Source organism: Strigops habroptila, chromosome 3, assembly GCF_004027225.2.
Source record: "Strigops habroptila isolate Jane chromosome 3, bStrHab1.2.pri, whole genome shotgun sequence".
NCBI classification, from domain to species: domain Eukaryota; kingdom Metazoa; phylum Chordata; class Aves; order Psittaciformes; family Psittacidae; genus Strigops; species Strigops habroptila.
In genome coordinates this window covers 48,997,619-49,285,976 of record NC_044279.2, presented here as the reverse complement: position 1 = coordinate 49,285,976, position 288,358 = coordinate 48,997,619, and the positions used below count along the sequence as shown (strand labels likewise).

Here is a 288,358-nt window from a genome sequence, read left to right as displayed (position 1 = left end):
ACAGGACAATTTTCACAGGGCTCCTGCCCAAACATCCTGGGGGGTTGGGGTTTTTTTTGTTGTTTGTTGCAGACAAATTATCATAACTAGGGAAGAAGTGCCTGGCCTTGTGTTGTGAGCAAAACCAGAGGGCCATGAGCACTGTCTTGCATTCAACTAACTCACTTCTTTGTGTCAAATTCCCCATCTGTAACACTGGGACAAGCATATTACCTCAGGTGGCTGTTGGTAGGGCTCATTAGGGTTTTTTCAGCACTTTAAAATAGTATTTAAAGCATTGACAATATAAACAGAGGTTTTGTTAGCTTTTTAGAATGATGTCCAAAAATGTTCTATACTGTACCATTTTATTTTTTAAACTGGCTTTTTTTTTTTTTCTTTTCCCCCCTTTTGGTTTTGGTGTTTTGGCTTTTTTTCCCCCTCCAGAAAAATGCTTTGAAATGATGGAGATACCTGAACGATCATTCCACCCTCAACAACATGCGATGTGTTTAAGACACAAAAGTCTGAAGTGCTAGTTTCCAAATAGAAGTGTAAAAGAGCAAACTCAGTGGCGAGGCCAAAAAAGGAAATAATTCTCAACCTCAGAAATAAAATCAACTTTTAATAACTGGAAAAGCAATTAAATTGCTGATGAGAATAAAACTTCAGGTAAAAAGCAGTATCTATTAGCAGATGCTGAAGGCTACAAGCCTATGCAGCTTTTCTAAACAATAAGAAACTACTGAGAAGCTAGAAAACCCCCAGCAAACTCACTTAATTATAGATGACTGAATAAAGCAATTTTTTAATCCTCTTATTAATGAACTACTTTTAATACATTTAATTCCTAAAAATGTATTTTAATTTTTTAAACTATTAATTTTAAATCATTAGAAATGAGATAAAAATGAAAATTATAAAACACATTACCCTAGTGTGATTAATGAGGTTGTTTCATTAACACAAGAAGTTAAGTCTAAATCTGTAGCACTCAGCAACTGATTAAATTGCAAAAATAGAATTTAGTGAAACAGAGAAATGATCCAATTGAAAAGACTTTCTTCAGTTATTATACAGCCGTTGGCAGGATCAAACATATCTTCCAAAGTTGCTATTGACTTCAAAGTAACATCAAATGGGATCTGAAAAAAAAAACCCAAAAAACAAACCAGGAAAAAAATAACTTTATTAAGCTTATAGTCACCAAAAAGTACATATATTCAAATATCTCTATATAAAAGCCAGATTTCTGACCTAAAACCAATTAATAAGTTAGAAATATTAATTGCCTCAATTGAAATTTGTGGTTAATGAAATTTGTAGTTAATGAATCACAGAATGGCTGGGGTTGGAAGGGACCACCAGAGGTCATCTAGTCCAACCTCCCTGCTCAAGCAGGGCCACCTGGAGCACATTACTCAGGATTGTGTCCAGGCAGCTCTTGAGTATCCCCAGTGAAGGAGACTCCACAATCTCTCTGGGCAACCTATTCCAATGCTCAGTCACCTAAATGATCTCTAACCAAGTCCTCCTCAACCAAGGGAAAGACTTCCTTTCTCCAGACCTTCTCCCTGGTCTCTTGGGTCAGGGAGTCCTGAAGGCTGGTTTTGACATTAAAGACTGAAGTAAAAAAGGCATTTGGTATCTCCCCATTCTCTGCACCCTCTGTCACCAGGGCCCCTGCTCCATTCAGTAGCAGGCCCACATTTTCCCTAGTTTTCCTCTTATTATTGATGTATTTGAAGAATTGTTTTTGACATCTTTAGCCAGATACAATTCCATGTCCATGGACATGGAGAAGAACTATTGAGCTGATTTAAAGATAAAGAAAACTAACTAAAGAAAGAGAAGCTTGGAACAAGCTATCTAGGGAGGTTAATTTTTAATGCAATTCTTTTATTTATAAATTTAACATTTAAGATTGGAACTCCCAAACACTATGCTTTATTATTTACCTGAAGAAGATAGCTACTCATTAAGTAGCTTTAAAAACAAGCCAGCCGATCAATTTTTATCCTTAAAAACATGAACAGTCAGATAATTTTGAATGAATAATTCAATAAAAATGCACTTTTTCCGCCTGCTGGATCAAAAGCACTGTAGCATACACAGACAGAAAAAAAGAGAATCAAAGAAGAGAAGCTGGAAACATGATAGGAGTTAAAGTGTGACAGCTCAGAGAATGAGAAAACAAATATCACAAACTAGAACTGACTTTGTCCAATTAATTCACAAGAAGACAAGCAACAAAAAAGTGTGCGTGGGGAAACATGATGTAAAACTACGTATCTGCTACCTTCTCCTGTGTGCTTGAATACAAAGGGAATGTATTACCCTATGGTATTCATAGTCCCACTCTGAGCTTTCTGCCTCCAGCCAAGAAGACTGGGTAATGCACACATACAGGTTGCGTGGAATTTTGGAAATACTACGTAGAAATATGCTATACATAATGAAGTGCTGAGCTCTCTGCAAGTTCTATTTGCATCAGAGAAGAATGAAGATACTCAGCATCTTGAAGGATTAGGCTTCACTTGCTCAACCAAATCTGCCATATCTAACAGAATCTTATTTTGAAGTCTCTATCTGAAACTTTGTGATTGTTCCATTGTTCCACTTGTTGAAACATTTTAGCATTTACCCTGAATGAAACAGTGCAGTTAACATCGTATTCTTACTGAAAGGACAGCGCTAAATCTGCTCCCTCACTTTCATCGTAGACCCACAAATAACAGCAGGCAAAGTGAAGAGGGATTCACGAGAACTTAAAACAGGTCCAGGAGATCCATGTGATTCTATGAAAGCTCAGCTGTACCTATCCCTAGGTATCTGTCAAATCTCTGTACCATGTAAGATAGTTCTGTGGGACTGTGAAAAGTGTAGCTTTGGAGAATGAATGTGTGTGTATTTTTATGCATTGATAAATCCAGATGGAGTGATATGAAGGTCTGGGAGTCATTTAAGAGAGACCTTCAAGATGGATAACAAGGGGTGACAAGAATGGTGCAATATGCATAAAAGGGAAGTATGCACTCCTAGGTACCAGACTGCAGGATGCACAGGACAGCATTACAGATAGGCCACTACCCAAACTGTTCCCAGATAAAACTCAGGAATCTCTTGCAGTAGGAAGAGCTGTCTGACTGGAACAGTCCAGTGGATGCCTTATACATTATCATTCCATTGTGAACAATTACAGGCAAAATATTTGAGGATTAGTGGCGGTGGGGGAGGGGAAGGGGAGGGTGATGTAGATTCATAGAATGGTTTGGGTTGGAAAGGACCTTAAGATCATATAGTTCCAACCCCACTGCCATGGGCAGGGATGCCTCACACTAGATCATGTCGCCCAAGGTTCTGTCCAACCTGGCCTTGAACACTGCCAGGGAAGGAGCATTTACTGCTTCTTTGGGCAACCCATTCCAGTGTCTCACCATCCTCACAGTAAAGAACTTCTTCCTTATATCTAACCTAAACTTCCCTTGTTTAAGTTTAAACCCTTTACGCCTTGTTCTGTTGCTACAGTCCCTGATGAAGAGCCCCTCTTCAGGATCCTTGCAGGCCCCCTTCAGATACTGGAAGGCTGCTGTGAGGTCTCCACGCAGCCTTCTCTTCTCCAGGCTGAACAGCCCCAATTTTCCCAGCCCTTGTTCAACTTCATGAGGTTGGCATTGGCCCACTTCTCAAGCATGTCAAGGTCCCTCTGGGTGGCATGCCTTCCCTCCAGTATATCCATCAAGACACAGCTTAGTGTCATTGGCAAACTTCCTGAGGGCACACTCAATCCCACTGTCCATGTCGCCAGCAGTGTGTAACATATGTTACAGTGGATTCTAAAATCTTCCTTGGACTTCCTTGAGCCGTGGCAGCTGTGAACCTTTCCTGATCCCCTTAGAGTGGCTGAGAACACTGGGCGATATTGCTGCCTGCCATGGGGCAGTTCCCATAGTCTCCTCTGGGATACTGACTACAACTGTGTAACAAGAATACAATAGCACAGACAAAAAAATGGCATGCTGTTTCTCAGAACATGTCATGGGCAAGGCAGAGAAAGCTAAAGAAAATAGAAAGCAAGCCTGAATAACTGTAAAAACACTGGGATGGAAGGAAATTACATTTGGCAATTGTATCATGGAAATTCACTGCGGTCTGTGCAAACAATGACCAGAGAATGGTGCATAATCTAGATGAACCCATTGTGAGTGAGATTCATTTTTAATACAGTTTTGAAGGTATAAAAAGGTAATCCTAATAAACAGTGAAGATATTTACAGTTTGTAATCATGCACATTTGTATTTCGTTTGTAAACATGAAAAAATAAATCCCAAATGGAAAGCCCAACAATGTATGAGAAAAAAATGGGAAGATACGTAACGCTATAATAATGTTTCAGTTTAACTGAACAATTGCTTTACTATTAAGGAGAAGAGCATACCTCAGTTACTGGCAAGGACAGGGCTGGGACAACGGACAGCAGTGCTTTGACTTCAGATAAACACTTTTTGGCCATTTCCTAGTAGTATAAAACAAGACAAATCTAATGCTGTACTATCAGTCTCCTCTGATAAACTAACAGATTACTTAGCCTTACATTTTTCAGAACAATCAAGTTTTAGGTTATTTTAATTGAATTCACAGCAAAATAAACCCTAGCTGATGAATATAAATTTTCTGCAACACAAATAGTTGTGTTTGCTGTACAAACACAAGTGCCCTAACCTTGCAGTTTCAACTGAGGCAAAATTGCCCCTGGCGCAGGCATTAAATCCAGTGAGCGAGCATACTTTTGCTATGTGTTTACTAAAGATGTTATAAACAAACACTCTGACAAGATGATATTTACGCATGTATAATGCATGGCGTGTTAATCTTATTAGTATTCTAAACATTGTTTTTCCAATTACTGACATATATTAATGAAAGTTTGAGCAAAACCCTTCAGGTAATCAGAAGCACCCACTAAAGGATGGCTCTGTCTACCCTCCTGAAAACACTGTGATTGGCCAAAACATTGTTTGTTCTCCAAGCTGGTCAAAATACAGCCTTGTAATAACGGCACAGTGCACAATTGTCACTGTTTCACAGCATCCATCAGACAAAATGACAGCCTCTACATCATTAATCATTTCATATAATAGATATAAAGAGAATCCTGTCATATGATAAATGTCTCCCACTTTGAAAATAAACGTCTATTTTGCCTTGGCATTTATCAAGCAGCAGTTATGCTCTGGCAACATTCTATTCCAATGACATTATCTCAAACAGACCACATGGAAAATTCTGAAATTACCTCTTTTGTGTGTGTGTATGTGGGGGGAAGTTATTTGGTTGTGGACCATATTCAGCCTTACTAATAAAAAGAAAAGAGGAAGGTGGCATAGAGAAAATGAAAATAAATTCACTGCCAGTTTTAGGCCTCTCTCAATAACGTTGTTAGAAGGTTCTTATTTCAGAAACCGTCACTGTCCATTTTGCATTGGAGATGTGTAAATGACTTTTAAAAAGCACTTTTGGGTTGATCACCATACTAATTTAACACTCTGCCAAGCATTTCCAAATGGAGATTATTTTAAATTAGGCATCAATTTTCAAATCTATATACTTGAAGATGTAGCCTTTATTTTCAAGTGGAAGGTGAAGTGAAGATGCCTGATATTTTTATAAAGTGACAAGCAATATATAAGGAAAAGAAAAAGTTAAATATTAAATGAAAAATGAAAATACTTCAACAGTGCCTGAAAGTGGTGAAGGAATTTTAATCTGTTATGTGTGCCTTCCAAGTAACCTGTCATCATTTATTTCACCAAACAGACATCTTAAATAAAGTCAGACATATTTAAGAACAGAACCGTTCTCACTTACTTCTGTTTTTTCATCAAGATGCACTTTTGCAAAATTCATTTTGGGGGTTTTTGAAGGAGTTACATCCAAAGTTTCACTTTGTTCAAGGAAACATGTAGGTTCTGAAGCTGAAGACGAGCTTTTAGAACTTTGCATCAACACTTCAACTTGCTGCTTCAGATTAGATAATTCCCTCCGTAAACAAATAATTCTGAAAGAAGACAAGATTTTTCATTGTTGCTATTATAACAGTATTTGATGGTTGAGGGTTATAATTAAAGTGACCTAGCTTTTATTACGTATTGATTAGGTTCTACATTTTCTTTCATTTCAAGACTAAACTCATAAAATTAAAAAAAGTTTTCCATTAAAGACAGTGGAAATACATAATGCATTAGCTTTTTGCATTAAAAATGGTAGGAAGAAGTATTTTCAGAATGCCTCTTTAGGAAAAGATTTTCTCATCCACCCAGCACAAGGGTGGCAGGGGCTGCAACTCTTCTTGCCCCGTTATTCCTTCCCCTCCACCTGATTAGCATTTCCAAAAGTTCTGAGGCTAGATGAATGACAAGGAAGAAGTAATGAGAAATGCCAGGATGTAAAAGGAAGGTCTGAGTCTAGGGCTACAACTGAGAAACATTTTTGCATGCTCAGAGTTGTAATATAGGATAGAGAATGTAGCTGATCCAGTGAGAGGATGGGAATAACTGCTGGGGCTGCTTCTCAGATTTGCTAATGTTTTCTTAAGCTTCTATGCCAATGTAATACAATGAGCATATTTTACTCAGTTCTTTAAGAATCAAAACTAAAACGATAATGTACTGAAAAGGCATATGTTGGATGGGTTTAATGCTGTGTACATCTTACAGTTTTTATAATGAAGAACCTCTGAAAAGCAAAAATGAATGCTTTTAAAGATTTACAGCTCTTCGAGTCAAGTGGTCGACTGATCTTTAAGGTAGCATGAAATAACAGGATAAAGTCAGTGATTATTTACCTAGACAATGGAATCCACAAGTGGCCTGAAAATATAGACATTGAACTGAAATTCTTGATGTCAGTAACCTTGACAGGCTCTGTATTATAAGCATAAAGCAACAAAACCTGCAAAAGATGGAATCGGTGAGCTATAATGCAGTATGGTATCATAGACCTGGGCTATTTCAGTGATACTAGATTATAGTAACTATCAAACACAGTGTACTGATGAAGACTTAGATAACTGACTTTCCAAAAAGGGAAGAGTGTGGACTCCTATGAATTTCTACTATCATCAGTTTTCATAGGTTTTTAAGCAATTTAGTTATAGATACAATTTATATGGGTAAAAATTTAATTATACCCCATAGAGTCACCATCAAAATCCCAGTGTTGTCCTGATCCTGGTCAATCAAGTCCACTTATGATCATGTCCAAAGTTCTAACTTTAGGTAGGCTGAAACAGAGAGCTTTTACTGAATTTCCCAAGGCCCTGTGTAATTAGTTAAATCTGCTATATGGCCTCATGCAAGACTGTCATCATAGTAGGTTTAAATCCATGAAGTGCACATAACTCACCAATCTAATAAAGCTGTATCAATATAAGAGCACAAGAAAATGAAATAGAATGTTCTCATCTTTCACTGAAACAGTTTTCTATTATGATTGAAAATATGATTCCTTGAATATTTTGACTATATGGAGAATGTCAAGAATACGGTATTCATGTATTAAATGTTTTCAAGAGCTGTCTCTGCATCTGTAAGGATCTGTAAAGTCATGATAAAGTAACCTGCAAAACTATATTGAAAAGTACCTTATATGCATTAATTTCACAGGGCTTCTACCATAGAATCATAGAATCACAGAATCATAGAATCATAGAATCACAGAATGCCATGGGCAGGGACACCTCACACTAGACCAGGTTGCTCAAGGTTCTGTCCAACCTGGCCTTGAACACTGTCAGGGATGGGGCATTCACAACTTCTTGGGCAACCTGTTCCAGTGCCTCACCACCCTCACAGTGAAGAACTTCTTCCATATATCTAACCTGTATCTCCCCTGTTTAAGTTCGAAGCCATTATCCCTTGTGCTGTCCCTGTGCAGTCCCTGATGAAGGGTCCCTCCCAGCATCCTTGTAGGCCCCCTTCAGATATTGGAAGGCTGCTATGAGGTCTCCACACAGCCTTCTCTTCTCCAGGCTTACTAACAGAGATGAAAAAGGTCTAGTAGAAATTTTGATACTGGTTTGTTCTGCCAAAAAGTTTGGAGACCTTGAATTTCTATTGCAGTACCAGAAATTTTACTTACATGTTGTTTCCTTGTTTAAAAATAAAACAAATTCCATGTCTTAGCCTATTGCTTTTTGCAATCTTCCAATCTCTCTCATCTTTCATGTTTACTCTGACTTCTTAGAGAAATAAGGTTTACAAGATTCCATTTTCCTTCTATAAATGTATCTTTGATTTTCCAACAGCTTCCCACCAAATAGTATTGTTTGAATGCATTCATCAGCTTTAACCAAACTTAACAGAGTGGAGGTCTTAAAGACATCAAGAATCTGCAACAGGCATGAATACAACATGGCCTGGAAGCTCTATATGGTCACCAAAGTATTTCTTTGGCCTCCCACCAAAAAACTGTCCGAAAAACCTGCATTCTGTTTGTCCTGCACAGCAGGTTTGCAGCACAGCTGTTGTCCAGCTTGCCAATCAGCATATGTATAATTCAATTAAAAAGCTGATCAGGCATAACACAAATATTCATTGGAAATGAGACTTAATTTGTTCCAATACCTAAGAAACTGTTTTGGTGCAGTTATACCTTAGTCTCTGTATCGTTGGATGGCTTTGCCAGAGAAGGAATGTACCACTGAATGTTAATTTCCTTATTTGAAGCATTTGCTGCCCTCCTCTCCATCTGACTCTCTGCTTCTGCGATGACAGAAACTGGAGAAGCTATTCCCACCCGTGACATCGTTGGTGTAGTTCCAGTAATTTCAAGAGACACCTGAAACACAGAAGAAAATTATAAGTTGCTTTTTTTCTAGTGTAACATGCCAAATCTGTTATAATCTAGTGTCTTCTAGAATTAGTATGACTTTCACGCCCACATAAATACATGCTTATTTAGGTAAATGGATAATTTTAAAAGGTGCCCATTTGACCAGGACACAAGTTAAGGCTTGTCAAAGTCCACATGATGAGACATTTCAAAGGTGATGCAAAGGACTCTCTGGGCTGACTTAGAGACACCTACAATAACAATTGTTACCTTTGACTTATTTTCCTTATGGCATTACATTTTCTGCTGAAAGATAGTATTTGACGTGGTGACCATACAAAATGTAGTGCTGAAGAAGTAATTTTTCAGCTATACATACCAATAAATAAAATAGTAATTAGAATGTTAAACTAATGCTTTATTTATATTTACCTATTTGTTTTCTTATTAGCTGTGCAATTAACGAAGGGTGATACCTACTGAACAGTCAGTAACTTAATTTGTGAGGATTTGTCATATGTCGCATTTACTAAAATATGTATGGAAAATTAGCTGATTATTCATTAGATAGTTACTGTTTGGCTGTCATTTACCAGGGAAGTAATGTAAGAATATTGTAAACCAACATCCATTCATGAATAAAAGCTTTCTTTTTTAAAAAAAAAAAAAAAAGGTAAAATATTTAATTTAAAGGCTGAACAGTGCCATACTTTTTCTACTTTTTAAAGCATTAGATATTTCTGGAAAGAGCAGAGGAGTTCAAACAGTGACAATCTGGCGGAGTGCTGAAGGTGTTTGAAAAGGTTGTTAGTGTCTCCATCACGGGTTCCAAAATGTGGACACTGAAAACAGCTGCCTGGGCAGTTAGTTCTTTTTAATTTTGAACGTTCATTGCTGAAAAAAGCTGGAGAATTTTAACCACTTCATTTTCAGAAAATACTGCTCCTGACTGAATACAGGACAGTAAACCCAGGTGATGGATTTTGCACACTGACATAATCTTACTTCATAAAGCCAGTTCCCATCCCACTTCAAAATATAGAAGTGAAGATAAACCTGAAGTCATGCATTCGAGCATATGGATATGTCTTCAGTTTGGCATGGAACAATTAACTGGGGATGATCCATGCCACAGACTCAAAACACTGAGGCAGTGATAACAGCGGCCATAACCTGTGGTATGCCATGAGGTGTTGCATGGATCACCCACCTCCTGCAAGGATCTTCTACATTGAGGATCTTTAGTTTGGCAATGAATCACCCACTATCCTGCTAGCATGGAGTGTGAACAGAATTGTAAGAAAACACATATATGGAGGTGGGGATAACCTAATTTATTCCATGCCCTTGAACTGGAGCTCTTAAAAGTGCATTTTATTATATATATTTCTTTCTAAAACATGCTATATGTTTTCTTTTTCCACTGAACTGTATCTTTTGTTATTTACATTATAATGAATCTTTTTGAGGAAGGATATTACAAATGCTGTTGCCAAATTGGAGGGTTGCTGAATTAAATACATAAATATCTATTCAACTTTCTGAAAAGCCCGAAAACAACAAGCTGTCTTAGTTAAGTGTTTCCAGTACTACATACTACCATGGAGTGGAATAAAAAAACAAGCATGCAAAATGTAACAGGGCACACAGAGCTGAAAAAAACTTCAAGATTCAAAAATAGAATTACAAAGATACGTGTAAGTGAAAAAACCTTTTACATAAAAATCATTCTTTCAAAAACTTTACCTATTTGTACTGTTAAAAATCCTAGTACCAAATTACAGTAACATTTTTAAAATAACACAGCCTCCTGAATAGTTAAAGCTTCTAAAAATGTTGGGATAAAAATCAGTGAAGCTTAGAATTAAAAAAAGTAAGAGCTTTATGCTTGTTAGCTGTCTACAACAGTGAAGCTAACACATGATTATGCAGCTTGCACCCGTCATGAATATGACAGTGAGCTCTGAAGCTTATTATTCTAGGACAGTGTAATACTAATTATGTCAAAAAAAGACTAGACAGAGTAAAATAATTTTTGATATACGATGGCTGCTATAAATGTCACATACCATATATTTACAATTTTTTCAGCATCACAGTCAGCCCTTTGTTGGGAAATGAGTAATGATATGCTGTCCAACACTGCAGAAAGTTCACCAACTCTAGAAGAGCTACTTTTGCAAAAGTATTTTCATTCATTTTTAAAAGATATCCAGTTCTCACTCCTCAGGGCTCCCCTGTATCCATCTAATACTGAACATAAGTAAAAAATAAACCATAGAGAGTAACCTGTTACTTTAATTTTTTAGTATTAGGATAATTATTAATGTGAGAAGTGGAATGGAGAAACTTTGAAGACAATTATTTTTACGTTGGATCTTCAAAAACGAATTTCATTCAATATTCAAAACATATGCCATGGTCAGAGCAGACTCCAGAATTCCAGTTCAAGATTTCTCTGAGTAATATAGTCTGAGCTGCCTACATTTGAAAGCTCAAACAGGCTGTTCGCAAGCCAGAGATCTGAAAAGATTGATTTTCTAGCCAGCTGACAGTCAGTGAAAAAAATTGGCACACAAGGCCTTCAACAAATTTTGAGAAAATATAAATTATATAGTTTTTGAAAATCATTATAGACCAAATTAACAATATAGACACTTATACACGCAAATTACATTGGGAGGACATTTTTGGTATGAAACAGGGAGATCTACAGGGTTAAAAGCTTCAGTCCTACCAAATAACACAGCCGACTTTTAATTAACTAACAATGAAATCTTCTTAAATATCATTCTGACTAATCTGCTAGCGTCTAACTGGGAATGGGATAGAGAGAATTTTTGCAGGAATGAGTAACACAAGGATATTTGCATTTGCTATGCTAGAATTTTGGGTTTGCACTCATCCTCTGCATAATGAATTTAATTCTTCTATAGCATTCTCAGAAATCTCACCATTGGAACTACCAAGAATCTGATTGAAATGCAAGTATAATACATATTTTTGAAACATCAGAAAGGAAAAAAGTACCTTTGAAGAATCAGCTGGCCTATCAAGTGGCAATTCTACATCATGTAACTCTTCTGGGAAATTCTCAAGACAACACACTGAATAATGAACCAAATGCCTTTCAAGAAAGGAATGCATTTCTGCTATGCGGAGACCAATCCCTGTGTCAAAAACAGAACTAAGGTGTCCGTCTCTTGCAGAAAATGATCCAGGTCTTGAGTCAGGGGCAGCTTTGAAAAGAGATTTTTATTACATCATCATCTGCCATTAAAAAGTAAGGTTTCTACAGCTACTCAACATTCATAAATTTTGAAAATATACTAAAATATGTAAGTCTATCCAATATCAAATAAATGCATTTCCAACAATTATATTGATTGTGCTTAAATATTACAAGGTTATGCTATTTGCATTGCAGTTTTTCACTGGAGATCTGATAATGAAACAAGCTCTGTCTAGATGTTATAAACTAGCGTAAAATGGTAGGTGTAGTTTTTGTGGTTTAGATACTTGAATTTAGACGTATAAGCATCAGTATGTTCACTAGATGTCTAAACCCACATTAGAATAAATGCATATTTATTCAATACAGTCAAAAGAAGCTTTAAGAACTCTTAGAACTCTAATTCAGACAGCTAGTGGCTGATCAGCTGAGTCACTCCCTAGGCTCCATCACGGGTAACTTCAGCTGAGATGTACATTTTGAAACCTACTTGTAGTTACCTTACTGTACTTATAGTTCTGTAGTGAGGTAGAATACTTTCATTTCATTTGGTGCTGCAAGGAAAAAAGCCAACCCTTTCTGAAATTATTACTTTCAGAGATGCCAGGTTTCTTTCTAGGCAGCACCTGTATGTCTATCAGGCCATCACTTGTATATCCAGCAGCTGGCTATCAGATGTAGATGGGTAGTATTAGGGCCCTGAAATTAATGTATTCTTACGCTGTTTGAAAGGTCCTATCTATTACCATCTTTTGTTTACAGTGAAATAAACCAAGTATGTACATAACATCTGGGGGTTTAGTCAAAACACATTCAATAATGCTCAGACTTCCCATTTACACTATACTGAATTCTCATAAATAGTACCCCAAACTGAACAGATTTATTTCTGATGTCACTTAAGTCTGATGTATCTAGAACTAAAAATAAATATAGATTATGATTTTTTTTTTTTAATGCTTCAGATATAGTAAAAGCAATTGCGTTTTGAGAGAGATTTTTTCTGGTATCATGATGGCTTATGAATAATTATTTTAAAAGTTATTATCTTCACTTCCAACACTTGTAAACTGACATAAAATCAATCTTGATTTCAGTGAAGATTTTTTTGCATTTATACAATCTAAAGGAACTCAAAATGAGACTATTTCAGGTGATGGCCTTTGTTCTTGTTGACCCCAAGAACAATACCTTATCTATGGCAGTTTTCTAGAAGAAAGAAAAAAATCATACCAAATAGAAGATTTGTGTTATAAAGTCTTTTTAAATAATTGTGGTAGTGAATTAAGTGAATCCATGTTATTGTCTCTTTCCTCTGTCTGGCCTTGGTGGCAAGACTTTCTGTTCCTTCACTTTGTCTCTGCTTGTCTTCTATGATTTGTTCAGTTTCCGTAGAAAATGCTTTGGGACTTTCAGAGACAACATTGTATCCATCTGCAAATTCAATAACAGTTCAACATTAGACATTAAGAGAATGGTTGCAAGTCAAAAGCTATTTCTGCATTGTGTTGGAATTGACTAATCTGTAACTAAAAATGTAACTTGTGAACCTCGTTATGTTTTTGTTAGGAGGAAAATTCTTTCTACTCTGCTTTAATATTACTTGAACTGGTAAAGAAATTATTTCTCAGGTCACGGTCAGGAATCTGACTGTCCTTTCAAGAAGCTAAAAGGGGTAGAGAGCAAGGTGCTCTCTCTTGCTCTTTCTCTCTGAATTAAATTAAACCCACTATTTCTATATTTTGTTCAATAGCAGATACTTACTAAATGGAAACTGTAGTAGCAGTCATCAGTCCTAACTATAGCAGTTGAACTTCCTAGTTGTTTATAGAGAGTTAGGTACTCTGAAATGATTTTTATTAGCTTCAAACCAGTCCCTTGTAGATGCTAAGTACATTATCAATGAAATGTGTTCTTAAGTATGGAGTTAAAAAAAAAAAATCTTTTTTTTTTTTTTTGGTGTTGCCTAAAAGTTACACTTATGTGAAAAGAGGAAAAATATATCAGAAAAAATACCTATCACTATTTTTTTTTTTTTCACTCTGTTAGTACATGGCTCCTCAACAGCCTACACGATTCTGCTGTTTCCCATTCCAAACTGGACAAACATTATGCTACAGTAATTCCTAATAGTAAGCTTCCAGAAAATAATTATGTGTGCTTCTACAAAATCTGAATGTCTCCATTATTCCTGATATTCAACTGTCAATTGTAAAACCAGAATTTAGCTAAAATGGCCACATTGTTTACAGATGAAACTTAAACAATGTGTTTCACTAATGGTTTTACATAAAATATTTAGCATGCTGTGCTGATCATTTCCATTTCAATTTACCTTTATATATTTTGGCCTACTATTGCTTTTCTACATTCTCTATTCTTCTTTGTATTGCCTAACAGAACTATCAGGAAAAACACCTGCTGCATTTGCTAGAAGAAAAAATGATCTGTAATTACAAGCAAATGGAGCTAGTACAAAACAATCAGATTGATGGAAAGTCTTAGCATACAACACTTGTTTTCACAAACCAATCAAAACACATATGTTTAAACACTGTACAGTAAGCAGACATTGCTCAGCTTTGCCAGGAACTATCAGGCAGAGCAATTCAATCTTTGTCAGTCACTTGGGATGACTGAAATTAAGCCACTGAACCAAAATTTTATCACTAAATTAATGGTGCCCAGTTTAAAAATAAATATAGATATTTTGTCTTAGTGTTTATATAACATCTGGTAACCAATATCCCAGAATTCCTACTTCAACTGATTTATTTTTAAATCAAAAGCTTCCATTTCATCAACCCCATTAGATGTAAAATAAATGCAAAAGTTGGAAATAAACCAGGCAAAGGCAAAGTTATACCAAGCTAATGGAAGCATCTCTAAATGTTAATCCATTGGACAGGAAAAACAGTGAATCTTTTTTTTTTATTACATAGACTTTGAATTTTAGAATATAGTATCCAGGCAGATAACTTTGCTTTTACTTTCCAAATTTGACTTATAATTTTTCATAAATGAAAATTATATATTAAATGTATTACTAGTTTACATGACATATATCATTTAGTAGTTAATGTTCGAATATTACTAAGAAGTATAAAGGAATACCAGACAAAAAATCTCTGTATGAAGCAAGAAGATCCATGGAAGCAAATTCTGGGATTTTCTGTTGCACTGCATCCTTCATGCTGTGTTCTTTAATACTCTTCTTTCCAATTAATAGCTGAGAATCCAGCACAGCTTCACTGACCTAAAAATAATATTTATTTTATTCAGAACCTGTTCACTACAATATTTACATAGATTTTAAAATCTGAGAATAGCAAGATGGTGACAAAAAATTAATTACTCCACATACTATATTTTTAAAAGTCAGGGAAATACCCTCTTTCTCTTTGACATATAGTACAATCTATACTTAAATAAATCGTTACTGCTGACAGCTTAATTATTACATAAGAGATTTCAAATCAGATATCCTCATCTGGATGCCACTGCCGTCTACCCACATGTCAAATACATGTGTAGACATATCAGGCAGGGTGTTGTTTTATTTGCACTGAATCAAACAGAGCCAGATCTGTTCAAGAGAGATTAAATGCACTACTGAGACAGTGTCCATTTTAATTTCCTCAAATAAGACCCATGCCAGAAAATTCAGGAAACCTTAATTCTTGCTCTTGTTTGCATTGTCTTGTTTGCTTGTGTAAATAGCATAAGATGAAATTAAAAAAAATATAAAAATTACCTCTTTAGAATATTCCACCAACCTGTGTAGCTGCTCTTACTGCAATCCAGGCTTGTACTTTGTAGCCTTCTGATTTTGGAGACTCCTCAGGAGAAGAGAGTTCTCCAGAAGAGGTCTAAAATTATACACCAGTTTATAATTAGGATTCTAACTGTATTATGGTAAAATATATTTTAAATACAGAAAAAGAAGCAAAGGTCCTCCTACTTACAGAATTATTGTTTTATTTTCAAGTTGTAAAAATCAGCATTGATTGTAAATCCATGATTAATTGCTAAAATTGAAAAAAATTATCCAGAGCATACTAACCGACTGCTCCTTATAAATTTTCTCAGAGCAGCTTAAACTGTAGTCAATACTGTATACAGTTTTGCTATAATTTTCCATTTTCTGTAATCTTAATTACTTCTTATGTTACACATTATACTTTGAATCTACGGCTTGTAGCCACTTCAACATGGCTTTTATATTTCTCATGCTGTCATGCAGATTTGTACTAAAAAATTCTGATCTGGTAAAATATAAATATTGGCACTTAAAAGTCAGTCCTGAATGATGTTGCGTTTTCAAGGTACAAATTAATTAATACATAATCAGAAATGAGAACACTGTTGGTTCTATTTCTTCCTATTTTATACAGAAAATATTTTAAATGTTATCATTCAAGGCAATAAACATGAAAAATAACATCAAACAAGATAAAATTCTACTGCTCTGCTATATGATTTCTTTGTGTGATTTTTCTAGTAGGATTTTCAGTATCAGTATGATTTATAAGTCACTGTAAGTAGATGTCTGGCAAGGTACACGATGTTCTAACAGAAATACATTTCCTGCTTTGATGAGGCAACTACCCAAAAGATAGAAAACATACGTTTGATTTGGAAGGCACCATCTTATCTGTCTGTGACATATCCTCATTATTTGTGGCAAAATGCAAATATAATAGTGCTATTTCAAGGTATGATCTTCTTATTAACCTGTAAGAAACAACACACAGATCAATCATTGTTACTATCAAAGTAAGCACTGCAATGATACAGACTCCTGCATAAGACTAGGCAGTCTCACCAAATAAATCATTCATCCAGCCCTCATAATCTACTTAAAGTGTATGTCAAATATAAGTTGCATTATGTGCAACAAATATTCCATAAATAAATAGCAAACATTTAGTAAGAAAACTGTAATTCTGCAAGGGAAATGATCTTTCTGTACAGAATCTGTATGAGTTGTTCTTCCTTCTTCAAGTTAAGGCATATATCCATTGTTCTCATTTCCCTTAAACCTCTGTGGCTGAAATTGGATATGAGTCTTCAGTCAAACTCTTTCAAGAATGAGCAAAAATATATACAGTGACCTGCTCCAACAGGTCCATGTCTATCCTGTACTGAGGACTCCACAGCTGAATGCAGTACTCCAGGTGGGATCTCACCAGAGCGGAGTAGAGGGGCAGAATTACTTTCCTCAAATTGCTAAAAATCACTATATCTGGAGAACTTCTCCAACATTTCTATTCCGTATAGGTTTATAAGAGTCTTTTTATGCAGGTTCCTCCTGGCTTGGGAGATCTCTCCAGATCTCCCCTATGAATTAGTGTTCCTAAGCATAGCAACTAACTCCTGCTCATGTAATTACTATTATTGACAGAGACATATTGCACAAACTTGGCTGTTTACATAGTACAATAAATTCCAGCTTTGGTATGATCTGTGTAAAGCAAAACACAAAAGTCGAAGAGTGCTGTACAGTTCAAAATAAGGCAAACTAAGTGGGAGGATGGCAAGTTCTGCACTTGGTGACAATTTAGTTAACTTTCTAGTCTTGCTAACAATAAAGGATTTGAGACATGAAGAAACAACTTTAATTAAACAATCCCATAGATACCAGAGGCAATCTGGACGTTCAGCTCTCTAAAATAAGAAAGCCAAGGTCCATCGATGTTGCTGTACATTCTTTTAGAAAAACAGTAGCAAATTAAAGAAGTGTAACAAATTAAACTTGCAAAACATCACCACAGTCCATTTCTGTGCTATCTTCCATCATGCTCGCTGCTTGTAGAGGTTTATTACTATGCTACTGCTTCTGTGTTCAGAGTTCTGGTTCATTAACTTAAGTAACAGAATACCCAAACAAGCAAGCTAAATTGCTGCCTTTACACTGTCTGTAACCAGACATGGCACATTAGTCATTAAGACTGGTCAAGAAACTAAAAAAACTAAAGTCCAATGTATCAGAGTTGCTTGACAGAATTTATTGGCTGGCTTGGCTCAGCTCTTCAGGCATCTTCTACACTGATAACTAATGCCAAAGTCACTGTCCTGCTATCTATTACAAACACATTTCCTATGCTCCTTCTGCCTCTGTTCTTCTGACTGTTTCTGGCTGCTAACCTTTTCAAGCTGGATTTCTATTATCTGGAAGGGGGCAGACCACAGCTCATCTTCTGAAATATGAATAAAATCCCTGCTTAATTGATAGCTCTGTTCCTGGTGTTGGCAGAGAGGGTACAAATTTGGAAATAGAACAGAAAGCTGTAACTTTGTATACTCTAAAATATGCTTTTACATGTTCTCAGCATTTGTTTTAAATAAAAGAATAAATAAACAGTAGCTCTTCTATACTGCAACAGAAGAAAAGTGTCCAGAACATAAAAGATACTTCATAATAGAAGTCCCACACCAAATCTCAAAAAATGGACAAAAAAATATATTAATTTGTGATTAAAATTATTTTGTGAGTTATATAGCTAGTTTCTTACTCATATTTTTGATCATGTTGCTGGCTGAGTTTTATAGCTTCCATCAGGGTTTCAACAGCTCGAGATGACTTGCTATTGCTTGCTTCATTTATCTGGCATTCTACCTTACCTAAGAAAGACATATAGGAAGCAGATTTGCAAGGCTTTGTAATTTTTGTTCTGTAAGACCAAACCTGTTTTTCCCTCCAGAAAAGCTGAACAACATAGTGCATTATCTATTCTCTTCCCGATAACCAAAATGTTTTCCAGTTTGTTTAAAAGGTAATGCACAATGCTTGAACAGCAAATCACTTTATAGAGTAGCTAAAATAATCAAACTTTGGAATCATAATGACTTCTAAGGTGTAGTGATCCTAACTAGAAGACTACTGTACATGGAGGAGTCAATGCACAGGCACAGGCCTGTTCTGTGCTGCACTGTGCTGCACACAGAGTACAGCCTTCAGGCCTGTGTTGTTTTCTGCCCATCCCTTAGCCACAGCATAAATGTAGCCATCTAGCTGTCACAGAAGAGCCTGCTGGCAGCATCTTCTCAGTACCTCTTATAACCACCTGCCCTTTCTGTGAAAGTGCAGCAAGAAGTCCTTATGTGAATATGCTTTTTGTTTAATAGTAGAAATGATTAATAGAATTGTTTTCTTTTAAGAAAATCCTCTAACAGCTCAAAAGACCAAAAGGAAGCAACCTTTCCACAGACAAGATCTGCGCGTTGTGCTACACCCTGATTGGAAGCACATTCAATACAGCACAACTTGGGGTTTTCAGCATCTGAAAGGTCATAAGATTATTTACACAATCCTTCTTCTTTATAGTGTAAACTCCAATAAATGGCATTTTAAGAGATACTTTACAAGGTCTTGAGTGCCTTTTTGGCTGGGATCTTAACAAACCAACACCTCCTGTGCAACATATAATGCCACTAAAATCCAAATTTAAACACTGTAATTCATTAGCTTTCTTAAATCAATTAGAAACACTTTCTAAGCCTCTCATCGTTAGTTCAGACTGATGCAAAGAAGCTAATTAGTTTTCTACAATGTCCTTAATCACATTGGCTACACCTTTTGATACCTGATAACATATAGGTAGAAGTTCTACTGCAGGTTTGAAATGATTTGTTGCATAATGCATCCTGAACTACGCTGCTGTGATATTAAACACAAGCAAGAGATCTACAGCTAGACAGGGTTCGAAATATCACAATCTGTTCTATTTTTACAGTGAAATGTCTCCTTTTTAAGAGAGGCCACATGCATAACATTGCCTAGGAAGGCTATCATGATGTATAAACAGGGGTTTATTTACCTATCTGAAAAAGAAGTTCAGCTTCCAGATCTATTCTTTTCATTGCAGATGCTCTGCAAAGCTTCAATGCTGATTCTAAATGTTTGAGAGCACTTAGCCATTGCAGTGGATCTCCACTTGCAGGTGTACAAGCTACTTTTTCAGCTAATGTGTGTCCTAAGGGGGAAAAAAAAAAAAAAAAAAAAAAGGACAGTTCTTAGTAAATTATTTAACAGAAAACCAATTTATGCAAAAAGAAGCAACTTTCTTAGAACAAGTACTGTTATTGTATTTACTGTTATGTATTTTACGTTACCAATTTTCAAATATCCCAGTGATTAATGGATATAAATACAGAACTATGATGTTGTTTCATTACTTCAAGATGCCATTGAGGTTTTCCTATGCCCTCCAAAAGAATCTCAGGCTACACAAATCAATCCTTTCACAAACTATCTGGAAAGATGAGCAATAAACTTTATTTGACCTGGCAGTTGTAGGCAAACCCTAAACCTCTCTGAGCATTTCTAAATTCCTTTTGTGCTAACCAGTTCTAAAGGTGCCTTTGATGTATTGCATCGCTCTTGTACCATACTCCCAAATATTCATCTGTATTCATAGGATCTTCTTAAAAATGTGGATTCTGAAACAGGAACTGGTCAAACATGGCCAATACTATGAGTAAAGCTGGCCGTGCCTGCACTGATAAGCAGTAAAGCACAATAAGAATGGATCTCTAGAGCAAACCAGTTAGTGTTGAAGACCGGACAGCCACAGCAGGTGAATTTCGGAATGTTTATTTTGGACTACCTCTATTTTAGTCCTAAGGGTTAAAAAGTAGTGGCTGGGGTGCACCAATGTGCTCCTCCCAGAACATATCTTCCTGAAAAAGAAGCCAGAACACTCTGAGGATGCTCCACAATGTGAACCAAGGTGCAGTAAGTGATTTCTAGATTTTTTAGTCCATTATAACTCAGATATACACCTAATTAAGTTTAGCAGAAAGAACATTGAGACGATATCCCTTTCCCTATATTTGCTATATAGCAACAAATCTCAGACAGATCTTAAAGGTTTTCTTATGTTACTATTCAGCATATTTCCAAGTTTCTATGTAAAGAAAAGTTAACAAGAAAAGTTATTAAAGGGTGACAACCATAACAGACACTATTTGTTCTATTGGGATAAATAATTATCACTATTATTCCATGATGATTGGTAAATCATTATTGATACTAAATCATTAGTTAGTTCCCATATAACTGCTTCCAGAGAGATGGAACATATACAGGAAGTTTTCACAGGATGAATATTTTGTACAGAAGTTGGCAAAGTATTGCTAACTTTCACATTTTAAAAATTGAATTTCCCATTAATTTCAGAAAGCTACAATATTAATATTTAAGCCTTTGTTGATCATAGTTCCTGAAAGAATTGTACCTTCGTTATACACATTGCATAGAGCCAAACAGGCATCTATTGTTAGTTTTCAGAATATTTTAGTTGTATAATGAAAATTATTTATTACATCATTTAATACTTTTCATGCATCAGTATATCTTCTGTTGCATAAAATATGAGTGAAAAGTAATGAAAAAATAAAATTAATTATTTGCATTTTTCTTACCGATTCTCATTTTGACTTGGGCTAGCAAGTTCATGTGTGGCAGGTAGATATTTTTTGTAGGTAGGACCAGGCAAGTCATGGTACTGTCATCTATTTGCTGTTCAATGGGTTCTCCGCAAACAAAAATCTATGAAAAAAGTATACTTTGTAAAATCAAATTGCAGACAGCAAATCAAATAGCAGCTTAACAAAGTAAGTTAGGCATGGCAAAAACCTGGAACTCAAATGAGTCTTGTAGAAGAGCACTAGAAAAGGGCTTGATACTCCCAAACTCATTTACTTCAATTTGTACTTGTCTTCTCTGCAGAGGAGTTTGGTAGCAAATGAATAATTTCAATGAACTCTTGATCGAATTTATTAATGTTAGGCTTTGATTTCTAAAATCAAAGTCCCTCAAATCAGTCTTTAAGCAATAGATCTCCCAAGTAACCTGAGCCCTTGAAAGAAACTGTCATTTCTACAAAGAAATCTGACATCCAACAAAGGCCAGAAAAAAAAAAAAATAGCATGTATGGAACAGTCAAACTTTTCATTCACGGAAATAAGGTGATGGGGACATGCTGTAAAATGCTAAATCTCTTTAAGGCTAGTAAGTCTCACAAGTGGATTTCTGAGTCTCAAGTTATTCATATGAGTCTTTATTAGCGGAGGAAACATTTCAATTGATTGAACTTCTGTGTTAGGAAATACGAAGAAAGAATTTGATCCAAAAGCTTTTCTTCATAAGCTGTATCAAGAACTGGTAGAGACTGCAGAAATGCGTATCTAATTTTGGGTCACCAAACAGGTAAATGGTTTTACTACACATCCTCTCGCAGATTCCATGTCTTCAGATTTATTTTTTTATTGCATATATAAATTTTTACATGGAAATTATTTCTTCATACTGATTACAACAATCTGTCAATCTAAACCATAAACAATAGGCTGCTTTATACAGACTTTCTAATTCAAATTATTCTAAGTTAAAATACAAAGCTAAATTCTAAAACTTGGAGGTCAAGAGTTATGAATGTTATGAGATGTTCATCCTCCCTGAGGCGCTGAGTATAAACATATCCCTCATTTCAAATGGGAAAAGTGAGTGTTCCACATCTCTTTAAAAGTCAATCTACGTATTTCAGTTTTCACGTATGGATGTACGTTTTGCAAGTATTCAATATGTTCAAATTTTATGAAAATACCAGACTACATACATGAGTATGCATGATGAATATGCATAAATAAATTTGGTAAGATTAATTGCTTCTTTACAGAATGTAATCTAGAGAAAATTGATCAGTTAATAGGAATAGCTCTTTTTAATTAATTGCTAAAATAGTTTCCAGAATACATAATTAAGGATTTGCAAATGCTGTGTAAATCACCAACATATACTTACTGCGTTAATGGTAAGCTCATGTGCCAAAATTAGTAAGTTTAGTGGTTCCACTGTAGAAGAGCAATGTTCTGTATCCTCTACTGTTTGCAGTGTTAGTATGTCTGCCAGCAGAAGCATACTTTTCACAAGAGTCAAAGAAGCTGGAGGGGAAATTAATGTATCCTCTTGGAGTAAACTGATGATATTCTGTTTGGACATAGACAACATAAACCAAAGCAGCTACTACTTTTGCTGTCTATTTATGAGGACAAATCACACAAAGTGAAAAAACCCGTCTATTTTAGAGGCCCTATTTCAAGCTTATTTAATGCTGGCGTCAGCTGTTCTGACTACATGAAAAATGCATCAAAGAAAAGCAAACAGTTTCTCCTTTGTGCTCAAACCTCCAAAAGAAGTTTAATGTCTGCCATGGGACGTTTTTCTTGCAGGTCAAGAATAGCAGCTTGCACCATCATTTCAGCCTGAGTCTCAATATCACCAAAGGCTTCTGCCTCTAGTATTACTTCTTTTAGCACACTTCTGCGTTCAGCCACATAATTTTCTAAAATAAAAGAATATATGAATAGTAAAAATACAATAGAAAAGACTTGACAGTACCTTCTACCATTCTTAAGAAGTCACTTCCACGATAAAAACTTACAGAAAATCTGACATTATAAATTCCAAATTTACCACTTCCTTAATTCTGTGGCAAATTTACTTCGAAAGGAAAGAAAAAAAAGTTTTTAAACTTCACTTTGTTTAAATTCATCCAAATGCATTCTTTATATGTAAGCCACCAGCATAAATATTTAGATTTTGTAGATCAGATGTCATTCTCACTCATAAAACATATTCTACATATTCACAAATCTGATCTTAGTTATTTCAAAATAGTAACAGTCTTCACAGGAATTATCCAGAAAATAAGAGTTTGGCTACAGACTTAAACTGTGATTTTGATACTTATGTGAGTATGAAAAATTTCATACTAAGTTCATAGAACTAAGGAATTAAAAAACATTTTATTCATAATCAAACTACAATAAATATATTTTGTAGTATCTCACTAAAATTCTTTAAAAAAAAAGAATCTAGAACATTTTTAGACCATATAGGAACATTTCATTTATTAGACATATAAAAAGTGAAAAAAAACCCCTTCTGAAACTGGAAGTGTGTAGCAACAGTGTTTTTTAAAACAAGCATACTTAATTACACCAGAACATTTGAAACTTTTCACACAAGTGATTTATCAAAAGATAATGATCATTAAATGAAAATTAATATAATGCTTCGTGTTACATCCTCTAAGGAGAGATTGTACTCAGAAATATATTTTCCTTATTGCATTAGATTAATTTAATACAAATCATTGTTCAGTGATAAAACAGCCCCAGAATTAATGTTAATATTTTATTATTTATGAATAAGAATTGTGTCTGAATTTGCAAGGATCTAAATTTGCCAAAGGTCTAAACCAAAAAATGGTAATACCTTCCATATCACCAACACCATGTATCTGTGCTACTAGTGCAGTCACTAATGTTGTACGACACCTTAGCCATAGATGTACATTTATATGATCTTGTGCTGTTACACTGTGAGGCAGTTGAACATCTTTGATGTAAGAGTCCTAACAATTTCCAAAAGCAAGAGAAATGTTACTTTCTGAGTCAATTATTCTGCTACAAACAAAGCAACAGGGCAGCATCAGTCTAAAATAATTAATTAAATTAATACAAATATATCACAAATAATAACATCATTATAACCAGAATTTTATTTGAAGGACAGATACATATTTTTTTAATATCTGGAGGCCAATTATTACTTAACTTTTAATCTATAGGAAAATAACAATTGTAGCAAATTAAAATTAAACCAGATTTTATGGGAGACCCCATGAATAGATCCGTATACTATATGTGTCATAGAGAAAAATTCTAGCAGTTTGGACTTTATTCCTCTCAAACAGGAACATTACACAAAACTCTAAGGCACATAAAATGTCTAATTGTAGAGTAGGATCAATACCAAGTTCTGGTACCTCACTAGTGATTAGGAATAAAATGTTAACGTTTTATTTCTAGTTTTTAGTATTTTGAATGATTAGAAACAAATATTAATGTATAGTACTGGAAGTGTTTGGAAGAATGCTCAGCTCAACTCCCTGTGCCATCTTCACATAATATAAATGTAGAAATTAAACAGAATATAAAATAGTCCTATTACCAAAATTTTACAGTCCATATTTGAAAGATTTGTTCCATCAAGCAATAAATGGACAGTGCACCAGCTGCACTGTACTTCTACAAAAAATCATTGCTTGCGTTGATGCAAATGAGGAAAAAAAAATAGCTATAACTCAGTTACTGGCTACACGGCAGTCCTAAGAAAATGTAGGAGCAAGTGCAGAAAGACAGAAGACCCTGATAAGCAATGCAGACAAAATAATTAAACTGCATGCAGGAAAGTCTAGTTTCATGCATGTTGCAAAATCTGGCCTCACTGCTCAATTGCTTTGTCCATGTGAGTCAGTTTGACCTACTGTGCACTCAAGAATGAATGCGTGGTATATTGTACATTTGCTTTCCAAAGTATACCTCAGTATCCCTATGTTTTAGACAACAGAAGTCAGCTGAAATCTTGCTAAATTTGGAACACAGCAAGGATGTTAACAGCAATGGTCAGTCTGGCTCTTTGAATGAGGATACTCTTAAGTATGTTTTCAGTCAGAAAAAGTAAAATACCTTAATGGAATAAGATTTTCACCTTATAGCTATATTTTCCACTTTGTTTTGGGGGAGTTAAAAGATTTTCACTGTTGCCAATTGAGAGTGTACAAATAAAAACTATAATTCCTAACCACATATAAATTAAAATTATGATTACAGACATTTTGAATATACTATAGGCAAGCAGGTACTTTCTCCCCGGGTTAATCGTAATCACATAATGCAGATGGCTGCTATGTTCTAGTAGTATTCTGAAAAACACTCAACATTTCATGCAAGACTTCACATACTAAGAAACAATAGTTTAAAACAAATATCCATACATACCAAACACTGTCTTTCATCCTTTTCTTCTTTAGAATGTGTCCCTTCCATCCTAAAAATTTCTGCATCTTGGAGAAGATGAATTGCAGAAAAAGCCAAAGCAGCACTGTGACACAGAATGATATTAAAAAATACTAACTACATTTGCCATTTCATGCTTTTATTATGGTAGAGACTTCATTTCTGACTAAGTCAGAGATGTCTTTCAGCAGTTATCAATTTTTACTTCAGTAGAACAAAAGAATTGCATTTGGATTGTATCCTGAATCTGTAGACACAGTATGAAGTGAGAAAACAGCAGTAAGAGAAAAAGTTTTGCCAATAGCAGACGTAACCTGATAATAATGGATAAACCAAGATACACCCTATTCTGTTGGAGCAATCAGAACAGAACTCTACTATGACTTTGAGTTATGCATATCTGTCTTAAGGGATGGGCTTTTAGCAATTAAAATATGTAAAAATACATCAAATGACAAAATATATTAGGAGAGTTCTGTATCTAATCCACAACTAGAGAGGTAATATAACACCTTCCTTTAAGCCTTTTCAGGCTATATGTTAATCCTTCTGTTAAAACTGCTTGACAAAATACTCACAGGATCTTGATAAACACCATCAACCAAAAACTGAACTAGGTGCCATCCTGGCAAAACCTCATCAGTAAGCAATAACATGGCACTGACTCTCTGCCCCACACCCCCAGTCATAAATCCTTTTCTGGAGTTTGCTCCAAACAGCATCTAGAAAGATATAGACACTATTAGGTCTGGTGCAGCATTCAACCACACATTGCAAAAATTGTGAGTTGGGATCTCAAAACATTATTAAGTTTCTTAAAATATGAACTACCGGAGTTTTTTTTGTTTTAAAGCTTTCGGATACACTGTTAAATTTTCATGACATCTATAAAAATGTATATTTATAACAGCAAATTTTGTGAATGCAATTATTTTCCTGATATGAAGACATTGCAAAACCAACACATTGAGAAGATCCTTTTCACAATGGGATTTGTTGCTCAAAGAACACACTACTCAAAATAGAACTGCCGACACCAGTGTCTCATGTTATTAGTTTTCCATCTCTAATTGTACATTCTCCCCTACATCTATAAATCTCTACTTTCCTACCTCTTCTCTATAAAACTTTTGGGCTTGGGTTTGGGTTTTTTTTTTGGTTTGGTTTTTTTTACAATTCTGTTTATTCTCTACCCACTGAAACATATGTTCCTAATAATGCAAAAGTAGTGGAGGGTATCCCTCACTTACCTTTTAAAAGATTCTTCCACAGGTTAATTGTTATAAACAAAATTCTCATCTATGCTGTTCTTTTACGTAGAGAGACTCTCTTTACATAAAGACTGGCTGCTATGAAGCACAAGGGAAAAAATAATTTCTGAACACCTTAAGTCCTTTTTACACTGCCAGACCACCGTAGAGTTTTTAATGCAAGAGAGATGCAGTCTCTGTGTGAATTTGCTGCTGTTGAGAAGTTCTAGACTAATTGCTGTAAAGGCAGAGTTCTTGATTCATGCGCAAAGAAGTCAGAACAAGAGCTGCACTACTCTGAAATTACTCACATTATTCTGCCAACATATCTAAATGCAGAATGGATAACCTCCAGAGATAAGAGGGTAGTTAAAGTCTTCCTGTCGTTTCTGATTCTAGCCTGCTTGCTGGTTTTTGATGCAGACCTGGATGGATTACACCCATTCAGCACAGATATACCCCAAAGTAACAAGAACCAAAACTGTTAATATCTTGCCTTTCAGCTCTCAGAATTCAATCCTTATGAATCTCCTTCATCATCCCTTTACCTCAGCTTTATTCCACAAAATGAAACCAGAATAAATCAATGTTGAATTTGATGATAACCTTCTTTCTAACAATGGAAAAGATAAAATGGAATTTGCTTATAAAAGCAAGACAACAGTAAGGATAATGCAATGAAATATCCCAACAGCATTTTCTTTCTTTTTATTAGGAAGAGTTTTCCCCTGAAACCAGGCATCAAAGTTAAAATTACAGCAAAACCTGACATTTTTCAAAAGATTGTTTGAGATCCTATGACTAATGTTTCTGAAATAATTTGGAGAAGGTGCAGCACCCAAGAGTATATACAGGCTTTTAAGAATTATTAACCTAACTTCCTGAGCATCACTGCCTCCTATTAACTGCTGTTGTCAACATTTAGCAATTCTGAAAATTAGGCCACTTTCACCTACAGGCTTACATATAAATGTCATGAAATGTCTACATTTTTGTAGACCAGAAGCCCAAAGATTCATATATGTATTGTTTTAAGCAGTAATGTATTCACATCAGCAGACAATTACATATTTGGGTAATTAGAAAGCTCACATTCTTAGGCGGGGACACCATGTAAGTACTCTCCTTGAGATCAACAGAATTAGTCCTATACATAAACTTACTCTGGGCACAAATTTTTTTGCAAGACAGAAGCTGTAATGTAGAAGCTTCCCTTGATGAAATTTTTGTGACCCTCTTCTGCTGTCGACAAGAGTGATGTGTCTATATATTTCCCTTGACAAAATACACATCCTTTTATCAGCTGAATCAGAAAATGACAAGATGATCAAAATAGGAAAGTACAGCTGACTATAACAATTTCACCACTAAGTCATTTGCCAAAGGAAAAAAATGATGAATTTCTGTAATATCATGCAAAGTTTGATTCCTAGGCTGGCAGGCAGGAAACATTCAGCTGTCTGAAGGAATGTTTCATTTCTATCTAAGGCAGATATATCAGCAGTGTCCATGGATGGCAGTGCAATAAAATTGTAAAATAGGTTAAAAAAAACCCAAAACGAACAACCCTTTTTTTGTTTGATGGTGTTTGGTTTTTTTTTCCCTGCTGCTATCAATATATAAGGCCCATTAAACACCCATCAAAAACTTGAACATTCCCAAAAATGATCCATAAAATGCTTGACATCCATTGGAACCCTTGATACTCTATGAAAATTTCTTCAATCTGAGACAAGTTATAAGTCAAAAGAGAAGCTAAACTCTAGGTACAACTGCATGTCAAAAAGAAGGGTCCTGCACTGAAGATGGCTTGCATACTGGAACCTTTTAGCAGGGTGAGAAAGTTTGGGTCAGAACTCCACTAATACAGGTTTTAAAAAGCCTATTATCAAGGTAAACTGGGTTTATGCACAGGATATTTCATAAGTCTGCATACTAGTCCTTAGTTAGTAATATGATAATTTTATTAAATCCACATGGCACTGGAAAGAACAATGAGGTCATTGTCCAGTGATTTGTTGTTTTTTTCTTTGCCAAATTTATGGTAAATTAATCTAATTCAAAAGGCACTGAAATAGATTAATATTTCAAGATGAGAAATGTCCACAAATAGCCTAGAAGTTCTTACTGCACATCTTCACAAATGACATCACTACTAAATTATTAGTCCTAATATCTGAACTTTGGAGAAACTTCTATCTTTTAAAATAACGTGAACAAAACCTGAGTGAAAGACAATACTGCAGTACTCTCTATTTTCAGTTCAGTAGTCTATACAGCACTCTGAACCTCTTGTTCTTGTCATTTTGTTTCTTTATTGCTGTACCATAGCTGCTAAAAGGAGATTGTGGTATTTAAAGACTATCTGATTTGGAGGTTTGTTTATTCACCTAAGACAGAGAAAGAAGATAGTTTGCTTTTGACATAGAAGAAAACTTTTTTTTTTTTTTAATTAGGTAAGAGGAAAAAAAACACTGCTACCGGTTGGCCTGCTGAATCACCTACAACTTCATCACCTACATACCTTGACTTAAAAGTGTTACAGAAAACTTCACCAGTATTCCAACAATAAGAAATGTTACTTTTGCTTTTTGCTTGGTACTTACTATAATGTAAGATTTACTGTAATACTTTTGGTGTGTTTAGTCAGATTAGACCTAATAAAAGTTACAAATACTGATTACATTCCACCTAATCCCAATATAGTCTGGTGAGAGTGCTACACCACTAGGTGATGCATCTCTAGTTAACGATTTGTACTCTCGAAGATTTTTCAACCTAATAAAAAGTTAGATAAAAAGAGCTTGACACTAATAAAAATTATGTATTGTTAGACTTTTATCCTTCCTATAGAAATTAATTTAAAATTACAGATATGCTAAACAGAAGAATCCTCCTAGCTAAAAGATCAAAACAATGTTCAGAATTTAACATCTATGAACAGTTAACATATTTCTGTGTATCACATATATTCAAAGAACAGCACAACTGTAATTTCATGAAGTTCTCTGAAAGAATTCAGAACCTCAAAAAAATCACAGAATTTGGAAATTGTAATTTGGAGAAAATACCTGGCAGATCATGTAAATACAACAGTATTTTACACATTATCACTAACAATATAATTAATGCCTGCTAAAAAATTTTCTAATATGTTACAGGTTACATTTTCATTTTAATTTGACACCAATAAGTACATCAAGAAGAAATGTTCTTTTAGGACCGTAACACAGGGCATTCTGGAATAAAGTAGAATACAGTAGTTCAGAGATAACATCGGTGCTCTGCTGTATACTTAAAAATGATAAAAAATGCATGACCTAACATATACAGATTTTACTTTAACAAAAACAGTGAACATTGCAGTTTTTTCTTGGTTTTTGTATAATACTATATCACAAAAACACCTCACAGAGAAATCACAGGCCAATAACTGACAACCTTTTAAAAAGTAAAATAAAGCAGTTATAAAAAATGAAATGCCAGTGTAATTTACATTTGTAGATATACTAGTGGGGTTGTTATGGCTGGTTACTAAGATTTAGAATATTAATGGAGACATAGGGATTCAAAGAAAAAAATGCTGATTTTTTTGTTATTTTTTTTTTAATCTTTGGTAGTCAAGGGTGTGCAACATAAGGTTGTTCTTAATATTACTTACCTGAAAGCTGCTTGATGCCATTGCTGAGAAATAGCGGCAAGCTCAAGTTTGGCCTCCAGAAGAACCTCTAAATCTTCAGCAGAACACTGAGATACCTTCCCATCATATTTGTCCTGTATGTTCTGCACAAGATGGCTAAGACTTTCTTCAGCTTCTGTCAGTAAAATCCCCTAGAGAATAAAACAACATTGTATGATTTTAAAAAATAATGAAAGAAAGAAAAAAAAAATCTGTAAAAGTATTTTATTCAAATTTTTACAATATGCCTTTTCTATAAATAGCAGTGGTGGTTAATTTTGCCTTTTTTCAGGTTTAGAGATTCAATGTGTTGAAAGTAGCAACATCTTAATTGTGCCTGTATTATGACAATTTAGCTTTACCACATATTTTAAGGCTTAGAAATATTAGTCAATAATTTTCCATTCTTCATTCTTATAGCTATACTTGATAATTTTGTACTATACTTCTTGCTATACTTAGTAATTTTAAGGAATAAAATACAATATTAAAATAAAACATTAAAGATGTTGCAAGTATTATATTCTTTTCTATATATATTTTGACAGATCCTTGAGTGTGGTATGTATCCTGAAAATTCAACTGTAATTTACAGTGTTTCTGACAAACAAAGCTGTAAGAAGCTGCGAACAGCACCAACCAACCAAACCCCCTTCAAAGAAAGAAGCTAATAAGCTGTGGTTATGTTTTCTCCAAAATAAAGTATCAGAAAGAGGAACATGAAAAACCTGAGATATTTCACATAAATAGACAATGATTTTCCATTTTTCTGTAGAGCACACTGTCCCATCAAAAAGTCTCTGATATTTTCATATGCCACCCTCTGAAAGGAGATGATTTTACCTTGAAATCCCATTCAGTCTTTTCCCTTGTTGCTGTAACAGTCATACCGAGACCTGATTGTGACATTTCCCATGGAGACTGTTTGAAAAACTGCACCAAACCACCAAAACTTCTTGTATAGCTAATAAGATTACAGTCAGATTAGAAACAGAAATTTCTAGTCCTCTTATTCATGCCATCCTCCCATCATAATTTCTGTTACATTGAAAGCATTAGCAATGTGTTTGGAACAAACTGCAGTTTCTTTAGCCTTTTTTCCTTAAAAAAAAAAAAGGCAAATTACCTTCAGCATGGCCATATTTAATTCATCTTTACAGTCAACGAGTTGCATCACTGTGCTTTTTTGTTCCTGTTGTCCTGAATTCTTATTAGAATTCTTACCAGCATCACCTGTCAAATACGTTTCAGATGAAATTTCAGATAACAGATGCAGAGCCAAACTATTCTCAGACGCTCTTCATATTTGAAGAACATGCCCCTTTTCTCTCTATTTATAATTGGGACTTTCAATATGAAAATAAGTGAGGAAGAATGGAATACAGCTCTAATGATATTAGAGATATTAGCTAAAAAAACCTTGAACAATCTCAGTGTTTATTATTTCAATAATGACTGATTTTTCCACCAAAATTTAATATGACTATTGTTTGTAATATGAAAAATTCATGCATATGCAGTTAAACGTGGAAAAACTATGCTTGAAACAAGTTGTAAAAGAAATGCACTTTTCCACCACCCTTATAATTACCTTTTGATGCTGTAATTGTGCTTGGCTCCTTCAGCTTGTTGGTATCAGCAGAATACATGTGTTTTTCCACTTTTTCAGGTATATTATTTATTGTGGCAGAAAGGCAAATAATGAAATGCATTTTGGCTAAGGTTAGTTTATTCATTATTTGTTGGTTGCACAGTGGCACCATTGTTAAAGACAGACTTCGATTAAATATGTCTTCCAGTACCTACAAGAAAGTTAACAATTGGGACTATTTGAAATGACATATTCTACATTTTTCTTGTTCAAGGCATATTCTGCTTCTATTAATAATGATGTTTACCAACAATTAATATGAATATTAGTAATATGCTCTTAGTCATAATGGATAAGTTACTGTTTTCCTTTCCAGACTTCATTCACCTCTTAGGAGAACTTGCTACAGCCTGAAGTGACCAGTTTTCCAGTTGAAGGTGCATCTTTGAAGTTATAGATATTACTCTGTGTGAGTTCTAGTTTTCTGCAGTGTCCATAGCACTCTTTGAGCTAAGGTGGTCATAAAAAATATGTAGGTAAAAAAAAAATCTATAGTTCAGAAATCTTAACTCAAAGTCTGTTGTTATAATTCACCCTAACTAGATAGAGTAAGCAAGCAAAACTTTCATCAGACCCTTCTAACGTATTTCATAGGATCCTTTTGTTATTTATTATAGCATCCTTGTTTTATCTTGAGTATAATACTCTCACTTTAGATTTATGAATTTAGAAGTTGAAGGTCTAGACAGCTTTGCAAAATCATAACGAGGCCAATAAGAGCCCCATATAGACGGTGAAGTGTTCAAATCAAAAGCTCAACTTCAGAATAAATATGAAACTAGTGAGATCAAAAGCTGTCAAGATAGACATCTCATTTCTGTCTTCTAATATAGACTGTTGTAGGAGACACACAAAATTACTGTAAACAAAAGAGAAAAGCAGAGGGGGAAAAAAAGGAAGAAAAAGGAGGAAAAAGAATGTGGTTCTTTTTTACTTTATCAATTTATTTTAATGGTACATTTTCTTTTCCACATCCTATTAATGTTTACCCCTACTGGCTCAATGAATTCATTTATGAACACGTGATTTTAATTAAAATGAGAAATGACTGTTCATTAACCTTTACAGATTCACTTTTTGGGTTTTTTAGCTCCCCAAAAATGGACTGAACCCTAATCTAAATTAGGACAAATCTATGAAGACAACTCTGATTGACAGGAATTATAAGGCTAGATGCCATATTTTCTCAGTATTTTAGTAGGATAAACACCAGACCTTACATATCATGACAAAACCTGGATAATTCAACTAGTATGTTTTGCACAAAGAAGTCACAGATTTGTACATATTAGGTCTCACATCTGAGAAACGGTGATAATGGCACTTGCCTCTCCCTTGAGGCATAAAATTTAAAATTTAGGAAATGGTAAACTGTTGAGAAGAATGTTTTCTGTTTACTGTTTTTTACTAATAACAAGTGTGTTTTCTGAACCAAATAATCTCTAACTGATGTCAGAGAAATAAATATCTATGTCTAGCATAAAATTTTTAGTTCTTTCATATTCTTTTACCTGTAAATTTGTAACAGTCAGGAGAGATTCTGAGGAGTCAAATTTCTGTAAGGCCTGTAAATGGACAAATCCAAAAATAAGTATTGTGTTACCATATGAGTATAAAATAAGTGAGTAAGCAGAGCAGTGGACAAGTGTAGTGCATTTCCAACTATACTCTGAGGGCTCTAAAAATACCAACAATTACTTGGCTTCTACAGGCTTTACCTGAACTATAACCTGAGACCCAAAACTATCCTTACACCTTCTACACCACTCACTAGGATTCTTCGACTTAAAGCACGGCAAGAAAAAGACATAAACCAACAAAAATCCTATTCCAAATTCTAGGAGCTCTATGGACACCAACCATCAATTGCCTTTATGTTCTTTATTTCTGAATCCCATCCTAATTCTGGACTTAGCACATGCCTCCTTTGTTGTTCACCAGAGCACAAATCCGTGAATGGAATGGAAACAAGAGCTACAAGTCAAGATGAACTTGAGACCTCAGCCTCCTTGAGGGCTCTTAAAAAACCTATTTCTTCACTTGTATGTGTTTCAGTTTTCAGAAACCTGACCCTAATTCCAGTCCTTGCTCAAAATCCCTTTACCTTTTCATCAAAAGAAAAATCAGTCAACTGAGAAGAAGGAAAAAGCCAGAGGTAAACATAATTTCCAGCCTTCATTATAACTGGGAGCTCTACACACAACTGTCACTTAGGTTCTACGTGATTTTTATTAACTCTTTTATTACCTCTATAGTCCAGATTTAGCCCTCTATCATCTCTGTCATTCCCTGGAAGATGAGTCCTTCTTATTCTGAGAGCTGTTCAAAAGTCCAGCAAGCACTTAGCTTCCAAATGTGTCACACCCTAACCAGAGAACTAATGCTGCACCTCCTCTGCTATTCACCCAAATATTCACCTGTGAACCCAGTTAGAAAAAGACAAGTGACAAATCAACCAGACCTCATCCTAACTCTATGAGCAAAATAGGCCTTTAAAATGCATTTTAACCTGACCAGCATCAGTAAGGAGTAAATGCATTCTCCTGTAGCCACGAACAGGGAAGCTCTGCAGAATTGGCTCCAGCAAGGATACTGATAACTCTTATGCCAAAAAAGATACTGCTGCGCTGTGCTGGTTTTAGCCATTGTGAGGCTGCAATGTAAGGACAGTCAGGCCTTCGGGCAGCTAGAAACTCCCTCTCAGGTTTTGGTGAGGCAGGAGGGGGGAAATCAGCTCATTAAACTCAATTTTCTCTGCAGTGCCAGCTTCACTGTCTACAATACAGGGTAAGGGAAGAAAATGTGAAGTCATGGGGGTGGGTTAGGATTTCCCCTTTCAGCATCAGCCTGCAATTATCACCTGATTAGAAATATCATTCTATTGCATGTACAGAATGTGGTTTTACAGTCAAGTTAAACCCGTGCTGCTTTCAAAAGGGGTGTCCCTACCTGTCCTCCTAGTGCTCTATCATATGTTTCATCCAGCTCTGTCATGCTGACACACATACTTTGTCATGGAGTGACACCTACCTGAAAGCACCACTCATATAAGTGGGACCTTGATGCCATCCATCCAGCAATAACTCATTAGTTATTTTGGTATGTGCTTGGAAAATAAGAAAAGCTACGTAATTGTTGTGGGGGAGACTTGCCCAATAGCTCTGGACTGTATCTGCCTGCACAGGTATGTTCACAGGTAAGACAAAGAAGCCCAGGTCAACTGTTAACAGCTTCATAACCTTGTAGCACATTAGTGATCAAAGGTGAGATTACTACTTGGCTTTAAGTATGGAGATCGAAGCGATTGACCTGGGGTGATGTGACTGTCAAGGCTCTGAGGTTGCCAATATCTCTTACTGCCCAGCATCTCCTGGGGCTGCCCCCACCCTGCCCAGGTCCCAGGACCCCATTTCAGCCCCCTGAGGCATCAGCCCCTGCCCAGCAACACCACAACAGGGCTGGTCTCCAGCTCCCCACAGCCTTGCACTGCCACATGCCCCCCAAGCCAAGCCCACCCATGGCCCACCCATGGGCTCAGATCCTGGCCCAGACTCAGCCACACCCCACGGCCTTGTGCAGCCACTCAGGGGCTGAGCCTGAGCCCAGTTCTCCTCACCAACTCTGATCACGACATCCACCTGCAGGCAAAGGTCCCAGGAGAGACTTGGCCTGTCCCTGGCCCCGCAGAGGTGCCCAATGCCCCGGGCTGGGGCTGCCCCGGATACCCCTCAGCTACTGTGCTGCTGGCTGGGGTGGTGGTAATTTTGGCATTAATAGGACAAGAAATCTATCCATATTTTTTACGTCTACATATAAAATCATACATTATTTTTTCAACAGTATATTCTGCATTACTAACTGTATAAAATAGACAGCATGACCGTTTCAAAATTTATTTTTGTTTCTTTTGTTCAGTGAGAGGAATTAATGCCATTCAATGCCTACTATTTGACCTATTGAAAGAAATTTACGGGTTTTCCAGGAATGTGTAATAACTTGCAGATGCGGAATATGTACAGTTTCGTGAGGAGAATTGAGTGTTAATAGTTCAATGTTGTACTTTACTGGTGTTTACCATCATTTGTTCAATTATTCTGTATCCTGCAGGTATTTTCCATGGAATTCTCTCTCCACAGTTAAGCAAAGACAGTTCATGAAAAGCCTCTGTAAAAAATCCTATATCTGTAAGTACTTTAATCTGTGAAAAAATAACAGAGTCTTTTATTTAAATTATTTTCAGTTATTCTTTTTGGTCAAAAGAAAATGTATTAAAATGGTAATTTTTCAAGCAAATTTGGCTACTAGAATAATACACTGATGGAGAACATTCTTTGATGGAAAGAAACCTTTTACATTTTATAGTAAATAAGTGAAATATCAAAGACCGGTCTTTCACTTTTAAAAACAAAAATGAACAAAAAAAGAAAAACATACTTTTTCAAAAACTTGCTCCTTACAAAGGAAAAGAACTTAATTCATCTGGCTAGACCTTTGAGTGTTAGTCCAAGTTCAGCCCTGTTTCACAGATTGTACTCAGTCTCATAGTACTCAGCTACTCTTCCTAACCATATCAGCATTTCCTGGAAATATCTAAACCAAATAATGTTTTGACTCTTACTACAAGTTAGATTCCTTAAAAAACAAAACAAAACAAAACAAAACAAAACAACAGGCAAACATTAGCGAAATGATAAAAATCTGTTCCCAGAAATCAGACAAGCTGGTTCCACATTAATACTGATAAAAAATCCAGAAGTGAACATTGTGAACAAAATATCATGTATGTTTTGCACTTAAGAAAACATTTAAAGGATTGGTGGAACAAGATAAAAAATACCAGGTACAAAGTTTGGATCTAAGAGGGATAATCTTATGGCCATGTCTTTAAGGAGAATGCTTGTTAAATGGAGAGTAGGAAGAAATGATGGAAGTACTTAACAGTCTCTGTAGGACATTAACAGTAAAACTGTATAAATAACCCTATATTTTACTAAAACTGAGAATATAAATAATTGCATTTAGAAAGTAGTCCTATTCTACAATCTGTTGTGCTAAGAAACACTAAGCAACAGCTGAACTTTAAAGCACTACTTTTCATAGTAGTGATATAGGAAGAAATATTAAATCGACTACATTTAACAAAGAAATGAAAAGTTTATTTGAAATGCAATGTGCTGCGATAAACAAAAAAAGTTTGTTTGATTACCTTGAAGATTCTTCCTTCAATAGATTTTACCGGGTCCTTACAAATCTCAGAAACAATGTGTTGGTATAATGTGAACAATGGTAAAATCTGTAAGAAAATATTAGGTCATCTAGCTGTAAATGTAATAAAGGGTACAGTTATAGAAATGTACATTGCGATTATACATCACAAATATAGAGATAATATACGAGTACTGCTTTCACTGCCACATACCACCACTATTTTTCCTATGCTCTATGAAGGATGAATGTGTTAAGAAGTTCTTCAGCTGGCTAAAGCTAACCCCTTATACTGTCTTTTATGTGATTCACAATGTAGAAAGTGAAGTTTCCCCAAATTATTCTGTGTTCGAGGTGGGGTTTTTTTACTACACCATTAGTGAGTAAACCTACTATAAAGATCTTGATATAAGGGATTTCTAAAACTGTCTGCATTTTGATGCCATAATTTTTTCAGTATAAGTAACAGAATAATAGAATTCTGTAAGCTTTATAAAATAAACACAATGAAGCTCTGGAACTAAGTGAAACAATACCAATTGTAAAATAAACTGATGGTGATGAGGTTTATTGACAAATTCATTTTCATTCATTCCAAATTGGAATTTTTGTAGGGGCAACTAACAAAAACATTTTAAAACTGAGTTCTAGTAAAGTATACAAACACTGTAATTGTTATTATATAATATTTCAGTAGATTCTTTCCTAACAGACGTATTTGCGTGTTGAAAATGAAAGAACTTCCAGAATTTAATTACTGTTCAGCTTTCACATTTTTGCTCACTTTAAAATGTCCCCAAGCTTGGAAAATGATAACAACATTGTTACTTTTCTATCAAATGCAGTTTTAGTTTTCATAAAGTAGCTTAATGCTTCTGAATTTGGATTACAAATGCTTGAGGCAAATGTTTTAATTGTACCCATACAGCTTCCAACTGGTATTTGAAGTAGCTCAAATTAGTCTTTGAAATTTTATTTTTAATAAAACTTGAATCTCAATGTATTTTGATTTAAATGTCAAATCAACTTAGTGCCCACTATCCAAAACGTTCCCACACATTAAGCATTCAGTGGAGATGAAGCTCTCATCCTGCTGAAACTGCAATTTCTTTAACCATGGTCTATGACCTGGATCTGTATTCTACTAGTACAAGTGCAGAAGGAATCAAAACTGTGCATGGCCACGTGAAGCAAGCAGTCAAATTAAGTGTTGCTGCCTCTAGGTAACTGTCTGCTCCTTGATCTTACTTGATCTCCCATAGTGAGGGCATTTAGACAAAGCTTAGTAACAAAGCGAACTCCAATAAAGCAGGATGGGAAGAAGCAACAACAGGAGGTAAGACAGTTAGTTAGCCTGAAGTTCCAGAAGAAATCAATCCAACAAATGGCTTGCTGGCAAAAAAAAGGGGTAACATCTTGCTGCCTCCTCTTCTCTAACCCCTCTTCCATCTCTACTCCCTAACCTTTTCTTACTCCCCTGCCACCAACCACACAATCTTTTCCCCTGCTCCTTGCAGGACCTTTCCATAAGTGTATTCAACTCATTAAATAGGAGAAAACTATCTACCTTTTCTGCTGGGGAGTTTTCTGTCATGCAACTATGAGAGTTGATTTATAGAGGTATAACATAATCGCCTGACATGAAAATCTGTCAGAACATACAGGACCAAACAGGAACAGTGGTAGAATTGCATCTTTTTCAAAACTAGTAAGCAATTCAGTCTATTTATTCCAATGTACAGCACTGCACCTTTGAAAGAAGTGGTGAAAGTGGTCAGTCATTAAACAGAGGAAATAAGCACATGATCAACATAAGACGGAAGCTGTAAAAACACTCCATACTGAGCAATAAGAGAACATGAGAAGGAGAAAGGCAGAAGGGGCTTTTATTTACTGAATGTGTAAGTAAAATTATTGAAAGCATTCTGGACATACTGCATTTAAAGAAATTCTCAGTCCAGTGTATTTCAAACTGTATATAATAGGAAATTTCCTCTAAAATGCCTAAGCTAAGTATGTATAATACAGGATGACCATGTATTATCATCTCCTGAATAAAAAAGTACCCCGAATATTCTAAAAATTAAAGGCAGCAAGATATACCTTGTTTCTATCTCAGTGCCACAGAACCTAACCATACAGTTATGCTGCTAGAGTTTCTGAGATATCTAATAAGTACTAATAAGTACGCAAAAAAAAAAAGACTTAATGTTTCAAAATTCATTTCCAGAGTGTAAAAACAATACTTACAATTAAATTTTGTTTTGCACAATGTAGTTCAAACATAAGGAAATTCAGACTTGCAACCACAGTAGAGATATCAGCTCTGTAGCGATCAGAGAACAAGTCGATACCAGGAATAAGCATATTTGTTTCGTACTGTGCAAAGTCACAGTCAGACGTTGGATGTGGAAGAGAAGCTCTAAACAGGGTCTGAAAGTAATAATGATAAATTAATTGTGAAAAGATGTATAAGCATTAGTGAAACACTATAAAAGTCCAATCCTTGAGATTCATTAATTATTTCATAAATGAAACTTAGTCAATGTCTTAAGTATCCAGTTGTTTGCAGACAAAACCATAAAAAATCTCTTTAGACAAAAGTGCTTTATGTGTGAACTTGATGGAGGGGAAAAAACTAGGCTGTAAATAGGGCAGTATTTCATAGAACAAGCAAAAGAGAAAAACTAATCAAAGTGTAGAAAAAATAATCAGGAAGGATTCCTCAGCAAGTACTCCTCAGGACTTTAAGGAAGTAACTTCAGTGTTCCTACTTTAAAAAGGAAGGAGTGCTAACATTGTCTCTGATGTTGGATATTCCTTCCCAGTTGTGTTTATCTTATTGTAATTAGCAATGATATGCTAGAGAAATATGTATTTGCATACTCACAGCTAAGATATTAACAAGCCTAAATCCTATACAAGAGGTGGAAAAATAAGGCTATAAAATCTTTCCAAACCAAGGAACAAATTATGGGCTTCATCTTCACAAGGTACAGTGACAGTAATTTATTACATTTTTCAAGACACTCACCCTGCAAGCTGCTGCTATCCCAATTAATACCAGACCCGCTTCAATCAAGTCACAATTATTTCTACTGTTACACAACTGGAACAAATGCTTACTACTATTTCTGTCAAAATGAGGAATAAGAATCGTTCAGCTTTGTACCACCAGCAATTACAGTGCTGGAAGCTAGTCAAAATTCTCCTTTACCTTTCTTTCTTCAACTTGTTCTCCCTTTGTTGAACTTAACAAGGTTTTAAATGTGGCCTAGCACAGGTCACACAGCCACAACCATGGCTGGCACAAGATGCTTAGAAAGTAACATTGGTTTGTTTTGGAAGAAGCCAACCAACTTCCTGATGCTGCACTGGGATGAGTAAGCATTGATCCCAGTGGAGTATGACTGGCAGAATATTTGCAGTTCTTTTTCCTGTATTACTTTTGATACTGGTATCTTAAAACTTCCTTTTAAGAGTTTGGTTTCTGACAGCTCGAAAACAACTTTAATAATATTATTTTCTTTGAAAATGAAACTGAATCATTTTGACTATCCTTTATTTTTAGAGCACACTTCTTATAGAGCTGAGATTTTAGTATTACACACCAATATCTTTTAATGCTAAAAAAGATTCAAAAATTTCTTTTTCTAAAGAGGCTGTTCTCCTGGTTGCAAATTTATGACAGATGTGACAGAGAGCACTCTGCTATTGTGGATGCCATCCAGCTCTTCCTGACCAGAACACTTCAAGAGAAGAAAAATATATTTGACTGCCAAATATTTTAGCCATCTTCACTTTTCAGTATTTTATTATTTCTCTCAGACACTAGCCTCTTATTGAAATGATAATTTTTAGGCTATAATACAGGAATAATGCTAAAAAACAGAGAATAAAAACATCTATGCATCTATGCATCCAATGTGCATAAATTGTCAACTACCTCTGGTCTCCAGTTTTCCTTCTCAATCGAAATGAGAAAAGAAATATTTTAATACAGGGTTATTGAGATTTAAATTTTAGAAGCAATTCGTCAACTGAAATTGTATTCTTACCTTAAAAAGTATAGCAGAAAAATAGCAGTATTTATTTCTTAAACTTATCTTTGATGTTGCTATATACCTGAAGTACAACAAATAATAAGAAATATGAATGTAAAATATGAAGAAGAAATATGAAATATCAATATAAATTATTCAAACTCCTTTTTGTCTAGTATAATAATGGTACTAACAGAATCTAGATGTTTTTCATATTGGAAAACAGCTACCTGTTCTGTAGATAGGTGCTCAGCCATGCCATGCAAAGAAAGAAGCATTTGACCTAAGACATACCTATTCAAAGAGAGTTGTCTCGATGCTAATACTTTCAAAGCTACCTTGGCTCACAGATATTTCACAGTGCTATTAATACGACCCACTTCTCAGGTAAGACGGTTTACTCAGTTGAAGCTCTGCCTTTTCATGGCTATAATGCTTCTACGGTCATTTAGAGCTGGCTTAGATATTTCTAAATTTTATATTTTGTACATTTTTGTATTGTACATCCATAGTGTTTTACCAGCAGTCAAGGAGTACTGGACAGAAATATGTATTGATGGTAGACTTTAATACAGTAATTCAAATTTAATTTAGCTGTAATTCACCAGAAAATGAGTACTTTAGGTGGTAAATCTTCCCTCAAGATAGATTAATATTTAATATGTGCAATGACTTGGGAGATGTGATATTTAGATTGAAAATCAATATGACTATAAAATCCTTTCACTTCTGACTTTTTATCATTTTGTTTTATTTCAATGATCTCTCCATATAATATACAGCTGCAATTAGGATCAAAGATGAACACTTAAGAAAAGGGAACAAGCAATATTCTCCAAAAGAGCAACTTTCTTTCTGAAAGGAAAAATTCCTCTGCTTTTCATAAGTCTTTTTTATAGTAACTTGTTAGTGGTTTTAAATTAATTTCAGTTGCATAATGTCCTGGATGAGCAATTTGTTTAAAATATGAAAGAAATATATATACAGATAAAATACTTACTGAGCTATCTTAGCCACTAAGACTGCTGCATGTAAACATCCCCAAATTCCAGCCTGAGAAAGAAATTTCTGACTAATATCAGTCAATCTTCCAACTGTACAGCAGTCTGTAGGATTTTTTGGAAAACATAACTCTTGCCAGTTGCTAAGAGCATCAGCAATGTTGAGTGTTTCATCAAGGGCTTGACACCAATATTTAAAAGCAGCTCTGTAACACATGAAAAACATTCTCATCATATTGCTGACATTTTCCAAAGTGGCAGATAAGATTTGCTTCATTTTACCTTTATTGCCTGAGATATAACTAATTCTGATTAGGTCAAAAACTGAAATATAGTTTCTACAATACAAAAAGATACCATTCCTGTCAGCAGACTTACTGGGACTTACACTAAAATGAAATTGTCAAGCAATTGATATTACTTCTTAAAAAAACATTGAGATGCTTAGTTAATTTGCTTAATTGTAATTAGGTAGATAAGAAATATAAACAATTTCTAGAAAAGAGAGCCTCTCAAAATATAGTTAATAGTGAATTAGATGAGAGAAGTTATATGGACTTAAGGACAGCACAAGAACTTACAAAACAGTTGAAGGGTATATGAATGCCAACGAAAAGAAAATTAAACTGCTCTTTTTCAATCCAATAAATATGTACCTTTTGTTCCCAGCATAGAAGTGAAGATTTCCAAGTTCATGTAGAGCCTGAACCTTAAGATCTCTTTGTTTGTTTATTTCAAGGATGCCTGTTATTTATTTTTAATCAGTGAGAAAAAAAAAATCATCACATCATTAAATCATTTACTGAATTTTAAACAAATTTTGCATGAGAAGCAGACGTGCATTCAGATTTAATTCAATGCATGAATATTTTTTGAAAGATTTATCAAGCTTGTATATTTACCTTCAAATGTACAATTTCTTACTTCTACTAACTTTAAAAACAAGAGTAGGATGTATATATGGATCTGTTTACCTAAGCTTTTGTATTTTGGTTGGGGTTTTGTTTCAGATCTCTCAAATTTCTTATCTCCAAGAGATAAACTGGGAAGCAGACCATTGGCCCTGCTAAACCACACTGCCTGCATACAGCACAGTAGCACTGTCTGGCTTATTTCTGGATCCCTTACATCAGATGAAACCACTTACGGCATCTGTTGACCTGCTACACTTCACCTATTTTGTCATACAGCAAAAAAGGTAATAGTGTCGAGCTGTAACTGTATGAGTAAAGCCATGCTAGAATGTAAGATGGAAGCCAAGCAATTAGGTCTGATATTCAAATGCACGGAATCTGAAAGGTCTGTTTGCTAGGGGAAAAAAAAACAAAACAAACCAAACAAACAAACAAGTAAACCACAAAACCAAAACCAACCTTCCCCCCACCAAAAAAGAAAAAAACCCATCCACAAAAAACAAAAACACCCAAACTTACCATGGAATTAAAATGAAATTGCTGAACATCACAGCAGATTTTTAATTTGGGATTAATCAATACAACATGACTGAAGTAATGCTTTTCCACAAGATGAGATAACTGTAGAGGTTATGAACCAGATAGTGGCTTGTTTAGGATCTAATGCACATTTTCTGAATCAACAGAAATAAGGTTGTGTATTTCGGAAACCAGCTTTCAGACAGTTATAGCTGTCTGACAGAGGAAAAGAACACTGGAATAAGATAGGCAGCATGATATTACCTCTCAGCTGTAAACAGAAATTCAGGAAAAAAATTACCAATTGTTTGTTCATAGGAAGTGATAATTAGTGAAAGATGTGACTGTGGTATTGGTTTACTCTCAACCCTACTGGAGAAATCAAATTTTTCTTGAGAAAGGTCACATGGTGTTGGTAGATATATCACTTCAGCTCCTGCATCAAATTCCAGCCTTTTTCTTGAAGAGATTTGACTGCTGATTGCTCTTTCAGGTTTTTCTAGAGCAGAAAAGTGATTTATATGATAAGTTTGGAAAAGGATTATACTACTTTCTATATCACATTACTTGAACAAACATACATTTCCTGTGTATCCTGTTTTTATCCGGTTTCCTATGCTATTTTTCTGTCTGTGTGTCTCTTGATTAAACTCACTGGATGTAACTCATTGTTAAGTGCAACCAAATGAAAATATGAGCTCCGTTAGAGAAAATAAACTTGGTAAGATCTGCCAGTCAGTCCTCTGACAGAGGCTTGGCTTCTTACAGACAAATGACATAGCTGCATGAAAAAATTTTATCATCCAACCATTAGACACAAATCATAGGAAATCAGACTTAGAGCCTGTGCTTACAGAACTTCATATATAAAGTATTCTATGTTTTTTTCTGATGGTCAATAACAACTAAAACTTGAATTTAAAAAATCTATTGCTTTCACTCTTTGCTATTTGAACTACATATACACTTTATTAAGTGAAAAACACTTCAATAAATAACTCACCTTGTGCGTATGCAAGAAATAATGAAAGCAGTTTTCTGCTGTGTCTCAGTGCTCTGCTGTGATAGTTAGCTTTTTGTAGACTTTCTCTAAAACATTTCAATGTATCATTCACATCAAGAGGTACAGAAACTAAGGCTTTCGCTGTACTCACTAAAAGGAATTAATAAGTATGGAGAACAATTCTGCATTACACAAATATAATTTTTAATAAACCACCCTGCAAAACATATGCTTGATCAATTTCAGAACTTCAAAAAACTAAAATATATTAATATAATTGTCACCTTTGTTACCTGTTGGATTATGAATTAAAGCAAAGGTAGTAACAGCCAGGAACACTTCTGAGCATTTATATCTTTTTCAGTGTTACATTTTACTTGTCATGTGATATCTATATTCCTTGAATTCCATCTGCACTGGGCATGCCTAAGCTCAGCTCTCTGCTCTGAATTCTGATGTCTGAAGCCTGGAAACAAGACTTTTACTACAACTGCTGATCCTATTCACTACAGTACCGTAGTTTCTATGTACCAAACCTGTGAATTGGCATGCTCTCTCCACTGAATGCACAATATTATCTACTTTCTTACATGCAGCATTATTTACTTTTTAATGATTTTCCTCAGCTGAATTCGACACAAAGCATTGTGTACAATGCATCGACATCTCTGTGATAGGAGGAACATTGCTTTATGAACTTCCATTAACTACTATAACATTTTAATTCTGACTGTAAACAACAACTGTGGGTAATAGAGGTGTTTTGCTACCTTATAGTTCACTTCGGTTTTTATATTGATTCTACTATAACAGTGCAGGTTCAGGTTAACTTCTGGGTATATTGCTGGATAGCCAATGATACCAATGGAAAACTGAACCAAGACTACCAAGCTCACTCAACATACTGTAGGTCAACTGGCATATGGATGACAACTGCTTTTCTCTCTTTTCATATATAGTCTGAATATAGTTGGAAAGGTCTTAACAACATTACTACCCATCCAAATTATCAGGAATAATAATTTGAAGACAAAACTGAGTTTATATTAAAGGAAACAGATTATAGGAGCAGTGCAAGATCTATGATAAAGAGAAAAAAAAAAACAAAAACAAAACCAAAACAAAACAAAACAAAAAATATCCAGTATGAAAAAAAAGGTAAGGGTTTGGGAGAAAAGAGAACTCATGACACTGAAATGTGCTCTGACCTGTATAATCATTTTTCGTCTCAGGGTGGAAAAAGCATCCAGGAAAAATCTGTTCACTAGCAGAATGGGCAACAGGCAGCTGTATTTTCTGCCCTATGTAGTTTCTGCAATTCATCTAAAAAGCAAGTTTTGTTTCATGATAGTTGAATAATATTCAGAAAAATCAATGTCTGGCACTTAAGTAAGTATCTAAATACCCATCATGAAAAAATAAAAAAGGGCTAATTTACAAAGACACCAATGACCCATAACTAGTTCCCTTGTCAGTAAGAGGTGAAACATTCACAACACCTAAATATTAGATATAAGATAAAAGTGTTTAGATGTTACTGTATTAAACTCGTATCTTGTTTGATATTTGCCATAATCATGAGCAACTCATTGGTGTTCAGCAAATATTCCTCCTTTCTCTGTCCAGATAAATGCATGCTTGCAAAGAACCTGTCAGTGTAAGTATGCCTGAAGAGCACACTGCCTGTGAAGTACAATGTAACGCTGCACAGGGATATACAAAACAGCTTTAAGCAGGTAGCAGCAGCAGTCTAACCCTGTCAGATAAGCAAACTTCCAGACTTATATAAAGGGCTAATCCAGCACAGACATTTTATTTTGCTAATGTATCTACATCACTTCAGAAGCAGAAGAGCCAATTCAGAGCTAGTTCTAGACTCTCTGAATGGCACTGCATTATGAAATGTAGCCATACCCTCCAAATTTCTGACTTGAACAATCATTACTGTTAACTAACATTAGTCTTTATAAATTGTCTTTCAAAACCTTGACTACTCTTCCACATTTCTCAGATAATGGTGGTATGTGGTAGTTTGCCACACTGCCCTTTTTTTTTTCCAACAGTGACTATGTCCTGAATGGCAGAGCCTGAAAGAAGTCATCAGGAAACAGCCTTATAGAGAGACAAGACAGAGCACATCAGATGCCCTTCACAAGCCAGGAGTGCTTTCTGAGTTCCTGGGCAGCAGTGTGCTGTCTCTAGGTAAGGCAGTGGCTGCTGACCCCTATGTTCATGTTGAGAACGAACCTGTTTGGAATTCCAAACCCACTTTCTCCCCCTTCTCCTTCAAGTCCTGTGTAATAGAAACATATTAAAAATCTCAACCATGCAACTGACTTCAGCAAAACTTTTTAGAAATAAACCTTAGGATAAAAAAAAAAAAAAAAAAGAAAAATCCTAATATTTAATAGCTAATTCCATTTAAAAATTCCAAATGGCAATGTCAGTTTATTAAATACATAGAGCCATAGTTTTTAATGAGAGGAACTTGCTGAGCAGCTTCAAGGTTTTTTTGCTGGTGATCAAGTTTTTCACATTTTTAATTGGTATTGTCAGTATTCGGGTTAACTCGATTAACTTTGGTCTTTAGGAGCAGTGTTCCAATGCAGACACAAGCAATCTCTTTGTATCTAATTTTAATTACTCACAAAGATTTCTCAATATCCAAATAAATGTTTTCAGGTTAAAAGAGCGGTGTTAAGAACTAACATGAAATTAGATTTAGGCCCATAATATGAAATAGGTACATTATGCATGGAAGAAATATTCTCTGGGTCATAAAGTCCAGACCTTTGCTGCTGTTGAAATGTCATATAAACCTTTTCATGCACTTCAATCAATTATGTTCATTAATTTATTATAATTTACTATTTGTGAACATTATGAAAACCATGTTAATCTAATCAGTGAAAGTACTTCTCCATATTTAGTTCATATTAAGAGTCAGTGGTCAAAAAAGAAATCTGTGGTTCACCTTATGTGCATTATCAGAGAGATATTTTACGAAATTAGGTTCATGGCTGTCCAAGCCACTAAATTGCTGTATCCTTTCCAGCAGCTGCCTCTGAGCATACACCAGCAGTGGACTCACTTGTTCTGTGTATCTCTCACTGAAAAAAAGCAAAATATAATAATTAAGCAAAGTAACAGTATATTTAACTATATAGTGTTGCTTTTTAGTTATTAGAGTTGGTGTAACTTACTGTGTAAATATGTTAAATTGTACAGCTATGTGTACTAGTGATTCCCACTTCTTCATTTTATATAACAATTCTATTGTTTTAAGAATCAGATTACATATCCATTTCAAGTCAACCACATTCACATCATCCAGGGGAGACTGTGGATGGAGATTAGAACCGCCATTCTCATCCATAATACCTCCTAAACAACTGGGAATGCAGAAGTCTCCTTCAGGATCCACAATCTACAGGAAAGAAATATTATTCTACCTGTTATTTTCAAATTTATTTGTCAGACAAATCATAGAATCATAGAATCACAGAATGGTTTGGGTTGGAAAGGACCTTAAGATCATCTAGTTCCAACCACACTGCCATGGCACGGATGCCTCATCCTAGACCATGTCACTCAAGGCTCTGTCCAGCCTGGCCTTGAACACTGCCAGAGATGGAGCATGTACCACTTCTTTGGGCAACCTGTTCCAGTGCCTCACCACCCTCATAGTAAAGAATTTCTTCCTTACATCTAACCTAAATTTCCCTGTTTAAGTTTAAACCCATTACCCCTTCTCCTATCACTATAGGCCTTGATGAAGAGTCCTTCTCTGGCATCGTTGTAGGCCCCCTTCAGATATTGGAAGGCTGCTATGAGGTCTCCATGCAGCCTTCTCCAGGATGAACAGCCACAACTTTCTCAGCCTCTCTTCATATGGGAGGTGCTCCAGCCCTCTTATCATCCTCATGGCCCTCCTCTGCACTTACTCCAACAGTTCCATGTTCTTCTCATGTTCAGGGCACCAGAACTGCACACAGTACTTCAAGTGGGGTCTCACAAAAGCAGAATAGAAGGGCAGGATCTAATTATAAAGATTAGAAAATACTGCAATCCTCTAAAAACTTGTTACAGAGAATAACTTGGAGATACCAGAATATAATGCAAGAGAAAGTTTCTACTGAAGATGTGATAACAAAGAGTATACTTGTCTCAATAAAAATATTTTTTACCTTAAGAGACCTGCTTGCTTGTAGTTCAGTTATCATATCAATGATCATGTCTGATGCCAAATAAAATGGCAACCAGATGGTATTCCTAAGGAAATCTCTGGTAATGGGAAAAGTATCCGTTTGGGAGTCTAAATGGTTAGCAATGAACTGTAATTCTTGAGTATAGTTCCAAAGTTCACGACAAGCATTTTGAAGCAATGTCCAGTGGCCACCACGGTGAGCAAGAACCTGTGCATATAATTCAAAATATACTTTGGAAATACAGAAATTAAAATCTTAATTCTTTTATTGAAAAGTTTAGGTATAAGTAATCTTTCAAAATTACAGTCTATGGATCATCCTTAATAACAGATCATTCAATATTTCAATTTATATAAAGCATTCTAGAACCTTAATTTGGAATTTTTCATAGTAGCACTAATTTATAATTGAATTTAATTGTTGCTTTTGGTGTGAGAATAAAAAATAACAATTAATTCACACCACACACGCATTTGGTTTTACTTGGTTTTAGAAGCGTTTGTGGGAAGAGTAGTCAGTACTTCCTTTCAATCCCTATATATACTACCGAGGCATTCACTAAGACATGTAAAGGGAAGGGTAAGTCTGCAAGTACTTTCAAAAAGATTTAATAAACACAAGAAGGAAAGTCATGAAGAGTAAATTAAAAAAATAAAACATTTATATGAATTATTATATGTTGGATAGAAATACACATTATCATAGGGGATATGTCTGACATTTCACACACTGTACACAGGTTTTGCAGAAGATGAGAAATCCTTGTTTTTTCGCACTGAAGTTTTTTTGAAGCTTCTGAAGTGTGCAGGGTTTTAGCGTAGAAAATAGTAAGTATTATAATGCAATGCTTATTACTAAGTAAAATGTTTAATAAGAAAGCACGTCTTACCACTGCTTTTTTTAAATGCAAAAAGATTTTTGTAAAATGCTCCAATAAAATGGTGTTTGTCAGGAACTGGTTGCATTCTCTGGGGGAATAAGAGACAGATGTTTCTGTATCATTTGTTGTTTGAGTTCGAGGAGTATTTGTTCCACTTATTTTAATGCTGGGCTTAACATATTTATCTCTACCTGAAAGCAAAAAGTTCACTGGTTAGAACCAAGTTGAAGTTCTCAAAAAAAGAAAAAAGAAAATATTATCAAGCAGCTAGGATTTTCCTATGGCGACTAAAGACTTAAATGTTAGGAAATGCCAATGTTAAGGTTATCATATTTATAAGGTTATGATATTTAAAATATAAGATGCTTTTACTTAAGCATTGGGAGAAGCAGGGATAAAAAATATTTTGAGCAAAATAATAACGTGTATCAAATAATTTTCAGTCTCAAAGCCAAACACAACCTTCATGGAAGTTAAGTTTTAGGAAGAAAATACCATGTGGCAAGCTGCCAAGAATCTTTCTGAAACCTCTTGAAAGGAGAAGTTAGGAAGAAGGGAAGATTTCTATCAAATTCCATGCTATGTGTAGAATTGCTTCATTATTTTATTCAAACCAAATATCCTCCAAGGGGAAACACAAAGGTTAATGGTAGTGGCATACAGTAATGTCTTTACAAAGAAGCTAATTTCAAGCTAAAGTATTTGAACCTGATGGCAAACTACACACTTCACAAAATTAATTCATTCGGAATTACTGCAAAAGCCAGGTGGTAGTACGCAGGGTTTTCATTAGTTTTCAGCAACTTTCTGTGACTGTTCTCAGTGACTTGTAACCATCAAGACAAAAGAGTACAACTAGAAGTCAGCTGTTGCAAAGAAAGCAAGTGAATGCAACTACTAGTTTGCCTTGGAAAAGGCAAAGAGGAGGGTTGATTCCTAGCTAAGGAAGTCCTAGGAGGGTTGATTCCTACCTAGGGAAGTCCTACAAGGAACAATAGAAGAATTTTGCTCTCTACAACTATGGCAAGAATGACTTCCCTGAAGCGCTATTAAAAGGACCAGGCCTGAGATTCTTCTTGAACTTATGGTGGCTAGACAGACTACTTTGCTTTGACTTATATGTATCACCAACATCTAAGGTAATCAAAGTCCTATATTTCACAGTTCCTACTACAGGAGCTTGTTGCCTCCTGTTGAAACCTCAAAGGATGTTACTGAAAATAGCTGGGATAATAGAACAGGCAAATGTGAAAGATAGAGAACTGAAGTAAAAGTGGAAGAAGATAAAAAATTGATCCTGAGGTAGCCTCCGCCACAGGAAAACACTAAGGAGCAAGCAGTAGAGAAGAAAACCTAAACTATTCTTAAAATTTGAAAGATAATAATAAACACCAGTCTATAATTTTGAGAAAGACTTGCTGAATGACCCAGGAAATTACTGACCTGTTAGAAAACCTAAAGGAAACTACAGACCAATTAACAACCATAGAAAATGGTAAAAATTATCACTGCATTTAGAATAACCTGGAACATTATCAGTTTAATAGGTCTAGGTAGCATGCCTTCTGCAACTCAAAAGCTAATATCACTAATTTATTAGAATTTATAAGCTTATTACTAAAGTATAGGATAAAGAATAACCACTAGATTAAAAGTAAATAATACAACAAACAATGCTCAAAGTTATTATAAACAACCCCTTAGTGACTATGACTTTGTTTGTATTAGGTATGCCAAAAAGAGAAAATAGGAGGGACACTTCTGAAATCCAGAAACATCTTCTCTTTAAATTGGTATGAGCATTTTTCTGAAGTTGATGTGGAGAATTAATGATGGAGAGCAAGATACAAATGAACAGAAAGAAAAAGTTAAATTGAAACTAATTCCAGTTGTGCACCCGTTAAAAGTTCTTACGAGTTTGTTCTTTGGTCATTCCTGATTCTATAATTACAGGAGGAGTTGGTGTTATGCTATTCTCTACGGCTTCTCTCACCACTACCGTGCCAGAATTATTTAATGAGAATATTTCAGGATCCAAAATATTGTAACTGCAGAATGGGAGAAAGAGAAGAAAGTACAATAAAAACCCCAGATATAATATCAAAATGAATTTCAATATACATACAATAAATTCAGTTTCTCAAAAGTAGTTTTGATTAATTTTTAGCAGCTTTAGGAATCACAAATAATGAATGGCAGTCAAAAGTTATAAGGAACCAAAAAATAGCACAGTATACTATATTTCAGGACTTTTAGGTGACCAGTCAAGTGAGCAACCACAGATGTGCATGTCACTGGCCAAAACTTGTTACATATTAAATCAGTTTGCATTGGAAAGCTGAACTGTTCATATGACAAACTGTAATTCAGATCTGTTTGCATTAATGGCAATTATATAAACAACTATATTAATAGCAATTACTGATAATGCAGTATACCTGTCCAAATGCTGTGAACCACAAATTCCAATGTTATATTGCTCTTCCAGATTCTTTTTAAATAAGCTGTAGTGTGCAACTGCCATATATATATTCATCTGAGACCTCCAGGGCATCTCTTCAAGACACATGTGACGAAACTTCTTTTTTAATACGTAATTACTCACAATTGGTTTCAGCAGTACCACTAAGGTGTGACGAGCTATTTTTTGCAACTCTTCCTTGCATTTCCTAAACCAAAATATATGAAGTAACAAAAAATGAAACTGTGTTTTCTTGAAGCTCTAGAAAAGAAAATCCTGGTAAAGATACACAGAAGTATCCCACTGCGTATCCACAGACTTGCATTAACTCAGAAGAATAAGACATATTTCTAGAAGTATTTTTGCTGCAGTTAAGAAAAGCAATTGTGCTTTCCCTATTGTAAGCACATTTATAACACACTAAATCCTATCTTAAATTTTACCAACTTCAATAAGATATTTGACTTAATACATAGAAAAAGTTTAGTTCTGTGTTTGAAGCTATTTGTACCCGAATCATCCACACAGATTATTATAACAAATACAATGTGTTTCAGTCTATTCAAGAGATGGAGGTCCTACTATTATACTATAAATTTGGATCATTCTTTTTATTTCTGTGTTTTGGTAGCTAATCACCCTCAATGTGAAGAAAACATTTAATTTCAAATTTGAATGCCTGGCTTTAATTTACATAGATTTTTTTATGTTTCTGTGCCAGATCAAAAAATTCTGTATTACCTGGCATACATACCATGCTATAGTCAAATCAGATCTCATTTTTAGTTTTTTATGAACTGTAAACTGATACCTTAACCAATCAAAATTATTTTTATTGCCCGTTTTCCACCTTTAAAATGTGCACAGAACAGTATACCATACACAATATTGATTATATTATACAGCAATATTATTACGCAGGATATGAAAGAGTAGCTGAAAAGACAAAAAGCCCAGGATAAGTAAAACATCCCCTCTTTCACTGAAAGCCAAGAAAATAATCTTAAGGTGTTTTTTCCTGTCGATGAGGAAAAATGGACTGTTTAGGTAAATATTTAGAAGATAGTATATGGAAGACTTTTTTGAGGTTCTTTATGTAAACTCTTCCAGAACCAGCTATGTGATTGCTTGTATTCAGATATTTCTAGTTTTCCACTTGCTAAATGCTCTGAAACTACCTGAACATCAGGAACAAATAAACATTCTTTATAAAATATCTAACAGGGAAGCTCCCCAACACAGTTTGAAAAGCATTATAGTACGAAAATTGACATAGCTTTTCCACCTTCATGTTGATGAATCAACATGCTCAAGCTAGCACAACTGAAATACAGTCTTTGATTATTAATAGAAAAACTTCAAACTCTTGAACAGTTATTCTCCTAAATAGAAATGGGACAGATTTTGTTCTCTTGAGTGGAAGCCAATTTTATACCAAATTAAAACAGAAAAGTAAGTGGACTGAGCACAGATTCATCCCTTTGATACAAAAAAGTTTCAAAATATACACTTAATTGTAAACTAAATTTCAGCCAAAATATTTTGTTTCTGTATCTGAACCTGACAACTTATGCTCATTTACCTTTGTGCTTCTGGAGATTTCTCTATGCTTGGATGTTTCATGAAATACTGTCTAAGGGTCACTCCTTTTTGAGTAGGGCTCAAAGCTTTTTTTCCTGATTTCTTCAAAGTTGATGCGTCTGGTTTCTTTAAAGGTGAGGTATTTGTCAAAATAAGACAGCAAAAGAAATATTTAACATTCCAGTAAGCTTTACAATTTTTCTAGGTGTATGTCAAATGTCTGGTACTAAGAAGCCAACCAGGTCCCCAGGTATTTTCTTTCATATGCCAGTGGTTTTCATCTCAAAAATGTTAGTTCTTTTTCTATTATTATAAATAGTAAAACTTTGCAATACAAAAACTGAGAGAGAAAACCTTTTCTTTCACAGCATTACTAGAGGGTTATGAGTGAGAAAACTCTTCCTCCAAAACAATACAAATCCCTTAAGATTATTTTTACCTTCCAATAAAAGCAAAAAATTTTAAAATAGTTCTGAACAGAACCCTTTATTGTGCAATTAGAATATCTGCCCAAAGAGTTCATCATGCACAACTACTCATAAAAAAGTGTAAGTACAACATATTGTATAAAAAGGCCTGAACTGGCCTCCTTTTCTTAATCTGACAGTACCCACGGCATTTCCTATTAACATATTGAGTTTTTAATGGGAGCTTAGGAAAGGCAAGTTTTCATTGATTTTGGAATGCATTACTCTGACGCATCTCAAATTCCTCACAGTTGTCTTTAAGATAAATGCCATGCCAACTTTTCTTCCTCATTTTAGGAGTGCAGAGGTGAGCTGAGGATGAGAGTTTGTATCCCGACTTTTAATAATTATGCATATGGGACTTTTCACAAAGTAGGGATAGGATAGGACAATGGCTTTAAACTGAACAAGGGGACATTTAGATTAGATATAAGGAAGAAGTTCTTCACTGTGGGGGTGGTGAGACATTGGCACAGGTTGCCCAGGGAAGTTGTGGATGCCCCATCCCTGGCAGTGTTCAAGGCCAGGCTGGATGGGGCTTTGAGCAACCTGGACTAGTGGAAGGTGTCTCTGACTGTGGCAGGGGGATTGGAACTAGATGATCTTTAAGGTCCCTTCCAACCCAAACCATTAATGATTCTATGATTCTCTGATTCTCTGTCTCTTGCTGAGGTTTTTATGAGACAGTGTTTAAAAATTTACTTTTATGCTTATGGTATTGCTGCTCAGTAAAGACATACGTGACTCCTTGAAAATAAAACTCACTTTCTGAAACACTAACTCACTTTAGTGCCTTTGGGAGAACTTCTTCCTTTTTTTGAAATTCCATTGATAGAGAGAAGTTGGTCGTTCCTCCTGACAAACAAATAATATCGTCATCATCATCACCATCATGGTAAACTCCTTTCATAGTTAACAGGTTATCTTTGGCAATAGGTAGAGCACGTGCAATTCCTATTTCATTGGGAGTTTTAAATTCAGGAGGGTTTCTTTCCTACTTCCCCTTCAGAAAATAGGAAGTGCTCACTTTCAATGTTTATTATAGAAGTCTGAATTTACAGGTAACAACTATCTCACTTTCCTATCTCCTAGTAAAACATAACAGTTTTCTTCATTACACAAAATCTGCTTCGGAATTCTTCAAAGAATTTCTTCATGTCAATTTTTTTTGGTCTTCTGTAAGAGCAATTCTGGTTACCTATATCTCCTTTTCATTGATTATTTGCCTTTCAAAGTTTAGAAATGCTGGTGTGTGTTTTTTACAGTTATAGTTAAATTTCTTTGGGATCATTTTAGGTAAGTGTCTACAATTTGGTTCCACTTATCTTTTCAGTATAGAAGTTTTTTAGACACTACAGTAGGCCCTGATCAGTTTGCTTTTGATTTAATCAGTCATACTAAGTTAACCCACTGCCTCATAGTAATATGGCAAATGGCCATATTACTAACTGGTGTCTCTGAAAAGGAAAATCCTGGAAATCACTGGTAGTAGAAAAGACTTTTGAACAGACATAGTCAAGGGCAAAGTCTCCATGTACAACGAGGTCACAGTACAGTATTTTCTGCCGGTATATAATCCCTGGTGTTCGTAGAACTTCTGCAGACGAAGAGCCATGGAAATGGCTCCAGATGGGTCTTCTACCAGGTACAGTTTACAGTTTTTGCAATAACTGTGACACTGGTTAACCTAAGTAGTAGTTTTCACTACTACTATAATAGAGATCTACCTTTTCAAGTAAACTTGCACATCTTCTGCCCATTCCAGAACGCAGTGAAACTTCTCTTCATTCAGGATTTTATGCAAAACTTGAACAAAGAACTCAAGAAAACGTGGATTGTTTCTGAATTTTACCACTGCAATAAAGTAACGAATAATTAACACAGGTTTTGTACTTATGCTGTAACAGGTTTCTGAATTCAGCTATAATTACAGTCTCAAAGTACATACTTCTGTCATGTTGCATGCTGATGAGGAGCCATACTGATACTAAAATCAGACAGGTCAAGATACACAATAGCAGTCGCTAAATACTTACTGTGACCAGGCAACCAGAATCAAAAGTTTACTCTATTTACACTCCTATAATGACAAAAATTTTAGGAACTGAGAAACCAGGTTGGGAACTATTTTTGTACCATGCAGTGTATAATGCAAAAATATTTTATAACTACGCCTAATTGTACATATGCCTGAAATTCTGAAGAAAAAAATAAAGCAAGAATAACGAAGTAACTGCATCCTATTCACCTAGGTTGTCCTTCTCAGTGACAGTCACATTAGTATACAAACATCACATAGATCTCATTGCAGCAGTGGAGCTGTGTTGTCTAGATTTTAGGCAGCTTTTTCATTGTTTGCAAACTTCTTTACTGTTTGGCTGTCTTCATAATTTTTTACCATCAAGAAATAACAAGTTTTTCTCCTATCTGAAAACTACACTAATTTTACAGGCTAGGCTCCACTGTTATTTTGAACACTGGTATTAAAAATAAGGCAGTAGCAAAGTCCACATACCAGAATTTTAAATCCTATTTCAAAACCACAAGTGTACTCAGATTTTTGTGAATTACTTTTTCAGTAAAATAATTTAATGTTGAAATGTGGTATTTCAATTTAAAAAGAACATTCCACACATACAAAATCTTTGAAAACTTGATACTTTTTTAAAAAGAGCTCATTTTTAAGGTTATTAGTAAATAAAAGTTATTCTAATTATTTAATATATTCATATTTTATATAATTAACATCAGCATCTAAAATAATTTGTTACAAGTATTTCAAACACTTCTAAATGTGACTACATAAGAATTTTTTTAAGCTATGCTTTACTTGGTTTTGTATATTTGAGAACAAAATGAAAAGAGAGTTTCTAAGAGCTTATTCCAAACAAAAATTAGACAGCTTTACTGGCAAGTTTCAGAAGTAAAGAAACCTTTACAATGAAAGTATACACCAATTATCCTACCTTCTTGATAAGCACTGGTTGATGTCCAACATGAAATTACAGGGTGGAGTAACAAAGGATCTTCTTTTCCTGTAAGCTGTGATCCACGAGCTACATCAATAACCAAATCGAATCCATTATGACAAGCAGTAATAATGTGCAATAAAAACTCTACCTGGCATTGTAACTGAAGACTCTGAAAATCCTCCTTTAGCACAGTTTTCTTTTAAATCTCCCACTGTCATCCAGAGAGAAATTCAAATGCTCACTTTTTAATTTTAACATAAAGAGCTGTGCCACTTAAATAATGAAGAGCTTATGGATGTAACTCATGAACTAGCTACTAGACTAATGATTAGAGGTCTAACAAAGGTCTAACAAAAGATGTGCAGTGAGGACGTGTCCAACAATGCATTTAAAGCTGTACAGCATGAACTGAACATGATGCTATGAGTGGCTAGTGCTTACATACATGATCGGCATACAGATAGCATGAGTAGGTAAAGGAGTATTTGTTTTTCTTCACCTAAATATTTATATAAATGTATGTATACAAATGTATTCCTATTCTATAAATAATATAGTAGATATAGGTGTAAATAATATATAAAGCATATAGACATAAATAGTATATATAATATATAGGAGAACAATAACTTGGATTCCAGCTTCCAAGAGTTAAACACAACTGTGTTACCAGCTGATGAGCACTAGAATAATGTTACATGTGTTAGCTGATATTTTGCCTTAATAAAGAAACATGACCTAAAAATTTTGTTCTAGGCAAGTTCTGTAGGTGAAAAAGATCAATGCAGCTAGTCCCTGAAAAAAGCAAGGTTAAAAATGCACTCTGAAACAACAAGTTGTGACAGTGGATCAATAACTATACCCTTCAGTGGCAGCAGTCAGTTAAAGTCTGTTGAATGCAAACGATGTCCAGTTAAACATGTCAGCGAGCAGGACAAGGAGATATTTTTGAAGATTTTCTTTTTAGGACAAGTCACATCTTTAATTAGTACTCTGTCCTATTTGTCAAGTTCAAAAATATATTACTTCAAATGACTGTTTTCACAAACAATAATACCTCTCAAAATTTTTTAAATGGGAAAACATTTAAAATTTCAGAATTTAAATTGTACTGTGTATGAAATAATTTGGTGTTTTTTCAGTTTCTTATGAAAGAGGCAGATTCAGCTCCTTTCCATTTTTCTCATAGACTATCATCAATGGAATGCTAAGTGTTAATCCACTTTTAAGGATTTCCTATAACAAGATTTTTTCCACAATATTTTTAACATTATACCCTGCAGGTGTGCACATTGTCTTAAATCACTTATACATATTTGTAAGGGCTGCTGTAAGCTTTGTTATTTGTTTTGCACAGCCTCATCAAAAGACTCCTCTTTAATTTGTGTCCTGAAATTTATTCATGAATATGCTATTTCAGAACAGAGCAGACTTCAACTGTCAACTATTTGCCACTACTGAAAATGTGTTCTTCTCTAACTGATCAAGCCATTAATTTAAGTTTCTGTTAAGTAAGAATGGAACATCATTTTATTAAGTTATCAATGTAATTTTCACTTAACAGAATTCATTCATTCTGAAACTTGTTCTACAGGAATGCAGGCATCAATGTCAGCAGCAAAAGATGATCAATGCACAGATGAATGGAATTTTTGTGTCACTCAACATCTTTATTACAGGATTTCTTCATACAGAGATGATGGATGATAATGAGAACATGAGTCAACAGCGTCTCCTTGTAGCAAAGACTAGCTGTATATTGGGCTGTATCAAAAACAGTATAGCCAGCCAGTCAGGGGAAATGACTATTCCACTCTATTCAGCACTTGTGAGATCACACCTAAGATTACTGTGTTTGGTTTTGGGCACTGTAATATAAAACACTGGCATACTGGAGTAAGTCCAGTGGAAGACCACCAAGATGATAAGGAACTAGAGCGTATGACAAAGCAAGAAGTGGCTGAGAGAACTGGGTTTATTCAGTCTAGAAAAGGCTAAAAGGAGTCTACACCTGCCTAATAGGAGGAATATAGAACATGAAGACAGACTCTCCTCACGGATAAGCACAAGAGGCAATAGACACAAGCCGGAAATCAGGAAATTCCAAACAGATATAAAGAAAACCTTTTTAACCACAAGGGTGGTCAACTATTGGAAGAGGTTGCCTATAAAAATTGCAAAATCTTTCTTCAGAGAGATTCAAAACCTGACTGGACAACTCCCAGAGTAATTGTACCGTTTTGAGCTGGGGGTTGGAATAAATGCATTGCAGAAATGCCTTCCAACCTATATTATTCTATGATTTTATCCAGGCTCCAAGGAGTACAAGATGTCATGTAAACATAATGGAAAGATCAGTAGTGGCTCTATGGTCTAAGTTCTAATCAAATTTTCTTTATAAGTCCTGCTTATTAATTTATCTAACCTTGGCAGAACTTTAGCCTGAAAATTCTTGTGCTTAATGCAGACTCTAAGATACCTTAACTTTTATTTATTAAGATAATTATTAAGATAATTTATTAAGTAATCAATGTGATTTTCAATTAAAAGAATTCAACAGAATTCAACAAAATTACAAGACAGTTAAATGCTAGTATACATGCAATTCCTTCACAAAAAGGAATATTTCTGTTAACTTTCTTCAGTAACCCTTTTCTCCACTAAAATTTCCTGCAGTGGTCATTACTGCTATCACTGGTAGGGATAGTAAGACATGCTATAAACAGGCAATGGTCTTTTCCACTGCTTTTTCTGATTTAGGAAGATAATACAAGCTGGATTACTTCTGAAGATAATACAAGCTGGAAATAAACAACATGGAACCCAATTTACACAGATTGGGAAAACGTACATATTTGCAGAATAGAAATATGGCCATTCCTTTCTAAGAAGGAATAACTGTTTTGGTGGAAATGATGAAAAACATTGATAAAAAGCCATTATACACATTACTACCACGTATAAATAAGACCCTGAAATTATTATTTTGGTTGATTTAACATGGAAGGTATATGAAATAAAAGTATTTCGTAGGTAAATAACTTTTACAAATAAACCATAGAAAATGTCATAGAAAAAAAAGGTAAGAAGTGTTTTAATAGTACACCCACCTGGTTTTGTCAGTCTGAGGAGATGTGATTCAAGAGCATTTAGATTTTCTGTTGCTTTTTCCATTGCAGCTAAATGCGATGTCTTTGCAGAAGTGGTCTGAAATATCCGATACTTAGTTATGAAAACTTAGCTGTTGCCTAACTAAAATCAGCAGGTCAACAGTGGAGTTTAGGCTAGATCCCAAGTGTTCTAAATCTATATCTGATAAATTCATCAGTACTGTCTTATTTTCTTTTTAAGTGAAATAAAATTGATGTTCATAAATTTTTTAGTACATCTTCAAAAACTTGGCCATACTTCATTCTTGATTATCTCCAAGGGAGTAAGTGAAATTGCTCTGCCACCAAATAGGTTTTTAGGGAAGTCCCACATGCTACAATAACATATTTGAACAGACTGTTTGACAAAATATGTTGGTTTCCAGAAAAAATAATCTTATGTAGATTATTTACTGCCTGCAGAAATCAAAATCTTCCTTCGGAAAGAAAGTTTGGGTTTTTTTCACTTTGGTGAAAATGTAATTTTTCAGTCAGCCCTACTTGGCTCATTATATTAAATTGTTCCTATGATCTTAGATTACTTTCTCTTTTTTGATACGAACCTGTGAGTAGCTAACAAACTTGGCAATAAACAGTGGAAAAATTTTGTCCCAGATCCTGCAAGTTTTCTTACAGAAACCCTTCCCTGTAAGGTGATTGACTTTTTGTCCCTCTCTTTAACACATTTCAGTTTCATGCTCACGCTGCTTCCTTTCTTCATCTCTCACTATTCCTACTTTCCTCTCTTTTTCAAATCTTCTCTCCAGTAAAACATCTTCTAAAATTATTTAAATAAAAATCAGACAGAAAAGTATGGATAATCAACACTTTACTCTGATTTTAAGTTTCAGGAAATCCTCAAAACCTGCTGCATCTCTTTGTGATTTAAGTGTTAAGGTCTTAGAGGTTGAAAGTTCTTCCTCCATTGAGAAATACTACTCAGTCTACACAATTGTTAATTTACTCTCTTATTAGGACTCAGTTTCAAGCAGCTGCTATACAAACTGAGAGGCTAAGTTTCTTCATTATTTGGGATTTTTTTGCTCTTCTTTACTTATACAATTTCTTAATTATTTTTTCTGTCTAATAAAGCATTCCTGGAAACTATATGTGAAAATTAGTTGGGGATGCTTGTATAAATATCTTTAGGATCTTCATGGCTCTGCAATATTGCTAACCCCTCTCCATGTCAACGCAATGAGACCTTGTTCCCACTGCCATCTGCAACTGGAACTCTTGGATTGTATGGATTCCATACAATCACTTCTAAAATAAAAACTTTAAAAATGTAGTCTTCGAAATAATAGAATACAATATTTAGCTAAAAGAAAGAGTAAAAATCAGAACAATTACTTTAAATTCTTTGTCATAGTGTGTTTCTTCAGTTTTCATAGCTCCGGAGGGGCAGAATGAGGTTGGTGAGCAATTCAACAACTTTTTCCCGTAGTTAACTATAATTACTGCTAGTTCATATTCTTTCCACGAACGCAGTACCTATTAAAGAATCATGTGTTATGTGTTATTGTTTTACATAACATGTAATGTTTCATTATTGTCTACTTATAATTGTCAAAATGCATGAATATTATAAATAGGAATTAATTACTCAATACTTTAGTTTCTTTTCATAAAAAAAACCCAGCTCTATAGGCCTTGTAGAATAATTGGAATTGCAGAAATTTCATCTATGTGTCTACTTCTGCTTAACCTATCCCTCAGAGAACAGAAAGATTTAACCAGAAGTATCTGTTGCTGTGATGGACATTCTTCCTGTTCTCAGGCAGTACTGCTATCAAAGAATATAAAGGGCAACTAAATGATCCTCATTTACCTCTCTGGTATCAAGTGCACATTTGAAAGTCCCAACTGTATTAGTGAAAGAAGTGGTGAAATTTCTTTTTTAAATTATGAAATTTATAAATGAACAGTGTAAGGAATATTTTAATATGGCTTTATCTTCTTTAGATAGAGCTCTAAAGGCCAAAGTGCTTCTACTATATGCAAGACAACTTAATGTTAGGATGTTTGTCTTTGGGATACAAAATAAGTATATAGATTACTTTAGGAGAAATACAGAGCATGGCATGACCGTAATTCAACAGAAAACCATATACCATGGATTAATCAGAAGCATTTGCAATTCACTCATTCTGCGTGCTGTTCTGTATGCTATTCTATTGAAATACTATCTCCAAGGGAAAAAAGAGAAATCAGAAGTACCAGCAGACAGTCATTTAGCTGGGGAATCCTACAACAGATGAACATTAGACCAAGGTTTAAAGGTTCTTAATAGGCTCTATTGGCCTTGATAGCCTTCACTTGGGCCCTCCCCCCATGGACCAGGAGCTTCCTTTCAGCTCAGGCCTAAACCTACCATCCCTGCCAGGTCCTGTGTGGCAGGAATGCTAGTCTCCAGCACTCTCCAAGCAATGCCTGGGCCTGGCAATGCATCCACTGGTCTGGACATCTGACCCATGGACTGACCCCTCAGCTTGACCTCAGACTGCTCCCATCACTATGGAAACAGACTGCTGGGCTGCGTCCAACCCTAGCTACTCGCACTAGACCTGATCCTGACCCGTGTATTGACTTCCCAGCTTCAGCTCAGACCAGCCTCATCACCACAAACTCACCCAATGATCTACACTCCTGGTTGAACCTGACTGCCAGATGCTGCTCTGCCAGCCATGGCATTGCCCTTGGCTCCCAGCTTCCCAGCCCTCACTGTGCCCTGACACTGCCCTCATAGCCATGAAATCATTGATCAATACAAAGAAAATGACAGGCTTAAAATATTCATCTTTATGAAAAGAATGAAAACTGGGTCTTCTTGCAGTGCACTTTTAAGTATATTTGACACTGATCTGGTCTTGTGAGGTGAGCACAGAGATCCAGCTGCTATAAAAACCAGGGTGAGGGATCACCAACACAGGGGAATCCCTCAAAGCATCAGCCACAGCTCAGCTTCAGTATGAGCTCATAGCTAAGGTGTACTCAAAGCTGGAGGAAAGGTGACCTTTTCAGCATCCTACATTTATCATGGCATGTACTTTACCTCTAGTATGTCTCTATACCTGAGATAAAAATCCTACTGTTGCCATGTTTCTCCTAATCACACTAAACAGATTGTCTATCTGAATCATAGGCTTAATCTACAGATATGCGTAATTGTTAAAAGTCAAGGTGTTTATGTACCTGCCAGCATGTGGGACTGAATGACATAAAGTCTCTTGTATCTCATTAGCAAATAAGACAGATATGGTAATCTGATTAGAACTACAAATATGGCCTATTTGCCGTAAATAAACTTGTAAATTTATATATTACATATAGGCCTTACTGAAAATAGTACTACCTTAAATGTAAAAATAAACACAAAGATATAAAATACAGATTTCATGTCACAGAGTAATAGTTACAGTCTATCTTCTGAACAAACAAAAATTCTCTATTCTATTAAAAAGTCAAAATGTCATTATTATATAAAATGCACTGAAATATACTGACAAATATTTCTGTACCTTTACTATTTAAGAATGCCAGTTCTCTAAGATATCTCTCTGAAGGCCAGTGTGCTATATTTCTTTTTTATTCTCTAAATGACATGAGCTGTATCTTAAACCAAGGTATAAGCACAATAATACACACCATACCTTTGCTGTATAAAATGAAGTACAAGCTATCATATGCTGAATACTCTCATAACATCCTGCCTGCGTCCTCTGCAAAGTAGCACTTGGAATTTCTTGAAGGACAGCCAAGCACTTAATGACGATCTGTAAATACAAGGGTTAAAAGAAAGTCTGGAGTCTGTAACATATTTACAAGCTTGTACCTCTGTACAGCCTATTGTATTTGATGGTGAACTTCAAAAATACGTGAAAATCTAATGGATAGGATGAAATGCTAGCTCTACAAAAGCCAATAATAAAATTTCCATTTAATTTAACAGTGTCAAGATTTCAGCCACAGCCCTTTGGAATAAATTATATGTTTACATAAAATCACAGATATTAAAATTTTTTGCTGATTTAATTAATGTGAAATCAAAGAACACTTAATTCAGTGAGATGACATACTCCTAGTAGAGGACTGCTTAAAAATATATTGAGCTGGTGAGAATTTTAAATGAAAGAAAAAGTTTCCAGTATTCTCTAAAAATAGATTTCTTTCCCCCACTTTTGTCTATCAGACAAGAAAAATATGTGACTAAACTATTTTTCCCTTTAAGTAGGAAATCTGAAACATGAGCCATTTCCAGTGTCTTTAGTAGGTGATCACAGACAAATTCTTAAGTGAGAGGCTATCTCTGTATGTAAATAGATTTATTGTTTTTTCCTAAAAACTTCTCAGGGCCCTGAATGCCCCAGTAGGCATTCCCTGAGCAGCCTCGCTTGGGGCCTCCTCTCACACCTTCTCCCCAGGGCCCCAGGAGCCCCAGTTAAGATCAGATACAATCCTTCAGTCCCTGCTTCAGCTATGGCATTGGTGTGCTGGTCTTCAGTCCTGTCTCACGGATGGACAATGGACCTGTGTTGTAGCCTCGTCTCCAGTCTCTAGCTCCAACTCCTAAAGCTCCTGCCTTTTCCTCCTAGATGGACCCTAGGCCAGCCCAGTAACTTCACTTGCTCTGGACTCTCATTGGATCCTCTTACCAACACCTTGTTCTGTCTGCCATGTTCAGATGCTGCTGGTCTGTGCCTTGACTGCACTGCAGTCACCTCATCCTACATCATACAAACATGCTCTTACTGCTGCTTCCTGAAAAACTACATAATTACAGGAAAAAAAATTGCATGTTTCTACTGCATCATTGAATCTAAAAAAAACCCACATCTGCTGCTTCAGAAATGGCAGGATAGGATTCAGGTACTCTGTTTTCAAAGAGAAGGTGCTTGCTTCTAGAAAGGAGTACATGCCCGAAAACTAAAGGCTGCATTATCAAAATATTGAATAGCCTTCTTCTTTAAGATGAAAACTGTACATGAAGCAAATATTCCAAAAAAAGCCATAGGCAAATGCTGCTTTTCTTTCCTCAAAATTGCCATCTGCATATAGCATTCAAGTAGAAGTTACTTGACTATTTTAAAAATACCAGTAAATTATCCTGAAGAAACAATTGATATTCTGCAGCTTCTTTAGCATATCTCAAAGCAGAATCTGTACACCTTATGTGGAACACATATGCATTGTGAACATATAAAATCATAAAAGGCTTTTCTTTCAGAAGCTACTAAGAACTCAAAGCCTAGATATTTAGCTCTCCCACTCCATTCTGAGTTTAATTTGTATCACTATAACTGCAGGACTTGGACGCCAGGTGCTTTGTCTTAAAACGCTCTTACCTGAACTACTGGCACTGAAGAAATCTGGTGATAAATAATTGGAGCAAGGAGACCATAACATTGTACAACAGACTGTAGGGTGTAACTTGCATCATTCAACCAAATGCTAAGCTCAATTGCCATGGTCATTCTTTCACATTCTGCTAATCTAGCAACCTGTAGAAGAAAAACACATTTTGATTCAAATATGAATTCTGTTGTTTTAAATCATTTGAGAGTGAAAGAAGACAGACATTATTGCAGTTTAAAAAGCAGTGTAAGGAGCAAGTAAAATGAAAGTTTAAAAATGAATTTACATTGCGACCCATTAGAAGTATATAAACAAATCAAACATTATACACGATTCTAAAGTAAATGACCTAATTTTGCCCTCTGAATTTGCCCATATAATCTACAAAACCCGGTTAATAACCTCAACCTGTGTGGAGTGGAAATTTCACATGCTAAACTCTCAGAGCAGGTGAGAGAAGGATAAATATTTCTTCCTTTCCTTTCCGGCTATCTGCTGCAGTCCTTGCAAGTGTTAGCAGATCCAGTAAAGCCACTGAGTAATCAGCTGTTCACATTTTTACAAGACAAGTACTTCAGCAAAGAAAGAGTGAAATAGAAATGTAATACGACAGAAGGCAAAGCTTGACTATCTAAATAAAAAATAAAGCTTTTGTGTCATTAACATGCCATTATACTGTAAGAAAGTCTGAAATAAGGTAGAAGCTTAGTATATTAAAACTATGAAACCCTGGTTAGAACTTGTATATTAATAAAAATACACATATTAAGTAGCAGAAATCTTTTAAATTAAAAATCCAAGATGCATCTTAGTAGGACAAAAAATAATTATTATACTTCTTACTTAAGTTATAGTCTAGCACCACTGAAGTGAAGGAAAATCCTTCCTCAATTGGAATCAGTGAGCTTTGGATTAGACAATAACTGATTCAGAAACCGTCTTCCCAGCACGATACAAAATAACCAACAGCTACTCAAATACTTCAGAAAGGAAGACCAGATAACTCACAGAAAATTAAGTATTCTGTAAACAGGATTAGTACATTGCAACATTTATACTGCAATGATGAAATAAAGCTGATCAAAAAGTAAAATCAAATCACAGAATCATAGAATGGTTTGAGTTGGAAAGTACATTAAGATCACCCAGTTCCAACCCACCTGCCATGGGCAGGGACACCACAGACTAGACCATGTTGTCCAAGGTACTGTCCAACCTGACCTTGAACACTGCCACAGATGGAGCATTTACCACTTCTTTGAGCAACCCATTCCAGTGCCTCACCACCCTCACAGTAAAGAACTTCTTCCTTATATCTAACCTGAACTTCCCCTATTTAAGTTTAAACCCATTCCCCTTGTCCTATCGCTACAGTCCCTGATGAAGAGTCCCTCTCCAGCACCCTTGTAGGCTCCCTTCAGATACTGGAAGGCTGCTATGAGGTCACCATGCAGCTTCTCTTCCCCAGGCTGAACAGCCCCAATTTTCTCAGCCTGTCCAGTATGTTATTTTAAGACGCACATACTTGTTCCTTATAAAGTATCTCATGGGAACAGATGGAATCACAGAAGAGTGCTCTTTCCATGACACTAATGTCACAATAAACAAATATACTCCTCAGAAAGAGTTTCAAGGTAATAAGAGAATTCTGAGATACAGCTTCAAAACGTAACCTACAAAATAAAAAAGCAAAAGAATGGTAAAAGCATGTAAATGATGATTCAGATATTGCATGCCTGAAACTGGACAAAAAGGCTTACTGTTGCTAATTCTTGAAATAAGATTTATATATAAACCTGAAAAAATTGCTTAAAATTTCTAACATAAATAAAAAGGATAAGACTCCTTTTCAAATTGTTGTCCACCTTCTACAGTCCTCAGACACCTTTTCCTTAGTTGTTTCACCTAATGCAGTGAAAGCTACTTTGAAAACTTGGGATGCTACAGCTTATTTTAACTGTCTCCTTATAAACAGCCTTTTTCTGTGTTCTGACAATGACGCATGCAATTGCGAAGTCCACTACTAAGTATTAGTAACAGACTCCTTTTCATCACTGGTGTCCTGTATTACAAGTCTCAAAAGAATCTCTTTTCTTCTGCTTGCTTTTTTGTTGTTAGTGGGTTTTCCTTTTTGTTTTGTAGGAAGGGAGGCATTTGCCCTTTTTCCATTTTGTTTTTTAATATTGTTACAGTAAAAGTACTATAATTTTAAAGCATAAGAAACAAATTCCTCCTTCTCATCGACTGTGTTTCCTAAGAGAGACTGAAACTCAAAAAGAAAGATGAAATAGACACATTCACGTATTCGACATTACCAGGGTATCAACAGGGCTCCGGCTGAAAACAAGAGGTTTTCTTTCCTTCCAGCTCCCTCTACTGTCTCTTTAACTCCTATGCACTTTCACACTAGCCTATAATGTCTTGGCTATCGATCAGTAAAATTGAAACTGCCTCATTTCAGGTCTGATACTGCAGCTTTGAGCATCTTACATAATAATTATTGAAAAAATCAAAATCAAAATGCTTGGACATAACTGTCAGAAAAGCAAAATCCATGAAACTGCTTTGCCCATCTATTTAAAATTTTCTGTCTTCATTTGATTTATCTGAACGTAGCTTCATTCAAATGTTATCTCTTGAGCTGTATGTGTTTGAAAAAAAACCAAAAACTAAATAAAAGAACTGCTTAGGAAAAAAGATTAATGAAAAACAAGTGGAAAAAAAAGCAAGCACAATGACCAGACTTGCATTCCTGCTTTGTTGCCTAGGCCAGGAATAGATTTAAAACATCCACATACTCATGAAATACAATGTCTAGTGATTATCTGCCTGCATCAATGCAATCCACAGGCTGCCTGTAAATCCCAAATGCTCTTATGGCATGTAACATCAAGACCTTTGGTCAATTTGTATGCCTAGTATCAGACACATAGTGCCACTTGGAGGACAGAGAGGATACACACTAGTGATCTGGCTGAGCCCCAAACAACAAGTATACTTAGAGACATTACTTTCTCCTGTAACAGGATTCAAGGCACACACAAGCCTACATAATCTGCTTGCATCCAAACAGCACTACCATGAGAAAACCATGGGCTCTGAGGCAAGTATATCAAAACAATATAGGGAAGATGCTAGCTACATTATATGTCTCAGAATAGCTGATTACCAATTATTCTATCTGTAAAGTGGAAACGAAAGTATTTTGACAAAACTTTTAGAAAATCCCCATAATATCTATTTCTTGAAATAATGATATTTATTTCTTTATTTCATCTTTAATTCTTGAAATATTCGAGAACTATTAATACACATGCAGTAAGATTCCTGCTTGTCACTATGGTTGCAAGACTGTTCCAGTCTGTCAAACTGAAATGGAGATGCTGAAAAACTTTTTCATCCCTCTTCAACAAACTTGCCAAAACTTTCCTAATGAAAGGATTAATCTAAAAAGAATTCCACACAAGTGAAGATGATGATTTGTGTTCAGTTATGTTGGATGTTCATTCATTATCAAATTATAAGCAGTTGACTAACATTTACAATAATTTATTTTATTATTATAGTATTTAATGTCTACTATTTCATACAAGTCTTTTTCTTTTATCAGGGAATTAATTAACTTTTGATTTATTTTTGCATTTGGTTTTATTGAATTTCAGTGAATATAACAACAAAATTCCTAGCTGGGATTTGTCATCATGAAAAACCTATAACATTATGGTTGAACATTTGAAATTTATTTATAAATGGATTAATCTTAAATATCTCTTCTAAAGCACTTCAGTATATTCAAAGATTATTAACAGATTTATATAGCCATCCCAAAACAAAACTACCAAGTATTTACGTATTTTGGGTGGTGTTCTGGACAAAATTTTCAGAGTTTCTGAATTCTACTGCTCCTTTAGTTGGAAAGTCAAGAATCCAATGCACATTATGTATTTCACATATGAAAATGCATCACACATAATTAATAACCACTTCATAAATGTTCCAAATTATCTTAAGAAAAATATCATCATCAAGAATTAGATGTATGAATGACAGCAGTTCCATAAATAACAGAAATTCTCTGCTAATTATAAAACACTATATTTTTAAAACACATTTCACACCTGTTTTTTTCCAGACTGTTTTTCATATTGCAAGTCTGAACAAAATTTCACAGCCTGGTACTCGTTAAAATAAAATGTGCATACCTATAATTATTATCTAAATTTGTTACCTGTTTTCAGCTATAGTCAAATTACTACTTGCAGAAATAACAGCTGCATTGGCAGGCAGTAGAGAAGAATGTGAAACAAAATAATCCCACATTGGTGAAAATGCTTCTCTGGCTAAAGTATAGTTGCCCGTCTGATAGGCTACCTACAAAAAATTTTAAAAAGAAAACCAAACAAGTTTCCATGTTCATCAAATAACCAAGCCAAATACGATTATAGTATAAAAAAAGGTTTTTAACCCACCAACATATAAATTTACATTTCTGTAAGAATATTCTGACATATTTGAATAAAACACATGCAGTACCAATCTGATTCTACTAATATTAGTTTGCCTTCAGAAGTAGCACCAGAGAGGGCAAAGGAGTTTCTTGACTGCTAACCAAGGATGTAACAGCCCTTTGTGGAATACTTTACAGGTATTGTGCTGCATTTTTTGAAGGCATATTATTTCATCTATGTTCATTTGACTTTTGCTAATACTGCAGAATGCCCTGCTGCTCTGTATAATGGAATGTAAACGGAGCTGCACAAGTAAGCAAAAATTCATGTGGATGCCTCTTCCTTTGGAAGAGTTTAGGAAATCTTCTAACTGTTCCCCATGATCTCATCTATACGGTTAGACAATTTCACTTTTCTCCATGCCACAATCTGTTTTAAATCTTCTTTATTAAGAATAGAGAAAAATATGATAAAGGTCTGACAGAGCCTTTGTGGTCTTCCACAAGGCACTACAAAAATAATTTCAATATGAAAATAGTTGGATCTGCTACCTGGTAAGTTCAATCACATTTTTCATCCCATACTTAATGACTAATAAGATGATCACTAGCACTTGGTCTCAATCACAAAAATGAAAAAATAAGTGATAAAAAAGAAGAAAGAAGTTAAATGCAGACTGAAAAACAGGAACAGGGATAAAAAAACTAGCTGAGAGACATCTTTCTCCTTAAACTGGAATTTTCAATAATTTTTAATTAAGAATTGAGTTACTGAAATATACCATTTGTTACATTAAAATTGTGATTTGTGCCTATCAAGCTTTTGCAAAGAAAGGCTTGAGTTTTTACCAGAAGGATTTTTAAATCTACCAGTGAAAACAAGTAATTAAAATCATATTAAAGTATGCGTTTATTATCAAAGACTCTAACCCTACCTGAGTTAGATAGGCTCGAACAGTAGTAACAGAAAGAGGTTGATAAGCAAGGATTGGCTTAGTCATTTCCCCAATGGCATCACCAATAAGTTTTCCATCAGAAGAATACGCTGCAACTGCAAATACGTATTTCTCATTGGGTTCTAAGCCTTGTATTTCCAAGAGGCTTTTCCCATCAGCTGGTATCTATCAATAAAAATATTTTGTAGTTACATACACTGTACATATCAAAAATCTCAAATTCTAAACTTTTATTGTTAAATATATTAATGGTCATGGGTACAATCAAAGTACAACATAGATGAATAGACATATCATGTTTCTACATAGTATTAAGTTCTTGAAGACAATGAGAAAACAATGAAATGACAAGGAAAAAAGTAGCAGTTTTCTCTGGAATGCCGTTTAGTATACAAAGCACATAAAAGAACAGGTAAGTACCAGGACCTGGAATTTCTCTAAGACATTTTTGTCCATTTGCACATGCACAAGGCAAGTGTGCATGCTCCAGTCATTGAGGTGGAAACATTCTAGCACTAAGCTGTGCTTCTATAGAAAGAACATATGGCTCTCCTTCATACATGCCACATGCATGTGTTAGCTATGGGCAGAGGATGTCTCAGGTCCTCTCAGCACCATTAACGTAACTTGGGAGTTTGTGAATGAAACAACGTATTTTCATGATCTTCTCTTCATTTTTCCTTCAAATAATTCTCCGCCTGCACTTTAACATCATAGCTCACTTCTGACAGGCTTTTCCACCTTCCCCTCCATAACCAGGACAACTCAATGCAAAGGAAAGTTTTAGAGTCTTGAAACAAGAAACGACTGACACAGTGACTGAAGCACAACATGAGAAACAAGATCATTGTAATGTAGCACCAACACAGTGCTCTTACTCAAATACCGTCTGGCCTTCATAATCAGACCTCTGAACAACAGAAATCCCTTCAAATGCTGGGGCTGAACCAGCAGATCAGAAATTAGTGTAAAACAGTCTTAGGTATTCTTTTAGAGTAAGCTTTTCTCACATTGGTAGGTTGATAGGTCATTCTACCACCACGAATTCTAAACCTTTTTCATGGAGCAGGCAGACAGTGACTTTGTCTGCATATCAGCATTTTGCAAAAGCATATCCCATATCCTAAAGCAACCAGAAGTTCCATTACTAAGGTATATGGTTAACCACAGATCTGTGTAACTCTCCTGCCTGCCAGAGCTAGGACAGTCAGTAGCTTGGATGGATTACAGCAAGTTCACAGAATGAACGTGAAAGTCTCCAATAAAACACTTAATTCACCTGGACCAGGGTAGTATATTGAAACTAGCTCACTGGATATCTCAAGAAGCTTGATTCTCTGGATTTGATAATAAGAATATCAAGAATAACATCAAAGCCTCTATTGCCAGTAGGTACACACACCTCTTTTTATACACCTTCCTTTTGGGGGAGGAGATGGGGGAACAGGCACAAAAGGAAAGATTTCCTCTCCATCACCAAAGAAAAGTCTATCAGTTTTAGTATAAAGCTGGCTCATGAAACCAGGAAAGCTTGAAACATTGGGTAAAAGAGGTTGAGATCATTATTCTGTCACAATGCAAAACAGACACCTACCCTGCAAAGAACAGAACTTTTCATGAAGATTTCCAGATATGAAAATGATCACTCAGGTCTGAGATTATGGTAAATTTTACTGAAAAGGATATGCTGAAGCCTTTTTGCTCCTTTCTTAAAACCCAAAATGCAGAGTATTTGGATGGATCATGGTCATTTTCACCAAAGGAAGAAAACTACGCTAATAGAAAGCAAACCAACCAACCAAACAAACAAAAAAACCACAAAAAATAAACAAACAATACAAAAACCCACACGCAAATTCAGAAAATAAAACACCAAATTGTAATGAAGAAATAATACAAAAAAGTATTCAGTCTCATGATCAGTCATAAGTAATCAAAGACATGTGTGATCATTTGTCATACCATATGTTCACAGCATGAAAGGGAAAGAGCATGAGCTTAGAAGTCAATCATGTCTGAACATGAAGATTATTGAAGGAGTTATATTATCATGTTGCCAGAATTAAGTAAGGTAAGGTCTTGTTAAGAAGAAATAGCTGATAGAAATTACACAATTAAGAAAAACATTAAATTTTGTATCTGTTTAGAATTTCTCTTTTTTTTTTTTTAATCCCTGGAAAGAGTACTGTCTGAGGCACATTTTATAAATACATCACATAATTTATTTTCCTTCTATAATTCTTAGACATTGCTCAAAGAACAGAGTTATAACGCAAGGGACAGAAACTTGTCTAACATGAAACTTTTGAATAATTTAATTCATTATTCGAAAAAGGTTCCTAGAACTTTTGGGGGGTTTTGGTATGCCTTCAGCCTAGCAAAATTTCAGTTAGTTAAAATAAAGATCAAAAAGTTTGTCAAAGGCTTAGCCAGTTACCTGATTAAAAAAAGATGCCAGATGTATACATTGAGAAAGCTGGGGTTTTTTAAAGGAAGAGAGAATGACCTAGAGGAGTTTAACTCTGTCTTACCTGTTCTCCTGCATTTTGAAGTTTACCATTATTTAACCTTACTTTCACATTACTTCCTCCTGCTATAGAACCAAAAATACTGTACCACGAAACCTTTAAAGAAAATGAGAACAAAATGAGTTGATACATACTAGTATTTCCATCTTTTGCTATGTAGAATGTACTAATTTTGTGAAAACAGCCTCTGAAAAAAATCCCAAACTTAGTTATAAAAATGTATAGTCTAACTGCACTAGAAGCATTAATTAATTGATTTAGCTGGACAACTAGATGTACCACAATGGCAATAAAAGCAGATGACTCTCCATTATCCTATCTCCTACCTTGAGCTACCTTATACCTCAAACCTATCCCAACGCATAAACTCTACAGGTCATCCTGTAGATTTAAACTCATCAAGATTTGTTCTTTGATCCTTGCAATGGCATTCTTCTTAAGCTGACATCAGGATCTGATTCAGCAAATGACTTGAAGACATATCCTTAAAAGCAGGCAACAGAAACGCAGATATGATGTAATGCAGTAATATTTCCTAAACAAGCCATGGTTTTAGTTTATACTGAAATCAGTGGGTTTTTAATGCCACTGAGCTGCTGATAATCTCATTGGGCATTTCATCTGCACTTTCAATATATTTAACCAAGGAAGAATGTGAGCATGCAGTCCTGGATCAGTGCTCAGTCATCTCCAGTAAGATCAAACATGGAAACTAATTTTTATTTCATCTCTGCAGAACTGGGAAGATGAATTTCAGTAAGTTACACATGTGATGAAGTTCTCTTGCATTAAACTTCTGCTAAAAGGTGTACTAACCATTTACTTCCAGTAAACAGTTAAACAGACCTGAGCTTGGCAGATGAGGTCATTTTTCAACATATAAAAATTCTGTACAGCAAAAATAGTTCTTTTTCTTGTAATACACATGATTTGTCTTGCAATGAATCCCGACTTTTTCAGAAGGAGATATTGAAATAGAAGAGATTATTTTCAGCAAATGAGCAATTTTAAGATCAGGCAATTTTAGTGACTTTGACTTCTAGTACAAGAACTATATATGTTCAATTAAATCCTAAATATCCATTTATCCTAAGCATCTAATTAAATCCTAAGTACCCAGTTAGTAAATTCTTCTGAGCACAAATTACAAGACTAATAATAGAATTGCGCTATCTAGTGGCCAAATATGTTACATTTGCTCACCTGTATCGAATAAAATTAAATAGATGAACTACTGTTCTTTAAAGAATTCATTGTTTTAAAATTTAATGTTTGTTAGCGATAAAAATTAAGAACCTTTCCCTAATTAATTTATTTGAAATTTCCTAATCAAACTGCAATAAAACTGCAAGTTATAAAAGGACTGTTCACACAAACATTCTTACCACAGTTAATACAATTTGAGTTTCTACTGTGTTTATGCATATTATTTTGAAGAAGCTTCCAAAATCACTATGAAATCCACCTGGAGGGTGGTAATAAGTGGAGCACTGCAGTGGACTATCCTGGGACCCACCCTGTTTAATATCTTTAGCAAAGACCTGAGGGAAAAAAGTGAGCACACACTTGCCAGGTTTGCAGATGATGCCAAATTGAGGGAAACAGCTGATATCATTGAGGGCAGGATTGCTATTCAGGGGGATCTAGAATGTCCAGAGGAATGGGCCAACAAGAACCTCATGAATTTTAACAAAGGCAAATGCAGTCTTGCACCTGGGAAGAAAGAATCCCTTGCAAGGATACACAGGCTGGTAGGCTGGGGAGCAGCACAAAAGGATCTGGGAGTCATGTTAGACAGCAAGCTGAACACAAGCCAGTGGTTTGCCTGGCAGCAAAGCAGCCTCACAGCATCTTGAACTGTATTAACAGACATACAGTTAGGAGATTAGGGAATGCAATTATTCCCCTCTGCTCTGCACTCATTAAACTGCATCTAGATACCATGGTCAGTTTCCCTCCTGCCCCACATCATTATAAAAGGAAATGTTGAACAACTAGGGAGATTACAGTAGAGGACCACTAAGATGGTTGGGAGCTGGAGCACTAGCCCTGCAAGAAGAGGCTGAGAAAGCTGGGCTGCTTCTTCCTGGAGAAGAGGTAGCCTCAGGAGACCTACCCTTGAACGCCTGCAAGCAAGTGATGAAGAAGATGTAGCCAGGCTTTTCACAGTAGCACATGGTAGGAGGATGAAAAACAATAGATGTAAATCAAAGCAAGAGAGATTCCAACTGTACATAAGGAAAAAAGTTTTCCCCATTAACAGGTTGCCCTGTTGGAACAGGTTGGCCCAGAGAAGCTGTTCAGACTCCATCCTTGAAGGTTTTCAGAACTGACTGGATAAAGCCCTGAGCAACCTATTCTAATTTCACAGCCAACCCTACTTTGAGCAGAAGGTTCGACTAGAAACCTCTCCTAAAATCCCTTACAACCTGAGTAGTTCCATGATTCTATATGTTCAACAGAAAGTATATTTTTCCACCTGAACTATGGCACTTCAGAACTTCATTAACAGGGGCTTCAGCATGGTACCTTCTTGCACCACATGATGCAACATCCTTGCATTGCTTCAGAGGGTAACCAGGAGTATGTCAGCCCCTAAATGAGAAAATGAGCTTTTGACTCATTTTTATATTTAGTAGACTAAATATTATATGACAGAAGCACCAAGGAACATGATGCATGAGACGAAGAAAGTGTCATGCAAATATGAAGATCAAAACAGTGAGTCACAATTGACTCACAGGGGGCAAAAAAAGAGCATATTTAATTAAGTCAGAATAACATAATCTTCTCAGGAACAACAGAGAAAACTGTAATGGGATAGCGCTGTTGAAACAACTTGTGCTTTCTTGTGTACTGTTTAGTTATTTCTTACACAGTCATAATGAAAAACATTACCTGAATATCTGAAGAGAATGGGGCTGGTTTAAATGTCATGGAGCAATGTGATCTAGAAAGTAATAGAGGAGGAGGAGGAGTCCTGCTTTTTTTCTTGCTGCTCATAGCTTCTTTGAGACTGTGATACAATGCACTTTGTTCAGCTTCAACTTGCTCAATTAAAGTTCGTGCTTCCTATGATTTAAATTAAAACAAAAGGGAAAACTATTAAAACATAACAATCAGACAGATTTAACACATACAAATGGTTTTCAAAACGATCTTACAAAAATTCACTATTATGCAGAAAACTTTTATAGATTTTCATATCATCTTACATCCTAAATTAGGATGAATGGTATTTTGTGTAAGCCTTACATATGCAGATTAATTTCAAGATGTACAAGTCTGAAAGATAAACAGGTCACTCAGTGGTAGTCCTATAATCTTACACCTTAACAGTTCCTTGTTTCTGCCCTCATACATTTACAAGGCTATATGAACAATCATACTGGCCCAGATCACAGATTGAATAAACCTTGTATCTTATGACCAAAAATGACCAAAAACTAGCCATAGATTTATAATGAAACAGGAAGCCGAGATTTAATAGAGCCTTAATTACATCACATAGCTAATCATTTGCACAGGCCCTCACTTCACCCCACTTCCCTCCCCTACCCACGCTTTAGGTTAGGGTTGCATCCACCCTACTGAGAAATGTTTAAGGAAAGATACTAGATAAAGAGTAAAACATGGAGTGACTTTCCCTCACACAATCACTCAACTTTTACAACTGGCAATTGCTTCCTTAAAAATTTAACTTCTTCCTGGTAAAGTGTACAGTAGAAAAGAACAGAAGATAAAAGTAATTCTATATAGACTTCTTGAATGTCCTACAATAAAAAAAGCAAAATCCTCAACACAGAAGCATGAAAAGAAAGGCATGGATTTGCTCTTTATAAAATGAACACTGTCCAACACAAGGAGGATAATTATTTAAGCATATAATTAAAATATGCTGAAAACAGGATGTTGAAGGTTGCAATGGGAAGAAGGAAAACTGCATGATATTTTGGCAAGGCATAGGTTCATAATTGCAAAGTCTAGGCAATTACATCCTATCTTCTTTCAGATTTCCTGCAATTTTCATGTGTGCACAAAATTCAGGGATGTGGTCTTTCCTTGTTTTAAGTCACTCTATTCTTTCATCATAATGAAACTTCTCAGGGAAAACTTGACAACACAAGTTAAAAACACCCAATGTCCCTCAAGTTCTTTCCATTTGTCTTATTTTTGCAAGGAGTAATCCAAGTCTTAATTGTACACAACATGAAAAACTGTGATAATGATATAGAATTTCTACCATAAGATTATTTTTTTTTTACCTCCAGTAGCTGACTTTGGGAAGAAGTGGTTAACTCTTTAGGGAACTTCTGTACAGCCTTTTGCATCAAAAAGATTGCTCTGGATAGCTTATTCTTCTTTATTTTTCCCATTACAAGTTCCTCTGTAAAATAGATATTTTAAGACATTTATAAAACAGCAGCAATATTCTTCTGTACTTCAAAAATCTTAATTAATAAACCTTACCTGTTAAATAATGGAAATCTTTAATATCCTTCACATGAAACTTGCTAGACTTACGATTTCCGCCATCCTTTTGTGCATCTATGTGGGAAGGAAATCCTGAGTTATTTATAGTGCTATTGAGAAAATTTCAGAGAGAGGGGTTAATACGTAATTTTGTAATAAAGCTCTGCTCCATTTCATGTTCTTTTCTTTGGTTCAAGGAGAATTTCTTGGACCGATCATGCCACTAGTTATACTAACATCACAGGAAAAGAGGGATCTTGTCTGATCACAGGGAGCAACACACAGGGAAGCTCTGTAGTGTCAAATGCTGGTTAGAAACACAGGAATGGGAGACCAAGTAGAGTTGTTTTGGCTTTTTTTCAGAAGGCATTTGGCGAGAGTGGGATATCTGCTGACTGGGAATAGGTAAGGACAACTTCACAGGAGTAGAAACTCAGATTACAAAGAGCATTGAATAAAATATTCAAGCCATTCTCTATAGAAAAAATTAGCATTACAGAAAAAAAAAAATCTGCAGTGCATCCCCCAGTTCTCTGATACTGGCACTGTAACAGTTAATATTATAACTGAAAAACAACAACAAACTGTCTAGGAACCAAATTCAGTAGCCGTTAGCAAAGTTTAACTCCCATTGATTGACTAGTATCAATCATGTGGTATTATCATGTGGTAAATCTAAATTCTGCAAATTCAGTATATTATTTCTGTCTGTACTCCCAACATCAGCTCCTCTACAGAAAGTAGATACTCCTTTATTTCTCAATATTACAATATATATTAACAAAGGACTCTAATCAAGCTATGCAGATCATTTAGCTTTACTCAAACCTACCTTGTGTTATTTTAAGAAGTTTCACAGATACTCGATGTTGAGCCTGAATGAGCTCCAAGTGTAAATCCATTACAAAACTATTACCTGTTCCTGTGTTATCACTAGCACATCCCAAAACAGAATTCAAATTCTGATCATTTGAGTCCACCTAATAAACAGGAGAGGCAATTAAGGAAGCAGAAACTTTTCTTACTTAGCTTACTATATTTATATTGACATTTACATTATTATTTCAGTACATTGACAAACACTGAAATTTGTCATATCTGTGTAATACGTAGTCATTCAAGAAAGCATGGAAGGAGAATGACTAGACAGAGAAAGCGTGAGTAGTGGACAAAGAAAATTAGACGAAACCCGAGAATCAGTAGGAAACTGGCTTAATAATAAATGTGAAACTACAGAAAAATTTGGTTTGTTGTGCTACCAGTCCACAAAAAATAAAGATCATATTGGTGTAGAATGATAATATTTAGAAAATCTTAACCGCCTTCAACAGCAAAAATTAATTTTAGTAATAAAGTTGCAAGCAATAAACATGAAAGACTTCTGCTTTTATTTTATTAGAGAAAGCTACAAATTATAATTATTTCCAAAAGAAAATGGCAAAGAAAACCTAATAGAGTTTATAGCTTATTGCTGAAAGAGAAAAATGCTATTTCTGCTACACATAGATTTATTTTTACTTTTCTCACATGGGGTAGGAAGATGAGGTACATTTGATAATGCAAAGTTCCTAAGTATGAAGAAAATACAAGTTTTGTGTCATTAAAATCCAATATATTATTCATAGATTTCATTGCAGTGTAGCTTTTTGTAGACTTTTTACCTTTGTACAGCAGTTGTCAAATATCGACTTTCCATCTGGTAGAAGGGTCATTAAGTGAGATGTGTTCATTCCATCAATTGCTTTTTCAAGAATTTCATAAGCAATTTGTAATTGTTCTGTAGAACTTTTCTGATGTGAAAACACACAGAAACACATTTTATTTGATAGTAGCATTGAAAGTTATAATGTGGACTATCAAAAGTAAAGTGCTGTTATTTTTAGCTATTGCAGATTAAACTCTGTCAAATAATCTTTACATAGGCACTGCTCCCCATGCTTTCATATACTAATATCAGTGTTTTAAACTTCAGTTAATGTTAATTAATTTAGAATTGATTTTCCTTCAGCTCTCAAAAACAATTTACTAACTCAAAGAGTTAGCTTAAGAGAACTTAAGAGAATCGAGTTGACAAACACTATTTTTCACAAGCAGTTTCTCAGTGTTCCATTAGATGCTGTTAAGAAAACACTAATTTTTCAGAAAACACCACCTTTAAGTAGACTGTTGATCAATTAAAGATTCTTCATGGGTGTAAACATTAAGACAGGTTGTCCTGGCTTCAGCTGGAACAGCTATTTTTCTCCTTGCCAGTAGCTGGTGCAGCGCTGTGCTTCAGCTTGAGTCTGAGAACAATTCTGCTAAATGCACCACTTTCATAGTTGTTGATCAGTAATGCTTACTCTGATCAAGGACTTTGGAGTGTCATGCTCTGCCACTGAGGAGGGGCATGGGAAGCTGGGAGGAAGCAGAGACAGGACACCTGACCCAAACTAGCCAAAGGGGTATTCCATACCACAGCACATTGTGCCCAGTATATAAATTGGGGCAAGTTACGGGGAAAGGATCAATCGCTGCCTGAGTCAAGCTGGGTATTGGTCAGTGTGTGGTGAGCAATTGTACTGTGCATCACTTGTGCTTTCTGAGGTGTTTTTTTTTTGTTGTTATTGTTTCCTATTATTATTACTATCATCAGTATTGTTATTCTTGGTATTATTTCTATTACTATTAGGATTAAAGTTTATATGATCTTTAAAAAAATGTACTATTAAACCATTTAAAGCTTATACTATCCACGGGTATAAAAAAGAGCATACAGTGGAAATCAGTATGATGATGCTGTAAACAAAAAGTTTCAAATTAAACTTTTTCCATATCACAGATCACTAAAAAAGATTACAGGAAAATTTTCAGATTTTATTTTATTTGAAAAAAAAATCTTTGTTTTTTCCCGCTGCACTAGCATGATGGTGTGAAACTCAGCCTCATAAAACTAAATACAAAGCAGAAATAAGTTCTTATGCTATTCAGAAACATTGTATTAATGAAAATGAATTGGACATTACCATCAGTATTTCAGGCATATCACAGGTTTCATCTTGCAAGAGAGAGGCACTTCTTTTTCCTTATTTATAGGAAGAAAATCAAAAAGTGAAAACGAAATATACTCAGAAAATATTAGTACCATATGATTAGCACTACTACTAGCTTAAGAGTCTGGCAATAATTCTGTTCTTTAGTACTTGACTAAGAGAGATGATATTGTTTCATGAAAAGCTTTTCAGAGTTTAAACACGATAGCTACGTATGTACAATTTTACTAATTCAGTATGTGATTATCCAATAATGTAGTATTTTTAAATGTGCTCTATATTTCAGACTAACAATGAAACTTGGACCCATTTTGTAGTTCCTCACATTGCTGTAGCATTCATACCAACATTCCATTTTTGAATTAATTCAAATCTATTGTTATCTAATTTACAGTGGTTTCAATGCTAACTTATGTAAGGATTTTTAAATACATGAGGTCATATTCTTATTGTACATACTATTTCAATTTAATATTCCTTGAAAGGGTGTTATCACCCTTTTAACATTCATTTGGATTGTTTAAATTATATTAATTTATAAAGAATGCATACAGAATTGTGTTTTCCTTTCCAAAACAAAAAGAAGCAGCCCAAACAGAGGAAGCAGTTTCTTTGTTCTTGGTTACAGCCCACTAGCCTGTCAAAATTTTATTTCTTCACCAAAATAAATTCGATTTTTGCCCTTTCAGATGGGCAACCAATTCTTGTACTCCTTGTGTCACTTTTGCCTGTTTATTTCGGCTTGTTCATTGTCTCTTTCTCATAAATACGAAAATTTCTATTAAGTCAGCATTCATCCAGTAAAAAGACTCTTCTCAGCATAAATATGTGCCTGGCTATTTATGACCCTGTTTTGACTAGTGTTTCCTATCTATTCAGCTTTTTTCCCTCCAAAAAGACATATTTAAACTGAATGAAAAATAATTTAATTGCACTGATGCTACAATGAGGATTCATCCAATCTCCATCAGAATTAAATGGTTTTCATAACATCACAGAAAACAATACCTACTCTACCTTTATAAAGAATAGTAGCATTCCAATATTTTCTTACTTTCGAAAGAACAAAAGGCATTTTCATTCTCTTCTGTTCCCAGATATGCTCTAAAAGGGTCCTTAAAAATCTATGCTCTAGTTACTGTAAACCTTTTAGGAGAACTATTATTCATATTTCAAGATACTACATCTACATAAACATAGAACCTTTATATGTCTAAATATTCATATTTTACAACGTTAGTCAGGTTTTGGAAGGAAACTTGCTTAATGTGATTGTGATTGCATTAAAGCCTAATAACGTCAGCCAAGTTCAATTTCAAAGACAATTGAATTCCTACACGAAAATCAAGACTTGTGTAGATAAGAGATCCAAATTAATGACCCAGTAAAAGCAACGCTTCAGTATGACTTCAATATTTCCCTCTTCTGTTTAGCCTACCACCAGTCAACCAGCACTTGAATGCTCCAAATGAGCCAAAGCGCGTACTGCCTTCTACCTAGCCAATTTTTAAAGAACATATGAGTGATCTGAGGCTACTCTGAGGGGGCTAAGAGACATGTAGAAAACCTGAGGAGGGTGAGTCATAAGAGATGCAATTCAAAATGGGGTTATTTCAGCAGAACTGGATATGCAAGGGAATAAGACATAAATCCTTTGAAAACCAAGTTTTATTAGCTCTGATTATGGATGAAATTGTGTGTACAAAAAAATTATTATTCCACTCTCAACAATCTCTTCACAATAATTTTTGAATATGTATATTTGTCAAAGTTCCAATCTTGAAAGCTGTTCTTGAAAGACAACAAAATTTTTATTGAAAGCTTTACCTGCTTTTTTCTTAGATTTACTTGCAGAATCAGCTACATTTTCCAATATTGCAGTTAGACGTAAGGTTACCTCTGCAAGCATTACAACATTAGAGTTTGCTATGCTGCTCTTCTGAATTACTTCATTTATTATCCAGAGTATATGAACCCACTAAAAATGGGGAAGAGGAAATAAAAAGAAGCAAGACAGAGTTAAAACAAATTTTTTGAAGAGGTTTATATATTACAGAGGTAGATAGGGTTCTGCATTCAAATTTTTTAGAAAGATTCATAAACATGAACATAACTCCTTTCTTGGATTTGGCTTCTTTTTTTGAATGCCACCAGACTAAAATGCTGAGTTTATGCTGCTCCAAACCCCCTATTTCTGCAGACGGCAGACTTCTTAAATTTTAGAATATTATTATTTTTTATTATTTTAGAAATATTTATAAATCTTCTATGAGCACAACTTTTATACCTTGTCATGGTATAGTAAGCCTTCTAGCAGATTTGATCATTTGCTTTTCATTTATGCCTATATCATCCTACTTAAACTGCATAAAAGAGACCTGAATGCTCCTGTTGCATACACAGAGGAAAGTAACTGTATGCTACCTTGTGATGAACCTCTGAACAACTTTACTATAGCGATCAGGACCACATAAACAGGCAGCCCGGAGAAACTAGTGTAAATTATCTTTCAGAAAACTGCATTTCACCAAGAGCTTCTCAGTCTCAGGCACTCTATCCAGTGTGCCATATACTATACCCCATTTCCCTTCTCTTAAGCTGTAAGGTTTTTTCATTTTGTTCAACTGATCTAGGAAACTTTCTTGAAATATACTGATATTTTCCACCACAACACACCAAATGCTTCTTCTTAGACTATGCCTGAATGCTTTCTCTATTTTAGCTTCTTTCCACCATGGTCCACTGGCAGAGAACAGGCTACTTTACTGGGAAAAGGCTAAAAGAAATTTTGATACTGGCATATGGGAACACAGTGTGTTCAAAGTGTACATACAACTTATATTTTCAGTAAAGAAGATTTACTGCATTTTACCATAAGAAAATGTACTTAGACTGGATACCAACATTTTATCTTCACTTTACTATAACAGAATGCATTCATATTAAGAGAAATACATTATAATAAAGGATTACCTGGTAAGCTTTGTATTTGTGGATATATTTCAAGTAGTCATTTCCACTCATTTGGATTTGCAGAAGTCCTGATTTACACTTCTGCCACAAAAACATTATTACATCAATAAGTATTTCTTCATCAGGTTGGATATTCTGGAAAGAAAAAAACTGTAATTGTAGGAAGAAGTATGTATGTAAACACTCTCAAAACACTCAGTACATAAACAGTTTCAAAAGGTTTCAAAGTAAATAAACCATTACCATATTTAACTTTCTCATTAGGGGTGACAACATTTTGAGAGCTTAAGAAATATTTTTTCAGAAGTAATTTCTGGTAGACCACCCAAGCTTTTCTTCTCACAACAATACAAGTGGGTTTAGAGGTGGGTATTTTTAATTTCTTTCTTTTTTTATTAAAAGTAACACACACAAGAAAAGCAGTGAGATGAAAATTACATGGGAGAGACAAGCAAATTAACAATCTGTGAAATGTTATAATAGTCAATACATTCTGGGGAAACTAAATAATGTAATTTAACAGGTTCATTCTTTATATTATAGCTTTTTTTATCAGAGTTTTTAAATATTTGGAGAAGAAGATCTAAATTAGGAGGTTTCATTTTGCGCTGACGGAGTACTTCCATGAGTGGTTGGTGCATCTTTGATGAAGGAGCAGTGATGAACAACTTAAACAACTAACGAAAAGGTTGGAGTGGAATATCTAACAACTGAAAGAAATGTTAAAACACATCTGCACCTTGTGAAGAGAATAATCAACAAATTCAAAATTCTATTCAATTAACCTGGTAATTAATACATTTTAAAAGGCAACAGAGTCCTTCTACACTTTATTAAATACATTCTCAATGGAGATCAAGGATCAGTGCACATTTTATCCCCATTCATACCAGAGCTGGACTAGTATCTCAGGTGCAATGAAACTCAAGCCTGCTATATCCTCACTAGTATGAGTATGAGTGTGAGATTTCAGGGATATTGTTATTGAGAAGTGGGGGAGAAAAAGACTGAAGAAAAAGTAAATCAACATGGCTTTTGCCACTCATTTGGTGGCAGCAAGATCTTATTCCCTCAGCTATATCATCTAACTTCACCATCAGTGAATTCTCTGTTAATCAGGGGAGAATTTCCCTTTCTTCCCTGGACAGATTAGGTATCAAGAAGATTTGTGTGAAAGTGTAGAATTAGGAGAGTTTAAATCCAGGTAACCTGCCACCATGATACAGGGGTCATGTTAAAATAATGACAAATCATGCTATCTACAGGTATAACTACCTCACAGTCAAGATATTTTGACTGAAAATAATACACTAAAGCTAAAAATGTGTGTGGCCCAGTTATACACTGGGGCAATATTCAAATTATATAAAAAAATTTGCAGTTAAGACATACATACAACATGTTAGAAGAATAGGGTGTTTTCTAAGGAAAAACTATTACTAGTCTTTTGGATCACAAAGTATTTTAATGCAAATGCTAGTGGAGACATGGAACTGTATTTTTTTTCCCCCTCACAATAGCAATTAATGAAAATCTCAGTTTGAGCAAGTAAACTAAAAGGGGCTACTCTGGGAATAAACCATCAGATATATAATGGGATTATTCCTTAGTAGAGACTTCAGCACAAAAAGTCCCACTCTCTTTGGTTTTGTTGTTGCTACTGCTTGTCTTGCAGTTTGTTTGCAGTGAGAATTTACCTTAAATTGCAGGCATACTGCTCTATAAAAAATTATCATTCCTCAGAGTAAGTAAGTGCTCCCATTTCTATAAATATTGCAGAAGTGTTTTCTACAGATGAGCATATTTGCCCACCTAATTCTAATATACTTTAAGAAATTCAATCTCTGCTTGATTAGCTGAAATGTGCAATTAGCCCTATGGTCTTCCAAAGAGATTTAATCTCTCTTAAACATTTTTAAAGTAGCCTGATTACATAGCACTGATTAAAAAAAACCTAAAATAAAATAAAATTTGGAACTACTATTTTAAAACAAAAACAAAACCACAAATTGAATTTCATATTTTTTTCATTTTTCATATTCTTGTAATTTGTTAATCATACAACTGGTTCCTTTGGTCTTCGATTATATGCATTCATTACAGATTAAGTGATCCATTGAGAAGAAATGTCTCTAATTCTGTTATTACCTGCTTAGATGTGGAGACACAGGAAAACAGTGTTGTTGCTAAAATGATAAGGTCATGAGAAGGCTCTCCATGCTTTAAGGAACCCCCTATACTCAATGTTCATTAAAAAAGGAAGAAAGGAAAGACATTATTTCTAGTTACAAACCTATGCTTGAAAACATGAGTGAATTGACTTACCAATGTATGCCAGCAGATAATATGGTCTAAGAAACAGTAAATACAAAGGGGACAGATATTCCCAAGCATATTCACTTTTGTGAAAAGCGTGCATTTCTATTTTTGGAAACAGAAAGTTTTCTAGACATATGCAGGTTTTTTGAAATGTCATAAATTAAACTACAGTTGCTTTAAAAAGTTTTTCTTGTTTCAATATCAAGAAATTTTACATGAATGAAGTGTAAGAACATACAAATGAAAGTCAAAATGTCTGTTTCACTTTTTTTCCTGAAAACCTGCCTGAAAACATCCATTCATTTTACAACTTTGCACGTAACTTGATGTATGTTTAACATACATCATGCATTTTCATACTTGAGGGAAATGCTATGAAGTCATGTTTTGGCAAAAGAAAACTGGACAGAATTCAATAGTGGCAGTTTCTCAATTGCTATTTTTTTGTTATAGAATACTGCATACAACATATTACATAGTTACCAACTAATAAACAAAATTTCTTTACAAAAATATTTGAAATGCAAACACAGCTATAGCTGAACAACACTCACTCGTAAATGTTTGCTTCTTTTCAGAACCATCAGGCATCTTAGCTTCTTTGGTATTACTTTCACTAACAGAAAAATCACGCTTAAATTTTCTTGGAAATCGTAAAGATTGCATCAGTGTAAGAAGTTTGAGCTCCATTTCAGCTTTCTTCCATGTTGGATCATCTTGAGCCTAATTGAGAATGAAAAAATAAAACAACTCACAAGCTCCCCTCCCCCCCCACCAAAAAAAAACCACCCAGTAGAAATTTGTCTTAAAAATATGCACTTTTAGTACTTTTCCTTACCCTGATAGGAAAAGATTACATAAGGAATGTCTAAATAGCATCCATATTACCTGAAGAAAATTAGCAACAAATTCAACAGCAGAAGCAAACACGTCCCATTTTTCATAGCTGTAAGCTAGTTTTATGAATTTCACAGCAGCATCTCCAGACACCCCCTTTTCTCCTGCGGTGATGACAAAAATATTTTATCTGTTTTATATATACATATACACTCAGGAGTTCAATTTAATTTAATAGTTTGGGCATTGATAAATACAAAGACAAAACTCCACATGCGTTTTTGAACAGTCAGCATAATCTCGAAGGATGTTTTAATTGCTCTACAAGATACAATAGCTTTATTATTTTGCTGTAATATCTATGCTTTAATGATGTGTCTGCAATGCCCTGTTACATTCCAAAGAGGCTGATATTAATGTACCTGTGTAGAGAACATCAAGATCTAGTTCTTTCTGTTGCAGGAAGAGCTTAAACTTGGCTGTCATCCCATATCACCTTTCTTACCAGAAATTTAGTTTTAAAAAGATGCATAGAAACATGAACAATTTCTTGCAAGACAGGTGAGCATTTCTCATTACTGTATCAGAAAATGTGCATGTACACATAAGGAGTCTATTTTCTTACTCTTCAAGTTTATCCAAGATGCAGTAAGGCAGAAAAGAGATTTCCTGGTCCTTGGAACTCTAAGCAAGTGTCCTAGCTAACGTATTTATCAGGGTTCTGCAGTCATAAGAATATGCCACAGTCATTGTCATATCACCTGGGCACATGGTCACTCAGCTAAAAGACATTAGCAGTATTAACTTAGTAATAGGCAGCTGTTATTTTCCCAAGCAGCACAATGATCAGTCCAAGGATCTCAACAAGCTTACAACAGTCCTTCTGTTACTGCATCCCACTTATTTTCCATAAAATGCACCAGGACATCATCACAGAATTTGGCCTTTGAATGATTGTTTCGGGGCATTAATGTATCTAGATGAACTGCTATGCTGAACAGTATGTGATTATAATGTCCATATATATGTTATTTAAAAAATACTTGTGTTAAGAAAATCGTAATGACACCTGTACAAAATCCCTTTCGAATGTCTTAACATTATATACATAAACAGGCATATCTCACACAAAGAGGACAGTATTTTGCAGTCCCTTTATGCATAGAACTGCTACTAATATGAAAATTAACTCTGCTCACCAAGCATTTGCATCATTAGGTACAGAATCCTTTGAAAATTCTGAGCTAGTTTACCTGTTAGTATCAGCTGCAGAAGGGTTGATGATGCATTAATTATACCAAAATTATTTCCTTGAACACCAGTACCAGTCACTCCACCTTTAATATAGACAATCATTAAATCAGTTTATACTGTATTTAATTTGTCATATTGCAATTAGCCAGTAATCGTATCAAGAAAATATAGTTTTGAAGTGTATTTAGTCTCGATATATTCTTTTATCAACAAAATATCTCTATACCTATGGCTATATTCAGTCCAGAGCCCAGTAAAATAAGGTTTAGAAGGAATTACCATGTCCAGTGTTTTTCTCAAGTTGTGAAATCTAACTTCGATTTTAAAAAAAAAAAAAATTAAAAGAAAAATACATGAAACACCATGGTATGTTGACCTTACCTGGCTTCCAGACCCCCACCTAGCTGCTCTCTTAATCCCCCTCCCCAACAGGGTAGGGGGAGAAAAAAGAAGGAAAAGATTATGCATTGAGGTAAAGACAGTTTAATATGTAAAGCAAAAGCTGTGTGTGCAAGCAAAGCAAAAAAAGGAATTTATTCACTATTTCCCATAGGCAGGCAAATATCCAGCCACTTCCTGGAAAGCAAGTACTCAGGATGTCTAGCAGTTACTTGGGAAGACAAACGCCATAACCATGAATGTCCCCCCAACCTTTCCCTTAGCCTCAGGTTTTCTTGCTGAGCATAATGTCATATAGTATGGAATAGCCGTTTGGTGAATTCGGGTAAGCCGTACCAGCCGTGTCCTTCCCCAGCCTCCTGCACGCTCCCAGTGTACTCGCCTTTGTGGGGAGGAGGGTTCAAGAGGCAGCCCTGGTGCTATGCAAGCACAGCTCAGCATAGCCAAAACCCTGGTGTGTTATCAATGCTGTTTTAGACACAAATGCAAAGCACAGCACTGTATGGGCTGCTCTGAGGAAAGTTAATTCCATTGTATTCAGAAAAGACAGGCAAAAATTAGTGTAGATTTTTACTGATATAATAGACAATCGAGACCAACCCAGATTTTTATCTTAAATTTTGTGAAGGTAAGAAAGATTGCCTGCTTTTACAGGTGCTATTGTTAAAAATGAAATACATTCCTTTAGGCAAGTCCTTTATTTTATACCAGAGAAAATAAATAAATAAAATGGAAGTCTGGGCTCCTCACCAACACCCTTTACACCCTTTTAGCTTCTTTACACCATTACCTGAGAGGATTTCCAGGCCTGCAAAAAAAAGCTCTGCAATGACTTCACGAATTTCAATTTCATCTGGAACAGGTGGAGCAGGATGACACACCCCCCTGCTACTATCAGACAGAGATTCCAGGATGGCAAGGAACTGAGCTGCAACACCATCAAACATTTCTGTCAGCAGCTGTTCGGTAGTAGTGCGAGGCCATGGCAACTAAGCAAGAAAAGGTAATGTAAGCCTTGTAATATCTAAACTGAGTTACAATAAAGCAAGAGTTCTTTCAAAACAGTTCTCCATCAGAAAGTAAGTACATATTTAAAACAGAAAATAATATACTGTAAAATATATTGTTGTTATGAATTTCATTCTTCAAAGGCATAGCAAAGCCTCATGCTGAGTGGGTACAGTACTTAAGAAGTGCCATAATTTCATAGCAACCGGATGCAGTGCTGCATGATATTTTACTTAGAAAATAATACAGTAGAAAATATGAGTGAGAGTATTAGGGCCCTGTTGTGTAAAGCCACTCAGATCTCTCCTTACAATGAGACAGACTTGGCCACAAAGAGCTATGTTCTACACACTTCACAGAAAATCAAAGAAAGATTAGTATGCTCAGCGCCGCAGTGCAAGCAAAGCAGTTACATTCCCTCACTTGCACATTTCAAACAGCATAATATAAAAATACAAAGCAAACCACAAGAAAATATATTTGCACTATGGACAGCTAAGAAATCAATGATCTATATAAGAAAATATTTTAAAATTTTATTTCGGTGTTCTGTTTACATGGTTATCAAACCAGTAACAGACATAAAGTAAGTCAGAGATACAGCACTTTAAAATGTTGCTCATAATCCATCAACATTTCAGTTCTATTTATTTGGTGCTTTCCTAAATAAAAACACTTTAGATGTGTTGCTAGGCACATTTAACTAGGCAAAAATTTGGAAATTTCCTTCTTGCTTTGCTGGATCCACATCCCTTACTTTAGCTTCCAAATTAATATAGACAAGCTCAGATGTGTACCTGATGAAAAAAAGACTGATCTGTTTAATATCTGACAGCATTTAGAGTATAAAAGCTAACAGCTTATTTTTGCTTTCAAATAACTTATGTAATAAGTGAACATCATCAATATAACTATATATATCTGTATAGTTATATAACTATAACTATCTGTCTTTTCCCAAGAAAGAACCATTTCTGCTGGGAATATAGTAAAACTAAACACAAAAGATAGTTAATACTGTATGCTGATGATCCTGGATACCATTTTGATGCACATGAAGGACAACAAAACTATCAGAACTAGTCAGCATGGATTCATGAAGGGGAAGTCATGCTTGACCTGCTCGATACACTTCCATGTTGAAATCGCTTGCCTGGTAGACAAGGAGAACAGTGAATGTTGTCTACCTGCATTTCAGTAAGGCCTTTGACAGTGACTCCCATAGCCCTCAGAAAGTTTTCAGATGAGACAAAACTGGGAATGGCTGATATACCAAAGGATCATGCTGCCAACCAGAGGGACCTCAACAGGTTGATAGGAAACTCATGTCATTCAGTAAGAAGCACAAAGTCCTGCACCTGGGAAGGAACAAACCCATGCACCAGTACATGCTGGGTTGCCAGTAGCCAGCTGGAAAGCAGCTTGGCAGAAAAGGTCTTAGCGGTCCTGGTAGATACCAGGTTGAACATAAATCAGCAATGTACTTTTGTAGTAAGGAAGGCTCACAGTATCTTGGCCTGCATTAGGCAAAGTATTGCTAGCAGGTCAAGGGAGGGGATCCTTCCCCTCTACTGGTGAGGCCACACCTGGAGTACTGTGTCCTGTTCTGGGGCCCCCAGTACAAGAGAGACAGGGACACTACTGAAGAGAGTCCAGCAAAGGGCCTTGAAGATGTTTACGGAACCAGAGAGAATCTCTCCTATGAGGAAAAGCTGAGAGAGCTGGGACTGTTCAGCCTGAAGAAGAGAAGGCTCAGGGGGATCTCATCAACATACATAAATATCAGGAGGGAGAGTGCAAAGAAGACAGATCCAAACTGTTTTCAGTGGTGCCCAGTGACAGGACCAGAGGCAATGGGCACAAACTGAAATGTCTGAGGTTCCTCTAAACGTCAGGAAACGTTTTTTCACTTAGAGGGAGACCGAGCACTGGCACAGGTTGCCCAGAGAGGTCGTGGAGTCTCCATCCTCGGAGATATTCAGAAGCCAACTGGACGCAGTGCTGGAGAACTGGCTCCATGTGGCCCTGCTTCAGCAGAGGGGTTGGCCCAGATGACCTCCAGAGGTCCCTTCCAGCCTCAGCCATTCTGTGATTCTGTGATGCCCACTCTCCTAGCAAAATAACTCCAAATTTTCAACATTCTTTTTAATAAATCCTCATAATAATGTTTGCAGACTAAAAAAATTTCAAAGCAAACTATACATTTTCTTATATATATATATATTTTGTGTCATTGTGTTCAATGTATCTTTTTCCCCACATGGCACATTTATGTATTTTTTTTTATAAGCCCAATCTAGTAATCAGATCTATGCAAGCAGAAAGCAATATACATCACATGTGATCCAGGACAGGCTAAGCGCAGATTGCAGGTTTTGTTTAAATACCTTCGTTAAAATGCAGAGCAGAATGGGCATGTAATTTACTACTAAGAATATTTTTGCATAGACATTTTCTTGTCATGTTTAGAAAACAAATATTACATCGATGCAGAAGAACCTCAAAGTGAAAGCAAACAAACTAAATAGATTAGACTAGCTTGTTTCCATTTTTCAAGGTCATTTAAATACAAAACCAAATTCTACTGCATACATACTAGAAGACAAGGAAGACCTTGTCTAGCTCTTTGCTAGTCTATGCATAATGTAGTCTGCAACATTCTGGACTGAGTTCTAACTATAACTGTTCTGCCTGTTATACTACATTGTACATGTTCTATAATTAAAACAGGAAATTGTTTTGAAAGTCAAAACGTTAGGCAAAAATAAATGTCCCATATATTTGCATTTACTTAACACTTACTAAACCTACAAAATATTCTGAAATAATTATTAAACAAGTGCTTTCAGATTTTACGTCATTCAAGGAATCAAAGGGCATGCAGAAACAAATATGAAAATTCAATATGGTTCCTTCTTAAATAAGGTAATGAAAACTGTTGTAGCACATTTTAGAAGTAAAAGACTTCGGGGGGGTATGAACAGTATAATTTTTAACAATTTGTTGTTAACTTTAGGCATTTGGTTTTGTCAGAAAGTCAAACAGACACTGCAGAACAAAATCAATTACTAAAGATTTTTCAAGCTTCTGGAGATCTGATCCTGCTGTGTGACAGACATAGGTTCCTAGAAACAGAACAGGTGCCTGATGAGCAAACACCCTATTTGAAAGCTGAGTTCCTAATGTCCTAATTGTTCAGCAAGATTTTTAAATGATTATCATTCAGAAGACTTAAGTCTTCCAGAATCAACTGACCTAGAGAAAGCTGACTGGTACCTTGCTATGTGCAAACCACACATACTTGAGCATGTTGAGGTTTGGTCCCTATCTTGGATAATGGGAAATTTCCAGTAAGTGAGGTTTGGAATGGATCAGATGTGCTGTCCACACAGTCGTGTAATATTAATTGCAATTCAAGACAATAATTTGAAACCAAAGTATCAGATAATATTTTAAAAAGCTTTGATGAGTAACTTCTGTAACAGAAGTGTTCAATACAGTCAGATCACATCTGTAACATATTGGTATAACTTCAATATAATTTTACTATTAACCATAAGCAGTTCAAATACGCAATCTCAGATGCTTCTGATAAGTCATTCTAATACAGCCAATTTTCTGTTTTAAAAAGCAACATAATACAGACTAATGGCAAAGAAATAATTAAATAGAAGTGGTGTCAACATTAAACAATTAAGACGTAAAATACATCATTCTTACTTAAAATTGTTTGTCTTTTACTATACCTAGTTCAGTACATATTTTACAAAGTATTTTATGAACAAATTCAATAACTATGAACAAAACCCCACAGATTTAACCTATTCATTCAGTTCTGAACATCTGAATCTGTTCTAGCATCAGATAAACTGTTGCAAAGATGTCACTTTGTAGCATCATTTCCTTTTGTCTCTCAAAAAATGCAGATTCCTCAATTTTGCCACTGTATTAGGAGGTACATAGGTAATGGATCTGTTATCCACATCATGAGAATTAAAGAATGGTGGAAATTCAGTCAAAGGAGATCTTGTGAAACTTGAGGAAGTAGTTCTACTGGAAGAAGTGCCAAGCTGTGCATCTGGGGAGGAATGCAACTGTACACACTGGAAGCCAACTTTCAGAGTAACAGCACTGCCAGAAAAGACCTGGTTGTTAAACTTGAGCCAGCAGTGTCTTGTCGCAAAGAAGGCAAACTGCAAAATGGGTTACGCTAGGAGAAATGTACAGTACACTGAGGAGTTATTTTCTTCCCTTACTTGGAACTCATGAAGCTCCACCTAGAGTACTATGTCGACTTTCAGGCTCCTCTGTGTACCAAGGATGCCAAGAAACAGGGTCCCATGGAGTTCTACCAAAATGATTAGGGGCATAAAGCATTAAAGAATAGATTGAGGAAGCCTTACTTAATCTGGCAAAGAAGAGGCTCATGGGTGACCTAACAGCTACCCACAACTACTTGAAAAAGACTTATAAAAGTAAAGACGCCAAACTCTTCTGAGTAGAAACAGATAGTATAACAACGAGTAATGACCACAGTTTCATCTGGACTAGATGACTTCAATTCAGATGACTCTGAAAGCATTAGGAATGACTTGCAGATTGGACAACAGGAAAAGTAGGTTAATTGGGAGGGTAGGGTGGTACTGGAAGAGGTTATCTAGACTGATTAGGGAATCTTCTTCATTCAAGGTTGTGAAGACAAAGCCACAGCTGGTTTGATCTGTCTTAGCAAAAGTCATTCTTCAAGTCAGAAGCTGGACTAAATGACTTCCAGAAGTCCCATGCAACCAATATCTTTACACCTATGATACTGCAACAGTAATTCTTCATAATTCTTCATAATGTATTGTTTGCAAAAGAAAACCAAAACTGTCTATAGTATATCACCATCAGCTAACAGCATTCCACAGAATAATGCTTTTTACCACAAGATGGTGTCACAAAGAGATCACAATCTTTTGCTTTCACGGGTGCAAAGCATCCCAATCTCAGTAAAAGAGTGTGCGTTTGGGAGCTTGCTGATTAGTACTTTCAGTCACTTCTCTCTGACAGCTTCCTATAGAAAACTGCAGGAATTAAATTTATTTAAATCACAGTTGCAAATAGTAGGAAAGCAGAACAACTATCTGCCCATCACAAAGGGTAGAACCACTCAGACAGAAGCATCCCGTTTGGCGCAGTGAAATCAAAATGGGAACTTTCTGTTCTATCTTCACAGTCCTGAATCTAGGAACGGTCTTGAATCCAAAAGACCTATCAACCTATAACCAAAAATGGATCATATAATCTAAGTAACACACACGACCATTTTTTTTTTTTTTAAATACAGGCTGCAAAGAATACAAGGAAAGAGTGAAATTTGAGGAAATTCATTACTTCCTTAAAGGTCTACTTTGTATCCTGGATTCCTTTCTCTAATTCCTGGTATCTTGCAGAAAAGTAAGTGGTCTTCAAAAACAATCTCTCAAGACTTAAGAGACTTCCCCAATGTAAGCACAAAATAATTTAAAAACATGGTAGCTTTTTTTCAAAGTACCCCTTTATCTACACAGTAATTTAGCACAGCAGGATAAACTCTGGACTCCCACACACTTGGTAAGAACTTGAACAAGATTTCTCTTATTTTTAGTGCTAAAATAATTGCTTTCTCCTTGTAATTATCACCATGTGTATTAAGCAAAATTACACCACATATTCATCACATGCAAATAGTAAACACAGAGATAATTATACAAAACGTTAGACTCACATTTTGTGTTTCTTTCAGGTTAACTCTTAACTTAGGTCGAAAGTCGGTTTTTTGCTTTCTTCTGGGTTCATATACTGCTCTCTTGAATATCATTACTGACATCTGACACAAAGGAAGAAGTAAGCAAATAACTGTGTTACATGTTCTGATCATACAGATTGTAACTACTCTACCTGTTTATAATGAATTGAAGAATGATACCTTTACAGTGGCCTCTCTAAAAATCTTTTTTGTCTCTGAATTTTCCAGCGAAGAACTGATATTTTCCAATTGCTTCAGTTCATCAATTTTAATCAGACCACGGCGAGCAAATATCTGTCCAAAGTATTAGGGAAAAAAAAAACAAACAAATAACTCTATTTTCATATTCTGTATGTTGGTATTTAATTTTAGAATCATCTCATTCTTGAAATCAGACAGCTGCAAATTGCTGCAGTGAAAGCCAGGTCATGAACAACACTTGAAAAAGAAAACCTTTGCAAAATACCTTTTGTATGTATGCATGGGGGCTGGCCAGTACTTAGTGTTAGGAATCTATGAGTATGATTATATTACAGAGTGCTGTTGCATTTAACTTTGAAATGATTACTCATTTACATATGGAAACACACCTCCACTATGCAGTTAAATTGTGGAATATGGGCAGAACTCTAAATTCATGCGATCTGATAATAAGCAGGAATACTTCAATAAATATTTATTTCCCATTTGATTGCATCTGAAATGCTACGTATGGTAAATCAGGATACCTCTCCATGGATGCCGTCTTGACAATCAAAATAACACTGAGAAACTGCAGTATATAAGGTGGCTCTCCATGTTAAATAATGTACAGATAAGAGCGGAATGGATGATTCCATACATATACTGGCCCACAGTAAGTATTCCAGGACCTGTATTGAAGAAATCCAGTTTCAAACTGAATGCATATTAACCTATACAAATACACTTCCTATTACTAAAGGACACATACAAAGGCTTATCTCACTTGGTGGGACAAGTTAAAAGAGAGAGAAAAAAAATCACAAAAATTGTATTAATTTAAACATGTTTTATTGACTACAATGAATCCTCCTTAGTCCTAAATTAAGACCACATACAGATTTTCCTTTTGTCCTAATTTAAAGAATCTGAAATACCTACAATTGATCCATCTGTTTCCTGGATAGTAAAAGCCTGAATACGTTAAAGGAGGTGCTAAATCACTTCTGATTTCAATATAATACATTCAAAGACTAAAAAAAAAAAAAATCTTTCCTGCTCAATGAAGGATTAATATAACAACAGATAAGAAAATATACTGGATTAAGGCTGAGTCAGTCTCTGTTCAAGTTTTAGGAGAAGAAAGAACAGCTAAGACAAACAAAAATTACACTCACAGTTGAAAAGCAAAGGGCAGGGGGGAAAGGCCAGGTCATTTTTATCAAGTATTTACAGCTAAAAATCTAGCCACAAGGTGTCAGTACATTTCCACATTTTAAGAAACAAAAGACCAATTCTTGGGACTTGATATAGCTGTCCAGAAAAAAAAAAAAAAAGAAAAGAAAAAAAAAAAAAGGCATCTAGAACACTGAAACATATCAGTTTCAGTTTCATATCTCAGCAAGATATTATGCTGGACTCCATTCCACAGCCGAGGAAGGAGCAGAGTCATGAAGGCATGAGAGCTTAGAAATCAGCCATATTGAAACCTAGATATTTTATTCCGTTGTGACAAAGTGCTACTACTGACAATGACAATGAAACAGAAAAGTCAGGGTACAGTGTTATGCAAAATATAGGTGCATTTTCTTTTGCCATACCTTAGCAGACTGACCTATCATCATCAAATGTCTGCATATGGTGTAAATCTGAACAGTACCTGCAAAAGTAAATTAAAATTAATAAAAACTAGGTAAGTTCTACAATCCTACATGAAGTTGTTATGCTAACCAACTGAAACTTTTTTTAAATATCTGGGTTCTTATTTCCAGAGGCTGAAAAATAAACTAATTATTTTTCTATAATGACTTTTAAATTAGAGAAGATGAAGACATTAAGTTCTTGGATGATATTACCTTAAAAAATACCTACACAATGAAGTAGTATAATAAAAGAATGAAATCTGAAACATGTACCTTATCAATTTTTTTATTAAGTAACTGGTAGAGAGAAAAGTCTTTTTTTTATACCCAAATGCCAGCCTCTCTGAAAGAAAATATTACCTCTCTTCATAGACCTTATTTTAGATGATTCTTTTAAGTCTGTCATGGCACTGTCCTGGCAGACACCACCACTATTATGTGATATTAAGTATGATAAGTGAAATGAAGAAAATTGATTGTGGCTAGTTTTCAAGAGCATCAAAGTAACTTACAAATAAAATCCTATCATAAAAATATTTAATTTAGGCTATGTCACCAAATTGCTTTTCAAAAATCAGCCCCAGAAGTATAAAAGACATTGCAGTTCAGCGGCAAGGGGGGGAATCTATTCTGTCTGACACCTGTGGCAGCAGGAGGCATAACAATGTCAACTGTCATAGCTAGAAGAGTGTTATTATCCCAATAAGCAAGAATGGAGCAAGCACTAGGAAGACTTCTTTTTATCAGTCGAATGTGTAATGAGGCACAAAATAGATTGCCAGAAATTACAGAAAAAGGCTCAGGAACTGGGGAAAATCTGCGTTAGTGCCTGCTTTTAATTAGATTAGATTATTGGCTAGGCTTGGTACAGAGACCTGTCCCACACACAGGTAGTGGGACTCAGGAATGGCAGGTGAGCATGTTTTGGTTTTAATTCTTCTCCCATAGAAACGGACAAACAAAAACGACACCTCAAAAGTAAGGACTGAGGGCAACGGCAGCCCCAGCAAAACAAAAGGATAAGAACTTTGACCAATTATAGCTTGGAGAAAACAAAGTTTCCAAAATTAAATTAAAAACACATTATCTCCTCAACTTATATTGCAACAATTGACCATAGTACAGCAAATTAATGATAGCAAATTTTGATTAAATAACATTGCCTTTCAAAGCAATATTAAAAAAATGTTGTTGTTCTTGAAACAAAAATCTTGATACACATTTTATCTGTGTAACTATTTCCCAGAAGTTCCATTTTTCTTCTTTTTTTTTTTTTCCTTAATTCAAGCATTTAAAAGTAGCACACTAAAATCATACACAGAGATTCAAATTCTTATATGTCATGGGGTATTTTTTAAAAGTTTTATTATTAACTCTAGCCTTAAAGATCATTTAAAAAATACAAAGATGTAATGTCAGACAATCATTTTCTACTTTTAGATCTGAAATCCTCTCTTCAACACAAAACAAACTCATTAACACAAACATTTTATTGCTAACAAAATCCAGGGGGGTTGGGGTTTTTTTAATCAGTTTCACTCAGGAAATACCCTCATTATGCTCTTAAATTTCATTTTATTAGTACACTCTAGCCACAGCAATGGTGAAAAAGCTGTTACTTTTTCAACAGTTCACCTGAAAAAGGCACACCATGTAAAAACTTCAATTTAAAAAAAACCTTATTAAAAAAATAAAATAAAATAAAAGCAAAAAAACCCTACTGTGATTGAAGAGTAGCTAGAGATTTATTCATGACCTTTAGGTTGACCTTAAAGAATACGTGTAAAGTTTCCCTCCACAAATTTGCTTAGCAAAGAAATGTAAATGGAAATCCTGAGGTACCATTGTAGATTAGCCAACACAAATTCTCCTGAGGTAGAGCCACTTGCATAATGAGTCGTATTGAGGACAAGACATTGAAGCAAGTCTGCAGGGATTCTTGATTCTGGAGATTTCTGTCGCTGCTGCAAACCATCTGATAAATGCAAACATTTCTCTCTTGCAAAGCATGGAACTAAAATATATGGAAACATACATAAAATCAATATATGTAGTTCAAACATATGCATATATCAATTTCACATCAGCAAAGTACAACAAAATCGTGAGTACAAAAAGATCAAGTGTATCAGAAAACAAACAAACAAATAAACAAAACCAAACAACAAAAAATCCCCAGCTTGACATTGAAAGGAGCATTAAAATACGGAGAAATTGCTAAAGCTTTAAGGTTGCTGTATCATCAGCCTGCGTCAGTTTCCACTGCATCGCAGGATGCAAATGCACCTAGTGCACTAGGGCTGCTGAAAGGGCCGTAGGGAGAAAGGATCTTAAAAAAGGCATTAAACTGATATTCAAGCAATCTGACTTTAATTCTTAGCTTCTCTGTAGATGCCTGCTGTAAACTTAAGTCTTAACTTTTCTGCACTTTACTTCTCCATCTGTATCACAGATATCTGATTTCTCACTCTCACCCATTGCATTTCTCTTCTACGGATGCATTATTCCTTCTCTTCCTTGTAATACCTAACATAAGGTGATCTCAGTCTTGTCTGGAGTGCAGTATCATGTGAGCAAACCAACGTAATAAAATGAGCTAAGTGGGACACAGACAGTCAGTATCTATCAACATCTCAGAAAACTACTAACCTGATAATATTTTAAATTATATTATTTTTTGCAGTTAATTCACTGAAACTGGAAATTTCAAGTCTTAGAACAACTTTGATTTCTTTAGTGATACATTAAAAAACAAAAGGTAGCCACAGAAATCTGGCAAAAAAATTCTATGTAAAGCCTTCAAATGTAATCACTTGGCATATTATCATTATCAATTTCCAGTTGTAGAGATTATTGTCAAACTAGATTCCATGTAAAAAAATTTAGGGATATCTCAGTGTCTCAAGGCCAAGTTATAGAATAGGCATTTTAGTATAGACAACATCTAGCACTAGGATTGATTCAAAGCCTACGCAGACATACAGAAAACAGGAGAAACCAGCTCTGGAATTTCAAATTTATTTAAGAAGCATTAAAAAAAACCAAGCAAACAAATCCAAAACAAAACAAAAAAAAAAAAACAAACCAAAAATACAAAATAAAATGGATTAACATAGTCTTTGATCATATTCTCTCTAGGAAGCTGAACTACATTTGAAAAACAAAAAAATAATATAAACAGAGTTATCTCCTCTATCATGACATCTGCTTCTAGCTTTTAAGCAAACAGTCTGCTTTTTTCTCCTCACTAAACACCTATTTACAATCTAACTCTGACTAGAGGAATATGAATTTGATTAGCTCAATACACAGGAAATCCCTATGGTTTCTTTTTGTTGGTCTTGATGACAGAATAACTTGCATTAGCTTTTTTTTAAATCTCCACCACGTACTGAGCTTCTCAGCAAAGAACGGCTTAAGGTAAAATCTAACATACAGCCTATATCTACTGTAACACCTTCCTCCATGGATAACAAATGATAAATTGCCTGCCTGTGCCTTGATAAGCAATGAACACAAAAGGATGCCAACATACTCGAGGTCAGTCAGCTTCACAGAGCTTAGAGCACTGCCAAAACTATTCAGTATTCTGCCTCTTTGTTCATAGTGAGCAAATAAGCTATTGATAGTAATGCAATGACACTGTTTACTATGTCATGAGCTTTTTTTTACATGCAGTATTTTTGCACATGTATGGTCAAGATTACAGTACAATGTTTTAATTCTCTTGCACTCTGCCTTTTTCTTAGATCACACCATACAGAAATTTCTACAATTGCAGGACAGCTATCAAATTTTGCCCATATCCTGATTCTGAGAGTGGTTAACAGCAACTGTTTCAGAGCAAAACCTGCTGTAGACAATTACAGAATAACGTGTTTAGAGAAAATTGTCTTTTTAACATTAAGTTGATAGTGGTTGTCTTATGCCACAAAAGCATAAGCACTTATATCCTCCTAAAAACATACAACAACTCTGGATGTTCATACCATAGATATGACTGTTAAGTATCAATACAATCTATATCGATAAACTATTGAAGATTAGTTAATATTGATTAGTATAGAGTACATTTTTGAGGATAAAATAGGCTACTTATTTTGAATCTGTGAAAGTCTCAGACTAAAAAAAAAAAGCCAAACAACTGAACAACCTACCGTAAGAGCTGCATTTTTGTCTCTGAAACCATGTGGAAAAAAGGTGGATTTAAATTGATGCACATCATCTGTGATATCATCCAGGTTTACAGAAATGAACTGCTGAAGATATCTTCCATAGCACTGTAGAAGTGCCAACTTATATTCCTGAAGAACAAACAATATATTCTTTTTATAGTTTGTATATTACATTCCTATTTCTATAAAACGTGTTATTTTTTATTATCTTTATGCTAAAAAGTAGGAATGTGAAAGAGCAGCCGGAAGTAAAACACTAAATTTTCATACAAACATTCCACCATGTAATTTCTAACATGAACACTCACCATATGAAAGGCTGAAGTACTTAAAAGAAGAGCTTGTGGTTTGGGAGTTTCTGTTTATTTTAATCATAAAGATGACATATCATAGAACAATTGTAAAGTATAATCCTGGTCTAATGTAATAAACTCAAAGGGTTCCTGGAATGTCCTGCAGCTTTGCAACAGTAATGATAATGATACTACACTTCTGAGAAAAGTACTTCAGAATGCAGAGCTTTATAAATAATATGCACTTCTCTCTGCCCTGTTTCTCTGATGTCAAAGCCATTTTTTCATAAAAGCAGAGGGGAAGAGAAAAGGAAGAATAAGATGAACTAAAAAAAGAATGAAACAAGTGACAACCTGAATTTACATATGGCCAAGAAGTCAGCATTAATAGACCAGAAATTGCCACTGGGTCTTTAAGAACTGTTAACAAACAGGATGTTGAGCTTTATGTCTCATTCAAAATAGAGCTCCGCAGCAGCATATTGAGCCACTCTTTACATCATGCTGAGACTGTGGTTCAGCTCTGACTCAGATGTGGAAGTGCCATTTACTGAAACACCTCCACCACTTCCTGCAGCAAAGATTATCTGGAGGTTTCGCTACCAACTTCACTAATTCTAGTGCACACACACACACCAGTAGTGATAAATTCTGGGGGTAACAGTAACTAATTTGTATTCATTAAAATGTTCCTTTCATATTTAATCACAGAAAATTCAAAAGTATTCCCTTGCATTCACTTTTTTCAATATAAATTGCTACTACCATGGCAACACTTACCCCGAATTTTCAATCACCTGAGGAGTCTAACTCACGTGGCCCTATTGTCCTCTTTGCTGCATGAAAGCAACAGCCATACAGAGAAACTTTTACTTTCCATGGACAGCCATGGACAGTCAGTCACTTGTGTAATCTAATACACTGATTCAGGCTGTTATAACTCTTAGAATCCAAAGTCATGGATCAGAATACCATTAAGCTACTTACTGATTTATTTAAAAAAAAAAAAAAGGTAATTTCTCTCTGAAGCAGTTTAAAATATAAGTATATGATCAGAGATAACAAGCAGATACAGGCAGAGAGGGAGGGATAAAAAATGAGTCAGTACTGATCAGTATGGTGACTAACGGGCTAACTAATTTCCAGATATATGACATAATGAATTTAGGTGTGTCCTAAAAGATACATAGCAGATGTATAATAGGAAAGAATCCAAAGTGAGAAGGCATTAAAAAATAAGAGGAGAGAAAGTTAAGTCGGTGCTTACCCACTGACTACTCATATTCAATAATTCATTTTTAAAGACTAGGCATCATTAATATCATATAACAAAGACAGATTAAAATTTAAAATAATGACCAGTAGTTTTTCCACACCAGGGTATTTATGGAATAGCATCTTTCCCAACTAACACAGAACTTGGTGTTACAACGCATCCATCTTTCCAGCAATACATTAACTAACGCCATCTCTTGGCTAGTTGCTGGGTTTTTTTTCTTTTTTTTCTCCAGGGGAAAAATTGATTGAATGAAAACTAGGTTTGTAAAGTTAAAGCAATGCACTTATACATGGGAGTTCCAAAGAAAGCTCATTTCAAAGTTTTAGGCTGGCCAGCAAAACAATTTTTTCAATGACATTGATAACTTTACCTTTACTGTAGAAAACCACCTTACACTAGAGGATTGATGTTGCAAGCATTAGTCTTTACTCAGCATTCAAGATTGTTTTCAGGCAATCTAGGGTCAGACCATTAAGCACCTTTAATGTAAGTGCCAAATTACATCTGAGTTGTGCAATGGGAAGCCAATGAAAAGTACAAGAGAGCAGTTCGATACGTTTGAAATAACCTTACTGAGTACACTGTGAGAGCAGCAGTTCCCAAGCCGTGAAAGTTTTATGTGATGTTCCAAGCAGTTCCTACAGCCTAGAAGCTATGAAAACTTGAGGAAAACATGACATGAAGAAAACATGAATGGAAATGCCTAGGCAATGAAGGGGCTATTAACAAATGCAGTTATTCAAGCTTTCTTAGGAATCTCTGTTAGTATTCCTAAACCTACACCACGAGCCTACGCTTTCAGTTATAATGGCTCGACAGTTGTGGGCTTTTCCATACGCATTCTTCAACCTACCAGCGAGCATTAAGTGCTGCTGAAATTCAGCTTGCTGATCTTTATGCAGGAGGCAGGCCGCTTTTGCAGAATGCTTTAGGGCAGATGCAGTGAAGGAAATATGACCCTGTAACATCTGTGTGACACTCATATTTTTGCCATAGTCTGTGGAAAAGCTCACCTAGTAGCCACACATACGCTTTCCATACATAGCATGAATAGCATAAGTAGCATTTATACTTGCTGAATTCCATACTTGAAGGACATAAAAGTGGAAGAGCAGTTTCACTGGATGTGCTCCTGCAAAAGATGGTCCCTCAAGCTATCTTGATACACTTCCACTTATGCCCTCTTCTTTTCTAGGGGAAAAGAGGGAATCTAATAGTGTCGTATGCTGCACAGAATGAAAAAGGGTGAATACGGGTGACAATTGGCATTTTACTGCTTTCCTAATGCAAAAGTCAACGGACAGTTCTTAAAAAATATTTTAACTTTGAACACAATGTTAATTATCTGGTTTTCTTTCCAGGGGAGGAGGTGTGGGGTGTTAAAATTGAATACTCTTATTCTGAAAAAAAAATACAAACTTGGTTTAGCCTATTAATTTTTATTATGATTATGTTCAAAACCTAAGTAGAAGTTACAGAAACCTTTCCCAAAGCACTGAAGAATTCTACTAATTATAGATCTTCAGAAACTTTTGTGCTATAAATATAATTTTTCTATTACAATCAACTTTTTATAAAACTAATATCAAAAATCTGTGTCTGAGATAGGCCTGAAAGACTAAAGGACATAGTTAAAATGTATACTTGACTGCCTCAAAACACAGACGGACTAAATAGACAGAATTTTAAGCTAGGAAATTATTACTGACCAAATAAATATCTTCCAATATGTTTGTGACAAAAAGTACAATGGATTATTTCAAACACAAAATCACACTAAGCAGATAGCATCCATTTAGGAGCTGTTCCTTACTCTAAATTATGCTAATTCTCTACCAACTTTAAGTGTATTTTCTCAAGCAACTTTTCAAGTACTGAACCTTCATAATAAACTAGCCTATAATTCTGTAATCCTTCATCTTTTCTGCTTCATAACTGTACCACTTAGGACCACACACCCTTCTTCAATCTTAATAGGAATGACTTTCAACTAGCTTTCAACTATACATCTTTGAGCTGCTTCTGAGTGTTCTTCAGTAACTACCCTTGAAAGCCCCAGATTTTACAACATGATCTTCTGACACAAATATCACTGAAGTAATAAGTGGCACACCTTTGAGGGCTTATTTCCCAGCAGACACAAAGGACAATTATTATGCATGAACATAACATAAACCCGACCTTACTGAGTAAGATCAATAGTCACTAGCCCAGTATTCCATCTCCAACAGTTGCCATTAATAGATGACTAAGTAAGAGTATAAAAACAGAGTTATCATGTAGTGAAACACCCCCAAAATACTCTCAAAGCCTTCAGCAGCCTAGCTCCTGAATCTTTTTTAGTTGTGATTTACCTTTTTTGAGGAGACCAGAACTGCACACAGAATTCAAGATACAGGAGCACCACTGATACATAAGAGTTGTGTGATGTCTAATTGCACTCTGGGTTTTGTTCTCTATTCCTCTCCTGACAATTCTTTACATTCAACTCATGTTTGGTTAACTGAGCACTGAGTTGACATTTCAGCGGAACAAACCACCACTGCTCTATCATCGTCAATTTGTAGTTAAGCAGCATCTAAAGGCACAGACAGATACTGTACTCTGCCAAACAAATATTAAAGACATATTCTGGGGTGTTTAAAAAGGCGATGGGTACAAAGAAAATTCAGATACAGAAAATATATTTAAAAATCAGGGCAATTTTACAATAATAAGAAAGAGATACAAACCACCAATTCTCATTGGAATTATTTTGTAAAAGCTTTTGCTACTTTCTAAATAGTTTCCAGTGAAATATGATTAAAAATTAAAGTAGCAGAGAAACATACTAAAACAAAGACTGTGACTGAGCCTTTTCTGTTTTCATATGACTTACTTTGATCTGAGCAAGGGAATCACCAACTTTCAGAAGTTTTTCATTGTAATACCACTCTGGCAATCGAGGCTTATATTTGATCCAAATATTAAACAAAGTATTTGCTCTAAAAAAGATACAGGAGAAAAGGTTTCAGGTTAAACTGGCAGTAGACCTGTCATAACAAGCAAATAAATCAGGAAAACTTCAAGTTGTGAAAACTCCTTTCTTCCAAATCTGTTTGAACCTCTACATATTTCAAAATAAGTGATCATTAAAACTGGATTTAACAGGCAGCCAAGGACATTTCTGGGTTTCATTTCTGTCACCAGTTCTTATCACACATTTAAAATGGGACGAACTTTCTCCTGTGTAAATTCTTATTAAAATGTCTTGGTATTAATCCCCTTGCATTGTTCAAACATGGTGTCGTGGTTTGAGCCCAGTCGGTAACTCAGAACCACACAGCCGCTCGCTCACTCCCCCCCTTCCTCCCCCCGCTCCCGGAGGGATAGGGAGGAGAATCGGAAGAATGTAACTCCCACGGGTTGAGATAAGAGCAGTCCCGCAACTAAAGTATAATACAAACCACTACTGCTACCACCAATGATAATAATGATTAGTGAAATAACAAGGGGAGAGGATACAATTGCTCGCCACCCGCCGACCGATACCCAGCCCGACCCGAGCAGTGATCTGGGCCTTCCGGGTAACTCCCCCCCGGTTTATATACTAGGCATGACGTGCCATGGTATGGAATACCCCTTTGGCTAGTTTGGGTCAGGTGTCCTGTCTCTGCTTCCTCCCGGCTTCCCCTCCTCCCTGGCAAAGCATGAGACTGAGAAAAAGTCCTTGGTTGGAATAAACATTACTTAGCAACAACTAAAAACATCAGTGTTATCAGCGTTGTTCCCAGGCTGAAAGTTAAAAAACACAGCACTGCACCAGCTTCTAAGCAGGAGAAAAATGACTGCTATAGCTGAACCCAGGACACATGGTCACAAGTGGAAAATCTGTCCCACCTTTCAGCTAGTATTTGAGTGGCTCTGTTTGAAGGAACAATTTGGTATTTTAAAGAAACTCAATGAATTGTAGCTCACAACAGTTATTGGACTGGAAACTACAAATGCTAACAGCAGGAAAAAAGATGACAAAACAACAATGCATGTCAGGTAGCAGCAAACTTGGGAACAGGTAGCCATGGAATAAGCCATAGAGCTGTATAGAGCTATGGTGTATAGAGCTATAGAGCTCATGGTTATCGACTTACACCATGAATCACAAAAGAAGGAAGTCATTAGAAAGCCTCTAGCGTGAACTGCATTTGGCATGAAATGTTCAGGAATTTTAAATCATGAAGGGCAGAATTCAGAGAGAAGCAAATGATAGATTTGTTAAATAGATTGTAAGGTGATAGTTGCAATGCTCTTCTGTTGTCTCCGCCTGTTATTCGAGCCACAGTTGTCATAAAGGATGATCTTGTGTAACAAGTTACTCACTTGGTTGAACCAGCAAACCTCCCATAAACAGTAACTGGCTCTAAGCAGTTTGCCTCCTCTATAGAGGAACCGACTAACTCATGGCAATATTATAGTCCCTACTGACTGCTGATTGTCGCACTAGTGCCCTCAGTGCACAACTCTTCCACCCTCAACTTCTTTCAGAAAGCTATATTCAAACTGGAAAAGCAATAATTGATCAGACAGACTGATAAGCAGCATGGGATTTTTCAGAAAAGAATCCAGTTACCAAATTATTAATAGTATTGAGAGTGTTCACAGTGCCAGGCATCTCTTACATTTATTCTCCTAACAAACCACTTGTAGAGAAAACTCAGCAAAGAGTGCCTTGTGAAACCACAACAGCTAAATTATTCATAAGTAGCAGTTTATAAGGAAGGAAAACAACTGAAGAGAGAAGAATTAATGTTTGAAAATAACATTCTAGCTGAGTTCTCACATGTAAACCTTATGCTTATTAATGTGAGGTAGCTGGAACTTCTCGATCTCTTAAGACAGTGATGGTAGACTAGAATGCGAGACACTTTCTTAAACTGTTTTCTGACATTCAGGAACTTGGAATCCATTTTCACAGCCTCCCAGACAGCTCTTCATTGCAGCTTATAAGAAGACTCACAAAAAAGAAAAGCACAATAAGTAACATCATTTTTTCCATACGGAAATCTGTGAACCACCTTCACATTTCAAGATGAAACAAATGGCTGTATAAGAAACCTGCCAAAATGATCTTTACAGCAAAGAACTGCAACAATCATAATCCTTTTTTTCTAGAAGTATCATCTCAGCACAATTCTCAGTTCTTGAAAGTAAGCAGCAAAGAAATAAGTAGGACATTCTAGAGGTGTATCCTAAAGGAAAAATGCAGTAACAGCACAAACTAGGCCAAAAGAAACAATCTGAATAAAATGTTCTAAGGCATTATGTTTTTAAAGGAAACCATAGCCCAGCCTGATGAAGAGCACCTTCCAAACGGGCAATGAGTCCCTCCTGGCCCATCCATAAGCAATTAACAGCCTGGGTGGCCACTGACTTCTTATACTGAGAGAAGTATCCCACTCCAGTTAGTAAGGATAAATCTGCAAAGAGGTTCAAAAGCAATTTGTCAGGCATCTGAGCGGAGTTCCCTTGGACTTGGAAGAAGCTTATTTCCAGAGTCCAAGAGGATTGATGGAAACTACTAGGGGGCGTGGCAGGAGGAGAGAGAAAGAAGGAAAACAAAAAAAGGTAATTAATCAGATTGTAAGGCTGTAAAGTAACTATAGTAAGAATGACTGTGGATAAAGCTCTGGAAGGTAAGACTAATAAACTTCTTTAAGACTGACCAGCTGGCAAGTCCTCCGTGAAGGTAATTTTCATTTTTTTGTTTCAAAGGCTCATATTAACACATGAGATTCTTAGATGTAAAAAACAAGTAACAAACCTGTAATAAACTAGTTTAGTGAAATAGTGACAAATCTGACTAGACTTTCAACTTCAATGGAAAGATTAAGGTGAACCATATCTGCAGCAACGCCATGACCAACTACAAGTGATTTCATGACACAGGAATGCTTCTTTCACAAAGACAAAAGAGGAGAGTGAGATACTTCCCAAACAGCTCACCAGCCTTTCCTTTGAACAGGCTGTGGGACACCAGCATAACAAGCTAAGCAAGTGAGTTCTTAAAAAAATACTGGGCTATTGGATCTCAGAGGTTAAGTTTCTTCATTTCCAACCACTCTATGAATAATATTTTTTTTTCCCTAAGGTCAACCCATAATAGTGTGTACAGGGTAAGGCTCACATGGCTACACTTACGGATCAAAAGTCTTTTCTACAGGTAGTAAAGGATTCTCTGATACTGATCAAAAGAAGTCTTATTAAATAAGGGTGGCTAAACCACACAACATGAGATAAAATCAGTAATTCAAGGTAATCCTTTGATGGTCCAATTGCAAAAAAAGAAAATAAGGTAAAACAACTTCTTGTTTAGTTGAGGGGAAAAATACTTTTGATTGCTACTTCTTCTGATCAAAAATATTCATGATTACAGTACAGGGCAGGTCCTCAGTAATTTTTCTTACATTAGAACATTGTAAGTGCCTAAATTATGGCCTTACTGTTGACTTATCAACACCAAAGGCTGACAGCATTGAAGGAATGAAGCTGACAATTTTATTTTTCTAAACTGAACATACTTGCCATGTGAAAGCTGGTTTTCTTGCTCCTTGAATAACAAGAACACTTTGATCTCAATCCATGCCAGGAAAAGTAGATTGGCAAATGACACAGCAAGAGGTCTTTAGAGCATTTAGGAAAGCACCTGTAATAGCCATTACCTTCTAAAATTCTTAGGAGCAACTAGACTAAGGCTGGTTCTGCAAGCAGCACACACCCCAATTTTGAGTTATCAAACAATGAGAGGCAAGGGAGAAACAACCCTGAAATTTCACAATCACAAATAAATACTCATGACTTTGCTAGCTGCCTGAACATATGGTAGTAATCAGAATTCCAGTCTTCTTCTACCTCCATACTGCCCTATACAAACGAAGAATGCTGGAGGATGCAGAGCTACTGGGAGCTTTATGTTACGCAACATTCTCAACGACCTGTAATTTTGGTATGGATCATTACCAGTGACTTCTAGGATCAAGATCCAGGTAGCATTAGTTCTCACCTCCATGATGAACACTGCAGAATTCTTTGGATGAGAAAATGCTCTCATGCCAACCGAGTTATGTGTGGACATGGGTCACACCTTCAAAATACCAGTTTGAGTAAGATAGAGCCTATTCAGGCCAAAACACTCAAGAGGGCATAGTAAAGAAAAGCTTCGAGACCGTGTTCACAAAAACCGGTAACTTGGGCATGACACTGCAAACAGATTAGATTCAGAATGCCCAACTCCCAACCATAAGATACAATGAATGTGTAGAAGATAGAATGGACGTGTTTCATTATCAGCAATTTTGGTGGTATCTGAAGCAGCTGAGTAGTGTTCCTTCTTCTAAGGGACCTAGAGGGGATAACTTTCAAAGTAAGAATACAGATCAGCTGAAGCAAAATAAGGTCTGAAGCTACAGAAAGGCTTAAAAATAGCAAAGCACTGAAATCAGCTGCTGAAGCAACATAAAAAGCCGTGCTGACATTCAAACCACTAGAGGCAAAAGCCTGGAGATTGATAGATCCAGGCCTGGACCTGATGATGAACATACCACAGAAACAAATTAGAAATCCAGATCGCTTAGATAAGGAAAGACCTCCAGTGCAGACAAATGCCAGGCTGCAGAATCTGAGTACCTCCTGAAATGTATACAGCTCCTTTAGAGAAGTGTCACTTGCAGACTACATCTAGGAAAGCACTGAGTGAAACAGGTCAGGGTAGAAGCTGCGCCTAAGTGAGCTAACCATGCTGTAACCTAACTCCTGTGCTGGTTGTGAATGAAATTTTGATAACCTTAGAAACATTTTTTTTTTTTTTTTAAGACCAGTAAATTTAGAACACTGCTCAGATAATAATGATAGAAAATCAACCACCTACCTTAAAAGAATCATTTGAACTCTTACCTCTTAATGCACCTAACTAAATGCAGCAGCGAGAGGTACATGAGAAATGCACAGCATATAAAAGACATGCATGCACTATGAATCATACACCAATGCCAGTCGCCCTATCTTAACTGCATTACAAAATCTAGATTTATGCATACCCACAGATATGCATGTATGTGAGCAAACAAATATGCACAATTATCCTTGCCATATGCTCTGCCTGCATCTATGTGTATAAAAATATACCAACGTAGACACAGACATATGCACAAAAAGAGCTGTGTGGTGTTATCCTCATGTAGCCCTACTGTGAGCACATATTTTAAAGGCATGTATATGCCCACAAGTTTTCACCCTTGCACGCAGTACCACATGTTGGTGGGCTGCCAGTTGCTCTAGCACTGAGAAGGGATTTTCCTCCTGGAAAGCTCAGGCAGCTCCAATACAGCCAACAGTGGTCCTGCCAACTTCCACATCATCTTGCGCTTTTCCCCTAAAGCATTAGCTTCTAGGAAGTGCTGAAAAAGGAGGTGTTCAGATTTTGGGGGGGTTTAAATTGGGAAAAAAAAAAAAAGGAAACGGATCGCCGGTGTTTTGGCACACTGCTGGAGAAGCTGATGCAGGTGATGAAGCTCCCGCCAGGCCAGGCGGAGCGGGAGGGAAGGGGCTCTGTGGGATGCGCCGTGAGGAGAGAGCCGGGAAGGAGGGAAGGGGCAGGAGGTCGCCGCGGCGGTGCCCGGCGGGACGGGAAGGGCCGGGCAGGGCTGGCCGAGGGCTGCGGGAAGCCGGCGCGGAGGGACCCCATGGGAGGCCGCGGGGTAGAGTCTGAAGGGGGAGAGCGGTCGAGGAAGGGGCGTTGGAGGCAGGGGCAGGTGGGACCGGCGAGTGGCTCCCGGAGCGGGGAGTGACGAGGGGGCGGCGGCGCAGCCCCTACCCGTGGCGGTGCAGGTTGTGCTGCTGCGGCTTGGCCTCGCCCGCGCCTCCCAGCCGCCGGAGGAGGCCCAGGGCGTCCCGCAGCTCGGCCTCGAATCTGTCCACCACCGGGTTGCCCGGCGCCACGGCCCCGAAGAAAGAGGCTGGTAGGGGCTGCGGGACCGAGGCGGGAAACGGCGGCCCGGCGAGCTCCGCCATGCTCCGGTCCGGCCGCGCCGGGAACGCGCCGGCGTCGCCAAGCAACGGCCTCGGGCAACGGCGGGCCTGAGAGACGGCGGCGGCCGTGGAGGCCCCTGGGGCCCGACTGCGGCCCTGAGAGCTCCCCGCTGACCGCCCCCCCCCGCTCCAGGAGGGGTGGCGGGGGGATGCAGTCTGCCTTCATCCCCTGGGGAGGGGGTCTTCGGCTCGGGGGTCGGGGTGTAGCCGCCGGGGGGCGAGTGACGGGGCTTGCACAGCTGGAGGGGTACGAGCCGCCAGTCCTCGCACCTCTCTCCACCAGGGGAAAAGTCTTTTTCTCTCTCTGAGCAGCCGAAGAGTCTCCAGGGCATCGTGCAGCACAGCAGCTAGGACAGTTGCTGGCACAAGGTGTTGTGGTACCGAGGTTGTTTACAGTGCAAAGGCTGCTGGGAGCAGCTTGGACAAGGCCAGGAGGTCCCTTGTGGGACAATTCTTCAATAACCTATTCACCAGGGATGTCGTTTTGAACTTACTGACTGCATCACTGCGCAACTACAGATAAAAGAATAAAGTGTGCTAACCCTCTAAACGTTCTATCTGTTTTATCACTATGAGGGTGGTGAGACACTGAACAGAGAAGTTGTGGCTGCCCCATCCCTGGCAGTGTTCAAGGCCAGGTTGGATGGGGCTTTGAGCAACCTTGTCCAGTGGAAGGTGTCCCTGCCCATGGCAGGGGGTTTGGAAGTATATGATCCTTAAGGTCCCTTCCAACCCAAAACATTCTATGATTCTGCAATTCTATTAAAAAACAATGTGGCAAGCTAGGAAACAACTAGGCTGTATTTATCACTGTTATAGGAAGTGGCCATAGCAACCTGTTTTCAAGTTCTTTATATGCATTAATATAAAGGGATTTGGGCGGGATGTGAAGGAAACCAGCTATGTTGGCATGTTCATTGTCATGATGAGCATAAGGAACAGCTTAATTGAAAACATGAAAGTGAAAGCTTAGAAATGTGGTGAGTGAGCAGTGAATCCTGGCAGCCAGGGCCAGTTGGAGGCAGTTTCTTAACATTGAATGGAAAAGGATCAATGGGGAGGAGTAAAGCAAAAAAGTACCTGAATCTGTATCATCCAAATAATTCACAGACAATAGTAAAGGAACCACCCGTTGAACAACAGGAGACATGCAACATCGGCATGCTGAATGATGGGAACCAGAAAATACCGCATTAGCCAGGCCAGGGAAATGATATGGAAGTCATTTAGATACTGTGTGGAATATGCAAAAATTTTAGTTCATTTATGACTAATGTGTCTGACTCATTTGACACACTGATTTTGTATTGTTACCTGTATTGTTACCTGTCATTCTATCACCCATCAGGTCTTGTGTGACTAGGGAAGGGGTTAGCAGGAATCATTACAGGGGATTTGTATATGTGGAGTCAATTCCTATTCATTTAGGTGGGAGCAAATGGCTGAGCACAAGAGGGAGCAGGTTCCTCAGATTTCTGTGGAAGCTGTAGAAAACGAAGCCTGCAATGAAGAGACATGGCACAAAGGTGGTGGTGCTGGGATTTAGAAATCGCTGGGTACAGAGACAAATTTTACAAGACAACTGAAATACAAGAACTTGGCTCGGAGAGCAGTTACTGCTACATGTAAAGATTTTGCCAGTGCTTTGCCATGCTAACGAAAGAGCTTCCTATGATGCATTCCAGATGGGTAATAAACCCTGGCCTCATGTGAAAGGCAGCTTGTGCACTGTGAGTACTGCTGGTGGCATCCCTTTCAAGTTCCTAAAAAGATCTAAGCTAGTTTGCCTCACTAGATGGTGCTGTATCCCAAAGGGCTGATCTTCACATTCATGGGGATGTAGAGACGTGCACCTAATAAAGCAGAAGTGCCTTGAAGCTTCCAGGGCAATTTGGGAGACTAGAAACGAGACTGCTAAGTAAAACTTTGCATATCTCTAATATTCGGCTAGCAGACAGTGGACTGGATGTAACATTAGCAGTGTGAATTAGTTTTTCAGCCATAGAAACAAACTGAGTCAAAGAAAACAATGAGAGAAAGGGAGTATAGCCATTTCCCAAAGGGGAAGGTTACAGAAATATGTAAAGATAAAGCTTTAATCACTGGGAGATTAACCAGGGTGTAGCTGATCAGCCAGCTCATGAAGAGTGTTTAGTCTAAAATTCCTGGGTCAGAGTTCAGCAGGGTTCAAGTATGCACTCCCTGCAAGGTAGAGGTTTAGTGTAAGGAGAGCAGTTCTGACTCTATCAGCACCCAGGGCAGAAAGCCATGGAGAACCGTAGCCAGGAACTACACCGCAGCAAGCACTGTGGCATGTGTATTATTTCAATTTTGGATGCTTGCAATATTGATTGCTATTTTACTGAGAAGACTCAAATTTACACTTCATACAATCTCTATCTAACATTTAATGGGCTGAACGTTTAATCGATCTAAAAGTCAAAAGGTTTATAGTTAAAAGCATAGAACTTTTTAACTTCAGAAAGATTCTGGATTCTTCAGAAGCCTTCAGTGTGTATAATCTGACATTTACAGAGAAAAGCTTGGTGCATACAAAACAGAGAGTCATGGCTACTGAAGTTGCAACTGTGATAGGCGAATTTTCTCAAAAATGGAGTATACGTATCAGTATCTGTATGATTTGGAAAGTTTACAGAGATTCTTTGAATTACATATGTCCTTATACCCTAAAAAATGTGATTTGTTGATTGGAAGGCTAATGATATATTCTTCATTGGTAAGTAAACATTTAGATAGTAATCTGATTTACAGTAAAATTACGAATAAAGAAGATGAGATTATGGAGAGTTGGCACAGACAGGATCCCAAGAAATGGAATATAGGTAAATCCATTGACCCAAGCAGAGAGGTCCTAGCAACCTGCGTTTTAATACTTCAGATAGGAGGAAGCTGCCTCAGAAAGACCCATGAAGAGTTAACATAGTAAAGAGTTAACATAGTAAAAACCCATATAGGAAGTGTCTGTGCTTGTGGCTGTAAGGCCAAGAGTAGGCTTGAGTAGGAAAAGGGAAAAGCATTGTTGCTAACTCATCAAGCTGCCTCCTTACTTCTTGTGTGTCGGTTCCACTTGTGCAAACATCAGCAGTTACTAAGAGCAAACAAAGGGGGGAAACACTCTATGATCACAGCAGAATTGGGCAGGAAGAGTGTCCAGTGGTATCAGGGTGCAGGGGCTGAGGTAATGTCTGCCAAGCCCTATTTAGTACATCAATTGAAGTTTGTTTCCTATGAGTAATTCTGAGATGCATGTTGAGATCCCTTCCTGGGATGCGTATAGTAAATGTACACCTGAATTATGGTGCCTATTGATTTTACTGCTTGACATTCAGAGACAAGAGGCAGTCATGGATGCTGTATTACCAGACTTCTGCAGGAGAATCTGACAGCCTCCAGAGATGAAAGAGCTGAATTTATGTCATCTCTTCCTTTATTCTTTTAGGAAAAAAGTCTGAGGTAATTCTGGGCCTTCAACATCTTCAGGCTGATAGGCTAATGAAGACATGGGGCTTTAAAATAATGTTTAATATATTTACAGACTAGCATATTCAGAACTGGGATCTGCATTTACTCAACTTGTAGTATGCTTGCCTGGTTCTAAGTGCCAGTGAGAATCCACAGTTCTTCCCCTTTGAGTGGGAGTGCATTGCTGGATTTAAAAAATAAAAGTAATTCTAGAGAAAGAAACAATGGCAGGTGTGTGCTGATTCTTCTGGAGAAATTTAGTTTGTGAGGTAGGCAAGGAAAACAAGGTCAAGGAAACAAAATGTCTTTTATGACAGTACAGCATTTGCTATTCACATGGTATAGGGGAATCAGATATGACACAAAAGAATAGCCCCAAGTTGTCTCATAAAGGTCCTTAAAAAGCCATCAGATAGCTGGAAGAAGTGAACTAAGTTGCTGAATGCCAGAAGAACACTCTATAAATGTGTGGGAGGAGAAAAAGGAAGAACTTGTACTAAGCTTACAAGAGTTAAGCTGCTTGCTGGAATCAATGTACTTTTCCAATAACTAATTGTACAGGAAGCAGAGAGGTGCAGCAGATGTGTGAGTTTATAGCTTAGTTTATGGCTATAGCAATCTGTGCCACTTGTCTATACCTACAACTGATGAGACAGTTATGAGAATACAGAGCTTTTATGAGTAGCTATGAGGGATTATACTGTCATCGTTTCCTTCCCATCCTCCTGCCCTTTGTGTTTTAGGCCTGTTTGGTAGAGCTGCTTGTGTCTTACTAATAGTGTCTTTAGACTCAGATGTGTTACTTAAATCTGCCTTCATATTCAAACAGAATTAGTGGATTCCTAACCTTATCTAAGGGCTACCTTTTCAATGGAAAATTAGTAAGGAGATCAGAGAGATACACTGTCATGTTGTGATAGCATTTGTATTTTATGCTCTACCATTAAGAAACATGTCCTGAATTAGGAAGGCACATGCCTGACTGCAAAGGTAGGGAAATGTGAAAAGGTGGCGGAAATGGCTTATTTAGGACACAGTAGATAGCTTTTTAAACAAAGCAGCAGGTGGAGTCCTTTACTGAGATGCTGATACATATTTGTAAAGTATTTCAGCACTCTTCCTGTCACTGAGCAGTATACAAAATATGCCAAACAATGGAACAGTCTCTGAACTCTGGAACATACACTAACAAAGTAGCTGAAGCTTGCAAGTTTTCTGACAAGCAATTGATGCTCTTTTAAGATATGCCAAAAGCAGATCTGGGACAGTCTTAATGCAAGTGAATGCTAAGAGAAGGAAAATGCTAAGTTTTTATTTGAAAATGGTTCTTGGCTTCCTTTCTGATCAAGTGCACCAGTGTAGTAAGAGGAAGGGAGATGAGTGATCAACACAAGAAAGAACTGCAATGACTGAGAACTGTGCAACTGCCAGGTTCTTACAGAGCTGTGTTCAAGTTTGGGGTGACAAGTTGTCACTGTGTTTTGGTTCTATCATATGAAAGGTTTCAGTGCCAAATTCTAAAGATGAAGTGTAAGCTTTCAAGTTTATAATATAGAAGTAATATTTAATTTTAATGTGAGCATGAATGCTTACAGAAAGGTCTTCTGTTTCTTCTTACCATTAGGGAAATAGGCATACAGATGAATTTCAGTTGATTTGCAGAAAATGTGTTATATGGGAGAATAGATCTTGTTCAGTTGTTTGGTTATTTGGGTTTGGTTTTTTTTTTCTGCCCAAATAAAGGGTAGGAATGTGTAATATTTGTGTGAACAATCCATGAGATTTGACTCACCCACTCGGGCTGTATTATTATGCATGGAGGGGGTTAACCAGTCTTTGGGGATGGAGATGAGTCAGGTTTTTTATATAGCTGTCTGGGTTTGTAAGAGGTGTAAGTTAAAACACAACAGATTCTGAGATCTGCTTTATGGACTTAAGTACCTAAGGTAGCAGTTGGACACATCAAGGTCCATCAGTGACTTTCCAAAAGATGGAACTATTGCTTCAAGGAAATAGGTTGCCTAAAATTCCCATTATTTTCTTTATTTGATTAAGATATACTTTATTCTAGTTTACAAGTACATTCTACCCAAGTAGATGTCAATTGATGTAGCTTATTTTGGAAAGATTTCCAGGGACTCGCAAATATTTCTTCTGAGGATGTACTAATTTTGGTTCACTAGACAGACCATGGAGGTATACTTCCTGTCAAACTCAAAGATCTTGCCTCAAATCTCAGGAAGCTGTAGGGGTTCTTCTAACGAAGAACCTATGCCTAGGGCTAGTTTAGAGCAATAGTAAAGAAGTCTTGCACAAAAGCCCTGTAAACCCCTTCCAATCATGAAAAAGTGAAAGTCTGAAGATTTTCAGTGATGTGCATGAAAGCTGCATCTATTAGACAGAAAAAAACAACCCAGAGAGAGGCCTGAGCTAAAGACAACATCCACTTTATTGAGCAGAAAGACAGGCAATATGGTTACATTTTCTACACAATGTGAGAAAAGAAGCAGCAGAGATGGAGCACAGAAGCGAGTTCTATTTTAGCTGCATTCAGCTTAAGCTGATTGCTAGGCATCTAGTAGTTAAGATTTGATTTTGGAGAAAAAAAAAAAGTAATGACATGTTCTGTATAAAAAACTTCATATGTTTTCTTCATTTCATAAAGATTCTCAAGACAAACTTTAAATGAGGGGAAGTATAGCCTATTCCAAGAAATAAATTAATTCTCAAGACCTTCCCAAATGTCTCTTGAAGGCAAATGTGACCGTGCATTTTTATTCATATTCTCCTGATGCACATTTGCTGTTATAATTTTGAGCTGCTACAAATGCTGTAGATACAAATCACCTTGGGGAAATAACACTATTGTTTTTATATATAACTCCTGAGTAGCCAAATGCATCCTTATCACAACACTTTCTCTGTGATGCATTTGGTCTGGAAGTGCTCACAGGATCAAAATAGATTCTTCTAGGAATTAACCACTGGCAACAAACAAAGGGAAACCTAAAATAAGCTGGTGATGACCTCCAGTATTTTTAGATCAATGCATTTCTGTTCAGGCCATTTCTTACTGCATTACAATATGAATATTGAAACTTTCTGAAATCATTGCTTCAATTTTCCATTCTCATTAGCTTCTCACCCACTTGCCAGAATATTCCACTCCAGGGTCAAAGTATCTGCTGATTGAGGTTTGTTCAAGCAGCTGACAGAAATTGTTTGGACAATAACCTGACCTTGGACTAGGAGATTTAGCAGCTTGGAAGTCAGCAGTAGGAAATTATGCCATGTGGAAGAGTAGGTATTAGTTATTAAGCCTTGCTTATTCAGGGAAGTAGAAAAAAAAATCTTTGTCTTCACACAGTTATTTGGATGTTTCATATTTTTCAACAATAATTTTAATAATTCTATGTAACTATATTTTCTAAATTATTCTTTCTAATATATAACATTCTTAGCTTTTGGTGTATATTATTATAGTATTTTGGTATATGTTATTTCTAATAATTATAAATGTAATTATGTAATTGTGAGCTTTTATCTCAATACTTTAGAATTTTAGAAAAGAAATGTTTCAGAACAAGCATTCTACATACATGTCACAATTCTAGAACCGTAGAACATGGGCACGTTTGCTTTATTTCAGTTTAAGTAAACATTAGAATAATTTCTTTTTAGAGCATTGGTGCTGTTGAGTGATTATATTTTAATAAATAAAAACTGTTCAGAAACAGGATTATATGTTTAACAGTATAGCTTTAGAAATGCAGACACTGGATCATTAAATCCCTAGTAGGGCTGTAAGAAAAGCTACAATAACAAAAAGTATAATGACACTGAAGAAGAATAAATAGTTGCTAGAAGGAATATTAAAATCCCAGACTCGCTTCTAACAAGCAGCTAACAAGAACAGCTAGAAGTGCAGGTGTTTCCCACAGGGATTCTGACTTCTTTTGGTGGTAAACCACTGGTTGCCACTGATATGTAAGCCTGCAGAAATTAAGCTGGAGAGTGGAAATAGATAGACCTTAGGGCTAATATGGCTGAAGTAAGCCTTCCTTTAGCCTTTTTTTCCTAAACACTTTAAAGGGCAGACCATTATTTTCAGTACTAGTATACATACAGTAGTATGCAAATGCTTAATGGGAGTGGAGTGCCTTTATTAGATTAAAAAAATTACTCTATCTGGTGTTTGGTCTGCACCTCATAATCAGGTTGTCTCTTTATTAGAAGTTTTGGCTAGGGGTTATATTTAGGAACATTTAGTCTACTGTAAAAATACTTCAGAGTTTCATAATACTTTATTAAAATTATATTAAATGTCAATAGAATAACTTGGAAACACTGTTTTAGCAATCAGAATGAGATAATTTAATCTTTATTCCTCAGACTGAAAAACCCTCCACAAAATTGTAAACATACCTCTCATAACAGGCAAACTAAATGAAGTTTATTAGCTATACATTTGAACTTCTCTCTGATGTAGAGAGAACTCGAATGGAGTAGTATTCCAGGGCTGAGCTGGACTCATGAGCTGAGCACTTTCTCTTTTGAGATGAACAAAAGAATGCAGAGAAAAGTAAGCAGTAAAAGATACATACCTACATAAAATACCAACCCAATAGTGGAATAAAGGTCTTCTTAGTTAATTGTAATTCAATAAAGTTTAGCTTGTGTGCCTTAACAATTTCATCTAGCATCAAAGTCTAACAAAGAAAAAAAATTAATAAAACAGTATCAGCAAATAAGGTGTAATACATATAGTCTGTTGGGAATCCCTGTAAACAAACAGTGATGTGATTTTTGGAAAGTTATGTAAGTGAAGAATCAACCATCTTAGTAATTTGAGATCTTATATATGCCATTTTTCAGGTCTGTTTTCAATGTTCCTACTATTATTTTTTAGAGAAAAAAGGCAGTTCTATCATTCTGTTAAAGTCTTAAACCACCAAGCTGAAAACTCTTACAGTATCCATGTGCAAGAGACTTTTACTTCCCATTCTTCAAACTCTGAAACCATGCAGCCCCTTACAATTATATCAATAGTACCATCTATTCCCTTAGCATAGCAACTGGTATTGCCATTTTATAGAACACAAAAGACAATTATATACATTATATGTACAACTACATACATTTCTGGTCAGCATATTATCAATCTGTTTTTTACATTTTGTATTTTCATCCAAAAGATACTCCGAATAATACTGTAAGCTTTACTCTTTTCTTTCTCAGAATTTCAAATTGTAAAGATTGAACTATTGCCTCTTCTCTACATGATGGCACTTCAGGAAAAACAGAAATTGCTATCAGCACTTTGCCATGTTTAATTGATGCAATAATAAAATGCATGTAGACCTTGGCCATAAAAATGTAGATTAAACTTTGTTAGCAAGTTTTGAAAATTTTGCTGAAATTGGACATATGGCTCTTCATCTATTAGTTATGGATATATTAGAATGGCTGTTTTTTACTTGGTGGACCTACTTTATATACTCTGGCATATTTATTACATTTGGAGACAAAAGCATGGTATTTACCTTTGTAGAATCAAAGTAAGCAAGCTAGATTTTATTCCTTCTTCTGTATTGTTAGCAATAGAGTTGCTTAATAAATTATCCCTAATGGAGCAAATTTTGTTATGTCGTACCTGTACAATTCCATTATAAGACTGACAGAATGATTCCTTAGAGAAGGTAGACACAACCTCACTGAAATAAAGCATATACATCCATCTGAGTTAGCACAAAGGGAACTTAAATACTATTTAGTCATCAGAAACAATCACTAGGTAACAAACATGAATAAAAAAATAAAACAAGCTAATTTGTAGATCTGAGATTATGGGTGCATCTACATTAGCAATCTGGTTGTGATCAAGAGCGCACTTTTGAAGCTTCCTGCAAGCTGCTTCCCCAGCTCCTGCCCTTCTTTCATGTTATGGAGTGACCTTGAGTGTACGGGTTGAACTCTCCCTGAACGGCACTGAACCAAAATGGGCACTCCATGAACACACCTGGCATCCTCTAACTGGTGCTGGAGATTCAGCCTGTAGGAACAGACTAGAACAAGTTCAAAGTAAAAACACCAAAATGTGCATTATATGAACATTTGGTCCCTGGGACTGATTTGCTTCGCAGTACAGATCTGCTCTGACTGCACTGCTTTTCTTGTTAATATAGCCATAGCCTACTTTGCTAATTAGGAAGCAAATTTTTTTGAAGCAATATGAAAAGCAATTATGCCATTTCTGGAGAGTTGCTTTTTAAAATATCTATACTTGAAGAAAAAGCCTTCTAAAACACCACTGCTGCCTCCACTTTTCTTTGCAAAGTGGAGAGAAATTGCTTACAAACTTTATGACACAAGTTAAACATGTCTTATTTGTCACAGAACTACATCTTCTGTCTGTCTTAAAGAGCTAGAGAAGATTTTCAGTGCCTCCTCAGGGACATTAGCATCAATGACAAAACTGCAGTGATTAAAAATACCTAACAAAACATGCCAGCGCATTGCATATTGTCTCTGTTTCAAGGTTAAAGTTTACAAATATCGCCTATGCCCATGGTTTATAGTTTGTCTCATGATGTAATTAAGAAAAAAGGACCACATCATTAAGCTCTGCTACAAAAAGTGTTCTCCAGCTCTGGAATTAAAAGGTCCTTTTCTTTAGATCTGTGGTTTATTTCCTTAAAATAACAAACAAGGCATCATGTACTTTCCTAGGAGCCTCCATTTTCCCCAGGCTACTCTCCATCATCCATCTACATATAAATGCTGTCCCTAACCCAGAGACCACTTGTCTGTGCAGCTCAGTTGGTAGGCAGCAGATCAGCCACAGACTGGAAGATTCAGTACGATGGCTTTGTTCACACTGCTTTACTACTATCATTTGCAGGGACTGAAAGAACAGAGAGTGGGCCCTTACCCGTGTTGCAGATATGCATGGTTTCTCTAGAGAACCCATAATAATTTCCTTAAAACACATACGAAGACACAAGCCTGAGAGTAATGTCAGTCCTACAATAACACTGCTCCTGCTCTTCTTTCAGATATCCCAGCAATACCCACCTAGCCCTCACTCAGCAACAAGCACACTCCAAAGAATGTGCTTCTCCCATGTGACTTTTTAGCACCTATATGATTGCAAGAGCCTGATAGTCCAGGGAGAGTGAAAATTGGTGTGTTTTCAGGGAAATATAAGAAGAAAAGGAAATTAGTTGACCAGTGCCATAATGCCAAATCCCAATTTCAGTGAGAGGTTAGATGATTCTCTTGCCAGTCTGATCTGATATGAGATGCAGCATCTGAGCCAGCTCTAAACAGGCTTAGCCACTTCGCATCGTGCTGTGCTGTGTGGAAATACCAAAACAATGTAATTACAGCAGAAGGATGTACCAGAACAGTCTGTCTCTAAAGTTAGTGTATCTGGGATTACTTTGTATGTTTTCTGACAGGGTGCTCCTTTGCATAGTGTGCATGCACATTTAATGGCCAGTATTCATAGTACCACAGGTGCAGAGAGTGAGGAATCTGGGAACATAAAAATATGGAGATAACAAGAATGGAGAGAGTGTTGCTGGTGGGATGTAGTAAGAGACTGTATTTTGCCTTGGAAAGCTCAAGGGCTGTAAGATATGGTATCTGACACACAGGGAGAAGGAAGTGTAGTAGATGATAGTACAAGCTCTGTTGCAGTTGTATGGGACATAAAAGAGTATGAGAGTGGTATTCTCTTTTGGGAGGAGAAGAGGAGGGAGCCCAGCTAGAGTATAGGAATCCACAGAAAACACTGGTCAAGGAGGCAAGACAGAACAAAAGGGTGAAGGGGAGAAGTCGCAAGGAACAAAAGAGGAAAGGAAAATAGGCTGCAGCATCATAAGTGCCTATGATGTTTAAGAGTTAGGGTCTCAGGAGGAAAGTCTTCCCTTAAAAGAAAACAAATCATGCTTTAAACACTGATGGAAGTAGGTCTCTCAAGTACAGCCCCAGAGGCTGCTCAGGAGAATAGTGAGAGAGAGTCTGGACAGAAGAGGGAAATACATGAAAAAGAAAAAAATAATACCATCTTCAGAATTCTTCCTAAAAATTCTATACGTTCAGTTTCATATATATGTTTGCTGTGGTTTTGGTTTCTGGGCAAGGAACAAGATCAAGTTAGCTGTGGCAGACCCTAGGCCTCAGTTTCTCACATCTAAGATAGGGCAAACTTCCCTTTGATAACAGCAACACTGACTAGTATCTAGCTCCAGCTCCCTGCGTGATAGTGATGCTGGGTGCCTTCACACATTAAAAGGGGGGTTCCAGGTTCGTTTTGTAGGGCAAAGGACTTTCATTCATTATTGTGAAGAATATGACATCAGTAGCATCCAAAAGGGTTGGAGGGGTTTTTTGTCTTCGGAAAAGCTATTGCACTATTTAAGAAAAAGTAAGATTTTCAGCAGAGGCAAAGGTGGGGGCTAATGTTACTGCTCCTAAAATTTGCATTATCTAAGATGTTTCTAAGAGAAGCAGTTGGAGTAGAAGGCAGAGAGTGGGAGTGCTGAATGGGAAGGTGAGGAGGCCGGGCAGATCATCGCAGGACGGGTGGAGCTCCCTCAAGCCTCTGACTTACATTTTCTGAGTCAGAGAATTCAGGGTTGATGGTGGCAATTATGTATGCTGGGTGCAGCAGAGATCTGAGATAATGGTCTTCCTTAGGAGGAGAGAAAGGCAGTAGCTGAGAGCAATAGAGTAGAATAAGAAGAAAGGAAAGCCTTGAAGTGGGAGTAGGTCAAGGCATACGTTTTAGCAATGGTGCTGGAATTTCAGGTCTTTAAACCTCTTCAGCAGCTGATACTTCCTCTCTGGGGCTCTGTAGCTATTAATATGGAAGAGAGACATTAACATGTAAAGAGACAGTCTGGCACTTAATCCCTCAGAAGTTTTCAGACAGGGAGCTGTGGGAAACTTCCTCAAGGAAAAGTGTTTTGCCCTGTGGGTACAAATGATGGAGCACTATTTCAGGGTTTTTCCTAAGCAAAGGGAGGTAGGGAGGTTCAGGCCAAGATGATCTTCTCTTCATTAGCGAGCTGTAAGAGGTCCCAGTGTGTTTTGGAAGGCTTGAAGAGATGTCTGTTGGTAAGTGTCATGGGATGATTTTTCAGGTTCACGCTGTTGTAGCCTGAATGATTTGATAATGCCTTTTCTACATTTCACTCCTCTGATAATCTAGGAATGTCTCTGTACTGCAGTAATTTTTGTGGTAATACATTTGTTACCCAGCTTTGCTCTGGTGACTTCATTTTGATTCCTATTTTATTTAATTTTATTTAATTTTTTTTTTTAATTTTGCTACCTAGTGTAAGGTGATTACTGCATTTTAATAACTGAAATCATTGCAGCATTTTAGAAGTAAACAGTTGATCACTATCTAGGGTGAATCCAGCTCCCTTTAAAAGGCTGGTTACTCAGTGACAGGTCACATGTGGAGTCAAAGACTATCAGCAGTCTCCTGAAGCTATCCTACACCGTACTATTCAATGAGTAGATAAATTTGTTAGATTTCAATACTAATAGTTTCTCAGGCGTCATCCAACCCTAAACATTCTATGATTCTATGATCATTATTATATATGATTTTATTAATCTTTTTTCCTGTTCTATGCTTTTCTGTAGCACCTTTATTGTTACCACAATTTAGTACGTCTCTGCCATTTCCTTTGACTACTATTTTCAGTAGAGAATACCTGAAAAGTGGACACGGTTAGACTACTAAACAATGCAAACCACAAGAGAGATGTACAGAGAAGAAAAAGAAAATACAAGCTAATTGCTAGTTCAACCCTCCTTAAATACAAAATTTAACATTTATGGTAAGGTTTCCAAATTCCTTAAGCATCTTGTATAGCCTACAGCCTTTGTTTCAACTCTAGAGCTGTGCAGCCCCTACATTTAAAATGCACAATAACTGTTCAGAGGAAAGATTTTTGCATTTCCAGATGCATATGCATTTAGTAAAATTGTTTCCAGTAACTGGTGAGTAAAATTCCAGTTCTCCAGATCATTTCTACTGCAGTGGGACCTGCAGAGCTTAGAAACACATTGATTTCTGAATCCCCTTCTAAAACTCACTTTGATGTCAGAAAAAATAAGTAAGTAAGTCAGACATTTTTTCTTTATCTCATCTCTGTTTATCCTGATCAGCACCTCAGCCATCTTCTTTTTAGTAGTAATTTGACATCCATCATTATTAGAGTGCACTGTCAGGAAAATCTGCTGCAAAGCACTAAAAATCATTATGGTAAATGTTTGTATCACTCCAGAAGATGTTATGATTTTAAAGACCGGACCTAACAGGTCAAAAAAATAAGAATGCTGCTTCACTGTGTGCATAAGGAGAGTTATATTAGTGTGTGGAGAATCAAGCTCTGTAATCAAGCTATTTCCTGATATGTATCTCTTCATAGCACATGTCACAGGAGTATGCTTTAACAGGATAAATTGAAGCAAAACAAATATCTGAATTTTACTTTTCTGGGTTTTGAGAGAAACATGAAATACAAAAGGAAAAGAATACATCCAGCACTCCTGGGTAATAATTATCATAAGAGTTTGAAAAACAGTCACACAGAGAAGAATATATGCACAGAGACTGCAGTGACCTCCCACACTGTGAAGTTCTTTAGAATTACTGAAATTATAAACAAAGTAAAAGCTCTTCTTTCCCAAACAGCCTTACTTGTTTCCACATTCCGGCTTCTGTCGCTGCATCCCACACTCTCTCTGTTGCTAAGTGCTTTAGGCTTCTGCAATATGTTCCAGCAGCTCCCTGTTTCTCTCAGATCTCCAAACGTGCTATCATCTGAGAGCAGAATGTCTAGGTTTATCTGACATGGCAAGAAAAAAAGATTAAACTGTACAAATTACATGAGAATTTTCCATATGAAAAAATGTCTTTGTAATCTTGCATGCCCTTTCATAACATTTTGTTAGAACATGTTTTCAATTTGCAGTAGGGTATGTGAGGCATGGGGGCACATTATGGCTCCTGGGAGCCACTCTAACTAAATCTTGACTGTAAGTGACAATAGCAGCACAGAGCACAGAGGTACTTGGGGAAGCTTAGATCAGTGCTGTCACTGAGCTATGCAAATAAATGGAAATCATAGGAAAAGTAGAAAAAAAAAAAGACAATACAACAGCTAAGAATTTATATAATTTTGTAGCTATATTAGTAAGTATTGACTGTTACATGTATTCATCATTCTGGCTTAAACATTGTTTGGTTTTTTCTACCCTTCTAGCAGGCACATATGATATTGTCACAGTTTTCAGCCCATGTGCCTTTAATCCATCCTGGGGTACATTCCACAGCTCTCCCTGCATCTTTGGCTATGGTACCAGCATACCTACTACTGTGATTGCTGGCAGGTTTTGCTGTATCTCTTCCATTCCAGTTAAGATGAGCAACATTAACGATGATTAATGAGCTGTCTTAAAAGCTAACATACATAGTTAAATTGGGTGCACATCCCTCCTAACAGATAGAAGAAATGTTCTACAGGTGTATTTATGTTAGATTTGCCATATCCCAAAGCCAGCTCAAGGTACAGGCAAAGTAAGCAGTATTTTCATGAGAAAGTGATTCAGCACATTAGGAATGGATCAGCAGAACGAAACAGTTGATACTGAGGCACCCCATTTTTCCATTATATGTGTTTTGGGGATTTATTCTAAATTATTTTTGGCCTAGTCCCCAGAGCCAAACACCTCCGCTACACATGTGATTCAAAGCTTTCTGAGGAGAAGAAGTGTTAGGTATGTGCTAGAGGACTTTGCGGTGATGCAGCTCACATGCTATTTTGGAACCTACTGTCACCATTAGCACTAGCATACATGTGGAGCAGAATCGAAGCATAGCTTCTGTTTTCTTTTCCTCCTTAAGGAATTTAGTTTGTATGCACCAAAACCACTCTGAGAACTGAAACAACACATGGTACATGGAGACAATGATAGGATTTTTTCCTCCAAACTGCGGTATTGCTTTGAAACAAATTGCAAATGTAGACACAGGCTTTGACAGCTGCTGAGGGCAGCAATCTGCCAGTTCCATTAGGGCCCAGGAGAGGAGATCAGCTGCTTTAGGCTGCATCTCTTCCCTCCATACAGACCACCCTTCAGTATCGCTGCAGGCCTTCCTGCTCTCCTATCAGTGCTATGTCTTCTTCCTTTTCCCACATCCATTCTCACCACCAGGAAAAGGTCCCTGGCCTGCCCCATTACCACCCATGTGGAAGGTAAAGGAAGCAAACTGCAGCTGCAGCAAGATGATGCAGGCTGTAGAGTGAGGACTGACAACTGCATGAGACCTGATGATGCCATAGCCAGAGAACTGGGGGAAGAGTGTCTCTAGGGTAAGAGAGGAGTGTAAAAATTCAAATGGCTTCTAAATCTCTGCTGCTTTTTCACACCTCAGCCTCCTTCTATCCTCACTCAGCCTCCTAAAACATCACTGGCAGTTCATAGTACCCCAACGTTCTCCTGAAATAACAAAAAAAGACCCCTCCCAGCGTCCCAATTTCTTATTTTGAAATAGCTCACCCTCTAGTGCTGCAAATGCAGACAAATGCAGAATTTTTAAATCCACGTTTCAGCAGATGCTTTCTTCCTGCCTCATTCTCCCCACACAGAGGGAAATAGAGCTTATTTTTAAATGTGCCTGGTTTCTCCCAGTTCCTAGGCCTCTCTTTTGCCTCCAGACATATTCTTTTAATAATTGCATGCCAATGAGAGGTATCTTGACTCTGTCTTCATTGCCTTCATTCTGGGCCTGAAACTAAACCTGATAACCAGTCTTGCCCTTAATCAGAACCCAGGATAAGATGTTCTCTTGGGTGACATCTTAAAAAGCTGCTGTGGAGGGAGAGACAACAATATAACAATATTAGGTGACAGAACAAACAGGTGCCCTACAGCAACCACAGCAGCACAGAAGAGCAAAAAGGAGAGGCAAAGCAGTAAGAGGGCTGGTAAAACTAGGGTCATCTGGAGCTGTCCAGCTGGCCTGTGGACATGGTGGAAAAGTAGTGCCCAACTATGGATCTGCACGAGGTGACACCAGCAATTAGATTTTCAAGATTTTTCTATGTAGAAAGACTGAGGAAAAAAAATCAGGGGCAGTAGCCAAAACAGATTTGAATTCATCTTACAACAGCCAAAAGCAAAAAGAGTTCGTGTAGTTCGCTGGCTAGCAGCCAATTAAAACCAAAACATAAAACTAGACAGCAGTTTGCATCTTTGCTGATATGCGTCTTTGAAGGCCAAGGAGTAACGCAGGTAGAAGTGACCTGTATCTCCTGCGTAAGGAGATCAATCTAGAAAGCACTGAGACATGTTCCATTGCAGTCATGTTCTTGTTCAATTGCAGAAAGACAACTCTCACATTCCTTTAACAACGACAAATGTCTCTTTAAAGGCAGCATATATGGATGCAGTGTATTCCCTGAACTCTATTCTTGTTATGTTACTAAGATACGACTGTTTCTATGGAGAGCTTATTGGTGGGCAAAACAAACAGTTTTGATGAATAATAAAAAAGGTAAATTAATTTTTAAAACAAAGTATTGCCTGAGCATGCTAATGATATGAAATCACGCTAATACAGAACTTCAAGTACATAGTTCCCTCCTATTTTTTATTATTTTTCTTTTTAATTTCTAGTAGACATTTATCCTTATTTCTGTATGGTCTACAAATGGATAGAAATAAATATCTGTCCTGCAAAATACTTGACTAACTGTAACAGCCACCTATGCAGTGGCTACAAAAGCTCCAACTGAATATTTGTTTGGTTTTAAGAGCCAAGGATAATTGTACAGCAATTTATTGTGGATTATAAGTATCTACATGACCATGAATATGCCATGTTGTGAACAAAAGAGCTTTGAAATAAGAACGGTAAAGGCAAAGAAGGAGAGGACAAATAAGTATGTTAAATAAACCTCAGCATTTAATTTTAACATGCTTCTGTGGTAACAGCTAGACTCTACACATGACAAGTAATAGATATGTGGGGGTTTGTGGCATTCCTGCTTTTTTTTTGTTCATAGCTCTAATTACTTTATACTGCGCTGAAACAGACCTTGAAAAATGCCGTGCTCGACTTAGAGAACAGTTTAGTTGATCAATCAACGATTTGGCAAAGTAAATAACAAGAAGCTACGCAAAAAGGAAAAAAGAAATCAGTGCGGAATTCTACAATTAAACCAATTGGAATTTACAGGTGATGTCTTCTTTTTGTGTCTTTACATCTGTAGAAATTATTCATCTCATCTGAAGATGCACCTTGATATTTCCAGTGTCAGAAATATTAATCAACTGTCCTTTTTTTTTGTTTCTTTGTAAGAAAGCCAGCCCAAGACAAAAATTCAACCTTAAATGCACATGCAGAAATGTAAAGTTTCTCACTGGCACCTAGGAGGAATCTTTTCTTTCCATGACCTGATAGAAGCTGCCATACATACGCTTCTGGTTTTACGCCACCCTTTTTCTATCTCACTTAGTTGCAGTCTTCCAAATCTAGCACCAACATATGAATATACACATGGCTGCCTAAAGCAGGAGGATTCACAGGACAGCAAAAATTAGTTGAGAGAAGCGTGACTGGTCTGGCTGTGCTTATTTAAGAAAGAATTACAGACTACACCACTTTGTCCCTCCCATCTGCCAGAGGGTACCCATCCTTGTAGGAGTTGTGGCAGAAGAAACTACAGCCATCTGACTCACCTGCCTCAATGTCCTCACTAGTGGTTAAAGCTAATTGCCACACTATACAGGCAAACAGGTATGATTCCTGTCTCCTCTCCCTCAGGGTATAACAACTTTCAGCAGAAGGGTAGGGCAACTAGCTGGGGCAGTAATGCATTAAAAAGTAACATCTTAATTCCACCTATCTACTTGGCATAGTTAATGTTGATAAGATTATAAGATAGCAAAAGCCTTTGGCCTAGACTTCCAGGTAAAACTCTACATCTATGTAACACCTAATTTCCTGCATTCTTTTTCCATATCTTCTCGCATTCTCTTTCATCCACCCCAGCTCTCCTCCTGTCCCACTTCTCTTTCCTTAGTGCTTGCTTTGCATAGACTGTCTCTCACTGACATCTCAAAAGCTACCATTACAAATTTAAAAGCAATCCTGACAGCCAGCTGCCAGTGTACAAAAGCTCCAAAATATAACTGATGTTAGCATAGAATATATATGGAATATTCTGCACATCAACAACACATCATGTACCCTTGACTTGTGGTGCACAGAGCAATGTGTGAAGCACTCAGTCCCTCCTACAGTAGCCTATGTTTCCCTCAACCCACTTCATTCCGATTTCCTGTATTTCATTTAATCTCCAACATCCACTATGTATACTGGTTACATTTTTGTGTGCCCTTTCTCATACTCTTTGTATTCTCTACATTGGATTTTAGCTCTGGTCCCACTTCTTTTATTCCCATGTCTCTCCACACCTTCCTGTCTAGCCTTGAAAACATGAGTTTGAGAATCATCTGGTTTCATCTTTGCTGGAACAGATACCATCTTTGCTAGAACAAACTTCATTTTTATGTAAAAGGATTACAGGAAAGTAACCAGCTGTCATGACTGAAAGCAATTTCACTTAAGTCCTAAAACTCTCTGGAGAGAGCAACCATTACAATAAGGAAAAAAACGTAAGTGTGACACCTATAATCTTGTAACTGCAGGAGTCTCTGTGTATTTTGTGCTTTATTTTCAAATCCACTAAGTACTTTGAATTGGCAGTCGTACAAATGTTCTGAGACTCACTGATGGCATTTCTAATCAATTCAGTGAGTAATGACTGCAAATTTCTATAAAGCAATTTACTTGCAATGAAGAAGAGATACTTGCTATTCTGTCCAAGACACTGAACTTGCATGAAAGAAACAGAGAAGAAGAATAGGAGCCTCTTCCCCTGCCATTTCAGATTTCTCTTTCATAAAGGGAGAAGCGTATCCCTGAATGGTACTTGAAAAGGAGAAGCAGCAGACATGTGCATACACAAGTGACCAGCTTTCATTACCTGCAGATCTTCATTGTTTCTCTCAAATTCTTTTAATCTGTTTTAGTCTCCAACACAAAATGTAAACAAAATATCAAAAAATCTTTCTTTCACTGGACTAGAGTTTCATAGTGAAACTCTGTCTACTGCAGAAAGCTCATTTTTAGACAAGCTACAGAAAATACCTCACCATTTCCTATCTGACTATGATAATTGTACTGGGTTGCGGCAGGCCTAATATCTTTGGTTTTGAAAAGCAGGATGTCCTGCCTTTCAGAGCAGCAGCAGAGAAATAAAGGAGTGTCTAGCCATTTGTTTGCAAACCTGGGCAGAAACGTACAGAAAGTCTCTCTCCGTGCTATTAACTTCCTTCTAAAAGGATTAACCTGACTCTTGCTGAAGTCAATGGAGACTTCATTTATACTAGAAATGAAGCAATCAAACTAGATTTCTCACTAAACCAATGACACATATCCTGAAAATATGCACAACCAGTAGACACTTCATATGCCCAAGGCCCAGAAATGCTGGATATAAATAAAAGCATCAACTGAGATATTGTAAAGACATAAATTCTTATCTAGATGAATGATAAGTAATATTCAAAATTTAGGGATACAATGTGTAAGGAAGTTAGAAATAATATTTAAGTAGCGTTTTGATGTTATGAAGTTATAGATGGGAACTGAAAGGTTAAGCAACATAGAGGAACAGGAAGAAGAAAAGAGTGACAATAGTATGTCATATGTATATGTCGTGATATATAATAAATATTTATATGCTATAAAACGACAAATTAGAGAGAGAAAGGAAAAGCACAGGATTACACAGTAATGGTACTTTCTCCAGCAGTTGATCAGTCTCCAAATACCAGCGTTAACTACACAAATGCAAATCTCAAGTGCAGATAACGAACACCCTACTATTTGCACTTTGGGAACTCTTTCCTGGTTGCCAAACAAGCAAGGTTAACAAGAACAAACAGTTGCTTTCCCTGTTTCTATCTGAAATATACAGTGCAACTAAGCCAGTGACCAGTTATCAGTTACTCAAAGCATGGCTACAGTTCATGATAGGAGAAGTAGCATATCGCTTTTTGTTTCTTGCAAGGGTGACCCTCTTGTTGCTACTTCCTGCTTCCATTCATTCAAAGAGGAAGGGGTTTGCTCGTCCAGTGATGTTAAGAGAATTTATTTTATTTTAGCCTACGGGCCTGCAGGAATTACTTTGTACTAAATCCAAGTAACCTGGAAAATACTTTATATGAATACCAGCTTGGTACAAGAAAGCAAGAAAGTATCTTAATTTAATTATTTTTAATGGAGTTTTGTGTAGGTGATAGGTGACCATCACAGAAAGGAGTGCTACACAGACTAGTATATAAATAGCTCGTGCTGTGAGCAGAACAATAGCTCTGTTTCTTCTCTCAGAGCATAGACACAATTAGTTAGAGGATAATGCATTTTTCAGAATTTTTTGGCATCCAACAGAAAAAAAAAAAAATTGCATTTCAAAACAAAATATTGTATTTGAAAATCATTTCCTCTTTTAATTACCTGCCAAGACTTTCAGTCTTTCCCCTGCAAAGGAATACACCCCTTGTAGTGAGGCACATTGCTTTTCCACATTGCAGCCTGGTTGACTGGTTGCTGACTCTGACACAGAATCCTGAACTTGGATCTTGGCAGGAAAGTAACTGCTTTCCACATGCATTGTGTTAAAAATACACACATTCCTGTAAGATTTCCATCTACCATTATGTGAACTTCACTGATTTAACTCCTATACTTTTACTGTCACAAAATAACTATGTCTTTCTGTTCAATAAATGCAGAGGCAAAGCCAGTGTATACATATTCAAAGCAGGAAATCTTGGTCCCCTGACAGCACTGTATTTCTACCGCATGGCTGATGTAGATTTCATCAGATTGTCCAGTAGCAATAACTCATTCCATGTAACCTGGGCGTACTCCGTTTTCACTGGCTTAGAGAGCAAACCTATTGCACTCACCAGCCAATATATCTTAAAACTAGTTTAAAATATTAATAATCATGGTTAGCTAGATGGAAGTGTGATTGATTGCTACATATTCCACTAAATAATAAAACAAATCAATAGCTATAGTAATAAAACCAGACTCATGGGATAAATTAATCAAAATTGGTGCCTATGTTTCAAACTTATGTCCGTTACTCTATCTTGCTTCTGCGCTGTCTTTTACCCAGATGTGCTAAATACAAAGTCCAAATGGATATCAAGTGTTACAGTGTTACCAAAGTTTTCCCTCTCAACAACTCATTATTCTTCCCATTAAAGATGGAAAACCTTAAAGTACTCTCATTGCGCTGCAGTCAGTGTTGACCCCTTATTTCTTGGGCGACTCATCCTAATTGTTCATTTTTTAATTTCTTCTTTTGTCATGATTACTTTCCCTATCATAATAGAAGTATCAATGGCAGACATGAATATGTATAAACCAAACATATTTTACTGCTATTTTTAATATTTGAAGCTTCATAAACTTCCAACCCAGCTTCTCTCCATACCTCATTTATGGAACGTAATTTACTTGGATGTGCTGCAATAAATGTGCTCGCTGCTGCACCATCTCAAGAACTTGTTTTACAAATTATGTATATAATAACAAAGTTGCACACAATCATTTATAATGATATTACTTACCCAGAATAGCCTTCAAATTGAGTAAGATAAAACAAAACACGCGTCATCTTGTTAGCATGCAAAGATCAGGAGAACTGGTAGGTTTAGCAAGAACTGGTAGGTCCTGTGCTTTAAAGGAAATCTGTAAGGGGTATCTTTGCATTACCAGGAGGTTCAAAGCTGGAGTGTCTGCTTTCTGTGTGTTATTAGAAATCCCACAAGTTTTGCAAAAGTAATATGTAGCTATCCTACGTCTCAAAAACATTCAAAAAGACCTCAGTAATCATGTTTTGTCTCTACAAACACCAAGTTTGGTTTTGAGTCATATTTACTCATTTTTATCCTAAACTGATTTCAACAAAAGTCTACACCAGCATGAGCAAAATGAATTTCTGTGTGTGTAAGAAGTGGTTTCGTGCTTGCACTCCTTTTTTAGGCAAGAGCAAGTGATATCTGTTTACTTTTCTGTTTGCTTGTGCTGCTGGAATGGTGCAATGGAGCTGGAAGCAGGGAAATTTTCAGCTGGCACTACTCCTGCAAAAGCAGCTCCTGCTTGGCCCTACTGTGGATAAGGACTGGCTAGAATGAGCTGCACATGGGGTTCCTCAAAATCAGGAGCTGCTTGCTGCTGCTGTAAATTAAAACACGCTCTGGTCTCCACCTAGACACAGCATAGCACAGATCCACCTGAAGAACAGTGGAGCTTTGGCCTCCCTCAAGCATATACAAGAGTGTGGCGAAGCAAAGACTCGAAAGACCAGTTAAGTTCTTCTTTAAGAGCCCATAACATAGCCTGGCATATTCAGTCAGTAACCCTGCTCTGCACGATGATGGGGAGACCCGTATCTACGGAAGTCTCTGTGGTTGTGACACTGAACTTCAGCTGACAAACTGAGAGAGAAAGCAGGCAGGCACTGAGGATTCATGCCTAAAAGGAAAAAAAAAAACAAAACCCCAAAAAAACAAAAAAACAACCAAAACCAATTTGCCACATTCTGCCCTAAGCGTATTTATGACTGGTACTTCAAGTTCAAACTCATGTCACTAAAATCACCTAACGTTCCGCCTTCCTCTTGCATTTTGCCCTTTGTGTGGTGGAAATATGAAAACAAAGTGCAGAATAACGGGCTCCTAGGACTACTTTTTAGCTTTTTTTTTTTCTTTTTGCAGTAACACACAAAGTCTAAGAAATTTAGGGTGGAAAGGGCTGAGAAGCAAGAGAATGTAAACTGGATCACTGCGAGGGGAAAAAGATTCTAAGCACAGGAAGGAAGCATGGTTGTGCCGGCAGAGCCATCACAGAAGAGGGATGGTACAGAGACCGTGAATGCAGCAGACAAAGAAAGAAAACACCACAAGAATAAACATGGAAAGGATCAGTTAAAAATCGATCTCAAAAGCCACACAGCTTCCCTCAGCTTCAGTTCCTGACTTTCCAGCCGGAAGGTGGGGGAGAACGCACGCATGCTACCTCAGAGATCAGCTAAATCACCCGCAAACCCAAGAGGAAACACTGCCAGGTGCCGGAAAACAAGAGGCGAGCAAACGCCGCTTCCCACAGTGCCTTCCCCGAAACCGCGCGGCGAGACCCCCCGGACACCCCCACCTGGCAGAGCCTCGCAGCGCCCTCCCAGGCCCCCCCCGGCAGCCTCCGCCGAACAGATCCGCTTCCTCCCGCGGGAGGTGGCGGCTGCGCGGAGCCGCTGAGGAGGGAGCAGCAGCGCCCCCCCTCGGCTCGGCTCCCTGTCAGCGGGGCGGGCGGCCCAAGGAAGGGCTGCGGCAGTAGCCCCCCCGCCGTCGCCCGAGGCATTCCCCACGGCGCTGGCCCCATGCTCCGCCTTCAACCCCCCCGCCCCGGGCCATCCCGCTCCCCCCGCAGCGACCGGTTCAGCCTGCGCCGGGGCCGCTGCGGCCGCTAGGTGTCGCCGGCGCCCGGGCCTCCCCCGCGGCCCCTCCTGCGCTCCGGCGGGGCTGGCTCAGTGCGAGCCTCCGCGCTGCAAACGGGCGGAGGCGTCAGCCCGCGGCGGAGACGCGCAGCGCGGCCCGGCCCGGCCCGGCCTTTCCTCGCGCACCTCCGCAGCCCGGCCCGGCTGACGCGAGGCCACCCGGGCCGCTCTCAGCACCGCCAGCGGCCGAGCGGCTCCTGAGCACGGCCTGCGGCCGCTTTCCAGCAGCGGGGAGCCGCGGCAAGGCGAAGGCTGCGGCGGCGGGGGGAGCAGCCATGTTGGAGCGAGGAATAAAGTGACTTTTCCTCGGGAGGGAGCGCGGCCGGCGGCCCGGCGGAGGCTCTCGGGGCAGCGAGGGTGGGGGGGGGGTCGGCTCCCGGCGGCCGGATACCGCTCCTGTGCGGAGGAGGAGGGGAAGAGAAGGGGGAGAGGAACCGCCCCGGGACCCACGGAGCTCCGGCGCTGCTGGTGAGTTGTGGCTGCTCATTGTCTTCCAGCCCCGGGGTGCGAGTCCGGCCCGCAGGGCCGTGGGGGACCTCGGCCTGCGAGTGCGTGGGACGCCGCGTGGGACGCGGTGCCGGGGGCAGGGGGAGGGTGACGGGAGCTGGGGCGAGGGGCGCCTCGCGGGAGGGCTGGGGGGTGCCTGGGGAGCCCTCAGGGGTGGGGGCCGGGGCCGGCCGGGCCGCTCTGCGACCCCGGGCTGGGCTGTGGGGGATTTCTTTGCCCGGTGGCGGCTGGGAGCGGCTCCGCCGGGCCGGTGCCGCGGCTGGGGACAGTTCCGGGAGGGCTGAGCTCGGTCTGCGGGGGGAGCCGAGGGAAGCCAGGTCTGGGGGTGCGCCGGGGCTGGTAGCCGGTGAGCACCGCGGGGTTTTTTGGTGATCCGGTGTTGGTAACCGTCCTTTCCCCACCGCCTCCTCCCGTTCAAGCGAGGCTTCTTTCTCCTGACAGCTCTTCTACTCGCAGCCTCCGCACGTATGACACATTCGCTCCTATCGCAGGTCTCCTCTCCTCCCCCCGCAAACCTAAAATGTGTAGGTTTCTTTGCGTGGCATAATAGTTTTTGTGCTTTGAGCTTCGAGTTCGTAGATGACAGGATACGTGAACATTTGCTGACCCTGAACTTCTGTGAACTCCTCTTCTCCCTCCCCTTCCTCTCTCAGATATGTAATGGCTTGAGTCCAGTGAGAGGAAAATGGTTCTTCTCTCGTAAGGACAGGAGGAATTAGGTGGCATTGGGTATATTTTATATTTCATGGAAATTTACTACGCCCACCAGTTCCAGTACTGTGTTCAGAGGAGTGGATTAGCTGCTGCGTTAGAGGAATGCTGACCTTGATCCCCTTTGTCTTTACTGCAACAGTTTCGGTAGCTGGCTGGAGTTGCCTGTCTCTGGCACTTCGCTAATGGTGGTAACAGTATTATGGGTGTTGTGAGGGAAACAGGGCTGAGGTATACCATAATCCAAACTCAGTAATTTAAAAAGCATAAATTTCATTTTTTATTTTTTAATTTTTTATTTTGGTGAATATATATGTGTTTTCTTTTTTGTATTTTAACAGAAGATCAGTAGCAACTTTCTTGTAGTTCTAATGGCATAGATATGAGGAGAGGAAGTCTGGTTTGACATTCTTCCCTTCCCCCCATCCTACCTCCTTTTTTAATTGTATTAATTGAACTGGAAACTAGATGACCAAAGGTTAAATACCCGGAAGATGTGGGGCAGAGGAATATATTTGTGAAATTAGACTTGGTACCAAATTCAGTTTTGTTTTCTTGTTAGAATTGGGTAAAAGTGGAGTAGGTGATCTGGTATTTTATGCACTAAAGATGTTAAATTGCCATATTGCTTTGTTGTAGGATTTCTGTATCCTCATATGCAGCTCTTGTTATTTATATCTGCACTTACGCAAATGATGTGAAACTTGTTTTAAGTAATTAACACAGAAGTAACAGATCTGAAAACATAGAATCGTATGTTTGAAATGCATAGTGAAAAATTTCCTTAAAAATTATTTATACTTGAAAGAACAAACTGAATTTACTTCTCCATAGAGAAACCATTAGAATGTTAACTTGGCATTAAAAGGACCACTTAAATTTGTAAGATGAAAGCATCTTCCTGGTATTATTTAAATACTGCTTTGACTATGAGTCTGGTGTACAAAAATCTTTAGGAAGGATAATGCAATGAAGTTCATACTTTACATTTGCATATTGTGTGGTGTACCCTGTCTTTACTCGGGCTGGAGCTCTGCACAGATCAGAAGGCGGGGTCTGCCTACATCTATACTGAAGAGTTTGCAAATTGGAGCCTGTGTTGTCTGAAGCAAATTACAGTTTGAAAATGGCGAGTCATTTATTTTAAGCTTGGCTAAGGATGTAGTGCATTAATTGATCTTTTTAATATGTAAAATGCCACTAACGTGTAGTGAAATACTTGATTTATAATTCCAAATGTAATTAGATTGAGTATAACTGAAAACTAGAACAAGGCAGTGTTTTTCCCCCGAATGGCTCTGGCTTCAGTTTCAGCCTAACACTGCAGTGTGAAAATATCATACAGCTTATGACATGGATGTTAAGATGTTCTCTATGCCTGTGTTATTTTTACAATGTGGAGCTCTTACACTAAAACTGTGCAGAATGTTTTTGGATGGCTTACTAACATACAAAGTCTTCCTCTTTCTTAAATGCCTACATGCTGTTGGAAAAAAATAAGAATGTTTCACTAGTCTTAAGTTTTGGTTCAGTACAGTATATTTGAGCAATTGCACCTAAAAAGTGCTATTAGGAAAGGCTTTGTTGGAGACCGATTCCATGAACAGTCTGCATTAAAACCTTTCCAGGAATTTGCTCTTTACCCTCTTTTCACATTTAATGGAAGCTGTTGATATTTCACATACTGATCAGCTTTTTTTTGTTGGCCTAAGCTAATAGCTGTATTTTAAAAAGGCATATATACTAGTTGTGTCTTTCTTGAATGCATAATCTAGTGCGCTGTGAAAATGGACTAGATCATGTCTAAAAATCAAGCTGAATAATAATAAAGCTTTTCTAGTATAAACTCACTGTTTATGAACTGAACATTGCTTATACTTCTTAAGTTATGGGCATCTTCAGCACTTAGCTACATGCTTTTCAATGCCTGCTTTTTTATTTTTTACAGCAAGCTCTGAATACGTATCAGCGGCTGGACACCACTCTAATCAGTGGCACTTAAGAATTTGATATAAAACACTACTCAACCACTTTAGCATATAAAAATGCTTTTAAAATGCTAAATGTTTACCTGACAGTTATGCTTCACAGCTAAAGAACAAACTAAACCAGTGTATTGCTAGTGATTATTGTCTTTTTTGCAATGCACATAGTTATCGCGATGAAGTTTTCCTTCTGCATGTAAGAACTGGATTTTTTTTTTTTTCCCTGTTCACATGCTGATGTAGAGATTATCTTTCTTGGATGTTAGAGATAAAAGCATTTTATATTCAAATATTTTGATCACTAGACAATAATTTCCATTTACTTTTTAAAAACCTTTAAAAGTTCTAAGTCTGGGGGATTTTTAATAAACATATTAAATGTTTTATATCCTGCTGTAGATACCTCTCGGGGCCTAGGAATGTTTTTTCCCAGGAAGCAGGAAGAGAACAGATACTGCTTCCTCCAGAAATACTAGATGCCCAGAATGCCCACTAATGGTGTGGGATGTTTTCTTTTTCCTGTGTATTTTGTGAAGAGTCGTGAAACACTCTTGACAACCTCTCTCTGAAGAGTGGGAGTTAGTGCTTGTTCAGACAAATGACTACTTATAATTCTGTATTGAATACAAATCCGTACATGCGCACTCTTAACTGACCCGATGGATTGGCAATTCTTCCGCAGTTGTTGGTTTCCTGAACTCATTTTAGTGGTGATGTCAACTTTAGAATTCAGTAGAATTGGCCAATTAGAACATCTACAACCAGCGATTCAAACCTCGAGCATTTAACCACTGATGTTGATAGTCACAAGGAATAAAAACCCCTGGAACTTGAGCTACTTTGCAAACTTGGAGCATAAGAACATAGATGCGTAGATCACATGATTTGCATCAGACCAGCTTTTGATACATCCATCAGTCCTTGGATAATAAGGCATTTGCCACTTCCTTGGAGATCATTATACTCTGTATCTGTATTGTACTCTAGATTATAAAATAACTGTAGACACACTGATATTGGAAATTATTGAAACTCTGGGCTTTGCTGGCATGTTTGGGCTTTTGTGGTCTAGTGCCTGTTTTTAAAGGGTTAGAAATTTCCTTCAGGAGGGAACATCAGGTTATCAGGGGTACTATATATAAGCATGAATGTTGAAGAAAAAAGAAACGTGTGAGTAGCGTTGTCAAAAAATGCAGCAGCAGAAGAAATAACTGTCAAATCATGTTTTAATTTTTCATGTGAGGGGGCAGATTTAGGCATAATGATTTTAAGAACAGCAAAAATACTAACTTCATAACGTTTTTAAATAAACACTCATAAAGGCTTTGAATTTCAGGACAATTTTCTCCTTTTTTCTGTAATACCTTGAAAAGACAGTAAGCTGAAGAACAGTTTTGTCCTAGGTTTTGATTTGGACTTTTTTTTTTCCCCTAATTTTTTTTATTTATCTTTTCTGGAACAACTAGTCGTGCATATATTAGGATGAACAAGGCTGTGTTATTATACCAGAACAAAGAAACATGTCTTTCATTTACATTCCTAGCTACAGTTCTTGCCTGACTTGGTATTTAGGTTGATCTTGCTAGGTATCTTGCATAAGTGAATGTTACTGTGTGCCCTCTCATCATATTTTAATTATAATTTGTACCTTGTAATTGTACTCCGTTCTCTGACTGCTGCTGTTTTCAAGGCTTGGTAGAGTTGCATGATGGTCTCTGATTTTTAACATCTGCTCTTTGTCAGCTTCACTGAGGGTACTTGCATGCTTTCAGTTTATGTTAAAGTTGTCAGGATCAAGACTTTCTCTTCTGTGCTCAGTGGATTAGGGCATTTTGCAGGCATGTAGCTGTACTGATACGCATACAGTGAACTGCCATAACCTCCGTAGACTTCTTTCAGAAATGTCTGTTTCCAAGTATTTCTCACTTCCTACTCTTACCTTACCTATATGAAAGTATATTAATTTGTTTGCATTTTGTTCCAGTATGTGCAAGACTTTTATACAGAAGTCATTAAAGGTAACACTTAATGAGGCATACAGTAATGGGTGCTAACTGGTGTTCACTAAAATAAAAATCTTTAGAAAATACGGATTACTGAGAATTATCGAAGAATATTACTTATCAGTAAACCCATTGTCCTGTAATTGAGAAAAAAAACTGGGTTCAAAACTTAGAGTGGCCCATAGGAGTAAAGAAGCCTGTTTTTTAAAAAGTTAAGAAGTTGAAGTGAACATGATCGATAAGGGAGGCTAAAGACTGAGGAAAATCCATGCTGTCACGGACTATGACAATAAGGCAAGGCATGTTTTAAGAGGAAGAGGAATTCTCACAAAGCCATTAACCTGTTACAAATGCTAAAGAAATGTTATCATTTGGTGATCTTCAGAAGAGGTTGATGTTCATTAAGTACTTCTTTATTTGGAAGTAAACCAGATGATAGTCATATGTGATGCTCTGAGACTCTTCCTAAGGGAACCTGAGGGTGTTAAACAGCTGCCACTGAAATTGTGTGGTAAGAATTGTCAAAGTTGATAGGGTGCTTTTTGGAGTGTTAATGCTGATCGAGTTTTTCGGTATGTCTTAGAACACGGAGAAATAATTTGATTCTAGAACAATTTAAGGTTTCTTTCCATGGTTTTAAAGGTTATTAATACACGTAGTAATGGATATTGAGAGAGCAGGACTCTAAGTGAAGGCAGTAACTGTTGTTCAGCATATATTTATAGAAGACTGATCTTATGAAATGAACTTATGGCTCTCTTGATAAGATTAAAAAAAAACTGTGGTATAATGATGTTGCAGTTAGGCTTCTCTGAAACCTTTTATTTGGCTGTTATGTGACATTTTGATTAAAGAACTGAAATGATAGATCAAGTGTCTACACATGAAATGGTTTAAAACCTGGCGGATAACGTGAATCAAGTGGTTAACTATAAATAGTTGCCGTTACGTAACTGTGTGTGATGAGGGCTTCTCATTGTCGAAGTACATTCATGAAGGGGCACTGCGAAACCTGTGGCATTCCCACTAATGAAGTGAAAGCCACTGGAAGTTGCTGATCATTTCTGTAGCTCGCAGAAAATTAGGAAAACAATAGATACTGCAGGATGGGTCATTAGCGCAGGGTGGATGCTTGGAAAAATGACAGTTTTGATGTGGCATTTTATATCATGCTTTACAAGATTGAATACAGCATATTAACCTTTTTAAATAATTAATGATATTTTGTAATTAAATCAAATATAAGCAGCTGTTAATAGTAGCTTTTAGTTTGAGAATTTATTTTGTAAAGCTTTGGAATAATTTTGCATGTATAATACAGAACAGATATCAAGAGTTGATTGCATTTGATATGTGGGTTTTAGGGATAGCTTTTATTTTAAAAATATAATATAATTAATAATTAATGATATACAGAAGGAGAATCAGTTATGAAATAATAGATTACATTTTATTATATTTCCACCAGTTTTCTGTATATCTTGAAGCAAAGTTTAATTTCTAAATGTAGAATTCATAAACATTATGTGTAGGCCCAAAAAGTTGTGATCATATATATGTTAAACTGGGGAAAATGAAAATCCATTTTCTTTTAGTTTCACCTTAGCTTATTACCAGAGCTGCTTCCTCTGTTCTTTCTCTCTTCCTCAGATCTGGTTGTCATAAACAGCAGTAGAGTATTTACATATTCAGGGAGCTTGTTTCCCTCTTAACTCCTGTTCAGTCTGAAAGCTCCGTCATAAATATCTTACTAAATTGTTTAAGTGTCTGCTTGTAAAATGGGGAACTATTTCATAATTTGCCTTATTTATGTTTGCTCTGAAAACTAAATATAAAACTTAAGTCTTCCTGTATGACCGTGGAAGATTAAGGTTGGGCTGGTGCTGCGTGTGAATAACTTTGCTGCTCCATGAAGGGTTTGAACTGGCATAACTTTGGCACTGTTGCTTAAAGCCCTGTAGCAGCAGTTGTCTTGTGACCATTTGACTATGTTAGGGAACTGATGGAGGTTAGAATGGGCATTTGGGTTCAACTTTACTTCCATTTTTACGTGCAAATAGTAGTCACTTTCTGTGCAATCAATGGAAAAACAACAGTTTGTAATCTTTTATTTATTTCTTTCTTTAAGTATCCTGAGCAGATGGGAGTGGAAACTTCCTGTTGTACAGAGAGGAAAGGAGGTCCTCAATTGCTAAATATATCAGACATATATGCTGTACCAAAGTCTTTAGAAAATGATGAATAAAACAGCAGCTCAGAAACTTTTTTTAGTACTGAATAAGAAGGGATAGTGGGAAAATAAGTACTAATATATCTAAATAATATACTAAAATACATTCTTAAATATGGGTAGGTCTTTGAGGTTGGAGTTAAGAAATAGGATTTTTGGTCTAGAAATTTATAGTGTTTGAGGAAAGAAATGTAAGGAAACTGAAGATAGTATTTTTTCTTTAAAATAATATCAAAAAACTGAACTACACAGCTGAAATTGGTCTGTGGTAGGAGTTAAAAAAAATTTGGAATAGGCAACCACAGCAAAAAAACCCATTTTTTTTCAATAAGTATAGTGGTCATATTTTGAAGGAGCCCTGTTAAGGGAGTTGTGCAAGGTCCTTGTTTCTTCCGAAGAAGTGATCACCTCTGGAGAGACAAAATGAGATCTTTGGCTTCATTGAAGCTACAGTTTGGATTTAAATCACTGAAATGTACACTGAGTGTTCTTGAGAATAATGTCCTGAACAGTACTCAGATAAAAAAATTTCAGAGGCAGTTCCTAAAGTTTAAGATTCTCCATACTACTTCATTACCTTTGCCAACAGGATTCAGTAGGTTATGGCAAAGAAGCAAAATATTTTAAAGCTTATGCTGTTTACCTTTAGGATTAAACAAGATAAACAGCTTACAGTGTTCCCATTTGCACAAGTCACAGTATTTTTAAACCTGCTGCTTGTAATTCTGGGTTGTATATCAGGGAATGCAGTTAACTTAAATGTTTTATTGTGGCTTGTTCCTGATATATCTCAATGTAATTCTCAAAAGTAAAATGTTTGATCCATAAGACGAAAAAATAGCTTTGAAATGTATTTAGGCAGACGCAGCCTTTTGTTATTAAGCATATGCTTTTTTTTTTTTTGTGGACAGCAGAGGAAGAACAACATAATGGTGTATAGTAATTAGTTTGCTCAGTAGGTATATGCTTTTCTTCTTGAATTATGCAATTTTAGTATTTAAGAGCAATATGAAGCAGATTATGAGTTCTGAAGATACAGATTTGATACGCTTTGGTAGTAAGCCTTATTACTGCATTTTAAAATGTGTTTGGTTTTGGTTTGTGTATAAAATGCAAATCGTTGAGTGTTAGCAAAGTGTTTTGAACCTGCTTCCTTTAAAATGGACCTTTCTTTTTTTTTTCCTGGTGGTCTTACATAGCAGGAGTTTTGGTTCCCTTGAACTTGTGAATACTTCTGATAGTGGAAGAGGTAGAAATTGCTTAAAGGGTTTAAGTCAAAGGTTGTTTGTCATTATTAAAGGTTATTTTGGGGATGGATGGATAGCCAGTGATGATACCTACATTCTTTTTAATCATCTGTTTTTAGGAGGGGGTTGATGAAACCTGGATTATTTTTTTTATTTTTATTTTTTAGCAAATAATTTATTCACATCTAAAATATGGATTGTGCCATATTAACTGATTTGGGGTTTGGCCTTTTGTTTTTTTAATGCTTATCTCTATAATCAGTAGCGAGAAACAGGCTCAGAGGGTAATCTGAAGATCTTAATATAAAGCTGTTTCTCTTCCCATATCTACCTTTGAGGGAGCCCATCACAGTCATTGTTTTTGTATTACAGCATTACAGTTTGAGCTGAATTGGGTGCTTGCTTCAGAATAATTTTTGCTGCATCAGTAAACGGAATAGGTTTCCATTACTGCTGGAGGGAAGAAACAGGGCAGGAATTGGATAGTTGATGGTGAAGAAGGAAGAAAGGGTGGCTGGGGGATGGAGCCAGGCATTTTCTTACTGGTGGTGGTAAACTGTTAATTGACCCCAAAACTGGCATGGAATTTTCTCTTAAGTGCTTCAGATGCACAAAGATGAATAGTGTGAATCCCCCCCCCCCCCTTGCAATTTATGCAACTAGGTCTTTCTTATGTAAGCAAGAAAACATGCAGATTTTTCTTTATTCTTCACTTCTGCTTGCAGGTGCCTAGCATGAATTAAAATTCCAGTCATGTGAGTAGTAATGATAGTAAATTTTAATATCAAAATAAGTTGCTGAATGATCTGTTTTTATTTTGTGTTTCATGGCAATTTAAGACTAGAGTTGTGAGGACAAATAAAAATTTCCTGGTTTTTTGTATTATGAGAACCTGCTTCTTAGAATATATTCACTCCATGATAGAATAAGCCTAGCGAAGATTTGAGCATATACACTTGCAGCTGGTGTTAATTATTGACTTTTTAATGACATTGCACCGCATTAAGTTAGTTGTAAATTTACATCTTTACATGATTGGATTTTTTTGCTCTTGGTAACTGAAATTGTATCTTAATTCAGAAGTGTTTTTTTGGTTTTGCTTGGCAGATAGGATATGAAATCTCTGGTTTTGTCTATTGAGAATTATTTCCTTGGGTTGGTTAACATTATTTGCCAAGTTTTATGCTAGTTTAGATAACCTGTTGAAGACATTACTTTAGATATAATTGCATTTTGTGTTTTATGTAGCGACGTTGCCCACTTCTCATGTTAGGTAGTGCATCACTAGCTGAAGAAGTCTGTAGGAACCGATTATGTCAAACTTTGATTGCTTAACTTGAGGCTTCTTTAAGATACTAATCTTCAGGGTGTGGGTGCTGAGGATATTTTGAACATCAGCCTTAACAGAGGCCTGTTAACAGAAATACTACCCCGACAGTGTCTGAAAACCTAGTTGCATAGATTCTGGTAAACGTTTCTAAGAAACAGCTGGAGGAGAAGCAAAGGTGGTATGCCTATAAAATACTGGTGAGCCAGCTTTATACTAACACAGTAGGATAGCTGTTTTATGGCTAGGTGGTATCTGGCTCTCAATCTTTTTATACCAATGTAAATGAATCTATTCTGGACTATACCCTACATTAATGCATTACGACTCAGTCTAGTTAATTGCACTGAGCCTTTTCCAGTGGTACTTCAGACAGAACTAACACATCATACGTAACCTCTCTGCTTCCAGACAAGCCTGAAACAGACTTGGAAAGTTAGTCCTGTTGACTAGACTTGGAAAGCAGTCCTGTTGACTGTCTTCTACAGGGAATATTCTCTCTTAACTACATTGGATATACAGAGCGTCCAGTACTAGATTAGTAAAAAACAAACAAAAAACAACAAACAAAGGTCTTTGTCAGCTAAGGAGGGAAAAAACCTCAAACCTCTGTTAAAGCACAGGAAGCAAAATTGTTGACAGAGAAAATTCCTTTTCTGCATAGTCACTTTTATGAGAAAAGCCACACCCCAAAGGTAATATTTTTAACTGTTAGTGGATCCTAGTGACATAATGGATTTTTTTCCCCCTGTATTCAGAAGTTTAAAAGGGATAAATAAAATTATCTGGGTTAATATCCTTTCAAAGTTATTTGTGGTAGTTGCCACATTATTTGTGTTGCATTCCAATTTAAGAATACTTACTTCTCTATAGTGATGAGGCTTCAGAAAAATAACATGTTCTGTTTTGTGCAAAAGTGGGATACATTTATAATGGTCCTTTCATCTTGTTTAACTCCTGCCAAAGCTCCTTCAACAGTGTGCATAAACCTTGCTTTTTCTGCTAGGTAGTAATATTATTCCAGTTAGATTAATTTATCATGGCTCTTTATCATAAAGTCTAGGAAGCTTTTTGATTAAGCTGTCTGAAATACAGAGAAGCTGCACTCTCTTACAGCACAGGGTGAATTTTTATTTTTAGTAATGTCCCTTTCGCCTCCTTGGGTAAGTAGCTCTGCTGTATTTTTGAACCAAACCTTAGGGTTAGCAGTGGTTTTTGTTGGATAGCAAAGGAGACGAACTGAGGTGTCAGAAGTGAGGGAAGGAGTGCATAGCTAGGACAAAAGGAGGGCTTTACAGGCAGGGCATGGCTTTCTGGCACACCATGTCCAGAATCAGATATTACTGGAGTGCGTTCTTGTGAAATACTTGGAATCTGGTGGGGTTTTTTGCTCTGTTTTTAAGCCAGAGGAAGGCCTAGGGGTTGTCTTAGGGCTTTGCTGTTTGTGCTGTCAACAGTATTTTGATCTGAAAAGTCAGACATCAGTGCTTACATCGTGCAACACGGCATATGTAAATCTGCTCTTAGATCCCTGTACTGCAGGCTTTCTTTGAGAGACGCTGTGTACAGTATTATTCATATGATACGCACTGATTATGTATTCTAAGGATAATTAAACCTTTTGAACTTTTGTAGGCCATAGGGCTGTATCCCAGTTTATTTATTTATTTATTTATTTACATTCCAGTCATGAAACACTGTAGATTGAATGATATAATGTTGTAGATAAGCTAGAGGTGATTGTTGGATGGTGCTGTTCATTGCTCTCAAACCCACACTCTGCAGCATCAAAAGTGTTTTGGCAGAGGAGATTGAATTAAGGGTAAAAAATGTTTTATGTGTCCTAATGCATTATCTTGTAGTGATACTAGTCTAATCTTATCTGTGGTTCTGACATAATTGACCAACCCTTCCCTTTGTCAGAACACTGTTTGCTTCTGTGCCTCTGTACCCGTAATCAGAATCATGCTACGAAAGGCCTTGTACTACTTCTCTCTCTCTTTTTTTTTTTTTATATACCTTGAAGCTTTAAGTCTATGAAAGTTTTAAATAGTGGGAATTCCATTAATAAGGTTTAAACTTCCTAAAGGCAAGATTCTCCTTGATTTGCTATACAGCTTTGTTATCTTCTTTGTCATTTTTTTTGTCCATCAATATTCTGGGAAGTACTGGGTTTCCTAAAAAATGTCACTAGAGAACATCACAAGAGGCATGCTATGTTGTTGTACATTTTTATACAGATAAATCTTTGCGGTTTACCTGTGTTTTGTCCTTGTCGTTTTTAGTAATTTGGATGCTACCAGAAATTATTACTATTTGAATCTTAGATTTTTTTTTTTTTTTTTTTTTTTTTAATTTTAAGAGCTGTTAGAATAATTTTCATTTGACTTGCTTGTCAGATGGCAAAGCTAATGTTTTTTGGTGTTACTTCAAGCATCTAAGATCACTGAGCGGCAAAGTTCATCATATCTTATACTCAGCTCAGGTTTTTCTTGCGCTTTTCTGTCTTTCCTACACATGTGGTGCAGAAATTTATTTACTCAAATAGTTCCATGATATTAGCTATCAGAATTTGTATTGCCATGAAAGATTGAAACTTCTGACATGTAACTTTGCTGGCTTAATTTTTCGTTTGATGTATTTTAAATGATTCATTTTAAAAGGATACTGACATTTCAGTATGCAATAATACAATATTTAGGGGCATTCATTTTCCTACAGCGTAACATAGTGTATAATATGGGCTTTAATTTTTTTCATAGGTGCTGTTTGGAACTCTGCTGGTGTGTATGCCTTTAATAGTATTGATGAAGGCTGGAGTCTTCATCTGAAAATTATGTATTTTAAACTAAGTTTAAAATTTATTATGTGTCTTTCTTCCACCTTATGTAATTTCCTAGAATGGGAAAGCTATGTTTGAAAACAATAGAACATCTTCATTTACAGTGATTTAATTCTGTCATTTTGAGACACTTCTTAGAGACAGCCATTTATTAAGTTGAAGTTTTCTTAAATATTGATTTTTTTTTTTAAAGCAGTGTGTAATCTAACTCTAAATTCAAACATATAAAAAGAGAAAACATAATCTACATTAAATATTAGTTAAACTCATAGAAAATAGAAAGGCAGCTGATGGATAGGACATTATGACCTTGTAGAAAACAGAAGGTATTTAGGATTATAGTGAGTATTAGTAGGCTTTCTGTACCATAGGCTTTTGTATATTTTGTTTAAGAGATCTGGAAGTAACTTGAATAAGTGTCACCTATTTTTTAGATTTAATTTGTCTTTTGGGCTACAGAAAATCCTGCTTATGAAGTACTTGAAACCATTTTTAGTTGAAAGTTTCATGTATTTCTTTAGTGAAACATTCACATTTATTGAGGAGATTAAAAGTGCAATTTTATGGCTGAGTGACATTCATATATAGCAAATGAGATGTAAAGAAATGTAACCACATTTTCTTTACACATGTGAGAGCACATTCTATAAGCAATTTCTGCAGTTACTTTTGTTGAGCACTTCATGATTAGTTAATGTACATTGAGCATGTTAAAAATGCATGTCTGGCATATCAAAATATGATTTATACTGTGTAAGTCATAAATACTTCATTCAGTATTTTCACTGCTCATTACACAGAATTGTCTAGCAGCACTTGAGAGAGTAAATGAATTCTCTTAAGACCTAAATGCTGTCATCAGCAATATCTATGTGTTTATATTCTCAACTGCATGGGCTGTACATGGGCCACTTTCTGAAATCCACTATGTGAATAAAGACTGCTCCAGTCATGCTAAAGTGGAATTTTAATATAAGCATTATATTAAAGATACTGTTCTTTTTGATAGTGAAACTGTCTCTTAAATTTAGACATCCTGTCTCAAAACAGCAGTGTTAATCATTTAGTAGGGTTAAAAGAGAAAGTTGCTTTTTTAACAGTTCTTTGTGGTTATTCAAAGTTAATTGTTTATTTTAAACTTTCTTTGTATGAAATGGTGTACAATACAAAAATTAACCGGATCTGTAGCATGTGATGTACTGTTTATCAAAATGATGCACTCTAAATTAGGATTGTTTAATGAAAATAGCAGTATTTTCAAGGTGTTTTATTTATACAATCAGATCAACATAAATAATTTGAATTAAACCCAAAAGTTTGAAGGTTTTTTGCAAAGGTTGTGCCTCTCTAGGAGTACAGGCAGCTGGAAGTGGCACTCCTGTCCTGAGCGGTGTAAGGCTGGCAGGGGTCAGGACATGGCAGGGGCTGGGCTCTTGGTAGCCTGGCTGTGCCAGGGAGAGTGGCATGGCCACCAGCACTCCCCTTCTGATGGCTCTAGCAGGTGCATTCTGTAGTCATAAAACTAGCTTGCTACCTCAAAGCCCAGGAGAGCATTAAGCTGTGTTAATATTCTTTACAAGCGCAACATTTGATCAATTCCTGTCCTCCCACTTCGGTCTGTATTCTCACTAACTTTGTCATTTGGTGGTTTTAGCTGGCACACACACACTCTATAAAAACTTTGCGTTGGTACCAAATAAAGGTTTCTGTCTGTAGGGAAGAGAATATTGTTGAGCTACATGAGAGAATATTGTGAGCTACATGAACATTCATTTGCAGGATATTGTGGTTTAAGAGTAAAAAAGCTTTGAAATGAATATGTGTTTACTGTCACCTCCAAAAGTCATTCCTGACTAGATGATATGCCAATATGGACAGGATCCTTTTGTGGTAAGATATTTCCTTAGTTAACTCTACCTGTCCATATAAAGGTATGTTCTTCTGACATTTTAGTTCATAAAGTTGTAATGTGAAACAAAACAGAAACAAAAACTTAGCTTTGATACTCTAGAAAGGGTTCTTGAACTGAGGGTTTGTGCCTGGCATTATTCCCTGCTATTCTACAGATCCAGCAGAAAACCGTGATTGTAAGCCAGCTCTGGGTTTTATGTATAAAGTCTGGAGAGGTTTGTGTGCGTTCAGTACAAGGCAGTTCTGAAGCTGAACCAATTTGAGTAAACTCTCTTTCTCCCCTGTTGCACTGTACACGAGGTTGAAGATAAATGCAGACTCCTGAAAAAGTAAACTGGAAATGGGCATGCATAACAGTAACTCCAGTTGCTTTAGCCTTGTCCCCACCCTGTGTTTTCTATGCAGTATGGTGGTCATGAGGATGGGGTAGAAAGATGGCTTTTTCTATTAGCTGGTAGTCCAGGGCAGCTTTCCTGTTCTGCAGACTTCACCAAAGGAGGATTCTCACAGTAGGGCTGCAAACAGGGTGGTAAATAAGGAGTGCTTTTCTCCCTGGGTGGTAGCTTAATTTAATGCCATTTAGAGGAGTTCATGATTAGTCATCTCTTCTCTTACGTCAGTTATTTGCTGTGAAGCTATCTGCTGTAGATGCTCATTGACCTAAGCATTAATGTGCTGAACTGCTGTTCATCAAACAGGAACGTTCCGAAAAGTTGCACATTTTTAATTTGGCCTCCATGATGCTCTGCAAAGTACGTGTAGCGTTTACATAATGAAGGGAGATGGTTAAGGCTTTCAGTTGTCTTGGTGACTAAATTAGGTAATTGTCTCAGAGGATACTTGGACACTGGTCATAAATTAAATGATCACATGAAACCTGGTCATTACAAGCTTAATTAAGAAGAAACATTTATTCTACACTTACCCCTCATATCCTCATCATGTTTTATTAAATGTCATTTAGGGTAATATATAATTAAAACACTTTGAACAATTTCTCAAGTATCATAATAAATTGTGAAACAAATTACGTCAATCCTGTAAGTCATAACAAAACAAGCTGCTTTTTGAGCTTACTACGTTGTCTTAAGGAAATACATTCAGTAAGAATTTTTGCTGGTGGTTTGCAAAACATGAGCTGCAGTAGAAGTGATGTTCCAGAAGTTTGTTGAACGGTACATAGAATGATACTGTTTTGACAGTAGTAGAAAGACTTCGATCCTTACTCTTGCTTTTATTTTATTGTGAAGTCTGAGTGGTTTGCGTACATAGGGTTCAGCATGGTACTTACTACAACCACTTCTGTTTTTGCTATGCCTGAAAATGGAAAGTTCAGCAAGGCTTCTTGCTAGTATAAAAGGCAGTATTTGTGTTTCAATTCTTTGCCTCCCCTTATGTCTTGATGTTCCCTTTGCTCTGTATTGTGAAGAAACTCTAACGTGTATTTTAAGGAGATGATACAAGATGTGGAGAATATTTCAAGTATTCGGAAATCAACAGGTTTGGCTTAAAAAGTGTGCTTGGCCTCTGCTTATACCAACTGCATTGGGATGCCACGTGTGTAGATTAGTTTAGATTCCAGTTTGGCTTTTCTCTCAGAAGTTGTGTTGCTTCTACCAAATAAAAGAGTTTAGTTTAACCTACTATATTTTGATATTTTACATCATCTTGCTAGGATACACATGAGCCTTTAAAAGGTTAATTTTCTTTATATTGGAATTTCTGATCAACTAAAAGTCTTTTCTGCTTGGATTTCTTATTTTCTCTTATGGTATCATGTTTGAATGGTAAGCAAGAGCTAACCTAGTCTGAAAAGAAGCAGGATACCTCACTTGTGTAACCCTGTTGTAATAGATTTGTGCAACACACAGAGCATATGTGTAGCGAGGATAGGCTTAAAAGCGTTGGTCCCAACCTTTCTTTGTTTTGTAAGTCAGATTTGAATTTTTAACATACAAATTAAATAATAAATATATATTTGAAAACCAAATCAGTGCTAATTTAATAAACCTGGAAATAGGAGATGCTTTAACAGGATGATAGTTTTTATTATGGAGTCTTGTTAGGCTGATCACTAAGTGTGGAAGGTGGATGTGGGAAAAAAGACAGCTCTCATATAGACGTCAGCCTCATCCCTCGGGCACCCCTACTCTGAGTGTTTCTGACATTCAGCATGTGAACTTTGAAATTTTTTCCCCTCTGATGTCTAATATGGGAAAAGTAGTAAATTTCATGCTACTTTAAAATCTTCCAAATTCAAAATTTAAAGCTTTTTCTAGCAGGTTGTCAGGTAGTTGTATATTTAGTTGCTTCAGCTCAGAAGTTAAATCTGTGAATATGGTAGTTTGTTCTCTGTCGAAGGGAGCAGATGCTCTTCAGGCATCACTTTGTCAGGTGCAGGCTAAATGTATCTGCATGAGTCCTGTTCTCTCCATGACTCTTAAGATCTTGTATGTGTGTATGTGTGTAAGATGCATATAGCTATGTTTGCATGTCCAGGTGTTTCATTGGTTTGTGGTTTGTTGTTTGTTTGTGTTTGTTTTTTCCCTATAAAGCGTTGTGAAGTTCTTTACATTTATTCCAGGTGTAGACCGATTCTTGGGAATGTAGTTGATCTGTACCTACAGAATTCATGTTTCATGTGGGAAGCATATGATCTTTGTTAAGGAGCTGGTTAGACTTCATGAAGTGTGTCATGGGGAGCCAGGTGTTTGGAAATGAGGTACCTCCATGTTTGGTTTGTTTTGAGGTTGCTTCAGAAATGTTTGAATGCCTTTGCTTTTTTGCTATCAAAATGTCATTATTTGGATCTTTCCCAATGTTTTTATTCAAGTGATAGGAAACAGAAGGGAAGGAACTAATTGGTATGAGTCTGGAAAACATGCTCTGAATACATGTACAAGCATTTATGCTTTCTTATCCAGATTTTCAGCATGTGAGATATGTGACAGCAGAAGTATCATTCTGGGAATGTAGTTCAAACTCTTGGGGAGTCCAGAATGTATTTTCATCCTTATTGTCACCAAGGGAAAGTGTGGGTACTTCTCTCCTTATTCAGTCTCTTAAATTCTTGCTTTATAATGAAGAGCTTGTCTTGCTAGTTCATTAGTAATTGCTACCTCCTACCATCTCTTTTGTCAGTGGGGGGTAGGGTTTCCTCCTACACCAGGGAGGGGGGGAGATGGGAGAGAAGAGGAAATTAAGTAGTGATAGAGGCTAAAATCAAAAGAAATTTTAGAAGAAATAGGCCAGGTTAACCTCTAATTCTGTAAGACAGCAATTCTTTCTTTAGATTTTAGATAAAAAAAGATTCTTTTCTTGCTATCTGTAGGGGGTCAGGCAACACCAATGTTGCTAGACAGAGAATATTTCCACATAGGTCATCTGCCTGTACTTGGACTAGCTAGCATGTATTGATGTTACACACATGATTAAGGCATTTCTAAGTGGAAAGCTACCTGCAATTCAGAAGCAGTTGCACTTGATACCCTGGTTGCCTCCCAGCAGGCGGCCAAGGCACTCCTAAGACTTAGTAAAAACCTAAACTGTGAAAGCTTAGAGTTCTATTTGTACTTCGGCGTATTGCAAGGACAGTGTAGGCAGCAACACTTCAAACAAAAACGTAAGAGGAAATAGTTTGTCACAGCTCTAATGTGGTGGTTTGCATATCTTTTCCATCATCTCGGCTTCTGTCTGCAGTACAGTCACAGCAGCAGTGATACCTGAGCTGGCTATAAAGTAATTGGTTTGCATACTGCTACTGACAGCAACAGTTTGTTGCAATTAGTTGCAAAAAATGTTATGAAACTTTCTATGAAGTCTTCCAGTCACCTCCTGCCATGACTTGAAGTGTCTTATTCCCTGCAGGTTAAAAACCTTCCCTTTTCACTTTTCCACGATTTATTTAACTTGAATGTTCTGCAACTGGTGTAAATGTTTTTTTCAGCAATTAATGTGTTTCTTGGTCTGTGATTACAAGTGATCAGTGAATGTTTTTTTCCTCCTTTGCCCCAAGAATTTGCTGTACAAATTGAAAATACAGTCTAAATATGCAGAATAAAAACAGTCCATGTCATGCTGAAGTTGAGATGTTTGCTGAGGCCGCGTGAATGAAGAGGTTGTTTGGAAACCATGTGTTCTGTTGGGCTGTCATCGGCTGTTGTTATGTTCCAAGTTTTCAAAACTTGGAACATAAAGTAAAAGTATTCCACGGTCAGTGCTGAAATATGCAATAACAAAATATTTCATGGGAAATAATATTTGACATCCTTGTAATATTCTTTTCCGTCCACTGTTGTTAATGCTAGTAGGTTGTTTTTTTCTTGTGGGGGTAGACAGCTTATAACTTCCTCATGTGTTTAGAAAAGTGTGTGTTCTTAAGTGGTCACGATCTCTGTTTGAATCATCAGTAAGAGTTATGTTATAAAACAGGTTGTGTGACATTACTGATACTTTATTCTACTGAACTAGAAAATTGCTTGCAACTTCTTGCCTTTAGACACCCCCCCTCCAAATCTGGAAAGTCAAGTAATTGGTCTTCAGGAAGTCTCTTTTGTCTTTTTTTCTTCTTTATTTCTTTAACAGCGTGGTTATTTTGCCTGTTCCTCAGGCGACAGGTGTCCACAAGTATGATGACCATTAGTATTAATTGACTTTCATTTTGTCAAGTCCAATGGCAAGATTGAGATATAAGTTCATATGGAAAAGACAAAGAATACTGCCCAAAAGTAGAGAGAGAAGAAAAAGTAATGCATTTTTAAACTGAAGATTATAAAGTTGATTTGTTTAGATTCAGACAACTCCTAAGATTGTTAAGGTTAAGTTGTAACCTTAGTACATTTGTGTTGAATCTCCAGTCTGTATGATAGACAGGTGTTGATTCTTGAGGATCAGTACTTGGGGTGAATATTTTGATGGGTGGTAAAGAAATTGATTTGGTGTTTCAGGTTTGCTATTGATGTACAAATTACAGAGTTTAGCCAGGAAAGCTAAACAAATGTGATCTTTATTTTTCAAAGGACTTGATTGTGTATATGTTTGCTGTGATCCATGTTCATTTCTTCAGCTTTTCTTCACTATAACTTATCTTGACTCAAGTTTAGGAGCTTCAGAAAAATGATAATTTCTTACATATCATGAAAAGGATAGGATTTCGTACGTAATTTGCTTGGCATTTCTCAGTGTTAAAAATAGATCTGTGAAATTCTTTCTCTTTTTTTGGCAATTTCTCATTGTAAACATGCAGTTTGGATATTTTAATTTCTAATAAAAATCGTAGCCAATGTTTAAACAAACTAGCTTAGTTTGAAAGTGGAAATTTTTAAAATCAATGATAGAAGAGAAAATAGCACTAAAAGTATTTGTCAAGGTTTGAGCATTATAGTAGGGTAATTTATGATGCTTTCAGTAGAATCCTCAGTCACAAATTACTGTTTTGTTCTTTAGATTTCAAATCTTCATGGTAGCTTGGCTTATTATTGGCTGTGTGTATCTATAGCAGAAATGTTACCATCGGCAGAGCAAGAGAACTTAATGTCTCGTGGGTCTGTTGCATTCAAGAATAAGATGTGACACACAAGGAAGAGTAAAGTATAGAGCTGAAATGCCTATTAAGTGCATTTATATAAGAAGAATATTTTTAATCTATGCTGGTTTAGTGGTGTGGGTTTTGTAAAGGCACTTTCATATGGTCTTGTAAATACATGCAGTTAAAAACCAAAATGGTCTTATCTTGAGCATGAGACTTTGATTCTGTAGAGATCACTGAGGGTTGAGAGACTAAATCTATTGTCAGTATTCTTTCTTTTTCAGTGTTTGAAAGGTTTGAGGATTATTTACTGGGATTTTTTTGTTGTTGGAGAGAGAAAGATAAACACACACAAAAAAATCTCACTACCTCCAAGGCATACTCAATACGCTGAAAATGCTTTTCTGAGCAGTGTCCGTCATAATGGAATCTGGATCAGACCAGAAGCAACTGTAAAATGCATTTACTTCCTTCCATTGTTAGAATAGCAAAATGTGAGCTTCTAAATATGGTCTTAGTAGTTGATTATACTATTACATAAGATAAAATAATCATAGATCAGATAATGGGGAAGAAGATGAAGAAGGGGATTCTAAAACCACGTTTAGATGTTATGCTTTGATGTCAGGCTTTTAACTGAATCTGTAGCAAGGAAATCTGTCCTCAAAATTGTCAGGAAAAATGGGTATGTTTCTGTAGTATTGACTTATTGACCACTTTATACTGTTCCTTGCTTGATTTTTAATGCTTAACTATTCTGAACGTGTTTCATGTTTCAATTCCTTGAAAACTTTTCACCTCAGCATTGAATCACCGTTTCTCTACTGCATGACTTGAATGATCCCTACAGAGGACTGAAGATTGCTGCGTAAATTTGTCCAGAGCAAATCCTTCTTTGAAGTTTAGTATATTAGCTTGTTGTTTACATTATTTTCTTTCCAGAAGAACTGTTCTTGATTATATACTTTTCAACAGTAGCCATGCAAATACAGTGAAGGAAGTTACTGTTTTTTCAGTGTTAGTATTTTTCTTGTTAAATATATCAGTTTAGGGCAAAATGGTGAGTCTATCCATCTTCAGTGATGAAAGCATCAAGTAGCTGGTTAATGTGTCTGTATTGCTATGTATTTTTTCCATTCTATTAGACATTTACTGTTTAGCCATACCTGCTCTTACATGTAGTCAAATACAGTGAATGTTTTAAATAACTGAACCTTCAGTAATAATACATTTATTCCCAGTCAGACTTGTTTTGTCTCCTGCTGTCCATGGGTTAAAACAGAAGTTAAGCATTAAGAAAATGAACAGAATAATCAACACTGATCACCATATAGCCTTTAACTGTAGCATATTGCTTTTTGTAGTAAAAAAGAATCTTTTTTGCTCCCAAGAAATCACTTCTGTCATTAATATTTAGTATGAAGGACATGCTATTGTAGAACTGTTAGTGTATTTATCTTATTTTGAGGATTGATTAAGAAAATGTTGTGGGTTAGTAGTTTATTGTATTAGAAACTTTAGTTGTAATTGCTTCAAAACCAGATATGAATACGTGTTGTGGGAAGTGTGAATTATGTAAAATATCAAACCTTCCTGTCAAATTGGCTGACTCACATATTTCTCTCAGCTTTTTTTTTTTTTTCTTAAGCTATTTCAAATTTAAGAAACTGCAATGCAGGATACAAGATAATTAGAAATAATAGCACACTTCAGTATTTTTACTTGAATAGTTTCAGCTGCTTGAAATTTAAATTGGCCATCTAGGCTAAGGGGCTGAACACAGATGGCAGAGTAATGGCTGGCTGGTGATCTACTTCATAGTTGAAAGGACTACTCTGATTTTACAGGCAAGTAAATACAGTTTTAAAATCACAGACTAGAACAATTCAAACTTTTTCAGAGCAAGCTGTTTAAGAGCAATAGAATACATGATATTAAAACTGAATAATAAATTTTAAGTGTTTTGCTTTTAAGATATATATATAAAAATAGTAAATTTTTTGTTGCAGCACACATTGAAAATACTAGCTACACCATGTAAGAAATTTGCATACTGCTCTGTTTCTTATTGTCTGTAAGAGTTGTCTGTTGTTTATCTGCTAGCATCCTCACATAAATCACGGCATGTGTCTTTTCCTGTTTCTGAAAAGGAAAGAAATTGTTGGTTTACCTGAAGGGATGAGTTACAGTTAGTTCTGCTACAGAATATTACCTTATTTCTGCATAAAACAGAATTCCCTTTTGAGTTTTGAGGACTTTTGATAAATCTGTTCTTAGACTTTATTCTTTACTTAAGATTTTCATGACCCAACTTCTGGTTTTATCACACTTTTTGGTCTTTCCACTTTCTTTGAGGATGGGGTAAGTGAAGAGAGTACCAAAATAGAGCTTGCAAAGGGTATTTATGTCTCTGAGGAATTAGACCAATTTCTGTGGTATCAGTAGGCATCATTCTTTTGACTAAATGTTTAAATGATTTTTGGATAGTAAAGCTACATTAACTTAAGGCTTCCTTTGTACCGTAAAGGAAACCAGAGACCTTTGAAGCTCTGGAGATCTTGTGTCTCATTCCCTTTTAAAGATTAAAACCTGCCATAGGCACTTAAGGGTTCAGTAAGTGAATGTGGCAAATCGTTAGCATATTTTGTGATAGAGCAAAAGTGATGATGAATCTTCAGCCTTTCCTGCATTATTTTTGTAAGAAGACTTTACAAATTAGCCCAACTTTGTCGTTTAGTCTTATGTGTCCTTCTTAGGAGTTATTTCTAAAGGAACAAGCCCTTGAGACTAAACACTTTATAGATACCTGACTAATTTTTGCAAAGTCAAGTAAAAAGTAATAATCATGCATTGAGTAAAGAGGAGAATGGTAACCTGACTGACTGCTTCAATTCTTGATTCTATGCAAAACAAACCCTTAGTTTCAAAATGGTCCTGTGGAATAACAGATTGGGTTCTTAAACTTTTATTTCTTCAAGACACTTGAGAACTGGGAAAGTGAAGGTTTGGAAAATAGAAAATTTCATATTTTACTATAAACCTTCTTGAGCTGATGTAAATTTTGGAAAACTTACATTCAGTAATGAAATTTAAAGCAAGCCTTTTGGTTTCTGAGGTTTCTTACATTGGTCTTACAGTTCTCCTGGAAGTTGATGGGAGTTTTAATGTCTTCAATGGGAAAGTAATTAGCTCAATGATAGAAATAAATAAAAATACTGTGTCAAGTAATGGTGGAGAAGATTTCTTTAAACAAAATACAAAGTAAGAATATTCCCTGTAATTGGACTTTTTGAAAACTTGTTTTGTTGATGCCTGGAATAAGATTGTTCAGGAGGCTGTAGGGTGTTTTGATTGCTGTTTTACTTTGGAATGCTGTGTGTACAACTAGTTTTATGCGGGCTCCTGTACCTTAGATTACAGCTTCACCTCTACCAATAGCGGATTTCTTCATTACTCACTGCAGGATCATCCACTGGTACAAACTTGATACAGATCAAGTGTAGGCAAATAATAACGCTTCTGTTGACTTGATCGGAACATTTAACAATGCTGCTTTTCAGTATTGGTAGGACAGCTGATCCTCTGTTCAGCATAGGTTTGGAATAGAATTACACTTGTAAAGTGTTTTGAGAAGATTTGTGCAGAGAAGCCGGAGAGCTGTGGTGCTGTGCATTGCATGAATGTGTGGGGTTTCAATCTAGTAATTGGGCAGCCTAGTACCTTGTTTACTGTCTTGAGATATAGATCAGGTCTCTGTCATAATTTTCCCTTTTTACTGGTGAGAGAACTTGTTGCATACAGCTTAATCCAGTCCTTGCTCTCACTTCTTTTCAGTACCTTGAGTGTCCTCTCTACTTCAGTTTCTTCTCTTTTGTAATTTCATAGTTTGCGTCTGTCTGTCGTTCATTGCCCATTGCAGTTTGTTGTTCAAACTTCTAGTGGCTTCCAGTTGTTTTCTCATGGAAATGTCAATATAATTTTAGCCTTAAAAATGGTTTTGTTTTAACATTTTAAATTGTAGCTTCTAGAGTAACTTCCCTATCAAGAGCAAGCTTGTATGAAACTGCTACTGACATAGAACTTGCTAACAATCTTTTTTAGTAGTCATTTAAATATTGGTAGGGTACTTGCAATGAAAATAGCTGATACTTTTTGGATTTTTTTCATAGGACTGCATGGTTATAGAATGTAATTTCAGTAGTTCTAATGCTTTAATTGAAGACTGATAAGATGAACAGACAATTGAAGTAGCTTTAATATTGTGGACAGCAAAGTACAGGGTGAGCTGTTAAACAGTAATCACCACAATGAGGTTAGGATTGTGTTTTGATCTTTATAACATATGCAGTTCTTGTATGTTTACTTGGTTGCTAGCCACTTTCAACGATTTCTATATGAGATTTTGCTCTCAGTTTCTTTTATGTATATTTGGTCTCAGTAACAATGTGCTAAGATAATACATATTTTTACTTGTTACTTCTCTGAAAAGTGAAATGGATTTTCTTTAACAACCCTCTTCAATTTAGCAAATTTAGTCTTGATTCTTGGAAACCACTTTTGCTTTCATTAATTTGAGTATGTGATTCTACTGCAGTTTTAGTCAGACAGAAGGCACTTCATGCCTACCACATTTTGCTGCCATCATCAAGTTTCTCCTGCAGCGCTTGTCTCAATAAGGTTAATGAATTCAGAAGGGAAATATTTCATAATCCCGTAGCAGTTTGTATCTGGGTTGCTTTTTTTTTTTTTTTGGTTGGTTTTTGGGTTTTTGGGGGGTTTTTTGTTGGGTTTTTTTTTTTGGGAGGGGTCAAAACCTACAGTTTGGATCCTTCTTCCAATAGCAGAGATAGCTAAGTTGTGAAGAGCCAAACTTCTCTTGATTTCTGAAACAATTCATCATCATAGTATATTATGACATGTAGTTCTGTGAGTGGTCGATGCTATTCTTTGCCTCTAGGTTTTCATAATTAAGTTGATATCCTGAGCTCTTCCATCTGCATTTTGCTGGAGCCTCTCCAGTAAGAATACATTCATAGAGATGGAAAGTATAGTTGTTGGATAGTCATAAGAAATAACAGAACTGACTGTAGTATCTGTAGTGCCTCCTTGGAGGAGCTGAAATTGGCTTACTTGGATTTTGTGTGCAGCACAAAGGATTTTTTTAAAGTTATTTGTAAAAACCTACTTTAAAAGCAAATGTAGTTTGGTCTTAATAAAAACAAATTAACAGCTCTTTTTATTTACTTCACAGATAGATCTAGCTACCAAGTGTGCTGAAAATGCATTCAAGATGCACAACTTAAGTTTCAGTATCATAGTACTTGATTGTTCTGTGCTTTAACAAATTACTAATGAGGCATAAATAACTAGTCCTTTTGAAGACATTCTCATGGGTTCCCTTTTATTAAACAGAAATGTAGATGGATTTTAAAAAAAGCAAAACTATAGATCTGAATTGTAAGTACTACAAGTGAAAACTAGAGGCTTCTTGGAATGTTTAATTTCAGGCTTATGGATCCTAGTTGTCAAAAGGAACTAAACTGCAGTGGGAGGATTCTGCTGGTTACTCTTCAGTATACTTGGGTATGTTGAAAAGTAGCACACTTGGGTGGTAAAAAAGAGAAAATTCACTTAGAATGCAGATAAATTTATTTTTTTTATAAATTTATTGGCCCACTGTTAGTTCTTGGCAGGATGGAACTGTGTTACTGTTAGGCTGTAACAGCGGAAGAGTGACAGTGTTTGTAATTCAGAAGAAATTATTTTGAAGATGAACATAAAATTTCACTTCCTTTTTCTGCCAGAGAAACAAAAGAGACCAAATAGGTCTGCCCAGCACAAAAGCGTATTTGGGAGCAGTGCTCTGTATATACTGTGTGATCCTTCTGCTGCTGCTTTGCAGGGATTTCACAGTAAAATACTCAGCTATTCTTACTCTGCCTTTCAGCTGTAGCTCCCTAGAGAAAGTCTGCTTTGCTCTATGTGTGTGCCTGCTCTTGTTGACAGTATCAGTGTTGCTTGCCTAGTATTAGTCACAGTTATTTTGCCTTTTTTAAATTTTTAATTCTGTTAAAAAAATAATCTGGAGACTCACTACTTGTCCTTTAGGTTTTGTTTGCTAATTATTCATGTTTGGTTTAATGTTATTGACTGACATTAATAGTTGTTACTTTCCCAGGTTTCCTATATACTAATGCTGTCTTAATGATCTGTTATTTACTTACAGATATGTATTTTTCCACTTTTAATAGTTGCCATTTGTCTCCTCTTTATTGAGTCTAGCTGACATCTTGTCACTGCCTCAATTCCGTATAACCTTTTTTGTTGTTGTTTTTTAATCTGCTGGTGGTCTCTGTTCAAGGTCCAGAAAACCTGCTTGGATACTTCCAGGTAGAGAATTGGTTATACTAAGAGAAGGTAATGTAAAGTTCAAGTGGTGCCATTTGATGTGTTAGACTATTTGCTCAGTCTGGGAGGGGAGTGGCCTCTCAAACTGATTAACTGGAGTTGCCCAAATTAAGTGTTTGTAATTTAGTTCTTCTGCTTAGTTTCAGAATTTGGGAACCCTTGTCTGAACAGTCCAAGTTACCCTGAGGAAGAGCAATGTGTAAGGTTGTGTTTAAAAAGACACACAGAGAACAATTACCTGAATAGGCAAAAAAAATGGACCATCCAGTGATACAGAAAGATCTTCAGTCTCCAAATCTGTTAGTCTCCATGTAGGGTTCTTATTTTTGAGCTAACGGTGGCAGTTGTGACAGCTTCATGTGTGGCAGTTGCCTTAGTTTTTATGTTTAAATGAAGATGTACCTTTTTTTCTTTTTCTTTTTTTCTTTTTTTTTTCGTTTTTTCTTTTTCTTTTCTTCCTGCTCCTTGAAAGTACCCTGAAAAATACCTTTTGTAAAGCTTGGCAGGACAGCTTAATTTTGGAGTGGGATGTTGCTTCAGGAGAAGTATAGAGACAGAGAAAGAAGCATCTGCATGTGGTTATTGTGTGGTAGGAATCATAATAGCCTGAACCTATTCCAGAGAATGAAGGCACTTGTGCTGAATGCTTTTACTTTATTTCATATCCATTTGTTCTTGTTTTTCTATGTCATCTTTCCTTAACAGCATTTGCTGTTGCCCTTTATTTTGTTCACAGATTGCATTTATTCCAGATCTCAGTTTTTATTTAGCTAGGCTAAATAAGCTCAAGGCAAAACTCTGCTGTTTTTCAGGCTACTTTGTTGGTACTCATCAGTTATATCACACTCCCAGTGAGCAGTCTTACTTTGCATTTGATGTGCACTAGTGATCAGTGCTCTGCTTCCATGGAGGTATTAAATTGGCTTAAGCAGGCTCATGCTTTCTTCTCTGCCTTGTAGGGCACATTGCCACCACCTTTTTGTTGGCAGCATAACTATTTGTGAAGCCACTTGGCAAACGTATGTCAAAGCTCTTCTTTCTTTCCCGGGTTGGCAGCTAGATAATAATTTACATTAGGAATACTGTCTTTCTTACATGTTTAGTATCCTTGCCAACGAATACTGACATGATCCATGTGTGCATATCCAGTTGACCATTAAATGGCAGCATGGACGCTTCAGACAGATGAAGCAACATTTGTCTGAATGTTGTAATAGAACAAATTGGTCCCATGCTGGGACATCTTGACTGCTATGTAAAAATTAATACAGCAGAAAAACTTGTGATTGACTTACTGTTGACAGATTTTCTGCCAGTGAGAAATCTCCTCAGAAATTGTACCAATTACAGCATTGGAGAAGGGAAGAAAAGGCAATAATTAGTGAGTTTTTTAAAAATATCACATCAGAGGAATTTATAAGTTTAGGTAAAATATGTTCATTAATTCAAACATTTTTGAACCACAGTTCAAGGATTATTTATTGCAAGAACAAGTTTATTTACTGCCCCTTTGGAATTATCTTTAAAATATCTCACTGGAGGTATTACACATACTTAGCCTGAGTATGAGAAACTTGTTTAGCTGTTGTTTCTGTTGGTAGTTGCTTCTTAGTTGTAGCCAAGATATTCCATTTCTCTATTATTTCAGACATAGTAATTGTACCATAGCCTATTATTGTCAGAAATCTCTAGAAAAATACGTAGTATGGAAGAAACTGATAAATCTTATGCATTAAATAAGTCTCCAAAGAGTCTGTTGTATCATACCAATCTTTTCTTAGCGCCTTGTTTTGTGTCACAGTATAATGCCTTCAGTGCATCAGATCTTAAATGTGGCCTGTTATTTGGAGGAAAATTATTCATGTATGTTGTCACTACTTTAGAATATTGATCTATATCATGCTGCTTGTACAGTCTTTTACTTGTGAATTGAAAATTCTTCCTGTGTTGTTACATTGTGGTTTCTTCTAAAAAATGCCCAACAAAACAAACCCCTCAATTACTGTGAAACAGCTTTGTTTCTCTTGCCAGGTTTATTGTCTTCTGCATGTGCACAGCAGTGTAAGAGAAATGCATCCAAAGTCTGATTTTAAACCATTCCTTACTCTTTGATATTATTCATATGTACAGATGTGTATGCATGTAATAATTATGGAAGGGTTTGGTTTTATTTTTGCCATGCAGCTTTCAATGTAAAGCCTTTCTATGTGGTGTTTGGTGGGTTTTTATATGTGTTCCCACTGTACAGAATGTGTATTGAGGTTCAACAAGCAATGAACACAAAACTTTGACATTTGGAAGAAAAATTGTGTGCTGTAAATTTACAGCAGTTGTACCAATTAACCATAGGAAAAAAGAAAACATATTATGGTCTTGTTTTGTCTGCAGTTTTAATAACTAGAAAGCTTTTTTGCCTGGATGAGCTCTGTTGTAGCTCTTGGTTGTTAATTCCCAGGCAGGCCATAATAAGGTTACCTCAGCAGTTTCTCCAATGTAATTAATTTCTGTTTTAAGGGAAAAAAGCCAAAACCATTTTTAATTTTGCTTAGAAACTTGTACCACTGTCCTGTGTTTATCCAAATCAGGAGTGTCTTCAGTTTTTATCTTAGTTTATGTTGCTGTGGTGTATTTGTTGTGTCTCTTGGTGCTTGATTCGAGAATACTTGAAGTTGAAAGCTTTTTGTTGCTGTAGGTCTTGGGTTGTAAATATACCTTTTATGTGAGCACAGCAAGAAGCAAATGTTGAAGAGTTATGGATGTTCAGATGCTTACAGGACAGGGGGTGCTGGGCTGAGACCTACTGGAGGTTGAGAGAAGGTTCTTCACTATGAGATTCTTTGATTTGAATCATGGGGTCGGAGGGAAGCAAGCCTTTATGTTTTGGAAGTCTAAGCCTTTTATTGACAAAATCTGTCAGGCTCTCAAAAGATTGCAGATGCTTTTCAGTCTCATAACTAACATTTTAAATGGTATGTTGGCTTGAGCCTAGTAGAAGTTTTCCGCTCAGTTTTCTTCCAAAGACTGGCTCATTTGCAAGAGGAAGATGGTCCCAGAAATGGTGACTGCAATGTTGTATATCTGTCACTAAAATAATCTTGGTATTAGGGAGCAGCAAGCTTTGTGTGCACAACTTTTTTATTTTCTTTTAATTTTTTTTTTTTTCCTGAAAGCTTTATTAAGGCTTTCTGCTTACTAATCAAAGCTCATAAAATTACAGAGATTGCCTTTGTTTTCCAGTGGTCACTCTATTTTTTGAGATGGAAAGTTCCATGGCTCATTGGTAGTATATATGCTATATCCATGTAACCTTCTGGTTTTTGCCTTCCCCTTCAAGAGAAAAAAGTCTTTCATTTTATGGGTCTTGACAGCAAATGCAAGAAGCGTCGCCAGTCAGCTCATTCATTTTGTTATCTTAAATGCCAGCCAATTTAACAAGACTCATACTGTGTTTTTTCACTTGGCTGTTGAGAGAACAGAACCTTTGATAATTAACGTGGAGCTATTCATCAGTACAATCCATCTTATCTAGAGAGATCTATAAAAAGAATGTCTTGATTTTGCTGTTTGATATTGCTTGTATCTATATGGGAGAGGATACATGTGTACATTTTAAAGAATGTAAACTTGCCCTGATTATCTAAATAAAGTTTTTTGAGTACAAGAGAAAGAACATAAGCACAAGGTATGAAAAAAGGGTTGCAAGATTTGACCCTTTTGGCAGATTTGGTGTTTTTCTTTCTTTTTAAATTCTGTTCCAGTAGTACAGTTAAATATGCCTGTAGTAATGATCAATATATTTTTTAACTTAAAAATTATTTAAAAAAACCCCAAACTTCTTTTACTGTCCTTTGTTACTCTTTAAAGGCAAAGGGATTGGGGGGACAGTAAAAGATAAGGAAAACTATTCACAATCTAAATTAAATTAGGACATGCCAATTTCCATATATTTGTTCGCTGAGGTTCTTCCAGTTGATGATCTAGATCAGAAGCTGAATATAGATGCTCTTATTCACTTTGGGAGGAGCTTCTTTGCCTGTATTAACTAGGAAAACTGGCCTCTGATATGAAGTTAACCATCGTGAATACCTTTCTGTCTCGATTTCAGTAAGTGGCCACAATTCTATGAACACATAGAAAGGGGCTTAACCTCAGAAGTTCAGTTCCATATTGAATATTGTTTTATTCCTAAGGAAAAGGCTGAGGATCCTTTTGCCCTTTTTTCACTGGGAGGTCAAACTGGGCTGTAATATTTCACTTCTCAATTCTTTTTCTTTCATCAGTAACAAAGGCCTTGATTGTCAGGTGTCACTTGTATCTGTACAATGTCAGTTCTTTGACCTAATGCAGCATAAAAGGTGATGACTTTTTAAGTAGTTCTGTTGCTGACAAGAGAGTCTAGTTGGCCAGAGTGATGTTGTTTTTAATGGAAAAATGCAGTAGAAACCTTCTTTGCTGATGTGAACAAATGTGAGTTGAGACAAATACAAAGAACAGATGCAGTGAGTAAGATGCCATATTTATAATCCATTCTTGTAGAGTAGAATTGTGATTGTAAGGAAGTGCATCTGTATTAAATGTGAATTTTATGAGTGCTCAAACTGGTGGTTTATGATAATTAGCCATATATTTCTCATTAGTGTAATTAATAGATTGCTCTATATTTGATATGCAACATGCTTATGTGATAAGTAGCTGCTTTTTTTTTTTTTTTCCTTAATTCAGGTAGATTGAGAACACTTTAATAAGTATAAACACTGTGTAAAGCTGGTTTTGTTTTTAGATTAAGGGGACAATATCCTTGACAGGTGTTTCCTGTTTCTGTTTTTAATTAATGTTGTTTGCAGTACTCTAAGCTTTTCAGACCTCTTCTTTCTAACACAAGCTTGGATTATCACCTTCAGAAATACTTTTAAGTTAGATGAATCTAAAATTATTGATCAGACAAACGAATAATGCACAGTTTATGACATGCTTGAAAATATTTAATAGACCTGTAACTGATGTAATTAAAATGCTAGTGGAATTTTAAATTATTATCTCTTCAGATTTTGATGGTACAGTGAATGACACCATGGATTTTGAGAATCATAAACAACTGTAATGCTGAGTACCATATGAGAAAGGATTTCATGATTCTTGTTAATCTATTTTCTTGTTGTGTAGTGGTTTTATTCTTCAGTTGATAATACCTTACTTGATTTTCCATCTTAGATCCTAAAAAATGTAAATCCCTTGGCAGAATCTTCGGATCTTGTCAAACATTCGCCTGTAATGATTTTATGAAATCAGGTTGAGCATCCCACGTGTGTTTGCAGTTCACATGGAATGCTGTTGCCTGCTTTCTTTGTTATCTTATGCCTGTGGCTTTAGCTTGTTAACCCATCCTTAAGGACCATGCTGTGTTCACACTGTTGTTCATGTGTGGCTGTTACATAGGGTTTCTGTTCCTGTCCTTTCCTCCCACTTTATCTGAAGATGGCAGCTATTGAGTTTTTCAGAACAAGAACTGCCTGTAGATGTTTGGAAAACACCTACCATGTTGTACAGCACATTGTAAAAACAATCAAATAGCTACTTCAGTGTGTATCTAAGTGGGAAAGTAATTTTATAATGCTTAATTTCTATGTAGGTGCGTTTTAATGCAATATAACTTCTGGAAACAGAACAGTCGGCACTTAGTCTGATCCAAAGCTTATTGAAGTTGAAGGACAGGTTCCCTTTGACTTCAAAGGGCTTTGAATCAGCAAAATCTTAGCGAGCTTTAGGTATTTGTGACCCTCCTGAAATAAACTGCCCAAAATGTAAGCTATTAAATAACTTTATTGCTTTTGAAAATTTTGGCTGAATTTGTTTAAACTTAAAAGGATTAAGCACGCAGCACATGTTAATTGTGTATAAAGATCTTATGCATTCCTTTTTTCACTTTCAAGGTACCAAGGGTCTGGGAGCTTGAGGAGAGTGGTGGGGTTTATTGAGAATGTTGGCCATTGGCATTATAACACCTCTGATTTTTGGTGAATAAATGAGTGCAGAATCTAGTTGAGTTATTACTTTGGAATGAAAATGCTTTAATGTCTGTCTTCTGTATAGGCAGGGTGAATATCTGTGTTTGCTAACTGCGAAGTGATCTACTACAGGCATTGTGGGGAGGATTGGCCTGCTATAGAGAAGGGGAGCCAGAACCCACTTGTTTAAGTCTGATCTCACCTGGATGATTTATAACTGTGAAGTTTGTTTTCAGAACTCTTTATAAAGATCACTTTTAAATGACATTGAGAGCAAAGCAGGAGTTTATTGAAGCAAACTGCGTTAATGACAGTGAATGCTGGAAAATACTTTTTCTGCAGGTTTTAAGGAGAAAAAAGTGTATGAAAGGTAAATTTTAGCAGAGTTTTCAAGGATTAACTTGTTTTGCTTTTAAAGACAAAGACACCAACTTTTCAGGGTTAGACTGGAGATCATTTGTAAGAAGCAGCAGTTCCTTTAAAACATTGTCGCTTCTTACATTTCATGTCAGTATAAGGATTGAATCATAGACTCATAGAATAGTTAGGGTTGGAAAGGACCTTAAGATGATCTAGTTCCAATCCCCCTGCCATGGACAGGGACACCACAGACTAAACCACATCACCCAAGACTCTGTCCAACCTGGCCTTGAACACTGCCAGGGGTGGAGCATTCACAACTTCCTTGGGCAGCCTGTTCCAGTGAACAAGTATGTCTCTGTTTCTGGATTGTATCAGATAGTACCATATCAGGTTGCTTGTCCTCATTCTGTATTCAGAAGACTAGAATTTGCATTAGTTGTATTCAAGCTTATGCATCTATCTGCTGTGACATCTAAAATATTTGATTTGGGTATGACTTACTCAGAGTAAACAAATTTACAGAATAGAATAGTCAAGCCCCAGGCTCTGTTCTAAAACTCAAAAATAACATATTCTTTTCACCATTGTTAAGAACTTCAGGGAACATCAGGAGTCTTCCTGCATTTAATCATAGCCACTAGATATATATTACTAATCAAGTAACTCAATTTTGGATTTAAATTAGAATTACTGTTAAATGGAGAAAAGAAGTACATGTGTTATGAATTGGTAAAAAGGAATAACATACAATTTCCCTTCAATTTTGTTAAAATGAATTGAATTTTCTGTGAAATTGCTGTCATTTTAGAGAACCAGTGCTAGCTTTGGATTGCATAGATCATATTTTCAAAGCTTGTTCATAGAGATCTTGTCTGAAACTACCAAGATTTAGCAGATTCTGCAACTTTGGCTGGAAGTGAGAATAAAGAAGGCAAAAAGATTAGAGATTAGGACATTTCCAAGTGCTAAATACTGGTCACTCCTCCCCCCCCCCCTTTTTTTTTCTTTTCATTTCCTTCCTTTTTCCATTAAATATATGCATCCTTTACACATCCGAATTAGCAAGAATACTGATGCTTTTAAGGGAGGAAAATTTGTTTTCATATCAGTGAGCATCTTTTCCTTTAAAAAGCCTGAATTAGATTTCAACAGAAAGAAGCATTCACTAACACATGGATTTCCGCTCCCGACTCCTTTTTACTGTTAAATTCTTTCAAATTCAAGCCCTGGACTTAATTCAGAATCTTAGTAAAATTGGTGCTTGAGCACTCCATGAAGCCTTCCTTTAACAGGAGAAATTTTGTAACTATGGTTAACAAAATACCTGCTTTTATATTAGCTTGAGATTTAGAATGTCTCTTGGGTTTTCTAATCCATGCGTCTGTTAATTTATGTGTAATATTTTTCAGCAGTAGACCTTCTTTTTGATTAAAAAATTGTATAGGCTGAAATCAAGATCAAAAGCCAGGAAAGGCCCGTTTCCATATAAAGACATCTGTTTTTTCAGTTACTGCCAAGTGGAAAATTGGAAATAAATTGTGCTGTCAGGTAGCTTTAGGGCATTACATGACTAAAAATTGCATGTATCCTTTTTGAGAATAATACATGTAGGAAGATGCGGGTTTCAAAGAACACTATAGGAGAATTAAGTAAAACCACATATAAAGGATGTGTTGTCTTTTTTTTTTTTTCCCCCCTCCTCTCTTTTTTACAGAACGTAGGGGTTTAAGAGAAACATAGGCCATCGTTTTGGAAAAATTAAAATAAATACAGAAATAAAGCAGTTTTAAGTAAGGTCTTTAAAGCAGGACCTGAACAGGAAAAGTAAGTGTTCCCCTTGGAACATTCTCTGAATGCAGTTTCTTAACAATAAGAATATCCTGCTTTTGAGTGAGAGAGAGAAAAATTACTCATACTAAGGTGTGGCTTTCTTGCACATAGAGCAGTGCATTCAAAGGGCAGTTTAGAAGCTGCTGGCTTAACTCTGTCTCCAGCAGTTATAATTTTTATTTCCTATGTATCTTTACCTGGTGCCTGACTACTTTAGCTTAGAGAAGCTCTGGTTGTCTAAGATGTTATCCTGTTTTGTAATCCACCTCCTTCCACTTGGATGCAGCTGCTGCTTTGCCAAGGATTGTACTGTTCATCTCAGACTTTGGGGCTCAAATTCCAAAGGTCTTCTTTTATCCATCATTACATGTTACTCACTGTCCTGTGCAATTTAGTCTTGTAATGATTTAGTGTGTGTATGCATTCTCCTAGCACCAACCACTTCCAACTTGTTACACTGATTTGTTCTCCTTTTTATTACATATCATCTCAACAAATAGTAAGCTACACAGATGAAATGCATATATGTAAACGGACAATGTCAATATAAAAGTAATCGTATTTCAATTTGTTGTTAAATGTAGATCTTTAGCATACCACTTTTTGCATTTTTGTGTTTAAAGGAGAACTTTGAGGAAAATTTGATTATTTTTTATTTTATTATTTATTTTTATTTTGTATGTGAATTGTGTGTTTTGGAGTGCAAAGAGGCTGATGCAAGAAAAAAACATATGAGCAGCTCAGACTTAAAAGTATGCTGTGCTTGCGTTTGACGCTGCCTATGTGATTCTTGGAGGCTATGAGCAGATGAACAAGTTATTGTGAAATAACATCTAGACTGAATTGTCCATATGGAGTAACAGAATTGTGCTTCTTGTCGTGCAACGGCAAACGTGTGGCACACTGCAAAGTTCACTTACCAGCTTAGACTTGTGGCAACATGTTTATTGGTGTGGACCTTATTTAGTATTGTTTGTTTGCTTACTGCTTTCCATGGAGAAAGTGCCTCCTGCTTTGTTCCCAGTTAAGTCTTGTTGCCTGACTGTAGAGAAACATCCATTCTAGCTGTTGTTATCAGGCCCTGGCTATCCATTTCCCTAGGTGGGATCAGGCTTGAGAATTGCGTTTGTTTTTAAGGCTTTTAGTGTTGTCCCCTTCCTCCTTTTGTGAAAACGGCAAAATACAGAGAAGTTCAGTACCTTCTGGTCCATAAACAAATGGGCTGAAAGAGAGAGAGAGAAGGCTCCAGCCTCTTCCTCCTCAGTGGGTTTGGTGAAAGAGACTGCAGAGAAGGCAACAGAGTACACACTCATCAAGTTTTCATATGACTGTTTTACTATGGGATTGTAAAATTGGTGATCAAATTAGCTGTTTTGTTGGGGTGGGGGGGTGTTTGTTTTGTTGGATTTTTTTTAAAAAAGATTCTCATTTTCTCTAACAGAAATAAAAATTAAAAAAAGTATGGGCACCTACCTCTGAAGACATTTTTCTTCAGTCCAGTAGAGTAATCTTGTTTTAAGGATATTGTTTTACGGATGACTTGCATATTATCTAAATTTTCTGTAAGCCTTCCTGCATTTTTATGTGAGGTAATTAAATGTTGTTTTCTGAACTAATTTTTTCTCCCCCTGTTTTTTCAGGCTTCCTTAAGCCAGACTTAATATTGATAGAATGAAAAAGTTTAAGAGGAGACTTTCCTTAACCTTGCGTGGAAGCCAGACCATTGATGAATCGCTGTCTGAGCTAGCAGAACAAATGACAATTGAAGAAAACAGCAGCAAGGATAACGGTAAGCATATCTTTCACTTCCCAGAAAAATATAAGAATTTTGTCAGGCCCCACTCATGTGGGCATTGTTGGATTTTATTTCAGTTTTCACAATCGCATGGATTTGCTGGCTCAGCTTTTCTTTTGATGTGTCTTATATTTGTTATCCTAGTTCTTTTAACAGGTTGATATGTTGTTACATCTTAGTTTGCTTTGATATTGAACTATTATAGAGCTATTTATCAAAAGCTACCTAAATTGATATTTAACGTGGTGTGCAGCAAGGATCATAGATGCTATTTCAGTAAACAAACCTATAATTGTATCAATTTAGTGGGTCTCACATCAACTTCATATGGCTTCAAATTCAGTTTTTTTTCTCAAAATCATTGTTTGTTAATATGATGGATAGTAGTTGCTTAAATATTATAAATAAAGCTGTTTACCTTATCATTGGTGATGCAGTGCATATGTCACCTCTTCAAGTCTAAATAGTACTTCAGCAATATGGAGGTGACTAGAAACATTCAAAATAACCAGCTTGCCTGTGTATTCTTATGCAAGTCTTTGGCTGATCCCATAAATGTACTGGCTGCTGTAAAGTCCACATTAATGATGATACTGCTTTTGAATGCAATCTGCAATTATAATGACTGGAAGAGATTTTTGTTGCTTTGCTCTGTTCCTTGGGCCGCAGCATTTAACTCATATTTCATCTTCAATGCTGATTAGTGTTATTTATTGCTCTGCTGACATCTAAGATTTTCTCAAGTATCAAATGATCTGATTTTTTTTTTTTTTTCCTCCCCCCCTTCACACCAATAAATGATTCTGAATTTTCCCACTGAAAACTGACAGGGCTGGGAAATTTGAGCAGAAGTAGAGGCAATGGAATTTGCCCTGCAGACTTTTAAAACCCCATCCAAGATCTGTTCCATACCAAGCTTTTGAAAGCTGAATGTACCTTTGGCAAAACAAACCTATTCGTGTTTTCCTTTTTTACCTTTAACCCCTGGTATATTTATTGATATTTACTTGTCTTCATCATTGGCCATGCCCAATAGTTTGGAAAAATTATGTTTATTTCAACTTCTTATATGTTGATACAACAGGTCTACTCTGGAACAATATTAGTAGTATTTTTGCAAATGATATCTACTAATTACTTTCTGAGACATTAAGCAGTTGTCCCACATGGTTTCAGTTGTATTACCCTTTTTTACTGATGCATTTTTTTTTTAGACCTGTATATACTTCTGACAGATTGATTTCATTATGCAAATAAGTGCTAAGAATATTACCTTCACACTGGGGAATAAGCATGAAAAATTGTTAGCAGTATCAGTGAATGTAGTGAACTCGGTTGCTGAATTGACTCAGTTGAAAACTGGATCCAGGAAGAATAAAAAGATTTTACTTGAAACTGGACCATGTTCTGGGTGCCAGCTCAAGGGACAGAGGACACAATAACTTGTTAACAGAAGCATGAGGTACACCACCTCAAACCATGTATGAGTCTGTTTGCAGTTTGTAATATTTGTCTGAGAAGTACCTCAAACCACAATGCTTGGATGTCTTCTGCATGTTTGCTGCTGAACTTTGAGAAACTTAACTTCTCAGTAGATACTTAAAGTGGTAAAAATACAATTCAATAAAATGTTTCTAATTGAAAATTCATTATTTAGCTTTTGGTGCTCCTTTTATTTTGCTTTCTGCATTATTACATGGGCCAAAAGGAAGCTTATATGCTAATATTGTGTGATACAATACATGCTATGCTTACAGCTGCAGAATGTTGTTGATGCCTTAGTAAAGTGTCTTTGGATACTGAGGTGTTGTTGATCATCTTGAAAGAGGAAGAATAATAAATATAAACTGTACTTTTTGTGTGTAATCTTAACTCATCATTTTATGTCATTTAAAAAAAGTTTTAATGACATTTGCTTCCTTTTTCTGATACTTCTAGAGTGCATATATTAGCACCTGTTCTATCTTTGATCTTGCAGAGATGAACAGGATACTGCTTTGTGGATTTTTGTTTTCCATTGATTTTCCTTTCCTTTCCAACTCTACTTTTCTTAGAAAGTAGGGCTGGAAAATGCTTGCTACACCAGCTAATCCTGCTTTTCTAAAGAAAGCTCTAACTTTCCCACAGATCAAGATGTTTTGGAAGGACTAGTTTGCAGACAGACTGTAGGAATTGGGGTTTGGGCAAAAACAATTGCTGGAAAAAACAGAAAATGAGTTCTCTCTTTTGGTGAAAGACAAGTTTGGTAGAGAACAGTGACTGGGGAAAAAAAAATCTTTCAGTGGACATTATTTAAAAAAAATTACTTACAGAGTGCTTAAATGACAAAGGTTTGTCTTGGCATCTTTTAAAATCAGAGTGCTAGTTACTAACTGTAAATATACATCCAGGACACATGAAATGATGTAGTCTCTTGAAGAACAGTTTTAAGATCTTGAAAGTGCATCTTTGCTGTGATGGTGCTGATCTTGGAAGGCAGGAGTAACCATCTCCCTAGTTTTGCTTTTAACGAGAATGAACAGCTCCTTTACCCTGTGGAACAGAGAAATAGAAATGTGCCCAGTTTGCAGGCTTTGGATCTGATCTTGGAGGAACTTAAAAAGCACTAGTAAATCAAAGGCAAGCCAATATCTTGATCTACAGAGAATCAAAGTCAGGGACACAAACAGTCTTCAGAAAGTGGTTCCTCACATGTGGTTTATTTTCAACTGTTATTACATCATGAGTTTGAGAAAGGATGGTTGAAGGGCATTGCAACTGTTCTTCTTGCTCCAGAAGGCAGAGATAGACCCTGAACATTGAAGGCCTTTATGGCAGAATTTTCTTCCATTGTTGTTCTATTTTGCTCTGTTTCATTTTTTTCTTCCTAGCAAATCACCAGCCTCATCTCCTGTTCTTCCATTCTGATGGCTGTTCACTGAAGGATATAATTTGATACACCCAGCTTTTTTCCTTCCTGGAAAATTGCTATGTAACTCAACTGTAGAGGTTGTGGAGGCTTCATCCTTAGAAAACCACGTCTGTGCTCACCTAGGATCCACACTCATCTCTTTCTGATTTTCACATACATGTCCTGTAAAATCTGTATTATAAAGTTCTAGTTCAGCTCTGTGATTCCAGATGTAGATCACAATGCACATAGCACCAGGGACCTTCCCTTATGGTTACTCTTTCGTATAACCTGTTTTGTTTAGCCCCTTGCCTAATGTTTCCTCTCCCAGACCAATTGCCTCCAATTTCAAATAACTGCTGCTCCAATCCAGAGCCCCGCTTTGTCATTAGATCTAGCTTTGGGTGGGTTGTTTGAAGATTTGCTTTGAAAGAACAATACTCCTAATGCAGAACAGATTGTCCCATTAGTAGTTCATGGACATAAAAATAGATGCATAATTTTTAATTTCTGCGCAGTGCATTGATACCACTGAATCAGCTAACCGTTTGTGTGCAGTCTCATTTCATACATAACCTCCTTCATCAGTCAGTACAATCTCAGTATGCAGCACTCATCCATCAGCAGCAAAATGGGATTAGCAGGGATCAACCCATACTGTTTGATACAGTAGCACAGAGCTGTTGCAGTGAATGTAGAATATCCAACAGTTCTAGGTTTGGTTTTGGTTTTCTTGAAACACCATCAAATTATTTAGTGACCAGAAACCTGTGTATAATTAAAGCTGCCTTACAAATTATGTTCGTCATAATTGGCTCCTGGGTGAGGAAGCATCACCAAATCAGATGCATAAATCATAAAAATAGAGGGTGAAATGCCTAATATACATCTGAAGCCTTATGAACTGTGGACTGTATGAAGTATACTTTGGGCTAGTCTTTTGTCTAAGTACAGAAGCTTTTCATATCTCTAACGTTTCAACATATAAAACCAATTAGTTGGCTTTGTTGTTTATTTTTCATTCTGTCTCGATTCAAGCATGCTAACAATGTGCCAGCTTGCTTTTTTTAATTCTAGGTTCTACCTTAATGTGTGATATGTATTCAGATTAATATTAAAAATACTAAATGGTAATTTGTAGCAGTTGACAACTAAATTTGTTCCTGAATTTTTTCCTTGCCAGTGACATACTAATGAAATTTGGCTAGAAGTAACATCCAAATCATGCATATTTAAAGCCCAATTAACTGTAAAATTTATGCAGATACTTTAAATACATGTGAATATGCTCTCTAATGAAAGTGAAAAATGTGGCTGTATTGTCTAATGTTATAAAATACATTATCACAAACTCCAAGCATGCTTTTAAGAATAATGACAAGATATGTTCAAAAATACGTCCACAGCTCTCGCATTAATATATAAATAGCTTGGAAAGCCATTCTATAGTGGCAAGTTTTAATTTTATATGTAGATAATATATATGCACATATATACTAAACCACAAAAGTGAGCTTCTCATAGAAATGGCTTCCTTAATTTCTAGAATAATATTTATTTCCATTTGGTCTATTCTAGCTCAGTGGTGTGATCATAGGATCCAGTCTCACAAACACTTGCATAATCTTTTTGTAATTTTACAGGTGTGAGTAATAATGGAAGGATCAGCTACAGTAAAGTGCGTAAGTGTCTTTTAGGTTTAAGGCCTTAATGACTAGTTAATACTCTGGTAAGAGAAATGAATGTTTATAAAAATTGACACGTTGCAATACTGTCTCAGAACATCCAAATGTCTCTGTAGTTGTAGTCATTTTGTATCATCTTCAGTACAGCTGAGAAACTCCCATTCCATCTGCTATGTGTGATTCCTTGAGTATGGAAGGAAAACAGTGTGTTGCAACATATTTTCAAGACAGTGTTCTTGAATTGAAAATATGAGCACAGAAATACTTGCTGGTAATAAATCAAAAACATTTCTCTGTTGATACTGGAGGAAAGTATCACTATAAAAATATCGGTGGTGGAAGAAATCCCCAGAAGTGCTAGAGCTCATTCTAGAGCTACAGATTACTGCAAATAACTGGCAGCTGTCACAGCTTAATATTGAATCAGATACTGTCCCTTATACCGTACTGATGATGTTTTTATTACAGTCTGGATGTACCCTTCTGTGCTGTGGCATACATCAGTTTTTGTTATTACTGTTCAGTATGGTTTCTCCATCCCACGTACACTGCTCAACATAGTGTTCTCTCTTCCCTTCTGTTTTAATTTGCTTCTTTCCACAAAACCTGGAGGTTTTATTCATGTGTGAAAGTGTTTATGAAGTGAAATGAGGATGAAAATTTCGGTGCCTGAAAGCATGCTGCAAAGACCTGTAGTCTCAGGGAAGGGGGGGCTTTGTCCACTTGCAAGGGTTTTCCTTCACAAGCAGAATGCAGTTTTGGCAGGAGAACGTAATGCTTGGATGCAGAAGTATACTCAGTAAATAGATCAAATTCCTGCTAGTGTAGGCTCTCACTGATGGATATGTAGAAATTTGTTCTCAAATGGCATTCAGATGGACTTGTCAAGTACAGAAAAGCGAAATGCGCATAACTAGTCAACACCGTTATTTCTGAAAGTAGGATAAAAAGCAGCCAGATCCTGTTTCCTGATTTGTTTGGCAGTCTGGCCCTACAAATACTTGCATTGGGAGCTACAGTTGTGTGGGGGGATGCAGGGATACTTGTAGATTGCCTACGATGCTGACTCACTTTGATTTAAATTGTACTTCAAACAGTATTCTGAAAGATTTGGTGTAGTGTGATGCCTTCTGGAGTTAGGCTTTTTAAACGGAGGATTAGTAATCAGTGGTGTGTCATGTATAGATGATGGGAGGTATGGGACTGCCATGCTTACATTCCAATACATATTCTGATGACCAGAAGTGCTATATTGACAATTATCTTTTAAACAGTATGAAATACATAAATCTCAAAGGCAGTTTTTCAGCTTTGAATGTGTTTCATTTGATTGTGATCTTTGCTTTGGTGCCTAAGCTGAAGGCAAAACCTCGTTATATGTGAAGTTGACTTTGAAAGGCTTTTTGTAGTGTTTTTTAGATGTTTTGATTGGTTTTTTGGGTTTTTTTGCCTTGTGTATTATGTCTTGGGTTTGCAGTTTAAACAGACACCTTGGAAAAATTTCTGTTCTTTCTGTCCCAAATATTAAAAAAAAAAAAAAGAAGAAAAGAAAAAGTTTAGAGTGCCATTTTAATCATTGAGATATTTCATTTCTTGGAGAAACTTGAAGACTGTTTCTTCAGGTTTCTGTCAGCATATTCCTTCAAATATGCTACCAATATTTATTGCCTGTGTCTTTCGATTGATGAACATTTGCTCTGGACATGACTGCTGTACTCAAATGGATGAATTTTGAGAAATGGGAGGAATCCCTTGAGGTTCTGTTAGGTTTTCAATGCTGTAATAGTCAATAGTTTGAAGGTATCATCATATTTTTTAACAGATAAATACAGTTTTAAGTGGTATTGGCTCTATTTTTAGAGTAACTTAATGTTTTCCTGGGTATCACGGAGTCCAAGGAAACAACCCCATAAAATAATGTATAAATATAGAGTATTTTGTACAGTGTTCCTCATGCGGCTCCTTGAAAGTACAGATATAGCTAATGTATAGCTGCTTTGGGTTATTTAAACATTTCTTCAATGAGAGCCGTCACCTACAATCAACTAATTTTACTGAGTGGGTCTGACAGCCTTATAGGCAAGTAATTAAATACTGTATAGTGCAGCATACCAGCTCTAAAATGTCAGGAAATTCACCTGCTTGCTTCCTGTGATTTCTGAAGAAATAACGGGCTTCTTGACAACAGCTACTTCAGGAAGGCAGTTTGTTCAAAATACTTTGTATTGAAAGTCCAAAAAAATCAGTCTTTATTGCCAGTAGACAGGTAAAATTTGAGTAATCATTAGTAGAGCATACATTCAGATTAGTTAAATAGATGTGTAGTAGATGATGCAAAATACGATTAAGCTATAGCACAGTAGCATTTGAGACAGTCAATATAAATAATTTTAACAGGTTATGATGAATGCAAGGCTCTTTGGAGAATTTAGTTTCACATATGTAGAATTCTGACACTTCCCCATTTACTATCAAAACAGAAAAGTAAAAAAAAAAAAAAAAATCAAACTAACCAACCTTGGAAGTTTTCTGGAGCAAGGGTAAGGTCAAGGTAGATGGAAAAGAAACTGTAGAGAGACCTGTTCTATAAAAAACAGTAGCTGATTCTCAGGGTGTTTGGTGAGAGTTTGTTACAGCTGAGCCAGTCCAAAGTGAAGCTGCAGCTAAAAGTGGTGAGTGAGGTTCTGCCTCCACCCTTTTGTAAGCACCCTCACTCTGCGTGCCTGGGATGATCTAGTTCAAAAATCTAAATCAGAGTTACACTTCTTTTTTTGCTAAGGAGAGGACCTTGAGCCACCGTTTTGATAGCAGCAGTGAATGGTGGCAGGCTTGCTGTTGGACAGAAGTTCATCCTTGCATAGAATATGGAGCATGCCTGGATTCAATCCCCATTATATACCCAAATCAAGTCTCCGATACTTTATTCTGATTGGAAAAAAAACCAAAACCAACTCTTGTTTACTTTATTTGTATGAAATTACAATGTAATATTTATGTATTTGTATGGTTTCCATGTCCAGACTGGATAGCGTTTACTGAACAATACATTTTCTTGCAGACTTACTTAGCTCTATCGGAGATGCTTGATTTAAGGGAGAATGTCACCATGTATGACAGGTGATTCTGATTCTTTATTAAAGCTAGCTGAAGCAAATATCATTGCAAAATTTAGGCAGTGAAATCTGAAAGCCAGCTTGGTCTTTTTGTCATATGACAGAGATACTCATGGGACATAAAAAAAAAAAAAAAAAAAAAAAAAATAGAAGTAGTTGAATATATGGCATTATATATTCATAAAGTTTTAAAATGCATTTACATTCCTAATGAAAACACTTTCTTTAATGCAGCAGCTGACTGATGTGTGACAGTATTTCAGTTGCTGAGGCCTTGCGTAGAAATGCCAGGCAATTCCGCAGGCTCTCTGGAGCTCAGATTAAGTAAATCCAGTTAAGTAAATCCAGCACAGGAAAGAAAGTGGTAGCGTGGCTCTTTAAGATAGATGGACAAGGGAAAGAAACACTGGGGATTTATTTAAAAATTGCCTAACTTGGGAGTAATTTCAGGTCAGGGTTTGTGGCTAATTTAAATTGCAGTTAAAGAGGAGACGTCTTTATAACCTCATAAAATAGTCAGTTTTAACTTATTCCGCAGACAAGCTTCTTTGTTATATACACTATTGTTCTACTTGACTCTGGCAGTTCTCGTAATTATGAAATAAAAAAATCAGTTCCACTTACATTCAAGCATAAATTCCTGTCACTTCACAATTGAAAGATTTCAGCAGCTGATTTGAGCTATTTTCTATTCTTGATGTTTGTTAGCATTGATGTTGGCATTATTTCAGACTTTGCAAAGCAGTGATACCTTACTGGGTACTGTATTTTCTTGAAATATATGTGTATGTTCTAAAACAGATCAGCAACATGGTCTAGCAGCTCTTGCAACATTAGTAAGCCAGGCTGGTTGTATTTTAAACAGTATTTTCTTTTTAATAATGCTGTTGTAGTTATTTTGCATTATGCCAGTAATAACAGAACTTGAATGATAGGATGCAAGAAATGCAAGAAAATGATTCAAATGAAATAAACCAGCAGCTTGTTATTTGTCAAACTTGAAAATCAAGTAATACAGCAGTGCACAGTCACCATGCATTGCCCAATTTTAAACCTCGCTGAAGATGTGCGCTTAAGCAAGATAACATGGATGTAGTATTAAAAGTGTGTGTGTGTGTATATGTATGTGCATATGTTTCTGTGTATATGTATATAGATATAAATTAAAAAAAAACAAAACAGGACATATTCAAGTTTCAAGAAGTGTTCAGGGACATTGAAAGGAAAGCCATGTGTTCATCCTGTATACCAGTGTAACAGAAATATTCTCAATCAGAAGGTCTGAGTTAACTTTTTTTACACTTAAAGACTAAATTTGCATGGTAGCTTAGTAGGTTGCATAAGAAATACAAGAATTGAAATGGCACTGCTGGAAAGACGAGTCAAAGTGATTTTGTAGCCAGAACAAGAAGAGAATATAGTAGCAACTGACCAAATACAACAACAACAACAAAAAAGAACCACTAGGAAGTGTCTTTTTCAGCTTGCTTTCCCTATTTATCAGTTTTAACAGTTCTGGAATTACAGATTATAGAACAGAGTAAGGAAGGAGAGCTAGACATAAATAACTAATAAGGCCCTGGCTGGAATGGTTGTGACAGCATGAGCCACTATGAACAAACTGCCCAGGTGCTGCAGAAGTCTAGTGCTATAAGGACAGCTTGAGTTCTGCCTGTCTGTTCTCCAGTCTCTGAGGATGACATTTGAGGGCAAGTCCAAGATTAGAGCCCAAAATATAACACTCTTTCCCCAGAGTACTGTACCGGTTTCTAGTTCAGAGACTTCCTGAACTAGGCAAGTCTCTGTGCAGTTAGTAACCCTGAGCAGATTTCTTGTTCAGTCTCCTCTTGAGTCTTGTAAGCTTCTGATAGTCATTACATGCTGGGGTGGGGAGTTTCCACACACTGCACAGTGTGAAAAACCACTTTGTGTGCTGCATGCAACCTGCCACAGCTGGCTTTTTCCATGACCCTCACTCTTGTGCTGGAGGAGGTGGTGAATGCAACTGATTCCTGGGTGCCCTCTTCAGCCTTCCTGCAACTCTGTGGGTTATGAGAGAGGAAGACCAGAACTGTGCATGGTACTCAAAATGCAATAGATTCATACACTTGCATAGTGGCCTTGTGATTTTCTGGTGGTTTTCTACTCTCCTCTAAATTTCTATCATTCGTTTTGGCTGTGGCCAAATAGTAAACCAGTAGCACCATGAAAATACCTGCCGTGCTACCAGAAACACCTCCATCACGTCAGCTAAGCCTTTGAGTCATTACTGAGTTATATTTTCCAAGTACAGTGACACTAGCATAAGGAATGTGTGTGTTTTAAAGGCAAATCAAGCCTATAATCACAGAGATAAAATTATAAGAAGCAGTATGTAGTAAAGGCATTTAACTTCTACAGTTATTCAGGACCAAGTAGTTGCACTTTAAAACTGCGGTGTTACCCTTTAATGGTTCAATATATTAATAATCCTGAAAAAATGAATTCTTTAAATGAGTTAAGTGAAATGGTAACTTCGGAAGAAGTACTTGGGGATCTTCGAGCAGAGGGAGTTCAATACTTTTTTCAAAAGCACTTTCTATAAATCTTGTATCTCATAAATGCATAAACCCAATAATAAACAGTCTTGTCATTTCCTGCAAGAGTTTGCATATCATTTTCAATATTTTTTCCAGATCTTAGGTGTTATTGTCACGTTTGCAGGGAGGAGGCAGCACAAAATGGAAACTTGTTGTGAATGTTTCTTTAAAACTTTCTAGCATGCAAACTTAGCCATATTTAACAAAAATATTTTTTCAAACCATAAACCTATATGTTACAGCATCATAAAACACCATATGATCCCTCCTTTATGTAAATCAGTGTGTACTAGGAATTTAAAAAACATTTACAAGTAAGTACTAATAAAACTACTCTTAGTCAGAAGTATACTAGTAGTCTGAGAGTTTTTGTAACCTTCATTTCATTGTCTGTTGGTAGTTATGCCTGTCCTACTACATGACCTAAATTACTGGTGCTAAACGTTATAATGAGCTCCATAATTTAGAACAGTCCTTACGACAGTGCAGGTAGGCAGTAGTTGCCTACCATGGCAAAAGATATTCCTGTGTAATTGGATCTTGCTTTGTTAACCATTCGTCTTTAATTTTGTTTATAAATTTGCTGTTTGCTTATTAATGTGATCTGTGTTTATCCTTATATTTGAGCCAAACTTCATATGTTAGGATACTTTAGGAACTTTGTTCTGAACTGTGCAAATATACCAGTGCCATGAGGAAAATAAATCTTTTCTAACAATCATCTCTGTTCATTACACTGTCATGTTAGTAATGAGCATAAAACTCAATCTCTACTCAGTCAGTGTATTCATAAACTCTGGCCTTTTTTACATGCTACACAGTTCACAGAAATAGATTGATTTTAGCAGGAATAGACAAAAGCCATAACATATAAGGGAAATTATCACTTCTGTTCTCTGTGAATGCAGCTGTATGTAGCTGAACTCCAGTGGGGTTAATGGTACTATAACCCTTAGGAACTGTGAATGTCTTAAGAGGTGGGTATGGTGGTCAGGGTGCCTCAGCTGTGTAGTGTCACACTCACAGGCGTTTAGCTTCCAGCTGTGTGGCCCTGACCCTTTCCTGTGCTGCCTTTGGTGTTTCTCTGACCTTTGTGGAGATGTATCCTGGCATCTTTGGTTTCTCATTAGGATGAGAAAAGTAATTTGCATTTTTGTGTCTGAGGTAAACCATGGGAGATGTATTTTCAGTTACCAAGCATCCGTCCCTCTCAGCACTTTGTTCAGAGTTTAAGTTACCCTCCAATGTGTGAGGCTTTTGACACTAGTGGCACAGCTAAAAAATATTTGAGGGATTTTTAGCAGTACATTTCCATATTAACAAAAAAAATAATAATCTGAGAACATTCTTCCTAGGTTTATATTAGGGCTTTAAAACAAAACAAAAAACTTGAGGGACTTCTGCTTTGCTTGGTGTGTCAGGGCTTGGTTAAAGTGAGGAGAGTTTTATTTGCCAGAGTTACACACCAAAAAAAAAATAAAATCTGAGTTGGCTCTCTTTTTTCATAAAAATTTAGGTTTAGAAACAATATAAATGAAGTAGAATTACATGCTTAATATATATTAGTTATTGCTTATGTAAGGAATACAAATAAAATAGTAACTTTAAAATTATGCAAACTAGCCACTAAAACCCACCAAGCATCATAGTTTTAATCAGTGAGGACTGTCTCAACAGAACAAATTATACAATCATCAGATATTTGGGTTTTCGGTGTTACCATTCATTTGTTCAGCACCATGCATAAACTCAGTGTGAGTTTTTTAGTCTAGAAACTAGATCAAATTCAAGCCAAAGATTAGTAAGAAAGTTGGAAAGGAAAAAGCAGATTTCAATATATATAAAAAGTCAAAGCAGTAGTTGTGCTGTATGTCAGCCCGTTTCTTGTCATGTGGAAGTAGTAATAGATTCTCTTCAGAAATTGATGAGGAATTTGCCACCTGCTGCCCTAGGATAAATCATCTGCTATTGAAGGCACACAACAAGGAAGCTCATATACCACTCTTAAATCAAAAGGGATGATGCAATTTCTTAGAAACAGAAATAAGAATTTGGGACAGAAATGTGCAGAGTTTTGAAGGTGAAGACACTGATCATACTTCACGAACATACACATGGACATATGGTGTATTATTTCTCATGTTCACCACTTTGAAGCTGTTTTTATGAAGGATGCCAATTGAAAGATGCACACAGGTTCGTAACAGTGTTGATGTGTCCTTTCACATTCTGTTTTCTGCCTGAAGCTTTTTTTTGTTTTATTGTTTTCCTGCAGCAGCTGAGTTAAAGTGATTTTTTTTTTTCTTTGTCTTACTGTATTATTTATATGCAAAAATTCCTTGCATAATTATTCTTCTAAAGCCACTGGCCGATCCTTGTGTAGTTCTGTCTGTGTACTTCTCTCATTCCTTGAGACCAGTCATAATAATATATCCAAAAGGTTTTTGGACATGTGGGGAGGGAGGGAGTTCCCTTCAGGATCCCATTCTCCTTAGGTTATTAGGTATTTGTTGCTGCTATTTGCCTTTTGTGTCCCTGTATGTGAGAATGTAAGTCACGGTGATGAAATAGCATCCCAGACTGCTTCATGTCCCAGTACGTGTGAATGAAGCTCTGAGCAGATCCCAGCTGTGTTACGCCCTGGGAGCAGTGGCTCCAGAAACACCTCAGGAAGTGCTGCTCCATTCAGTAGCACTCATGCTGCAGTTGCTCACTGCGTGGCTGCTGCTTTTTCTATCTTCCCAGTAATGCTAAACCACATGTATCTGTAATGGTAATAGGAATCCCATGACGGAAATAGAAAATTACTTGAATCTGAGGTGTTCTTCAGGTATATCTTCTGGTCTTTTTCCTAGTACGAGGACAATGCTTGTATATAGCTGCTGGGTGAGTCTGACTTCTGGGTATTTTTTCTGTAGTGAGGGTATTTCTTCTTTAATTTCTTCTGTGAATGACTGAATCAGTGGTTCTGATAAGTCCAGTTTTGTGACAGTCAGTACAAGCTGACATCTGTTCTGCTTCTTGCTGGGGTAAAAGATCCTCTGTGTTTTTAGAATTACAGTGTTTCTAGTACCATGGCAGTCCTTGAGTGCTAGTCCATGTGTGCAGAATCAGGTTGCTGAGAGAACAAGAACACTCAATTTCTGTGAACATTTGTATGTAAGATTTAACATTTCTAATGTTTTATCTTTTTTACAAAGTGTTTTTCAACAAGAATAATTCTTTTTAAAATCTTACAATCCTAGTTTTAAGTCTAAGAACAGTGAACTCTTTGAGACACAATCCAATAGAAAGACAAAGTAACTCACTGAATACTTAATTATTCTGATATCCTTTAAGTTAATAACCTTAATTATGGCATGACAGCTCTGCTGGGTATAGACAGGTGTGTTTCCATGTAAGAGCTCCAGTAGCAAAGCCTTGCTACTAGTGACCCTCAAGAATTTTGAGAGGGAGAATATTTCCAAAAGCTTGTGGTTGAAGTTGTCCATCATGTGAATTGATCTAACAGCTGATTTGACATTATGCAATAAGGCAAATCATTAATTCACAAGAAAATAGTTATATTAACAGCTACGTTCTGGGTTTATTCACATCTTTAGACTGTATATTCAGGTCATTTACTGATCCAGCAGAGTGACAGAATTTAATAAAATGAAATTTGGGTAATACTTAATGCCATGTTTTGTCCTAATTTGTTGATAGAGAAATGGCAGTAGTGTGATGGTCTAATGTTAGTATGAAAGCGAATCTTACCAGCGTGGTGATTACCTGTCTAGTAACTGTTTTTTTCTTTTTTCTTTTTTTTTTTTTCCTTCTGACATGTTCCTGACACTCCTACTTGCTTGTGGGAATGAATATTTTGATCCTTGTGAATTGTAGAGCCTATTGTGAAGAATGGCAGGCCTCCAACGTCTCACAGCATGCACTCCTTTCTTCACCAATACACAGGATCTTTCAAGAAGCCCCCTTTACGGAGACCACATAGCGTCATAGGGGGCAGCCTCGGCTCTTTCATGGCAATGCCCAGAAATGGGAGCAGATTAGGTAATTTCCTACATTGTTTGTTTAAATTCACTTTTCTATGAAGAATAATAATGTCTGTATTGATTCATAGCAAGAGATAGAGTTATTCTAATGCTTTAATAAATCTCTGAGAATGCAGTAATCTTTGTAATCTTTTTCTAGAGTTGTTAGGGAAACTCGTTTCTAAGGTATTGAGTGTTTCTCAGATTTTCAGGAAGAAAGCCATTACAAAAACACACAGAAGTCACCCATGAATTTTTGACAAGTTGCAAAGTTACAAAAGCTACAAAATATTCTTTGTTAATACTTTGCAAGAAACCTGTGTGTCCACCTCAGCTAAGCATTGGTGGGAACTACAATAAATTGAGTGTGATAAAAACAAGATAATCATTCTACATGTGGAATGTAAAAAGAACTGATGTATTTATATATAATTTGTATTACTATGCAAAGTTTAAAGGCAACAGATGTTATCTTAGTAATTAATTTGGATATTTTGTTTATTTATTTATTCTCACTAGCTATTTAAATCTTTTTTTCTTAACTTCCTTTGGAAAACCCTATCTAGTATGCTGTCTTTCAACCTTTGAAATGCTAAGCCCAATTGATATCACCTGTTATGTCAAAGAGTAAAAGATGATGTTTTGATTTATATAAGGCCTATTTCTTTAAAATTTCGGGATATACTGTTCTTTCACCAAACTACTATTTCTGTGTCAAGTACTTCATAGAATAAAATCATAGACTGGTTATGGTTGGAAAGGACCTTAAGATCACTAGTTCAACCCCCTGCCATGGGCAGGGGCACCTTCCGCTAGGCCAGGTTGCTCCAAGCCCTGTCCAACCTGGCCTTGAACACTGTCAGGGATGGGGCAGCCACAGTTTCTTTGGGCAGCCTGTTCCAGTGTCTCACCACCCTCACAGTAAAGATCTTCTTCCTTACATCCTTATGTCATTATTATAAGTAAAAAAAAAATAAATAAATAAATCAGTGATAAATTAAGGCCACTCAGCTATAATTATTGTTGTTGTAGTCCTAAGCTATTTTTGTGGTTCTATGGGGCAAATAACTTAGCAGAATTTTTTTCTTCACGTGATTTGTCATGTTGCTGCCTCCAGTCACGATGAATGCTTTACCCTGCTTTTATGTTGTTTTAAATTATGCTTAATTAATTGATGCTAGAAAATGAGAGCAAGTCACAGTTTAATTAGAATTTTCTGCTTTTTTTAGTCTTTACACTCCTTTAAAAGTACGTGACAATCTGATCTCCTTCAAGATTAAGCTATGAGTCTTCAAGACAGTAGTCAAACTACTTACATTCTCCTCTGCTGTAATATCACTCATCATGTTCAAAACCTTGCCTTTTTACTGTTTAGTGCTACCATTCAATCTGAAGACAAGAATTCTGTCTTGAATGGTCTTTAGCAGCTGTTATCACAGTAGAAAACAGGTTTTAGTGTGCACAGTTTGACTACTGTATCAATTCCCGATTTCACTCAAATGTTATATACTTTTTTTTTTTGCTTAGCCAAGCTTTGCATAAGTTGCCAATGACAAAGGGTTCTTTGGTTGGGTTTGGGGTTTTTTTAATATCATGTACTTAAAGAAATCTCTGGTTAGGAATATTTAGTCTTTTATGGATTATTTGTCAAATCAGATGTACATAAACTGCATACAGGAACAGCAGAAATGTATAGTTCTGTACTGTTGTTCTTGTGTGATGCCTTTAAAAACATTCTACAGCATTTTTATATAATTTATTCCTCTTCAAAATTTCACTATGAACTTTGCAGAAGTAAGTTGGCTTTGAAGAAGCGAAATTAATGAACAGGTTTTGGTTTCTTTTAATGATCTTTCCATCTTTCTCAAAGCTTTTTTGCAATAGTAATATAGAAGTATTGCAGAAGAATGTAATTGGGGTTTTTTGTTGTTTTTTTCAGGTGATCAAGTCTTATAGGTGGTCACGTGTTTAAATAGCACTCAATTTCAGTGTTAGTCTATAGGAAATTATCATAATATGTTTTAAATAGCAAGAGAGTCCTGTAGAATTTGTAATTTCTTTGAAGTGGTATGGAATAGATTTACTGAGTGTATGTATTTATATGTTAAAGAACTCTTTTTACTTTGAATGCAATGATGCTGTTAATGATGCCTTGTTTGTTTTGTTGTGGGGTTTTTTGTTTACTCTTTTGATGAAAATTTCAGCTACTTGTACATGTTATCTAGTGGTAGGTAACACAGGTACAAGCGTATACAAGCATAATTGCTAATGCTGTTTCTGCTCCTTCACATTTTTCCTCCTTTTGTTCTAGTCACATGAGAATGGTTATTACTCAGCAGGATGCTGAGATTTTCTCCATGGGGATAATGACATCAGAAATGAAACGGTCAAATATGCTATACTACGTGAGACTTTTTGTTTTCTTTGCCTTCTTCATTCATCCTCTTTCCACTTTTTCCTCTATTCCAGTGGTGGAAAAATACTTTTGGAGAGATATCCTTGAAATACCACAAAATTATGGCTGTTAAAGGATGGCTATTTTCTTAAAATCAGAATAAAATCAGGTGCATCTTCATGCTGCTTGCTTTAAAAGAGATTATAAGTATAAAAATTGGTTGAGTTGCCCTGGAGGGTCTTGGAGTTTTGCTTGCTTTCTGAGAACTGAACATGAATTCTCGCTATTGTGGTAATGTGTAAAATTCCAAAATATTTTTAAAGCATTTCTAGTTGGAAACATCTGTGTTAGCTTTAGGCTTTGTAAATGTTTGGTAAAGACAAAAAGTCTGAACCAGTCTCTAAAAAGTGTGCATTTGTTTAAAATTTTATAGTAATTTTGAGTTTAATTTTAGGTTATCATGATGATTTTAAATATTACAGATGATTCTCAGGCCAAATTGTGAATCAGCCATGCCACTGATAGAAATGAAGGTTTAGCTGAGGGGTTTTTAGCTCACATGTCTCTATACAGCTTCTAAAGTCTTGCACCTCCAGAAACATTTAACTGCTGCAGGCCATGATGGATCTAGAGCTAATAAATCCTTTTTGGTCCTGACTTGGCAGAGCCAACTTAGTTGCCCTTGTTCCATATTTGTATTACTGGGAACACTGGGGAGGTGCTTAGAATGTGCAAAGCCAACTGAAGCTAACCCTCCTGGTGAACCTCAGTAGCAGCCAGGGAAGAGTTTATCCCTGCTTTTGCCAGTTGTGTTGATACAGTTATGGAGAAGTTTTGTTTCTTTGTCATAAATATTGGAATTGAAAAGAATGATGTTTCCATACAGCTTTCATAGTTTGTTGGTGACAGCAAAGACAGTTTCTCACTATGGACTTACTCAATTTGAATTGTTATTAGTAAAACTGATTGTAAAATGTAGCCACTTGCACACCTTGGAAGGAATCCAACGTGCAAGTCACATGATTATTTTTGTAATCATTTGAAATGAGATTGAAAATCCATGCAGTCTGACTCACTGCTGACTAATTAGTGGATATTATTTTAGCTCACTTGGAGCTAAAATAATGGAACTCACTTGGAGGAGTTCTCGTTTGGTGCACTGTAGGTTCCCTGTATGAATTTCTTCTGCGGTGCTTTCCTCACAGCTGAAATGAGGATGACCTTTTCTTTTACATGCTTTCCTGTTACACTGTAGTCACCTACAGCTTTTCATTACAAGGCCATACTGGATATTCAGTTAGATATGTAGAGTACGTTGAAATAAAAGTCTGCGTAAGAGAACGGCTTGGGTATTCAGTAAAAGCAACTTAATAAATTACTGAACCATTAAAACCTTTGAAGACCATGCAAGCTGGCTTTGGTGCAGGTGAACTTGTGTACAGAAGAGCTTAGTGAAATTCAGGAAATACTTGCATCATTTTCATCATTGCTTAATCAAATATTATCATCATGCAGCTGTGTAAAATGATTAAAACAACTAGGTTAATGCCTTATTCCTGGGATTACGCTGTTAAAATAATGAACATAAGGCTCTACTAATGCCTTTTTAATTGAGTAAAATAAAAGGACACATTTATATTTGATGAAAACACAGTCAAGATATTTTTTAAAATGCTTAGAAGTATCCCTCTATAGAATATAATTAAAACACCTGTAAACCCTTATAGATAGGAGCAGTTGGGTATTTAGCCCATCAGAAATTCAGGCATGTGCTTAATGATAGATTTCCGGATACTACAACCAGTATCTTGCATAAACCCTTTTGGTTGTGAGTATATAGCTTTACCAGAGTTAACACATAATTAATCATATCACAGCAGTATTCAAAAAAGACTGACCATCATGTTAAGTCTGAAATACTACATTTTTAGACTTGAGTGGTACAGACCCACTTTGCATTCCTGATTTATAAAGAGCAGATCTCCTTGCAGCTATGTCGTCTGCCCCAAATGTATGGGTTTGTGTTACTAGATGTTGAAATAGTCCTTAGGGGGTCTTCTTAGTAAAAGAATTGTCTTTGTCAACTAGGATGCTCTTTGTAGTTCTAAGCATTGCATTTCAAAGTGTCATTTTTTTAATAGTAATTTCATAGCACGTACACTTTTGCAAATTGAACATTAAAGTATGACAGTATCAATCACATGGTTACTTTAAGAAATGACAGTCTTTTTGAAAAAGAAATGATGTAATTGCTCCATGGCTTAAAATACAATAGTTCTTTAATTTCATCAGTCTTACTTTGTGTGGTTGCCCAGCTAACTGTCTCTTGTCTAGCTTCTCTAAAGAAAATAGACTTTGGAGCCCTGTAAGTGAGCTTGTACTAACATGAGAGTAAATAGATTGGGGAGCAGTTGGCGGTAGCTGTTACGCTTAATTTTACAAACAGAATCTTGAGAGTTGTAATCACTAAAATGGATTACATGACCTCTCAGAAAAGCATTTTGAAAGAGAATCTGTATTAACTGATGTGATGAATGTGCCATTTAGCAGATACAACAATGCTGGCATAACAGCTTTGCTGCAAATAGTCTTTTCAATAATGCTTTTATGTTACTAAAAATAATTTCCTACAGTTAGAGATTTTTAAAAAGACAACTATCAAGTCACTACAGAGAATAAGAGAGATCTCGTAGAGACTTGGCAAAAAAGAGTCACGTTTTGTCAGCTTAGGTTAAGGCTGATCTTCAGGGACCACTTTCTGGAAAATCTTTTCCTCTGGCTCAATCTACCATGCTTTTAGAAACATTGAGAAGTATTTAGTTTGTTTGAAACCAGAAGATTGCTTCTCATTATGCATGGAGTGCAGCTTATTTTTCTCTCATTCAGTACAAATTTGAGCACAAATTGCAGGGAAAATTCTGATGCAATGTGGATTTTTAATCAAAATGCAGTATAGATCCACATTGCTGCTGGAAAATTTGCTTTGTGCATGAGATGCACGGTTACTTTGTGTGTTTGATTTCAGTACTTTGAGTTGAAATACATGGTGCAATACTTTACGAGTTGATCTTTTTATATCCATTATGTTTTCTGTAAAAGGAAACTCTTTGTACTGAGGAAGAATTTGATCCTTTGAAGTCTACATGATTCTGTGTGAGCCAAACGAGACAAACATTTTAGAAGATCTGCTGATAACCAGACATTGGCCTAAAGGCTTTTTTTTTTTCCAGAAAGTCCAGCTTTCTTGCTTGCTGATAGCAACAATACTTGCATTTTTTCCTCTCTTTTTCTCTTTTTTCTCTCTCTCTTTTTTTTTTTTTTTTTTTAATTGCTGCAATGTTGTGTGTATGTTAAACAGTTTCAGGTATGTTGGTAGTTAAGGCTTAATTGAGCTCTCTGTGTTTTGTTAATATTAGCATTTCTAATAATTTCCTAACACCAAGGGTCAGGAGAGGGCAGGGAAGCACCTCCTTTATATGCATAAGTGTTTAATCTCTATAGTAATTTGGAGCTCACATATTTCAGAGGTGATGGAGCATTACTCATAGTGAATTGGTTGTATGACCAATTTCCCATTGCATGTCCTTTTGCAAGTCATTTGTCTCTTGCTGCTATTAATGGCATCACCTTGATCTTCATTCATTACGATGTTTGTCTTCCAAAGTCTGGAAGATCCTGTGGTGCTTAAAAGCAATATATTTACATAAACTCTTTTGTGTGGATGAATCTAAAGGATTGCGTTAAAAGCATCAATTTAAGTTGTCATGAAGATCCTGCAACATCATGTAACCCAGTCAGTTTGAGTTTAAATTATTCCACAAGGTCACAAATTTCACTTAATTGCTTCTAAATATCAGGTCCTCTGCTGAATCCACTTGTACATCGTAGGTCTCTATTTACAGTCAGAATACATTCCCTTTCTCCACACATGTACACTAGGTTTTTTTGTATCTAAAGTTTCCATATTTGGCATTTCTGAAAATAATACCTATAATGCTCAAGTTTTTAAGCTTTCTGAAGATACACTTAAGTTGCTAACATCAGGTAGTCTGATTTGAAAATTTACGTATTCTCAGTAATATTTTATACCCAAGAGCAGTTAAAAGAGAAGAGGTAGTGAAGCAGTGTGGGAAATGAAGCCATGAGGGGAAGGTGGCCTATGGAAATTAAAATAGGGATTGTACTGTCTGCCTTTTTGTTTGGAAAACTGAGTTCTGGTGCAAGCCAAATAAGAAAAATAATGATAAATTTGTGTAGAAGTCCTATAAAGTAATCCTGTTCATTCTGTGACTCCTGCGCCCATGTATCAAGACCACCATGGCTGTGATGAGTGCGTGACTCTGCCATATAACCAGCGAACAGTAACGACACATTTGTTTTCCATCTGTACAAGAGAGATGTTTGGTGGAATACCAGTTAACTGTTTTAAATTCTTTGGATTATTTTTAAGATATTGTTCATGAAAATCTGAAAATGGGGTCAGATGGTGAAAGTGACCAAGCTTCTGGAACATCATCCGATGAAGTTCAGTCTCCCACTGGTGTTTGTCTCAGAAACCGGATACACAGACGAATCTCAATGGAGGTAATTTACTTTTCATATAACAATCATTTAAATTGACAAGAGAGTTAGGAGTAGCTTTAATTGTTTGTTTTAACTGGTAGTTGTCTTCTCAATTAACCGTCTCCGTTTGTCACACAGAAATCAGATGGTTATCTCGCATTCTTTATGAGCTGTTAATTTTGAAAATCTGAATATGTTTTGAAACTTGTTTTTTTGGGAATAATTTTCTAAGTGTAGGGTTTGAATATCTTTCTGTCACATTCTGTCTAATTCACTGAGTGTATTCAAGAAGGTACACTATTTAGACATTTTTTACTTAAGACTGCTTTCTAATCTTTGTAAAACTATTACTACAGAAGCTATGGTCCTGACTGCTTCAGCCTTTCCCTCTCTTCCTGTTTTTTAATGAACGGAACTTTACAGGATGGTAAACAAAAGGAGGAAAAGTACCTTATGAATAACTGTGCACATAATTTCCTTTATTTATGAGTCTTATTATGAATACTAGCCACCCTTGTGCTTGCTTTGTTGTCATTTCCCTTGGCGAAGAAAAACAGAACACTTCCCTGTTCTTGAGTGTATAAAAGTTACAGTTATAATGATGCCTTTGTTACAGAAGTATTTTTTAAAATTTCGTAGTTGCTGTTGATAGCATACATACCAATAGGCATAGTTCGTTAAGATTTTAAATCTTCATTCAAAGCCTGATTCCAAATACAGAATTGGGGGAGCAGATCTGAATAAGTTACAGTAGCGTGTATGTGCCAGAAATTTTTTATTTGTGAGGCGTTCCGTTATGCTTGGAATTCCAAGACTCCAAGCATGTAATGCTGACATGATTCCAAGAACTTGTGAATTAGCTGTATTAATTATTTATACCATTTCTTGCAGCTGGGAGGGTGGTTGTCTTCAAATTCCTACATTTGTATGTTAATCTCAGGTTGACTGTTAAGCCATTTCCTTGGGAGAACTAAGGTAGATCTATTGATTTAGTCATGATGCTTAAATTAAAAAAAAAAAGTCATTGTGAAACTTGCACATGGAGAAACTAAAAATCAAGGAAATTTTTAAAAAAGTTTATTTACTTTTTGTTCATTAACTGTTTTCTCTGCATTTTCAAATGCACATTTAGAACAGGAAAAAAATAAGGAAATTAATGATACATAAGGAAATTAACAAACTGAAATGTAACTATGTCAAGTCGTGCAGAGAAGGCTAAGAACCATGAAAGGATTATCTGTTAGATTAGGATTCAAGAAACTCTGAAAGAAAAATTACAAAAGAACTCAGGAATAGTCATTAAATTTCAGGAAATTTGTGTGCATCTTTTTATTGGCCTTTTTAATTGTAAAACGATTCTAACTTTACTGTTTAAGAGGCTTTGGAAAGCTTTTGAGTAAGTTTTGTTTATCCAATGCTAATTTATTCATTTTTCTCCAAATTTCAAATGCTTGTTTCTGATGATTGAAGTTAACATTATTTCTTCATTCTCATTGACTGCCTTATCAATGAGAGCACAAAATTTTTGGCAGCTATTCATGTATCTTCTGTAAGAGTTATAATGTTTCTCTCAAATCGCTTCAGTATTGATATGATGATTTCTCCACTAAGGTTTCAAGCTAGTGTCTGCAAACACTTTTATTTCTGAATTTTAAGAATGCAGTCACTGAGAGATTTTTTTGTTGTTGTTGATTTAAGTTTACTTCTTGGAAATGCTTTGTAGCAGAGTAGGTGGTGGTTTTACCTATTTGTGCGTTCCAGAGGAAAAAAAATATGACAATTGTTGTAGCTTCAGTTAAAATACCTTTCTATTCATAATCTTTCTGCTTGACTTTCTCGATTCCTAAGTGAAAAGGCCTTAAGTGATTACATTGTCTGCTTGTCCTTCCCTCCTCCTGTTTTTCCCATGGGTCAGTTTCTGTCAGTTTTGACAGATGGATAGAAATCTCAGATACTAGTTTTCTATTAATTTCTGTGAAAAAAGATCAGCATCCGGAGAGATTGCTAATGCATCTGCTAGGAAAGATGCAGCCTTTATTAAACACCCCAGTATCCACATACAAGTTGGGTCTCAAGACATGCATCCATAGAAAACCAGGTTCTACTAGTTTTGCTTTTCATGGAGTGAGATCACTTGCTTCCTTGGCCTTCAAGGGAACCAGATAAAGGTTTCCTCTTGTACCAGATCTTGCCTGCATATCTTGGGTGATTTGTGCCATGGAGCTGGCTGGTTCAGTAGTAGTAATTTGATTATATAAAGAGAAGGAAACAATCTTTGTTGTGAAGTAAGTGTTATTTCAGTTTTATTTTGCTGTTTTGTGGAGATCTGGTGTCTGTAGACATCATTGTGTAGCCTGAGGCCATATTCCCTTGATAGTCATTTAGGATGAGTTATAGCTGTATGCTATACATGCAGGTTGGAGTAAATTAGTATGTGTTTGACAATATGTTTTTGCTGTAGTCTGCTGAACTCATTAGTCACACTTGAAATCCATTGTAGAAGGAATTTGATTAACTATACAAAGTTGGATAAACTCAATAAAGCAACATTCATCATTCCTCTGCATTAAGATGAATGTGCCTGTCGCACTACAACTATACCCTTTTTTGTGTTTAGTTTGGCCAATATTCACAGTATTTGTAAAATTTTTGTACGTTACTTCTTTGTTTCCCTGCTGAATTGACAGAAGTCCTGATTCGTTTTGAAGGTAACTAATCAGGTAAAGCTGAAACCTTGGAACAGTCCTTTTTACTTGTTAGAACCAAATCTTTCATGCTTTGCTTGAACTTCCTCAAAAATTCTGAAAATTAGCAGCCCATCAGAAAAACCCCAAACAAACAAACAAATTGACCTTCCCCCCTCCCTTGGTAAATGCTTGCTAAAAACATGCATACTGTAATCAAAGTGCTGATTACCAATATTGAGTATTAGTATTCCTGGGATGTTTTGTACATTAGGATGCACATTTTGATTCTTAGTGTCCATCCTCACTGCAGTGAATCGTATAATAAAGCTACTTTCTCTGTAATCGTTTAATAATTCAGAGCTACAAATAAAATTGTGACATTGTCAAAGAGCAGACAGATTTTTTTTGTCTAGAATATATGAAAGATTTTGTTGGGAAAGAAAACTTGATCTTGCTAAAATTTTTATATAGAGGTATTATGGAAGAGAGGGGAGTGCAAAATAGACAGTGGAGATGCAATTAAATGCAGCAGAATCTCCATAGCAATAGAAAGCTGAAATTTCATAAACTTACGTTGGCCTGTTTTAGATAGGAAATCATCATACTGCAATGTAACCTAAATACAAAGCATTTTAGATATGAAGTGGTGATACTGCAATGAGAGAGAACATTGCTCTGCAGTTAAAAGTCTGCTGGGGTGAAAACTTTCCATCCACAGTAGTAGCTGTGGAGGTACACCAGCGCTCGATCTGTCATCCACCCCCCTAAATGACATAAAATTTAGGCCAGCATGACTGTTACAGACAGGGAGATGACGTGCATTTGCTTCTGAATTCGACAACACTGCACTTATGAGACTAGGGTTTTTTTTTTTTCCTAAATGATTGTTCATTGTTATCTTGTGCTTAGAAAACAAAGAGAACATACGAGAATCTCATTGTGTTGCGTAGATAAAGTTTATTTTGCCAGTAATCCACAGGCCACAAATGGTCCATAAAGCAGTTGCTTGTTTGGGCTTTTTTTCCCCTCCTTCCTTCCCCTCATTCAGGAACCATGCTGATGGTAGGTATGAGCGTCTATTGTGTGAGGAATTTGGCTTCAAACAGCTGTTAGGTTTTAATCAAAATGTCTACTAATCTCATGCTAATATCAGTTACTACTTGGTACATCAGTACAACCGTTTATCAAAACAGGTGTATGGAACCATTTTTTTTTTTTCAAGAACCAGAAGCACAACAGCCCAAGAATGAATACGTATGTGTATTTTAATTATAGGTGCTTTCATCTCGTGTAGTGAGAAACACTTCTCCAGATCATGGAGTTACAGTTTAAAGCATTTTCATTTTGATTTGCTGGAAAAGATGACATGGGCAGTAATGCATTGATATAAATTCATGTTTCGAGCCAGAAATGTTCAGTGGGGGTCCTGTGCCCATGCACTGCATAGTGAATGCTTCATTAAGACTGTGATGGATAAAAAATAGGGAGATACAGTCTGTGCAAATTGAAACATCTGTTTCCCTTTCCCAGAAGTCCAAGGTCTGTAAGCTATCTTCGCATGTGAACTGGCGGAGGGCCATAACCCGCTGTTCACCAGCCTGTTTCCCAGATATTTTATCCTGAGAAACAGTTCTTATCCGTCTGACTGTCACATTAGTGACAGGAGCGTGTTCCAGATCAGGCTGCTCCAACCACACTGCTATAGGGTATAATTCTCCCCTGGGAGGATTAGCTGCAGGGTTAGTGCTTTTAGCTGAACAGGGAGAAATACAAAAGCTACGAAGTTATCCTGTGATCATGTGTGGATTGAACTGGTCACCTACTGAAAGAAAGAACATAGATGACAAATAAGTTTTTGGTGAGCTCCACCTTTTACCAGGGGTGTGATTGGTTTGGGAGTTTTGACACAGCCTGAGTAAGTCAATTGATCTGCTGTTGGTCCAGCAGGGCAAGTGTACTTTCTCCAGAGAAAAACCCACAAAATTAATTGATGTTTCAAGAGATGAAGTGCTAAGATTTTCTGTTTGTTGGCTTCAGATTAGAATGCAGTTCATAGGTCCCCATTCACATGTGCAAATAGGGCACTCTTTGAACTCTCGAGCAGCAAGCTGGATGCAGTAGTGACCCAGGCTTTCAGTCAGGGACAGAACAGTATTTTCTCCTGTCATTAGTTTTGGAAGCAGGAAGCACTGTATCAAAGACAGCCTAAGCATTCAACCCTACATTTCTTGCCACTCAAGAGGCTCCACTGGATACCCAGCAGGCATCACTGTGTGGAGCCTTCTCTGAGCAAAGGTTCTTCCTTCCCCCTTCCTTCTGTGCTTGGCAGCAGTATAACTCCTTCTGCCTTATTTACTAGATTTTTTTCTAATTTTCTTCTCTGTACCTCCTGAGAATGTGTAGCTTTTCTTCTGATTGTCTCTTCTGTGAATCTAAGCATGTGGTCATCTACCAGAAGATTTCAGTACTAGACAGAAAAAAATTAAAACTGAACACAGTCAAGACTTTTTGTTTTTCAGCGTGTTATCTCCATTCAGTCAAGCTTGGCAGCTGCCTCAACCTTTTGCAAGGTTACACTAGAAAATGTGCAGTTATTTTTGTAAACTCCTACTTTCAAGTTCACCTGAAGCTTGATGTTTTTTAAATCCCTCTTCTAATAACACAAGTGCATGTTCTAAATTACTAGTATGGTTTTGATGAAACTGATGGACGTCCTTTTGATCTGTTTGATTGGCAGATTTTCATTTCCTCTACAAAAGAACTGAAACTGCAATGCGAAAAATTACTTTCAGCTTGGGTAACAGACAGACTTCTTTAACCAGCCTTTTACTAGATTTTCTAGGGGCAACTGTCTGTTATCAGCAATTAATGCTTTTTTGCCCTTCTGTTAGGAACCTTTGTAATCCTGATGCTAAAGTTCTTGCATTCCACTTGCAAATGCTACTTCTCTTAGAAAAGGTGCTGCACTAGGCAGAACCCTTTTTAACCCTTTTTATAGGGATGGAATATCTGCCTTTGTTTGTTTGTTTGTTTTGCTTTTTCATAACTTGGTTTTCCTTTGAAGTTCCATTTAAGACTTTTGTTACCATATCGGATATGTTCAGCCATCTCCAAAATACATCTCTAGTAATCACTGGAATGCAGCAGATGAGAAATCAGTACTTGGGTGCAGTTTCATACCCTGCACTCACTCCAGCCTCACAGTCCTGTCCAGGAAGGTCAGATTTCCAGTTTCCGTATTCAAGAAGTTGGTTTATTTTGAATTAGCCGGTTTCTTCATGGGACTTTCCCTTTGGTACTCACAGCTTTGTATTGATGTGAATGGCTCATGTTAATAATTAATGTTGTACTGTTAGAACAGTATAATGTTAACAGTAAAGTTAACAGAACTGTTCTAAGGGTCCAGGTTTGCATTTTTATAGTGATATGTTCTGTTTTGTTTCTCATGATATTTTTTTCCAATTCCCTTCCCCTCCATTCTTCCTGTACACTGATAAACTTATGCTATCCTTTTCTTTTGGGCAGTTTCTCCTACTTCCCTGCTATAGAAACTGATGAAAACATATGGAAATCTATGTTTAAAAATCAGGAAGGTATAGGAGTAAATTAGGCAGAACTTACTTTATTAGCATCTCTTAGTGCCCAGCACCTACTACTGAATCAAACAGCCATCAGATCCTGGGTTTCAGCAGGGTTTACATTGAGGTTAATGCCACAGAGTGAAATCTTGTTATGCGATAATTTAGTCAGGCAAACAAAATCAGACAGGATCTTTTTATGGTTGTTACTATTTTTCTTATTCTTCCTTATTTTATCTTAAGTCCACTTCCTTATGAGCTCTCCAAGATGCAATGAAATAATAACAAAACAAAACAAGAAATATACCCAAGAAGAATTTTGAAGTATTTCTGGCATAATTTCTCACAAATTTCCTATGTATTCATACACTTGATGAAAAGAAAGTAATATCTCGCATTTGAATTTCATTCCTCCTTTCTCAGATTTTTCAAACTGGTATTATGTCACAGGATTTGTTTTGGTTTGGTTTCATTGATTGTGAATAGAAGCTCCTGGAATGCAGTTTCTGAGTACTGTATTTATGCTGAACAGATAGGAAGTAAATAAAAAACCTGTCTGTGGGGTTTTTTTCTGGAGGGGAAAAAAAAGGATGAAAGAGCAGTTTTTATTCAGCTAGTCAGTAGTTTAAGCACCATATCCATGAAATTCAGATTCTTGTTTAAAGTATTTTGAGGAAGTTGTTCAGAATTCATTTTTTTGACTGCTTAAATGAAAAAATCCTACTGACCTGTAATTCTAATTTTGTGGGTTCAAAAATACTGTTACAAATATTCTTGAAGAGATACTTAGAAGATTTCTTTTCATAAGTTTTTGATTGTGCTAAAGTAAATAAAAGCTATCTGCTCGCAATTCTGGTTTCTGTGCTTTTAAAAAAAAAAAGTATGTTGAAGTGGCCACAGATACTGGCAATAACTTTCTTGAACTACTGGCAGTAAAGTCCTTGTGTGGTTGATTGATAATAGTAGATGTACTGGGAAAGTGTGACTCCTAGTCCCAAAATAGAAGTTAAACCTTAGAATTATTAATAATATCAATATTTCACTGATTATAGTTGACTCCTTGTCTTTTTCTAGCATCTCAACATCAAATCTGACAAACCGTGTTTATGTTGGGGAGGGGGCAGCGAACATGCGATATCTGTGGTCATTGGTGTTTGTTATGGGTCTGAAATAGCCCATAGACTTAATCTCATGATAAAATCTCTGAAAGTAGTTTGGGTACTTGATTTGATTAGCATATTGTAAAAAAAAAAATCAAATAAAAAAATAAAAAAAATCTGGATTTAATTGATGAATGAATTTCATATTTTTGGTCATCTCTGTCCCACATATAACAAGGCACCTGATTCAGTGCACAAAATTGACGCTCTCTTAAATTGTGTTGCATTTCAGTAGACTGGCTGAAAACCAGTGTAGATTTGTGGAGTGAGAGCAGGGTCTTCAGATTATATTTTCGTTATTGCTTCTAACAGAAGAAAATGTTATTTGATGACCCTTTCCTCAAATTTAACAGAATAGTAATTTCTTGATTGTGATTTTGTTTTCAGTAAAGTAATAACAACAACTTTAAAATATAAGGGAAAAATGTAGTATTTAGGTATAAACCATTCTGCAGAAGGCAGAAAAAAAATGCGCTTTCTGCATCACAATGAAATTATAGTCACGATTGTCAGTTGAGTGGGGGAATGATGATGATTTTGTATACCTGTAAGGAAAACTGGTATAGATAACTCATCCCAGCTGTTAAAGTAGTCTTTTTGGTTACAGTAATCAAGGTTTATTTATAAAGGTGTTGAAATAATATGCTGCAAGGATGCTATATATTTCTTTTGATGGGTGTGTATGCTGCTGGTTTTGCTTCATGACCTTGGACCAAGCAACAGAATTCTCTGTAAATATATTCTCTGATTTGGGGTTGGGTTTTTCTATTTGCTTTTGCCTCTAGCAGTCTTATATGTCATAATTCTGCAGAGGTTCCAGTTAGCTTCAACTGTGCTGTCATTTGACAAAAATGCACTGAAATTTGAAAAGGCAGACTTCAGAACACTGTATTTGATACTAAAATGGTACGGTAAGTTCATGCATATAAGGTGGTATATTAGAAAGTTTAAATTCTCATTGGCATAAGCAAATGTTTTTTAATTAATTTGTTTGCTTGTGTCATGAAGTATCACGATAGGTAAATTTTATTTAAAATGTGCAAGGAAAGAATACTGTGAAGAGCAGATTTTTTTGTTTGTGTTGTTTTTTGTTTTTGTTTTTTTTTACAGTTAGCATGTCATGAAGTTGAACTGTGTTGCATACAGGGTTATATGATAGCATTTTAGATCTCATTAAGCATTCTCCAGTGAGCAAAAGCACTATGACTTATTAGTGAACAGCTTGTGGTTGCAGCTGACATGTCTTGCTGGTACTCGATAGAACTGGTGAGAGGCCTAATTCAGACTGATGCTTACACAAGAAAGCAAAGCATTTTCATTTGATCTATAGTGGATTGTTTGGGCTGTCAGACTGGTGTCTGTAGAGTTAGAAGAACAATTTCTTTGTGAGGCTGTAACAAAAATTTATTGATGGAATTTAGCAATATTAACTCTTAAAAGATAAGCTAACGTATCAGGGAAAGGTTTGCTGTCGTGTAATAAGTATATAACTTAAGGAATGATTGGTCTGGAAATTTAACTTGCCAATAAACTGAAGAACCAAAGCAGTAAGGATTCGTGTTATAATGATGCAGTTTGGCAATATAGTTTGTGTCGTCCGCTGACTACCTGCTCCTGACAGAGCCAGCTTCCTTCTCCCCTTGGCCCCTAAACTTACATCAGCACATACTCACTTTGTTTTGAAGGGGTAATTTTTTGCCAGTTGACCTTCTTACACCCCATCACTACCTCATTAGCTTAGAGCTCATTCTCCTCCAAAAAGCAATGGGAACATCTGGCCTCAGGCAATGAAATACTGGGTTTGGAGGTAGTCAGCTATTAGATGAGCTAAATGAGACATTCGGGGAATAGTGAACTGCAGCCGATGCTGTCATGGTTTTCCCTTCAAGTTTTTATGACAAGTCATTTGGTACTACAGGATTACCCCTTTTTTAATGCTTCCTACTGCTTCACTGGCAGAAGCCCAAACCTTTCTTCTCTTACTGCAGTTGCGAGTGCAGTAGCAGCTTGAAACAGCCTAGCAGTTGAAAGATCAATGGCATTTGTAACCCAGTAGATTGGAGAAGGATTTATTGTTGCTACTGCAGCAAGAAAGAAACAGTCTGCAAATAGGTATATTTGTTAAAGGATAAAAATAAAAGTAGTCTCAGTTTTGCTTTTTCTGCTTTTTGTACCATAGTGAAAATTGGACTTGGGAAGACCTCAGCAAATCCTTCGCTGGGGCAGTTTTCTTTTTATTTTTGATTATTGTTATTTTATTTTGTGAAAAATATTAGTGTTTATTCTCTGTGTGCTATATAAGTCAGATGTAATGATTTGATTTATCAGAAGACACACTAAAAAGTGTGAATATTTCAAATTGCTTCTTTCTAGAGCAGTTTTAATATGTAGAGTTTGAACATTCTATATCCTGAGTTAGAATCATCTTTATTTTACTTCAGTTAAATTTATTGAAGCGTGTAGCACATCTTGGCAAAAAATAAATGGTGAGTTAAGGAAGAACAGAAGTTGTTGATTTTAATATCTGATTTAAAGTGCGAAAAGTTAGCTGTGTTGCTTTAACAAATACAAATAGGTGCATTGTGTGGAAAAATGTACTTTTTCGACAGGGCTTAAGAGAAGTGAAAATTGATCTGTTGGCCAGGAATGAGACTTTCTGAAAAGCATAATGCTATGGCAGTAAAGCCAAGTCAAGCAATTAGGAAGAGGAATAGCTGACAAGTTTGTATTATGCAGAATAGGAGATGAGAACAGGATAGGTAGCAAAGGAATAGACTTGTTTGAGAGTCAGATGAAAAAACCAAAATGTGGTAACAAAGTTCTAGTATTAAACTTTTGCTAATGGCTTACTATGGGTAGGAGCTCAAGAAGCTGGTATTTGTAACAGTGTTTTGAGCCATCCAGAGGGGGACCAGAAGTAAAGAAATAAAAAATGTTGGGATTTGGGTTTTTTTACTTCCAAGTATGTGTGAAAAGCAAAAGGTGTTTTGGTTTGGGAGGTGGGGGGGGGTGGTGCTGGTTTGTCTGTCTCTTTCAAACATGTTTATTTACTTATAATTAAATTACTCAGCTCACAGGACCTCCAGGATTTAAGCTGAAACACCTTTTCTTGTGCCCTAGTGTACGTAAGTAGTCAGTGGTAGACAGAATATCTACATCAAGTTACAGCAAGGTGGTTGGATGCTAGCCAGACGAAAGACAAGGCTCGACAAAGTGTAGTTCTCCTCAGAGCATTTGCTCTACTTAGTGATAGAAATGGATGGTAAAGATGACTATGAATTGTGGTAGTTTATCTTCACAGAAAACAAAGTTATATTAGTGTCACAAGTGTTCACATGTTTATCTGCCATCAAGCTGAGTAGGACAAATGTGATTCTCATTTCAGGCATATTATAAAAATAGTATGCATTTCTCTGCCAGTAATACCAATTGTAAAGCAAGGCTGAGAGTAGGTATGCACATGAAGATAGAAAATGTGTTTTCAGGTTGTAGAAGGAGGGAAGAAATGCCACAAGCGTTCTTGTTACCCTAGCAAAGCAAATGGTGCCTGTATATGTTCTGCAGAATATATTCTGGGACTGGATCAAAAAATTACTCATTAAGTGACATACAGTTACCTGTAGGCATTTGAGCATTTTATAATTCCTTTATTGAACACTGATAATATTTTTTTCCAAGTTGACCCTAAAGATAACCATGAAAGAATTGAACTAGAAAATGTTATGAATTGACAAAAGCTTTTTCATAAGTTAGTCCTCATTTGGAAAAATAAATCTTAAGTGACTTACAAGAAAACACTATTATTTTAATTCTCTAAAGATAGTTTGTTTTACCTGAAGTACTTTGTTGTCCCTGTAAGCTAAGGTTTTGAACTTCAGTAAACCTTTGCTTGTTAAGAGTTACAAAGGAATGTACTCACATTCCCTCCGCATAGTTGAGGGTCTTTGTACACCACTTACACACCTGTTGTGTTTAAAAAAGGATATGTAAGATAACATAGGGAGTTAGCCTAACTTAATCTGTTCTAAAACATGAAACAACAATTCAAAATATTCATAAAGGCATGCAGAATTAATTACTGTTAAAAATGGACATTAAACTCTGTCATGTTGACAAGCTCAAAATCTTAATTATCAAAAACTAAAGAGCGAAGGGAAAATTACCCAGCCTGCCATTAGTTTTACATGCTTTCTTGTTACTTCTTTAAATAGCATTGTAGCAGGATCTTTTAACAACCTGCATTCTTTACAGCCTGCTAATAATTTCCATTATAAAAGGTTTCTTCATTTTAGTAATTTTACTTGGTTTAAGGTGGTGTGGGTTTTTTTTCCTGACAAATGCTAACATGTCATTAGATTCAGTTGGTCATTGAAATTAGCGTGGACAAAGTCCTCTGTCCAGAAAGTGTCTTTTTCATTGTTTCATGGAATTCCACAGAGGCTTAAGAGAATTAGAAATTCTTAAAAGTCACTTTTTCCTACTGCTGCTTGCAGTCCAGCTGGCACCATGCCAAAATCACAGCAAACCATGGGGTTCAGAAGAGCAGGTTTTGCTGCTGCTAAAGCAGCAATAGCAAGATTGCAGTGGGGTAGCTGCACTGGCAGCATGCAGGATAGAAGGTGGTGATTGCATCTAAGATGCGACTCTGGGTTTCATATGCTAGGGCCAGCCTTTCCATAGGGGCCATTCAGCACCAGTGGGGAAGTTGGTTGCTTCCCCTCGGCTTGACAGCCAACCCAGCTGGGCAAAGGGCTATTCTCTACCGTGTGATATGTAATAAAAGTTGGGGGAAGGAGGAGAAAGGGTGGACACTTGTGGCTCTGGCATTTGTCTTCCACTTCCCGAGCCACCACCAGGCATTCTGAGGCCAGAGTGGCTGGACACCTGCCTGCCAATGAAGCAGTGAATCAGTTCCTTTTTCTGCTCTTCTTGGGCACACAGCTTTTGCTTTTTCTATTAAACTGTCGTTGCCTCCACCCACAATCTCCTCACCATCCTTTTGTCTTCTCTGCATCCCATGGGAGCAGGGAGCGAGTGCTCAGCTGGGTGTGAGCTTGGCTGTTCACTGGGGTCAGCCCACAGTGGGGGAATAAGTCTGCTGCTGCCATCAGCTGCACAGGTTGCCAAAATGTCAGCAGACTGCCTGACCTTGAACACTCAAGGCTCAGAATTGTTTGGTGCATGGTAGGGTTCTTGCTTTTCTTTTTAACATAATCTCAGTTAAATTAACTAGATTTTTTAACTATGCCAAACTGATGTAATTTTAGTTTCCACTTTTTCTATTTAGCCTCTAGGAGAGGTGTTTATTTCTCTCATGCAGGTCTAATGAATCCTGTTTCATGTTGCTGTATAGCATTTAATTATGATTGCTTTCTTTTCCCAAAAGGTGGTTGCTTCAATTATTGCAAGAACTGGGAGGAATTAAGGTGGTACAGACAAACAAAATATGATAATTTCTATCTTGCAAGTATTTGGGATTACAGTCTAAATAACTTTCTTTAATTTTGCCTATTTTAGGCAGATTGGTAAAGGACGATTATAATACAAAGACAGCAAAACTTTATAAATGTGACTTCACATATGATCTTTTAAACATTGGTGTCGTAAAAGGTTTCTGACTAGTAGCCAGCAATTTTAATATATGGTTTTAAAAAGGAGGTTGTGGCCTGGTTGACATTTCAGCACAGCCTAATATGCATGAGTATTGAAAGAAGAGTAGTAGCGTACATAGGAGAAAAAATGTATCAAGTACCTGCTGCAGTTTCCATGAAATCATTGTGTTTTCCTCTCAAAAAATAGACTTTTTTCAGCTCTATGAAGTTAAAGAGAATGGATTGCAGTTTGGTTTTATTTGCAACATGACAAAAACTTAGGCTTCAAGCACATAAATGCTCATTTTTTGAGTATTAAGTGCTTTTGAGGGAAAAAAGAGTGATTACTGCTGTGTATTGTCCATTATGGTACAAATGTAAGAGAAGTTACAAATGTAGAGAACTTATATTAAAAACAGATACTGCAATTCTGAAAAGATTTTCTCTCTACTTTTCCCCTCGGGTTGTGGTGTGTTTAGGTTTTTTTAAGACAGACATTGTAGGGGGGTGAGGGTTGTTGTTGTGTACTTAGACTATTGTTTGTGAGATTTTTTCCCCCAGACTGGAATAGATTTTGGCCTTTGCATCATTAAGTACTTGGATTCAAACAGTATTTATATTACGCACTATGTAGCACCTAATGTAAGTTTGCAGCCTAAGCTCAGTGTAAGTGAGGATGTGACATGGATCTCTGAAGCAAGTCACGGAGGTGTTTGCAATTGCTTATTGCAAAAATGACATGGGCAGAGCTTTTGAGAATGAAGGAAGGGGAATTCTGTAATAGAATTACAACTAGCTCCCATTATAATATTGTCTGGTACCTAAAATATTGTCACCTCCAGTTTTTACGGTAGCTGGACTTCAAAGTAATGAATTTCTGGTAGATGTAAAGCATCTTAGATTTGTTTCCCTTCCTCTCCATTTGAAAAGGTATGTCTTTATTGATGGCAGTCACTGTGCACAGTTAATGGCATAGCTTTCAAACTGCTGTTACAGCTTAAAGGCTGCCTTTGCTTCCTTCTTTCTACATACTCACCAACTTTATATGCTTGGAAATGCTTCTTTGAGGCTGTGGAGCTAGGAGTGAAGCACTGCTTTGGCTGCCCCAAGGATGAGTGCTGTGGGAGGAGAGAACAAACAGATGGAGAGCTTTGGGGTACAATCAGTTCAATATTTTATGAGGCTTTTGCATTGTGGTCCATGATTTCAGTATTCCTATAAACAGACTATGTTAAAATACTTATTATCAAACAAACACTATGGTACCGTAGGAAGAGAGCACTACAGTAGGTTTCTATGCCATAGAGTTAATAGATAGGAGTAGGAGAAAGTTATTTTGCCATGGGGTATATAAGATAATATCTACTGAGTTCAGGAAATATATTGAAAAACTCAGCTCAATGCTATTTTCTTATGCTGTCTTGAAATTTGTCAAATTTTTCTTCATTTTATGTTCTTGAGCAACGGGAGAAAGAAAATTGCCCCACTGTTCATCTGAGATTACAGTACGAAGGTGGAGCACAGATTGGTACTGGTCCTTTTCCTGCCATCCCTGTTTTATTCCAGCAGTTCCATGGTCTCCCATTGCAGTGAGATGGCAAAATTGTTTTCTTTAAGGCAACATGGAGCTTCTTCCTTTGTGGTCATTTGTTCTGATGAGCTACCTGAATTTTCTGAATAGTGCAATGAATTATGGGGTGAATTTATTTAGTTATTTAACATGATCTGAAGCTCTCTTCAGTAGGGGAGAGGCATTTCTTTTTCAGATGACTCTACTACCTTCAGTGAATTTCAGTTGCCTGTTACAAAAATGGCATTAGCAGAGCCTGACAGAAGAAAGAAAATTCTTTAGTGGAAAATACTGGTTTACTGTAGGGATTACTCCTAGCTCTTACTATAATTTAAAACTTCTGTACAAAATAAGAAACACAGATACCAATTTTTTTCCAGTTATGCAAAGAAGCTGATGTTGGGCAGCAAAGTGGAAGCTACCAGACTTTGTGCTCTGCACCTAAGGAGGTGTGAGGAGCAAAAGGAAAACAGGAGAATCAGCTGCCAGAAGTTAAAGCTTTGTTGTCATCTCCAAAAATTTCTGCTTGTATCCAGTGGCCGTAGTGAATAGCATATGTAGATCAGTCATCTGGGGGGATGCATTTGAGCACTTCAGTCCTATCTGAAATTAAACTGCTTGCCAAATTAGATTAATTTTTTTTAATATATGTTTTTAATTGATATTTTTTGCTTAGTTGTTGCTCCAGGTACGTGTACAGATCATGCATATACATGGTTCAAATACATTATCAGCACTGAATGCTTAGCAAGTTGTCTCCCAAGATCTCCAGTCTTGAAAAGTCTGATGATCCAGTTCTTTAGCAACCTAAGCCAATTTAGCTTCCGGCTTCTCAGGCTTGCCCTGCTGCCTTCTCTGCCCTGTGTTCAGGCTGTGAGCTTGTCTGACCTTACACTGAACCTGTTCGGATCACAAAGCTGGCAGGAAGCTATGCACTTTGCCTGAGAGAGTTTCTTGATGATTTAGCATGCTGAAATAGTTCAAAGCTGCTGCAAAGACACAAGTAGAAACACATGGCCAAGCCTGAGGGGAGCCGAATGAGGATGTAGCTGCCAGTGCTTAGGTTAGCTCAGGATGACCAGAAGTCAAAGCTGGAGGTGATAGGTAAGATAGAATAGGGTAAAATCAAGAAGAGCTTAGTGCTCTCAGGTCAGTATTTATTAAATCTGCGGTCTACTGGCAGAAATCTGGAGTTTCCCCCTTCTGCTGGAGAAAAGTGTGAAAACGGTGGTGGTACCAGAGATGTCGTCTTAACTTCATAGTAGAATCCATGGCAGTGGATTGTATAGTTTGATGCTGAGCGTGATTTTCCTTACTTGGTGTCCTGGGTTCAGCTTGGATACCTTTACTGAAAAACTACCTTTACTTAAAAACAATTCTTATTGTTTTGGAAATTACTTCCCATTTTTTCCGTATCAGGATATGTAGCCCTTTTGCCTCTGTGGTGGTGATCGGCCACTTTAAGAGAATATTTGATATTTCATTTTCTGGCATGTTTGAGATTAGAACCAAACTAAAAATAAGTAATAAAAAAAAGAAACATGCAGGTGAAATAGTAACACTGTAAACACAGTAACACTACAGGTGTTAGAAGACGTTTTAGGACATTCTGAATTATACTTGAATACCTGACCCTTCTTTTTTAACGTTATTTGCTGTAGGATTTGAACAAGCGCTTGTCCCTGCCTGCTGACATCAGGATACCAGATGGCTACCTTGAAAAGTTGCAGATTAACAGCCCACCATTTGATCAGCCAATGAGTCGACGTTCTCGTAGAGCATCACTAGTAAGTGTAATGCATCTGCCTTGCTAAAGCAACCTCTTGGGTTTTCAGGTTCCATTTGGTGTGGATGTCTATATACCGTAGCTGTAATTCAGCTTCATTTACACCTTGGCTTTTACGTCCTGAACTTCAGCGTTCACCAGCGTGCACCTGCCAAAATCCGTTGCAGAATTTCACCCTTTCTTTCATTTTTCTTCTTCAAACTTGGCCCAGTCATTTCTCTGTGAAGGTCTTGACCCATTGAAATTGGGTCAATTGAAATTGGTGGCTGAACTCAACTCCCAAAGCGTATACTTAAATCCTTTTGCTTTTTAGAGCAGGGATGATCTGTTTGAGCAAATAGGCCACGTAGTCTTAGGTCAAGGCCAGGGTTCTTATGTGGTATAATAGGAATGCCCTAAAGCAGCATAATGTGAAGGCAGGTCATCCTCGCTGTTCTTTTTGTGTTTGATAACAAATTTTCTCTCTCAAAAATTAAGTCTTGGACGTTGCAGAATGAGAGTTCCTATACTATAATTAGAGTATAAATACTAGAAATCTTGGATTCTTGTATAAAATATACACATCCCTGAAATGGTAAAAAAAAATAAATTATTATTTTTACGAAAATTGCTACATTTCAATCATAATTTGATCTATCAGCTTTCTTAATGTTAATTGTGGTTTTAAAGAATTGCTAGACCATTACTGACTTTCTGAGCAAATTCATGGTTGAAAAATTCTATCCAGAGAAAAACTGGATAGGTTTATGTAATCCACATTATTCTTTGCTTTCTTGATTTAATGGCTTATTTGCTGAAAACTAAATATGAAGGTACTTGTAGTGAATTAGTTTTAACAACTGTGAATTATCTTTATTGTATTCTTTGTGAATTAATATTGTCTGTAACAAAGCAATGGTTGAATTTTGTCATGTATTTTTCCCCTGAAAAAAACAGAATTTAGTGTGCTAGACTGAAGCTCTAATCTGCATGTCGCCTTCTACAAGAACAGTATTAGAAGAAGAAAAGATAGGATCAAAGCACTGGAAGTAATAATAATGTAGCAAGCTTAAATATTTGTGCCAGAATTTTGTAGCTCATTAACCACTTAGTTACTGATGCAGCACTGAACTGGGGAATAGACTTCCCAAAACATTCTCTTTTCAGATGCTGGTGAAGTACCTTTTCAGTAGAACCTTTTCAGTGATATATAGTACTTGGAGGCTGGGGACATTTTCCTGTATAGCTAAATCCCCTTACTCATTTAACATTGACCCCTGAGAGCAGTTCAAGTTCTGTCATCTTTACCTTCTACAAGACAGACAGAAAAACAGTGCCCTCTAATGAGCATGGTGTGTGTATGGAATCAGCTTCCTGTCACAAGGTTTTTTGGTTTGCCTTTTAAAAATGCTTTCAGAGCTTAGGAGTCCAAAATGAAACCTCCCAGCAGTGCTGTGGTATGCAGGCATGCATTTGCTGCATTGTCCTTTCATGATTTCAAACTAACTTTTAGAAAAGAGAAATTGAAGGACTCATTATTCTGAGATTGTCATTGAAAGCTTGCTAGCAGACTGTTAATTACAATATGTGAACACTGTGCTCTGCTTCAAAGGCATGTCTCTTTCCAAGGCTTAGTAGGAATCAAAGGAAAAAGGCTATAAAAAGTATCAAGTGAGGACTTGTTGTACTTTAGGTCTGGTATTATTCTTTGAAATACAAGGGAAAAATTAGCTTTTATAGTACTTGTATTTCATGTATACATGTACAGTATTGGGTGCGCAGTAGCATAGGTGTAACTTATGCACCAGCCATTAGAAATGAGAGACCATAAATAGGGTGCGTCAGTGTTTCTGTATAAGTCAAGACAGACAGATGTGTATTGTAGAAAAAAGTTAAATAGATCAGAAATTATTTTGAAAGAAAAAATAAATTTATCTTATTTAGAGGAATGTAAAAATTAGTTTTTCTTTTGAGTCGTAGGCAACCAAAATGTGATTAAAAAAAATTAAACACATTGAAAGATAGGTCTTGGAGAATATCTGTCCTTTGCATGTAGGAAATATTGTATCATTTTATTGTCTAAAGAAGATCGTAAGTTTATTAGTCTTGATGAAAAATATTGGGGTTTCTTAGAAATCAGACTTTTAAGTTGTATTCCAGATTGTCTGGCAGTAACCAAGGCCAGTGGCTACGAGTTCTCCTTTAGATTCTCCTGTAAACTAAGCAGCCTATCTTTTTAATTCTAATACCATCTAATACTTACTTCAAGATATGTTTGTTTAAGAAGGTCAAAAGGAAACATATTTGCTTTATTAACATTGTACATGTATCAGTGGTATGTTTAAAATCTCATTGGAGTTATAAGGATTGTCAGATATCAACTCTGCTTTTATTTTGGGATAAACAGCTTGGCGTCAACCAGCTCCAAATATGCTTGATGCTTAAGTATCTTTATGCAGGTTTTTTGTTTTTTTTATTTCAATTCTAACACTAATTTAATAAAACAGGTTTACTCTTAGTGCTATATTAACATAATTATGTTCCCATTTTTTATCTTAGATATGTCAAATACGTTTACAGACAAGATCTTAAACTTACTTCAGATATATTTTCAAGCATATGTTCTGAAAATTAAGTATTAATCCAACTTTTCTTAGTATACCTTCATATTATATTGTTGTCAAATCTTAATGCAGTCAGCAGTATTTATGTTACACTGTGTTACCCTGAAATAACATACAACTTTAATATCCATCAGATTTTTAGGAGCAAATCGACATATTCTGACTAGCAGACATAGGTGCTGAAGCCAGTCTGGGATCAAAGTATCATTCCTTAGACAGAAATAGCAAGTGGAGAGCTATGTTTGGAAGTGGAAGGAGGAGGTGGTGCTGGGGAGAAAACCTGACTTTTTTTTCTTAGTGTATGTTTAATTGTCAGTAAAGCAAAACCCAGGGAATTGTATGGATTTTGAGTTTTGTCAGGGTACAGGCTATATGGACTTTGTAAATTGGTTTAAAAATTTGTGTTTTACATGTCTGCTTTCAGCATTCTTTGCACTGTAAGAACAATATAAAGCTTTGGTGTAATTGACAGTGGTCTTACATGAAACTGTAAGAGAGAACCATATTAAATATGAGAGTAGCAGTGGATTTGAACAGGAAAAGACTGATGATTTTACAGTCTTCAGAAAAGGTGTTACTTAGGCAGGCAAACCCTCCCAGCTTGCATTGCAGAGTTAAGTTGGTGACGAAAAAAGAGAAGGTGAATAGATCCCAGTAAAATACACAAAGACATGAAGTTATGAGCCAATGAATGTAAATTGTTGAGGCAAAGCTGAAGCATGTGAAGGAATAATGTTAAGGGATTTTACTGGCAGAGTTTTAGGCTGAAAAGCAGTGGGAGGTCAAAATGGGAGAGGAAACCTGGAGCTGAGACCTTGAACGTAGCAAATAAGTAAAGTTATTTTCAAAGAAGCAGCAGCACGTGGTTATGCTGAGCAAAAGAAAGGATGGCATAGTTTGAGATGACTTCTTTGCTTTGAGCTATAACAAACTCATTCGTGGTAATCGGATCAGAATAGTAGAGAAGACCTAAGCAGGAGGCAGGCTAAAGTGGGCTTTTGGTCCACATGTAACTCGGTTCATAGTCCTTCTGGGATACACAGTAGACTGGTCAACAGGCTGAGCGTTAGGCCTGGGTGCTGGGGCATATTTTTATCATGATATGCTAAATTGTTTTTAAAATAATGGAATTATGTGGTGCTTGATCAAGTACTAAAAAGTATTTTTCTGAAACAAAGTTTAGCTTGCTGATTAAGTGATACATAAAGTGTTCCATTTTAGTGATCAATTTTCCATTTCTTTTCATTGCAGTCAGAAATTGGATTTGGAAAAATGGAAACCTATATCAAGTTAGAAAAGCTTGGAGAGGTATGTATAGCTTTTGAAATGATTAGTGCTTTGGTGGCAATGTCTTATGTAAAATTCTACATAAACGTTAGCAGAAAATCTCTGTATCCCTCAAAATACTCATTGAATTTATCTTTTCAGCAAACCAAACATAGTCAACATGTGTAGCAGTGTCACAACCACACAAATGTTCTGTGCATGTATCATAAACAAAATTAGTTATAATTATTCTGTCAGTAATAAAATTAATTAAGCCTGGTGTCCTCCCGCCTTGAGTTAGATGGTAGGAAACATTCATGCTGGACAGGAGGCCAACACTTGCAGGGAGCAGGCAGTAGCTATGCATGTTCTGGTAGCGAAGCCAGCATACCTGAGCTTGGCAGCCAGCGGGATGCTGCAAGGTGAAGTATGTAACACTGAGCTTGCCTGTCCTTCTGGGATGGCAGCGGTACAGCTTTCTACCTCCACTCAGGCTCTGACTTCCAGAGAAACAGTAGAATTCAGGAGGAGCCAGTTGTCAGTCCTGTCCGATTTGATTGCGGTTGGCCAGTGGGGTCAAAAATGAATAAGGAGCACAGGAGCATTGGGACACACTGAACATGGCAGAAGAAAGCAGGGCTGATCAGTATCTCTGCTGTGAATATTGCAGCTAGTCCTCCATTTGCAATATTTTCACTTCCAAAAGCATTTATTTTTTATTTTGTCTCCAGTACTTGTTAGATGGATGACTAGAGATGACGTAACATTGCATGTCTTGGAGAAATGTTAATCTAGTAGGTATCAAGTCATAGTTGTGGGTCTACATTATCTCACTTGTTTGCAAAGTGTAGTGGACAACACCAGGTATGTAGAATCATAGAATCATTTACGTTGGAAAGGACTTCTAAGACCATTGAGTCCAGCCGTTAACTGGACTGTCAAGACCACTAGTAAACCATGTCCCTAAGTGCCTCATCTACATGTCTTCTAAATATCTGCAGGGGTATCTGCCCACTTCCCTGGGCAGTCTGTTCCAATGCTTGACAATCCTTTCAGTGAAAACATTTTCCCCTAATATCCAAGCTAAACCTCCCCTGGCACAGCTTGTGGCCATTACCTCTTGTCCTATCACTTCTTACTTGGGAGAAGAGATGAGCCGCCTCCCTGCTCCATCCTCCCGTCAGGCAGTTGTAGAGAGTGTTAAGGTCTCCCCTGAGCCTTCTCTTCTCCAGGTTAAACAACCCTGGTTCCCTCAGCTGTTCCTCATGCTCTAGGCCCTTCACCACCTTTGTTGCCCTTCTTTGGACACGCTGCAGCACCTCAATGTCTTTCTTGTAATGAGGCACAAAACTGAACACACTATTGGATGTGGAGCCTCACCAGTGCCAAGTACAGGGGGACAATCACTGCCCTTGTCCTGCTGGCCACACTATTTCTGATACAAGCCAGGATGATCTTGGCCTTCTTGGCTACCTGGGCACAAGCTGGTTGTCAGCCAACAACCAGAGGTCTTTTTCTGGCAGGCAGCTTTCCAGTCACTCGTCCTCAAGCCCTTGGCATTGCATGGGGTTGCTGTGACCCAAGTGCAAGACCTGGCACTTTGCATTGTTGAACCTTGTATTATTGGCCACAGCCCATTGATCCTGCCTGTCCAGATCCCTCTGTAGAGCCTTACAGTACTGCACTGTAACCTAGGGCAGTTTCTGTAACTTCGTTGTGTCCTCTTTCATTTGCTGGGATTAGTTGTACCTACTTGCTGTTTTGTCAGAATTTCTTGCCCTTACGTAACATGCCCTGAGAATTTTGGATCTCTTGCTGTCCAAACAAACAAACAAACAAAAAAGTTTGAGAAAGATAAGCTTCATAATATTCACTGTTCATGATGTCAAGAAGCTATCAAAAGAAGTTGCATGTCTTCATTAAAGCAATGGAAGAGCACGCAGCCTTTGGAAACATAATGGTAGTGTAGTTTAGAGATACCTGAGCTAGTTTTAATCAAATAGAGACTTTCAAAAGAGTAAATGATCCCAACAGTGAACTTAGTGAATTTAACGGTACCTGATCTGGCTTCTTTGGTAGCTGTATGTGTATAGCTTTCCATGTCATTTTCGGACTTGTTAAGCATATACATCCCTTGTGTCTTCTGTGTGTTCAGATCTGAACTTACAAAATATTTTTGTAGTTTTACATGTATCAAAAGAAGACAGTGTAAAAACTATTTATATCCAAAATTAAACCTATTAGAACCTCAAACAGAAGTTTATATTTTCTTTAACTGATCTTTCAGTGAAGGAACAACTTGTAAAAGTATCCTTCTTTTTCCATTTTGTAGGGTACTTATGCAACAGTTTATAAGGGTAGAAGTAAATTGACAGAGAACCTGGTAGCTCTGAAGGAAATCCGCCTGGAACATGAAGAGGGAGCACCATGTACAGCTATAAGAGAAGGTGGTAACTTTGGTTTTATTTCTTGGAATTTCACACACTTCTGGATATATATATTTTTTTTTTACCAAAGTGCTCTTATTATTTGGAAATACATGGGAGATTAATGAAATTGGTATTAGTTTTGATGAGGAACATTTTAGTCTAGATATATGAAGATAAAGTGTTTCAAATTTATTTACTTTATGGGCGTGGATGTGTTCTCAAATGGATGATTTTTTTACTGAATTAGACTATTGTTAGTGAGTAACTTTCAGGGATTCAGAATACATTTTACCAAATGGCTACTTCTTTTGAAATGTATAATTTAAGAAAATATTTACACTTTGTTACTTAAATGTCTGGTGTTTTGATTAAATACTTTTCTTACTAGTTAAATCTATGAGTATTATGTTCTTAAAAAATAGCTTTTTAATTAAAAAAATGTAAATAGCTTATATGTATGAACTTACTAGAAATGCATTTACTGCTTGTGTTTTACATTTATTTATTTTATACTTACAATTCTCTTTTGCAGTGTCATTATTAAAAGATCTGAAGCATGCAAATATTGTTACTTTACACGATATTGTTCACACAGACAAGTCTTTGACTCTTGTTTTTGAATATCTGGTAAGTGCTTACACAACTAGCGAGTTTTACATTCAGTTTATTGTTTCTAAGTAACACAGACATAACAAAGTAAGAGCATAATAAGAGGGATGAAGAAAAACTCTTTACTTCCAATGTAATTGGAGAATATGGTAATTTCATAACATACTGTGCCACACACAAGATGGAGAAGAAGGCAATAACAAATGATGTTGCCTGAGATGATGTAGTTTGCTGGAAAGCATATGGTATTTATATACAGATATATATATATATACTTGGAAAGCCAGAGTTTTCTACATGTTGAGGCTTCTGGGTTTTTTACCATTGAGCATTTTTTGCAGGCAACTCAGTTTTCTGATGAATTATTTCAGTTCTAACAATAAAGAATACTTACATAATCTGCTGTCCACTATTTTATTGACCAATGATGATGGTGTTTTGGCAGGACAAGGATCTGAAGCAGTACATGGATGACTGTGGTAACATCATGAGTATGCACAATGTAAAGGTGAGTGGTTTGAGTAACAGTGACTGTCTTCCAGCTTTCTCTGTTCTAAGAATTTCAGAGAACTTAATAATCAGGAGCTGTATGGTTTAGGGCTTTTTCCTTGTTCTTTTCTTTTTTTTTTTTTTTAATAAGAAACTTAACTTCCTTTTTGACCTTTGGCCCTGGCTTAACTACATTTGACATCAGATGGAGTCTTTGGTTTTGATGGCTGAAAACAGGAGATCATATAACTTCGTATGTTTTCATTCTCTTTGAAGTTTTATATTTAAAATTAGAAATTTCCTAAAGAATAATAAATTCATAACTCTTTTGACCTCCTTCTGTCCTTCCATTATTTTATACTCATTTAGTAAGTCTGTAGTTTGGTATATCCTGAAATAAAGCTTACATATGCACACTGAAGAAAATCTAGCCTCAGTTGTGAGCATGGGCTTGGATGTCATTGCCTACCACTCAAGTAAGAAATTGAAAATATATATTTAAGAATGAATAATATTCATCTTTCTATTGACAATAAAATGGAAATTATTTTCTTTAAGGTTTCTGTGTTCCTTTTAACTATGTCTGTGGCCAGGTCAAGTGACTCAGTTTCTAATCTGGTCTGATGAAACTAACTCATGTTCAAGTGTTACCTCTCTCCTAACAAGCAGGTTTTGATTTGGAAAACTGGAATAACTTTATGTTCTTTAATACTTAAGGCTTTATAAACAAGATTCCAAATAGGAGAACAATACTATCCTGAAATGAATGAAGTTGCCTAAGAGGGCTGGGTTACCAGTATCGCCTTTATGTGTTGCAGTCTGTGCTGGACTGTACCTTCAAAACCTCTTCATTAAGCCATATGTAATTCATATAAGGGATGTTATTTGTATGGCAGAAATGTTTGAGAAACTCTTCCATGCCTCTTTAAAAAATTGACTTTAAGCTGTGATCCTAACAAAAAAACCACGTGAGTCTGTACGCATGGTAGGAAAATTACATTTATTCTTATACAGTAGCACATGGCACAAGTGTGATTGACAATACGTTGTACTAAATACTGCTGTGGGCTTTGTGTACATTCCAGTAGACTTGTCATCCTTGGTTTTGGCTTAGTTGCATGTTGAGGAATCTGTTCTTAGTTGAATTACGGATGGGGTTCAGTCTAGATGGTGGTTACTGTTTGGTTAGGTTTTTCTTTTATTCTGTTGTCGCATTACAGTGTGTCTAGGAAAAGTCATCTGCCCTTAACCTACTCTGTTTCTTCCTGTGAAAGTCTATAAAGGGAAATTCTTTCATTTGTATCTATTTCAGAGGGACAAAAAAAAACCATAATTATGCTTATGTTTTTAATTAACTACAAGTTAATAAGCTGGCCTTTAAGCTTAAAAAAAAAATAAAGAAAAGCTGTAAGTGGGGTGCTGACTCCTATAATAAGTGCAGTTAAAGAACAAGCAGAATCTGTTTATGGTAATATGAACTAAGCAGAGGAACTGTTTTTCCTTGTTTGCCTGTGGTTTAAGCTGTGACCTAGGAGCAGATTTGTACAGTCAGTACCTTTGACACTGGGAAACCAAACCAGCTGCTTAACTGTGGTAGCTGTAGGTGCTTATGTTAAAATAACTGGAGGGGTCGGGTCATTATTAACATTTGAGAGACCTCCCTGTCATCACTCTCCTCGCATTCCTCAGCTAATTTTAGGGGTTTTAGTTTTAGCAAAATGAAGATATATAATATAAAAACGCGTGTGATCTCTGCAGGTATTACTGCTTCGAACAAAATTTTGAGCTAATACATGTTGTCCTATGTATTTCCAAAAGGATCCCTGCCAACTGTGGTGAAGATCCACAATTTCTGTGGAATAATCTGTTTTGCCTTCTTGACTAATCCTTGCAGTCCCAGTGTACACTAGAGATGGCTATCAGTTTCCACAGCAGTCTGGTTAATATCACTTGGGACTGACTACCCCTGCAACAGCATGAACATGAGTAGATGGAAAAAAACTTGTTGCTGCTTATCCTGCTCTTCAAAAAAGAAAAGAAAGAGAAAAATATCAATGCCAATTCCTTTTTTCTAGAACAGATAAATCCCACATAAGCAGACTGAGAGCAGATGGATGTAACTACACCTGCTGTGTATTTTTCCAGTTTACAAAAAAGAATTTGGTGGTGCCACCTGGCACAAAAATAAACTGATGTGTTAGAAAATGGTCATATAAAAACATTTTGGTGTTTCTCCTCAAAAGTCCTGCCACATGCTGAATTTGTCACATTGGTAAACATTGCTTTCTATAATGCTGTGCGTTTTTTCATTGTATATTTGATCACCTATACTGACTGAGGACTGTTGTATGGTAAATGCCAGCAATGGCTACCCAGAAGTCCCATTTTCAAGATCAGACCTTTTATACATACAGAAATAGTGAAATAGTAGTTGTTAATGCAGTGATATAGTAACTTGCTTGACCGCCCTCTGCTAAACCTTTCTTCTTCCCTTACTACTTTTATGTCTATATATCTGCAGCATTAATATGCATGACTGAAGTTGTTTGCTTGGCTTGCTGTTCCAAAGGACTAAAATAAACCTGTGTGTGTCAAGGTGAGGGGATAAATATAAATGCCAGAGGCAGTTGGGCTGCTTTAGTAATCCTCATTTCTCATTTCTCCATGTTTCATGAGCTTCTGAATCCCAGCGTATTTTTCAAGCAGCGTGCCAAAATGTTCCTTAAATAGTTTAGCACAATTAGATAGAAAGGATGCTGAGCTGCATTTTCAGAAGGGATTCTGTTGCAGAAGGGAACTTTTAATATAGTCAGACACAGTTGCCTTTAAAGACATTAGTGTGGAGAAGAGCATTGATAAATGCTTACTTAAAAATAAACAGCCCTGTGGTTCACTTCAGTTAAGCAGAACAAATTGCTCTTAAAATCTTTGTTGTAAAGTATGGTGTTAAAGCAGTGCATTAGCATAAAGAGCTTTTAAATCTGTAAACAATGATGTCTGGATTGTGTTCATATAGAAAGGTAACTTACTTTTTGAGAAGTATTTTTGTCCTGCTTGCAGTACAGAGACTTAACTCTACAGTGCCCAAATGGGCTGTTACAGTCACGTAATCTGTACATTAACATTTATATAAATGTTCTCATTTATATAAATGTTCTCTTTTGTAGCTATTTTTATACCAGATTCTTCGTGGTTTGGCATACTGTCATAGAAGAAAGGTATTACATCGAGATCTGAAGCCGCAAAATCTACTAATAAACGAGAAAGGAGAACTGAAGCTTGCGGACTTTGGTATGGCTTGAAATTACTCTGTAACAAATATTTTAATTCATTCAGCAAAAGAGAGGCATCTTGCCTTATAGAGGAAAGATGAGAATATCAGGTCTGTAGTGAATTTGTGCATTCTCAGATGGAAAATGAAAGTCAGCCTTCTACAGGATGTTAGTAATCGAAGTAATATGTGTATAGGTAATAATGTCACTTGACTTGTGGCTTGAAAGTAGTTTTAGGGCTTTCTTTGGAGCTGACACTTAGTCAAATTGTTAAGGTGGAGCTCAAGTTGCTTTTCCTAACACTCCACTCTGAAGCAGAGTAACCATGTCAGGAAAGAGAAAGGATCTGTCCATGTGCTAAATCATTAGGTGTTACTCTGTCACTGATACACCAAGTTCCTTTGGGATATCCTGTAGAATGGGTCATTCACAGGTTCCTGTTACCTTCTGTGTTAGGAAGGTCCTTTGAAAGTCGTGCTACCACTGGGTTTTTTTCCCCTTGTGTGTGAAACTTGCTCATATTGCATCTAACACTGTAGACCTAAATTTTATTGAAGGTAATACTGACAAATTTTGACACTGTTAGGATGGAAAACCCCTGCTGATCCAACGCTAATTTGGTCTGTTTCCACTTTTTCATTATTCGCTTGTTGCCTTCTGCCTTTTGTAGAAATATAGCAGAAGGATTTTCACAGGAGGGAGGTGTCATATTGATCTAATGCTTAGTTGTTTTAATGAAATTTATAGGATTATTCCAGGATTTTAACTGTTTACCTGTCTTCTGTGCTTAAAAATGCAGACCATGAGATTGCTGTAAATACTAAGAGGCAAATCACAAGTTGTAGAAATGTATTTAGTAGGGCTTTTTAATGAATATCAAGGGAAGGTATTTAGCAAGTATAATGAGGTTGATTTAGCTCCTACTAAATTCTTTGGCATGCAAAAAAAAGAAAGATTTCAGCAAACTGCACATGTCTTTATTTCCCTTTTATCAAGGATTGGCTAGAGCAAAGTCTGTTCCTACGAAGACCTATTCCAATGAAGTTGTCACATTATGGTACAGACCACCTGATGTTCTCCTCGGATCTTCAGAGTATTCAACTCAAATTGACATGTGGTTTGTATAGCTTTGTCTAATTTAAATTTTTGTTCTCAGTCAAGATGAAAAAATGTCACATCTTCATTATTATGTAGTAGCATTCAAATACTCATCCTTTGAATTGTTGAAGGTTACAACTGAGTGAGATTTTTACAGAAAGGAATGGCAGCCAGGGATGATGCTATTATTTCTCTCTTTTTATTGCTTAGAGTAAGCAGGCATTAGGCCCACAGTGTTAGCAGGGAGAAAAACAAACATGTTCTCCTAATGACATTATAATGTGGTATTTTACTATGAACTTTAATAGAATTGATAAACTTGACATCTGAAGGAAGAGGATAGAATATAGCTATGACAGGTTTTGTTTAGTCTTTGACAGTTCTTTTGTTACTACATATCTTTCAAAACAATATTTTTAATAGCAGTGTGTAGCTAACAACTAATTTAATTTGTTTTAATCGAAGAGAAGTCACGGAAGCCTTCAAGAGCTGAAAGCTTCAGTCGGGAGCTGGTTTCTGATTTATCTTTTCCTCTGTGCTTTTTAAAGGGGCGTTGGATGCATATTTTTTGAAATGGCATCAGGAAGGCCTCTTTTTCCTGGTTCTACTGTTGAAGATGAACTGCACTTAATTTTCAGACTTCTGGGTAAGAATACTTTTAGCAGTAATGTTAACGCTGTATGTTTGTTCTTCTAAGCATTTTTTCCATGAGAACTGTAGCTCTTGATCTACGAACAATGCAATATTTTATATTGCATTTATATTGTTATTAAGGTGAAAAATGATGAAAAATTATTGAGCTGTTTTGCGGGTTTTTTTTCTTTCCTGTTTAAATTACAGGATTAAATGCTTATTTATGTCAAAGTTGTTTCTTTACATTTTTTTAAGTTGAATTTGTTGCTTTTTTTAAACACAGGAACCCCATGTCAAGAAACATGGCCAGGCATTTCTTCCAGTGATGAATTTAGAAACTACAACTTTCCTAAGTATAAACCACAACCCCTCATCAACCATGCACCGAGGTACTTTATGTTTTATTAATAGAAAATACACATCTCTGTGGTTTTGCATATTTGTAAATGTGAACATGTTTCCACTTATAGTCTGCTACTTAAGGCTGGAAAACTATGCATCAGGTGTGTTACTGTGGTCAGATAGTAATGCAAAGCATAATCCTGATACTATGTGATTACTTTGTCTAGTATCATTCAGCTCCTTAATGACCTGTATAACTATAAACTCTGATTAATAATGCCGGCGTATTAGGTGTATTCACACAGCACTTCCTAAATAACCCCAATTCTACTCTGTTATATAATAGGCCCATTGTTAAAACGGCAATGTTTTCTTGAGCAGTCTGTTGAAATCATTCTAAAACCATTATGAGGAACTTGAAGAGTTTGTACAGTGATTATATATAAATAATAACAAGCTTTGTAACAAAGCTTTATAACAAGCTTTATAACAAAGACTAAAACATTTTTTAGCAACTTTGAAGAAAAAAATGTAACATTGTGGCCTTCTACTAAGTGAGTAGTGTTAAGCTTAAAAGCTTTTTTGCTGACATAAATGATCCAGGTCAATCTAGTAAGTCACAATCCAAAGCTCAGGATTTGTCTGTCACTAGTGTTTTCCAAATAGTCCGGTTCTGAGGTATTGGTACTTGTATGTACATTAACATGCGGAAGAGTCGATCAAGTGAAAGTATATCCGTGTTTAAATTTAGTTTTCAGGTTTGATGTCATGTCATGTAATGAAGTCAGTTCCTTTGCAGTTTTGCTCTTGTAAATATAGTTCAATAACTGTTTTGTTTTTTAAAATCTTTTTATTTTTAGGCTAGACACGGAAGGAATTGAATTGATAGCAAAGTTCCTTCAAGTAAGATGTTTTATGGTTTTACTTTATAAAAGTGCAAGTTTAGAATTTTAATATATTATTTTAAAAATGTGTTAGAAGCTATAGTAGCTGTTAGATCTGTCTCAAAGTGCAATATGCAGCTGAGTCTGTAGGGGATGACAGATTTGGGAAGAATGTCAGTTTTGGGAAGCCTGTGTACTATAAGAATTAAAAACCTGGTGTTTAATTTCTTTACTTTTCTATACCCCCACCGGAAACTGATCTTACTACTTTTTGTGAAAGTAGAATTGATCCTATGTTAGTAATTCCCTGAATAAAAAATAAATCTCTTGTGAAATACGGTGTTAAAACAGAACTTTTAAATACATATACTAAATTCCTGTAACGATGAGAAGCAGTTACTAAGGTGTAATATTACTCTTTGATCTTGCAAACTGTATTCAGAAGGTGAAGTGGTTTTAATCTTTTAATCTATATTAAAAATGAGCCAGAAGCAAGATGGAAGGCCAGCTCTTAAGTCTTTGAGTAGTTGCAGAAGTACTGTAACTTCATAGCATTAAAAATTCTTAGTATGTAAGGTGGAGTGTACTTACCCTGCATTGCAGCCTATGATTTAAATTTCTACATCAGGTCTTCACATTGTGTCAGAGCAGTACTTGTAGTTCTTGTTAGGTTAGGACTTTGTTCTTACTTGTGTACAGCTTTTTAAATGTCTTTGTCCAACTGTCCACGTACACCAAGCAGGAGACGTTTGATCACAAACTGAAGACCATGTTTAGACGTCTAAAGTTCCATTTTATGCACACCACTGCAGCATAGTCCATCAGATTAGAAAACTCTTGTGATCTCATGTGGGAGCATTTTATTGCAGTTTAGTATGAGAAGACAATGTAGACAGAAGGCTGACATCTAGTCAGTTACATCTGTAAACAAAGATTTTTTTTTACTTACATCCATTTACAGCAGTTATTTTTACTATTTTAGCCATCTTGGTATATGTCAATAATGCCGAATTAGATAACATGTTAGAATAGAATAGAATAGTTTGGGTTGGAAGGGACCTTCAAGATTTGCATATGTGAAATAAAAGCAATGAAAACAAATTTGTTCTAGTGAGCTTGTTAGAAATATTGAGCAACTTTGTATCTCCCTTTGCTGAAATCACTTGATTCAAAGTTTTTTGATGAAGACTAACACACTTGTATCCTTTTATATTAATAGTATGAATCAAAAAAGAGAATTTCAGCAGAGGAGGCCATGAAACATGCATACTTCAGAAGTCTTGGAACAAGAATACACACTTTGCCTGAAAGTAAGAGGAGAAGTAAAGTAGCAGAGTATTGTTAAGATAGTGCATTAAAGCTGTGTACATTGCTTAATCTAATCTACTAAAGAAGTCTGGTATATATTGACGTAAATATTTGGGAATGGGAAACATTTTTTTAATCTGAACTGTGCAATTAAGAATAGAACTTTGTTCCTTAGAGCATAGTTATGTTTGGATATAAATTAATTTCTTTGTTACATTCTAGGTGTTTCAATATTCAGTCTAAAAGAGATTCAGCTGCAAAAAGACCCTGGCTTTCGAAATTCCACTTACCCAGAGACAGGTATGGAAAGCTTAATATTTTCTCATATCTGCAAACGGAGTGCTGTGCCAGAGACATTTGGAACTGAAAAATACTTTCTTAAATCGGTCTCTGTGTAACAAATACCACATCTCTGTAGAGACATATAAGCTGAATTCACAGAAGGAGGTGAGTTTTACTAGGAATGGATAGAGTGACTGTTAACATGAAAACATCGTGGAGTTTCAAACCATTTTTACAGAAAAAAGCAAAACCAAAACCCATTATGTGCAGTTAAAAGAAAGATGCTGGTACTGGTTTAAGCATGAAATACATTACCTTGAAATATAAAGATAGAAAATACAGATGATAACTGAATACTCTGTTGTGCAAATGCTTTGGTGTCTTAGCATGGTCCCTGTTCTGTTGTAGGACATGGGAAGAACAGAAGGCAGAGCATGCTTTTTTAAAGTGAGTGACGCAGAGTCAAGCCCAAGCCTATCCTATCATTCAAGGACTCGGATCTGAAGGCAGTGCTCTCTGTTGGTGGACTTGGAATCGCAGTTTGTCTACACTGTCCTCTTCACAGTGGAGTCTTTTTATTTCCAACCTGCAGATTATGTTTTTATATTTGTTGTCACAGTGTGACAAATTTTTGTACAGTTGGTTTTAAGGTCTCCTCTGCCACTAGAGCCAGTAGGTTACAGCTGTTGATGTAACTGTAGCTGCAATTTTTGTGCAGGACTGAGAAACACAGTGCATTATTTATTGCGGAATCATTGCTGCTAAATAACTACTGTCTGTATAGTTAACACAACAGTTCCATGCCTGAAGAAGTTGCAATGGCTTTATAATATGTGAATGCATCTGTTTCTCTTCATAAAATGTTCTACTGCTGCGGGGTTTTTTTGTATTTCTTAAACTGCAGTGTTTCCTGGAATGTAAACATAGCTTTGCTTGGCTATAGGTGAACCATCTTTAATGCTCTAAGTTCATGGCACTTAATTCCTTATTTAACATTGGAAGTATGTGTTGAAATAGTTGAAAAATTATAATGCATATTATGTTTTTGAAAAGCACATGGTGTGAAAGTTGATTCAAACAAGTGAACAGTAACCATTATTTGCTCTCAGATCCTACTTTAGTTATTGATAAATTAGAGCATGGAGACTGGATCATAAATTTTGTCAGGCTTACTCCAGCGTAAGATATTTGCACATTGTTGTGCATATGGAGCCTGCAGAAGCAATGACTTTTTTTACCTTGTTTTTAACTTAGAAATACAAATAGTAAAATGATGATTCATATATGTTGGACCCTGGCTTACTTTTGAAATTTAGAATTTTGTTACAGAGGAACAGGACAACTAATTACAAGAACATGGGGAATAATGTCACACTTTTCCCACCTTGTTGCTCTCCCATTTGTGCATTATTCACTTGAAATCAACTGGAAAGATGCAAGTTTGTACTTGATAAGAACTCACTATACTACAGAGCTTTTACTATGGGAACTTAGAGAGTTTTTCAGATCTTAGATGTTATCTGTTTACCAGAGATAGTAAACACGTTACTACTATGCTTATGCATCTCAGTGAGTATCATAAGTACACCCTTGGTGATGGTTACAGTATTTTTAAGCATTTGTGTTCACCTTTATGAACCTATTTGTTTAGTGCATCTTAAAAGAGACTGTAAATCTTTATTGGTATATTTTGAAATGGTCATGTAAATCTTTGGCTGGTATATCAAGAAAATAGTCATAGGTAACTTAATTTTTTTCCTGACATTCACTGTAAAACGTTCAGGGGTCCTACCATTTCTGTTCAGGAATCTTGTAGTTTATTGTTATTTAACAGTATTAAGTGAATTTTTGTATATTTCATTTTAACTTTATTTGTGAATAGTGATTGTGGCATGTTTGGGGGTGTTTTATTAATATTTCATTGAAACTGGTAAATTTGAATTGGGATTTTTTTTTTTTATTATTATTATTTTCTGGAAGAGAGAAATTCATGTGTAATGGTGACTATTGGACCACTACTGCTTTTCAGCATTTGTAAACTGGTTTTACGTTAAATCTTGTAGACCTAACAAACTGCTGTTATTTCTAACTGACCGACCTGTATTAATATTGTACTTTTGAAAGTATAAATATTATGTGGAATTCTTTGGTTTTGTTTTGAAATTTATAACAACAAAGGCCCTATGTTGTTAAAAATACAGACTAAGTGAACTTGCGGTTCTTGGGGCGTTGTTGGAAACGTTTAGCTAGATCTCTGTGTTGTGGGAGTCACCAGTTTTAACTTTGGCTGCTTATTGATCCATGCAGTGCAGAGGTAGTGGCAGTGAAAAGTAATGTGGCTTATACGTGACTGAGGCTGTTCAGGATCTTAACATCAACATGGTCCACAGCCTGATCATTGGCACGTGAGTCCTGCATGTCACACGGTACCAGAAGTCTTGCCAAGGTCTAGGAGCGTGATTCGTGTCTTGGATACAAGTGTGGGTCTCCCACTGATTCCAGTGGGATTGTTCTGTGTGTATCAGGGGCAGATTTGGCACTGATGAAAAACCTTTGTCCTGAAATAGTTGTTATATATTTTTTTATAGTTGCTATGGATCTGATCTAGATTTTATACTGCTTAACTTTGTAGGAAATACATTGTAGACGTGGTGGTGTTGAAGGAAGAAGTATCAGAAAAACATCTTTTTTTACAGAAGTAGTGAAGATATAGAGTAAATGTTCACTGTGGATAAATGTGGGGTTTAGCATTTCTAGAACAGTAATATTTTATAGGTCATTAAAGAACAAGTAATATTGTGACACTAAAGAGTAAAGGACTTAAAGGTTTAACTGGTAAAATGAAGTGCGTTAATACACTTAGAAAGGGATCAGCTGCAGCTGACAGAAGGATGTTTCCATAAGAAACTTGGCATCTGTGGTCAAGCCAGTTTCTTTTGGTTTGTTTAATTGTCTATAATTGAAATTCCTGCATCAGCAGAGACAGTTCTATGGCAGCTGCCTGTTTGGGGCAGTAGTCAGTGAGTCTCAAGTTGCTGGACATTTCTCTTGACATCCTTTTCATGCAAGTCTGTGTTCTGCCTCCTGTCTGACAGCATCAGGCACTGCAGACTTGGTGCCACTGTCCGCAAGAACTGTAGGGAGTGTTGTCCTTTTTGGAGAAGACCTCAACCGTGACAGAAACCAAGCAGATAGTCGCTGAAAATGAATGACTTCCAAGATTTGGTATTGCAATCTTTGCTTGAAGATGAGTGATCGGTTAATGAGATGGCCTGCAAGTTATTGCTGATTTCAAGTAGTTATTTTTAGAAGATACCTGGTGTATCCCCTCTACCCCAGGGTCGGAATGCCAAGGTGCGTGGATAGGTTTGTGTAGGAGCAAGGTGGGCTTGAAGACAGGAAGGAGGCAGGTGGTGGTGAGGTTGTGTGCACATGCAGGGGAAGGTTGAAGGGGAGAGAGGGTGGGACAGGGCAGAGTAGGAGATGGAAGGGGCAAACCAGCTGCTCAGCAATGCTCTAGTGGAACATGCATCTCAACACAGCTGTGTTATTTTTGTGCTGCTTTACCACAGCATTAAGTAGCCAGAGTGTATCCCTGAATTGGGCAATAAAAGTTAAAATAAAGAGTTGTTGAAGAATCACCATACTTTGTATTTGCAAATCATTTGAAAACACTGCAAGGTAGCATTCTGTGGGCTGCCTGCCTGTTGTTTGTACATGGGTTTTCCAGTGTAATAAAGGTACATTGTTTCTGTTTTGCCATGGTAAGGTGGAATTAAGGTTAAGAATACATTCAGTTATTGAGGACAAAATATATGAAAGGTATGTTGTAAACATCCCCAAGCCAAGTATTATAAACCCAGGAAATACCCAGAATTAAGGTCAGACTTGAAATCCAAATGAGAGTATGGAAATGCACAGCTATAGCACATAGAGACACTGAAGAAAAATCAGGATTTTCCTTGTGTGTGAGAATGTGTGGTCACGGACATGTGATCGTTTTGTCTGGTCACTAACAGGCAGAGCTGAAATAATTTGTGCACCTTGTTAGCACATTTCGGTACCTTCTTCCCCATAGTAAAGTTTGGCTTTGAAACAAATGCAACCTTTCTGTGAAATTTCTTGATTCTGGGGAGAAACTTGAGCACTTGCTTTCTACAGATTTTTCTGGTTTTGTCATTTCAGAGGCGGAGCCTTTAGAGATTTAATGCTACTGTTTGGCTTATACTGTTCGGTCAGCAACATCCAGGTATCTCCCCAAGATCCATGTCAGACTAATTTAAGAGATAACAAGTACAGCTAATAAAACGTAAAGGAAGCACTGTACAGGTGTTTAGATAATTACTGGATGGTAAAGTAAGCTCTGGCTGTACAGTTCAGATGATTTTAACAATTATAAAAGCCAAGTAGATAACATGGGCTTTGTAATTCGTCCCATGCAGCCTTTTCATCTGTGAGTTCAGCTGCACAGAAATCACACTCTTGTTCTAGGCCACAGTGAAAATCTGTGTTGTCAAAACTGGGATGAGAGTTTAGCTATTCTAGATCTATTTTTCTTAATCTTATGTGTATGATTCTTAGTGGGCTCTACTATGCCTCTCTTGTTAACTGAAAGAAAAAGATTGATGTCAGTGGAAAAACGTGTACATTACAATTTTCCACTCTTTTCACATTTTCTAAAATCCCTCAACTTATTTAAGTTCTGTCATTTTTGAGCCAACTTAAACTGTGAGTGCACACATATGCACATACATACTGTTGTAAATAACTGCTTAACTTATTGTCCTGGCTGCATCCTCCAAAATCACTTAAGAAGTGGGCCTGCCTGAGCAGATAGCTTTTATGGTCCTCCTAATGAAATATGAGTCTCGTTCAGCTCAGATGCCATACGTTGAAATGCATTTTTCCCTAGAGAGCTATGAAGTTTCTTCATTTATTGCAGTGGGATCTTCCTGCTGATGGAATTACCATCACTGCAGATTGCAAACGGAGGAGAATGCTCTTCCCTACCCCCACTACAACATGCTCTTGCGAAGCGCCTCCCTCCAGGCCCTGCATGGCAGTGCCAGTGCTGCCTGCTCCTCCTCTGTCACACCCCAGGCTTTTTTTTTCCAAGAGGTTTTTTTTACCCCCATTCCATGTCCCTTTCCTTGCTCTGCGAGAGGAGGCAGCTGGCCTGGAGCCATGTTGGGAATCATTAAGGTTACATTTACCCATTTGCACTTCTTCAGAGGGAACACGAACTGATGGCAATCTTGCAAGAAAGATCCTCTCTTCTAGGATGTTTTTCTACGCGTACCCCCTGCATCCATGGCAGGCTGTGATGCTCATTGCTCCAGAGTCCTTGCCTGAGGTTTGTTCTCCTTTATTCATTTAAATAAATTTACACTCCTCCTGCCTAATGCTGTCAGTCTCTTTGCCCTTAAGAAACAGGTTTGTACTACACCTGTGCAGGCAGAGTGCTCACATGTTAATCAGTAAGAGCAGTTACAGTTTGGGGCTAAAATGGATTTCAAAAGTTGTATTTTTTTAACAACTCCATAGAGGTATGCTTAAACCTGCATGACCTGTGTTTGTTTATCCTACAGGATATAGAGACAGTCTCAAGATCAGAAGGGAACAGCAATTCGCTTATGTGAAAGAATACCTGTACTTACTGTGCCTTTTCTAAACACATTGCGTGGTTGTGATGGCTTCTGAAGATGCTTCCAGTAGGCACAACATCACACAGCCTCTTAATGCAGACTTGCTCTGTAAAAATGAAATGCCACAGTCCGTTTTAAAGGACCATGTCCCCTTTAAAAGAATATCTCGTTGATGGTTCATAATCTCTTTGGTGGGTACCTCCAGATTGGCAAGTGCCTGTCTGAGAAGACTAGTTTTACTCAGACAAATCAAATTGTTCGTTGATGTAATGGACACCTGTCAAATCTTTCCTTTTCTGGAGTTCATTATCACCCATCACTGGTTTCCCCACCTTGAAAGTTTTCTTTAGAACTGGAGCCACTTCACCTGTGTCAGGGCAGAAGATGTGTGCGATCTCTTGACAAAGCTACCCAGTAGCTCCTGTGACCCTAGTGGTGGATACTTGCTTTTCTGGAAAAAACGATGTAAAGGTAAGGCAGAAATAGCCTGTTCGTGCACCCAGCCTATATAGAAAACCTTCTGTGTATTGCTGAAGCATGAATAAAGTGTAAATATGTCAAAAAATCCCTCAAGTATCATCAAATTGCAGTTACTACCAAGAACACTGAAGAGAGAGTAACTCCCGTTTTGTTCGCCAGGACTGTTGGCTGGAGCTCTCCATGCCACAGAAATACCAACACTTTCACAGTATTTATTTTACAAAACATTTATTTCATTTTTCTCTACAGTTAAAAAGATACCTGTTAATAAAATTCAGTAGAAAATTACCAATAGAGTATTTTCTTTGAAGCATAAGGCATAACAATCTAGTGTTTTAGGTAAGCGTTAGACTTGAGAGGCTGGACTTTTGCTGTATAAATTCTTCCTGGGAGGAAGAATGTTTGTTCCACATTATTGACCCACTTGGAAGGCAGATTTCATTTTGACATCCTATTTTTTTTGAATTGAAAAGTCAACTAGCAGAAAATGATGCATTCTGGTGCTATTTTTACTCTCTTGAAGATGAGAAGACAACACTATTTACTTTGCTGTTTCTGGGTGTCTTAAGTTTTACTGGATTCTTTCGGATCCTTTACAGTAGTTTGTTGCAATAGGGTTTTGTCCCAGAATTGCTATTTTCTACTATCTTTAAAAGAAGAAGTCACTGACGGGGCAGGAGGGTGGGAGGGGAGATGTGGGTGTGCTGAGCTGTGCTGAGCCTTTTGAAAAGAAAAACATCTGCCTTACTCATAGTAGAGCCTTGGAAGAAACAAAACCATGAGAATCGGGATGCTTTTAAGCATCACCTCTGTCACACGCTCCCTCCTCTCATGTTCATCTGGGGGTTTTGCAGTGTTGTTATTCAATACTTCTTATTAAGTCAAAGACCAAATTTTCATGAGTATCTATCCTCACTTCTTAGACCCTAGAGAGAAACACTTCATCTCTATGCCTTCTTCTCCCATTAGCTATACTGGCATATACAAGTATAGCTAATTGTGTACAAGGTGAGACTCTACTGAAGTAGGCATTTATGCCTTTTTAAAATGAGACGAGAGTTGACTGCGGAGTGTGAGTAATTGCCTCTCAACTTATTCACTGAAAACATTCTGTGTACCTGGGAGGAATCTATTGAAAGAGGAATGTTTGATCTGTGAGCCCTTGTGATTTATCTCCACTGGACTAGTCAATCCCTTCAGTTACACGCTGCCTTCTCTTCCAATCTTTTCTGATTTGACTTTGTACAATATTTCTCTCCACTCATAGATTTTGCATAGGTTCATCTTCTTGTTTTGACTCCGTGGGGTGGTACCTGCTGGAGCTCTTAAAACGCTGAATCGAGCAAATGGCTTCCCAGGCACTTCATTCTTTTTCCTTGTGTCTTGCATCTAATTGCTCTGTTTATCAGCACTGGTACTTCATACAGATACGGCAGGGGTTTATCCCATTAATTACTGTGAGGGAAGCTGAAGAGTCATTTTTGGTTGTGCAACCCAGTAGCCTGAGGAAAATTCCTGCTGTCTTTTGTCAGATAAACTCTGCCCCAAAAATGGCTTTTCAACATCAGAACTGCATTAATAAAATGTTTATTTAGCACCTTTCAGGTTGAAGGATCCAAAAGCACTTTACAATTAACTACACACATCATCACTGAAATGCATCCAAGCAGAAAATCAGCAGACAACTCACTGCGTAAATTCCAAAAAGAACGGACTGCTGGCCAGCCGCTTGGCCAGAAAGCAAAGTAGAAGCTCTAATGACCTGCAGCAAACAGGATTCTGATACTGGTTTGAGTTTTGAAGGTCTCATCTGGAAAACGTACACGGTAAAGCTGCGTTCAACCCAATTTAGCCACCTCAGAGAACTGAAGATTTGCATCAGCCCTGCCAAGATTAGAATCTGTGGTGCCAGGGAGTCTAGCCTAATCCTAACCTGACATTTAGATGACTAAACCATCACCTCAAGGTAGAGGACATACCCAGTAAATTCAAGTTGCGAGTATATAGTAACACAGTGCTGGTTTTTAATGCAGAATTCAGATGTTTATACATAAACATCCCACATGTACAGTGTGCCTCTTTACAAGCACCAGGCATTCATTTACAGTCCTGTAACTTTTCCAGCTTTGGGGGAAGGGGAAATGCAACCTTCTGAGCTTTAGTAGCTACAATAATCTTTCCAGGGAAATAGTAGAAGGCACTTGGCACGACTGAACAAAGCACCTGGAAATTCTCTATCAATCAGGAATGATCCTCATTCCCTGGGAAGACAGAGATTACCTCCTCTTTCCAGCTGTAATGCTGACAGTTCGTAAGAAGTATAGGCCAAATAAATTCTCCTTTTCTACAGAAGTATTCTCCAGTGCTGGAAATGTCTGGTGAAAATACACAGCCCAGTTCCTCCCTGTTGCAACACAACAAAACGACTTGGGCATAAACGTGGAAATGTGGCTTTGCTACCCCTCAATGCATCTCGTGACTGTAACGTTGGTTATGTTTTCCATTTCAGCAAAGAAAAATTATAAGGCTATTTTTATACAATTTGAAAGCACTTAATACAAAGTTACATGAATACACTGCATCGTATGGCCTATCCGTGGAGAAAATACTGAAATACTACCATAGGGCTGTTCAATACTAGTTTTTTCTTTCAACTTTTTATCTTAATACTAGAAAATATATAAATCATTTACATGACATTATGCAAAAGAAGGCACAGCCGGTTATAGTTTACACAAGCACAATGCATAATATGCAGGAAAAAGGATTAAAAAGAAGCTTCACATCCTTATTAGATACATTGTTGCAGTCCATTAAGAAAAGTACTTCATCAACAACAGAAGTGTTCAACACTTGAGAGCTATGATATAAAAAAATTATAATTCATTTAATGCAAAACAGATTTATATATACTTTTATATATAAACACTGTTTGAAAATGCTAACATAATAAAAGTAGATTATCCATGTAATGAAAAGTGCAAACCAAAGTAATAGAGGGTTTTCACAATGTCCTTCTCATGACACAGGAGAAAAAAAACTAGCCCAAAGGAATGAAGTGTTAAATCCACCAATAAGTCCTTGGCGAGATGAGGCGTCATCAGGATTTCTGGGCGCTTGGAGAAAGCAGTACTGGAGAAGAGGCTCCGTCCAGGCTGGGGAGCGGCACTGGTATGTGACCATTTAGCAGAGTTGGAAACTGTAAGAGGCCAAAAGGTAAAAATTACTCTTTATCTCAAAGCATTCAGCCCAGAGCACGTGGATTTAGCATTAGCAACTGACTCCAGATGGTTGCAGGACTTCTGATCCCTACACACTAAGATATGTACCAAATGCCTGCATCAGCCATTAGGAATGTAAAACAGAGGACAAAACCTAAATAACTTGTAAATGTACAGGGATCTGTTATTGGCTGTATTTTATATAAAAGTTCACATAACTAATTTATCATCACCCTGGGGAAGTGAATACTACAGAGAGATCTTTGCCACCCATTCTGCTTACAAAAATGTTTTTCAGTCTACCAAATATTAATTATAATACATCCTTTTCATCTGCCCTTCATAAAAGCTAAGCAGGTAAAAGCTTTGCAAAAGTTAAAGTCAAGGTGCAGTTTTAGGGCAGAAAAAGCACAACTGTGAATACAAAGCATGGGGAAAATTACTCTCAAGTAATTACAGTTTCTGCCTGTATTCACTAAGAAACCATAAACTACCTACACCAGATCATTCAGTACGTGAAGCAGAACAGATTGACATTTAGTATTAACCTTCTGCTTCTGAAATACTGTGCAAAAAATACTTATTCAACACAGAAGCTGTATATTTCTAGTTCATGTCAGCGTCCTGACTGCAACTTGCCTGCAGTGATGTGTATTGACTAGTTCTTAACATCTGACCTGAGAAACACCAAGGCAAGTAGGTGGAATAAACTTGCTGCAGCATGAGGTGGGAATTATCCCAGCAGTAGATACTGATCTGGCCTCAAGGCCCAGCTCCATGAGCTGCCTCTGGGTTTCTGTTGGCTTGAGAGAGACAGAGCTGAATAACAGCGCTCTCAGCTTCAAGTGTCTGCTGTAGTTTTACCCCTGATCAGATCAGTCCTTCAACGGCCAACTGTGCTGTAATCAACTTCTACATGTGCATGTAATCTGCTTGTAACAGATTTACTCTTCCACTAAGATATGAGTTAATGATATCTGTCTTCCAACCTTCAGTTGAAAACCATGCCAAGCAGTGCAGGGGCCTGCAGGGGGCTGGCACCACACTCCTGGTGTGGCCAGGACTGGCTGGTACCTCTGGTTTAACCAAGCCAAACCTCAGGAAATGTTTCCATTGCTCCTGCCGAGGTTAATTAAAACACAGAACTTGATTATGAGCTCTTGCTGTTCTCGTCTAGGCTTCTAAAGCCAGATACGTAAATTACATTGTGTTTCATGTGATTTCTAAAGCTAACAGAACGTGGGTTGTGTGATCTCTGGCGTCTGTCGAGGCAGGTGGCATGCTGCCACCATGGTCTGAGATGCAAATGCTGCTAACATCATCCTTCCCCTGGTCTCCAGCCCAGCCCAGCTCTTGTTCTTCTTGCTGCTGTAGCCCCTGGAGCTGGGACGATGCTTTTTATTCGTACACCTCCATACACCTCTGTGGGGATCTGGGACTTAACTGTGCCTGCTCAGTGCTACCATCTATTCAGCAGTAACAAAGAAAATATGCTTCATTTAGTTAGCACTTAATTTAAGTGAATTCAGCAATCCTTAAGTTTGGCTGCATTTTCTTGAATTAACCAATTCTGTGCAAATCTCTTGTAATTCCAGTTATATGGTAATTTCAAACTAATGGCAAAACACCAAAACAAGTTTAATTACACAGCAGTGTGGCTTCAGAGGGAAGACCTTCCAGGTAGGTCAATATATCAAGGCAAATTGCATGGAAGGAGACTGCAGATTTCAGTGATGCTCTACATAGGCTGTGTGAGTGTACAGGCATAGGTTTATGGGAGTTGCTTTCATCTTGAAAACACTGAAGGAGAGTTTTTACTGGTTAATAAGCCTCTATGTGCTCTGTGAGGGAGTATGCACAGAGTTGGACAGAACAGGCTCCTCCTGGTTCATTAAAGGAGGGACTGTACTTTCCCATAGGCATATTCTGAGTTTAGCAGGACCATGGACACAGATGGCTCCCATCCTGGTCCTTGTACTACACAAAGACTACAGTGCTAAAGAACTGTAGGCAGTGCCAAGCACAGTGCTGTTGTGAAAAGCAGCACACACCTGAAAGAAAAAGAAATACAGGAACCCACCCTGTGCTCCATGCACGCCAGCAGGCAAGGGTGCAGAGGCAGGCAGGCACTGCAGAGCTGCCCTCACCTCTGGCTCCTGGTGTGATTTTGACTCCTTCACCCACCACCAAATGTTCTTTCAGCTCCTGGTGCGAATGACCAGGTAAAAGCAACTTGTGAGACAGCTCCAGCTCTTTCCTCCATTCTGTGATGAGGTGCATGGAGCACAGGCTGGCTTGCGCAGGCAGCATGGGGAGAGCTCTGTCCTACATGGGCTGACCCAGCAGTTCTTGTGGGCTTGGCTACACTCAGCTGTGCTTGTCCTTTCCCACCTGCTGTTAAAACAAAGCTTCGTGCTCTATTCATGCACAAAACTTGTGATTGTGTCTTTTGCCTGAATCAAGCATCACTGATAAGGCCCTTTGGGTGTCTCAGAAGGCAGAAAGCCAGGGCCACTCTGCAGTTCCCACAGAGGGTGGCCAGTGTATGTACGTACAAGCTCATTCCAGGCCATGGTGCAGACATTTCCCTTCTGAATGAAATGCCTGGTTGTTTTTAACCATGTGTGCAAAACTAAGGCCCAGTAGGGATAAATGAGTTTATCTGAAACACAAACAAGGAGCCCTAGGGCTCCGTGCTCAGCTGTTCCACTGGAGGTAGAAAGACTTACTGCCCCAGTGAGGACCGCACCTGAGCAGAGCACATGAGTCTGACTGCCCAACGCCAGCCCCGCAGTTAGGCAGTCGAGACTCCCTGAAGGTTGAGAGACCAACCCAGGGTCCCTGCCTAGCCCCCTCCCCTGTTAGTGTTGGTCCTCCACAGTGGTCAGAGAGTTCATTCCAGAGGTGAGCCTGCATTCTTCAGCTGTTTGGATGGCCATCAGCTTCTCGTGCTTCTTGTCAACCAGCTGATCAGCATAATTCCTTCTGTGAATTACTTAATCAACTGTTCTGCAGCAGCTGGAGCTGCTAATACCATCCCCGCCACCCTCTTCCTAAGCCTCGAGCGAATGCTGCAGCTGCATGCTGTGGCCATTGCGGTTTACTTCATAACTTCTGTATTTACTACATCTCTACGTAACTTGTGACATTTTTACTCTCCCAATACCCATGAGAGAGAGGGGGCAATGCTGCTTTTCCCCTGTTACATATGGAGAGGTCATGCTCAGAGGTATGAAGTACCTTGGTTGAGGACTCAGGGAAAATTTGCAGAAGGATTGAAAATGGAGCCTTCAGGTTCAGAGTGCCATTATTGTAAATGCAGCTATCATCTCCTGTCTTTTTGAGTGAGAGGTAGCTCAGTCAGGCAGAAGGGTTAACTTACATCCACCTTACTGTGTGAGACCCCAGTCTGGTCTTGGTTTTCCCAGAGTCCATGTTCTACCACTCTCCTGGCTGGTCTCTGGCTGGTCTGCACTCTCTTCCTGAAGCTCTGAGAGCTCTTACTGGAGTCTGGCATCTATTTCTGTTTCCTTCTTACGGTACATGTGTGCTCACTATGATAGAGACTACCCTGTAGGTTCTGACTGTGGTACCAAGGGCTTAAAGGCGTACAAGTAAGAAGGCCTCTCTTCCAAAGTGCCTATTAACTCCTGTATTTTCTTTAACTCTTTCCAAAGCTCCAGACCGATGTGCGATGTTGCCCTGGTGTCTCTTCCACATATGCACTTTCAGAAACGAAACCTGTGCATCGGCAAGACCTACCTGGAACAGAGTGTTTGGTCCCTGCAGCCTGGCAGGACTCAGAGGAGCAACAGGACTGAGGCTGCTCCAGAAATGAATGCTAGACAGCAGCGGGCTCGGGGTCAGCAATAATCCATTTGGGGTCTGCAAGACAAAAGAACACCCTATGATGCATACCTCAGGAGTCACAGCTCCATACAGCAGTCACAACCCCTGAAGTCTTACACTTCTCCAGCTGGCTCTTTTTCCACGAGTTCAGACATACAGCATGCCCAGTACTGGCCCGCAGCAGCTGCCCATCCAGGCCTGCACCCTGTCCCCACAGTGGTCAGTACTGGATACCTGCACACTTCATGTTCCTTCATATTGATTTCTATTGTGATTTGCTCAAGGAGAAGCACAGTTATTGTTTATTTGAACTACGCTCATGCGACCGTACAAAATACCACACGGGTACCCCATGTCTGTAAACACAGCCTTGTCTCCTTCAGAACTCTTTTAGCTTTGAAGGGCAGCAGCTGCCTGAACTGGCTGCAGCTTTTGAAGCATTAATGCATTTGTGCGTGGAGCCAAAAGAGCCGCTGCCAGCCTTTGAAGTTTACTCCTCTGATGGTGCCTGCTCAAAATGGAAGAAGTTTGAAGGAACTGGTTTGGGTACCCACAAGGACAGCGGAGAGCACAGCTCATTGCTTGAAAAGAACCGAAATGGCAAGAACTAAGAATCCAAAGCTTTTCCCAACTTGGAGGTGGCTGCTTCCAGTGCCATGGTGCACCAGGATGGCTACGAATGCTCCCAGCACTTCTAAAGCACAGTTGGAGGGGTAGAGTTAAAGCACATGCAAATCTCCACTCAAAGGGAGAATCACATCAATTATTCTGTATCCAGAGTAACTTTTATCTTTCAAAAAAAGAACATGAAAGTGATGTGACAGTTTTGAACAAAGAATTTGGCATAATGAGTTAATCTCACCAGTGAGCTTGATGCCAATTATCAAATCAGTCCTATTTAGCACAGCACTTAATGGAATTTGAGTGCATGCTCATAAAGTAAGTACGTGTTTCATGTGTAGGGCAAGTCCCTCAGTGCTCTACTGAACTGGGGCATCAGTTTGTCCAGAGTTTAAAATATGTAAAGAGAAGACAGAAGATAAGAGGATAAGGAGTAGGTCCCCCTAGTAACCAGCATGCCATGCATTCTGGTACCTGCTAGCTTCCCACCAGGCCAGAAATATACTCTCCCATATACAGCAATTGGTACCGGGGTCTCAGTTAACAACTGCTTACACCATGGGCTGTCACATGCCATTGCCAGGACTCTGTGGTGAGCAGGCTCAGGAAGGAGGGTACCACAGGTCATGTGGATTTTCAAGTATGACAGACATTACTCGGAAAGCAGTGCCTGGGGGTTGTCTGTGGTGTTGGAGGCTCTATGTAAACGCACAGGAATACAGACCTGCTCTGACGTGCTTGCACTGGAGTTCACAAGAAGGTCAAACAATTAGTTTAACACCAGCAGAAGAGATGGGAAAGACAAGGAGTGGCAAATTAAGGTCCTCCGGTGATTCTGTCATAAGGTGTCTGAATGGCTGTTTAATACAAAGAGCTTGGCTGTTCTCAAAGGGAATGGTTTCTCTTAAGGAATCTCAAAAGAAGTGGAGTTCATGGAGAAATGTGAAGGGAAAGGACACTGCCATCTCCCTTGTGCTGAGGAAGGTGGATCGGAAACATCAAACCTCATGGAAGAAACCACAGTTATGTCCCAAGTATTAATAAACATCTGGTATTTATGGGAAAGCAGAAGGTGTCATGCACTAAAACAGCAGGTATGGCGGTCACAGGAGTACCAATAAGGTCAGGGTTTGAATATTGGAACTAGATGACTTTAAGGTCCTTTCCAACCCTAACTATTCTGTGATTCTATGTTTGGAAGACATCAAAAGGGGCAAAGAGTGGGAGGCCTGGCAAGGAGAAAACTTCTGTCTTGATCTCATAAAGTGACAGGTCTGCTCAAGATATCTGAGAAAAAATCCTTGACAAGCAAGCACTTGTGATCAGCTCCTTCTCAAACACCCTCTTCCAGGACCACTGTGTTTTCACGAGGCAGGAAAACAGCAGTACCAGTGAGAGCACCCTTCCTGTGCCACATGACAAGCCGATGCTCCACAGGCAGGCAGGTATTGATGGGGATTTACAAGACAGACAAAGAACACATTGAATTAGGTCAGAATAAATACTCAAGAGACCTACTTACAGAAGAGCCTACTAACCTTAAAACCAAAGAGGTAAGCAGCAAGACCCAGCAACGGTTGACTAAGGACACAGTATTGTGCCACCTGTACTGAGAGCTCTGACAAGCTATGCCTCAGTTCTTTATCTCTGAGAAGTTGCGGATATCCAAAACTGCATTTCTTGCGAGGGTCTTCTGAAAGTAATGAAGAAAGTTTGGAGGTGTTTATGCCTACCTAGATACAGCCAGAGCAGGTCTTCAGAGAGACAGGAGATTTGAAACTGAGCTGATTTGAAACTGTTCCTCCATTCGTCTCTGGAAGCACATTAACATGCCTAACAACAGTGCTAAGCAAGAGTTCATGTCCTCTGATGATCTGAGCGCTAATGTCTGCAAGTTCTGCTAGAGCCAAGAGCTGGCCAAAGCAAGCCTCCAAATCTGTTGTTTAATATTTAATGCAAAAAGAGCACAGACCCTCCCAGCCTTGTTCTCAGTGCTGCCATCAATCAAGCATCAAAACCACCACAGGAAAAGTAAGTGTAAACACCACCACAGCACAGGCTATCCTGAAATTATGCATGGAAATTGAAGTGTCACTTCGTTTTCTGCCCTCGTGCAGCTGTACACCTGGTACTTCCTGTGGAACCCAGTGGGAAGTTCCTACTTAAAAAACATCATTATAATCTAAGGAACAGTTTAAGTAGAAATTATTCATTGCACAGAGAGGACTATGTTAAGCAACGATGCTCATGGTTCCTGACTTCTCTGACAAAGAATGCATGTAAGTACACTCTTTCTTCTAGCTGTCAGATAACAGACAAGTGCTGTCAGATGTATGTTACTTCCCAGGTCATTAGGCACGTGCTAGAGCCTGGTTGGTGTATGTGGATAGAACACAGATCATGCACATGCTGGCTGCAGGCACACTACTTTGTCCATAAGGAAACAGCATGTTGTAAAAGTTATAAACGCTAAAGTAGAGGCCTGAAGAGAAAGAGTAAATCAAAATTATATATCCACGTGGGCCAAGGGAGAGCCAACAAAGTAAGAAGCAAAAGCAATCTGTAAAAGAAGCAAGTACTGAACAAAGTCCAAATATCTCTCTTTGAAGTTAACCAAATGGAAAGCTGACATTTCTCTGCCAAAGTACGGTAGTGTATGCACTGACATCTTCAAACCCATTTTGCTGTTCTGAAATTGGTTCTGTATATCACGTGCCCTTTCACAGGGCTTCAGCCAAGGGTATTCCTTGTGACCAGCAGGTACAATGGAAAGCCATCTGAAATACCCTCTCAGGCAGCAGGACTACATCACTCCTGGAGCAGGAGCTGGTGCCTGACATCCTGTTCTGCACCTGCCCCTGCGTTTGCAGGTGTCTACTGCTGGGACCTCATAAATCACAGATTGTCTAAGATACTATCCATGCTCTTCCTAAGATAATGGGACGAACTGCAGATTTCCAGCCTAAATTATTAATCTGCATTGTGGTATTACAGTTATCTGAACACAGTTGTTATATAGCTTTTATTTTATATTCACTAGGGTCAAGTATTTAGGATGCAAGGCACTTCTTATCCACACTAGAAATAGAGGGCTAAAAGAGAGGAAAGAAAGGCGTGTTGCTGTATAGCCAAAAGTTTAAATAAATGGACCCAGGAACTACCCTACACAAGTGCATCTGCTTCTTCTGTGACAGGGTAACCTGTAAAAAAAAGTTTGTAATGGCATTAAGTTGGATAACAGTCATCACGGCCTTAGGTAGCTATCCTGCTGAAGGAGGGTCACGATCATATACCTAATTCCCTTTTACATCTTTCGAGGGTAGTAAGTACACCAGTTTATAGATTAATGAGAAAATGAAACGTTCGAAGAAATACTTACAAAATGAGGAAAGGAATCTCTGTTCATACTGAGGTTTGGGGCAGCAGAGAATTAAAGTGAGTTTGTAACAACTCATGTTGTCAGTCACTGTGTCTGGTTGGCATCTGATATGATTTATTTGTCAGATTTGCTCCCTATGAGCAAAATACTGTGGTTATACCACAGTTAGTTAGAGGTTATAAGAGTCTGTCAATGCACCTCAATTTTGGTTTGCCACACTTCTGTTCTTCCTGCCAAGCATAACTTCACTTCAAGGCTTCACGGTGCCAAAAATGACAGATAACAGCCCACAGAATCCTCTGTCTTTGCAACACAACTTGGTATCTTGGTGGCTTACAGGTGTGTCTGAACTGCAAGTAAATGACAGCTTGTAACACACACAACTTTGTGTTTATTTATTTACTTTCAGTTTGTTTCATTCAATGCCAGTATTTGCATTTTTATTGGGGGGGAGGGGCGGGGGAGAGAGGTTGGGGGGTGTTCATCATTGGCATAATTTTACTCTTGGATTCTTTTTGTCTAATTTTGCAGTGGCAGCAGCTCACTGACGGACACACCAGGTCATTATCTATGTGATTTTCCTCTCCTCCTCTGACCTGCTACATTTTTTTTCATAGAGTTGCTTGAAAATGGGAACTCGCCATTGTGACTGCACAAATATGTGATTAAAAAGAACAAAATGACCTCCTGGTTATTCAGCAGGTCTGTGCTGAAAGGAACCTCTGGCAAGGCCTCTGGATGCGTAAAACTTTGGAAATTGGAACTGGCTTACAAGCCTGCCTTAGAAAGTACTTAATTTACTCTGTATTCAAAAGCTAATGAAAAGGTCACACTGTTTGAAAACTAATCAAGCATCCCACAGTGCACATGCTCAAGTCAAGACCTACAAAACCCTCGTGTTTTTCTTGTTGGATTTTTCCTGCTTGTTTTGGAGACCTGGTTTGAACTGACAAGCGATTCACTCATGTTCACTAATGGCTGCCCATCTTGTTATCCTTCCAGGCAGTCTATGAACAGTGACAGTTTTCCCACACTCACATAGGAACCCCAGGAGGAACCTACTTTCCACTCTTTTTTCAGACCTCTGCTATGTTTCCCTCTTCCCCATATGTTGGTTTTTCTCCCATCATCAGATGGATAGGCGAAAAGAGGTAACACTCCTGGCCACATGGAGCGAATACTTGGCTAAAGCAAGAGTACAGGAGACAGGCAGGTCTCACCTGTGCAGTGAAGAAAGCTGGAGTCAGGGATCCTGAAGGAAGTGCGGGGCTGTTGAGGGCGATGGAACCAATGTCGGTGCTGGAGAGGACCATAGGTGGGGCGGAGATTTCCAAGCCTTTGGGTTTTTTAGCCTTTGGGGGAAGAGATGGAGATTTTGCCTTGGAGCCTGAGGAGAGGTTCAGAGGCTCAAGAGAATCTGAGTCGTGGCAACTGGAATCAAGGAAGAGGCTCCTGTGATCTGCAGGGAGAGGTGAGGTGGGAGACAGAGATGGTGACCGGGAGGAAGATGACGATGGAGATGAAATGCTGGCACTGTTGGGTAGCATTAAGGAAGATATTTTAGCTGATACTGACGAGCTGAGAAAAGCAGAGGCAGCTGCTGTTTCAGAAGTGGAAGGCAATGACACCATGGGCCTCATAACTTGTTTGTCTGTTTTGTTTGTCACAAATCTGATGACAGTCCGAACTTCTTCCACTGGTGTGTTTCCTTCTGACTTCTCCTCCAGTTTTTCTGTTTTGATTGGCTTGTAAGGGTCTGGCTGGTTCTGCAGAGAGTTGATAGTGAAAGAGGAGTACAGGCCAGAGTGGATATATTCATTACGGCTTGTGCTTTTCAGTGCTGACAAGCTGTGTTTGTGCTGATCCCTGCTCTCGGAAGGCATCTTACAGTCGCTGTCCTGCAGCAAAAGGCTCTCTCTGCTGATTTCCACAGCATGTGGATCCATTTTTAAAATCTCAGGAAAGGAGACAAACTTGTACACAAATTTTTGTCCAATCACTTTCTTGATGATGTTCTGCAAACACAAAAGCAGACACTAGAAAGATCAGCATTTTAGAGGCACCATGTACAGCAAACATAAGGGAGTTCACAAGCGTAGGGGGGCACTGCTCCCTCCTCAAGCTGAGCAGGTCATTCCATGGGGCTCCTAACACTGTTCATCCTTGGCTCATTCCCATACCTCTGCTCAGCCAGGGAGACCACCCCTGCTCCTCATGGTGCCTAACAAAATCACCATTTCTGGGTGATAAAGACCTACTGCTGGTCTGTTTTCCTCCCGCTTCTTCTGAGGTAGCTTGGGAATATTTTCCTTCCAGTAGAAACAATCCTGCCACCTTGCAGACTCGAGCCATGCCACCACTTGAGTTTCACAGTGAAGGCAAACTCCCTCATTTGTGCCTCCCACAGATGACACCAACTACCCCCAGTGTGAAATACTCTCAGAATATCTCAAAGGTACAAAACCACTTCAGCCTCTGTGCTCCAGTCATTTACCCTCTCTTCCTGACCTCATGCAGAAGGATTGACCTAGGCTGATAGTGACTGTCCTTCTTTCAAGAGTCAAGACCTATGTCTGTGACAAATGTAATCACTTGCATGGGTTAGAAAAGTACTTGTGTCCTGCTGTATGCCCTGTGCTGTCTCCAGGTTTGAATGAGGGTGAGGATGCTCACTGGTGCAGGCAGCTGGTTTTCATCAGTCTAAAGTGGCCATTGAAATTTATTATTAAAAAACAAAAAAATCCCAAACCTCTCAAAGGTTTGTGGAACTGTTTAATTTTTCTTCATATTTATCACAATAAAACTGTCCCGTTTATGAAAAGAACTGATTCCCTTTAAAATTGGAATCTCTCATGAGGGTCCTGTTTCCAGTCCTAGCTCTCATCCTGCAAACCCGGTATGCTGCCTTCTCTAACACAATGCACCATATCCCCAAGGACATGATGTGAGCTCCTCCAGAGAGACACTTTATGGCACCAGGTGCTGGCCTAGCCTAAGAAGAAAGGACTAGAACATTTCCCACCCTAAGCCGAGTGCTGTGGAAGATAAGAAGCAGTATTTCCTGAGATATCCATAGTGATTTCTCTCTTCTTGAAGGCCCTGGTGGAGAGCATATCTTTAAGCCACCTCTGAATATCTTTAAGCCACCCTTCCAAGAAGCTTCCCTTTAGTGCAGCACGTCTGCTGCACATCCAGCTGATACTCTGCAAACAGACATTTGCTTTGCTGTACGTATGGGAATGTAAATATTTACAGGATTCCTGAAAGTCTAATTTGTTTTTCATTCTACCTGAGACCAGAAGAGGAAACATTTCTTAAATTGATTGAAAACAAAAAGAAAAAAGAAGGAAAAATGAATAAAAAATCATCCCTACTTATATGTGGGCAGTACCCAGTGCTTGCAGTGCCCACACTACACCTTTTTTGTCACAAACGCAAGGCTCAGTTTGGGAAAGAAGAGTCTGCACTTGAGTATTGGAACCTGCTGCACTCTGTAATTCATCTATCTGAATGTCCTGGCATTTCATCCAGGCACCTTCCTGAATACAAAACTAATGCTACAAAGAGCCCTGGGATGCAGCTTTGCTTCACAGGTCAGGAGCTGTGGCTCCTGCAAATGCAGAAAGTTGTTTCCCAAGTTGATAACAGGGATCTGTAGCAAGGAGGAGAATTAAATTCAGCAAGTTCAGACTAAAGGCATAAAACTGCTCTCTTCCACGCCAAACTGTACACGTCTACCCACCTGATGGATCCTGCAATGCCTACTGTCACCCTTCAAAAGTTCAGCTAGCCCACAGAATCTCAGCCTGCATGAGCTTTAATTCCCATGGGTTAGATATTTTGGCCCAGCTTTATTTTTTTCATGCTAATTAGGCGAAACATTGGATGGACACACTTCTTCTGCACTCAACATTACATTCTTCTTGAAAGAGGCAAAACCTTCAAACTATTCACATACGATAAGAAACATCCCAACTGGATTTCATTTTCTTCTTAAAATATATCTTTATTATTATTATTATTATTTAAAATAATACTTCCCTTCTGCTCCTGGCACCTTTGAGTTATTGTTATATCAAGCACTGGCAACTGAGATCTTTCTCACTTGGAAAATGTGACCAAGCAGCAGAAGATTAAATGTGTTTAAGGGCAGCACTTCCATACCACTGGTGCAGGCTTGAAATAGAAAAACATTGCTATAAAAAGCAACTGAATGGGCTGGTGAGTTTATACTTCCTCTGTTATTATTATTAAATATAGTTGTACTTTTAGAAGGTCTCAGTGCAGCTCCTCTGACCCCGTAAGCCTGCAGCAAAGGCCCACTTGATGCCTGGAGATTAAAAGGATTCTAGTGCAGATCCCACAAGCACTTTGCAGGCTTCTCTTAAATGTGGAGCCTGCGGGAACCTCCATCTGCATGTAAGAGAAAATAAGGACGCAAATTAATTAAGTGCCTCCAAAATGCCACAGACTTTCCTAAAGTTTTTGATAAATAATTGAAGTGAAGGTAAAGAGCAGCTTATTTTTACCATCACGTCAGTGATCTGTCAGAACCGTTCTGAGCTGTGGATGATGGTTCAAACCACAAAAGACGGTGACAGGCATCCAAGCAGGAGTTTCCCACCTTCAGTCTGAAAGAGCAAAGACGTCTTCCTTGCATTAAAGACTGTGTTTGCAGGGAGGTAAACCCCTTGCTCAGTAGCAGGACATACAGTAAGTGTATGTGCACATTTAGCCTGTTTGTTATTTGAATTTTCTAGGTAAATCCCCCCGTGAGCAGGCTTGCAGTGAGTGCTGGTGGCTGTGCTGGCAGGGATGGTGAGTGCTGGGGCAGTGCAGCTGCTGGGGAGGAGAACTGGGCAAGCAGAAGCAGGGCTCCAGTCCAACAGCTTAGTAAAAGTGTAACTCTTATCAAGAGACAGCACTCTCTGCCATCCAGAAAGAGGGCAGGAGCTGGGAATGCCCCTCTTGGCTTCTTGACTGGTCCGCGCTTGAACACTTTACACTTCCTCTCTTCCGTCCCCAGCCTGTAAAACTGATGACAGCAAACGTGAGCACCCGCCACTGCAAAGTGCTTTGAAAGCTGCCGATACAAACAGCACAGCACTGCCTGATGTCTGCTCTAGCACAGCAGCCGTGTTAGGGAGCTCAGGCTTATTCGCACCACATCACTTCAGACCCTCAGTTCATGCGCACCTCCAAACCCAGCCTTACCCAAGTGCTGTGAATCACCAGCTGGAGGGATGGGGCTCTCTCCCTGTCCTTCTCCACAGACCAGCTGGCTGAGCTAGATGCCAAAGGCTCAGTGGCCTGGTTCCTCCTGCAGCTTAAACCAGGCTATAACGTGGTTGGAGGTTTCTTGTGTCAGCTATGCATATGCACTACTACTTTTGGAAGCCCTCCCAAAATACACAGGAGCTGTTTGCCCATCTCAACAGCATGTGACCTCCAGGTTTCTTTCCACTTTTTTCTTTGTTCCCAGAAGTTTTCCTGTGCATTGGTGCACTTCAGACTTCATTTCTTCTATCATGTGTGTTTTATTTTCATCAGATCTGACTCTTACTCCCTGTTTGAGCCATCTAGAGCTGAGGTGTAACTATACTACTAGTGTGACACAGGGATTTTAGTGGCTTGGCTCAAACCTGTTAGCTAGGAAGTTTGCTGGCTGCAGGAGCCACTTGGGAGACTGAGCTGGGAAATGGGACCCAGTTCCTAGTTGAACTTCAGAGTAATGAGGGGCCTCAGGGGCTGGAAGACCAGACTGGGACTTTTTTCTTCCTCCCAGGAATTGACCTGAGATCTCAAAATGTGTGGCAGAAGAGGATGAACTTGTCTGTAGGTATTAAACATCCCCCCTTAGGAAAGAAGGAGAAGGACCAGAGCTGTAGCTACTGCACTTAACTCCCATTTGGATGTGTTGCATGTTTCCTAGCTCCAAGAGTACTAAGGGATGCAACACATGCAGGGACACTTAGGCTATGAATTCCTCACAGGACTTTATGAGGAGGGAGCTGGGCTGCCTCCAGGCATTGGGAACCCTACCCAGAGAGGGCTGCTCACACTCCCATGTCTGAAGTACGTAAGCTGCTACCTGTGGCTGCATGGTTTGCTCTAAAAAACGGGCCATGTGTCCACATCAGCGTGTGCAGGCAGGCAGATTCTGTTAACATCACGCTTTATGCACTATGCTTATTATACTGTGTGTGTAGAAGCTAGATTTTAGTGAAATGTTTAACGGAGACACAGACGCTACTAGATCAGGCACCTATACTGAACTTTAGAAGCACAAGGCTCTCATTTCGCTGGATTTCTGTCTTTCCTTACCCACCTCCATCTGGAAGGCAAAGGCCATTCCTCTGGCTGGCACCTTTGGCCAGGTTCTCTGCTTTCTCTGCTGCAGTTCACTGGAGTCCCTTTCCTCTCACATCAGACATGAACTATTTGTCACTCCTTTCAGAGGGGTTCTTGGATTTTCTCCTTTACCCATTACGTCTTACTGAGTATCAAATTCTTTACTCCCATCTTTGCATAAGGACAGCACTCAGTAACTACTTCTATGCCATTTCACACAAGCACTTTCTTGACTTCCACACATCCCTTTTGAACAAAGCTCCTTCCAATTCTCAATAAAGCTATTTTCTAATGCTCCTTCAACTATCTCCTTATAACACCTCTTACCTCTACCACTACGAAATGCAGAGCTGGTACTCTAGCACCATCACACCAGTGTTGTTTCATTGTATGGTCTATTTTCCCCAACATAACTGAAGAGAAGACTTTCCCAAAAGAAAAATAGTAGTTTCCATTATCACTTTATATCCTGAAGCTCTGTAAGCAGACCAAGCAAGGGACCCTCTTCCCAAAACAATTCTTCCATGCTGCCACCCACACTTGGGCATTAAAAATAGGAACTAGTAACTAAGCTACTAGGTCTGACTTGTTATAGGAGGGAATACCATGGGCACCTCTGAATCCTAAGAGCACTTGAGAAGCTCTGTCCCCTGAGCACTGCAACAAGCACAAAGAAGCTGGTATTATTTATATACTATACATCATACTGACAACCTATCTAAATAAGCAGGCAGCTGTTAACCGAAACTAAAATGATTTATTCTGTCTTTAGAAGACAGACTGAATAGCAGTCACTGAGCAAAGCCTGAGGCCACATACTGTTAGAGAGGATGCAAAAATACTGAATAGCTGCTCATCGCAACAGTATGTGACTGTGTAATTAAAGATGCAGCATAACTCGTTCAAACACTAAGGTTACCCAGGGAACTGCGATTCTTGCGTTTCCTAACTTCTGAGGGCTTGATTCCACAACTGTTACATCCTATTAATGTCTGTATCTGCATGGAATTTCCTGGATTTGCCCTCCTTCCCTCTAAAAACCTAGCTGGGAAAACTCACTAGCTTCCCTCTTGTGGCATCACCTTGAAATATTCATGGGGACCTTTAGGAGTCCTGAAACCTCTAAAGACTTCCAAAAGATATCTGGCATTACAGCTACCAGAAAAACAAAGCAACTAGGCAACTCCAACAAAGAGAAACCTATTACTCCTACTTATAAGGGTATTTTATTTCTACACATGAAGCTAAAGTGGGCTGTATGGGAATAGATGTGAAGGGTTTCCTTGCCTGAAAGCATTACAAGAGGTTTCTGACCAGCAGAAGTGTGTGACATGATGGACATGCTACTCAAGCTGTAGGTAGGTGGAGTGCAGGATACCCTTCCTCAGTGCTGTCTGTCATCTGTTCTGCTGCTCTGTTGAGGCAACAGTGGAAATGCATTAAATAAGAAGGGGGGAGGCAAATTTGGGTAACAAATGAAACAGGAAATGGAAAGTCTTCAGATTATCTATAAACCTTCAGCAACCAGAATCATGGTAGCAAATTACAATCAAGACATGCCACACCACATTTCCTAGGGTGCTTTATATGTTAATTTAACATAAACCTTGCCATCAGCCTCAACAGCACGTCATGCTTGCTCTCAAAGCCTGGCTAAGGAACTTGTCCTAATTGTGTTATTTTTCCCCAGTACTGGAATTAATTTACTTTTAAGTTCAGCTGAACCAGATGATGAATTTTAACAAGCCAGTGTTCCCCCAAGCAAAAAGCAGAGCTCATAAACCCCCATTTATCCAGTGATCAGTTTCTGTTTCTCCATGGTGAATAATTTAAAGACAAACCATGAAGCAGTAGCTCAGTTAGTGTCAGCTCCATGCAGCAGCAGCAGAGGGCAGCCCAAGAAAGGAAGGCACATCCCATGTGCCACCATCATTTCTAAAAAATCACTGCCCCTTGCCGCAAGCTCACATGCTGCCTGGTCATTTGGGTTAGACGTAGAGAAGTCCCTGTCGATAATTCCACAACTCAAATGAAGTCTTGTCCAGAGTTCTGCCCCTTGCCTTCCCTGCTGCCATTCCCCAGCCTGCAGCACATTTATTTGTTTGCTCAGTGTGCATCCCATTTGCCCCAGCACATCCAGCTGCCAACGCATCCATCACTGCCAATAGCAAGGGAGGGGACAAGGATCTCAGAAAGCTCTTTAAGGCTACCTCAAGGGCAAGACTGCTCTTGGTTTACCCCACAAAATGGTGAATGATCCAGGGAAGAGGAGAGCAAAAGCCACCTCATCAGACCTTCCCCTTATGTTTTGAAGAAGAGAAAGAAGAATGCCAAGGAGCCTTTCCTTCCCTCATCAACTTCTTCCCTTTCTGTGACATGCAGCATAGACTGAACTGGCAGAGGAAGCATTTAGGACTGAACCCACTGCTGAGCACTCCCTGCCAGACTACTAGGATTCATCATCTACTATCTTATGTTACTACCTCTCACACTTCAAAACCTGCAGCAAGTTCCCTGTCCCTCTGCACTCTGCTAATAATCTACCTTTGTCCACCGCTTGGGAGCCAACAGGACACAAAACTCCACACTCAGACAGAGAGTGAGAAGCTCCCACTGTTAACACTGTCCCACAGTGTTTAACACTGCTAAAGGAGTTAGTTACCCATTCAATTTAAATAGCCATAGCTATGGTTTTGGTTTCTGGGGCTCAAACCCTGATTGCAACACACAGGGAAGAAGGAGCTTATCCTTCTCTCCACCTAGGAGCTCTGACCTCCACTGGGCTGCAGAACTCCTGGAAAAACAGCCAAAATCCTTGCACCACACCTTGATGGAATTTGCAGACAGAAGAGAGCACATGGTCCAAGAAAGCAGGTGTAAGAACAGCAAGCAATCACCTCAGCCAGAGCCCTGCTGAAGAAACTGTGGAGTCACTCCTCCAGCAGATGCTGCATGAGAAGAGACAACACAGATGACTGAGGTGTGTGTGTGCTGGGCGGGCAACTGAAAACAGTACAAGGGTTAAGAAAATAAAGGTTAAGAGATAAGAAAGGGAACCTCAAGGAGCTGTTATGTTTGAAGAGATCAGAGAGATCTCAAAGGACAAGTGCTACAGATCTCTCATACCTTGTTTTTAAGCAATGTCTGTTCAGTCACTGTGTATTTGGGCTCTGCCTGGATACGCTGTTCACTCACCAGCAGGCACTCTGTCTCCATTGGTGCCAGTCAAGTTTATAATCAGAGGGGTTAGGGTCATATAATGAAGCAAGCTTCCCCATGCTGAGCAGAAGCCTTTTTAGCACTTAGTGAAGGGGAATTCATCACACCACCTGCTTGGAACAGCCGCTGCACTGTCCTCCCTGAATCCTTTTGTGCCTGCTCAGTCAGGCCTCCTTTGAACATGCTAAGTGGAAAAACCTGACTTCTAATGGACAAAATACTAAAAACATTTCACTGCAAAACTTAAAGCTTGAAATCTGAAATTAAAAAATTCTTACAGGAGAAGACCTCCCAAATTCCAACCTGAGTACTGAAAAGTCTAATCATCCACATGTGCACAGTTAATTTGCAGACAGCATGGGATTTGACTGCTGTGTTAGACTGGCTGCATAGTGCCCAGCCCCACTGTGCCCTTCAAGAATTAGTGCACTAATTAATACAAGATGCATATAATGCAATGATTAATACATTATATAGTATAGTGCAATAATTAATACATTATGTATATTAGTGCAATAATTAATACATTTAGTGCACTAAATAATATATGACAACAGTACACTGAGCTGAGTTCAGCAATAGTATCTAGTTTCCTCTGCCTTGTGCAGGCAGCAAACATGCCATAATCGTGCCAAACACTGGTGTTACTCACTGCATAATCCCATCTCACTGCCTCTTTTGAAAAATCAAGATGAGAACAGGCGGCTGAGTGTGGCTATGAAGTTTTCCTTTTAAGTATACAAAATCTGTAACACTCCTTCTTGTTCACATTTAATCTTCGAGAATATAGAAAATAGTAAAACCTATTCGTTTAGACATATTATTTTTAAAATCCAATTAAGGGGAACTAATCCTGAAAAGATTTAATATTAACTAGTAAACAAAATATAATGTTCATCCAAAAAAGGGTGGCAAAACAGTTTGGAAACTCCTTGAATTTGCTGAAGTCAAAAACTGAGAAAGGTGAATATGCAAAATATTTTAGCACCTCTGTATTTGTGTTGTGCATTTTTTTCCTTCTAGTACCTCGACACATCTGAAAGATTCCCTTCAAATATCTTTCTCTTCTAGCAATCTAACACATATCCTGGTTACTCCCTGTTCTCATTTTTGCATTCTCTGTTGTACTGTTGCCACCTTGCTTCCTGCTGAAGAATAAGACCAAGGACTAAATGTCAAAGTGAAGGATGGTTTCATGAGAGTGACAGTGATCTTATGTACGCCCACTACACTGCAGAAGTTATATTTCCAGAGGAGCTAGCTACCAGTAACCTCTACTGACCTCTTCTACATTGTGGGCATGCTCATGATGGCTGAAAATCAGAAGCAAATTGAGTGATCTAAAAAAATCCGGATTACTGTGTTCAATATGTTATTATTTCAGATTTCAGTTTTAAATAAAGAGGCCGAAAGTGGAGCTCTCAACAGCCCTGCACTAAGTGTATGCCTACGCTATCTGCCTGTAACCAGCTCCTAAGAGCGCACAAATAACCACAGCTTGCCAGTTACAAGTTGGCCGCCTAAACTGTGCTGACTTCTTGGGTCTTATTATTTCTGTCAAACCTCAACAGATGTATCTGTGAAAAAGGAGCAAAATTTAGTAGGTCTTGCAAGGGCAGAAAAATTGGATGAAGAAACCCCTATCAAAGCACATGTTTCATTATTCTGAGACACCCCGAAGGTAAGTTTCCAAGTGGGAGTAAATTTAACATTCTACAGCAAATACAGTCTTCACGTGAGATGAACTCAGCATGAGACTACTATCTTGACAAATGGACCCAAACATATCCCTCCTCTGACACCCACAATCTATCTGCCGCTTTTCCCTCTGCTTGCTACTCTTATTCTGCACTTTCATCCAGTAAGGCATGACATTAGTGCTCTCTCATATATATCGCTGCTAATTAAATGATAGCAACATATAATCTGACTGCTGTTGAAGCTAACACAGACTTTGTCCTAAAATGACATAGTGGAAAATGTCCAAATTCTTGTAAACACTGAGCATTAATAAAGGAATAGTTACAGTCAGATCCTGCTGAGGTAACACTGCAGTCATAACTGTAGGAGTGTTTCAGCACTGTATTTCCAGATAATAAATTAGGATCTGATACAGTTGTCAGAAAGATTTACCAGAAAGCTCAGGAAAGACTAGCTAAAACACTGGCCAACAGGATCTATGCTCCAAAAGATGTGTCCCATGAAAACTGTGAAACCTCAACTCCACCCTCTATACTGCTGAGTTAGTTGTTTGTCTTTAGCTTGTTCTGACACAGGTGATACCTGCTGGTAAAGCTGCCACGCTCTGTCTGCTGCATTGCGGTATCACTGCTGTCTACCACCTCCCTGCATTACAGAAGATCCTATCAGGCTGTAATAATCAAACAGTTCTCCGTTATCAACAGTTATTTTATTGTTGTCAAAAGCTACAGAAAATATTGGGTAGCCAAACGCATAAACACAGAAAGCATCAGTAAGTGTAAACCTAGGTCAAAACCTCCCCTCCTCAGGCAATGGGATGTGCAGTGTTCTCCCGTGCAACTTTTAGCTGCCCTCTTACCTCCACTGTGATTGCCTTCAATACTGTTGTCAGTTGTAAAAGCTAGTTAGAGGAACTTTTGAATAGCTTCCACATAGAGGCGAGATATTAGTGTTTCTATTTTCTTAGTCTGCATGAGAATAACAAAATTTACCTTGTCATAATAGTATCTGAGCGCTCGGCTCAGCTTGTCATAATTCATATTAGTTTTGTTTTTTCTGAGTCCCCACAGCTTAGCCACTTCTTCTGCCTTGAGTAGCTTGAATTCGCCATCATTAGACGTCCAGCAAATCAGGTGCTCATGTTTCTGGTCTAGCAGCAACTGCAAAAGGAACTGCCACAGTGTGATTGCACTCTCCATACCTACAAGAGACAAAAGAGAGCAACAGCATGAAAAACATCCAGAAGCAGGTGGTCCACCCAACACTTGTTTCAGTAACAAGGTCTGTGTAGGAATCATCCTACGTAATTGAGCAAAGGAAGCTGCTGCATCATATACAACCAAACATCCACGAGACCTACAGGTCTCGCACTGCCGTTTGAGTATTTTTTCCACAGCTATTTTCTGAAGGGACACATAAAACAGTAAGTATTCAGAAAAGCATTGCCCACATAGTTCACACGGTACCAAGTCATCTCCAGTTGGTATCTTCAATTCAATGTATGCAACCACTCTTCAAAGGAACATACGGGAGAGGTGAGGTGAGGGGGGAGAAGAAAGTACTTGATGTAACTATCTGGTGAAATGAGCTGGAAAACATGGTGTTTACTGTCGTGAGGAGCATACTGAACTTGTTCAGGTGTGTCACTGTGAAGAAGGGGAGGAAAAGGGAAGACCAGAGCAGTTGCCTTTAGTTAGAGGACCAGAAACCAAACTCCTTCCTCCTCCCACCACAGGCACTTGCCTTACTTGTATCATATGGCCTTTGCCTATTTTGCTTCTTCCAGGGTCTGAAATGGCTCTTGCTGCTTCTGTTTGCCAATTCAAATAGCTCAGAAGATGTTATCTATTTTGCAGAAATGCTGAAAGTTCAGTACACTTAAGCACAGACAAGTAAGTGTTGTTTACCCTGAACCTTTCTCTAACAGGAATCTTTCCTTTCATTATATGTATGACTGAGAACTAGGAATATTTTTAACAGTGCCTGAGTCTCACTTCTCAGGTTGTTTGAATATTTTTTTTCTCTGCTAAAGGGTGTTTGAATACTTTTTTCTCTGCTAACTTCCTGTGCTACTGAGCCCTCCCCAAATAAACCTTTTTTTCAGGCGCTGCAATAGAAGGATAAACTTAAGAATTACTATATTCCAACTCAGCATAGGCATATACACAACTTGAAACTTGGGAGCATTACCACTGAAGACAATTTATCATTGAGATGAAGATGTAGCTAAAAATGAGGTTGCCCTCCACTTTCAAAAACATTGCAAGGCTTGGTATGTTAATACTGTACCAAATAATTTTTTTCTTGGCCTCTTCTGATACTTAATTAGGATATGTTATGTCTAACTAACACAGATTTAAAGACGCTGGTATTACTGAGTTACCTGACTATGATGCTAATGGGGTTAATTATTACCTGACTTATCTTTGTACATGTAACAATGGATATGTTTGTCTTTAGACAAGCGCATGTTTTTTATCTTTCTTGCTCCTTTTATTTCCTAATATTTTACTCTTTGTGTCCTAGCAGATTACAGGGCCTGAATATGACAGATTTACTGCCTCACGTTTCCCTTGTCGTGTTGACCACAAGAGGGCACAAAACTTCTGTCTGCCACAGGGAACAGTGCAGCAGGCTGCTTGAGGGAAGATCTGATTCTTCAAGTCTGCCCCAGTAATAAGGAAATCATGCTGCATAAATTCCACTAGTATAAAGGAAAATAAATCATATAAGATAGTGTAAAACCAACTAAAAGACACTAGAGAATTTTGTCAATAGTATTACAGAAAAGCAGAATTTGGAGCTCTATTTTGGTCCAAATAATTATAAAGTACACTGGCCTAAAAGGGTTTAGAGCTTTAATGATGGTTTTATTGTCCCTGCAGAAGCCTCACTTCCCTAACCGAGAATCCAGTCTGAATGACAAGGACAAAAGTATGTACCCCTGACACCCAGCTGTGTAAGACAGGAACTACACAGCACCTTCAAGGGATAGCAGAGGCTCCCAGTACTGTTAGGTATCCCTGAAACAGAACTGCCTATATAAACGATTTGGTGCTTTCGAAGGTTTACATTTGCTTCGTTGCATGTTTTATCACTTTATACAAATCTTTTTCCACTTAATGTAAGGCAAGAAAAAAATCTATAGCTAGAATTAAATAAATTAAATATATCTGAAAGTTATACACTCGCTTTACAATCTTTAAAAGTTCCTTTAAACTACACCAACTGAGCAAGTATTAACATCTTTAATGGATTATTTATCTGTATAATAGTGCATAAAGCATCCCTATTAAAGTGGCAACATATATACTTTTTAATTAATATTTATAAATTTTGCAACTTCACTAAACATGTGTAGTTATATACAGCCATATTACTCTAAAATAATCTTAGTTTCCACACATCACATACAGTGATACTCTGCATAACTTCAGCTTGTTTCCAAACAAGAAATCACAAACAGAACTTTTTTTGCTCTGGAAAATTTGAAGCAACTTATAAGTATCTTTCTTCAAAATTGCATTGCAATGTGTACAGGTGTCCCACACTACAAAAGACCTGTCAGGAGAACTTCAGCTGAGGAAATGAAAGGTGGAAGAGAGCTACAGAAGCACCAATACAAACTTCACCACCATGCCATTAGCCAAAACAGTACCTCAGAGATGCAATTCTCCCAATCAGACCTTAAATTACCTTCTCCTTCAGAGCAATAATGCCTCTTCACAGAGTTCAGTTGGAAGTGAATTCACAGTGAAGCACATTTTGCTCCAGTCTTCTCCAGCCCCATTCACCTCTGCCCAAGAACTCTCACAGGGTAACTTACAGCTAACGCACTACGCTTTCCGTTATGAACCTGTTTCCTGATGCTTATCATTTGTAAAATGTACACAGTTTTGGATTCCATTTTATCTACTGAGTGTGGGTCTCATGGCGACTCAGCCATAGGCGTAACGCAAAATGCATGAATGGTGCAAGCCTGGGTGAGAACATCCTACAGGAGTACCCATTCCATACTGTATGTCCCAGTGACTAAGGAGAGGTAACTTCCATCAGGTAAAAAGGCTACTGCCACCTTTTTCGAAGTGGTTGAAATGTAATTTAACCAAAAATGTGCTACCTGTATTAAAAGTTATTATAAATTACGAGTGGAAGGAGTCAGAAATCTTCGGAAAAGATAGATTGTATTTCATCTATGTCTTTTCTAATTCTTTTGAATTTTTACTGACTCAAAGGGAATTCAGTGTCTTGCCTTAATTTAACAGAAGTGGGTGCTAGGATGTGGTCACTTCCTACAGGGCATATGTTTCACATTTCATTCAACTCTTTATTAAGTAGTAATAATAAATATTCCCATCACTTCTGTGCTCAGTAGAGGATTTGAATGCTGGGCAATAAATAATGTGTGGAGCCACATACTGAATTACATGGATTAGACAAAAAACAGGTTTAAAAAAATCACTTATTTAGATAATGACATCCATCTATGTTACAGGATGAGACAGGCAACCTATGCAAGAAACATGCATTCTGTGTCATGGAAAGTGTGAGAGACTGATCTGAAACCAGACTCCACTGCCCACTGTCTCAAAAGATTGGTATGAGAAGCTGAGATGGAATTCCACCAATCCATTGTCTCAAAGCTTGGTATGAGAAGCTGAGATGGAATTCCACCTATCTTTTGTCTCAGAGATGGGTGGGAGGAGTTGAGATAAGACTCCAATACCCATTGCCTGGGAGAAGGGTGTGAGGAGCTGAACTGGGACTCCACCGTGAATTGCCTGAGGGATGAGTGGGAAAGAGGTGAGATAAGACTCTTCCCTCCACTACCTCGAGGACTGGTGTGAGGAATTGCTGCCCATCATCCCAAGAATCGCTGCAGACACGTGCAGAAGAGCTGGCTCCAAGACCAAGGAAACTGGTCCACCAGGAACAGTAATATGTGACATGAAGACCAGAGGTGCTCCCCCCAAATCATTATAAAAGGGGGAAAAAGTAACCATAAAAATGAGCCATTGCCATGAGGATGACTCCAGAAGGACACCTCCGTGAGGACACTCTCCACCGATGACTACTATGGACCCTGAGGGACACCCTCCACGAGACATCGCCATGAGGACAACTCCACGAGACACAGTCCACAGGGTACCTTCAAGGGGATGACTCCAGAAGGACACCTCCACGAGGACACCCACCTGCAACGACTACTACGTACTCTTGGGGGACACTCTGCTCCAATGTCAGACACACTGACTATGACCCCTGGAGAACTTCCACCACCGACGACAACAACGACGGATCCCCGGGACACGGCCGGATCCACGATAGTGACTCTCTCTCTCTGCACCCTGAATTCTTGCTTCATTTTCCACCTTTTTTCCAATTTGTCCTATCGCTATCCCCTTTATTACAATAATTTCCCTTCTTTATAATAATTGTCTTTTCATAATAAACCAACTGATCAATTACAGTACTTGACCTCGTTTGCATCGTCATTTCACTCTTAGGATCACGAATGAAACAGGGTCCGACACTGGGGTTTTCTCCAACCAGACCCTGACAGAAAGCCTAATCAAAACTTCATATAGACAAAAGAGTCCATTAATTTTTTCATCCATTAAATTTAACACATGTGGTTTTGCCATCATACTATTCTTTAAACATTTATACAATGCATTTGAGGGTCAAAGATATTTTCTAAGCCATGAAATAAAAATAGCTAGGTTGACCTGACCTAAATAGCCTAGTAATTTTACTTTGTGACCAGTTCCACTAGCGCTGATACAAATCATCACTGGCATACCTAGAAGGAACTATACTTGGAAACGCTGCGTTAGACAGCAAAAAGATGTTTCAGGACCGAGTTTTCTGAAAGTCCATTTCTCAGGCAGCTGTGACAGGTAACCACAGTAATACCCTCTGCACTACCAATTTACACGCTTTCAAATGCGTGTCCCCTCCCCCATACAAAGCCTACCAACTGCATGGTCAGTGCGGTACAATGTGATCTCCACACACCAAATTTTAAGTTCAGGACTGATGTGAGAAGGAGACAACTCAAAATATCTGTGCTGATAATACTGCCCCTATTCATTTCAACCAAATTAAGGGACTAACGGAAATGCCTGAACTTGGAGCAGCAAAGTCAACACTGTAAGCTCTCCCTGAAGAGAATAATAGAAAAGGACAGACACATCCACACACAAAGCATCCCATTTAAGAGATTATTTTCCTGTAACAGGGGTGCCCAAATTCCTTAAATAGGCGAGGAGGCCCACAAGGCCACACACTGGCTTTCCCCTTAGTGTATGGAGACTGACTTCTACTGGAATGAGCAAGCATTATGAAAACATTATGCAAGTTACACTAGAAGAGTTAAGACATGAATACACGTGCTGACTGCATTACCTTTTTTTTTTTTTTTTTAATCAAGACAATACATACAAAATTCTACGCAACAAAATGTCAGTAAAGTGGCACTCAGGTCCAAAAAAAAGTCATTAACCTGCTGGGCAAAAGAAAACAAATAAGCAAGCCATCTTAAATCCAAACAGTAGAAAACCAGGGGGCTCACAAAGCTAGCTAAATACAAAGCTTCGTATCAGAAAGATTTATGACATGAACTGTGAGTTAAGTAGGATGCTCTTTGGGGCATTAAGTTTTGTAGGACTCTTGCACAGGAAAACCTAGAAGAAAAAGGCAAAAAGCTGGAAAGCAGCTCTGTAGCATTCAGGACCTCTGCAGAGGTCCTTAGCTTCCATACAGCTACATGACGGCTGTGTTCTTATCTTCCATTCTCCCACATACTCCAGGTTTCCTACCTGGATTATTTGTCCCCACTCTATGTTAGCTCCCAAACACCCTCTCTAAAATGGAGATATACTGCTGATCCTGAACAACCAACGTGAACAAGTTCTGAAGGCTAAACTAGGAATCTCTCCAGGCATTAGGATCAAAACCAGCCCCATGCTGCTTTAGAGGGTCTACGGAGGAAGATCTGGGGCTCTGAGCTATAAACCAGGTTGTGGGACTTGGGGCAGAGGAGGGACAGCCGAGTGGGACAGACTGGCTGGAGAGCCTAAAAGTTGAGAAAATCAGCTGGAGATCAATTAATCAGGAAGACATACAAGGTGTTAGCCAGCATTATGCACTACAGGTAGTCACAGAGATGGTGATCAGACACGTACATGAAAAGGATTAAGAGGGAGAGTCAGGGCAGGGAAATTAATTTCCCTTAGTGTACGAAGAAACTGATGATTCCTTCTGTAGCCAAAGTAGCTGCAAAAGATTCAGCTCCTTTTCTTATGCCCCACTACAGCAGGCACACACCTCCACTTCCATTTTCCTTACAGGCAAGTGTGTGTTTCTGCAAGCATATAGCACTCCTCTGTAACAGATGCCTTTTTTTTTCCCCTTTTTGACTACTCTGGAAAACGTGTGTATATTTTTTGTATGTCCATTTACCGCTTTTGTATCCTAATTCTGGCCAACAGCACGTTTCTCCAAGCAGCGTGATGTGGGGCATTGTTAGCTTCTCATTCACGTTAGCATTCAGCTTCCTTTATTTCTGCAGGTTGCAGCCAGGAAACTGGAAAATGGGCCACAGGAAACCTGGCCTCCTACATCTGTCCCAGTTTGTAACAGCAGCTCTGGTTTTATTTTTCTAAGTGTCTCAGGTTCATTTTAACCCTTGACATGACTGCTGCAATAACACGTGAAAGAACATGGCTCGTTTGTCATTACTTTTTTTAACCACTGTTTCTCCATACTAGAAATTGAGATTTTGCTAAACCATACTGATTTTTTAAGTATATTAATACTTACAAACAGTTATGTGAGTTTTAAAAAACTTTTGTTGGAAATTACCAAAATAAGCCTATTCCATAATGACAAACATCAAAGAGTATATTTAGAGAAAAATACAAAATAAGGCAGTCTCTAGCTGCTTCGGCTATATACATTTTTAACATAGTTCTAAAGCGAGCATCTGTATGGAAAGTTGAACAGTTTACAAAGCCTTTAGGCCAATTTTTCTCTTTTACATTTTAGTTTCTATAAAAAATTGAAGCACACTTGTTTTGCATTTGATTACAGAAGCAAAAGGGTGCTGATGAAGAAAAGAAACTCTCCTAGAATAATCAAAAACTCAGGTAGCTGCAACATTTTCCACTGAAAATTCATCCGTGTAACAGTGAGTATATCATGAGAGGCTAAAGACAACTGCCAAATCTTCCCGAATGCTTGCTCAGAAACATTTGAAAGAACAAGGCAAAAGTCTGACTCAGTCCTCACACTTTATTTCTCAACAGAGATGCTTCAAGAGTGATAAATAGGATGTGGTTGGTGAGAAGTTAGTGATTCTGCCAGAAAGGAGGAAAAACAAATATCAATTTGTTTACTCAGAAAGTTTTCAAGTACTCATTAGAAGAACTTACTTCTGATTTAATTGGCCTTGAAAAATTAATCTCACAACCAAGTGTGTAAATATACCTGTTTTCACTTGATGTAGAACTTTCTCTGGTAAAATTAATAACCCAAACTAAGGGTGCGATCCATACCCAGAGCACTTTAGGGAACTCTGTGTGTGTATGATAAGGAATGTTGGTAATTTTTCCACATCCAGCAACCAGGACGTTTCCTGCCAGAGCATCCTCCGAGTTCTTCCATTGTGTTGAAACTGCAAAAACTTTCTAAATCAGGACTTCCTCCTATTATATTTCAGAGGCGTCTTTCTGGGAAATGCAGATTCAAGTGAAAAAAAAAAAAAAAATAGGAATTCCTGCAGCACCACCCAGTGGAAACATTAGAAAAAGTTACAGGGTGCCTGGCGCACAAGTTCTGATTTGCCGCAAAACTACAGTAATGCTGCCACACAAATCCAGACTGGTTTAAGGACATGCCAAAAAAGCACAGAGGGTTTTGCTGGCCGATATCCTTAACAGAGTCACATGAGGTATGCCTATTCTGCTGCCCCAGCATAATAGTCTTCTCTTAACTTTATATTCTAACTTAAAAGATTATTTACAGTAATAACTTACAAGGTCTCCTTCTCAAGCAAGATTACCCACTGTTCTGGCCCAGCTCATTTAAAAAAATAAACAGACTCCTGTGGTTAAGAGCAACATTAAAGAGACAGCGGCAAGATCTAGCAAAATATTATAGGATAACATCAAGTTCCACTGCAGAAAAGAAAGCACCCATACACATGTCCAGTAACGCCTCCAGTAAGCATGTTTGGTAATACAATGTTTGCAGCTTTTAATTCTTTTAACTATGTCAAAGAAAGGCTGAGGCAGATGTCCAAAGGAGGAAAGTTCTGTAACCTCCAAATTAATACAACAAAGGACTGGTCGACTGCCAAGCAGAGGTGCGATGACACTGCCTCTAAAACACCAGTGTTTTCAGACTCTCCATGAGGATGCAATTCAAGAAATAGGCTTAATCTCTCCAGCTAAGGACTGGACTAAAAGCCCTTAGCAGGAGGGAACATGGCCAGTTGCCTCCCTGAGAAAGGCTTAAAAAAATAACCTGCTCAACTCTTTCTCAAGCTACCCATAAACAAAACTACATAAATCCATAATGGCTCCAACCATTCACCTTGGGACAGACATAAAATGAATGCAGACTCCTCACACTGCTTTCTGTCTGCTCATGTGGTGCACATCTGTGGCATGCTGGCAATATGCTACACTGTAATCCCAGGGACTTCTGCTTTCAAAGCCAGCCCTATATGTTTATTTTTCCCATATGACTTTCTCTTACATTTTTGTCGGCATCAGTAGGGGACAGATCATGATTACTTGACTGTCCTACCTAAAATTTCTGACAGTCCTTTTGATAAATTCAGAGAAAGTATGTATGAAAACAGAAAGATAACTAAAGTGGGCAGAGGATAAAGCCTTCGGGAACAGTGGCTTTTCTGAAAGTTTACTTGACATATCAAGCAATGATTATTCCCAAATGTAAATGCTTCTTCCTTATCTATACTCCCTTCTTAAACCAGCAGACCAAATGCTTTGTAACTTATGCTAGTGGCCCTACTATTTTAAATTGTGTTTTAATACTATCAACTGTCTCAAATGTTGCTTTTAATATATTTCATATTCAGGTTTTTTAAACTAATCTTTCCCTCTTGACTGATTTTTCCTGGACTAGAAACTTAGATAAACAAGCAGGTCTTTTTGAGCAGAGAGGAACCTGGCCAGTAGGACAGGAAATGTAGTCCTGGGAGTTCTGTTCAGGCAGACCAAGGTGGCTGGCAACTTCTGTGAGACCTGAAGCACAGCAAGATCATTGCAGCTTACACCAGCAGTCACAGCTCGCCTTCCTGTGCACACTGAATTTTCAGAATTTGCTGGATTAGCAAAATGAGCCTTTTAACTATTAAATAACATACAGGTTTGCCTGTATACTGCCATGTTGCAAGGGGAGTCAGTCACAGCATTGTACTGAAAATGGTGTAACACAACTCAGCAGATAGTAACCTACATACATCTGGAGACATTTTAGACAGGCGGTTTCTTCCCAAAACATTAGTGCTATCACAGTAGTTCTTGGAGCATGAGCCAGGGTGGAAGTTCCTCAGTCATAAAAAATGAGCAACTAGTCACAGCACTAGTCACGTCTGTATTTTTCACTTTAAATGCTATTATTTCCGTGTGCAATGGTCTCATGGTAAAAATCTAAATTAAGAGTCACTCTTACATGTCAAAATCTCAAAACTGTGCTATTCTCCTCCTTTCTCAAAGCTAATCAAAGTTCTGATATGCATGTTTATCATGCGCTAAGCTAAACTGAAACCCGATTAAAAGATTTTTATCTTCTGACATTACTCACTTGTCTATTACATGAACAAGAACCTTAAAGTCACACCTACACATTTCCCCTAACATTGTTCATTAAACACTGGAATACCCAACAGAATGTATCATATAATAACCAAGATTTCAGCCATGAGAAGATCTGGCTGTTACTCTCCTGTACTGTCTGTGTGTCCTTAAACAGACTTCCCGTGGCTGCTGCAAATTATGAAAGTGAGACAAAAGGCACACTATTTCAATCATTACAGCAAACTTGGATGTATACTAAGTGCCTAGACTGCCTATGTTTAGAAGTGACATCAATACACCAACTGGTCTGTTAGTGTCTCTGCTGCTCAGGATACCCAACAGCCACTATTTCGATTTGTATGCTGAATCCTGGATAAAACCCCACGTTTAAATAAAACATAAAGACTCTATCCCCTCTCCTCAACTTGGTTGAGACTGCGGAGTCAGTTTTATTGTGCCCTACTCCCAGGGAATCAACCCAGCCTTGATACTGCTCTGTTTGGAAGCATTTGTGTCGCAGAGCTTCAGTACCGAAGCAGCAGTACTGAAAGAATGCTGCAGTCATACTTTCTATACCAGTCCTATTCCACGCTTACAGTTTGCTAAACTAACCACATACGCCAGTTGCTCTGAGTCTGCTCTGAGTCACCAGACTTCAGAGAGGTCTATATCTAGAATCTAAACTCACATACTCATCTCAGCTGGATTAGCACAGCACGGAAGAAATCCTCTGAAGGTAGTCAACTTTCTCCAGATTTCACTAACAGAGCTGCAACAGGAATTTGTTCCTACTTTCTAAATGCTTTTTAAAGATTGTTTCTTCTCATGAATTACTGTTAACTGCTGGGAAGAGATAATAGTGGCACTTGAGCCTATAAACTTTTTGTTTGTGCTGTACTGTGACTTGATACAACAGAGGCCACTCAACATTACCACAATATAAACATTTTAAAACAATAACACTCATTAGTCTCCTTCCCAAAAAGCTTCAACTGAAATACATCTGATCAATTGTCTCCATAGGAAAAAAAAAAAAAAGAGATGAAGAAATACACAGAGATACAGTAAAGAGGTGCTGACACCACATTAAAGGCAAACGGATGCATAATAGAAATCTGTTTTGCAGATGAATTGTCAGCTGTTTTGCAAAATGAGGATGGGAAACTTATAGAGAACATTTGATTGAAAACATTTAGATTCTTTAGCTGAAGTATATAATCCAAGTCTACTCTTTTTGGTACAACTGCAAAAGCATATTTTACACGAACTTCTTTGCTTTTTCAGAGAAATACACATTTTGTAAAATTATATTAACAGGACTTAATACTTGGGTTAGTGTTTAGAAAGCTTTTACCAATTTTCAATGATTGAGAATCACAAAATTTACAACCAAATGATTCATTACATAATTTAACAACAGCTAAAACTAAAAGACAATGTGTAAGATGTAAGTTTTCCTCTCCTACTACCTCAAATGGTCTTCAAGTTAGGATCAGCAAGACTAAAAAAATTGTATACTTTAAAGCAGAAGAAATGAAGACCGGGTTGTTTGCATGAGAGCCAAAACACATTAGTTTACTAATTGGTATTTGCAAAGATTATCCAAGCTATACCCTGAATCTTCAAATGTTTAGCAAATTGGCAAGCAGAGACACAGGTGTGATTGAAACGACTCTCTGAAACAGATCTGGGGGAAGCCATAGAATGGGCAATATCCTTCACACACTCAGCACATCCTGACACTGCAAAATTGAGAGCTGTGGAAGACCAGGAGGACACTTGCACAAAGCAAGCAAGAGCTACTCCAATGCCTTAGCTACATTCAAGGCCTAAACTAGCATTTAAATGTTTGCAACATGCAGCTTGTCTCAGTGCATTAACAGAAGTGCCGACACACTCGAAAATAAATACATGCCTAAGCGCTTTAAAAGATCAAAACAAAGTGAGTTTGCTGCTTCCTACAGAAATTCTTCTTCTGAAGACCCTTAGCTGTGTCTAACCACTCAGATGTAGACAGAGCACATGTACAGTCTTTAGAAACAAACCTCTCTTTATGTAGTTGATGGATATTTATCTTAAAAGTTCATAGGTGTCATCATACAGGTGAGCAGATTACAGCATGTGGTCAGTGGATTCCTCCTGAAGGAGAGGCAAAAGTACCACAGTCCTACTACAGCAGGCTCAACTGCAACACACGCATTTGCACAACTGCTCAAAAATAATTATGGATCCATAGATACAAAAAAGACAAACCCCACTGCTCGACAGTCACAGCAATGCTGCTTGACCAAGCAAGCCAAAATCAGGCACAGTGTTGGCAACTGTAACTCCACAGGAGTAAAAAAGTATAATTTTCAGTGGAGTTGTATCTGCTTGAGGAATGGCAAAATTTGGCCTCTAATGTTCTTAAATGTAATATAACTTTAAAATAATTACTAAGTATTTAGTTATTCAGTACCGTGTAAGATACTGACCATGAATTACACTGATTAAGCAGATTAACAGCTCCAGGGTACTTTTGATACTGCAAAACTAACACAGTATTCGTACAAAATTAAAAATGCAGAATGACTATATAGGTATTACTTGGCACTGAATTAGCTGGCAGGTAGTGTCTTAGTTGTATCTTCATATCAATGCTCATGGCAGGTATTTTCTTTAGGTTTTGCTTTTAGAAAAGCAGCAAGTCTCCTCCAAAAAGCTTTTGAATTTAAATCCACAATTAACAGCAAACCCTTAAGAATGTGAATTCTGATATAATTCTAAAATCATAGAATGTTTTGGGTTGGAAAGGACCTTAGTTCCACCCCCCATGCCATGGGCAGGGACACCTCCCACTAGAGCAGGTTGCTCAAAGCCCCATCCAACCTGGCCTATAAATTACTGACATACAAACCCACCATGAGTTAAAGTTTTAAGGACAAAGATGCAGTTTGTTTTTGTGAAGTGCACAGATAAGAGGTACTTTGTGCTTCATCGGCTTTGCTTCCATACATTCAGCCTTGTATTTTACAGTGCAGTGAGCTGGACTTCCTGTGCCTACACCTTGACATTCTCCTCAAAATTGTGACTAATTCTTTCATCATTCATTATTCAACAAAATACTTCAACATGAGAACAGACATATTCAGTCTTTCACGAGCTCTCAACAGCCTCCAGAATATTAGTTGATTCATTTAACAAGCCACAGACGAAGTAAACATCTGTCTAATGATTCAAGACTGTTAAGATTCCCTATTGTGGGAAACACCAGGAAAAAGCCATGGTGAATCAATCCAGGGATACACAGCGCAACACGGTATTCAAAGGCCTGTCAGTGACAGCCTGTTGCATGAACCATTGGGTGTGGTTACAAAAGATACGCAACAGCTCAAAACCAACACTAAGTACTCTTTGAAACTGGCCCAGGCTGACAGAGTCCAGTAATCAGTGTCATGGCTCTCAGACGGATTCAAGCAGCAGCGTCCAGGCATGCTGCACACCGGAGCCACCACTGCCAGAAGAAAACCATGGACTGATAAATTGCCTGAATTGCACAAAAGAGTCCAACCTGTCACATCTTTGTGGGAAGTATGAGCTAATTTATCAGTTCTTTGCTATCTTAGATTATTTAGTACTATGACAGAGATCCACTCGCAGAGATAACGGTAACTACAGGACCATACAAACAGTATGTGATATTACCAAGATACACTTGCTAAAATAATTTTTTTGTAAATACATGCATCCCAAATAACTGTGTGTTGATTCTCCCACCCTCTTCCCACTCACCCTTATCTTTACTAGCCGAACATTTGTTTAGTTTGGCAACATGTTACGTGATTGCACTCCCAAGGCTAAGATTTGTATTTTCTGTACAGCTGATGGACCTCCATGTCAATATTACGTATACCTATCTTCCTACATGTAAACATACAACCCTCAGAGCAAGCAGCAAGCTCCATGCACATTTGTGAACCTGCAGAATTACTTTCATTCTGTGCTAAATTCTCCAGAACAGATTTTTTAACTAAGGTAGATTTCAGCTTCATTTGTATTAAGTCACTTTATCAGTAATAACTTCCCATAAGAATACCTCTATCATAAGAAGCCTTCATCCCCAGAAGGACATTACAACGAGAAGGTAAGGTTAACATAATTGGTCTTCACGCACAGCAAAGGGGAACACGTCAGTCTTTGGGGTGAGAACCCTGCTTTGTTTTCATTATTTAAGTTTAATGAAATAACATTAAGCAACAGGAGCAAAGAACTACTGTGAATCAGTAAGCAGTAAGAACTGCTAATGAATAAAACAAAAGAGATTTGTGTTTCTACATACAAAAACATCCATGTGCTGAGTGGTTTATAAACACAGTTACAAAGAAGGCTGCAGCTGAGTTTCTCCCCCTGAGACGTGTTGCTTATTTCAGCTGTTGCATACAGGTGGTATCAGAAAGGATATAAGCCTGTAGTTTTTTTCTTTTTAGGATCAACTCATGGAGGTGATTTGGAAAATCGAGATAGAAGCAATTATGATAATATCTCATCCCTTAGCAGATACTGTATATTCTTCTCACACACTATTATATTTTTTAAATTAAAGCAGTTAAAAGAACAAAATCATATTTACAGTGGAAACACTTCAAGACATTTTTATAATATAAGTGGAAATATCATCCACTACTTGATATTTGGATTTTTTTTTTCTGTTCCAAACAGAACTGTTATATTTTTAACACATCTATGGATTACTTCTCATGCACTCCTTCAAATATACAGAACACACAAGCGGTATACTACATCTGTTTTTCTATGAGGACATCAAGATGGTTTTACTTATGCTGAGCGAATACAATATATGAAATTTATGTAGTGTAGATAGACTATATATATAACTGTGTGTGTGAAAGTGTATGCTTCACCTACACTGATTTGGTAGATGGCACAGTGAAATTCCAGCAATATTTAATGCAGTAAGTGGGCAATTTAATGTTCATATTTTAAAGAGAGATAATATGAGGTAGGGAGGGCTCTTCAGTGAGTTTTGGTGTTGTATGCCACATTGTTCCATAACACATTCAGCACATTTCTGAACATCATGCCCAGTAATGCACCTCTCTAAAATTTAGAATTCTACAAAAGAAATAAAACTTCAAAACCAGAAAATAGCTCTCACTACCTGATGACTGCATTTCATTGAAACAGAGATTAAGAATTTTCTGGTTTACGTACTGTTCTTAAAATTCTTCTCCGTCTAACTAGGAAATCAAGAGGCATCTGTGTCTGGAGATTGTGTCACTGATCCACTAGTAAACATCCTCTGTAAAGTGATGTTAATGAAGAACTTTACTGTGCAGCCTGGACATAGGAAGTACAGGAAACACTGAAGAGCCTCAAAGGTATACACGTGGTACACTGCAATTAGTTCTCCATCCAAGTACTACTTTTTTTCACAGTATTTGCTAGTTTAATGCTATCGCATAATAATTCAAGTTAGTAGCTAAGTGTTATTTCCTATTACATGCAATTTTATTCCCATTTTTTGACATTTCCTTAAGATAAAACCCACTTGCAAGCAAGACTGCACTTTCTTTGTTTGGTCCAGACACTTTTTTTTCTTTTTTTTTGCAAAAGGTTGTTAACTTCTAATTTGAATTTAAAGATCAGCAGGGCATGGCAAAAATCTTTCTCATTCTGAACACAGATTTCATTCTTGACCACTATGAAAATAAATCATCATGAAATAATTACACAAACCACTAAGTCACAAGTGGTGTTTACAAAATCATCTGAAAATTAGATATGTAATAGCACCAATACAGGAAGGTTACAAGAGTGAATATACTTTTCAAACATGCCCATCACCTCTGTATCTTGGCACAAGTCTATCAATCATGCAATTACATGCAATTGTCACAGATGCACAGAACATGCTTATCGCAACACAGCCTTCTGTGCACCCTACTGCTGCACTTCACTCTATTTATGCATAAATTACTCCCTTTAATCTGAAATAATCAAAAAGTCTGCATGAGCAAAATACAAGACGAACCACGATTTTCTGCTTGAAATTAAATGAAACCATTGACTTTTGAAGTTGGAGTCCTCATGACCAAAAAGATGCTGCATTGTATAAACTTGTGTTAGCACTATACCCCTAAGTAAATAAAGATGTAACTTGTCTCCCTTTCAACTGCAATGTTAGAAAGGCTGACAGGGCTTCACAAAACCCTCCTGTGTTAGGGAACGGAAACTCCTAATGAGATTAGTTGGTGTGTGTGCAGACATTACTTAGCCATGACTAAATGGGCTCTCTTCCTGCAGCCAGTGGAAAATTCAGGGAACTTTTTCCCCCTGCAGCATCAGAGTCCCTCTAACCTTCAGCAAAGCTAGATCCAAAAACAACTCTCCACTTTCTCTCCCTTTCTCTCGCTCTTCTTCTTTTTTTTTTTTTTTTTCCCCCCCCTTCTTTCCTTACAAACATTTTTAGTATTTTTTTTCGGTTGTTCGTGGAAACTCTCCACATCGGCCAAGGGGTCTTGGGGCAGGGGCTGGCTAAGAAAAGCGAGGAGGGGGAGGGCCGGGCAGAAGGCAGAAGACTACAAAGGAAACTGTAAAAAGGAGCAAATACATAAACCTGAGAGGGAGAAAACCACAGAGTTTCTTTGTGAGCTGCAGTGACTCATTTTCAAGATGTTGTCTGCTGCCAGTTTCAAACCGGAAGCGCATGGCAATTAGTCTTGCTGTTTCCAGACAAGCCAGAAACTCTCCCGACACTTTTCCCCCCCTCTTTTTTAAAGCCCCTTCTGAAGTTTCTGCAGGAGCATTCCCCTCCCTCCCCTCTCTCCACCACCACCCCCCGGCCCCACTCGGCGCCGGGGACCCCGCGGCGCACCCGCCGCCCTGACCGGCACCCGCGCGGCCCCCGCCGCCCCGAACGCCGCTATCACGATGCTGCTCGCCCCGGGCAGGCCCGCGCGGCCCCGGCAGCCGGACACGACCCGGCACCGCCGAGGGGGCTGCGGGGGGTCCCGGGGCGCCCCCCGACCCGCTGAGCCCTGTCAGGCAGCGCACCCCCCCCAGCCTCTCCTCACACCCCGGCCCCCTCCCGCGCCTGCCCCACACACACGCTCCGTCCCCTCACCTATACCCGCCGCTCCCGGGGGGTTGCTGGGCCCCCTGAGGCAGCAGAAGCCCCCCTCCAGCGCCCTCCATCAGCCATCCCCCGACCGCCGCCCCCTGCCACCGTCACGGCCGCGCTGGCCGGGCCCGACCCCGGGGCAGGACCCCCGGGGCCCCCGGCCCCGTGTGGGGCTCCGCGCTGCCCCCCGGCGCTGCTCACCGCCAGCCCCGCTGCCCCGCCATCCAGCGGAGCGCCGGACCCCACAGCCTCCCGCGGCAGCAGCCCGCTTCCCCTTCCCTCCCCTCCCCGCAGCCCCCCGAAACTTCGCCAGAGTCGAGGCAGGCGCAGCAGCACTTGTACCTACCCAGCGGCTGAGGGACTTCTCCGCTCTCTCCTGGTAGTTTACAGGGAGCTGGGTAAAATCCCTCGGTTCTCCATGCTGACAGTCTTCTGCAAACGCTCTGTTGCTCTTGTAATGAGATCCTGATTTTTTTTTTTCTCTCCTTTTTTTTTTCCCTTCGGCCGGGGTGTGTGTGTGTGTGCGTGTGCCCGTGTGAGAGAGCGAGCAGGAAGTCAGAGCAGTCAGACAGAGAGCCGGCTCACTTCCTTTCCTGCATTATTCCCCAGGCGGTTTGCAGTCTGTGTAAACAGGCTTTTCCTCCCCTCTCCCCTCGCTCTGGCCACTGATGTGCAGCATGGCTGTAATATAAGACACACACATAGTAAAACGGCTAACGGTAACTCCTCAGGCTCGCAGGGAGCTCCGCCGGCTCCCCCGACCTCCACCTCTTCCTGTGCTACACCCCTGGGGAGGAGCTTCCCGACAGACCAGCGCTTGGCCCACCGGCGCCTTTCGGCTCCCAGCCCGCTCGAGTGCCTTCCCAAAAACATAGAATCATGGAATAGCCTGGGTTGGAATGGACCTTCAAAGGTCCTCTAGTCCAAACCCCCTACAATGAGCAAGGACATCTTCAACTAGATCAGGTTGCTCAGAACCACATCCAGCCTGGATGTCTCCAGGGTTGGCACATCTACCACCCGTTTTGTCCCCAGGAGACAGCAGGGAGATGGGTATGAAGTGCTTACGAGCTGTGCTATTGCCCTCCCAGAGCATCAGGAGGGGCCTCGGTGAAGAATTGGCCTTGCGAAAGGTGTCTGCTCTTGTCCCACCAAACTGGGGGCTTGGGTGCTGGTGGAGCAAGGTGTTCGGTGCCTCCACTTTTGATCAGTGGAGGTTGAAGGGTTGGTGGTGTGCGGGAGCTTGCTGGATGTGCTGGCTGCCTTCCCAAGCTGGACCTCATGCAGATGGCCAAATACAGAAGCAGTGCCCCATGGCACAACATAGACTGAGGAAAATGACATTTTAAAAGTCAAGAGATGCTCAAATCATCAGCTCTGAACTGGTCCTTCCGGATTCGCATCATACTTCAGAGACAGACCAGCCAGTGACAGCTGGCTGATTGGGATTTACGTTCTGACCCTCAAGCTGTAGACCTCAGACTGAAAGTGTTGGTTTGGATTCAATGAAAGGCACACATTTCCAGTATTTTGAGTTTGCATCCTTTGTGTCTTCACTTGTGTCTCATACATCTGCATTGTACTGTCTACTTCTAATTTCATTTGGAAATTCTCAGAGAGAGTGATATTATCTTCTCTCTGCCCAGTGCATCAGTGATTTTCAATGCATAATGATTTAAAATCAACACTGCACTGCTATTTAACAGGCACAAGATTTATCAATCCAGCCCAATAACTGCAGTTCAGAATGTTCTTGACATGCAGTGACACAGAAGTGATGATTATATTTTTATCACTCCATTGGGATTTTGCTTACAATGTCATTGGGAATGAAAGTATGCTTTGATGGACTTAAAAAGATCGTCACAGTTGGCCCCTAAGCATTAGTCAATAGCATCTGAACAGCTGGCGGTGAGCAAATTGCGAGTCTCTTGTGGAAGTCCATCAGGTTCTTCCTTCTTGCCTTCTAACATGAAAGAGCAAGAATATGGTACTGGCACCGTAATTTTGTAACTTTCCTTAAATAATTCCCTTTTGGAAGTCATTCTGAATTTTAGAATGCAGATGCGAAGTCTGCTAAATCCTCAATTTGTGTTTCCCAAATAAAGAAGCATTAAAACGTTTAATTTGAGATAGCGTATTTCCTAGATCAAAATGCAGTGGACAAAGTCCTTGCTGTAAGCCTTAGGACACGGGGATCAATCTTTGTTTGGGAACTACAACTGAAGACCCGGATTTGCAAAACCAGGGCAGCCAGAGAAGCTCTTATGGTGCTGATATGCCACATTGGACTGATAGCTGGGGGTACCAGCATTGATCTTCATTTATTGTTCATTGATTTTGTGAACAAGAGGTGAAGCAGAGATATTCCAGAGTTGCCTTGACCAGTTATTGGCATGGAGATCTGAGAACAAACTCTCAAAACCAGTATAACTTCTTTTCTTTTACAGAAAGTAAACAACACTATGTCTTTTAAGAGATGTTTAAAGCTTGAAATCTTTCTTATACTTATTATGGTGTAACTTGGTTGACAGCACTAGAATTTTTTTGACAGCACCAGCCTTACTTTTGTCTAGATAATGAGCTAGAAATCTAAATCAAGCTGCTGGAGGGTGGATGACCACTAGATGAGAGCTCTTCATATTACCCTACAGATGCTGGAGAAGAAAGTGCAGAACTTGTTTAATGGAATAAAGCCACCAGGATGTGCTGAAAACATGAGGAATTCCAAAAGCTCTGTGGGATGTGGAAGAAAATGTGAGCTCTTGGCCAGGGCTACTGATTCTAGCACTTTGGATGTCATTGGGAAAATACTTTTTGGAATTACATCTATGTTCTTTATAACAACACTGTGCTTTACAGAATGGTTGCTGAAACTCTCATCTGCGGTATCTGCCTGGCTAATTTAATGTAGACTTACAGTTATCCTTATGGATTATTTTATGCAAAAGTACAAAAGGATGAATAAAGAAAATTGCGGGTTTGTATTGTGTAAGAGCTTTTTCCTTCTGCAAAAGCAATTCCACTCAGAAAACCTGTTTGTTAACGTAGTCATAAAAATGCTGGTTATTTTGCTAGTAGAATCGATGTCTGTGTCTCAATTCACGTCCCTTCATCAGCACATGTTATCATTACAACCGTTACTTATAAAGCCCTAGTCCTGTCCTCAAGCTGTGAAGATCTGGGGCTTTAACTTTGGAAATTGTTGTTCCTTGCTCAGAGTTGGTCCAGACAACAGCTGTTGCACTCATAAAGGACTAAGTGTAACTACAGACAGCTCCCCTTCAACCAGTAAGGCAGGTTACCGCTGCTGAAAGACCTAATCTGGTGGGTTCAGGCAATCCTTGAACAAACATATGCACCCAGGATTTCTCTGTGTCCTGTTTGTCTAAGGATAGTAGAGTTTGTAGAAGAGCCTGTATTTATAAACCTGTCCTTCTGTTGAAAAAGTCACCCCAAAGAATTCCCAAGTGTAGTGACTATAATTCTGCCTCATTTTTTATTAGATTACACTAATTAAGAAACCAGGCTTTGTCTGTCCTTTCAGATTTTTTCTACCATATTTTTAAACCGTTCATAAATCTCATGTGCTGCTGTAATTAACCAATCTAAAAGAAGGAACAAAAAAATGAGGTAGATTTGCTGTGCTCCAGATATCTGTTTAAGCTCTTCAGGCAGAGGCTTATATCTGTGTTGGTGTAGGTTTTAGTGTAATTTCACCCTGAGCCTTCAGTCCCACTGTAATTAAGTTATTAAATTAAATTAAATAATTGCAATGTCACTTTGCGGTACACAATTTTCCTTAAATGTACATAGATGCTTATAATCATGTAATTATCAAGAACGAAGTTGAAAGCAGTTGGGAATAATTGTTGTTTCATTTAATATTTTAATTGCAAATCTACTTAATGAATGTATACATTGTTTCACCCTCTCTAAACACTTCGTATTTCTTTCTAGATGACAGGCGCTTCAGTGAAGAGGCTTCAAATTTGTGTCTGCCTTTATGACAACCAACACAATGGATTCTGTGGGAGAATCACTCATAACCATTCTTCTCTCTTATTTTCTAGTAATTCTAGCTTGAATAACCACCTGCCAAGCTACAGAGGGATTTCCAGGGGATTTTGGAAAGTGGGTATATAGAAACTATTTACATGAGTTAGAATGGCAGCCTAATTTATGTAGGATTCTTGGTTGCCCTTCACAACATACTATTTAAATGCCTTGCAAATGTTGCATCACTATTGACGAATGTTCCTCTAGCAGGTTTGGCTTTTCTCTTTCACACTTTCCTGTAGCTGGACAAACACGGGCTTCAGAGCCAACAGCTTAATTATTGCAAAAAATCCCAGGGGATCCATACTGCTCACAAAGTGGTCAGGTCCTCAGTTTTATCTCATCTCACAGCCAGCTTCACTGGCAAGAAAAGTGCTGTCTGCAATACTGTACAGTGCTACCTCCAGGGTGTAGCACTGACTGTAAACCCATGGAAACTCGACTGCACATTGTTCCCCATCAGGAACTATTTCTTCCTGGGCTTTTTGCTGAGCTATCTAGAGCAAAATTGTGAGCTTTAGAAAAATTCTTAGATGGCAGACATCAACACAACTGTGTTTGTTGTTGAGAAACTTCTTGTTCAAAGTTGGATCAGATCAGTCAGGAAAACAATTGCGTGTCATCATCAAAAGGTTCAAAACCTCATGCCACATTTTCTGGAACAAAGAAATTCTGCAAGTTTTAACCAAAAATATTTTCTGTCAGAGGCAGGAGAGGGGTAAGTGCTTCTTCACACCATGAAACAAGTATACTGTGCACATGGTAGGACCTTAGCAAGAAAGTAGGAGCCTCTTCCATCCTCCCAGGGAGTTCTATTTTCTTCCGGGACCATGTTCCAGTCCCTTGTGAGAGAGGCTGTGAATGAGCATTACTGCTGGGTTGCAATTAGAAATCTGCCCTCAGTCTTAAGGGAATGACGTTTTGAAGACCCCAAGGGTTTCTTCTTCTCCCCTACTCAGCTCTGGAACGCTGTGGGGCTTGATCAGGAAGGAGCATTTGAGGGAAATTACTGCTTTTACACTCCTCTTCCTCTGGCACATTTTTGCTTTCCTGAATGTTTTGCTTTCGCTGTGTGTTGTGGAAGAAAGCGCATGACCCAACATGTTTGAAGTAAAAGCATCACTTGCATGTACAATTTCATTACGTTTGCCTTCTTAGTGAAAGATTTATAAGGAATTACCTCCTGTGTGCAGTGTAATTGCTGATGATTTTTTGTTATTTAAGGAATGCCACATTACTGTATGTTGAAGGAGCCTATAGCACCTAATTGAGCAACCCATGAAAACAGGGAAAGAGGATTCCAAGAATCTTTAATAACTCTGAGGACTAAGCTAACTGCAAAGATGAACTATTTCAGAGGTCGCTGTGCTTCTCTTAAACCTTTCAATCTGTTCTACTGCTATTTCTTTTCCAAGCTAATTAATTAAAGGTCTGAGCTAGAACTTTAGTTACATTTTATTGGTCTCTCTTTCTTTTAGCCTGTTTCCCATTTGTCTACTTTATTCTAACCTAATCTCTAAATAGAACTTAACTAAGGTGTTTCTACTGCAAAATATCACCATAGCATCTGAATATAATTATACTGCTTTTACTGTTCTCAAGTGCTTTTGGTCAAATGGAGCACAGCTCACTGCCACTTCTGTTCAGCCCACACTAATTCTAACATTTTTAGACGATGAGTGAAATTGTGTAGATCTTATTTTCAATGTGTGACCTTATAGTTTTTATATTTCCCAGTATGACACAAAATTTAGGACACATTTCTACTTAACAATTTCCAGTTAGGTGCAAGTGACAATATTCTTTTCTCTTCTAATTACTGTGTATTTGATTATGATATTCAAATGATTGTATTATCATGTTTGTAGTTACAAATTTATTATGTATGTCCTTGATGTGCATTTTCTAATAAAATCACATTATGTTATATTATGTATGTATTCTATATGTATTATGTTTTCTTAAAGCCCTCCCTGTTCTCACTCTCCATAATCATGATTATAAACCTCATATAAAACACACTTTTGAAAATCAAATAAATCTTAAAAATATCTTTGCATTTTAAAAGTCAAAACTAACCCTTTAACCAATGACTGGTGCAGACCATAAAGTACATGTATTATGTGTTTCTCATGGAAAACGACTTCTGCCAGCATAATTGTAGCTGCCTTTTGCTTGCTAGAAAATCCTTTCTCTAAGTCACATTTCACATTACACAAAAAGTTGAAAAATGAATGTGCCATAATACCTTTGCCTTACATGTGCAAGTGCGTTCATTTTTCTTGGTGAATGGTAGCAGAGAGAGACTTCAGAAAACAATTCAAAGTATGTACATTAGGACTCTGATATGAATGATCCAGAGACGCCCACTTCTCTCTGCTGACTATGCAGAGATCCTGGAAAGCCTCCCCAGCTAACTCAACTGCCCAGATTACGTGCTTAAAGTTAGAAGACATAGATATCCCTTAGATTTATATTCTGCCTTCAATACAGCTGAAATGGGGAATCACTTTTCAGCTGTCTATAAGGGGGGTTTATTCATTTTTTTTTTCACTATACATTTGAACTACAAGTATGAAAAAGCTTTCAGTGTAGAGATACATCTAAGTCATTTAAAAGTGGCAATGTTTGATCCCTCTAAAAAAATCAAGTAATGTAGGCTTGCAATGCAAACTTGATCTTGTTACTCCAAAATTTCCCATTTCATACATCTTTCATATAGTGGTTTTCTTTATGTTAGATCAGGAATGCTGTCCTGCCTGTACCTTAAATATACATGTCAAGAAGCTGATATCCATTTGCCCCCCTGATACCCTTTTATCACATACTAGTGATAGTTAGAATCATAGAATCATAGAACGGTTTGGGTTGGAAGGGACCTTGAAGATCATCTAGTTCCAACTATTTCCTCTTCATTCCATGCACTCCTAATCTCCCTGTGTAGCCTGTGTTTTCTTGACTCCAGTCTCTCTCCTAGTCTCTTTTCCCTTTATCCTAAGAAGATTGCTGATGTGCAGCCGAAACTACAGTAATACGTATATTGCCTTGGCTATTGTCGTGCGCTCTTGACTGGGTGTTATCAAGAGATACCACATTTACATGGAAAGCTTCTTTGGCACTAACTGTAGGCTCCTTCACAACCAGACTTAGGCTCAGGTTGTGGAGAACCACTCTTTGCAAAAGACTATAAAAACAAGCTGAAGTCCATACTTATTAAACAAGTTCTTAAAAGTTAGCAATGTGCTCTTACGTTGTGCTCAACACAAAATAACTTCAGCAACCACAAACCTATAGAAATAGCTAACATGGCTGTATCCCACCACTGGCACCATCCAGCGAGGCATGGCTGCTCCATGTGTAAAGACAAGTCTTGGGCTATCACCCTCTCATCCGCAGTTCAGCTGCATGCAACACCAGATTTAAGCACATTCCTAAGCTTTGCTGAAGCAAGATCTTGCATCCTTATGTAAAAGGTGTTGAGGTTATGGCAAGTTTCTTTTGACTTCAGTGGGTTTCAATCAGGTATTTATTGTGGAAGTGATCTTTCGGGGGACTTTGGTTAAATACCAAGTTCCTTCAAAGTTCAACGCAGATTGCAGTATAAACTTGTTAGACTGACACTTGCTCATTCTATTAAAAGGAGGATGCTACACCAAATAGGTGATTTCTTACATTGCTACATGTAATATAGCTTGCATAATTCATGTTCAAAATGGCTTTGAGAGATTATTGCTACAAAAATTGCAAAAATACATACACATAGAAATGTGTAGTAAACTATGCTGTAATGTAAGTGTCTTTAAATATTTAAAGAGAAAAAGGAAATGTTACAAGCTGTTGGTAAATTTTTTGGATGCTGTTTATGTTTGAACTTTTCTCCGTTTTCCTGTAGAAACTTCCGTATCCTCTTCCTGTGTCCCTACAAAGTTTTGTACAATGCAGAACAAGAAATGCTACAGGGATTGTGCTCCACCTTTCTCCTTCCTGCTGGGATATCCTTTCTGTAGAGAAATGAAAAGTATGTAATATTCAAGTAAAAATGTTATATTATAGTTTTTCTCAGTCATTTTGTTATCTACAACATATCAAGCTGAGTACATTGATTGCAGAAGTACACCACTATTTTTACATTTTTATGACATATGAGTTTCTCAGCCAAAGGTAGCTAAAATCTATCACAAAGTTTCTTGTTTTCCAGAGTCTTATCAAGGGTTCACGTCTAAGCCAAACAAGACAAGAGTGGGTTGGGTTTTTCTCTTCATTGTTTCGACTGAATTAACAGGAAGAGGGGAGTGCTTTACCTGTCTGACACTAGAGCAATATTCATTAGCTCCCACTTTTCACTTGTCTGTCTGTCCAGACTCTGTCTGCATCTTTGCGGGAATTGTACAGGAATTTCTTAACTCCCAGTAATAAATAAGAAAATTAGTAAGGGCCTTTGATCTGAGTTCCAGCCTTAAGTCATTCTAAAAGTCAATACTTACAATAAAATAAAGGAACAGGGCTTTAAAAGCTTAGTTAATGTTAATGGACCATTTTCCTGAGAAGTCGGTGTAAGCTTTTACCATTGTACTTTCCTCGGTATGTCGGAAGCCTACACACATCTAAATGCAGATGTATATATGTATGTTTCTCATTTAGATCATTTAGCAGTTCTTCCCCAGCACTAGCAATAAGGCATGATGGTGGTCAAAATGGAAGAGAATTATTCTGTAGTCTGGTAGACAGGTGAGGTCAGAAAACAAACTGATTATTCATTTCAAACGAAGTTCATGTATGTAAAATAAGAAATTATCCATTTATGTGAAATTAAAACAATGTAAAAAGACAGAGATTTAAAAATATTCAGGGGTTTCAGACAATTTGTTGAAATACTTATCAAATAGGAAGTAGATGTTTTAAAATTTACATTTAAAATAATATAGAACAAACCTCCTCCCTCTGCATGGGTGAGACCTGCTGAGTTTAAAGTTTCTTAGAGTTATCAGTCTTTTATTTTCCCCTCCACCTTTTCTGATAATGTATATATCTAATCAGCTTGTATATCTTTCTTTTTGTGCTAAATACAACAGGCAAACAGAATAAGGGGAAATGTTCTGACTTGTAGGAAATAAATAGTATGAAGAACAAAATAGCCAGCAAAATTAATTATTTAAAATTTGTGCCTTTGCTGATTACCAAACTGATTAAGAATTATATGTCAATTTAACATTTATGTTCTTTATCATACATATTTATATTGTAGTGTTCTTTTCTGACTTTTAATTCTATAAAAATTATTTCTTTAATCATAAGTAACTTAGCAGAAAGCTAACACAAGGCAAGAAATGGTCCCTAAAAAAATCTCATGTTTAAAATTGCAACAATGATGCTGAAAATTGAAATGAGAGTGGACTTTTTTAAGCAAATTCCAAGACCACAGTTAGCAGTAGTAAATACACTTTTTTATGTGACAAACATTTATGATCATGTTAGAGCATTTTGCTTTTGATTTTACTCCAATTCCAGTTCTGCTCAGGCTGCCTCATGTCTGAATTAACAGAACTGTAGTGAACACATCGGTGTTCCTCTAAACTTTCATTGGGTCAGTCATGGACAATTTCAGACGCTTGTTGGTGTTTCAGAAATAAATATTGGCTTCCCAATTTCAAAGAGGCAGAAATAACTTTAACCCATTTTTTTACAGAAAGGAGTCTGGTGATCACACTCCATGTTAGCGCTGGTGACAGAACCTGTATCTGTGCGACTGTAGACTTACACACTTTGATGTGTTTGTGTGGTGTCTGCCAGTTCTCCCTGATAACAGCTTTCCCATTTCAGCCAAATTGACAGAAATAGTCTCAAAAGTCCAACCAAGTTCTATGAAAATTCTGGGAAAATCAGCTCTTGGAATGAAGACGCTGTTAGTGCTACATCAGGAGGAAGGGTAATTGAGCTCCACAAGCCATGGACACAAGTGAGTCCACATGACGATAAATGCCTTAATCATGTGATTAGAGTCAACTGCAGTTTGCTGTTATCAGGCACCAAAAAACACAGTCAAAATATGTAAAACCATTATGAAGCCAGACTTTGTTATCTCTTCCTTTCTGGAACAAATTGTTGTTTTGCACAACTCCACAGAGATATAAAGTCTTCTCTTCTTGTCCAGCACAGACAGGAGGCTACTAGGAAAGACTGGACTGTCTTGGGGGTCAGTGTTATGCCAGTTACAGATAACAGTCTTCAACCTGCTTCTACTTGGTTATATGTTTCTTCTTCAGTCTTTCTGGCTCTCTTGATAATCTTGGTTTGCCTGTCAGAGCCTCGTGAAACCACATTTCAGAAGTTATAGATAAGTGTCTTCTGGTCTGTGAATTAACCTCAAAAGCAGTGCAAACTTTTCAATACCTTCCCCCAGAGGTTAGAGGAGTCTTCTTTCCTTGAGACCATCATTGTAAAATTGCACATGTGCTAGTGATCTTAACAACTTTTATTAAAACCAAGGTGAAAAACCCATGAAAACAAAAGAAATGTGTACTTTAGCCTAATTTATCGGTTACATTTCTGACCAGCTACATTTGATAAGACAGTCTTAGCTGAGTTTTATAGAGAAAAAAAAGTATAAACAAGTACCTTGGTGAAGAGCTTGCTTCAGTCTCCAGAGGGTTCTCTCATTGCACAGCCAGACAGTTAGTTTTGAACCAGTGGCTTTCTGAACTAGTTTCCCCAATTACCTTTATGCATACAGCTGTAAACTCACTGTTTCCTCTAGGACAAGCAGAAACCTTTATGTACCCAAACCAGTATTAGTAAAAATGGAGTTATGAGACACACAGGTGGTTGGTTTCATTTGATGCTTATGTTAGCACATTTTTCATAGAATCATAGAAAGGTTTGGGTTGGAAGGGACCTTAAAGATCACCTAGTTCCAACCACCCTGCCAGTGAACAGAGAATGTTCTAGTTAAAGACTTTTTACTGAAGGTAAAGAACAGCCTCTTGAAAGTTTAGCAACTATTTCGGTCTTTATTTTCAGATTTGTTCGTTCTCTTGAACTCATTACAAGCAACTCCAAACAATTATTTCTTCACCCCAGAAAAACCATTTCATAATTTGATTAAATAAAAAAACCCAACAAACATACTATATGTGTGCCTCTGTGAGGATTTGGTTGATGTAATGGCATGTCAAAAAGATGAGTGCTCTGCATAATTCTGAAAACAGTGAAGCCAGATCATGACTTGTGTCTCCTGTGGGAGGTAACCAAGTTGGGCATTTACCATGATGCTGAAAGGGTTTCCTTCCTCTTCCCTGTACTTCCCCAATTAGCATGGTCTGCAAGACATCCATGCACTCAAGGGCCACATCACTAAATCACAGTAATAAGTCATATTTACAGCACGGCTGCATCTGCCCTTCCAGGTTCCACAGTCTCCATTTCCATTTCTCTCCCACATGCAAAAATCTTCCTTTGGGGCCTAATGCTTTCCTCAGTTGAGCAGAACAGCTGTCAAGGGAGTTTATGTTTGTGAAGAAACAAAAATGAATCACAGGCTAAAGATTAATTTAATAATCTAGAAACAGATGCCCTTGAGGATGTGTGGTATCAGAGAAGAAACAGCAACTTTTATGATGCCTGTCTTTCTCCCCGCAAGAATCACCTCTGACTTGCCTCACTGCAGCTTTGCCAGCTTCTTTTAAGGTGGGTCTGCCAGTTTAGAGACCTCTAGGCAAAAACAAAATCTGAAATTGTAGCATTTCAGTCCTTTTTAATGAGTTCTTCTGCTCACAAAACTGATTAATTTCCATGGAGCTTTACCAAAACAGAGTTGGTGCCTTTTTTCCAAGATGCATGTTGTTTCATCATCTCTCTTCAAAGTTCTGCATAACTGTTGAGTGGGGTGAAAGAGGGAACTGAGACATTCTGGGTGTCATGGCAAGGATGCCAGGAAGTCATGAGCAGTTATTGATAATGGTTCTTTGCTTCAGGAGTGGAGAACTTACTTAACTGTTCCAAGATCTTTGCTGAACTGGGAGAATATTTTATATCTTTAAGAGAATATTATCTTGCAGTGATCTGCAAATTACTGAATTGTCACCCTTCTCAGGTTTGGAGAAAAAGGGAGGTCATTTGCTTGGAAAATATGTATTTGTACTTACATGCAGAGGGGGTGGAATCCCAGGTGTCAAAGTTCAGGCTTCTGGCATTATCTGCTAACCTTTTCAATTAGATTGCTTAGAAAGGGGAGGGCAATCTCTGCTGGTAAGATATCAATCATCCTGTCACTCTGTAACAGGTATATGCTATTTGCGTGACTTCAAGCAAGACTCACACCAAGTCATCTGTCTGGAGATGACAGAAAGTCATCTGTCTGTGACATAAGGATGGGATTCTTCCAGAGTATAGAAGAGAAAATATCAAAGATGTAAAGGACACAAAAATAATTTAAATCTCATATGTCTGGTTTCCTTGTACACAGCATGAAAAAGGTCTACACTAAAGAGCTGTAAAGCAGAGAGCACATTCATTAAAGAAGAGAGGAGAGGAAATGAGAGAAGAGGAGGGAAACGGGAGGAGAGGAGAGGAGGGGAGGGGAGGGGAGGGGAGAGGAGAGGAGAGGAGAGGGGAGCAGAGAAGAGGAGAAGAGAGGAGACAATTTAAACTGTGTTCTGCTGTATCTAACAGCTTACACTATATACACACTAATATCCCCAGTCAGCAGTTATACCCTCAAATGTAGCTGTTTGTGAGCTTATACACCCAACAGAAATTCTGTGTGTTCTCTAACGTTAATGCTTATGCACAGGGTTGCTCTGTACTGATTTTGCTGCTATATGAGATTACAGTACACTGCTGGATCCAACATCAGAGGCTGCAGAAAATTATTGGTCTGTAAGGTAGGAACTGAAGAAAGTTTAGAAGTGGTTACTTTGGGCTGTCATCACTGCTGAAGAAGTTTCAGAAAGACCTTGCACTGATGTGCCAAATGCATCAAAGAATTAGAATCTGTACCTGTGTGTGTAACATCTTACATGTCTTAAAATTCTGAAGAAGAAAAACGGGTAACAGCCAAACCCCTGGTTTTAGTCAGATACACACTTGGGATTTTTTGAGTGAGCCTGTATTTTGAACATCAGAGTTCACTGAGAATGAAGCTTAATTTGCTAGTGGGAATAAGGATTGTAGCTGTTTGTGCTAAGTGTTCAACAGATAAGGATGAAGCCTCTAATCCCACTTTTTTTTCTGATTGAGTTTTCAGGTGTGGCTTTTATTTTGTTCTTCCTCAAAATAGTGAGAAAAAACCAGTTTATGTTACACTTGGTAAAGTGATTAACTTACAGATCTCATTGGGATGAGTTTTATGCTTAGCAGATCATTTGTACAATTTTCTAAATCTTTCCGCTTGGAAACAACCCCCACACTGCGGTGGGGCGTATGTGATGTTAATATCTGGAAACTTCAAAGTAGCCTTAGCCTCCGATTCATAAAAAATAAACAATCATCCTTTTAAGGAGCATGATGATCAGCTGCAGATAATACTACAGCCTCATTAGGGCCAGAATTTAGCAAGGAAATTCTTGCTGAAGATAAAAGGTCATCTTTCGAAGTCACTTCCAATTTTTTTTCACCTATGATGCAGAGATTTCCTTTTGCTAGCTAGGATTATTTTGTTTGCTCTCTTCAAGTCATGTCAGTGTTTATTTGGCTTCTGCAAATCCTCACTCACTTTTTTCGTTTCATTGATTTTTTCAGCCCTGTGATGCTGTATTTTCACCTTATTTTTCACTTTTTAAAATATGTTTTCATATATTGAGCACATATCAATAAATCTGGCATTCTTTGCCCCAAAAAAAAAAAAAAAAAAGTTTTACAGGTCTGGATTTTATTTTATATTCACATTTAGATTTTCTTCACATCTGTTTCTTTTTTGCAAGTATTCTGAGGGAATACTGCACTTTGCTTGCTTTTTTTTTCCTTTATAAAAGCCCTCAAATTCTGTTCCTATTTAATTCAAATGTTTTCATGTTCAGCTATCTGAAAAATAAAATCCATCTTCAGCTCATTCTTGTTTCAAAATAAATAAGACTATGGTTTTGGGAGGCAGACAGGAAGTTATGCCCTTTTGACCCAAAGAACTAAGAGGAAGGTTGGGAGGAAGATGATAAAGAAAAAGCAAAGGAGGACATGATTTGCGTGCGCTGATCATAGATCTTTAAAGTTTTAAATTATCCCAGTAGGACGTATTTGGGGAGCAATCTCAAGCAGAATGTGGAAGCGTGTTGTAGTCTCCCACACTGTTCTGGCTTTTTCTCCTTGTCCCCTGGAACTGCAGCTTGGATACAGCTATTCCAGCACATTTCGTAAAAGATGAGGGTTCAGTGATCCTTTCAAGGGGTTCTGGTTGGAATTAGTGTTTCTATGCACTGAATGCTTCTGAACAGTTACATCAGTCTAGGAAGTGCACATTAGCATTGAAGTGGAAGCCTCAGCTACACAGATACTTGGGATCATGATTCTTTTTCTGGACCTTCCTCTTCTTCACTCTTAGTCATTTCATCATTTTCTTCCTTTTACATATATATCTTTGAGCTTTTTCTCTTTTTCCTGTATATTTATCCTTTTTACGCCTCCCAATCCTCAGTAATCTTCTAGTGCCTGTTGGAAAGGAAAATGGGGCAAAGCTTATCTTTTTCCATTCTGCAGATGAAAATCCAGAGGATGCATGCAAAGTGGTACAAAAAGATAGAGGGAAGGAGGGCTGTTGCTATGGGAGTCTTCTCTGCTTCCTCTCTTCTGAAAAAGCTTATCCTTGAAGAGCCCTGCAGGATCCTGGGGACTCGGGACAGGAAAGGGCTCTGAAACTCTTGCCCAAAATAGAAATCAGGTAACTTAATCCTCCTTTTATCCCACAGGAACCTGAGGATGAATGGGTGTGCACAGCAAGTGTGACAGCAAGGCAAGAAATTAGAAACAGTCCTGTGGAGGAGGAGGCTAAAAGAGAAGAATGGGCAGGGATGTCAGGGCTGTGCTTTACACATCTCCTTGGTGTGCGGAAGGACTGACCCCCACTTGCATTGGCCAGAAGGTGCAGCTGGACAGCGAGATAAGTTACTCCCACCACTGAGCGGATGAGGACCTGGGGAGGAAGTCTCACTGCCAGTCTGTCCCAGTGCTCCTTCTGGCCTGGCGCAGCTGAGTGCAGAGTCAGAAGGGCCCAGCTAGAAAAGCAAAGTGACAAACGCATACAGGCCTTTCTCATAAACTTAGCAAGGTTTTCAAACTCTATGTCATGACATCTTATGCCTTGCCATAGATTTTTCTTAGTGAGTCAAACACCTTGTGCA

The 288,358-nt window shown here is 37.5% G+C and overlaps 3 protein-coding genes across 11 annotated transcripts; 1 reads left to right on the top strand and 2 right to left on the bottom strand.

Annotated features, from left to right (window-relative positions):
* Window positions 1-584: 584 nt before the first annotated feature.
* CFAP54 (cilia and flagella associated protein 54) lies at window positions 585-112,900 on the bottom strand. 6 transcript variants are annotated; one of them, XM_030480038.1, is made up of 70 exons: window positions 112,663-112,888; window positions 106,696-106,801; window positions 102,228-102,374; window positions 99,913-100,084; window positions 98,029-98,087; window positions 96,976-97,119; window positions 96,428-96,541; window positions 96,227-96,328; window positions 90,260-90,458; window positions 89,070-89,153; window positions 87,868-87,980; window positions 87,534-87,702; window positions 86,809-86,894; window positions 84,661-84,795; window positions 83,515-83,665; window positions 81,661-81,719; window positions 80,317-80,445; window positions 79,488-79,635; window positions 78,653-78,730; window positions 78,448-78,569; window positions 77,081-77,254; window positions 76,712-76,777; window positions 74,186-74,278; window positions 71,634-71,819; window positions 70,480-70,622; window positions 67,777-67,924; window positions 66,242-66,397; window positions 64,550-64,672; window positions 62,250-62,390; window positions 60,858-60,954; window positions 57,742-57,831; window positions 56,503-56,629; window positions 55,561-55,630; window positions 54,310-54,434; window positions 52,705-52,935; window positions 52,181-52,314; window positions 50,276-50,457; window positions 49,366-49,593; window positions 48,382-48,605; window positions 48,153-48,288; window positions 46,387-46,501; window positions 45,179-45,328; window positions 44,477-44,674; window positions 43,399-43,486; window positions 42,742-42,948; window positions 41,757-41,823; window positions 39,949-40,131; window positions 37,700-37,786; window positions 36,569-36,691; window positions 34,005-34,058; window positions 32,434-32,644; window positions 31,969-32,075; window positions 30,825-30,994; window positions 25,896-25,998; window positions 24,328-24,466; window positions 23,235-23,392; window positions 22,852-23,037; window positions 21,471-21,597; window positions 19,865-20,020; window positions 18,560-18,668; window positions 16,673-16,778; window positions 15,821-15,913; window positions 15,159-15,300; window positions 13,278-13,478; window positions 11,843-12,051; window positions 8,633-8,818; window positions 6,825-6,931; window positions 5,849-6,038; window positions 4,419-4,496; window positions 585-1,124 (listed from the first exon to the last, which is right to left on the bottom strand). In XM_030480038.1, the coding sequence occupies exons 1-70, from the start codon at window positions 112,857-112,859 to the stop codon at window positions 1,005-1,007; spliced, it is 9,558 nt and encodes a 3,185-aa protein (XP_030335898.1). In that variant the 5' UTR covers window positions 112,860-112,888; the 3' UTR covers window positions 585-1,004. The 6 variants fall into 6 exon arrangements, 4 of the variants coding, with proteins under 4 accessions (XP_030335898.1, XP_030335899.1, XP_030335900.1 ...); XR_003990621.1 differs by lacking the exon at window positions 18,560-18,668 and having other exon boundaries at window positions 112,663-112,900; XR_003990620.1 differs by lacking the exon at window positions 6,825-6,931 and having other exon boundaries at window positions 112,663-112,892.
* A 24,159-nt stretch (window positions 112,901-137,059) lies between these two features.
* On the top strand, window positions 137,060-230,199 carry CDK17 (cyclin dependent kinase 17). Of its 3 annotated transcripts, XM_030480813.1 has the most exons (18): window positions 137,075-137,494; window positions 173,563-173,711; window positions 178,251-178,289; window positions 187,867-188,031; window positions 194,858-194,991; window positions 211,218-211,343; window positions 215,197-215,253; window positions 217,544-217,658; window positions 218,173-218,267; window positions 218,695-218,757; window positions 221,906-222,029; window positions 223,007-223,127; window positions 223,657-223,754; window positions 224,025-224,130; window positions 224,944-224,986; window positions 226,187-226,277; window positions 226,498-226,575; window positions 226,966-230,199. In XM_030480813.1, exons 2-18 carry the CDS (start codon window positions 173,594-173,596, stop codon window positions 227,001-227,003), a joined length of 1,611 nt encoding a protein of 536 aa, XP_030336673.1. In that variant the 5' UTR covers window positions 137,075-137,494; window positions 173,563-173,593; the 3' UTR covers window positions 227,004-230,199. The 3 variants fall into 3 exon arrangements, with proteins under 3 accessions (XP_030336675.1, XP_030336674.1, XP_030336673.1); XM_030480814.1 differs by lacking the exon at window positions 178,251-178,289 and having other exon boundaries at window positions 137,062-137,494; XM_030480815.1 differs by lacking the exons at window positions 178,251-178,289; window positions 187,867-188,031 and having other exon boundaries at window positions 137,060-137,494.
* A 4,054-nt stretch (window positions 230,200-234,253) lies between these two features.
* On the bottom strand, window positions 234,254-273,742 carry ELK3 (ETS transcription factor ELK3). 2 transcript variants are annotated; one of them, XM_030480816.1, is made up of 5 exons: window positions 273,319-273,742; window positions 256,016-256,224; window positions 244,973-245,767; window positions 239,666-239,788; window positions 234,254-235,881 (listed from the first exon to the last, which is right to left on the bottom strand). In XM_030480816.1, the coding sequence occupies exons 2-5, from the start codon at window positions 256,220-256,222 to the stop codon at window positions 235,783-235,785; spliced, it is 1,224 nt and encodes a 407-aa protein (XP_030336676.1). In that variant the 5' UTR covers window positions 256,223-256,224; window positions 273,319-273,742; the 3' UTR covers window positions 234,254-235,782. The 2 variants fall into 2 exon arrangements, with proteins under 2 accessions (XP_030336676.1, XP_030336677.1); XM_030480817.1 differs by lacking the exons at window positions 256,016-256,224; window positions 273,319-273,742 and adding an exon at window positions 253,230-253,986.
* Window positions 273,743-288,358: the final 14,616 nt, after the last annotated feature.

What these genes read in the sequence shown, in the direction of transcription:
- ELK3 (XM_030480816.1), bottom strand. Translation starts at nt 256,222, where the DNA reads ATGGAGAGTGCAATCACACTGTGGCAGTTCCTTTTGCAGTTGCTGCTA. An exon ending in CAGCTTTCTTCACTGCACAG is followed by an intron (nt 239,789 to 244,972) that starts GTGAGACCTGCC and finishes TTTGTCTTGCAG; the next exon opens with ACCCCAAATGGATTATTGCT. An exon ending in GACCAAACACTCTGTTCCAG is followed by an intron (nt 235,882 to 239,665) that starts GTAGGTCTTGCC and finishes GGCCTCTTACAG; the next exon opens with TTTCCAACTCTGCTAAATGG.
- CDK17 (XM_030480813.1), top strand. Translation starts at nt 173,594, where the DNA reads ATGAAAAAGTTTAAGAGGAGACTTTCCTTAACCTTGCGTGGAAGCCAG. An exon ending in TCAACTCAAATTGACATGTG is followed by an intron (nt 223,128 to 223,656) that starts GTTTGTATAGCT and finishes TGCTTTTTAAAG; the next exon opens with GGGCGTTGGATGCATATTTT. An exon ending in AATACACACTTTGCCTGAAA is followed by an intron (nt 226,278 to 226,497) that starts GTAAGAGGAGAA and finishes GTTACATTCTAG; the next exon opens with GTGTTTCAATATTCAGTCTA.
- CFAP54 (XM_030480038.1), bottom strand. Translation starts at nt 112,859, where the DNA reads ATGGCGGAGCTCGCCGGGCCGCCGTTTCCCGCCTCGGTCCCGCAGCCC. An exon ending in ATATGCCTGAAATACTGATG is followed by an intron (nt 80,446 to 81,660) that starts GTAATGTCCAAT and finishes TTTTCACATCAG; the next exon opens with AAAAGTTCTACAGAACAATT. An exon ending in ATGAGCTTACCATTAACGCA is followed by an intron (nt 21,598 to 22,851) that starts GTAAGTATATGT and finishes CTTTTTTCATAG; the next exon opens with ATTTTTGTTTGCGGAGAACC.